The 288,358-nt window shown below is 44.0% G+C and overlaps 7 protein-coding genes and 2 non-coding genes across 22 annotated transcripts; 1 reads left to right on the top strand and 8 right to left on the bottom strand.

Annotated features, from left to right (window-relative positions):
• Positions 1–2,600: 2,600 nt before the first annotated feature.
• On the bottom strand, positions 2,601–8,959 carry LOC113013948 (uncharacterized). 4 transcript variants are annotated; one of them, XM_026155203.1, is made up of 6 exons: positions 8,639–8,959; positions 7,730–7,783; positions 5,824–6,852; positions 3,726–3,881; positions 3,385–3,481; positions 2,601–3,135 (listed from the first exon to the last, which is right to left on the bottom strand). In XM_026155203.1, the coding sequence occupies exons 3-5, from the start codon at positions 6,850–6,852 to the stop codon at positions 3,428–3,430; spliced, it is 1,239 nt and encodes a 412-aa protein (XP_026010988.1). In that variant the 5' UTR covers positions 7,730–7,783; positions 8,639–8,959; the 3' UTR covers positions 2,601–3,135; positions 3,385–3,427. The 4 variants fall into 4 exon arrangements, 3 of the variants coding, with proteins under 3 accessions (XP_026010988.1, XP_026010986.1, XP_026010987.1); XM_026155201.1 differs by having other exon boundaries at positions 7,730–8,959; XM_026155202.1 differs by lacking the exons at positions 7,730–7,783; positions 8,639–8,959 and having other exon boundaries at positions 5,824–7,134.
• Positions 8,960–52,436: 43,477 nt separating this feature from the next.
• skia (v-ski avian sarcoma viral oncogene homolog a) lies at positions 52,437–116,890 on the bottom strand. The gene is made up of 7 exons (XM_026155304.1): positions 115,386–116,890; positions 61,715–61,831; positions 58,768–58,883; positions 57,964–58,268; positions 57,504–57,838; positions 56,135–56,365; positions 52,437–55,479 (listed from the first exon to the last, which is right to left on the bottom strand). Exons 1-7 carry the CDS (start codon positions 116,289–116,291, stop codon positions 55,342–55,344), a joined length of 2,148 nt encoding a protein of 715 aa, XP_026011089.1. The 5' UTR covers positions 116,292–116,890; the 3' UTR covers positions 52,437–55,341.
• An 8,531-nt stretch (positions 116,891–125,421) lies between these two features.
• Positions 125,422–135,374, top strand: si:ch73-70k4.1 (uncharacterized). Of its 3 annotated transcripts, none has more exons than XM_026155163.1 (4): positions 125,422–125,608; positions 129,628–129,775; positions 133,369–133,790; positions 134,638–135,374. In XM_026155163.1, exons 1-4 carry the CDS (start codon positions 125,490–125,492, stop codon positions 134,708–134,710), a joined length of 762 nt encoding a protein of 253 aa, XP_026010948.1. In that variant the 5' UTR covers positions 125,422–125,489; the 3' UTR covers positions 134,711–135,374. The 3 variants fall into 3 exon arrangements, with proteins under 3 accessions (XP_026010948.1, XP_026010945.1, XP_026010946.1); XM_026155160.1 differs by having other exon boundaries at positions 133,267–133,790; XM_026155161.1 differs by lacking the exon at positions 125,422–125,608 and adding an exon at positions 127,492–127,575 and having other exon boundaries at positions 133,267–133,790.
• Positions 135,375–136,083: 709 nt separating this feature from the next.
• On the bottom strand, positions 136,084–241,902 carry prkcz (protein kinase C, zeta). 7 transcript variants are annotated; one of them, XM_026155088.1, is made up of 19 exons: positions 241,348–241,891; positions 234,232–234,353; positions 229,260–229,349; positions 226,841–226,891; positions 184,797–184,882; positions 175,603–175,734; positions 174,113–174,203; positions 173,141–173,193; positions 172,818–173,012; positions 169,247–169,344; positions 166,633–166,719; positions 163,905–164,040; positions 163,702–163,789; positions 163,151–163,270; positions 158,893–158,972; positions 156,611–156,700; positions 149,689–149,841; positions 149,454–149,569; positions 136,084–138,480 (listed from the first exon to the last, which is right to left on the bottom strand). In XM_026155088.1, exons 1-19 carry the CDS (start codon positions 241,422–241,424, stop codon positions 138,393–138,395), a joined length of 1,953 nt encoding a protein of 650 aa, XP_026010873.1. In that variant the 5' UTR covers positions 241,425–241,891; the 3' UTR covers positions 136,084–138,392. The 7 variants fall into 7 exon arrangements, with proteins under 7 accessions (XP_026010873.1, XP_026010874.1, XP_026010875.1 ...); XM_026155089.1 differs by lacking the exon at positions 226,841–226,891 and having other exon boundaries at positions 241,348–241,890; XM_026155090.1 differs by lacking the exon at positions 149,689–149,841 and having other exon boundaries at positions 241,348–241,789.
• Positions 241,903–248,790: 6,888 nt separating this feature from the next.
• Positions 248,791–252,015, bottom strand: LOC113013952 (L-rhamnose-binding lectin SML-like). The gene is made up of 9 exons (XM_026155205.1): positions 251,925–252,015; positions 251,749–251,781; positions 251,613–251,663; positions 250,766–250,901; positions 249,950–250,056; positions 249,833–249,877; positions 249,598–249,730; positions 249,069–249,172; positions 248,791–248,866 (listed from the first exon to the last, which is right to left on the bottom strand). Exons 1-9 carry the CDS (start codon positions 251,998–252,000, stop codon positions 248,850–248,852), a joined length of 702 nt encoding a protein of 233 aa, XP_026010990.1. The 5' UTR covers positions 252,001–252,015; the 3' UTR covers positions 248,791–248,849.
• Positions 252,016–253,980: 1,965 nt separating this feature from the next.
• On the bottom strand, positions 253,981–260,058 carry dnase1l1 (deoxyribonuclease I-like 1). Of its 3 annotated transcripts, XM_026154583.1 has the most exons (11): positions 259,958–260,007; positions 259,780–259,855; positions 257,841–257,999; positions 257,232–257,320; positions 256,870–256,959; positions 256,675–256,787; positions 256,475–256,587; positions 256,233–256,390; positions 255,937–256,033; positions 255,626–255,774; positions 253,981–255,166 (listed from the first exon to the last, which is right to left on the bottom strand). In XM_026154583.1, exons 3-11 carry the CDS (start codon positions 257,988–257,990, stop codon positions 255,160–255,162), a joined length of 966 nt encoding a protein of 321 aa, XP_026010368.1. In that variant the 5' UTR covers positions 257,991–257,999; positions 259,780–259,855; positions 259,958–260,007; the 3' UTR covers positions 253,981–255,159. The 3 variants fall into 3 exon arrangements, with proteins under 3 accessions (XP_026010368.1, XP_026010369.1, XP_026010367.1); XM_026154584.1 differs by lacking the exon at positions 259,780–259,855 and having other exon boundaries at positions 259,958–260,058; XM_026154582.1 differs by lacking the exons at positions 259,780–259,855; positions 259,958–260,007 and having other exon boundaries at positions 257,841–259,772.
• A 2,032-nt stretch (positions 260,059–262,090) lies between these two features.
• Positions 262,091–265,877, bottom strand: rpl10 (ribosomal protein L10). Its single transcript, XM_026154566.1, has 7 exons — positions 265,859–265,877; positions 265,714–265,745; positions 264,675–264,733; positions 263,834–263,941; positions 262,806–262,944; positions 262,560–262,722; positions 262,091–262,300 (listed from the first exon to the last, which is right to left on the bottom strand). The coding sequence occupies exons 2-7, from the start codon at positions 265,734–265,736 to the stop codon at positions 262,145–262,147; spliced, it is 648 nt and encodes a 215-aa protein (XP_026010351.1). The 5' UTR covers positions 265,737–265,745; positions 265,859–265,877; the 3' UTR covers positions 262,091–262,144.
• On the bottom strand, positions 262,375–262,507 carry LOC113014051 (small nucleolar RNA SNORA70). The gene has a single exon (XR_003270919.1). It is a non-coding gene; the product is annotated as a small nucleolar RNA SNORA70 (small nucleolar RNA).
• Positions 264,430–264,562, bottom strand: LOC113014052 (small nucleolar RNA SNORA70). Its single transcript, XR_003270920.1, has one exon. It is a non-coding gene; the product is annotated as a small nucleolar RNA SNORA70 (small nucleolar RNA).
• Positions 265,878–288,358: the final 22,481 nt, after the last annotated feature.

Here is a 288,358-nt window from a genome sequence, read left to right as displayed (position 1 = left end):
TGGGGTGGACAAGACTAAGCATAAGTCTGTTTGGGTCTTTGGTTGATTAATAGGCTGGTATGAAAAATTGCTGCCACACTGCCCCCTCAGCCAGTACTTCGAGGTTTCTGATAGTTAGAATGACTCGGGGGTGTTGATTCATTTAAACTAACATAATCATCTTGCTGCAACCAGGTTTCTGTAAGGCAGAGTACTGTACTTATATGATGTCTCATATTTTGTGCAATTATTTCTTGTTGTGCTATCATCCTTCATCTTTTTAATAAATATGTTTTCTGTTCTTAAGCAGGGGTGGTGTTAATTGTGAGCTGGGAAGTCTTGGTTGTAGCATCAACTGCCAATCACTTTTAAGAATCTGAGATCTGATGAGACATTTGGACTCGTTTACAAACTGAAACTGTGTGATTCTGGGCCTGAACATTGTAGTTGACCTGAGATTATAGATGATTAGTATACTGCCCAGGGTCAGCAGCCCAGATTCCCAACCATTAAAGCTTGGTGTAAGTACAGATGCGTTGCAATTATTTGGATGATTATATGTATTATATTTGAATTATAATGTTTTTGATGCAAATTCCCAGAAAAATAACTCATGGATTATCATTTAAAGTCAGTATGTTTATATACAAATGTTACATTCTCATCGAGTCACAAAAAAAATAATAATATAAATGTAACAATATCTTTACAAATTTCACAAATGTTTTAGTTCTGCAGATATTTTGGACTTTCATTCTGCAGTTTAGTCATTATATTCCCCTTTTGTCCGTCTCCTGTCAGATGTGAGTTTATTCCTGTGACTCAGTTCTTTTTCTCAGTAGCAAAAGCGATTGAACTACCTCATCAAGAATCACTGATCCTCCCACACTGCCACAGAGTTTGCTGGTCCCCATCCTCCAACTGCTCATCAAAGGGCCTGTGCCTCTCTGTGGCCCAGAGTAGCCTGCTGTCACAGCCTGCACAGGGACTATGTGATAAAACCTTCTGTCACTCTAATTATACAGCCATTTACTCAATGACTGGAAACTAGGTCTCACAGTGAGTCTAGAGTTTACAGGTTTACAGTCAGAGAATTGCACAAAGAAGAAGAAAGAAATATGATGTAACGTCATAGAGGAAATAAAATCAGCATATTTAATCTGTTTAATATGCTGGTTTACACACACACTGCCTTTAAAAACATAATAGGATATTATCACATATTTCACTTTGAGTGATCTTTTTACTTTGTAACTATACCATGTTAGGTCACAACAAAGATAAGTAGCAATTGTTTATCTTTGCAAAGTTACAATTGACTCATAGGTAACAGCATTTATGTATATGTATTTTTATGTACGTGGTCCTTGTCTGAGCACCACCCAACCATAATAAATGTTAGTCAAATTTGAGTGGATGTACTAGTTTAACAGGTCTTGGTTATTGTGGATACACTTACACCAAATGTAATTTTCAGTGTACTTTGTCCGTTTGTTGCCTTTGAAAACCAAATTTGTAACATTATTAATTTGCACAACACTGAGATTTGAATTGAACAGTAGCAATATTTTTGAATGGTTTAATGGTTTTGATCATCATCAGATCATCAACAAAAAAATTATAAACGGTTCAGGGCGGCCGACCCACAGGCCGACAGCACAAACACAGTTCAGGAGGCCGCTGCATGCACTCTAAGAACTAAAACTGATAATTACTTAAATATTTTGGTGCAACACTTTTACACTCAAAAATAATGAGTAAATGCAAAAACAATCACATCTCTTAAATACACCTTATTAATTGAGTAAATCCAACTAAAATGGAATAAGTTGTTATGAACAATTAAAGATGTTACAGTAACATACAAAATTGAGTAAATACAATTGAAAATGTAAGTTAAAACAACAGTAACCAAAAGTTCAAACTACATAAAATATTAATTAGGAAATGCTGAAATGCTTGGCACATTTAACCTACACCATTACAATTATTTGTTTTTAAATAATGGTTCAATTTACTTAATATTTTTAAGTTAACTTAAGCAAAAACGTTAATTACAATTAAGTGTTTATTATATACACACACACACACACACACACACACACACACACACACACGAAAAAAGAACCACGTCAGTTCAACATTGTTCACAATGATTTATTTTAAACAGCTTTTTTGTGAATCACACATTTTGCAGATTCCTTCTCTGAACACAGTGAGCTGAAATCTGTTCTACATTCAGTGGATAAAACTTGGATAAAATTTCAGTCACAACAGCCTTATATAATAAAATTGCATCCAAATTGGCATGCTTGATAAAACTCTGTAAAACTGGCATATTCATGCTAACAACACGAAAAATGTACCTGCCATACAAAGAATAAAAGTGGCTCAAGTGAACGCAGTGCTTTACCTTTTCAGAAAAGGTCAAATGACAAAAATAAAATTAAGATCCCAAAAAAACATAAATCCTGAAAAAAAAAAAAAAAAAAAACATTTGCACTGTGACATAGTTTTTGAACATCTTATTTTGATTCCAAAAAATTGGGAAGATTATAACTAAAGAGTGACCAAAAAACATCCAGAATTTAAATAAAAAGGTTTCAAAAAGGATTGCGCTTAAAAATAAAAAAATAAAAAAAATCATACAGAAGATACTCTCCCATTTACACCTTAATGTGAATCTGGAAAGTTAATACAAAAACACAGTTTATGGTACAAACATTATTTATGAACAGGAATGTCAACACAATGTAATGCCGCAACTGAACCTTTTGATGAGCATTACATGTCACTTAACAAGTCTAACACTTTAAGAACAGCCCTGTGAAATTTTGTCTACAATGAACAGAGGTCATTTTTCAGTCTTTGAACCTTGACAGAAAGGTTTCCTGGATCCAGCTCCATGAACACTTTTTGAAATGCTTCAAATGTGCATTTGAAATTCTTGGGGTATTTCAGATCCAGAGCATAGCACAGTCCCAAAAGATAGCAACAGGCTTTGCTCAGATTCCCAAGTTTGCCCAGAACAGTAACGCCTTCAATAACAATACCCACATCAGTAGGTTCGCCTGACCTGTCTTGATTCTGCAGCAGGTAAATCTTCATCACCTCCTCAGCCAAAGCCTCTTCAACAAAGACAGCATCAGCACCGTCCTTTAAAAAGAGAAACAACTGTTTTAAGCTCACATATTTCCAAACATTGAAACAAAAAGTTTCATTTGTATGACATCACCGGTACTCATAATATCTGGACACTGTGCTCCAAAATCTTTGAGCAAATGCTATTCTTTTGTATGCTTTGAAGTGTTTTTTTTTCTTTAGAACAGTATCTTAAAACTTTTCTATGATCTCACAAGCTAAAATAAACTACTAATATTCCTAAAACAGATTTAGTGCACCAACCTCAAAGGTTTTGATTAAGGCACTTGGATCCTCTCCCAGATGGTCAATGAGACATCTGATGATGACTTCTCGTTTTTTTCTCGATGGAATTTCCACTCTGTAAAACAGGAAGTCTCAACTGAGGCAAAATTTGCACATTTAAAACATGACTTACCATTTCTAGCTTAAACATAACTATTTTTTTTCTGTTGTTGACCTGTTTTCACACCCACCATCAAGGTAAGAACACCTGTGGAGCTAAAATATTGAACAGAAACCTAAGAAAAGCCGTTTTTAGTGGAAGGGCCTCTTCAATGCTGTGTTGGAACGTTTTTGTGGTTAGAAAATGCAATCTTCCTTACCTGAAGCAGAAGGTTTAACTGTGCCCTGTCGCGTTGTCCAGCAGCACCTTTCTTGGCTTGAAACAAGGACAGGAGTTTGGATGAATACAAGTCCAACGATGACATGAACTTTGGTTCAAGGTTCAGGGTCGTGATCCTATGAAACTCTGCACTGACCTGGATGGGAGAGGACAAAAAACCAAGGACAAAAAATCTGAAGGCCAAAATTCTGATTCAATCAAAAAAAAAAAATCTTTAAGTGGAACTACCATTTTTTGCAACCTGGACCTTATTTTCTAACATGCAAAAGATTAATTTACTCATCCAGACATAAATCCATATAAGTGGAGTTGTTCAGTATGCAGACTAAAGCCTTAACATAAAGTATTATCTTCCACTAAGCTTCTAAATTTTATGTTATGAATTGCTTGCACTATTTCCCTGTGAGATTGTATAATCTTGGAGGGAAGAGGCGGAGCCAGGTTGCCCTCTGAACCATCGTCTGCCAGGCAGCGATGCGAGAGGAACACACCGCTGAAGTGGCGCACATTTTCAGAATCGCGTCAGCGGCTTTACAGAGAAAGCCTTTCAGCTCCTCTGGCAGCTCTGCTTCCTCCACCTTCCTGGAGATGACAAACGCTAGCGAGGCAGTGTTGTTAGTCACTGCAGCTGACAGAACAGTGCATTGATGTGCGTGATCAGTGAACCTTGCTATCAGCTGGTCAAGTTTGGCGGGATGGGCCGGTCGCTGTCCAACGACCTTGGTCATTTTGGTGCCAAAAACTGAAGCAAGGCTCGGCTCTAGAGGGGGAACAGGCGGAAAACTCCGGTCTGTGAAGCCCTCTGTGAAGCCCTAGGTAGAGACCGGCGCTCTAATCTTCGCTGGCTCTGCTGCTACCTCAGAGAGGTAGGTCATCACCGCCGGGAACTGAGGCCAGATGGGATCTGGGCAACGAGAGTGAGCAGAGCCATACCTTCCCTCCAGATCATCCGATGGGGGTGGAGCAGGCTGAGGGACGGGAAGTCCCTTCTCACCAGCTGCCTCCTGGATGATGCCAGGCAGATCCAGGAGCAGCGCACCAACAACTGGGAGCGGCGTCCTCGCCGACATGTGAAGGCCAGGGGTGGATGAGCGTCCGCTCATCCGCCTCCCTTCTGTCGCCAGGCTGCCCAGCTCGGAGGCAGTGGAGCTGCCACCACTGCCGTTTTCCTCACGGTGGGTGGAATCATCCAATTCCGGCCCACCATCGAAGAACTCGATGGCTTCTTCCAGCGAGTACCTCTCTCTTAGCGGGAACGCCTCCTCAGTATCAGCCTTGAAAAAGGCTGACCTCCGCTGCTTTTCCTCTGGCGGGAGGAGCTAACAGGAGCAGAAATAGGATTAAGGTGTGAGGGCGAGGTCCGCATGGTGAGGACCGAGGCAGCCCACGCAGACGGCATGTTGGTCATACGACATGATGTAGCAGGATGGACACAGACGGATGGTCTCGCTGGACATCTTCTGGCTGGCTGAAGAAAAACGGTAGAGCTGATTTCCTGGTCTCACCGTAACTTATACTAGGACCAGGGTGAGGCCCACACAGCAGGTGGGCGTGGACTAAAATACTTCAGTGCTGCGCTCACAAGGGGAATACCCACTTAAAGGGCTGCGCCTATACTCATAGAATCTGGGGTTACAATACGTAGCCAACGTTTCATAAAAATATTAAATTACTCTTCACTCTTTACTCTTCAGTAAAATCTAGTCTGTCGTTATGTGCTCCAGAGTTAGATAAGTGAGACAAAGGCACTTTGCAATCAGCCCAGTCATTCTTCAGTCAGGTTACATTAGCTTAGCCTAAAACAAGTTAAGTGAACGGAAATTACTAGCATTTATTGTTCCCTAGGCTTGGGAATGGTTTCGATTAGAACCATTCTGGTTTTGATTCAGATTCCTCATTTTGATTCAAACTCCTAGCGATTCTAGAGTCTTATGACAAATTAAAGCAACCTGGCTGCTGCAAGATCATCAAAATCACTAGGATGGTAGCAACATGTTTTTCCTCACTTATCTTATGATGGGGGATCTAACAGACCAAATTTTATTTACAAGTGGATATCCCTTTAAATGTTCACTTACTTGGGAGACGTCAAACAACGCCGGCCATCTGTCCTTGATGTCGCTGACACTCAGCTGTTGGCTGATAATATCATGTCTTCTATGTGCAAAGGTTTTGCACATTAAATCCTTGACGGCTGTGCTGTTTTTCTTCTTATACTCCTCAATCAGTTGTTGTCGCTCCAGCTCTTGCTGTTCTTTACCATCTTGTCCTGGATAGTGTGGCAGAAACAGCACTTCTCCTTTCCGCGCCTTCTTTATGTTCTTCGCTGGAGCCTTGTCATCAGGGTGCTTGTTCTTCAGTGAGTTGCAAGTAACCTCTGGAACTCCAAGACTTCGTAACTTTGACCTGTAATTTCCCATCTTGTATTTAAGACTATACATCCATCCCATCCAGCCATTACGACTGCCTGGCTCTGTCAGACATGGGTGCTTTTTGACCAGAGCCTCTGCCACTTCTCCAAACTGAAGGCCAGTAGGGTAGGCTGTGTAGCTGTACATATAATCAGCTAATTTTTCCATTATATCTGACTTGACTGAAGTATTGTTCAGCACAGTGCCATTTTGAACAAAGACTTCATTGGCATTTTTCAGTACAGTCTCTGTTGCCACAGAGAAAAGTGGAATGACAATTTCATCTGGCCATGTAGTCTTCAGAGGACTTTGAAGAGGGGAGAGTATGACAGTGTTGTCTGAAGACAGAGATGATCCATCTGTTTGGTCCTCTGTGGTTTTATAGGTTGAAGAGCTTGAACTTTCATTCAGTGAACTTACATCTGAGGGATTTTCACACTGAGGAATCAATGTAAGCACTACTGATGGAATGACCACAGCTTTGACTGTACCCCTATCTTTGATTTGGTTGGGAGAATGAAGTGTAAAGAAATCTCCAAATGAGTCATCATAATAGTGCAATGTGAAATCCTCAACTAGCCCAAATGTCTCTCTCACTGTCTCATGCAACTCCTCAACAGTCCTGGGTATTCCAGAAGAGAGCACAAGCTTCTCACTCTGTTGTCCAAAAATTACTTTCAAGGCAACGGAGTCCATCTGCAGAATAAAAACCACAAGAAAAAAGAAAAAGAAAGGGGGTATCTGAGTCTTTCCCCTTACACTAACAAACAATGTGACGTTTTATTGACACCATTTTCTTGCCTTCAACACGATATGGTGTTAAGGGCTAAGTGTCACCAAGTACTCTGGGATGTAGTAGGTCATTTTCCCAGAAGGATCCAGGTAAAAAGAATCACAGATTTTACATCTAATAGTTGGAAGGACCTCACACTCTTCCGTTTCATGCGAACTGTGAGACCTAGGCAAGTGTGAGCCTAAGGCACCCCATGTCTTAAAAGAGCAAGGACAATTCAAATGAAGACAGGGTATGGAATAGCCATGACCAAATGTACCATGTTTCACTCGATAATGTTTGAGTAGTGACACTTTTGATGACTCCTCATGTTTGCAGAGTTTACACTGCCATCTCATCACCTGTGACCTAAAACATTGTGAGAAAATATGTCTCACAGTATGAAGATGACAGAATGGTGTATAACCATATTTACACAGTTTTTGTATGATTAACTGATTGAATAACCAATACTCACTACCAATTCAGGTGGAGGATACAACTTACAAATAAGTCAACATGGAACAAAGTACAATACTTAACCACATTGAAATAATCTGAATCACATCACCACGCTGTATAAATAAAAAGATAGTATGGTGACACTAGATGACAGACCATGAAATCATCAATATATTTACTGAACTGAAAAATTCTCAAAATTTAGATTTGGCATTTGTATGACCCACCACAAAACCAGTATAAATATTTAGGTGGTATCACCATCCACTACTCAGCTTGTATAAAACAATATCATATCATTCCAAAATTTAACACATCAAGTCCTCTGAGTAAAATTACCTGCTTTACTTTGTAGTTGATGCAGATTTTTTTCTCCTGGTGGTGAAGATGGTGCTGAAAAAATACAAATCAAAACTTTATCATTACAAAACATGTCACTGAGTAATCTGCCATAACATCAATCTCTTATAAGAAATTTTAACTTGGATTGAAATAAACATTTATTTATGTAAATTGGGAGTAACTATACTGGAAATGATGGTACTTTTGGCTTGACCCAAAGGACCAAAGCTTTTTTTTTTTTCATTATTTTCTGGGATCTGAAAGGAAGTAGGGCCCCGAGTCTAAATTTACTTAAGCCCCCATAGTACTTTGGACCGGCCCTGGATGAGGTAATCTGCTGACCCGGGCGGCCCTCTCAGCGTTCTCTCAAAAACTGGCCCTGTTCGGGACAAAGCTGAAAGCAGCGTCTTATATGCTCTGAAAGACCCCACATAGAACAAGAAAGCTAAGCAGCATGGTTGCTGCTATGAACTGTTCCGCGGGCAGATCTTCTTAGTTACCAAAGCCATTGATGACGTCTGTTCATCACCTGAACAACCTGACAGAGTGAGTCAGGCCGCATGACTACCGCAGCTCCCGCACCGCGACTCAACAGGGCCATTTTCTAGAAATGTCTGAGCACACCTGCTTTCACGTGGTTCCTAAAATGCCCCCGATTAAACGGTCAGGTCGCTGGTACCGGGACATTCCGGTCAAATTACCCGGAACGCAGATAGCGACTCAGAACGTAAAAGGATAAAAGGGCGCGGTTTCCCGCCACCTTGACTGGAAGACGGGTTGAAAACTTAAATTAACGTGCACAAACACGCTGCGAAAAGTGAGCCACCATGACAAACGCTTTCTTCAGAACATGTTATAAAAGAACGGTGTGGATAAAGACAGCTAATGCAAGAATTGGTCACTTACCTGAAAACGTTACCAAGTCTGCAGTGGATGTGTGTCTGTCTCGTTCAACGGGCAGAAAATCTCCCATGAGGCCATGCTCCTCGCGCGCGGTACATGCCAAAGGTCATTAGTCTTACTCAAAGTTTTAAGTTAGTATTGGGGGACAAAATTATATTGATTTTGAACCATTAATAATTAAAGTTAAAGACAATGATAAGTATGAATACCAGTGTCTCAGTTATTTTGAGTACTTTCTATGAGATATATTGAGTAGATTTAAATAATGCACCCTGTGTTTCAAATACAGAATTTTTTCTTTTAAATAAACTTGAACAAAAGAGCTCAGTTCAACCAAAAACTGGTGTTGAAAATTTAAGCATTCTTTTCAGTATTTTCAACTCAAGATAACACTTTTGTGATTTTCAAAGATTTAATCAAGGTCATCTAACTTAGAATTATAATGATATTTACTAAGCCCCTGAATAATTTTTTAGGGTGTGGAAAGCACCAGTGCAGATATAGTTCTGGAGGCCGACTGCGGAGACAGCGGTGGCAACGGAGAAGTTCTGGAGGCCAGCCATGTGCAAAGCGGCAGTGGCGTGGGTGAAGCAAATCCAGAGGTTGACCGCGCAGAAAGCAGTGGTGGCGTAGAAACAGTTCAAGAAGCCACCCATGATGGCCAAGATCCTCAGCCAATGGCCTGGAAAGTGGCCGGCGATGGTGTGGTGCTGGACGTGGACATGGCCGTGAAAGCACAGGACCAGATGGCAGCATGACAGCTGCAGGAGAGGAGGTAGGACCAGACGAGGCAAGGCCAGACAAGGGCATGGACGCCGGCACCATGGCTGTTGCAGGTGGTGGAATTGACGGTGGCATGGCTGCCGCACACAGTTGATCCAAAGGTGGCGTGGCCGCCGCAAACAATTGATCTGACGGTTGAATAGCTGGTGGAGCTGATGTCTTTTTTTTTTCCTTTTTCTTTTTTTTTTCTTTTTCCTTTCTTGCCTGTCCCGTTTGGCTCTTTTGCCATCAGAATTGTTGTCTAAAGGCAAAGAAAGATGCCCAACGGATTTACTTTACCAAATTGACCATCCCAGCCTTGCCGTAATGGTCCATTTGATTCACCTTTTATTGTTTATTTTATTTTCACTTACTGAATACGGGACAGACTTGACTGGGGGAAAGAAGGGGAGAAATAAAGAGGGAAAGAAAAACAGCTGAGAAGAGGGACGGGGGAGAAGGGCAAAAAACAAAAACCAACAGAACGGGCAGAAAAAAAATAAAAAGAAAAAAAATGCATATATCAATCACCTGGATCACCTGCTAAGAAAAAAGAAAACAAGCAGAAGAGAACAAGAGTAATAGAATAAACAACATCACAATGATATATGGGAATATGACGCGCTTGTTTTTTTTTTTTTTAAAGGCTCCTTCATGTAATGATCTGCTAGAGGGTGTGGGGGGGGGCACAGCCCCGTCCTCCAGGGCATGAAGCAGGTATGGAGGAGATCAAAACTCCAGACATCCAGAGGCCCCCAGAACACAAGAGACCAAGGAAGACCAACAGAGGGGCAGCCGCGCCACTGTCCCAGAAAGAGCTGAGGAGAGTCCCAGATGAGGGCTCACTCAGCAGCCGCGGAGCAGAAGCCAGGGGGAGTTGCAGTGACGCGCCCGTGAGCTCCGCCGGCAGCCAGCCGTGCCTGAGTGACCGAGCCCCAGGCCGAGAGGCCGGGGGCACCCCACCTCCGAAGTGGCCCGAGCGAGCCCCAGGCTCCAGGCCCCGATAAGCGGCCGCCAAGGAGTGAGCCGGTGTGTACCTGGACGCCCATCCCCGGACACAAAGAACCACCAACGCACCGATGTCTGAGGGAGTCCGCCACTGGCAGGGGAAGTGGTGGTAGGGGGAGATAGGCCTCCAAACCTTGGAGGGCCTGAGATGTCCCCAGAGAGGTGGCGCCTCTCTGGGGACATATAACCTGACATATAGACACAGACATACAGGCACACACATATACAAACATCCATTCCCACCCTCATGCTCTCATATGCACTTACTCCACACTCAACCAACATGGAGACAGACATAAAGAGACACTGTACACACGATCACACTCCCCAAGCGTACTCTACGAACCGGGTCTAGGTACCCTTGCCCCTGGAGGGGGGAACTGCACCCAGACCTAGGTGGTGTTACCCTTTTCCCTGCGGTGGGGGGAGGCAGACCGCCCCGACTCCGCAGCAGCAGGGAGGCCCCACACTCCAGACTGCAGTCGGACGGCCAACTCCTCCTCCTAGCCCCCCCGCTCCAGCAGGTCGCAGAGAATGGGGGTGAGAGAAGACTCCAAACCTCCCTCCACCCGCTCATTGTAGTGTTGATGTGTGTTCTAAGGTGCATCAGGTGGAGCTGATGTCTGGACAGACTCTCCAGAGTCTTCAGCAGAGACAGAAGACAGCATCGAAAACATGGACAGCTGGATTGACTCTCCAGAGCCACCAGCGTAAACAGATGGCTGCATGGAAGCCGCGGAGTGCCGGAGAAGCTCACCAAGGCCCCCAGTGGTAACAGACGGTAGGTGTGCAGATCCCTGGCTGAGGCGACACAGGACCAGCAGGTGCAGAGACCCCTGGCTGGACAGGTGGCTGAGCAGGTGACTGAGGCTGTAACAGAGCTGATGACTGAGCTAGTGACTGAAGTAGAGGTTGCAATGGTGGTTGTAGTGGTGGTTGAATTGGTGATTAAAGTGAGGGGAAACTGCTGAACAGGCTCACCTCCAACTGAGACAGGAACGGGTACAGGCACCTACCAGACACTAGCCGCTCCCACCCTAGGAGCAGGTATGCGTGCGGAGGTCAGCTGTGTCCTGGCTGGCCTCACCTCAGGGACTGGTGTGGGTTTTGGGGCAGACCGGACATCAGTCACTCCCACAGGTGCAGGAGAGAGCTACAGGTACAGGTGCAAGAGAGAGCTGGTTCACGGCCGCCCTGAACCAGCCGGGACAGGCAACAGCTAGGCAGCTGCTGTTCCCACCTGACGAGCTGGTACAGGTGCAGAGACTAGTAGAGCCTCAGCTGGCCTGAAAACCAGAGCAAGGACCAACTGAGCCCCAGGCCTCCTCACCCGGGAAACTGATAGGGGTGCAGGGGATGGCTGGACCACAGCCACCCTGGGAACAGGACCATGGAGAGGCAGAGGAGCAGGCTCAGAAAATCTGATTCATCAGAAATTGGCTTTCAACTTCTTTCACCACGGTGGGCACAGTGGCGTGTCTAGAAAATTTTTGTTGGGGGGCCAGGTAGGGGCACAGATTTGGAGAAGGGTGGCAGATGTAATTGGCAGATAATGTTTAAAAAAAATTCTACCAACCATTAACCATAATTCAATAATCCTGTAAACCTAATAACCGAATGCGCTTTTAACTCTTATTAGAATAAGATTTTAACCACTACGGTGCAAAGTTTTTAGATACTGCGTTGATAAAGTACAAGAGATACAATCAGTGCTTTGTCAGTGTTTACTCAGCATTCAAGGACAGCAATATTTGCATAGTATTTTTACTGACATGTAGTGCACATATGTTTTGGGCAAAAACATTTTTTAATATTGAAATACGAACATTTGTAACAAACAATTGACAAATTAGCCAATGCAAAACTTTATCTGCCTGTTAAAAAAAGAAGATAATCTTTTCACAAACTGGTGTTTGATTTTGAAACAGGAAAAAAGTGGGGAAACAAATGAAAAGACTAATATTTGAATAAAACCTGAAAGCAAGTAAATACTTTCTATGCTGCCTTATGGTAAACTTTGGTAATATTGATCAAGAACAACACTGCCTGATGATGAAATACAGTCAGCTGGCATGGTGACACTGCCAGTATTAACCTGCAGGGCTGGACCGGGACAGAAAATCGGGCATTTTGACTAGAGACCGGCCCAACAGGTATTAAAGCCATAAAGCCTTTGAATGAAAACAAATGCTGTTGTGACAGTGATGTACACTGTCTTGTTGGTATATGTATGATTTCTATACATTTTACGTCAGATAAAATCTTTGGTTGTAAGATTTAGATAATTATTTAATAAAAGCGAGACATTTTAAATGAGAATAAGAAAGAAAAGTATTTCTTTGTGCCCCCTTTCCCTGTTAATGCCCTACCTGGCCCCCTGGCAAAAATTTCCTAGATCCACCCCTGCACAGTTAACAGCTGTCAGCTGCTTAGAAAAGGATCCTGGTGTTATTTGTCTCTCAGAAACAGTTCATAACTTCCCTTCAACTCATTCATGTCACCTAAAAGGTAAACCTGTTTCTCCATCACCTGTTCAGCTCTGATGATTCAGTAAGGACATCTCCTGGTTTCATCTTCATGTTTCCCTCTCACCACATATCCAAACCGACATAATGACCAGCAGTTTTACAGCTGTGGCTCCAGCAAACATCAGCTGATACTAGAAATTAATATTAAATAAATTCTGACAACAGCTGATCAAGCTTAAACGTGCTGCTGTTGTTTAGCGCGACATCTGCTGGTTTCCTCTTTCTGGCGCAAAGTGGGCAATAAATAAATGAGCGAGAAAAGCTGATCAGCTGATCATTGATCAGTTTCATGATTGAAGTAGCAAGAGGAGAGGCAGGGGGAGAGAATGAGAGAAGAAGAGGCAGCTGTGCAGCGTAACGACAGAATAACTCCAGCTTTGTGTCTTTTTCCATTATAGCTAAAGTCCGGGACAAACTGCATCTCTTCTCAGCTCAATACGAAACGTGTAATATTTTCACTGAATGAGGGACCATTCCATTTTTTTAAGGAGCCGTTGGCAACTCTACTAACCTTATGAATAAAATAAAGTTCACTATCAGTAACATCATAGAACCCACCCACCTAAAAACTCCATCAAGCTGGCTAGAACGCAGTACGAGTTATTGCAACTGACGGTAAAAAGTCAGCACAACGAAAATAAAATCCACCTAAACTTAGTTTATATCTGACCCAGATAGACTGCAGGTCATAACTTCTTACCTGAAGTTCAGTTCACCTGACACTCGGACTGGTGGCCGCCTCGGGGCTCTCCTCCTGCCTCCCCTTCCCTCATCCACCTGCTGGCCTCTGTGGAAGCCCCGCCATAGCCACCACCAAACAACTGAGTTATTTTTACACATCGACCTGCATCTGGCCAATCCACCACCTCTCATTGTTCATGCCGTTACAAAAAAAATAAAAAAATAAGTCACCGGGCATATGCCCGGTATGCCCGATGGCCAGTCCAGCTATGTTAACCTGCAACCAAATCTGCAGCTCCATACAGCAATGTTATCTTATAACTCATAACTCTTATGTTAGCTGTTATTTTTTCCTTGGTATTCTAATTTCACCGAAGTTTACTAAACTCAACAAACTTAATATTACTTACCGGGACATTTATTCTGTCCTCATTTTCTTTCACCGAAAAATTGTTTCCTTCAGTGCCATCTTTTGTGCTTGGCTCTCCTACCTTTGCTAACGATGCACATAGCGCAGAAGCCGATGCTGCATTCACTTACACTCGGATATCTGAGCTTCACCGTGAAAACATAATAATCGTACATTTGATATTTGATTGAATTTTATTGTTTTACCTTTGGGGTGGCACCTGGGATGGCCAGTCTGGTTGGGGGGGTGGCCTGTGCCCCCCCAGGCCACCCCGCTGGACACGCCATTGGGTGGGCAGTCTTTGGAACTATCAGTCTTTGAATTGACAGAACCTGAACTCACAGTCTTTGACTCAGGAACATGGCTTACAGACTTTAATTTAACGGGTCTTTGAGTTTAAGTTAACAGTCTTTGAAAAATGATTGTGTTTTACCTTCTGGAGAGGAACAGAACAAAACAGTTCTCCCAGTCAAACTCTTCATCCAAGAAAGATATTTCAAAGGTTTCTGGATTGAGAGTATAGTTATTTGTGTGTGGGTTTGGGAGGTGTCTGGAAAAAAGAAAACAGTCATTGTCACCCACGGCCGTAGGTTGCTCAGCAGGGTTAGTATGACGGCGGTGTGAGCACCGCTTCCTGAAGCCAGCGGGGTGAACAGCTGAGCCTCTGGTGTGCAGAACGGCAACGCCGAGGCTGGTGCTTGTGCATCTGAAGAAATGCTGAGGATTCCCGCCTGAAGTGGCCGAGGCTTAGGTGCAGGCGGAGCAAATGGTGGGGGCTTTCGGCAGCTCCTGGGATCTCTGAGAGCCAGCCAAGTCCCGTGGAAAATGCGCTCATAGTCAGGGACGCGCCATGGCTTCCAGCGGAGCTCTTCCTCCAGCTGGGCTAAAGCTGCCTCCAGCCACTCAAACAGCTCGAAGTCTGCTGGGTCCATGTTGTGGCTGGATCATACTGTCACAGTTTGTGAGGTAAAGCGTGTGGAGATGATGGAGAGTGGACCCAAGTGCAGAAAAACAGAGGTGTAGATGGAGGTTAAACTGTAAGTGGGTGTTTATTTAAAGGAAGAACAAAAAACACTACAAAGCAACAACTAAGGGAGGAACTGAAAACACTAACAAAATCTAGTGTGGGAACAGGAGGGAGACACGGCTGTAGCTCAGGTGGTAGAGCAGGTCATCTACTGATCGGAAGGTTGGTGGTTCGATTCCCGGCTTCCCCTAGTCTGCATGCCAAATATCCTTGGGCAAGATACTAACCCCAAATTGCTCTCCGATGCATTCATCGGAGTATGAATGTGTGTGAATGTCAGTTGTGCTTGTGCGAATGGGTGTGAATGGGTGAATGCACAAGTTGTGTAAAGCGCTTTGAGTGCTCAGAAGAGTGGAAAAGCGCTATATAAGAACTAGTCCATTTACCATTTACCATTAATCTGACATAATGAGACACAGGAAGTAAGGCAGACTGCACTGATAAAGGACCAGGACTATCAAAGTAAAACAGGAACGCATAGGCTGAACTCAAGACACATAAGCTTAACACAATGACTGAGGAGACACAGAGAACATAGAGACCTGAAACATGGGACAGGAAGTCACAGAGTACACACAACACAGAAACTAGGAGACTAGCAGTGATAAATCATGAACTCAAAAACTATGTAATAATTCAAAAATGCAAAGCAGTGTGTCACTGACCTCGGACCGTGACACTTGTACTATTTCTTCTAGACTAAACACAAATTTCATTGTGTAATGTTTCCTAAAAAGCACTTAGGTATAGAAATAACTGCATGAGTGAATGAGGCGTGTTATATGAAGAGCAGAGTAGAAGAGTGCTATTTAAGAACAAGTCCATTTCCCATATATGATAGAAATAAATAGTTATAAAACAAAATTTGGCTTCTCTAATTAATACATATAATCGACAACATTACACATAGGGCTGCTCAATTATGGCAAAAATGATAATCACGATTATTTTCACTGAAATTGAGATCTCGATTATTTGACGATATTTATTTAACCCTTTAAGACCTACCATAGAACCAAGTCCACCAGAGCTTATATTATTTTTTTACATGTTGTAGTGCCATTTGTGGGAGCATTTCAAGTTGCTATACATCAATACAACTGTTATAGGCCATATTTTAATAATATGTATGCATTATGTCCATAGTAACTACATTAATTGCAAAAAAGTGCAAAAAAACTACAAAAAAATGTAAAATCGTTTTTGTTTTTTTTACATATATTTCTACTTGGAGAAATTTAAGAGGTTTATCCCTCAAAACTTTAAATACAAAAAAATTGTAAAAAATAGTTTACAACAACAGGAAATTTATTTTGAGTGTCTTCATAGTTTTATTTTGGAGATACAGCAATTTTTATATACTGCAGGAAAAACGAAAAACAATCCTGTGATGCAAATTTGCAAAGAAAACAGCAGGTGCATCAAAATAAACTATTTCCAGCAGTGCAATTGAAGTTCTAAGCATCCCAGAAACTATTCAGAAAAGTCAAACATGACCAGTATAGGCTTTTAAGGCCTACAAGTAAAAAACTACATTTTCTGCGAAAATGACGTCACTTCTGGTTTCGGGCAGGAAATGGCGGACATGCGATAGTTTGCGTTGACGTCTTTTTCAATGTGGGAAGTGTTACGAACAGCTGATAGGATCGGCAAAGCCTGTTTCTGGAATATTATGTTTTTGTTCCTGCAAGCGCTTTTTATGCAATATTTGCAAAGCTATATGTGGAAGGAAACCGTGACCTAGGACAAGCTGATGGCATAAGATTTAAGTACAACAACTCCGGTTTCATATGCAAAAAAAATTATTGCGCTAGCTTACGCGGTTCCGGTTCTACAAGGATTTAAAACTAGTTACGCAAAACGGAGCGTGCTGCTCTGACCGGCTTTAAAGGGTTAACAATAACAATGTATTGAATAATGACTTTAAAAAAATAATATAAAATAGTGTGCAAATACTGATAACAGTGCAAATGTTTGCAATATAAGAAATAAATGAAAAATGTAAACATCTATGTTTAGTGAACTTTGCAGTGTTGCTCTGTGGTGCAGCTACGACACCATAGCAAAGTTTACACACTGTGTGTACTTGATCCACATCTGACTCCGCGAACCCATAATGTTTCCACACCACTGAAGTTTTTTTTTACCTCTCTTTTCAACCAACGGCAGTCACTCTCCTCTCCAAATAACTTCTGCTTAGCTTTCCGAGCTTCCCTCGGGTCCTCTTAATTGTTGTGACACGTGTTCAAAATGCAGAGAGGTGCGCTCGATTTGCCACACGGAGCAGCGCGAGAGTAAAGCACGAGGGAGGTGCTAATAATCGGCTCAGTCATTTTTAATGATCGTTGAAAGCCCAGATCGTAATCGTGATTAAAATTCGATTAATTGAGCAGCCCTAATTACACATATAGAAGATGTTTGTGATTTTTCTCAAAGAACTGTTACATTTGACATGCAGAAGAAAGAAGAGCTCACGCTGACCTAATATATGTTTGCCACAAAACATTTTACAAAAATTCACAAACAAGGGGTTTCAAGAGACTCCGGTGTGCCATCTCATTAACAGAGATTGGCAATGACAAGTTAGGTGGCAAATATGTGTGTTAGCCCTGTGACCTGTCCAGGGTTTACCCTACATCTCGCCCTGTGGTAACTGACCCACCCAACAACCTTGATATGGGTAAGTGGAAGAGAATGTACGGATGGTTCAAATTACTATTTAAAGTTGACTCAACATTAAGTGCCAGGGCTAGGCATGAGCAGGAGAGCAGGAAGGTAAGGAAACAGAGGCACAAGGGGATTAGCATTAACACAAGGAGTAACAAAGCATAAGCAAAACATGGAAGGCAATTTACTATTTAAAATTTAAATAGTAAATTGCCTTCAAAATTTATTTGAGGTAGCAGACAATCTGGGAGAGAGTGGAAGTCTGAGCTGGTGTTAAAAACTGGCTAATGATTGCTGCTGATGATTCACACGTGTGATGAGGCTAAATTAAGATTTTATATTAATGAGATGACAGTTCCTATCCACATCTCCAATATAGATCTGAACACACAAAAACATCTAATGCAATTAAATTTATTTCTCTGTGTTATTACTGTTCATGCAAGAGCTAAGCATGAAAACAAAGCTGTCGGTTTACCAGTCCAGTCCATTCAAGAGCAACTCAGAGTAGAGCTCCTGCTTGGGATGGTGCTAGGATGGTACTAGGATGCTTCTGGATGCCTCCTAGGTGTTGTATTCCAGCCATATCCTAACCAGAGGAGGCCCCAGGGCAGATCCAGGACCTTCTGGGGAGATTATATCTCTCAGCTGGTTTGGGAACGTCTCGGGCCCACCCTCCAATGACCTGAAGAAGGTGGCTAGGGGAGAGTACAAATCTTAGTCTGGTTCAGCAGAATGTTTTAAACTCTGATCCTATGTGTGTCACCCAGTAGGCAATGAGTTTAGATGGAGCCAATGTGGGTGAGGTGACTCGCCCTGCACTACCTACCGTGAAGACCGGATGTCTTGCCTGCTTCCACTGATAAGATGAGCAAAAACTTGAGTAGCCTTGCAGGTAAAATTCTCACCTGTTGACAGAAGCTCCCCCCTCGATTGGTGCACTTGTCAATTAACTGGATCATTTTAGGGGCCTGGACAGTAGGCCTCAAGGGCCTTTTATTTTTAAAGGGCTGGATCAACCTGTAGGAGCCATATACATTCATTAAGATTAATACTCAGATTTTTTCCTTCTCTATTTACTAAAGGTTCAAAAAAAGAATCCCACTATTTTAAACTTTAATTGTGATCATTTCTATGAAAGCAGTTTAGCAGGACCAAAACAAAAGCAAAATCAAATAATATTAGAAAACATCACCATATAATAATCTAATAACCTGAATTATACTTTCTCATTAGCCTACTCTGAGCTAATGCTCATTTTGCTCTGATCTGTTATAGAATAGAATAGCCTTTTATTCTCATTGTACATGTGCAACAAAATTGTGGGTGCTCCACAGCAACTGTGCAGGTATAAAATACAAATAAGACAGCAGGAATAAATAAGAAACATGAGAGCTATATACACACAGGAAGAAGGCAGAATAGAAAGGCATGCGTTAGAAGCACAGGTTGCAAAGTGCTTGGAAGTAGTGCAATGGACTTGGTAAAGTCCATGTGTGAGTGGCCTGAGTGATGAGGGTTACTCACACATGGCTCAGATTGGTGGGCGGTAGTGTTTGTTAACAGTCCAGATAGCCCAGAGGAAGCTGTCTCTAATGGGCTTAGACACTACTGCTCAAAACACTTCATGACGGCAGACATGAAGGCTATAGGTCTGTGGTCCCTGAGGCTGTCTATTCCAGGCTTCTTGGAGTTGGGCGTGACAGTGGAGGCCTAGCAATGGTGGCATGAGTCAGGGAGAGGTCAAAGAACCTGGTGAACGCAGGCTTTGAGCATAGCGGGCTGGTCTCCAGGACCTGCTGTCAGATCAAAACAGTCCTGTAGGATCATTTGGCCATGTTTTAATGGCCCAGGTGCTTGGAGGAGTTTATTTCCCAAAGCAGGTATAGGCAGCGATGAGGAGCAGAGAGAGGTGGTTAGATTGTCCCAGGTGGGGGGGGGGCTGTTGCTTTGTAAGTCTGCTTGATTTTGCTGTAGATGTGGTCCTGTCCTCACTGGTAGGACAGTTAACATGTTGGCTACAATTTGGGGAGTACAGATTTCAAACAGGGTGTTCTCTCTGCTGTTTGCTGATGATAATTGTAGAAAAGAGGTTGGAGAGACAATCAGCACAACCAGATCTGAAGATGCACTTATCCACGTGTTGCAAGTTGACACTAATCACTCAACAGGAAAACAGTATCCCCTGGGCATCCAGTGGAAGTATGATGTAAACTGAAATCTTTCTGAATCAACCATTTAATATGGCAGAAATAAGCAGCCAAGAAGCCAAAAATATACAAAACCAATTTGCAGGTTCACAGTTTTGGGCAAAGATTTGACCCTGCTCTGGCATCTCAATTTTTCAACTGTGACCTCTTTAGATTCAATCTTCAGAACTGTTCACCTCAGAAAACAAAAGAGAACAACCCTGTATCTCTTCTTCACCTTACTTTTAGATCTGTTGCCCCCCCCCCCCCCCCCCCCCCCCCCCCCCCGTCTTACTGGATGTCATATCTTCTGAGTAGGGCTTTGCAGAGATGTTTGAAGGGGTGAGTGCTCAGAGTTTAAAAAAAAAAAAAAAAAAGGGCACAGGCTGAATAACAACAATCCACATTCATCAAGAGTCTAACATGGAATCGCATCATACTATATCACTGCCATCAGGTGGGGACAAAGCAAAGCAGACGTGGCCTGTTTTACCTGATGGTACAATGTTGCTGCTGATAGTGCTGGATGGCAGGGCTGTGTTCACCTGAGACTTACACATTAAAAGGTCCACAAGAGAGATGGTAGCTGATTAAACAAGTGCTATGGGATAATAATAAAATGCAAAGATTGGTGAGAACGCTTGGAACCATAAGGAAACAGATTTTTAAAAAACTGTGGGAAATAAACTGAAACTGAATTATTAGTAGAGCAAAAGAAAGGGGCGGGTAGGATAAGAATGTAACAAAAAATCTATACAGATGAAACACGCACACACAGTGTGTTTTTTTTATATCAACTACAATAATAATTATAGTTATGGATATGCATATCACATAGTTTTTAGTGAAATATAAGCCCTTCAGTAAGGTGGGGAAACACCTGTTACTTACTTTAAATATTTTCCCTAACCTAAGCAGACCGAGCTACAGACCCATGACAACGTTACCCAGACAGCTAGCAGCTATGACCTCCAAATTTACTCATATAAACATTGTGCAAAGTAAGAAAAATAGAACACTGGGCTGATTTAACTGCATTAAAACGTTTATTTTCATATAGAAAAAAGTACTTGATACTGCTCTGCTGAACAAGAAAACAAGTATACTGCCACTATTGTAGCTGGTGTTATTTCATAACATTTTTAAATATATGAAATAACGTTTTATGCTTTATTTTTGTACGATTTTTTAATAACCTTACAATAAAACAAGCCTATAAAACATCTTGCTTCACATTTAATATTCATCTTGAAATGAAGTTTTAAGTTTCCCATAATTTTGTAATGTATGATGTGAAATGTATTTATTATTCGTATATCTGGTGCTGAATCGCAAGAAGGAACAAAAACAGTTTGCATAACAGTAAACTGTCTACTTGCAAAATCAATGTGCCAAGTACAAGAATCACAATGATGCCAACAAAAACCACTTAAGTTGAAGAGTTGTGCATCAGCAGTAAGTGCTGGATGCAGATTTATCTGCACGAGAGGATGAAACTATCCTCATCATTATATCCTTCTCCTAAGAAGAGTTTGCCTTTTGAATGTTTCTTTGTAAAGTCACACAGAAATAAAATAAAATGAATTGCAATTTCAGATGGATTTATTTAAAATATAGTATACTGTATATAGTATATATGTATCGTATATATATATAAAGTATGACCTAGGTTGCACACTCTCGATCTAGTTCTTCTCTTTTTTTCTAGAAACAAACAATAAAAAACAAACAAACAAAAAACCCAGAGAAAGTAAAAATTGATTAACTAAATACAAATCAGTAATTTTACTTATATTCATGTACACAGCTGTCATATACAACATTACATGCATATAAATAAAACATCTAATATAGTGAAGGAGAGACAGAACCACACAACCTCTAAGTTGTAGCTTTCTGAAGTAGAATAGAAAGTACATGCACTTAATTATATTCCACCACTGAAAAGTAACATTCAAAGTATAGGTTTCTGATTTAAACTAAGTCACATAAGTGAATACTGAATATGTTTAAATAATCACCACATTAGTATCTACAGATATGGACCTACAACACACACAGTCAGAGCAAACCCGTGCAGTGGGTTTGCTCTGACTTGTGTTGTGTTGTCTGCAGCACCCCTCCTCTGCAATGGAGCTGCAGACAACACTGCGCCACAACAGTGTCAATTAAAGGGTTCGAAAGCTCATTTCATGTTTTTACTGTTTTTAGGAAACAACTGCTATAAATCTGTATAATTTATTCAAATGAACTGACTGGAGAATCCATCTGTCTAAGCTGCATTTCAGAAGCATTTTCACTACTGAAATAGCAGCAGATGGAAAGTACTGGACACAAATGACTCTCAAACGCCCGACCAGTATCTAGACTGGTCTAGACCGTTCTGGTTAACTCAGTCGACTATTACAGACACTGTGTGGCAGAGCTGACTGTAAAATCAGTGCGGTCTCACTGATACAGATGTAATCTTAGTTATGGTACATGTATTTATTTTGCTGGCCATGTTTAAATTATAGTATAAATTGATGTTGCATACTAGGTTTTGCTAAATTATTTCATGATTTTACACATTTGAGTTTATTATCTATTTAATTACTTTATTATCACTTATCTCTCTTTATAATTTTCTTTAAAACGTTTAAGTTATTTCTTATAACATTTTGTTGGGTAATTTGGGTTCCTACTCAGTGTTTATGGTAGGACTGTTTATGGTGTGACGTGCCCTGTGCCCTGTGCGTGGAGGAGTCAATAAACTTTTAAGATAAACTTTAGCCCACATCACACCCACTGCCCAATGAGATTGGAGAACACTACCACAACCAGAAATCAGAGTTACGCAGACATTTACATTTCCACAATCCACAGTCCAGGTGAGTCCACGTTCTCCTGTGCCTGTGCCAGGGCGGAGCTGTCATCACCTCACCTGGAGCTAATCTGGAGCAATGTGCTGCAGATGTTTAAGACCAGCGTTGTCGTCTCTTCACCGCCAGTTCATCAGCTAAACTGCGTTGGTAACAGGCTCCCATGCTCCATGCTTTTGTCTCTAGTCTGTGTACTTACCTCGTTCTCATGTGCTTCAGTTCTCTGGTCATGTCACGGCTCAATTCCTCGGCTCAGCTCGCTATTCAGACACCCACCCACACTCACTGCTGTTCATGCTCCATCACCTGGAAGGTTTCCAATCTTACACCTGCCTGCCTTCTTGCAAGAAGGCCTGCACATGGCTGACCTGAACTCCGGGCAGCCATCATCTCTCCACTCGGCTCACCGGGAATATCGCCTTCTCCCCTCAAAGCATCGCTGACTCCACCTGCAAAGTAAGCTATACCCCTCTGTTGAACATATGTACACCTGGAGGGGTTCTCTTTTGGTCCCCTCTCCTCAGTGCAACCACTTGTTACAAGCCACGCCCTGTGCCTGTCTTAAACCTCCATACTAGTTTTCCTAGACATGAACCTCACAGCAAGCATACTTGTACTTCATGTTCACTCAACCATCTCCGCACTTGGCCCAACAGGTGAGCCTCTGGCCCTCTGTGACAACGGCTCTTCTTCGTTATGGTCATGGCCACAGTGCATGTGTCAAACTGGCTATGAAGTGACGCAGACAATACCTGAATGATTCACCACAGTAATCACTAACCAGATTCATTCTTCTATTTTGTTGCATCCAAAGATCAAGTTGGTTTACCTCTTCAGTTTCATTTAGCCATGGTGACATCAACTTTTTCAGGAGAGCTTGTCTTTGTGTGAAAACTGTAAAATTCGGTGTGTTCAGAGTAACATGACCCTAACCCATCCAGGGAAAAAATATTAGAGCCATGCCTTTTAAATCTGAGGCCATATTTCAAAACCAGAGGAGTGCAGCATCTGTCGTGTTATTGTACTGGTGTGTTGTGACAGAGAGAAATAAACATGACCGTGAACCTGTCATTTTATTGGTTGATCTATGTTCATGTCCTTGCATGTGGCCCCAAGCTATCCGTGACCAAAGAATAAGATCTGAGTGGATAAAAAGAGCCGTCTCTGAAGGGTGTCTGGACTCAGCTGTTCCCACTGTGAGCCAACTGTGGTGATTCAGGCGTCTGACCAGAATGCCTCCTGGATGGCTGCCTGCTGAGGTGTTTGGGCATCTCTTACATAGATGAGACTCCAGCACGTGAGATTGTCTCTCAGATACTTGGGGCACGGTGGCCATGGTTCAGGGTGTGAATATAACAGCCATTTGTGGAAGACATCATGCCTCGTCCCTGTACCAAAGACGCCTCGTCCCAGTGGCCCCCAGGATTACAGGCCCGTGGCACTGACCTCCCACATCATGAAGACCCTGGAAAGGCTCATCCTGGACCAGCTGCGACCCATAGTAAGACCACATCTGGATCCCCTTCAGTTCGCTTATCAGCCTCGTCTCGGAACAGAGGACGCCATCATCTACCTGCTCAATCGTGTCTACACCCATCTGGACCAGCCGGCGAGCACTGTGAGGGTCATGTTTTTTGACTTTTCCAGTGCTTTCAACACCATCAGGCCGACCCTCCTGGGTGATAAGTTAGCAGCGATGCAGGTGGATGCTTCTCTGGTGTCCTGGATTGTTGATTACCTGACAGGAAGACCACAATATGTACGTCTCCCACAGTGTGTGTCTGACAAGGTGATTAGCAACACAGGGGCACCACAGGGGACTGTCCTCTCCCCCTTCCTCTTCACCCTCTACACCACAGACTTCAGCCACTGCACAGAGACCTGCCATCTTCAGAAGTTTTCTGATGACTCTGCGGTGGTTGGATGCATCAGCAGGGATGATGAGACAGAGTACCGGGCTGTGGTCGACTCCTTTGTCACGTGGTGTGAGCAGAATCATCTGCAGCTCAACGTGGCAAAGACCAAGGAACTGATCGTGGACTTCAGGAAGACCAGGAAACACTTGACCCCTGTTTCAATCCAGGGGGTCAGTGTTGACATTGTGGAGGACTATAAATACCTTGGAGTACACATTGACAATAAACTGGACTGGGCTAAAAACACCACAGCACTTTACAGGAAGGGCCAGAGTCGTCTCTATTTTTTGAGGCGACTGAGGTCCTTCAACATCTGCCAGAAAATGCTGAGAATTTTCTATGAGTCTGTGGTGGCCAGTGCGATCCTCTATGCTGTTGCATGCTGGGGGAGCAGGCTGAGGGTCGCAGATGCCAACAGACTTAATAAACTGATCCGTAAGGCCAGCAATGTTGTGGGGATGGAGCTGGACTCCCTCAAGGTGGTGTCGGAGAGGCGGATGCTGTCCAAGATAAAGACAATGTTGGATAACACCTCCCACCCACTCCATGACATGTTGGTCAGTCACAGGAGCTCGTTCAGTGAGAGACTGAGATTACCGAAAAGCACCACTGAACGACACAGGAAATCATTCCTGCCTGTGACCATCTCCCTGTACAACGCATCCACTTAACACACTGGTTACTGCAACAGCTACACATGTTTCTTTTCCAACTATTTATTTATGAGTGACTTATGTATGTATGTATGTATATATATGTATATATTGTACTATTCTTAGTTAGTGTATTGTCTGTCTTGTCTTAATGTTGGTTTAAAATGGAGCACTGTAACAAAAAATAATTTCCCCCAGGGATCAATAAAGTATTCTGATTCTGATTCTGATTCTGATTCTGATTTACCAACTGAGCCAAGTTACAGCAACCAGCTCCACAAAACTCAGTTCTTTAAATTGCAAAAGTAATATACAATTAATTGTAATTATATGGTTTAAGTAAATCTAGCTAAGTTGTAGGGCTGCAACTACTGATTATTTATGTCAATTATTCCATTGATTAATACTGTGAGTAATGCTTTTATCAAGTACAACTATTCAAAAGAGAAAAAACACAGTCTTTCAAAATGAACTATTCATTGGTTTTAATTTTAGCAAGTGCAATGTTTTGAAGTTTAATTCTGTACAACCTCTGTAACAATAAATAAACCCTTTAATTGTATTTACGTGCCTTATACAGACTCCTGCGCCACATTAAACTATGATGACATCATTGTCACTGCTGCTGTTCTGTTATCAGTCTTATGTTGAAAAACTGGGGCCTGTGTGAGTTCTCAAACCTTTTAATTCACACACTACTCATGTTTTTATTGCATGTGTGGGTTAAACAGTCACATTTACATGATGACAATAAAGTAAGTAAAATTTATTTATACCGCGCTTTCACAGATAAGTCACAAAGTGCTTCACAATACAAGGAATAAAAATACAACATATAACAATGTAAAAGACTAAAATTCAACATGAAAACAACAAATTAGTTGAAAGCTTGTCTCTATAAAAATGTCTTTTTAAAAGAATCAGGGGAGTCAGCGTAAAAACAGTGGGAGAGAATTCCACAGCCAGAAAGGCCCGATCACCACCAGTTTTAAATCGAGTGTGTGGGGCCACCAGCACACTCTGACCTGATGATGATCTCAGAGCTTGGGAAGGTGAGGAACTACAAGGCATCAGAACAACAACATTGTGTTGAATCTGCTGACAACAGGTTCAGTTAAGTTGACATGATAAAGTTGCAAAACACAAATGTTCATTATTAATGTTGTGAGGTTATGTTCGTTGTGGGCTGTATCTTCTCTATTTAAATATTCACTCCAGTAATTAATTTGCCCAGCTCTATTAATCTCAGGTTTAAACAGTTATTCATGGTGCGTTACATTAACTGGGATGTTAAGAAACAGAGCTGTTACTGTACATGCTATGTTTACCGACTGAAATCCAAAAACTAAAACTTCCTAATGTGTCCTTTGATTAAAGTCCCACACTGAATCCCTTCAAACTAGTAAAACTGTGTTTTAAATAACTGGAAAGGTTTATGGTCATACCCTGCTACTCTAAATATGACAAAAGATTCTTCTGTCACACCCTCTGGTTCTTGTTTCTTACACCAACAAATGGTAGCCTTACATCAGTGATCTTATTGTTTTCTTATTAACAATAAGAATTAAAATCAGCTAACAGTAATGTGAACATACAACAGCAAAACAAACATGAAGATAGTTATAGTTGGCATTAACAAGGGAGCAGCAGAGGACAGTAACTCCTGTACCTGTTTATAGAGCCACAGGGGGAACAATTAGAAAAAGAGCATGTTAGCATTTACAGTTGGGACATCTTCAAAAGTGTGTCTCTTTTTTAAATTGCTTTTGTTCCCCAGAATTTTCAGAAAACTGTTTGTGGTAATAACCGTTCACAGGTGAAACTTGAAACAGCTCACTCATAACAGTTAACCTAAATCCTTGAGGTTACTGATTGTTTTGTCCAGATTCCAAACACAAAGTTTTTTACTCTGCCCGATTAAGATTTAACTTAAGCCCGACTCCAGGTCCATGTTGTCTGCTATAGATGACTTAACTCATGTAGTCTGTTGCTGAGGACGTGGACCTTAGTGGTGGACTTGTTTTGTCCAATCCAGTTATCTCTTTCAAATGTGTATCGCAGGTCTTTAGGACAAGTCAAACTTTTACTGTAGATCACAGGTGTCGAACTCCAGGCCTCGAGGGCCGGTATCCTGCAGGTTTTAGATGTGTCCTTGATCCATCACAGCTGATTTAAATGGCTAAATGACCTCCTCAACATGTCTTGAAGTTCTCCAGAGGCCTGGTAATGAACTAATCATTTGATTCAGGTGTGCTGACCCAGGGTGAGATCTAAAACCTGCTGGACACCGGCACTCGAGGCCTGGGGTTCGACGCCCCTGCTGTAGATCAAGCCACACAGGACTGCACACCCATTTGCCACCTCAGATTTTACAGTACTGTGCATCTTTCAGTGATGATGCCAACATCTCGAAAAGTCTTGAATTCTTGAAAATGTGATGGTCCATTATCAACATCGACAGTTAACAACAGCATGCCAATAACAGTTCCACCTTAGTCAAAAAGTTATGACATTTACAGGATGAACAATACAGATAAACAACATAATGTCTAAAGGAAAAAAATTCCTTTATCAGTTGGGCTGTAACAGTGCTGCAGCTTAGCAGGAACTTTTTAATAAGGCTGACAGCATCTTGATTTAAGTATACACGTAATGCTTTCAGTATGAATTCCTGTAGCAATAACCCTTTTTTAAACTCTATCCAATTATATGAAGAAGCACATTAAAAAAATTCTTCATCATCTCCAGTTACAAATGTGTCATTTTTCCAAATGTGATGGATAATTATTGTATAATTATAGGTCCCTGCTCTTCTTTCTTTAGTACTGCACATGTGTAAATGTGCTAAAGAAAGCACAACGTTAGTTAGTCCCTCGGAAGTGAGATGTTTATATTAATTTGAAACTGGAGGATTTTGTAGCCTTACCATCTCATATGATCATTTAATAGGAAGAAACCTTATTATTTTGACCATAACAAATAAATTGTTGTTATAATTTTACCATAAAAATATGTAAATGGTGCACTGAATGCATGAAACAGCTCATGCTTTCCTTGTAAAGTGAGTGAATAATTTCATTTTTCTGGGTCTGTTTCGTTCATATGAATGTTAATGCATGTATGAATATCTACCTTAACATGAATTCAATTCAGCTTTGTTCAGTTTTATTTTTAAGGTGACAATTAATACTGTTTATCACCTCAAGACTTTTTACATAATAAGGTAAACCCAGTCATAATGACCACGAAATCCCCTATGAGCCAGCACTTCATGACAGTGAGAAGAACTCTCTGTTAACAGGAAACAATCAACAGCATGGTAAAAGCACTTCCTAACAACAACAGCCACACACTACCACAGCTGGAGAACAATGTCAAAACTTTTATGTAGAAACTGTTTCATGATCTAATGATCATTTTTGTGGCTCTTTGTGGGGGTTTTCTTGCTTTTCTGAAGTATGGAAAATGTTTCTTCTCTTTCTTGCATGACTTTCATTGGCTTTCATTATTCTTAACAAATACATGAGCAAAAAAATAATTTCATTTCATGAGCGTAATCAAGTTAATCAGCCCGAACACGTAGACGTCAGCAGCCGCGCACACAAAGAATCCACTGCACAAGCAAGAGTGTCTGCTTTGCACGCGCTGCTACAGTTTCGTGCTCTGGCGTGTAGCTCTCAGAGAAATCCTCCTACATATAAACGTACTTTTGACTGTCTGGAGGCGGAGCTCAAAGGAGGGTGTGTACTGTTGAATTTAGTAGTGAGGAATTCAGTTGCACCCATGAAATAAAATTATTTGCTTGGATTATGTTTTATGACATAAACATAATTCCATATGTTAGCTCAAACCTAACATCAGATGATTTTATATCGAGACTGTATTTTTTTAATTTGCAGTAAATAGCACTGCTTCCATTATAAGAACTGACAGGATTTGACAACAAAGTTAGCAGTGGCAAAAGAGATTTAAAAGTCAGTGATATATTTGGAGAATGTATTTTTAAATCAGAAGGTCAAAGATTGCTAAGCTGGAGAACATAATTATGTGAATACAACTCACTAACCTCCACATAAACTGGATCTTTGATTACTGAACGTTACCTGCCTTTCAGGCATGTTAGCAAAACCAACTACTGTTGAACAAGGCAAATTAGTATTTTTCATTTTATGATGGTGTAAATTATTTAAACAGTTTCTGAAGCTGACAGGCTATATTTCACATGGCTTGGTAGTATTCATCCACCTGGCAAGACAATACAAAGAGCTGCAATCACTCTGATGATTTCTGCTCCTGTGAATGTGTGTGGGCAGAAGCCACGGACTGTGGGTTGTGAAACTGGGTGTTGGCAGCATTCCAGGTGGATGGAGGCTGAGAGACGCCTCAACACGCTGAAATATTGATTCAAAAAGCTGAAGGCAACTGCAGGCCATGGGTTACATTTGGACAATACATGCAGCAGTGTGTAAAAGTTCAATCCATGCATCTGCTCAAAGTCTTACAGGGTTATATCATTTGAGTGAAAAAGGTTTCGCTGAGTGCCACCACAAGACTGCATTTACATAGATCCACTGATTTTACATATTGCAAACAGGTCAGGTCATATTTATCTATATATCTATGTGCACATAGAAATATATACATATAGAGAGCTACTGTCAGCCATTTTATATCCAGCTGGATGCCTATACTACTTTAAGTCATTATAAAAGCAATTGACAAGAACTTGGAGGTTCTTTTTTCATTCCACTACTATGTCATCTGTATCTTTAGCATTGTATTCACTTTCCCAGCCAGTTTCACAATAATTGACATGTGTATTTGTCTGATTTGAATAATGATAAATAAATAAACATACATTTTCCTGTCTCTTGGGTTGAAACTGAATCACATTTTCATTTAAATGACCTCAGGGTTATACTCAGCATAGATGTTTCTGTACACTATGCCGGCCACTTGGTTATGGCGTTCCATGTATGCCCTGCCTGCTAGCATCTTGCACCCTGCTGTTATGTGCTGGATTGTCTCAGGGGCATCTTTACACAGCCTGCACCTGGGGTCTTGCCTGGTGTGATAGACCCCAGCCTCTATGGATCTTGTACTCAGAGCTTGTTCCTGTGCTGCCATGATTAGTGCCTCTGCTATCACCTCTGCTATCTGCCGGTGGTACATACCGTGCAGGGGCCTGTCCTTCCATGATGGTTCCTCCTCTTCCTCCTCTCTCTTGGGTTTCTGCTGCCTGAGGTATTCACTGAGCACTCGGTCAGTTGGGGCCATCTTTGTGATGTATTCGTGGATGTTCGTTGTCTCACCCTGGACTGTGGTGCTGACACTCACCAGTCCCCAGCCTCCTTCGTTCCACTTAGCATACAGCCTCAGGGTGCTGGATATGGGGTGAAACCCTCCATGCATGGTCAGGAGCTTCCTGGTCTTGATGTCAGTGGCTTCTATCTCCTCCTTTGGCCACCTTATTATCCCAGCAGGGTACCTGATCACGGGCAGGGCGTACGTGTTGATAGCCCAGATCTTGTTCTTACTGTTCAGCTGACTCCTTGTCTGACCCTCTGCAGGTACTTGGTGGTTGCAGTTTTCCTAGTGGCCTCTTCGTGGTTTCCATTTGCCTGTGGGATCCCCAGGTACTTGTAGCTGTCCTCTATGTCTGCAATGTTGCCTTCTGGTAGTTTGATCCCCTCCGTTATGACTACCTTCCCTCTCTTTGTTATCATCCGACTACATATTCATCGCTGATTGAAGAAAATAAGAACAACCCCAGGTTTCTCTTCAGCACTGTAGCCAGGCTGACAAAAAGTCAGAGCTCTTGTGAGCCAACAATCCCTTTAACGTTAACTAGTAATGACTTCATGAACTTCTTCACAAATAAAATTTTTATCATTAGAGAAAAAATTACCAGTAATCATCCTACAGATGTAATATTATCTACAGCTACTCTTAGTACCATTGATGTTAAGTTAGACTCTTTTTCTCCAGTCGATCTTTCTGAGTTAACTTCAATAATTACTCCCTCCAAGCCATCAACGTGTCTTTTAGACCCCATTCCTACAAAACTGCTCAAAGAAGTCCTGCCATTAATTAATTCTTCGATCTTAAATATGATCAACCTATCTCTAATAATCGGCTATGTACCACAGGCCCTCACAGGCTGTAGTTAAACCTTTACTTAAAAAGCATCTCTAGACCCAGCAGTCTTAGCTAATTACAGGCCAATCTCCAACCTTCCTTTCATATCAAAAATCCTTGAAGTCCTCCAGTCTTCCTTATGGTGCCAAAAAACAAAACAAAAAGTACTGGCACACTTTAACCTCTGACACACATAGTTTTGCCTCGTTCCTCTCTTTTTGGATGTGACATCCACCAGTGATTAATACACAAACAGGACTGCCTTTCGTTTATTATTGTTTAGGCTAAAATCAGATTGATTGGAGGTTTAAAGTGACATAAATAAAATACCTCACCTCAAACGTGTTAAATGTTAAATTGAAAATGAAAGGAGTAGAAAGTAGAGATATTTGTTTAAAAATGTAGTAAGTAAAAAGCTGTCTAATATACTACCAGTCAAAAGTTTGTTTTTTCTTTATTTTGTACTACTTTCTAAATTGTAGATACAAACTGAAGACATCAGATGTATGAAGCAAGATATATGGAATTATTTAGCAAAGAAAAAAATAATAAATAACTCTAAATATTTTTTATATTTTTCCTCAGTATCTCCTCAAAGTAGCCACCCTTTTGCTTTTTTGACAGCGCTGCAAACCCTTGGCCTTCTCTCAATGAGCTTCATGATGTAGTCGTCTAGCATGAGAACCGCCCCAGAAAAGGAAGACCTCGAGTCCCCTCTGCTGCTGAGAATAAATTCGTCCGAGTCACCAGCCTCAGAAATCACAAGTTAACAGCAGCTCAGATTAGAGCCCAGATAAATGCCACACAGAGCTCCAGTAGCAGACACATCTCTACATGTTCAGAGGAGACTGTGTGAATCAGGCCTTTATGGTCAAACAGCTGCTAAGAAACCACGACTAAAGAAAAGCCAAAAAGTAGATTCTGTTCATCTGAATGTAGCGTTTTCACTCATCCAAGACAAAATGTTTCTCCCACTGAAAACACTACGTCCAGATGAACAGAATCACCTTTTGGGGATTTCCTTACCTGGATGATTGAGCATGCATCAATATATTAAGAAAAGCAACAAGCAGAAGAGATTTGTTTGGTCCAAGAAACACAAGGAATGGACATTAGACCAGTGGGAATCTGTGCTTTGGTCTGATAAGTTCAAATTTGAGCTCTTTAGTTCCACCTGCTGTGTCTTTGTGTGACACAGAAAAGGTGAGGGGATGGTCTCTACATGCATGGTTCCCACTGTGATGGTGTGGGGGGGGCTTTGCTGGTGACACAGTTGGGGATTTATTCCAAACTGAAGGCACACTGAACCAGCATGGCCATCCTGCAGCCACATGCCATCCCATCATTGATTTTACAAAAAGACAATAACCCCAAAGGGCTATTTGACCAAGAATGAGAGTGATGGAGTGCTGCACCAGATGGCCTGGCCTCCACAGTCACCCGACTTAAACCCAATGGAGATGGCTTGAGAGGAATGAATCGCTGTGGCAGCTTCATTGCATGAAGCATGCCAGTGCACGGTATCTGGTGTGATCTTATGGCAGTTTAGACATTTACTCTTGCTCTTGCATTTAGTTTTCAGCAAATTCCCTTGTTGGGCTGACTGTGACTTTACTGCAGTTTCCCTGCTATTAGCCACAGCTCTGCTCATATCTCCACATTCCTTGGTCCCAGTGTCATACTGTTTCTGATGCTCATCCAGTTTAGGGTCATAGGCTGGAGGCTGGAGGCTATCTCTGCTGCTACAGGGCAAGAAGATAGGTGGTCAGTCTGTTGCAGAATATTCATGTTTTCAAATAAGAAGGCATAATTAGGTGATGGCAGGCAACTGTCAGACAGCCTCCCATGCCACTGTTCTTGAACCTGCTTATAATATTCAATGAATCAAGTATATTTTACTTGATTTGGCCAAGAACTAAATTTCATTATATTCTTTTTAATTCTCAAAAAGAAACCTTCTCCTCTTAACAGAAGGAGGCAGTATCTATTTTGTGCAGAAGAGTCAAATGATCCCAGGTTTAGGTTTTGTCAAACCAGCTAACACAAAGAAATCCCTGCTGTGTTGAACTTTCTTCATAGTATACCCCTCTGGTAGCTGCTTGTGTTCTGTTATGATAAGCTAGGCTAACTATATTCTGACTCGTGTAACTCAGCATCTTACGTTTATCTTGACAATCATTAACATAATGTACAAATGCTGCATCATAATTTGTCTCATTCTGTGACATAAATATGCACCAAATTATGTTTGTTTGTTGAGGCTGTGTGGGGAACACATATATATTCAGACATAATATGTCCACTGTGGTGTCTCGCAGTTCACCAGACTCAGGGAGTCCAAACGTTCTAAATAGAAAATGCTTCAGAATCAGAATAAACCACACAGGACATGCCCACTCTGAAGGAACTGTGGGTCTCTCACTTATGATTCATTACTCCAACAGCTCAAAGTACTCAAGGATGTGTTCAAAGAGTTGTGCAGCTGAAGCTTTGTGGATACTGATTGGGGTGTGTCCTCAAAGAGCATGACTTAACCAACAGGGCGCCACCAGTAGTAGGCAGCTTTCATCAAAGCCCGTGTGGGCATCGTTTCATAAATACTATGTGCACCTGTGGGTGAGTCATGCATGCCCTGCTGCATGCCACAATTTCTCACCATGGTTAGTCAACTTATTAGGCTTGAGAAGCTAATGGCAGGGTTAGTATGAAGGATGACCATTGATACACAGCTGGTGTAGGCATCCAAATCAAGCCTGTAACAAAGAGACTTTAAAAAAAAAAGAAGCAACAACAAAGCACGTCACATGTGGGTACTTCAGGAGAGTTGTGAACAAGGGAAAGGCAAACAGCAAAAAACCTTTTCAAAAAGAGTAAAGCTTGATGCATATTTCCTGCAGAAAGGTTAGTCTCAGGAGAGGCTGGTTGAATCAGGGGCTCTACCAAGGCAACATGACTAGTACAACGCCCAGAAAGGCAAGGAAGGGGTTGGTGGTTGTGCTGGGCGCTACATCTCTTCCATTGTGTGCATAGTGGGAGCTGACAACAAGTTGAGGGAGGGGAGTCGATACCACTCTGATGAAGCTAAGCTGGTGTGCCCCCCAGCATCACTCTGCATGGCTTTGTTTCTTTCATTTGTACATTTAATACAATAATTTGGATTTGTGCATTTGTGTACATACAGAAACATTGAGGAGTGAATGCACTAAGACACAACACACTGTTGGCGTAGGCGTAAAACATGAGGGGAAGAAAAATAACTGAAGGATGGGGGGAAGGGTGATCAAAGAGGAAGTAGGGCGAGTGGAGAAAGATGAGCTGGTTCCCTCCCTTCCTCCCTCCTCCTCCTGTCTCTGCTTTTTCAAGGGAGATTGAGAAATACAAGGTCAGTCTTCACAGCTTCCTCTCACCTGCAATTGAAGCCCCAGTGAATGCAGGCTCTTCTGTTCTGAGACATGTGAAGCTAGAGACACTGGCAACCATAGTCAATTGTCTTCCAGGGGCCAGAGCAGGTGACATTGAGGGAGATTTAAAACTGCTGGCTAAGGGTAAATGTAAATTCAGTAAAATTAATTCACATCGGCAGTAATGACACCCGGTTATGCCAATCGGAGGTCACTAAAATCAATATTGAATCAGTGTGCAACTTTGCCAAAACAATGTCAGCAAAGTCAGATTGCTGTCTGTCTGAGTGGTGTCCAAAAACGATGTGGGCTTCATAGATAATTGGGAAACTTTCTGGAGGAAAGCTGGTCTTGTTAGGAGAGACGGCATCCATCCCACTTTGGATGGAGCAGCTCTCATTTCTAGAAATATGGACAAATTATGACTATTCAGAGTTGGGACCAGGAATGAGAATCCTCCTGTTACCCCCCAAAACCGTGGCGGCCCACCCTCGAGTGGGCCACCACGTCACACCTGCATCTCATCTCAAGAGTTTTGGTGGAGGACTATTTAACCCCGCACAGACGGCTGCTCCACGCCAGTCCGTCACTCACTTCACAGTGGTAACTTGGCTCCCCGCTGAACCTTTATATGCTTAGTGTCGCATGAGCTGTGCTACTTTTACCTCTGTGTTCTCAGGTTCCTATCCGACGTGCTGTGTTAATCACTTGCCTGTCCTCCTGCCCACTTGTTCTCATCTCTGCCTCCTTGGACTTACCCTCCACGGACGTACTCCCCTCTCTGGGTTCCAAGGTCCGGCTCAGATTGTAAGCCAGATTCCCTTAGCCCTGCCTAATAGTGTCTTCCCATTCTCCTGCACTCTAGTAACCTTTTCCCCTTTCTGTTGCAACCTTCAACGGTCCCGATCATGGCTCCCGTGTGCTCCTTTGCTTTCCTGGTTTTCTTTGCTGTCCCGGGTCGCTTTTCGTTGTATGAATAAAACTCGAACTTGCCCACATTAAAGCGTATTGTGTGTACTTTTGGGTCTTGCTTGTGTGCAAACCACGATTCATGACAGGTAGTGTGGCAGCAATCTTCCAGACCAGCCTATTAATCAACCAAAGACCCAGACAGACGTTTAACTCATTTCAAAGCCTGATGCTTAGCCTTGTCCACCCCAAATGTGAAACTCAGAAACAGTGTTGGGTGCAACGCGTTACTAAGTAACTAAGTAACGCGTTACTGTAATTAAATTACTTTTCCACTGAAAAAGTAGAGTAACTGATTACTGTTCATTTTTAGGTATTTTAATTACAGTTACTTACAATGTACTTGCGTTACATTGTAAAATAATTAAACTTGCTGAGTATCATGATTTAATTTCAATAATTTATCTTCTAAAGGTAAAAGTAAACTCTGCCGCTTTTACATCGCTGTAGTGCAGGTGCGCGTCATTTCGCGCCACTTTGCTGCATAGCCGTATTCTAAAGCGGAAGATGTCGGACTCGGCTGAAGCGAGTGGCTGTTTTATGAAATGGACATATTTCCGTCTCTTCACTTTTCTGAAACAAGCAGACAAGAACATTACAGTACTGTGTAAGCTATGTCCTTGGGAGAAAAAACTATCGGTCGCTTTTAATAGCACGAGTAATCTACTGAAGCGCCTGACACGAGAGCATAGACGAACACTTCTGAGTGATCCTTGTTCATCATCCATGGATAACACCGCGGCAACTCCTGCTAAGCAGGCAAAACGTGATTTTACTTCAGCAGCACAGAAGGTGCTTAAAAAGGTGAGCTTAAAAAAACGATTGCAGGCTACATTGTGGAAGAGATGCTACTGCTGCGTACTGTAGAGTCTTCGTCTTTAAAAAAATATTTATTATTATCACGATCGGGCGGATTACACACAGTAATTCGGCGTGCCCGTGTGGCGTGCTGGCTAGACCCAAACGCGGCGAAGGCTAGCGGTGGGTTGGAACAGACACGCAGTTATTCTAGTAACGATCAGTGCACGAAGCGGGGCTTCGGAACTGGCGTTACAGACGGAGGGCGAGCGGAGCCAGGATGAGAAAAAGAGTCGAGAGGAAAAACACTCACAGTTGGTGAATCAGGCGGCGACTGACGTCGGCAAGGTTTCGCAGCTCCTGACATGAAGAGAACAATGTCTGAGCGGCGAACAGGTGGGTTAAACCCGGCCCCGTGATCAGCTGATCACCGGCTGACAGGACCCCCCCCCCCGAAGACCGGCACCCGACGGTCCAGGACAGCGGCGACGAAAATCCGAGATGAGGGAGGGATCCAAGACGAAGCGGGATGGCACCCAGGAGCGCTCCTCAGGACCGTAGCCAGCCCAGTCCACCAAATACTGGACCCCGCGACCCCGGGGACGAGAGTCCAAGATCCGCCGGACAGTGTAGACAGGGCCCCCATCGACGAACCTGGGCGGGGGCGGGGCCGGGGAGGGGGGCGCCAGCGGAGAAGTAACGCGCCGTTTAAGCTGCGAGACGTGAAAAACCGGATGGACCTTCAAGGCGGGTGGAAGCCGGAGACGATAAGTCACGGGGTTGAGCCGGGCAGTGATCTCGTACGGGCCAACGAACCGGGAAGCGAGCTTCTTGGACTCCGTGCGGAGCCGCAGGTGCCTCGTGAAGAGCCAGACGCGATCCCCCGGCTGAAAAGGATGACCCGGGCGGTGGCGGCGACGATGCTGCTTGGTGTACAGAGCGTTGGCTCGGGAAATGGCAGCCTGACGACAGCGACGGACCATCCGTTCAGCAGCAGGATGAAAACCATGGCAGACCTCAAAGGGCGAGAGACCGGTGCCAGAAGAGACGTGAAGGTTATGGGACAGCTCAGCCCACAACAGGTAACGAGGCCAAAGCGACGGTTGGGCGGAGACAAAGCACCTCAGGAAGCGCCCCAGCTGTTGATTGGTCCGTTCAACCTGCCCGTTAGTCTGAGGGTGATAATTACTTACCCAACACTGCTCAGAAACCAGTCTTACTTGTTATCATCTATCGTCCACCTGGGCCTTACACTGAGTTTCTCTCTGTCAGACTTTTTATCTGATTTAGTGCTCAGCTCAGATAAAATAATTATTGTGGGTGATTTTTAGACTCAACTGGCTTCTGTCAAAATGTAAAAGAACCCACCCACCACTTTAATTGCCCCGCCGGAGATTTTCCACAACTCCAATGGAATTAAATTGTTTTGGTCTGTTACTCGCCGCCCTTGCAGGAACCCTGATGGGGCTGTTAACCCCCGGTCTCTAGTCTACCTTGGACATGCTGTTCTGGTCTTACTCCCTTGAATCTTTCTGCTGCTGAAATCCCCATAACTGACCATTTCCTCCTTTCATTTAACCTCACTCTCTGTTTGGTTCTACCAAGCCAACCCATCTCATCTCGTTCCGCAACATCAAGTTCCGCATCATCTTGATCCTGTCCCTACAGGACTTGTGAAATCCTGCCTCTCTTCCTTACTCCCACTCATCTCTGCTATCATCCACTCTTCACTCACCACCGGTATCATTCCCTCCTTATTCAAGATTGCTTCAGTCACTCCTATACTGAAAAAACCTTCCTCAGATCCTAACAACTTTAACAACCTCCGTCCGATTTCTAATCTACCCTAGGTGTAGTGATGGATGCAGACCTAAACACATTAAGACAATAACAAAATCAGCTTACCCATATGGAAAAGAAATAGTAAAAACTTGTATGATTTACTCATGAAAGTGGCCACTTTCTCATTACTTTCATATATTTTTTTAGTAAGTATACAAAACATACAAGTTTCATTATATAATTTTTCAAGGGATCTTATATGTGTTTTCACTCTTGTATGCTTTTCATAGAAGTTTCATACAAGACAGATAAAAACTTTATAAGATTTATATATATCTTTTCCATATGGGTACTATCACCTCAAGAATATTTCAAGGATAAAAGATCTGATGTCTCAACAGGACCTGGAAAAACTAGTCCATGCATTCATCTTTAGTAGGCTTGATTACTGTAACAGCATCTTTACAGGTCTACCTAAAAAATCAGTCAGACAACTACAGCTCATTCAGAACTCTGCTGCTCGAGTCCTCACTAAGACCACATCAGACCAGCTCTGAGGTCTTTACACTGGCTGCCTGTCCGTCAGAGGATAGACTTTAAAATTCTGATGCTGGTCTATAAAGCTCTGAATGGTTTAGGACCAAAATACATCAGTGACCTCCTGACCCAGTATGAACCTTTCAGATCCCTCAGGTCATCTGGATCCTGTTTTTTTATCAGTTCCCAGAGTCAGAACCAGACATGGAGAAGCTGCATTCAGCTTTTATTCTCCATTTATCTGGAACAAACTGCCAGAAAGCCTCAGATCAGCTGAAACACTCAGTTTATTTACATCCAGGTTGAAGACTCCCACTCCCTTTCAACATGTAAATTAATCAGAATGGTTTTTTGTATGTAATTTGTATAGTATTTTTTTTTCTCTCTTATTTCTTTTCTAAATGTACTTGTATATTGTTCACATGTTGAAATAAATTACCAACCAAACCAATCAAGACTCACCTGTTCTCAGCTGCATTTGAATAAAACACCAAATCCACTGTCATGGTCCTGGGTCATTTTGGCCCAGCGTTTTGTGTTTCCTTGAAGTTCATTTTTGTGCTTTGTGTTTATTCTGATTTTGTATTGGTTTAGGGTTGAACCTGTAGTTTGGTGTGTGTATTCAGCCCTACCTGTGTCTGTCCTTGGTGCTCTGTTCATGTCCCCGTGTTGTGTTGTAAATCAGTCTGTGTGTTCCTGCTTTACTTTGAAGGCTCATGTTCTGGATTTCCTATTCTATTTTGAAGGTCTGTGTCTGTTGTCATTGTGTTCAGCTTGTGTCCTCCGGCCCTCATGTGTATTAGGTTCAGCTGTTCTTCCCTCCTGTGTGTGATTACCTGATTACCTTGTGTGTGTATATTTAGTGGGTGTCGGTCTGTGTTCATTGTTGGCTCGTCTGCGTTCTATGGTGTTCCTGTCTCTGCGTCTCTCTGCCCCGCACCCCTTTTGTATGGTCTCAGGTTTGTCATTTAGTTCTCCCAGTTTAGGTTTCTTCAGTTGTTTTGTCATGCCTCACTGCCTGTTTCTGCCATTGTCACTTTGTAAATAAACATCACTCGTATCATCAGTCACTGCTGCATTTTGGGTCCTCCCTTTCCTCCACACCACACGGCTCACTCCGCCAGCCGTGACATCCACACTTTTAAGCTTAAATTTCAAAACTTATATTTTAACTTCTGATTTTATCTACTGTTTTTTTTATCAATTTTAAATCATGCTTTTTATTTGTTTTTGTTTTTTAGTGTCTTTGTAAAGCACTTTGAATCACCTTGTTGTTGAATTGTGCTATATGAATAAGCTTGCCTCGCCTTGCCTTTATTTCTAAAAGACTCGAAAAAGTAGTTGCAACTCAACTTCATTCACACCTGGTTAATAATAACATCTACGAGAGATTTCCGTCTGGTTTTTGTTCATGTCACAGTACAGAAACTGCTTTACTTAGAGTCACTAATGATCTTCTAATCGGAGCTGACTCTGGTCTACTCACCATCCTCGTCCTTTTGGATCTGAGCTCAGCCTTTGACACCATCTGTCACTCTGTCCTTCTAAGCAGACTTTCCTCTCTCGGCATCTCTGACACACCCCTAGCCTGGTTTCAATCATATCTCCTTGACCGCTCCCAGTTTATTCAACTGAAATCAAGCCACTTACGTCTTTTCCCGGTCACTTCTGGTGTACCCCTAGGTTTAGTCTTAGGCCCTGTCTTCATAACTTACATCCTCCAAAATATAAGCAAAATATAAGAATCAGACCATTTACCATCTCAATTTATGGAGAAAAGTGTGTGTATATTTTTATATTATATTTGCATACATTTCTAAATTTGAAAGGTAGGACTGCTACACGCATTATTAGTGATATTCCTGATTGTTTTTAGACCTCTACCTGAATGTTGAATTTTAGGCGTTTAATCTATTTATCATTAATAGGTACATTTCCAGCTGTTAGAACTACTATAGTTCAATTTTGTTTTTTACTGGATAAGACAAAGAGTATGAAGTTTTCCCCTATTCTGTGAATCAGATATGACTGTAAACAGAGGATCCGCCCTGACCGGGTATACCTTCCTTTTGTACAATTCATACCCACTCTCAATATAAAGTAGCACGTGGAGAGCAGCTCACTTTCACCAGTGAATTCAGGGCAACACAATAACTCACAAGACATTGTTTTTAATATGGATTTCAGAAATGATGAGAAACACAAGGATAGCATTATTTATAAACGTCTGACTTCATGGTTTATTCAGTTTGCCTTTCTTTGTTTTTTAAAAATAAAAAGTCTGATTTATCGATCACCCTGAGAACAAGCTTACTGCGTGTTTGCTGGAGGGAGGTTAGTGTTTTCACATCTTATCTTCTAAAGGTTTTTCTTAGTATTGTCGCTGGCTCATAACACCCCCGTTTTTGTGACAGCTGAATATGTGTCACAAAACAGATGTGTTTGGGTTTGTGCGTGTGTGTGTGTGTTAGCAGGTTCAGAGACTGAGAGTACTGCAAACCAAAGACCAAACCAAATCCACAATCAGAGATTACATATAGTATGTAATAATTATAATGGATTGCATTTATATAGCGCTTTTCAAGGCCCTCAAAGCGCTCTACAATTCCACTATTCATTCACACACTGGTGGAGGCAAGCTACATTTGCAGCCACAGCTGCCCGGGGGAAGACTGACAGTAGGTGAAGTGTCTTGCCCAAGAACACAAAGACCAAGACAGAGAGAGCAGGGGATCGAACCAGTAACAAGATGAGCTTCCCAACCCGCTGAACCACAGTTGCCCCAAAAATGGACAACAATCATGGACGTTTATTTTAGCAATAATAAATATAAATATTATTACTTATTATTACTTGGTGCTACGCAGGAGGCTGATCCCCGCGCCCCATTATGGCAGGACTTCCAGCGTGCCAGTGGCCCTGGGGCTCCTGCTACTTGACACGGTGACACTTTGTCATCCTCCTTCAGAGCTACTGCTACCTAGCAGACTGATGCCTCCGCCTCCGGCTCGGCCTTTGCATCTGGCAGGGCCTTGACCGGGGTTGCATGTGTATATGTACAATTGTAAATAGTTCGTTTGGAATACTTTCACTCTGGGCTTTCAGTTGCATTGTCTCCTGATGGGGTGTCTTAAAGAATTACCTGGTACATATGGAATATGTAATGGAGTAATGGAAGTTACACTGTAACCTTGTTTCTCTAAGTGAGAACCAAGGTTACACCTTCAGGCCGCTCGGAGACGCGTTCCGATCAAACCAGCACCGGTTTCACGTCTGCACAGCTGTTTTATATGTAAGTTGTGGGGCGTGGCCAGGTCATAAAGAATTATCCACATCACGACAAAGACTCAGAGAACCAAGGTTACAGTGTAACCATACAAAATGCTGTAGAGTTGGTGGAGTGAAGGATGTCTGTTTTTCTGGGAGTCATGACTACAGCTCATGTTAGAATGATGCTGTACAATTTCCTAGACAAACTGCAGCAATATGTAATATACACTGATACTGAATCCATCATAGTTACGTCATTAACACGTGAGTGGATTCCTCCTTTGGGACCCTTTATGGGCGATCAGTGAATTATATTGTGGAGAGGGAGAGGATTAGGTCACAGAATTTGTGTCGGGGGTCCAAAATGCTATCTGTATCACACAAAGCAGAGCAAAACTTATTTTGTAGTAAACCAGAAAACAGACACGCATGTGGTTGTTGTCTCTGATACTTTTAAGCACGATAAAAAAAAGTTTTCATCTAGAGAATGATTCAATTGTAAAAATAAAAGTTCAAGTGGTTTACAACAAATGTAGCGTGTTGCCTGATTATCTGCTCCACATCTACTCCTGCTGGCAGCCTTTATATAACCAGCATTTTCACATAAGAGATATAAAGAGTTTCCACTGCACAGACTGGGATGTATTCAAGGTGCAGGACACTGACAATTGTGTCGCATTGGACAGTTACACCTCCACTGTCTTGGACTACATCTGTTTCTGTGTGGACAATGTAACAACTTGGAAACGATTCCGTGTGTTCCCTAATAATCCACCCTGGATGACACACGGAGTTCAACAACTTATTCGAACAAGGAACAACGCTTTCAAATCCGGGGACCAGGAGGCATACAGTGCTGCCAGGGCCAACCTGAGAAGAGGCATCAAGACTGCCAAGCAGCAGCACAGGAGGCGTATCGAGGCCAGGTTTGAGAACAACACAAACCCAAGGCAGGTCTGGGAGGGCATCAGGGCTATCACGGACTACAAAAGAAGAACACCATCACCCTCAGCCGACAGTTCTACTCTGGCTGAGGATCTAAATCTCTTTTATGCCCGTTTTGACAGGGAGAACACCGACCCTGTCCTGTCCCCTCTCCCCTCAACCGACCCTGCTCCGGTCCTGAGCACTCATGAGCTGAGGCGTGTGTTCCGGAGCATTAACACCAGGAAGGCGGCCGGGCCGGATGGAGTGCTGGGCCGGGTGCTAAAAGACTGTGCTGCGGACCTGGCGGACGTCTTCACCTCTATATATAACACCTCGTTGTCCTGTTCACTGGTACCATCCTGTTTCAAAGCAGCAACCATCGTTCCCATCCCAAAACAGTCAAATGTCACATGTCTGAACGATTTCAGACCTGTGGCACTCACCCCCATTCCCGCCAAATGCCTGGAGAGACTGGTCATTAAACACATCAGAGCTGCTTTTCCACCATCCCTGGACTCGCACCAGTTTGCATACAGGGAGAACCGGTCAACCGAGGATGCGATCGCCACAGTGCTGCACACATTACTGAAGCACTTGGAACACAGGAACACCTATGCACGGCTCCTCTTTGTAGACTACAGCTCGGCTTTTAATACCATCCGGCCATACAAACTCCGTCCCAAACTCCACCAACTGGGACTTAACTCCTCTCTGTGCAACTGGATTGTGGACTTCCTCACTAACCGTAGACAGAGTGTCAGAGTGGGTAAGAACACCTCTTCCACCCTTGTGGTCACCTCAGGGGTGTGTTCTGAGCCCTCTGCTATACACTCTCTTCACCCATGACTGTATTTCCTCCTGCGCGTCCAATCTCATTGTTAAGTTTGCAGATGACACTACAGTGCTCGGACTTATATCCAACAATGATGAGACAAACTATAGGACAGAGGTGCAACAACTAGAGTCATGGTGCCACGACAATAACTTGGTCTTAAACACCAAAAAGACCAAGGAGATCATTGTAGATTTCCGGAAGAGGGGTCATAACAACCATCTGCCTCTCTTCATTGGCAGTGAGGCGGTGGAGAGGGTGAGCAGTTTTAAATTCTTGGGGGTAACTGTGACCGAGGACCTGTCCTGGGGCAACCATATCACCTCAGTTGTACGGAAGGCCCAACAGCGCCTCTACTACCTGAGGAGACTGCGGAGCGCACACATTCCCAGATCTCTGATGTTGAACTTCTACAACTGTGCCATCAGCAGCGTTCTGACGCATGGATTTCTAGTGTGGTTCCCCAGCTGCACCAAGGCCGATCAGCAAGCACTCCAGCGGGTGGTGAAAGAAGCTGGCAGAATTATTGGAACAAGTCTGCCAGAGATCAGTAATATCTTCCCCTCTCGCTGTCTGAGGAGGGTGCACAGTATCCTGCGGGACCAACATCACCCTGCGCGCCACCTTTTCCATCTGCTGCCCTCAGGGAGAAGGTACAGGTCTATACAGGCCAGAACATCCAGACTGGCCAACAGCCTGTATCCACAGGCTGTGAGGCTCCTGAACTCTCTGCCCCCCTCTCACGGACAATAACCATATCCAACTTCTTAATAGCAATGAACTGGTCTGCATTGGTGCATCATATCTTTATTCTCTTCCCCCTCCTGCCCCCCCCCCCTCTTTCTTAAATAGATAACTATCATATCTGATATCATATCTCACAGTACAATAATATTGAATGGGTTGCATTGTTGTATTTTGTCATGTTTCTCAGGTCTTTGTCTGAATTTCTACGAACATTATTGCTAAGGATTGTCTTATTGCATTGGAGTCACACTGGGTTAAATATGTACACTTGGGTTTTAAGGGGTATTTATTATTTTCTTCTTTTTTTGGGGGTTGTATGGAAGCCCCAAACGCAATTTCATTGTTCTTGACAATGACAATAAATAAATAAATACTAAATACTAAATAAACTTTGCAACAACATCCTTCCACCTCCAGACAAGAACAGTTATAATAATGTATAATAATAATAATGTAGAAGTACAAAATGTTTTCACCAAATATTAGGATTTGGTGAAGTAGGAATTTAAGTTGTATTTATTTAGTTTAAACTTGTTTAGAACGTTTTGGGAAAATCCAGTAGAGCGATTTCTGTGAACAATTTTGTTTAATAATCCCAGAGAAATCGCACAAATGTTTCCTGATAACACCAAATATTTTATAGAAGCATTTAACGATGCGGTAAGCACCCTTTATGTTCTTATACAAAATAAATCCAAGACACCTGACTATTTAAGACTCAGAACGAACCTGCTGTCAGACCAGCCACTTGTTAATATCACTAAAAAAGGGCGAAAGAAAAAAAGAAAGAGGTGAAAGGATGGAAACTGGCACTGTTGGATTTGATATACAAATCATCACCCTGTGTGAGGAGGATTATTATTGGTAATGCAAACATCGATTTTATTAATGCACTGTGTGCGATACAACAACAACCATTAGACCAGTAAAAAAAACCATCAACACAATATGGTGGATTTTTATTTCTGTTATAAGTTGCTGCTGTCCTTTTCATAGCCAGTATGACAGCAAACAGGTGCAACATACACACAAAAAATGTTTGTAGTCCCTCAGCACCAAAAACACCAAAATACAGAAACCAGCTCAAAATGAGCTGGACAAAGCTATGGTTGAGGTACTGCAAAGAAATGACAAAGATGTGTATGAAAAAGCTACAAAGTACTCCAGTATTCTTCAGAGATATCACTAACGCTGCCACGGGAATGTGATATTCACAGAGAAACCCCCCCACCGACATGACCTCTGTGGCCCCCGGAAACCTCCACCCGGCCCACTCTAAACAGGTGACAGTAGACTTAAGAGCCACAGGACTCAGTGCCGCTGAATCTTTGATTTTATTTATTTTTTGTTATGTTTTACTTGCATCTATTTGAAAGGGTGAGTGTAAACACAAAACATTAAAAATGAAACCTAATAAAACAAGTTTTAGAAAGAGACTTTTTCATTTGATTCAATTTTATATTATGGGTTATGCAGAAATAATAGAATTGGGCTGAAAGGTCTGTTGCTTTTTTACATATTCAAGTTGTGTATGATGTTTTTAAAAAGTAACTAATTATTTTTGAAAATAAGTAATCAGTTAAGTAACGGGATTACTTTCTTGGAGAAGTAATCAGTAATTAGTAACTAATTATTGTTTTCAAGTAACTTGATCAACTGGTCAAATAAATACTGTCAGTAAATACTGACTCAAGAGATTGTGAAGGCATACCGTGTATGTTATTAACAGTTTTTTGGTGAGTTACTGAGATATTGTGTATTATTCTTGTGTTGTCCATGCATATGCGTTTCATAAACATGTATCTTTCCATTTTTTTAAAACATGTATATGCTAAGGACATCCCAGTATGTGCCCTGTACCTATCTGTTTCATTTAAAAAATACTCAAAATGTACCTAATAAATTAAACACGACTCCTTGATTGACTGTACATTTTAAAATAGCAGGAAACAGGGGGGGCAGAATAAGAGTGAGAAAGCTGCAGAGATGCTCCAGAGACTAATGAGCTAACTTCGGGGTGTTCTTCCTCGTGTGACTGCTGTATTTGGGTCAGTCAATAGTCCCGTGTAGTGATAGCGCCGCTGGTTTAAAGGAGTTTAGAGCTGTCCGACAGCCAGGCCCACATCACTCTGAAGATATGGGCCACGGCAGAAGCAGCATCCAGAAAACTGCCTCCAAGCAGCCTAATGTCTCACTGTACAGAGAGGGAGGAGTCTGAGGCTTGTGTGAGCTATGTGGAGTATTTGGGTTTTGCTCTAAGAACTATTTAGTTTTTGAGTTTTCAGGTCAGTAATTTGTCATTATTCATAAAGACTGAATGCTAAATGCTTCAGTTGAAGCTAATAAATGTTCCTGATTGACAACAAGCTTCCTCATATAGAAATCTGCTTACAGGATGCTATTTCTTTTGCTCAAGGTTGGCATCCTTTGGTTGTGCATAACAACAGGATGATATCTAAATTGTGTTTTTTCACAAAAAAGCTCCTTGAAAAGTTTTTCAGTGACAAAAAGAACGTATTCTCTCTCAACATCAAACAGGTAAACAGCGAAGCACAATATCTGCTTTTATTAAAGTCTAAATGGCATTATTGATGGAAACAAAATACTGAGCTGCTCTATTTCTTCATGTGTAAAAGACTTTTGTCAGTTAATCACACAACCTTGGGAACTTGGGGCGACCGTGGCTCAGGGGATTGGGAATCGCATCTGCAACCGGAGGGTCGCCGGTTCAATCCCTGGGCTCTCTGTCATAATCATAATCATGGGTCATAATCTGAGTTACTTGAAAAAAAGTAATTAGTAACTAATTACTGATAACTTCTCCAAGAAAGTAATCCCATTACTTAACTTTTTACTTATTTTCAAAAATAATTAGTTACTTTTTAAAAACATCATACACAACTTGAATATGTAAAAAAGCAACAGACCTTTCAGCCCAATTCTACTTTTTCTGCATAACCCATCATATGAAATTGAATCAATTAAAAAAGTCTCTTTTTTTAAAATTGTTTTATTCAATTTAATCTTTTAACTTTATGCATCAAGCAAAAATTTAATTATATGCAACAGTCTTTGACTTGAAGAAATGTGTTTAATATTTAAACCTATTTCCTGCATATTCAGCATATAAAATAAAATCAAGTTTTGTGTTTACCCTCTTTCAAATAGATGCAAGTAAAACACAGCAGAAAATAAATAAAATCAAAGACTCAGATAATTCCATTAACAATGTTCTACAACACACACACACCCTCACACACACACACACACACACAGAGAGAGAGAGAGATCCAGTTTAGTGAATGCAGTAAGCAGTGGAGTGGAGGTGAGACCAAGCAGCAGGCTCTCAGCCACAGCTGCCTGCATCAGTGCGCCTGTTAGACTCAACCACAGGAGGGCAGAGCACCCAGAAAATGTACTCAAGTACCACTACCTCAACATAGTTTTACTCAAGTAAAAGTAAAAAGTATTTAGTAAAAAAGGCTGCTTGAGTACTGAGTAACTGATCATAACATCTGATTTAATGTTTCAAAATGAGAAAATCAGATGGACAAAAATATAAAGTTTAGTGCAAATTTTGGTATTTGAAAGACTGAAAAACAAAAAGGATACTAAATATAAATAACACTTTTCCAAATCAGTTTTCACACACACACACACACACACACACACATATATATATATATACATATATAAAAAACACCCAGCACGCGTCTGCTCGGGTCCTCTACCAGAGGCCTGGGAGCTTGAGGGTCCTGCGCAGTATCTTAGCTGTTCCCAGGACTGCGCTCTTCTGGACAGAGATCTCCGATGTTGTTCCCGGGATCTGCTGGAGCCACTCGCCTAGCTTGGGAGTCACCGCACCTAGTGCTCCGATTACCACGGGGACCACCGTTACCTTCACCCTCGCATTCTCTCGAGCTCTTCTCTGAGCCCTTGGTATTTCTCCAGCTTCTCGTGTTCCATATATATATATATATATATATATATATATATATATATATATATATATATATATATATATATATATATATATATATATATATATATATATATATATACACACACAGTGGGGCAAAAAAGTATTTAGTCAGCCACCGATTGTGCAAGTTCCCCCACTTAAAATGATGACAGAGGTCAGTAATTTGCACCAGAGGTACACTTCAACTGTGAGAGACAGAATGTGAAAAAAAAAATCCATGAATTCACATGGTAGGATTTGTAAAGAATTTATTCATAAATCAGGGTGGAAAATAAGTATTTGGTCACCTCAAACAAGGAAAATCTCTGGCTCTCACAGACCTGTAACGTCTTCTGTAAGAAGCTTTTCTGTCCCCCACTCGTTACCTGTATGAATGGCACCTGTTTGAACTCATCATCTGTATAAAAGACACCTGTCCACAGCCTCAAACAGTCAGACTCCAAACTCCGCCATGGCCAAGACCAAAGAGCTTTCGGAGGACACCAGGAAAAGTATTGTAGACCTGCACCAGACTGGGAAGAGTGAATCTACAATAGGCAAGCAGCTTGGTGGGAAGAAATCAACTGTGGGAGCAATCATCAGAAAATGGAAGACATACAAGACCACTGATAATCTCCCACGATCTGGGGCTCCACGCAAGATCTCATCCCGTGGGGTCAAAATGATCATGAGAACGGTGAGCAAAGATCCCAGAACCACACGGGGGGACCTGGTGAATGACCTGCAGAGAGCTGGGACCAAAGTAACAAAGGTCACCATCAGTAACACACTACAACGGCAGGGAATCAAATCCCGCAGTGCCAGACGTGTTCCGCTGCTGAAGCCAGTGCATGTCCAGGCCCGTCTGAAGTTTGCCAGAGAGCACATGGATGATACAGCAGAGGATTGGGAGAATGTCATGTGGTCAGATGAAACCAAAGTAGAACTTTTTGGTATAAACTCAACTCGTCGTGTTTGGAGGAAGAAGAATACTGAGTTGCATCCCAAGAACACCATATCTACTGTGAAGCATGGGGGTGGAAACATCATGCTATGGGGCTGTTTTTCTGCCAAGGGGACAGGACGACTGATCCGTGTTAAGGACAGAATGAATGGGGCCATGTATCGTGAGATTTTGAGCCAAAACCTCCTTCCATCAGTGAGAACTTTGAAGATGAAACGAGGCTGGGTCTTCCAACATGACAATGATCCAAAACACACCGCCCGGGCAACAAAGGAGTGGCTCCGTAAGAAGCATTTGAAAGTCCTGGAGTGGCCTAGCCAGTCTCCAGACCTCAACCCCATAGAAAATCTGTGGCGGGAGTTGAAAGTCCGTGTTGCTCGGCGACAGCCCCAAAACATCACTGCTCTCGAGAAGATCTGCATGGAGGAATGGGCCAAAATACCAGCTACTGTGTGTGCAAACCTGGTAAAGACCTATAGTAAACGTTTGACCTCTGTTATTGCCAACAAAGGTTATGTTACAAAGTATTGAGTTGTATTTTTGTTATTGACCAAATACTTATTTTCCACCCTGATTTACGAATAAATTCTTTACAAATCCTACCATGTGGATTCATGGATTTTTTTTTTCACATTCTGTCTCTCACAGTTGAAGTGTACCTCTGGTGCAAATTACTGACCTCTGTCATCATTTTAGGTGTGGGAACTTGCACAATCGGTGGCTGACTAAATACTTTTTTGCCCCACTATATATATATATATATATATCTATATATATCTATATATATATATCTATATATATATATCTATATATATATATCTATATATATATATATATATATATATATATATATATATATATATATATATATATATATATATATATATATATATATATATGAATGAAAGATTGTGGGGCTGACTGACTGATTTTTGCCCCCTGCCCCAAGTGGTCATTAGAAATACTGCGGGCCAACGTGGAGTTTGATGAAGTACAGCAGCCTTGTTTGGAAGTAGCAGACGACTTCAGTTTCATCACTGCTTTGCTTGAGTCTGTGTTTGCGTCTATTGTCTTGATTTTGCCACAGAATGAAGTTAAAAGCAACATTTGAAGGTTGAATATGTCGTAAACCTCATCAAACCTCCACTGAGCAGAGAGAGAGGAGTCTGCGGCTAACATATACTGTATACACACATCTGTGTAACGCCGCTGTGTGCACACACTAATGAATGTTTACATCAAATGCTGTAAGACTGAGTGGGCGTTAAGTGCACATTCCTGTGTAGTTCAGTGCTTGTAGCTCATCTTTTCCTTTTTAAGGTTTTCATAGTAATTACGGATATCTCCAAAGCTGCCCTGAAACCACATCAGCACACACAAAGAAATCAGAAGGTGAAACTAGAAGAACGCCGTGTTTCAGTGATGCTGAAAGCGTCCTCTGCACTGGAAGAGCTCAGCTTTGTTTTACCTGACAGAAGCTCTGTGTATATTATTTGTTTCATCATCATTATGGCCACGGTACACTTTTAATTAACTTGTTCTGGTTGGAGCGCGCTGAGCTGCTTCTTTTGCTCATTTGATTCTGTCAATCCTGTAATTAGAGATTAGAAGGATAAAACCAACGAGTCTCACGTTTGTTTATTTTGTCTTTCCAGCACATAAACAGCAGAAGCTTCTAGTTTCACATCCAACTCTTACTCATATCTTCAAAATAACTCGAGTCATACTGAAAGCGAGGGACATGCCAGATGACGCTTTGTTGTAGTGATCAATCCCCAGCTGTGGACTACTTTCTTTATTTGCTTTATCTAGAGGTTTTGGATAGCACGGGGGCAAAGGAAGGGCAACAGGGAAGTAGGGTGGCACATCCTACTTCAGTGAAGATCCCCAATATGTAAATTCAGCAAACTAAATATCCACTTTAACACTATTTATTGTATCAGTATCTCCAATAATTAGTATTTTAAGGACATAAAAGTTGGGGGCAGCCGGGGCACGGGGAACGGGTGGATCTACAGCAAGGGGTTGCCCCCCCATAGCTCCGCCCCACCAAAAGTCCAGGTTTCTAGGTGGAGTCTTTTACAGTAGCTTTAAATTCACAGATAAAAATAATTCTTATGTATCTTTATATTAAATGGCTTTTATAAAGTGTTGCGCAGTCCCACTGACCTCCTACACGACAGGCCACATTTGGACTGTTTAGTGGTTCAGAAGCACTTTATCCTTGAATGTTTAAACCAGCTTCACAATCATCAATTCAAATTTCATTAGAGAATCCACACAAACATGCAGACGACAGGGTGAAGCACGTCTCTGAAGAATACAAAGCAGAGGTCTTATGGAGCGTCACGGTTTGAAACTACAGCTCAGTTGGCGGTGCCAAACAACACGGTAGAAGCACACATGTAAGATTGTTGTAGTCTGCATTGAGGACATTTAATGGTAAAGACATGGACAGCCACGTTATTAAGCAGCCCATCTTAACTGCAGTTTGATTCTCCACAGTCTCTTTTTCCTTCACAACTTTCTTTGATGGTAAAAGGACACTTTATTTTTCTTCTCTACTGGAACACACAGATAGTAGGAACTATCAACACATGAATCCAGACATATGTGTATTTCCACTTTACAACACCAAGGTTTAGACCGAGGTATTCTTGCAGTCTCCTTGTGAACTGCACTGAATCCATCGGTCAGAATTGAAAACAAAAAAGGCACTGAGTGCAAATAATAGCTGTTTGCTAACAAGGCACCAAAAACAGGAAGCAAGGTCGTTCTATCTGGACAAACAACTTTATTTGTGGTAATGCATCTATACACTGTACATTCAGTCACTGTAGTATATAAGCATAGCTATTTTCAAACATAATCTCATAAAGTCCTTTCCTTTACAATATATCTGTATCGTTAGAGAAGGGAACAGTGGCGCTGGAAGAGAAAGGCATGAAGAATCAAGAAAATAAAGGAAATAGATGAATAAGCCAAGCCTCTTTTCATACTGTATGTGTGGCATTAATACATGGGAGCGCTCGCCTCTTACATAAAAATATTTCTAGTACTGTATATAGTATTAGCAGCAGCACAGGGCTAAAAAGATACATGAGGATGAAGGGAAAAGAATCAGCACGGTGATATAGTAGGTGTAGCTGTGTGCGACCTGTACTGCAGGTCAGCTGATCCCAAACACACTGTTAAAAATTCATGAGTGGTGAAAAAAGTCATGTCATATAAAGACTACAGTAAAAAAAAAAAAAAAAAGAAGATTAAATTCTCTTATGCATGAACTGTTTTTGAAACATCTCAGTTAAAACACAAAGTTAAAAAAAACAAACTCCCCACCAGCTATTGTAAGAAAAGAGTTTTTGAAAAAGGAAACACCATGTACATATATTATTACAATATCGTAAATGAAAAAATATTTACATTTGTAAATTCTTATTCAACTCTTCACACTGGCTAGTATACTAATGTGGACTGTTATTGCTGCTTTGCTGCCGTCGTTTAGCAAAATGGTTCTTTAGAAAATAAAATGTGTTTTTAAACGTCAGGAGGACAAAAAGCCAAATGTCATTGTCTCCTTCTTTTGTAGAAAACCACAAGCACTGTAAGGCCATTAGCTATTTCGTAAAAACAACTACAAAATGTACCAATTTCAGCTCTGCCAAACCCAGAGTAACAATTTGCCAAAGCAGGTGGCTTTTTTGCCACAGCGTGCACATAATTGATTTCAAGTACGGGGCGAGGAAAGCAATCGTTCAGAAAAACGCCCAAAGCTTTTTAGGATTGTGAAGTTTGTTCGTTGCGCTGAAAGGGAAACATGAGTAAACTGGTGGATTCTCAGAATACTGATATAAAGAGCTGCAGAGCGAGGGCGGGGCTTGATGTGACACCCCTCCCTCTGACAGCTTCAGCATTACCTGTCCTGCTCTGGAAACCTTTGGCCCTCCTTCAGGCACTTTAGGTTTTCCAGCATTGATTAGTTTTTTTCTTTGTGTGAAGTTTGATTTTCTCTTAAGAACAACATACACGTGTTGCTTTTTTTTAATAACATTTCTAAATAAGACAAATTGTTTGATATTGCATAACACAATAAAACCCTTACATGTACAGTATCAATGCCCAATAACTGACTATAAGTATGGCAAACGCTGTCAAATTTCATGCATAAAGAAAATTAGTTTTCTATTAAAAATGTGAACAGAACTGTTAGTTTGAAGTATTCTTCTTTAGAAAGTAAAAACTTCAACACAACAGACAAATAATAAAATATTTTCACATTTAAAACAACATCAATAATTAAAGGAAAACTAGCATCAACACAATGTACATTCTGATTGTATTGCATCCACAGTGTGGCGGCTGATTCACAGCCTCCGGCTTCTGAATACAACGTTTGTTCGTGCTCCTGTTGTCAGACTGGAGAGTGTGCTGCTGCCCAACGCCGGCTTCCTGCTTATTTACAATACTTTCCTAATGAAAACAGAGCAGCAATATTCTTTTGAAAATGCATATAATCAACAAAATGCTATATGGTAGGAGTCGCGTATAAGATGATGCTTTCAAAGAAAGATTGCTGAAAATAGTGGGAGTACGATGGGGGAGGGGCTGTTTTCACCTCATGACAAAGTGCGATTCATTATTGTAAAGTTTAAAAAAAGAAAGGTATATTTATATGTACATACTTTAATTCAAATGAACACTTTGTGGTTACGGACAAGACCAACCACCCAGCCCACTGCGACGGCACGAAAACATCTGGAGTGTGTTACAGACTTCAGGACTCAAACACTCAAATAAAATGCGACTTGTATGTGAGTGTATGCAGAGCATCCAATAAAAGAGCTCGTTTAAAAACTCGTCACCAAGTGACTGGTAGGGATCATCTTTGAGGCTTCATTTGAAATGGAAAATGTGCCTGATGAACACAAAGCCAAACCTAATCTTTCATGTTAAAATCATTTGCCATGTTTTCATATCCTATCGTGTTTGGGGAGTCGCCCCAATGGGCTGCGATGGCTCCCTGACAAACCCCCGCAGCACATTGGGAAGTCCATTTGTTCATTTTTCCCTCCAATAGCACAGAAAAACAGAAAAACGCTCTTTGTGTACTCTACATATCGCTATGTAATCTCTTAAATAGCTTATAATGTCTTCAGACTCCTATGGTTCATCGTGGCAGGAGGCGCTGGTGGAGGCCTTCCCTCCTGGCCACGTCATTGTAACACCTCCCAGCAGGTGCACACGTTGATGTTATATTGTTATGAGTTTATATCACAGTCCTACAGCCTCTCCTTGTGTCCTTGTGAAGGAAAATCCAGGCACAGCCGCACTCAGCACTACAGAGCCGTTCACTGTGCTCCAGTTTTCAGTTCTACGAGTTCAGAGGTGCAAAAGTCAGTGCTTCAGAAAATGCATGCTTCCAGTCATTCCTCTACGGTACCACTAGACTTTTCATGCACAAGGACAACGCTCCTCCATTCTTCTCTGTGTCTCCATTTGAAGTCTTACGTTTTGTGTTCAGTAAACTGAGGGGCAAGCACAGGAACAGTGGTGTGATGCGGGTGACCTGTGGGACTCGTGGGGTGGCGATCATGGTGGCAAATGGAAAAGGTTCAGCTGTAAGGCTGGCTGCTTGGTTAGTTGTCACCAGTGGGAATGTCCTTGGGTGTCCCGTCTCTTTTACTGTTTGATTTGCTGCTGTAGCTCCTTCACCATCCTCTCCAGGTGCTCCCGAGCTTCTCGCTCGTGCAGCAAGTCGGCTCGAAGCTGCTCACGGTCGGCCTCGGCATGCTGCAGCTTCATCTGGAGGTCCTCGATCTGCAAAACGCAAGGGCACAAATCAGCTGGGACTGTACAGCAGAGGAGAGCAGAACGGTCTGGAGTCAAAAGCACCGACCTCACTCTACACAACTCAGACTAACTGGGCTCATGTACTCAAAAAAACTATAAGAATACACTGTAAAAATGTTGTTTCAGGGCTAAAGAATGAACGACCTGGAAGTTTCCTGCGTTTCCTCAAACAGCCACTTGGCAGTGGCTCCAAGTGGGAGTCAATGTTAAAACGAGCGAGGCTTACAGCCAATGCTTTAACAAGTTTGTTCAAACTGTAACAAAGCTAAAAGTGATGCAGAATAAAGGGCGGCTTAATTTTGACACAGGTGTGTAGCGTTGGTACTCAAAGACACCCAAAGGAGTCAGTTGGTTTGAATCTTGCTTTTCACAAGCAGAGCTGACGTCGCCTCCCTGGAATATTGATCCTATATTCAGGAAGTGAGAAGTTTCTCTCTGCAGGTTACATCCTGTCACCAGGTGCTTGCTCATAGAATACGAATGCAGTGAACTGCCAATCTCTGAAAGATGAACTGAAACAACAACAGTGGCTGTCCCTCTTTTATCTGTGCTCTTTAAAGCAAACATCCTGATCTTTTGGCTCACAGGGATTACACACGGGATTTGAAAGCTGAATCATCACCTGTGCAGAATACTTTGCACGGAGTCGCCCAGCCTCACAGCCTTTATCACAGACCCTCAGCTGTCGGGCTTGCTCTAGCTCCCGCTTCAGGCGGATCCTTGACTCGTTGGCTTCCTTCATCTTCTTCTCACTCTCAGCTCGCAGACGCTCAATTTCCTTCCTGAGGTTGCGCTTTGCCTCAGTCGCCTCCCGCAGCTTTTCCTTCTTGGCCACCCGCAAGAACTCCAACTCCTTCAAAGTAGAGAACACCACAGCCGGGGGTTAGCAGCCTCTTACCATTCACGCTCAAACTCAGAGTTACGGCTGGTCCTGGGTCTGCTTAGCATTCTGTCCTAAAGCAGAATATGTTGTCTTTGAATGTCTCAAATGTTACAGTCTTTCTGTTTGTCTTCCAAACAGGCACGTTTTTCAATAAAAGGAATGAACTAAACTATGTCCGTAGACATGGATGCGTCACTGAGAGAAACTCGGAGTGCCCACAGAGCTTAAACAACATCTTAAATGAGCATCGTAGGAACGTGACCCGCCCCGCTGCCTGTCACAGTCCTGTCTCTGAACTGCTCACACTTCAGTGTCAGTGTTTACACTAAGCCAGTTCAGCTGACAGAGTCTGGGTTTACTTCCTCTAAATCTCTAAGAGAGAGTCAGTCTGTGCCGTGGCAACACGCCCATCGCCTTCTCATGGGAAACGAGCAGCTGGGACTAACTTATCTGTCATCAAGCTTTGTTGGTTCCTACAGTGACAACTAAAAGTCCATCCCCATCACAGCCTGTATTTCACAGAGACTTGAAATGAAAACAAAGCTATGAGGATGAACTGAGCTAAACACAGGAGGAAGGAGAGCAGAGGCTCTGCTGCTGGTTTAGCTTGTGGGGGACATGGATATGCACTAAGCTCTAATGGAAAGTGAAAGTAGACTGGCGTCTGGCTGCTTTTCTTTCTCTGCATGCATCTTGTGTTGCTCACCCACACCGGCTCTGTTCTGTCAAAAATGGTCCAAAAATAAAAATGGAAGTCTGGCCTTTCCCTTTGCAGCAACATCCGCTGCCACTGTTATCATTTGCCAACTCATGCTAAGCTTTGTGGGGAACGACAGTGACTTCTACTAAAGCTCAGTGAATCTCCTGTGTGTGCACACTCTGTGGAGTGTAGAGCTTTTGTTAAGGACGGCTAAAACAAGCCAAAACACAAGTCATAGTGATAAATTTAAATCTACGGCCCCTGTAGGGTAGTCCACTTCATGTCACACAATGCAAATGTGTTAGTTCCCATTTACCTATGCTTCCACTCTTTACCTTGGCACTTTGTATTTAATGCAAATACACAAAAGTTAGGATAATACTCATGTTGCCTTCCAACAAGGATTACCTGCTGAAGGCTTCGTTTCGCCTGCAGGGCCGATCCCAACTTCTCCTCCTGCTTCACCCTCATCTTAACTATTTCGTGCAGAAACCTCTCCTTCGACTCCTTGGAATCCAGCCCACTGTCCAGCGCCTGCCTCAGGCTCTCCAGCTCTGACTCCAGGCCCGACTCTGAAGAGGTGACAGGGGCTGGTGCTGCCACCGATGTGGCTGCCGGTGCCGTGCTTTCGGCTGACGCGATAGTGCAGATGGGACCTTGGACACCGGGCGAGCTCAAGTCTTTGGCTGAGCTGCTGGATGAGGTAAAAGATGGCGACGACAGGGAGGACATGGACGAAACAGCTGTTGGAAAAGGCCATGGAGATGAGAGAGGATGAAACGATCACCTGACCGGGGCTACATGTATTTAGCCAAACAATGAAACAACCTTTACACATCTGATTATCGTTAAAGCGTTCGTTTCTTACCTTCGTCGCGGCTCTCCACCTCGATCTCCACCTCAGAGTCCTTGTCATCCTGAGGCAGCGGAGGTTTGCAGGCTGCTGAGGAAGCAGGCCGAGGGATTTCATGTGCTGTGGACTGGAGCTCCTCGGTAGCTCTCCTCTTGCGAGGCCTGGTGTTGGGGTGTGCGCCCTCACCTGGAGGTTCGCTTCCACTTGGGTAGGAAGTGCTGGGTATCGATGGGGACAGAGGCCCTACCTTGCCTAGTGGTAGCGGAGTGAGGGCGACGTTGGGGGCCACTGCATTCTCTAGGGTCTTGTAATTGTAGAAGCTAAAACGAAACCAGACCAGCATGACGCGTGTTGCTTTACATACAATAATCTAAATCCAGGTTACGCGATTATCAAGACAGAGATCCAATAGTACGGATTGTTACTGCTGTGTTACACAGTCCAATCTGAACAGCCTCAGCAGCCAAACGCGTTGGGAAACAGTCAAAGCGCCCGCAGCTCTTTCCTCCCACTTCAGGAGAAACTGGGCCAGATCATCTGTGATATTTTGCAGACTGCGCTGGCAGCACTGTGCCAAGTGGGTGCCCACGGCATGAGTGTGTCAAATGTGTGTGAATGGTAGAGTGTGGGAAGCTGTGGAACAGTCAGACTTGACCCCTGTGACACCAGCCCACCCAGACAAGTGAGAGAGCACTCCTCTGGGTGGGAGCTCCACATACCCAGCTAAGTGAAGCAACTGCCATCCTCATGAGCAGCAGCTTCCCTTAGACCGCACAGCTACTGAACTCAGGTTTATAATGGACTTGGTGCTGTTCTCACCTGTCTCTCAGCAGAGCCAGCGGGTTACTGGAGGGCTCCTTATCACCCGCAGAGATGTGGGGGGACCAGGGTCTGAAAGCTGAGGGCCTCTGCCTGGACTGAATGCAGTTCAGCCCCTGGAGAACAAAAGTGATTCAAGTTAGTGAGGAAATTACACCGAGCCACAGAGTTTAGGGTTAACAAGGACAGAGATGGCTAATCAGATTACTTTTTTCAAGTAATAAGTAAAGTAAGGGATTACTATTGCAAAAACGGTAATTAGATTACCGTTACTTTCCCATAGGAACGCTGCGTTACTAAAACCGTGATTTTTTGTGAGAGTGTCTCATGACAGTGACGTAAGCGAGTGCGACGTTCGTGACAACAGCTGTGTGCAGATCAACAGTGGATCACATATCGATTGTGGGAGAGAGTATGAGCGTGCAGCGTTTAAAGCGTGGAAGTACTGACCTTACTTTGACTTTGATTCCATAAAAAGTGACAAAAACATTAGCGTCCGTTGTGCGTGGGAAGAAAACTTCTTTTTACAGCGAAAAAACCCCTAAACTTCCGAGCAAGCACCGAGTGCGCAACGACGTAATGGGAAATTCACAGAGAAACTCGAGGATTCTTCCACTGACCACTGCGGCACACCTGCACCAGGGCAAACCTCCGCCTACCCTGCTCCTGCTTTACAGGTGAAAATAGAGCAACAGGACTGCTGAGTCTTTGATTTTATTTATTTTCTGCTGTGTTTTACTTGCATCTATTTGAAAGACTGAGTGTAAACAGAAAAAATATTTTATTTTATGTGCTGGAATGTGCAGAAAATAGGTTTAAATGTTAAACTAATTTCTTCCAGTCAGATAATGTTGCATGTAATTAAATTTTTTAAAAGATTAAAACTAATAAAACAAGTTTTAAAAAGAGACTTTTCCATTTGATTACATTTTGCATGATGGATTATGCAGAAAAAGTAGAATTGGGCTGAAAGATCTATCGCTTTATCACCTATTCAGGTTGTAAATCGTGTTTTTAAAAAGTAACTAAGTAACTAAGTAATTAATACTTTTGAAAATAAGTAATCAGTAAAGTAACAAGATTACTTTTTGGGGGAAGTAATCAGTAATTACTTGACCAACACTGAACAAGGACATTCCCATTGGTCACAACTACTAACCATTAAAAAACTACATAAAATGTATTCATTTTTACTATCAGCTCACAGGAAAAGTCGATAAGCGTGTGAATATTAACATAAACATCTTTATAACTTGGCCATAACAACAATATGCAGTGAAGAAACTGTTCCCTGTTGTGATCATGTAAACTCCTGCTCACAGTCCCAGGTCCACTGCTACAACAAGAACAGGAGCCCACTTACACTATGAACCTTCTCTGGCTGTGGGTGAGGACGACGGCTTTTTGTTTCTACTTCATGGTATTTAATATGATTTTTTCTTACTAGTATTGGTTTACTATAATAATGGACTCTGATATGTTGGAGAAGAGAAAGAAAAGATAAACACACAAAGAAAAATCGGTCGCAGTGTTGACAGGTTTGTGTCGCAGCGATCTCTGCTCTCTGAGAATCTCCATGAACCTCGAACACTGTAGAAACTCCTCTGAGGTCAAACCTCCAAACTGGGAGGTGAAATTACACCAGTGGACTGTTCAGCAGTCGTGACAGCAGTTTGGCACTCATCAGTTAATGAGATTTTATTTACTTCTGAAAAATCATAACTTTATTAGGACTTATTAACTTTACCATGTTACAGCTGCAAGTTACTGTAAATGTTTTAGGATGTTCAAAGAAAAAGAACAAATATTTGTTTGCACAAGGTTAATATTCCCAAAATTTCATTTTGACATAATGTAAATATGAAACATGGATATTAGACAGGTGTCACTGGTATCAGAACATTTCCCTCCTGTTCTTATGGTGAAAGCTGCCGTTTATTCTGGGTACAAAGAGTAGAATGAGTCACTTCAGTTGTTGGTGTAAATGTGTTACTGTGTTGGACACACTGGACATGGGTCAGTACAACCAAGCGTCACTCAGCACGTGGCCACCATTAGCACTGCATGCCAAATCTAAAGATAGTGCTGTGTGTCCTGATTTCACATGTTTTTGCATATTTGTCAGTTACGTGTTTCACATCGTCACACAAATGTCAGTAGTAGAAAAAGACGACTGAGGTGAATACAACATTTTGACTTTTGATTTGATTCATTAAGAGAAAAACGGCTATCCAACCCTGAACTCTCAGTTCTTTCTTTAGATTGTGACACAAAGTCATTTCTGAGGCTCCACAGTGAGAGCCTGCATCCACACATGTGGAAAACTTGGAAGAGTACTGGACCTTCCGAGGAGAGGAAAGAGCACATCATCGACTCAGAAAAGAAAGGGGAACAACATCTGAACAAGTGCAGGCCTAATTTGCCTCAGGCTGCATTCATGATTCAACAATGAGAAAGAGACCTGTGGAAAACTGTCACCAGTGGGAGCGCTGTGAGGCAAAGCCATGCCTGAATAAAAAGAAGAAAAAGGCCAGTTTCAGGTGAACCTCAAGCACACTGAAGTCATGCAGTAGGTCAATACTCCACAAGACACCAGCAGGTCGAGGCTCCCAAAATGAAGTGTGGATCTGAAGTCAAAGAGCACACTTCACTCTGAATTTAAACTTCATACTCGAAAACTGTCCGATGTGGCTGACTTAAAGCACTTCTGCACAGTTACTGCAAACATTTGAGGTTTCGTCATATAGACCAGGAAGTTTGGAGAGCAGAATGAAAACTGGACTTTTTCTCCACTCTGGTTATGTGTCTGATATAAAAATGAGCTTGATGATCTGAAACAGATAAATGACAAATCTGCGAAAGAAAGCAAACCGTTCATCTTCACATGACATCACGTGTCATGTCGTGCATCATGATCACCAACATGTTCTCCTGATTTGACACTGACCTTGTTGGGAGTTGGCAAGGACTGCAGCCAGTCGTGCTGCTTCGCTCTGTCGGCCAGCGGAGTTTGTGATGAGAGGTCGTCATGTTTAGACCTTTTCATCGGGATGGGATCGGACACCTGAGAACAGAAGAAGGTGTGTTTAAGTGAACTGAGCAGCCTGTACTGGGGAGTGCCAGCAGGGGTCTCCGATGGCTGAAGTTAAATGTAGGTGTGCCGCTTACTCTTCGTGTGTCGTTCTATTTCTGGCAAAGGTCACACACACACCTCACAGTCCGCTTTATGGCAATGTGTCACAGAGTAACCAATGTGAGGGCATGTGCTCAGAGGCAGCCAAGAGAGTGAGTGTGTGTGTGTGTGTGTGTGTGTGTGTGTGTGTGTGTGTGTGTGTGTGTGTGTGTGTGTGTGTGTGTGTGTGTGTGTGTGTGTGTGTGTGTGCGCCATCCATATACACACACGCATGTGTGTATTTATATCCTTGTGGGGACATCTCATTGACATAATGCTTTCCCTAGCTGCTTACCCTAACCATCAAAAATGGAGGCCTAACCCTGACCCTAACCTAATTGTAACCCTGACACTAAAACCACATTTTGAGTCTCAAAAATGCCTTCAAACTCATGGAGACGGGATTTTGGTCCCCACAAGGGCTGTTTGTCCCCACAAGTATAGCAAACTACCAATTTTTGGTCTCCATGAAGATGTTAATACCCTCCCACTCACACATTCATTGGTATGAGTGTGTGCCATCGATATACCCGTACAGACAGACAAGCAGGGGTTTGTTTCTTTTCCTCCCCGTTATGCTGACTTTGTGGCTATGACCTCAGCCTCTCTAGGCTGTGACTGTCACTAGTACACACACACACACACACACACACACACACACACACACACACACACACACACACACACACCGAGTGATTACAGTGACTGAACAGATTGCATTCAGCTAGACTTTAAATATGATAAAGACTGTTTTAATTGCAGAGTATTTACTCAGTAGCAGCCACAGCTCCAGGAGCCATAGACTGCCCGGCCCTGTGGCCCTGTGGCCTCGAGGTTCCTGACACTGAGGTTGGTGAAACCGTTTTCATGACTGACCTACTGTCACACTAAGCAGGCTTAAAGTAGGGGTCACGGACAGTGTGCTCCACTTCATGGCTCTGCACAGGACATGGAGGAAGCCTATTTTATTCTTAGTGACTGCTGAACTTAGTCCTGGACTTTGTTGAGGTCACGGCTTGGACTGGAGGTCACATGTAGCCAGGTTTGCCTCGGCTCCGTCAAACCATTAACATTTATGCATAGCTTAAATGTTTTGGCAGGCACCTAAAATAAAATGTATGGATCTCAAAATCCTTATCATCGGAGATAGATGCACTCTCTCACTGTGGTTTTCTCTGTGAGGACTTCTCTTGAGAATCAGCGATGTGAGCAGGAGTAGCACTATCTTTACACCATCACACAGAGCAGCCCTGCGTGATGTCAACAGGTGGTCATTTGTAATGGGCTGGACGCTGCTTCTGTCGACTGTTGGCAGTGTGTCACGTCTGCCACATGTCTGTGTAATCAGAGCTGCTCTCGTAGGAAAGTGGCTAGACGATCAAATACCACTGAGGTCTGCCGATGTGACAGCTGGCCTCGATCTGCCTGACGTAAGACTTCGTGACTTTCCATAGCAGCGTCACAGCATTGAAGCAGCCTTCATTATCTGGTCTGCTGGTGTAAGGGAACTGTTATCTGGAGGCTCGGGTCTCAGAGGAACACAGTTGTGGTTCCTTTAAATGAGAAACCACGCTCAGCGCTCAGCTTGTTTAAAGACGTCTTTTCTATAAGTGTCTCAAAGGTACAGCAAGCACCAACGTACAGTCAGGTTTTGTATTCCTATTGTTTGCTAAGCTCTTTGATAGAGAACCTTAAACTATCTAACAGAGAGTGATTCATGGCATCATTACACTGACTGTTAATATATCAACTGCAAATTTAAGCATTTTTAATTAAAAAAATGGGTCCAAATAGCTTTTTTTTTTTTAAACTAGGCTTTGCTCTGGTGTAAAAAACAAATATATTCACACACATTTATCACCTTTTTACCGCCTTAGCACTTCAATCAGCACAACTATAGCTTCAATTTTTCCATTAATTCTAACTAATATTTTTATCTGCTGTCATTTTGCTGTCAGTTGTAAACCTGTCCTTCCATGTGCTTCTATGGAGAGCATCGAGTAGGAGCCCAGAACAGAGCTCCATGAGAACAAACACAGAACGAGGAGGAGATACAAGAACCTGTGGCCAGGTGAGGGTAGTTAAAGTAGCAGAGATGAGCAAGTGTAGGCTGGGACTGATGTCATTAAATATGGCACGACTCAGCAAACATGTGGGTAAGCACCCTGAACCAGCTCTGACACTTTGTGTCCACTCATATATTTAATACTATGTTACCTTTCAAACAGGCTTCCACAGTATACTGGAGTCCCACACTCACACAATAATAAGGACATTACCATTTTTCATAGAAGGTAAACAAACACAAAAACCCCTATAATAGCGCACAAGAGTCTTGGTCGCTATGATTGTGGGTTATCAAGAGATCAAGACGTGTCCTAGATTTGACTGCAGCCGAGCAGCCAGAGGCAAGCGGCTAGAGCCTGCAGCTGAGAGGGAGAGGGGGAGAGGGGGGTGGCAGACAGCTCTGGCTCTGGGCAAAGTCTCCGTGCCACGTGCCAGTCCTTGTCTCGTGGATTAACAGTTGCCAACACCGCGGTCTCCATACGGTCCTGGTAATCACGGGCACACGGGAGGAACAGGGTCAACAAAGCCGGCAGCTGAGCCTGCGTGCTTCAGCGATGCAGAAATCTGAATGTCTCGTTGATTGAACAACGGGAGGCAAAGAGTCAGGAAATTCCTGTTTGAGGCATGTCAGTGGGACTGGTTCTCAGTCCAAAAGTGAGCACCGGTGTAATCTTTACTACTGTGTCTGACGTCACGGTGTGTGTCATTGTCTTGCTTTCTTCATGAGGAATAAGTCTCTAAACCAGCGATGCCTGTCGAAGCGCAGACCCAACAACTACACCAACCCTACCCCCCTAACCCTATTATAGTTTGATTTCTGACATCATCTTTATACGTGAGAGTAAACGTTATCGAAACGCTTGTGTGGGATGAATGACGAGTCTTCGAGCAAACACCGAGACCTTGACCGAGATGTGAGCAACACACATCTTGTTTATTGGAAACTTCACAGTCCTCTCCAGATAAGACGCTGTGCTCAACAGGGTGCTGTAAGTCAGAGTTCAAAGACGTGCCAAAGTATGCAAGCGTGCACACACACTTGTGCACCTTGCAGCAAACCCACTCCCTTTATGATCCGGCGTGGATTCCACAGCAGACAGGATGTCACACTTCTAAGATAAGACTTTGTGATTAAGCAGGGCGTGTTAGACGTGTCGAAAGTGCACCGTCTATGTACTGCCTTCCAGTGCTTGTATTATCTAGGCACAGGCCTTACTGCGATATCGAGAGGGTGGCAGTGGCTCTTATTGAAAGTCAGATATGATTTTATTAGGAGAGCTGCAGAGTGGTGTACAGGCCGGGATCTGTCAGATGTGCCTCGCACGGGAATCGCACAAAGGATCGAGTCACGGAGCAGCATATGTTGAAAAGGTCTGTCCGTAGCATGTGTCTGGCAGAGCCGTGGTGGGTGTGTATCTCTGTTAGGAGTGTTTGCGGCAGAGACAGGAAGGGTGGAGTGAGAGCAGTCTTCTCAGTTTAAGTCTGTCTGAAAATCCTCAGTTTCACTTCCTGTGTCTGCAGGCCATCGCCGTTTGTCTCTATGAATAGAATCTTTTTGTCAGACTTTTGTGTGTAAACCATTTTTACACATATATGGAGAAGAAAATCCTGAAAAGAGCATGACCACGAGGTTACCACCGAATCCCCCGCACCACGAGCGCTGTGCAAAGACATTCAGTTCTTTAAAAACGTACATAAGTCTTGCAAAGACAAACGGGGAAGTGAAACTTTTAACAAGACTGACACTGCTACACTCTCACTGCACTGACCTTTAAACGGTTAAATAACATATATACTTGTGAAGCTGGACACAATCTGAGATGGAAAAGGAACGCTAGAGCAAGATCCCAGTGTTGATGAAAGCTGTGCTTTCTTATTGTGTTGTACTCACAAACACAGAATCAGTCTGACTACAGAAACATGTTCAGTTTGTTTTAATCATTCCCTGCATGCTCCGATACACCGTCAAGACGAGCAACACTAGCCGATCCTGTCTGCTGACGTCTGCTGAAAACCATGACTGAACACGGCGGACGCACACGCTCTTTCTTGACAGCCCACTGTCACCACCACATTGTTTCCTTTGCTGCCACTCCCTCCTCTTGCTCGTCTTCCCCTGAACCTCCACCCACCTACCCAGCTCTTTTCGTCTATCTGTCTGAGAGCGTTTCCTGTGTCATAGATTACAGGATGTCCTCTACAAACAAGTTAGATTCCAGCTGCAGAGAAAAGCGAGCAAAACAGAGCCTCGCAGAAACATACTTGCAGCACAGCCTCACAGAACCTGACAGCTGGCTTCAACTAAACGGTTACATTAAAAAGAAAACGTCACTGAGTGGTTTTTTTTGACTCATACACAAACATTAGTGCAGGCATTAAACTGTGCTGAATGTTGTGCGTTTCCTTGGAAAATCAATTTCCTTTTGTGATTTCTGTTTTGACTGTGTATCAGGTGGTCAGACCGCAGATGAATCAGAGGCAAACAGCTTGCACGAGTAAGGAACCAAAACAGGTCACCTAACCCAAAATCCACCACATGCCAGGCTGACATGAAAGGGGCAAATAACTCTGCTTCTCCTTCGCTCAGGAGCCGCACCCTGCCTGTGACCTGACTTTGGCCTCGCTGCATGTCTTGCTAAGGGGCCCGCTGCAGTGGAAAGGGAGGGGCTCTTCCTGAAGACAAAGCGGGAGCTTAGCTGCCTTTGTACATGAGAAGCCACAAAACCCAACATATGCTGGGGAAACAAACAGGTGTGAGACAACATGCTCCATTTTTGATGCAAATAAAAAGGACGGACCCTGATGCTCTGGGATCAGTTCATTGGCTCTGGATGAACAAACAATCTCACTAAGTGGCTTTTATTCAAGAGATATGTGAAGGTGAACTCTGTGTGCAGACTGTGTGTGTGTGTGTGTGTGTGTGTGTGTGTGTGTGTGTGTGTGTGTGTGTGTGTGTTTCAGTGTGCGTGTGTGCGCGTGTGTGGTGTGCGTGTGTGCGCACACGCTGAGCTTCAGTTTTGGTTGGTAGTTCGACCCACCATCACCTCCTTGGCCGACAGGTCACAGAGAACAATCGTGCCTCTGTCCTCTATGGAGTAAACAGAAACACACTTTACATAATTACAGCACTGCATCAGATCACTCTTATTATTCAAGACTTCCCAGTGTGCTGGGGTGCAGTTTTCAACATGAACTGGTTTGCTGACTCCACTTGAAATGGCCTCATCTAATATTCACTTTGATGTGGTGCAAAGTCATTTCTCCTGCACTCAGCACATAAGTAACTGAGTTTTTCTTTTTTTGGGAAGTTTTGAGTTAGAAGGAACAAGTAATAAGTTGTTGAGTTCACTGGGTAACAGACAACTACCAGCTGTATACAGAGAGGAGGCCCATGCACGCTGGATATAAACACAGACTAGGACAACTGACACCGACGGCCAAGGACTCCCTCCTATTATCCTTCTATGAAGTCTGCTCGAGCCTACCATCATGTGCAGTTGCTCCAATGTAAACTGGCAACAGTGCAGTCAAACCAGGCTAAACAGGACATCGGTGCAGATGGAGATTATAAAGTCTAATCCCCCCCTCCATCCATTCTCTTCCAATCATCAGGGTTGCCTATCCCAGCTACCATGGAGCAGCACCCTGGACAGGTCACCAGTCTGCCCCAGGGAGTGACCAATTAACCTGACCCCACTAACTGCATGCATTTGGACTGTGGGAAGAAGAACCCATGCAGATGCCTTGTTGCTGTGAGGCAACATTGTGCGACGTGTTGCCCTAATCCCCATCTGAGACATCATTTACCCCATCAGCTGTGAAATTTCTACACTGCCAGTTACCCCTTCTTCCTGGAACTTTGACCCAATGTTAGATCTGACGATTCTGTTTATTTGAAATGGACATGTTTTTCCCAGGAAAGATGTGGCAGCAGGTCTGTAGTTGTTTTTAGGCCTTTTCCAGGAAGACTCCTGAGAGGCTAGTAGACAAAACAGAGGGCCAACTTCCCAGAGACAGTCTAAAGTTCAAACACTTGTAGCAACTAACCAATACAACCCCTGTACAACACTAACAGGCCAAATATAATGGTTAAATTACATACTTACATCCTCCTAGTTCATGTCCTTTGTAGACATGAACTATACTATTTCAGGAGTCTCAAAATCACCTGACCCTCTAAAGGGAACGCGGCGCCTCTGTCTCAAACACACATCAGTAAAATTAAAACCACCAAGTCTTTTTAATAGGTCATAAAAACCTATAAACTGACAGATTTGTGACACCTCATGGAGGGCAAGCTTTCATTTAGAGCACCAAAACTGTCAGTTTCACATGACAAGACTGATAACTGTGAGAGGAAGCATAACGAGAGGGAGGACAACACACGTATTGTGTTGTATGCAGGCCTTTCCCACTGGCGCCCTGGAGGCCGTGCAGATACACACACACACACACACACACACACACACACACACACACACACACACACACACACACACACACACACACACACACACACACACACACACACACACACACACACACTCACTCTTTAGGAAGGGAGAGGGGTCTCCATTTCCTGTCGCCAAATTTGCTTTGGCAACTCTCTCCGTGGGAATGGTGAGAGACCAGCTCAGCTGAGCCACAGAGTGCTGCAGATTAGCTTTCCATCCTCTCAGTGGGGCCAAACCCCCCAAAACACAGAGAGAGAAAGAAAAACTAAGATGGAGATAGAAGAGAAAAGGTGGGGGTCAGGGTAAGCACAGACATATGGGTATTTCCATAGCTGTGCTTTATTATTCTCTCCTTAGTTTTGCAGTTCAGAGGGAACTGCTACTGCTAACGTTAGCAGATGCATTGATGCTGCATGTTGGATTTGAAGGACTGACAGTGAACTGTTGTATAATACAAAAGTGTTTTATCTCTTTCTTTTCTTGAGCGTGCACATGAATTCCTTTGTGTGTGACGGTGCCACATCGAGCTCTTTCAGAATAAAGAAACCAAAAAATGCCTAAAATATCGTTGTGATGCAGAGAGGCAGAACCACAAATTATGGACATTATGTGCTAGCAAGCACAAAGACTTGTGGAACTACTTATACATTTCTCCCCATACTCTAAATGTATTTAAAGTATGGTCCATTGCTATGCTACATTTGCCTTTAGCAGCGTGTCCATCACAGCCTACATTATGTATGTATATGTATGCTTAGCCAGTCCATCCATTTATTAATGTCACAAAATGTGAATCAAAAGATGCAAAATTAATTCAAGTCATTTTTTATACAACAGTGACTCTGACTGGCATTTAGTAACTTATCAAGGCTCCTGTTAACAAAGTGAGAAAAGAACCCTACAGCAGGGCTACATGATGTCACACAGTGGGCGTTTCCTCGGTTGTGTGAGTGTTTGCATGTATGCACTTCATGTTTCACACAAAGACGTCTAAATGATTATTATGCTATGATATTAGGTGACAAATTTAAACCTGTACAAGCTGCAGACTGTTCAGCTGGAGGATGTTTCAGGTAAAGTATCAGCTGTTCTCATATCTCAGCTTGATTGTCAAAGGCGATGATGAGCCAGACTTGTGTTTGGAGAACTGTGGGATAGCACGGAAGAGAAGGTTGAAGAGCGAGGAGGAATGTGCTGATGAAACAGCTGTCCCATTTTAAAGATGGCTAGATGTGAATTATGGGTAATGAGGGCAGGAGTTTGTCTGTGTGTAGGCTGCAGAAATGGGAAATGCAGAGCGTACATCATATTTCTGCTTGGTGTGTAGTGTGCCTCAGGGCTGAGGTCGCTAGTGAAAAGGTCACATGGCTGAGCAAATTCATAAGTAGCACTGTGTGTGTGTGTGTGTGTGTGTGTGTGTGTGTGTGTGTGTGTGTGTGTGTGTGTGTGTGTGTGTGTGTGTGTGTGTACTGCTGCTAACTGGACTGGTGTGCAAGAAGTTGTTCCTTCACACACACACACACACACACACACACACACACACACACACACACACACACACACACACAGGTTTTCCAAATTACTGGCACTGGAACAGCAACAGGCATTCTGGGTGCCTCCGTTCAGACTGTAGCACATGCCTTAACATGTGACAGCCACACACATGTTAAAGCACTCACATACACACACACAGAATAATTTGCACACTCCTAAATACACACAGTGTGCACAGGTTTATGAATAAGTAAAAACACGCCCACTCTCAAGCATCAGAGCTGGCAGCTCTGTTGTAATAATGTGAGAGTCACCGTGAATCTCTGCAGCACTGAACATGGCAGCATGCAGCTGACTGAAAACACACTTATGTCACACTCTGTGGAACGGCTTCTCCACAGACCAGAGATGATATCGTGGACCTTTTTGGGGTCCATAGTTTAAAAAAAAAAACGTCCAGCTTTGACACTGGCCTGGCACATCTGGTCCCCACTCATTGATTCCATTACTTAGTTGGGGGTGGTCAGCTGCAGTCACCCTCTGGTCCTTGCAGGTGGCTGGGGTGGTCTCTGGGGCTATGGCAGTCTGGTGCCTTCCTGGGGGCTGGAGAGCTGCCGTTTTGGGGCATCTGTGCATCTGCCTCGGCTGGTGGTGGCTGGTGGCTGGGGTGGGTGCTGCCTTGCAGTCTTGGGATGTGGGGCCTGGGGGGCTTGTGGTAGCAGGTGCTGGCACAGGGCCAGGTGGCTGGCCTCCTCTATGCGGGTGCAGGCGCAGGGCAAGGGGCCCTGGTGCCCGAGGTTACCTGATTTTCTGGCTGTGCGGGAGCGATCTGCAACCTTTGGCTGCTCGGGGAACAGTCGGAGAGGGAGCCGTTGAGATGGCGGTTTGGGGAAGTGGCTTGTCTTGGACTGGGGCCAGTCTGCCTTTTTGGTCTTCAGTGTTGGTTGAATCGGTTACTGGTGTTGGGGCTCTGCGTCCGGTGGAGTCCCCAGAACTGGGGCCTGTCTGCATCAACTACACTACCCATTGCAGTGGGAGCGATGGGTTCAGGTGATCCGGGGTGTTGACACAGGTCTCCACAATTTTAATAGGACAGTTATTGTTTACACCTCATAGAGGTCACCTTCAACACTGACAAGCAGGGAGAGGAGCAGGCAGGTCTTTCCACAGTATTTAGTTTGCTGTAGTGTTGACAGCAGAGCAGCAACAGAGGGACTCACTACTCAAAGAAAGAACCTGGCCCCCACTGTACCTGTCAGTCTCTACTTGGCTAACAGATGGACTGTGCCTATGGAGCGCTTATCGTATGAGAGGGAATGCCAAGAATTTCATGGAGGCTGAATATGACCGCCTCACCTCCTTTTCTGAGAAATAATGTTAAAAATCATTAATAATGGGGGGAAAGGAGCTTGCAGCAGCAGAGTGAAGCTGCAGAGACAAGTCATACTGATAAATCATAACCAACATCTAAAACAAAGCCTCTGGTCTTCTAAAGGGAGATCCAAGACGAACAACCAGAACAAACCTGGTGCTCCCAAACTCTGCACCACATTGTTCCTGCAGGACGTTTTCCCTCATCTGAAGGACTTGGCAAAGCTTTGTGTTGTCTGGATCTATGTCACGTTAAAATTCGACATCACTGTGAGTCCAGCATGTATCCTTGAGCTGGCAGTTTGCTGTCTGTGGATCCTCCAGTCAGAGAGGAGCATGGGTGGGGGCTCGCAGTTAGTCTCCCATCATCTTGCAGGCATCATTAGGCCTGATAAAGTCTTTGTCCCTGGTGCATTGCACTACCAGGACCAGGACAGATGCCAATTACAGTCTTAACCTTTCTCTTGCACTTCCTGTCTCTACTTCACTGACTCCTCTAGCTGCAGGGAGGCGGGGCCGATACAGATGCCACCTCACTGGAGACACTGAAAGCTGCCATCACTGCACACATGTAACACGCAGTGCTTCTGCTACATGGACACAGCCATCAATGGGCCGCCTTCACAGGTTCACTGTATCTACAATGCATAATTTTCATTTGACATGTTCAACCTGTCAGAAATGACGCATGTGCTGTTATAACAGACGGTAACCAAGAGGAAAAACAACCTTCTTTTAGTGAACTGCAGAACTGGTCGTGCCTCGGTCACATGTTGGACAGAGGACCAGATCTCTTCATCAAAACTGTGAGACTGTGCTGTGAGGCCTGAAATGAACCCTAATAAAGTTACATCAAAAACGTTCAGGCCAGATTCATTATTAAACATGATGTAATAGTTAACAAGAGTTACAATGTTCACAAATGTGCTTGTTTCTGGTTCTAGTTCACTTTTAATTGCAACAAGGAGGGTATGGAAGAAATAGCAATGTCTGATCACATATAAAGCAAATGCTGAATGAGCTGAATAACCAACAGCTACACAGGCTGAACTGGTGAACCTGGTGTGTAGTCGGCTCGATGCTTACACTGCACAGCTCTAATATAAATAAAACGTCTCACGGGGAGATAATTTGCAGATGGAGTGGTCTGCTGTGACTCAGTAGCTGTAAATGAATTGTTGATCACATAAACAAGCCTCTGGCACTTGAGACAGCAAAGCTGATATGCTGAGTTGGAGGATAATGAAAGGTGTGAATGTAACGATGTGTGAGCCGTAACCACACTCAGGTCGGAGAGCCGGAGGAAACTCAGCGGCTTTGAAGAAATGACAAGAAATGTATGTGTGATGATTACACAGACTATGGGTGCATGTTATACTGCAATCATGTTTCTCATTCAACAGCAGTGACGAGCTGAAGTAACAAACGACACAAAGATCCAGCCCTCGTCACGGACGGGCTGACCTTTCCCTTAAGAGTGACCTGGTGAGAGTCAGACGTGGCGATGTGATTAGGAGTGTGTGAGGGGTGGACATCAGATGAGGTCAGCAGTGAGTCCAGTGCTAGTCAAACATCGGATTACAAAAAGCTGCCACAGAGACGAGGTTCAAACGAATGAGCGAGAAACAAAGTAATCTAGCCTCAACGTTTACATCACTGAGAGGATGTGGATGTGACTCCAACTTAACTTTACAGTTATCCCCATCTCATCGAGTATCAGCAGGATGGGCTCAAACAAAGCCACAGTCCACAGCACACATGCCCTGTGTCAGATGATCTTTGCCGCCTCACAATATCATTCAGGTTGTTATGGTGCAGCTATGACACAGTTTGCATGTCCATCAGTCATCTATAGCAGCTACAGCTTGCTTACAACATTATCATAACTAGTAGAATATTTAGAATACAATAAATCGAAACGGGTTGAAATTCAGATATCAAAGACTGTGTCCATAGAAGAACCTTGTAATGCTCTCACACAGTCTGAGAGCAACTAATAATTCATGTTGAAGTGTAATGAATGTGTCATATTTGCCTTTTGACCCTTCAGCGGTTCTTTGTGCTAATCCAAATATTAAGGGTCCAGGCTGCGAGGGACCCGGGTCGCCGCTCTAAATAGTCTGACCCAAAAGTATCAGAACTGATTGCATCAGTCACAGATGAACACAAGCAAAGCTCGCCAAATCCCCTTTAGCCATGCTGGTTCTTGGATAATCTTGCTGTTTGCCCACTGACTGAACCCTTGTGTTACTCAAAAATCAGATGGGCAGAAGCTACGTTCGTTCCTTCGCTTCCTGTGTGCGTGGTAGGATGATGCACACCCTCCAGTTTCAGACACCGCGACTAGCCGCTCTCCTAACCAGGCTGCTGTCTGAGAGGCCCTGATTTTTAGACAAACCGCCCTCACAGGCAGACAGCAGCTCACTGTGCGCTGCATAAAAAGGCGGCTATATTTATTGATGGCAGTGTTTGTTGTAGTTGGGCATTAAGTGGGCCCGAGTACAGTCGCACTAATGGATCTGCAGACATACTGGGTCAATACGAGCGCTACACTGAGCCAATCATCTGATGTGGAGAAACAAGCTTTTACACATGCTGGCTGCTGAAATGCAAGCTGTGGTCCTCAAGTGTCATTATGTAGAGAGACAGAGCACAGTCAGGGTGTGGTAGGGTTAAGTGAATGAAGTGTGCTGTGTAAAATGCAAGTGCCTACATGCACAATATAAATATGAAGCTATACAGGCTGCAGAAAATGTTTGCCAGGAACTTTAGAGACTAATTACTTTGTGTGGTATACACACAGTCCTCACTGCTGCTCTCATGCATTATTTCCAACCCGACCCTCCCTCCATAGGCACAAACAAATCTCCACACAGCAATGTAACGTGTCAAGATTACACCAGGAACATGCTCCATCCCACGCACGAGACGCAGAGGACAGACAATGTCTTTCCTCTCTGAGACGCAGACGATGCTTCTCCTCTCTGAGACGCAGAGGACAGACGATGCTTCTCCTCTCTGAGACGCAGAGGACAGACGATGCTTCTCCTCTCTGAGACGCAGAGGACAGACACTGTCTCTCCCAGCACACCTCTATTGCTGGTCCACGGTGAAGACAGCCCTCCTGCTTCTATTCCCACCACAGTGCAGTCATGTACCTGTGACAGCAGACAGTGCTTAACCACTGATCTCCTGTGACAGTTGGCCATCACACAGTAAATGCTGCAGCACAGCACTCTTCTCCATACATTTCAGTTTGGTTTATATAGCACCAAATAAAAACAGCTGTCCCACTGTGCTCTACACTGTAAGACCTTACAGTAACACACAGTTTGCATTAATACATCAGTTCCATGAGTTACAAACTTACAAACCGCGAAAAGGGCAGAGGCGATGAACCGGGCCAAAGAGACATCTATGTAAGCGGAAGTGTGCCAGACTAGAAGTTCGCAGTTGCAAGGTGAGAAACGAGAAGTGTTTCAGCGAGAGACATTAGGTCACGTCCTCCTAGAGCGAAGTGAGTGTCTCGGGGGCAGGAGAGACAGCCGCCATGTTCCTGCAGTGCTACAGCAGGAAACGGTGCCTGTTACACATTATGAGCTGAGTTCAAGCCAAGATTTATGTCCAGATTCATCCTACAGTGTGAAAGACTTCCATCTGCAGCTGTAACAGTAGTTTGGTTTTAAAGAGTCAAACTCTGACAGTTATAGCATGGCTATGGTCACAGACTCTCCAATGAGCCTCTTTGACTCAGCTGAGAGGAAATGTGTGCAGCTGGACGTGTGCTTAATATGCCAACATCACACCTCAGTGCGAGGCCCGGTGACTGCTGGCCCAGTCAGGGACTGCAGGCGTAATGGTCCGGCTTGTTAGCGAGCACTCCAGTTGTGCAACGTGATGGCAACGCTCGCGACAGCACACTCATCACTAATGACGTTGTGCCTGTGGGAGCAAACTGGGAGCTTTCTTTTTCCTCTTCCTAATCAGCGAGTCCAACCGTCGTACCTGCAGCTAACTCCACTGCACTGCTGTAGGCACTGTTAAAGTTTTACTGTCCAGTAGAGCTGGGCGATATGAGATTTTTTCATATCACGATATGTTTTTTTCATTTCAGGCGATAACGATATCTATCACGATATAAGCCAAATAACTATATTTGTAAGATTTAAATGTGCTGTTGCTCACAAGTAAAATGTGAAATAATCAGCAGCTTGTTTTTATTTAAATATTTATTTCCCATAATAAGTTCAACAGGGTAGATGTACTTAAGGAACATGAGACTTTTTCAGATAAATAAAGACAAATATTGCAAACTACACAAAAGGCAGCCACTAAAGCGTTTAAGTTTCAAAATAGAACAAACGAAACAGACTAAATTGTCAATTCCACTTAGAAACAAAATATTGATTCTAAAAATAAATCTTAGTTTGTTTTACAGAAGAACAGACAAAACTGACTAACTTTTGTCAATATCAAATAAACTGAGAACTAAAAGGAAATTCTCAATCTCTCCTTGTTGTATAGCTTAGCTTTTCAAACAGTTTTAACAGTTACTTTAGTCTGACAAAAGCCGAATGACGAATTAGCGCTTCCAGTCAGAGACTGAGGCTACGTCCACACGTACACGGGTATTTTTGAAAACGGAGATTTTCCGTTTTCGTTTTAAAAAATAATCCCGTCCACACATAAAGGCAGAAATGAAGGAAAACGCTGCTATGAACATGCCAAAGCAGCAGGTGGCGCTAGATTCCTAAGCGTGCCGAAATGTTGGCCAATCAGAAGTCTAGAAGCCTCGGTGGGAAAAAGTAAACGAAGCTGGGGCATAGAAGCAGAACCGAGTTGTATGTGTGGAGGGACAGTAACTGTGTGTATATGTAAGCATTTAAACACTGCAGAGAGTAGAATTAACAGTATTGTAGAAATTCATTTCACCGAAACAATAAAGTGGCGCACAGTGTGACGCATGCACCAGTTTATTGTATTTCCAGACTTGCTTTCGGCACAATTTACAGTGCACGCTACTCTGTTTTTTGTCAGACTTGAAATAGCCGAAATACCTTCACACTACGGAACTTCTATGGCTCTTCCGTTCGACAATCTCTCCGGCATTGGAACCAGCATCTGTTTTCTCTTCGGTCACGCTCGGTTGATTTTTCTAGTCGGCACACTCATTTCCTCCATTACACGCTGGCTCCATTACCCGCTGGCTGCTTCCCAAACAAACACACGTGCGGCTTGGCACTTGTGCTGTACGTAACAAGTCACGCGACGTGACGCTGCGGCTGTGATTGGTTTGGCTCTGCGCTACTTAATTTGGATTGGCTGACCTTTTTTTTTTTTTTTTTTGAGGACAAGAGCGGCGAGGTCTATCGCGATAGCTTAATTTCTCTATCGAGTAAAAGTTATATCGCGATACATATCGTTATCGTTCTATCGCCCAGCTCTACTGTCCAGCCATGTTTAGTTTAAAGTTAAAACAGACAAATGACAAAATAATTATGTTTGTATATTTACAGATCAAAGTGGTCTCTGATGAACAAGAATGAAATGAAATCTTTAGACAGGTATAGTTTGGTAAGGCAACACTGAGGACTAACAATGTTGTTGGTATCTAATTCTCTAATTGTTTAAATGAGAAGAGCCACAGTGGAGCTACGTCCTGTCGGAGGAGCACCACCCTCCTCCGTAGGCTAATATCTATGCAAACAGACAGAACCTCTGGACCACAGAGCAGGAATGACTTCCCCCCTTGTTTTCTTTCATTCCTATCACAAAGAGACACCGGTGCTTCCATCCAACCAACACAGTGGAAAACGTAGCGACGCTTAAACAGCTGGTCTACTCTTCCCTACAAGGGCTCTATGAGCAGGTAGTGTTTGAATTAGCTGACATCCAGTTCACGGTTCAAGATGCTCACTCGAACGAGTCAAACACTTCTTAATAAGCATCAAGTCAGCAAAACGTCTGTGATATTGATGTGATCATTAAGGGAGCAGAGGGCCTGATTATCAGTTTGAGCTGCTTTGTGATTAATGAACAGGTGAGCAACAACAACACAATCACCAAAGCAATAATGGATTCACAGACATTTTCTGTCTTTTCTGTTTTTCACTAGTTTTACACTTGGCTAAGGCCAATGTCACTACTGGTAAAATGAATACTAGGTTTAAACTGGTAGTCCAACTCCTACAGAGCAGCACATTCGAAAGTCTGCTGTGTCTCAGGAGTATGGAGGCGACTCCAGGAGACATTCATTTAGTGTAGGAGAGCCAGACAGAGCAACACATTGGTATCTATAGTATCTCTGGGGCCACAGAGTACCAGATCTGGTAGGTCCAACATTGGCACCCTGTGCCTTTCACAGATGATTCACCCTGAGCTCGTGTGACAGACACTAAAGGGCCCGTATCAGAAATCAGCAGTGACATGTTGACGTAGTGTAGCCTGGGTTAATGTTAGACCCCGTCAGACACAGGAAGCACAAATCAATGAGCACCAGAGGCTCCCCGAGGCACAGCATGGGAGGGGTGAGGGGGTTACTGTAAATCAATTGTTGGCCAATTCATTTTCCATCGATAGCATCAGAATAATGCCGTGCTTTAATAATCAGGGCCTGGACAGTCAGCTGCTGGGACACAGGGCAGTGGCCCACATTTCCTCTTCTCTATTGCATTGCTGAACACGTGTGCATCTATTCATGTGTGCACAGGGGCATTAGCATGAATTATTCAATACAATGTGTCATTTGTTTTTATTATGGCTGGATAAGAGTGTGCGTTGTGTGTCCTTGGCTGGTGTGTAGCTTGCAGAGCTGCAGCTATCAATTAATCAGGCAAGTAGTTAGAAATGTGTTTGCTATTAATGGGCAAAGAGAACAGACTGATCATTGGTTTCCATTTAGGAAAGTGTTTTCCTTCTGTCAGTGGAAGTTACACTGCTTCTGTATTTTAACATGTTGCAGTTTGTTGAACAGGTGGTTTCAGTGAGTTTTTTCCCAGTACAGGTTTCTGTGTTTCCTCTCTGCTTTACACATCAGGTCACATTTTGGTTGCACACATGGGTGAAATGCTAACGAGGTAATAACTGGGCACTACAGAGTTTCAATGAAGCGTTGAAGCTAAAATCTTTCCTGGAGGAGTTTTTCTTTAAGAATAGTCACTGGAGTTACTCGATGAATAGTTGTAGCGTATACGTATGTTGCCTCATGTGCTGCACTGCATCCAGTTTAGTCCCAGAGACGAGCGACAGATGGGCTGTGATCACATTCAAAGCTAAGCTCAAACCTCATGCTGATCCAAACAGACAGAAAACTGAGACAAATACTGTCACATCTATAATATATGAGTGTAAGGAGAAAAGAAGACAAAAGATTACTTGGCTCAACAGAAATCAGAGTTACCCTAAACTGGCTTCAATCGATGAGTGAGGGAAACGATGCTCAGGTCAAACCAATGAGCTGGGTGTTATAAGAAGAGAGGGACCACAGGAGCAGAACGTCAGTGTCAAGGCAGAAACTGAGGATAAAGTTAGTGACCATGGCTGTGACGATACCACTAGACAATTTAATTTTTGACAGCACAGAGAACATTTTCACCCCAACCTGCAAAAATAATGACCAACAGGTCATTTCTATAAAAAGTCAAGTTAACTTTATTTTAAAAAGTAACAATTTTAGATGAAGTTTAGAGGTTTTATTCAGTTTACAGATGATGATCGTTAAAGTAAAACACATCTGCGAACCTACGAATGAACCAAGGTTACAACAAACAATTCCTCACATGTAAATAAAATTAATTTAATGAACTATTAAGTGTGAATTATGTGTGCCATTAGTTATGTTGAATTAAAGGACGTATTAAAGAAACAGTGCTCCTGCTGCTGAGTAGCAGAGATGTTAGCTACTTGATCTTTTAGTGAGGGGAGAAGCTGTGTGTCTGCAGCACTGCCTTCTGAAGTGTTTCCAATGATGATAACCATTCAATATTAATCTTAGTATTGACTAATATCTGTGTACTGATGGTTTTTGACATCCCTACTAGTGACTGTTGTACTGCAGGACCAGCCCAAGCTTTAAATAACAGGGCCGGTATTTCAGCAGAGAGTCTGGAAACCACAGAGTTCAAATGTGAGCTCTATGTGACGTCATGTTTGTGTCCTATTGGGTGGGTGAGTAAAGTTTTTGGTGCAGGACCAGTAAAAAAAAATACATGTACAGATTAATTTGCTGAAACACGCACTCCTACTCCTAAAAGGAAATCTGACTTCGACCTGCACTGGCAGTAAAAGCTGAGTAAAACCAAAGAACAGGACCGAACGCAGTTTTGTCTCCTTATTTTGTCAGGGAACATTGTGTGTTGGTGAGAACACTAACTGCCACTCTGCTGTTAGCCTCAGTGCCCCACTTCCACCCGTAACACACATTCACACAATGAATGTGCCAGCCTCAACAGAGCCAGCGCCACAACCTTGGAAGTAATTTTAGGGTGCTAACACTAAACGATGGCCATCCCTGGTGTTTGAATCAAGCTCCAGTGTGGACCATCAAACACACACTCAGCAGACAACATGTATTTATACACGACTCTGTCTAAATACAGTGTTTGACAAGAGCAGCAGGAAAAAGGAACAAAGGTAAGAAAAGCAAATATGGCTGTGATTACTCACAGGTCTCAGGGAATCGCCATGGTTACTGGACTTCCACATACTGGAAACTTGGACAAAACTTGTCAGAGGCTAAGTTACTTTACATTATCTGTTAGGAAACCTAGATCCAAAGCTGTACTGAACCACAGGGAACAGAGGCAGTGTCTCTCTAAACGCTGGACAGAAGCGTGAAGACACTGAAGTCGTCCACAGGGCAGAGTGGACAGGGTGAAGTTGGGGTCATGTTGTTCTGTGTTCCAACGAGAGGGAAGAGTGGTGTCTGTTGGTGGAGTTCACCGAGAGGTGAGCAAACAGACCCGCGTCATAAACAAGTCTGAAGTTTATAGCCACTATTTGGGTTTGTTGTTCTGCCACATTCTGGGGGGTTGGGGATGGCAAAGACACAACAAGAGACGGGCCGAGCAGGGACGCCGTAAAAAACAAAGGGACGTTTGGAAATAAAACCAAATGGCTCACAGCGAGGCCAACTGGCCACTAAATGTTGGGGTCATTCAGAGAGCAGCTTCTCCAGGTCAACCTGCCATCCCAGGTTTGGCTCTCGTTCTGACTCCAGGTCAGTGCTTCAGCCACATACGTCTCCACAGCAGGAAACAACGTGCAAGCTTCCAGAAATAAACAAGAGAAATAACTGACAGGATGTAATCGTTGTGTGTGTGGGCAACGGCGTATCTTCTTCCCTCACTGGAATCTGTCTCCATTAAATGGTTTAGCATCAAGTGTGAGAGTCTGGGGGAGTCACTATAAACGTGGCCGTGCAGCCGTGCTTGGAGTTTCGAACACTCACTTAAAGAAGAGCTCAGCGAGGAGACTGGCTGAAGCAGGAGTTCTCTCTGGATCCTACAAACCCACACATGCTTTTGGGATTTGTCTCTACAACCTTGAAGAAGCCTGTTTATATCCAGGTGTGAGGCTGTGCCAGCAGGTGATGAAAGTTAAATGAAGTGCATTAGCAAACCTGGAAACAACTAGCTGCACGCTGCTGCACGCTGCTGTTGCCACAGCAAACAGGAAACCCCAGTGTGGACGCACACACACCAGGAACGTCAGACTGGCTGCTGTCTCACCAGTTTGTTTAGTGGGATGTGTTAACTGCCATGCTTTCAGATGCTCCACACTTGCACGTGGATTAGGGCCATGCCCTTATGACTAGCAAACAGGTCTGAAGTCACAGGAGTTTTAGATCTGGAAATACCACACGACTAACCATCTGGCTGGTGTGCTGAATGACAGCAGGGCTGCAGCTAAGAAATTAATCGACTTCAGGGTTAGGTTCACGTCAGTGAGGCCTGCTGCTCCCACTGGGCACAAGGATTTTTTAGTTTATTTTATTCAGCGCGTTACCTGCCACCAGGTTGGCTACTGTGTCTCACTGACCTACCTTTGCTGCCATCCAACATACCTAAAAAAAGCTTGAAGAGGGTGAAGAAGTAGCTCAGTACTGCTGTAACATCCATCCAGAGATTAGGCCACAATAACAGGATGGTGTAAGAGTAGTTCTTAAGCTCACAGGTAGTATTCCCCCAAACGTGTCCCAGTGAGGGGGACCTGCCAACAACGTTAACAGTATAAATAGATCCATCATTATCAATGTGGGTTACCAGAGTCAAGCACAGTTCACTGTTTACTGGCAGTGAGCGATGGAGGAAGCTAATCAGGCAGCAGAGGACCAGAGCCGTCACCATGGCAACCAGCAAACCCACGGCTTTGCCAGAGAAGCGTAGACTAAACTGTTAATACTGAGCCAAAGCAGATCCTGATGTGAACGACCTCAGAGAGCGGACACACAGACACACTGCCCACAGCAGGAAGCACAGGGGGCGGGGCCACCTCAGCCCTGGATTAAAGTGTGTCTACACACCAACCATGTGTGAGCGCTGGCACGTTTGGTGTGTGGGAGTGCTTTTACTGCAGGTGAGCTGCATACCACAAGCTCCACTGGCAATGGATGAACTGATAACAGACAGAGACATGACGTGCACACACACACACACACACACACACACACACACACACACAGAAACACACACACACACACACACACACACACACACACACACACACACACACACACACACACACACACACACAGACACCAAGGAATCAGCAGAGCTGTATCCGCAGCCAGACGCTCACAGCTGACCTTTAACTCACTTCCCTCTAATTAATAAAAAGCACCCCATCAATCCAGCTTTGACACAGCAAACCTCAGCTCTGTTTCTGTCTCTCACACACACAAACACACGCACACACACTTATTCACTCACTATCAATCTCATGTCAGCACGCACTAATGCGCCTCATCATTCATTCATGGAGGGGAAATGGCATACACAAGCAGCAGCTTTGTTCAGAGCAAACAGTGGGATTAGTGCTGTTGGACTCAAGTGAAGCTCAAACTGGATCAAAAGGGACTCACAACAGTTTACACTGAGTGGAAGTGTCTTGCATGAAGGTTATATTTTCTTCTGTTATATCAAAGTGACCGGTCGACCCATTGTTGTTAGTCTGAGCACAGATGGTTCTTCTCTGTGGAAGGCAGCAGAGATTGCTGCTATACAGGAGACTGAAACTACAACACACAGGAGGTCGTGAGCACTGACCACTCCCCTTCCTGCTCAGGCTCACCTTTCAATCATCCAGCATTTGATACAGGTCATGTTAGCCCATTGGGGCATATTGGCAAGCCACTGAACATGGTGCTTCAGATTACCTCACTTACCCCATCTTTAAAAGTTAAAATATAGTCAACAGTTAACAGTAAAAAACCCCGCCCAGTTAAGTGGAGACAGGGGTGTGTGGGAGGCTTGGGATTTATACAACGCTTTCACATACACTCCATGCACTGTAAGTGCTTCAGGCGTGACGCAACAACGCCTGAGTGCGTGAGCACGGCAGAGAGCAGCAGAGTCAGGAGAACACGTTTTACATGCTGTCCATGGCTCATTGATACACGCTGTCAGTGCACTGCAATCAATTTGTATGGTTATGTTAAGTTTACGTGTTGACTTCCTGACCCGCCACGAGGCTGAGCTCTCTTATTTTGAAAAGAAATCAAAGCCACCAACTTTTTCCCTTCATCGATTTGCACAAAACAGGCAAATGATTATAGAAATCCTCCAGACAGTGATTGTATTCATTGACAGCTCATTATACACGCTTGCTTCTTGCATGGCTGCTCAGCTTCAGTGAGGGCAGACATATGAACCTGATTCGCCATCTTTATTGGTGGAATAACGCACGACGTACAGCCGACAGCTTCAGTTTGTTGACAGCGTTCAGAAGTCTTGGTTTGCTGCGGTGGTTCAAAGAAGGAGCAACTGAAACACTGGCTTTGTGCAACAGCAGAGCAGCTTCTTTTCTGCTGCAAATATACTTTCTATCTGTCGTGTCATCCTCGCCATGAATCCACACCCTCTGAATTCTTGGACTCAAATTTCCCTCGCCCCCCCGCCCGCCCGTCCTTGCACATGCTTTTCTCCCTTTTTTTCACTCCTTGTACTGCTCAGAGTCTGGCATGGCCTTTGTTTTTCACCATAGAAACCGACATAACACACCAGCACAGCCAAGCCTGGGCTCAACAAACAGACCAAATAAAATCAATCATTCAGTCGGTGTGTGCAAAAGCCTTTTCTCTTCACTTCACAGCACTTCCAACAGGACGAGGAGGGTCAGGGCCAGGCTGCGCACATTTTTGACATCATTCTGGTGTTGAAGCCAGACGCAGTTTGACATAAAACAAAAGCAGTCACATACATCTGCCCCAAACATTTCTGCAGATGGAGACTTTATATTTGTATTTAATATGACTTGTTCTGACTGTCCCAGGCCCATCCACATAACCTGCTGAGATAGGACACTATTATGTCTATGACGTAATCTGATGATTCGACGAATCAAAACGCGCTGCTATGAGATCAATCTGTTCTTTTAACAACAATCTTGTTCTAAAAACACAGTCTGGCACCTTCTTGGCACCGAGGCAAAACTAAAATCTAACCAATTTGCTCCCATTCCTATGATGTAATCCCCGAAAATGTCAGATATTTGTTTTAGTTATGTAAGCCTTCCTCAGCCCTCTCCAAACCCTCCACTGTGTCTGCCAGATGGAACAAATGACGAATCTCAAGACGTTCGGCGTTTCCTGGCCAGAGCAGTGCAAGTGTGTGTTTGTGTGCGTGTGCATGTGTGCGCGGGTGTGCGTGTGTGGAAAAAACAGCAGTGAAGTGTTGGTGCTCCTGCCTCCATGTCTTTCTCGGTGTACGTGGAGATGCACCATCAGTGATGCCAGAAAACTGTTCACATTATTATAAACCACCAACAGCAAAGAGTATCAGTCATGTCCATGTGACTGGATTTAGGAGGACTAAATCCAGTGTGTTCTTAGGAGGACACACAGACTCAGCTGACAGTGGCCAGCGCCAGGGCACCCGGTCATCCTATCACTGAGGACAACCAGCTTCTCTGCCTGGAGACAACCCTGCAAGCAACTGGTGTATCCATGCTAGGAGAAAGGAAGGGAAGGGAGGGAGGACTCCTGCCGAAGGTGCCTATGGGAAAAGTGTACATGACTCTCAGACGAGAGGCAGAGAGAAGGTCGGTGGCAGAAAATCTCGTGGACCATCAGCTGTCTGTTAACACGTCCCCTTCTCTTCCTTATCCTTAAACACCATGTGCCATCCCCTCGTCCCATCTGTCCCTAACAAGTGAATATTACTACAAGGGGTATGAGACTTTAGCTTGAGGCTAATCTTTCATTTCAAACCAATTCCTTCAAATGAAAGACTGACAGAGCTCCAAGCTGCATTTACTGACTATGAAACCTAGATCTAGTAGATCTAGAAAATAGAAATTTGGGGGAATAAAATGCAGAATGACACTATTTTTATAGCTAATGGGTCCTTGTTCAGCTTCTTTAGGTTTCTTTCTAACAGTGTAGTCTGTCTCCTTCTGCATACACATTTATGTGAACTACCAGATCTTTTCTGTTGTCCTTTCCACCCTTCTTATTTCCCCAACGTCTGCAGCCATGATAGTTACATAATTGCTTTGGTAAACTGTGTGACCCCCCCTCCTCCTCCAATCTCACATCACACTGATCTGTTATGTCTGAGGCCGAGGAGACCAGATTCCCAGACACACATATCACAGTGGGTGTTTTTAGGGCAACAGTTACTTTCATGTGTCGCTTTGAAGAACAAAAATAGAAACTAATTCCTTCAAATCAAAGATTGAATGTTGCAGGGCTGTCGTTTCTATGGTGAGAAACTCAGTGAGATAAAGTCTCCTGGGCTGTAATCTCCATTCTATCAGGTAAACACAATGCACCGCAGCTCCTCAGTGCGCCCTCCCCTCAGTGAGCTCATTGTGTTTGGCTGTGTGGGCTTTACTGGTACTGGTGGACCCAGCTGTCTTTCTCATGCTCACACTGGTTCCACAATGTAAGGCCTGACCAACAGCTCTGGATCGCCATAAAATATTGTGTCCATAGTTACCTTTATGGTAAGGTAGGCTGGTGATTGGTTTGTAGGATGATCACTTTAACCTGTAAAAGCATGAACTCTTTCATGTCATCGATTTTTAATTTGGGACCTGATGAATGTAAAAACAAAGAACTACCAGATTTTTTTTTACCTGATTTTTGTTTCTGAGAGAAATGAGATCCAGATATGAGGACATATTTCGATAGAGCAGTGGCAGCATAATGTCCTCGTAAGTGGATATCAGGCCTTTGTGGAGCAAAATTTTGTATTTTGGTCAAAACAACCCCAAATGTGATGTCCACATATGTGGACGCCAGGTCCTAGGAGGTTAAAAATCTCCCCCTGACATCAATCAGCTCTGCTTTGAGATTTCCAATTAAACAAAGAGTAAACTGGATTTTTTTAATATCCTGGTAAAACAGGGAAAACATGAAATTTAAGACAACCTTCCACCTTCTGTGGACACTGAGGGAGCTGCTAGCCTTTGTCCTTTTTAAATGAGTCATTAGAACAAACTGTTACAAATGTAAGGTTGGCGGCTTCTTCTCATCCTGCCAGAAGGTCTAATGCACCAACTATATGTTGTTTGGTACAAACAATGTGACACATGGGGGATTTAGGGACTTTTCAATACAGACACTTCCTGCTTGTCATTTATTAAACTTCTAATGCAAATAGTCCTTTTTACCACATTTGTTCAGTTTGACACGAGGCCTGGTGGCTGCAGCACTGGCTCCAAAAATCCAAACTCATTTTCCCACTGGGAGACTGCGAAAGGTCACGAGCAGAGGGGAAAAGCCTAAGCTAAAGAGTAAAAAGATGGAACATCTGTCTTTCTCTTAAAGGACAAAGGAAATAAATGTGTTGTGTCCAGAGTGTACCAGCTGGAACTGGTGGACATTTTCCACTCACTGTGCTTCCCCAGAGGTGTCTCTCTTTCCTCTCTCAGGCTCTCTCCTGAACTCTCTTTTACTTATCATTGTACAGTCTGCTAATTTTATCTTCACAAATACAACACAGAGCGATAAGCCCCCTACATATGAACACCAAACAAAGCCGAGTGTGTGTGTGTGTGTGTGTGTGTGTGTGTGTGTGTGGGGGGGGGGGGGGGGGGGGGGGGGATAAAGTTAGTGTGGTCGGGGGGAAGGGGAAAGGGAAAGGGGGCAAAAGCAAACAGTCCTTTCCTCCACTTCTTCATTCCTTCCTCCCAACATGAGGGAGTGAGATTGCAGCTGCAGAGCACACATGCAGCCATCAGCAGCTCGTTCATCACAAACACGGTGCTGTGAAAAAGTTTTTGTCTCCTTCTTCATTTCTTGGTTTTTGTCTAATCGTCAAACTTTAATGTGTCAGACAACCAAACACACTGACTGAGATGCTTTAAATAAGCTGTTTCTGCTCCAAACACGAGTCTGAAAAGAGGAGTGGGCCAAAATTCATTAGCAGTTATGCTTGATTGCAACACTCGCTGCCAAGGGTGGTGCAAGCAGTTATTAGGTTTAGTAATGACTTCTTCACAGAGGGACAGGTGATCCTCAATAAATGAAATCATCTTTGACAAACTGCATTCTGTACTTTGTACGTAATATAACATTAAAACTGGTCTGAAACATTGTGTGACACATTTTTTAAAAAAAAAGCTCTAATAACATTATAAAGTCAACCTACATTAAACTATTTAAACTATAATCTGTCCCACAAGTATTGAAATATTATTACATGCTGCCTACAGGAGCGTGCAGATTCACAGCACACTGTCCACAGTGCTGCAAGCACAGAGATCAGGACAGTGCATCTGTGGCTCAGCATTAGAAAAACAGAAACAAATATGCTGTTAAGTTAAAACCGCACATGAGTCTTCAGACGAGATGTAACTGCAGGGGCAGAGTTTACAAGCAGGAAGCAGGATGGACTCAGATAGCTGTGGTCAGTTTAAAGGAAGCTGAGGTGTTAATGGACCCAGACTGATAAGAGTGCTTAAGCCAATTAAGGGAGGAGTACAACCATCATTGCTTATCTGGCTTCATGTGTCTTTTTAAGCAGTCGCCTACAAAGCCAACAGTTCTGTGTTATTTAACTGCATTAGTCATGTGAAATGACTTGCAGCACTGGAACGTGTGGGCCTGTGTTGCACTGATAAATAACAAACAGGTGCCGGGATGTTTCACAGGTTTATCGTTGCAGCCGCAGCTCGCAGCTATCGGGGCCGAAAATTGACCGAACGTACGCATTTTTACAGCCACAGCTGCATGTGAGCCCCACCTAAGCACCGGGGAGGGATCAAGCAGGCGGCACAGCACTGGCAGGTCTGCACTGGCTGCACTAAGCAGTGACGCTGATCGATTTCATTGTGCAGATTAGATTTGGGGAATGCAATGGGATGGAGCTGATGGTGCTCTGAGTGGAGGTGGGTGGGTTCATCATCATCATCAGGCGCCAAGTTGGTCTACTGAAGCCTTCCAAAGCCAACACACACACACACACACACAGGGGGGGGGGGGGGGGGATCGGTGGGTGGGGCCATATCACGACTGGCTGGGGGGTGCAGTTAGGCAGCTGTGAGCATTTCAGAAAAGATTAGCACCAGGTTCAACTGTAAACAATGAGCTCATTCTCTCTGCTAGAGCACCGCAGAACACACCACATCTGTTTTTGAACAAGCAGGCTCATTCAAGGCCCACACTGAGGTAATCAACACCCACACTTGTAAAAATTAAACTGGGGAAAACGCTGGAGACTTAAAGTCATGCATTGTCCTGCAGCTACGGGAAAAAATATGCACAACTAGTGTTCATTAAAAGGAATATTAATGAAGACTATAGCAGGGAAAGGCTTGGTGCGAGGGGGAAGGACGGTGGAAGGTTTCTCAAATGTCCCTCGCTTCTTAAAAATACCAGTGTGGTGAGCACTATCGGTTTCTGTCTGAATCCTCCAAGCTGTTTTTCTGACTATTGCAGAGCCCCTGGCAATATTGTTTCATCTATTAAAATGGTACAGGACTCTAAAAGCCATTGTGCACAGCACGCTTTAAAATGGATTGAGATTATTTCATTACACTGTAAAAAAAATCAGCTTTCCCAGATGTGACTTGCTGCAGATGCAGAAATCTTCAACACAAGCCTGCATCAGTAGGTCCTGAAGGAGCTTAGACCTGGATCACACAGAGCATTCGATGGTTAGCTTTACAAAAGGATCATTATGAGGAAACTTTTGATAAATGAAGTGGAGTATGGAACAACTGTGTCCAGGATTAACAGAGGTCCAGTTAAATGTCCTTACTACAGAGGGTGGAAACAGTAGACTGGCATGCTTTGACTCCACCGCTGGCCCCATCCCGTCCCTAAAAACAAAAGTATCATATGGCCAAGGAGGATTGTGAACCATTCAGCTCAGTTCAGCTCTAATTATATAGTGCCAGTTCACAACAGCAGTCACTGCACGGTTTCTTTACATCGTATACTTTACTGTATACAAGCCACACTGCAGCCCTGCAACTCCTTTGTCGTCTTTGACATGCTGGAGCTGTTTTGTGCAGAGATATGATGAAGATGACGAGCTTGAAGGAAACAAGCATTCACTGCTGTGATAATAAAGCTGTGCAGTGAGACTCAGAGACAAAACACACACGTACAGCCAGCTCACGTGCACAAATCTTTCAGTTAGGAGAGACGTTTTCAGAGCTGTATGCAGCACAGATCGGAAACGTGTGCGTGACTGAACTCTTTTCTGACAGACTTAACTTTTCATTAAAAAACAAAAGGCTAACACAAAGAAGGCATGAAAATAGAAAATGAGAGTTTTTCATTACGTGGGTTTGTGTGTGGCAGGCACGAGGGTCAAGCAGACACCAGGAGCAGGTGGCACCGGGGTAGGTGCTGCTGGGCTGACGGGTGCTGATTGGTGAGCGCTGCCCTTTCACGATCCACGTGCCATCTGCCTCGGCCGGCAGTGACTGCATCCCCAGTGACAAACAGGCAACAGAGGGACGGAGGCTGTACTGCCACGTTAGAAAGCTTCCAGCTCTCTTGCTCATTTTCACCACCGCCCTCTGCTTGGTTGTCAGAAACAGCTCGGGCCCCTGTGGCACCGGTACCTGGGTGTAACGCTACGCCAACATCGTCTCGTCCAGCGCGTTAGCTTTGACTTACACTAACCGATCTGTTTGGCTGCATAGAGTAAAATGTAGGGAAAGGCCCGTCTCCATAGAGAATTGATGTCACACTCTGCCAATTTAATTTGGCAAACCAATTTATGGAATAGTTAATTGCAACACTGCTCTATTTAACAGTCAAATGAGGTCTGGAAGATGTCCTCGGTCTTGTGACCTTAGAAATGTCATATCGTTTAATCAGAGCTGGGAGGCAGCAGCAGTTCACTGTGTGCACTGTCCTGAGTAGAAAAATGGCATTTTTACTTGGCAGTTTGTGTGTCTTTTGCAGCTTGGGGGGTTGGAGGGCAATCAGGATGCCTGTGCAATCTGCATGCAACTCACACTCACGAGCGGCTCCAACACCTGTCTTTTTTGTGGTAAAAAGGGCAACTTGCAGAAATAAAACGGGGCCTTGTTGCGGTACTTAAATCATCTCAGCTTTCTCAATCTTCCTCCCATTGGAACCGGGTTGGAGGCGGTGATGAGCTATTTACGAGGAAGGTCATGCTGAGAGGGCATGGCAAAGAGCCAGCGCTCTGTCTCTCCTGCTCCTCTTCCTCCTTCCTGCCCTTGTCTTTGTTTTCTCCCCTCTGCTTTCCTGCACCAACTCTGAATGCTAAAATCAGAGAAGGCAGAGTGTATCATGCAGCAGCATGGATACACTCTGTGCAACCACACAATCAAAAGTGAGTTTGCAATAGCTGAGACTGTTTGCTACCAGCTCTGAGGGTGATTTCACACATAACTTCAGTGGCTTTGTTTCCTATTGGTGTTCACACCAGGTGAAGAAACTGAAATGTCCAGTCAGTGCTTCTAACGGTTCAGCCATCTTCCTCAAGCATTAGTCAAAAGGACATATTTTTGATGCATGCTAGCATTTCATACTACATACACAGGTTGACCTGAAGCACAACACAGAGCAGCTTTAGCCATGAGACACCCTGAAGGTAAAGAGTGGGCAATCAGATTTCCACGGGGGGAACTACAAGTGCTGTGGAAGGCCACACCAGTAGACTGAACCCAGCTCTGCTCAACATTACTTTGACCTTTTTTATAAACCGACTGCTGCTGGTGGGAATAAATGTGAACAATAGGTCAAACCTTCGATCACTATTTAATCAACGTTCCCCAAAACAACAAAATGTACCTTCATGAACATTCAGCATATTTCCCACATACAAAGGTGAGTATCTGGGCCGTGTCACCAAAGCCTCACAGTGAAGAAGAAAGAAAGAAAAACTCTAATTTGGCTGTTTGGTTTCTCAGCTGACCCTCCAACCTTCCTGCAATCTCCTCAATCTGCTCTCGTCCATGAATTTCTTTCTCTCTTCATGGATGGATGCATGGATGGATGCATGGATGGATGGAGTCTCTGATGAGGGTCTCAATAAAAACAGTGGGACCGGTGGGATGGGCCTAGACTGCAACCCTTCCATGCTGTAATCTTCCTTGCCTCCATCCGATCAGCACTATGAGCATCTCTCTCCGTCTCCACCTCTGTGTTCAGTAAATTGCACTAATGTACTGTGAAAGCTCTCTCGCGCTCCTTCTCGGAGCTGCACACCTCCTTCATCTCACACCAGTTTAATTAGCGTAGCCAACAAAGCAGAAAACAGATGTCTGCTTAACACGTACTTCTGGCCAAATATGGAGTTTAATTAGAGGTCGAGCATCAGGTGCCAATGAGTATTTCACCATTTTACCCCAACCCTTACCTTTTATTACAGTATTCCTTGTTGTGTGTTTGCAGCCGTTGCAGGCGTTGACATAAACGAGAATACGCCCTAATTTGAGGAAACGAGTCAACCTTGACTTGTTTTTTTTCAGAGCATCTTTGGCCACATCAAACACACACACACTTGAAAACTGGAGATGGCACACCATCAGGAGCAGGTAGCGGGAGACGGGGATTAGATTGGGTGTGGAATGCATTTCACACCCAGACTTTCAAAGAAGGGAAGAAGGAGCTGTGGCATTCCTGGGTGCACCTAGTGGAGGCTCTCCCTTTGATGTTTAATTTAGAGGCAGAAGGAGGGACAGACTGAAAGGCTGGATGGAGAGAGCGATGGTGGAAGTGTTGAGTGTGCTGAAACTCTGCTGCGCTTCATCAAAGGCTTTGGGTTCCCTCTCCTCTTCATTTATACACCGACAGCGATAAAGGCGAATATGCTCGAACGCAGCAGAGAGAAAGGCCGGGGTATGAAAGAGGGAGGAGGGAGTGAAGCGAGGCTCATAAACGAGGCTCTAGTGGGGAGCTGAGCCAAATCTGACTCATGGAAGCAGTTTTGGCTGCCATTTCCTCTCTTCCTCTCTCCTTTATCGTTCCTTCCCCCTTCCTCAGCTGGGGAGACCTTCCTCCTCCTTTCTGCTCACTGAGTGAAAAGTGGAGCTGTGCGCCAGGCGGAGGAAGCGATTAAAAATTAATGGAAGCTGAGTGACAGAGAAACCTGCAACGGCGTGTGTGTCGCTCTCTGAACCCACCAATCCCCAACAGGTCAGAGTGCTCAGTGTGTAGGTCTAACACAAGCCCCCCTCATGCTGGGGCTGCTGTTGCCATTGTAATACAGTAAGACAGAGTACTTATCAGCGTTAACTGTGGGCTGGATGGAGTACAGAGCTGCTGAGGAGTAACGCTGATGAGCACCCACTAAGATATGGAAAAGAGCTGGTGTGAGAAGACGAGTGTTTATGTGAGCAGCAACAGACAAAGAGTGTGCTTTGGCTGAGAGTAAAACAGACGATGAGAAGTTGGACTGTGTGTCAGGGCCTCTAAGCCCCTCCCTGTTTGTAAGAGTGATGCACATCCATCGCTCCTCTGTGTCCGCAACAAAAAACAAACACCACCATCTACCTTTTTTGCTGTTACAGGCAAAACAAGTTTTAAAAAAAAGAGTTTCAGTAGTAAAATAATGTTGCAGAGCACCACTGGTGACCTCCATCCAGAAATACACTGGAAATTCACCAGTGTTTGGATTTTTCTAAGTACAGAAGTTGATGTTGATAGATTTCTTCAGTGAACATGCAGCGAATGAGTTTGAAACAAACACACAATGTAGACTTTAAGTTAAGATTTCTTTGTCAAACTGCTGATTGGATGGTGAGGAGCAGCGTGCTGCTCGGGATGGATGAGACTGTATAAAACGAGAGCTGAATTAGCGAAACACAATAACAGATTTCAGTTAGTCGCGGCTGTTGGCTGTGAGGAGCGCTGATGCAAAGTGAAAGTTAGCAGGTGTAGCTGAGAAACAAAGCTTGTAAGAACAAAGGCACTGCCTCGCTGTGTGCACGTTTGCAGTTTGTAGGTTGCAGCATGCACCAGTGCAACCGTGGTAGATAGCAGAAGCATGTGGTTACACCCAGCTCCATCTCACAGAGGCCTGTGGCGGGCGGCCATTTTGGTTAAACCCAAGTCGGTCTGCGCTGGGGGTTTCAATACCGCACCCTTCCCCAGCCCGTTCTGCAGCTCCTCCCTCCCAGAACTACCACACAAATCTCAGTTTACAGCATCTGAAAGGTGGATGTGGGCCATCAAATTACCAGTATGCAGTCCATGTAACACAACTAACCAGGGCTGCAGCTCTACTGGCAGCCATCGCATGAAAGGCTGCAGTCATACGAGTGGCGTCAAGCACTCAAGGTGCTTTATACTGTAAGCTAAAGAGCCCAAAATCCCATAGTAACACAAAGGAAACCCCAACAATCAGACAGCTGCCTGTGAAAGGGGGGGGGGGGGATGAGAGCATCTTTAAGAAGAGATTTTGACCTCGTATTTGAGGAGCTGCATCTGGATTCAAGAGGGAGCCAATGAAAATGAGCCATTACAGCAGAAACATGCTCTGCCTGTCAGGACTCTCACTGAAGCAGCCTTTAACTGAAGGTTTTTCACAGAGGTTTGAGAACAAACTGATAATAATGAAGCACAGCAGCCAGCCTAGAAGTCAAAGAGCCATCCTCAGAGACAGGATGGGTCTCATTTTGGAAGTACTGCAAAGATGCAAGGAAGCACTAATGTGCTGAGTGTGACGATGGATGTGCAGGGGACCAGCAGACAGTGACACTCACCTGTAGTTGGACAGCAGCAGGAACACAGCAGGCAGCCATGGAAGAGAAGAGGAGACAAAAAAGGGGAAGTCAGTGCAAACTAATTGCATAATAAAGCATTGATTCACAAAGTGGTCATTTAGGGGGATCCAGCAAAATGAGCTTAATTTCACTCCAAGTGAAATGATCCTCATTAGCAGCATGTACATGATTCATTTCACTCATCATCTGTGCTTCCCCACAGGAAGTGCACAAACTCAGGTCTGGGACCCTGGTGGGCTCTAAACACATGAAAGTAAACCAGCTCCACTGAAATGAACCAGCACACGTAATCTTTTCCATGTTATCTGTAATACATACTGAATGCATATATGCTCAGAATATACAGTGAGATCATATCACCAGAAACACATCCGTCCTCTTCTGCTCACGGTCACATGCACATATGAAAGCTAATGTGTGCACTCACATCAGCTCAGTGTGCTGCTGTCGTTCACCAACACGAGCACGTGCACGGCACATGCTCACGCTCACATATGTTAGTCAATCAGACTGAGGGTAAACCACGAGGTCATCGGCGTACACACACATTTCTCTCATTAAGGAAACACCTGGAGGTGACCTGGACCGAGTGCAGTGAGACGGACAGAAGGACGCCGTGGCTGAAGATCATTCGATAACAGTGTCTGAGGAGGAATCCAGAAAGAGGCAGCTTTTCCTCCCCGCTCTCTTTATGGCACCACAAAGATAAGAAGAAAAAAGACAAAGACCACAAGAAGAAGGAACGCTGGAGGAGCAGGTGCACGGTTCCTGCAGACTTCCATGTACACAGTGTTAGTACATGAGCGCCTATCTGAGCGCACATTCTGTGCCACACACACACGTTGGTGTGGCGCTGACACAAACAGATGAAGTGAGATAATATTAATGGAGCTGATGACAACACTTTATGTTACTGTAAGTGCAACGACAGCTTCCCAGCAAGTGTTAGACCAAACACACGCAGAGGAGCCGCCACAGCTATCAGGGGCTCAGTGCAACGCTCACTAAGGACGTGTAAGCATGCTGCCAGCGTCTGCAGTGCACAGCCAGCTAACGTCGCCACACACTGACTGTGCAGAGCTGTGAGGGGATGAGGCGTCTCGCCTGGTTATCAGCGCTTTTATAAACACCCCTTTAACCACAGCCCCGGTTCTTACACACAGCCACACATACCTGCATGTGGGTGCTTGAATGATTAATGGGGCATACAGAGCACAGGCACCCACACGGATTAGCTACTAACACACAGCCGTGACTATCTGTAGCTAGGCTGTAGATGCCTGGCACAATCTGCCCCACTTCCTTCTTTTTTCCTAAACTCTGCATTTCACAGGCCCGCCGACATCGCTCTCCACGCATATGAGCACCTCCTTCACTGCACCCCCTAATGAGGTAATAAGGGTAAAACTGGTCTAAATGTATTTGTTTTTCACACTGAGGGCCTAATTAGCTGCTCCTACAACCCCACACAACGCTGCCATGTGCACGTTCCTCAGGTGTGGGTCAGCATCTTATTTTGTTACACACTGCTTTTCATACATGTGGAGACAAAAGCATGAGAAAATAAAAGTACGCTGTGGTCTGTGTCCCAGACCTGAACCAACAACTGCCTTCTGTGGGAATAAAAACAGCAGCAAAAGGAGGTGTAGTTTAAGTTGAGGTGGAGCAATCCCTCAGTGGGTTTCACTTTCACATGGTGATTAATCACTTAAGAAGATTTGCCCCCCCCCCCCCCCTCACTTCCCTGTGGTTGTCTGGCTAATGTCTCTCTGCTTAACCCATTTGAAGCCCCGGCTGCAAAGTGGCACATTTTCATCTGAAAGGACAGAGGACTCACTAAGACAATAGACAGAAGGGGGTGTGGGTTGGGGGGGGGGGGTCTTTCCTCTCCCCACAGGCTCTCCTGTGTTGTTAGAGAAAGCTAGCATGTGGTCTCCACCTTCTCTGCAACTAAATGAATGATCTGTAATCGGGACAAAAGTGCTTCCCTCACTGAGCACACTCAGCTCCACTTCAGGAACTTTATCAGCTGAGATCTCTCACGTTTGTTCTGTGTGAGGTGCTTTAAGTCCAGATGCAGGAACGCTGTACTCTACATGCTGTGTGGTTTACAGGATTGGGGGGGGGGGCTGGAAAATTACCTTTGCACTTAGACCGACTGTTTCTTCTTTGTGGTGCTAAAAACGCTCACATTTCCTTTCCTCGCACCTATCAGAGGCCTCAAAAGTGATGACACTAACGCTGATGTTGAATGGTGGGAAAATGTCAGAAAAGTGGAAGCAGACAGTACAGGAGTGTCGAAAAGCGTGTCTGTGCACGTCGGCTATTTTAGGTCTCTGAGTCGCTTCACTTTCTCAGACAGTAAAACAGGAAACTGGATGTGCTGAACATTACAGCAACATCCTCCCTGTAACTCGCAGCTCCTTCAGCAGGTTACTACAGCAGGCGCTGAGGTCAGCTGCTCGTCTGAGCACACACGAGAACTCTTAACCAGTACAAGAGCTGGGCTGGCTTTGTTGCTGTCAGTGAGGGGGCAGTCTGTGAACGAGCCCACACCCTGTAAAATAGTGACCAGTTGACCTTGAGCCTTATAAACCTACATCTAAGACAGCAAGGCCCCAACCACAGAGACTAGTCACTGCAGTCGAGTCACCTGAAGAGGCCCACTCACACAGGCTGCTGTTTGATTTCTGCTCTTTTCCACAGGGCAAAGGTCACCAGGAAGAACCTCGGGACTTCTTCCAACATGCAAACTTACAGCTGTCCTTCTTTTCTGTCACTTTGTGCTTATCACAAAGATTAACAGGCTGTTTGCTGTGTTAGGGAGCGGAGAGCACCACCCTGCCTAGGCCACACCCTGTTAGGAGCCCTAATGATGTGGCCTGATAGAGACACGTGTTGCATACAGGCCACAGATGTTTGACGACCTCACAGAGAAACAGCAAAGATCCTTTAGACTAGCATCAATCTCTGAATCACTCAAAACTGCAAAACTGGGGAAAGGTGCAGGAAGGTTGTATCTGGGTTTTAGAGTATATTGAGAAGTAAGGACATCCAAATGACCTTTAACAAGCAGAAGTTAGTCCTGCAGAGGTTGGAGAGGGGTCACTGCAGCCCACTGAGAGAAGCTGCTGTGCCTTCGAGGAGCAGTTTGTTCTGGAGACAAGTCAGCGAAGAAAAAGTTCACACAGCAGTGCTAACAAAATGGATTCCTTTGCAGAGTGAGCAAATGAGGAAACTGTGGTTTGAGGCTAAGATATGAGGAGGCTAAATAAGGTGGAAGGGGACATACCCCCTACCTGACCACAGGACCGACTCAACCTGGAACCAGAAGACTCTTCACGCTGACGACAGTCTGTTTGTGTTGCTGCGCTCTCTTTTGTCCGGCCTGTTCTCCTCATTTCCCTTTTCTGCTCTCACATCTGGAAAGCAGGACTGGTTTCCCTGCCATTCCCCATGCATCCACACACACACACACACGCGCGCGCACACACACACACACGCGCGCGCACACACACACACACACGCACACTGACGTCATGCAGTTTGCTCTGCCTGATGGAAAGCATATGAGCTGAGAAAGGAACACTGGAGGAAGGGGTGTTGTCACTAGAACACGCAATTTATTTGCCAGAACTCGATTAAAATTCATTTTTTCCAGGACTTTTTCCCTCTTTGTACCTTATAATGCTGCTGCTTCTTCATGACAGTCTTATTATTCCAAACTTCAACATTAGGACCTGGTGCAGTGTTGGGATTACAGATGAGTGTTACATCTGTTCTTCTGCATGTAGACCCAGGTCTGACACTTCTACCCATAGGAGCAACATTAGCTGGTTTCAGAGCCACACATCTCCAGCTTTGCATATGAAACTTTCTCCTTTTTCTATTGCAAAATCCTGCAGGAGAGGTGGGGTGCACTGGAGAACATGCTTCCAGCTGGACAATGCCATTGGCTGCCTCCCCAACGCTCACTGGCTACATTTTTCCATAACATCAAAGCCAAGAAAAACCTCCTATGTTGCTTTCCTCTGTTTGGGAATTTGCCACCACCACCATAATCACTTCTCCTGCCGGAGCCAGAATGGTTGCTAAGAAGGAAAAATAAGAGAAAATAATACAAACGGAGGTGGTCTGTGCGTGTTCTTGGCGAAGGACGCATCTGATCTGGTTTGGATTTTTCCTCATTGTGAGCTGCAGGACACAGATGACTCGCTGTCAACTTTACAGGCCTTATTTACCATGTATGTGTTTCTGCAGGGCCTTTTTTCACTTACTGTGGTGCAGAATTTCAACACTTCCTGCAAATTTAGGCTGTGAAACTCCTGCACACAATTTTACTGACTTCATAATGTTCAGGCGCAGATTTGCACAGGTGAGGTGTGGCGTGGACAGTACCTACCCACGCTCCCCCTCTGTGAGCTCTTTCTGCTGATTCAGAACCAAAGCATTACAGATTTGAACTTCAAGGCAGGTTCACATGTAAGCATGACACTTCCACCCGTCATGCTACACCCGCTCAGCTTTATAATGCTAACATGTTTGATCTGGTCAACACACAGCGCCTTTAGAGCGTTTAGTACCAACAGCACCTGCTCGCAATCCAGCGACACCAAAACAACAAAAACAAGAATGCGATTAAAGCAGCGAGTGGCACTGCACATGAACTGTAGGTACACTGCAGCTGGTGTATATAAGCCCTCTCATGCTGAGGGGTGATTACCTAGTTTGCAGTGCTGGTAATCTGTAAAGCAGCTTGGAGAGAGTTTTTTAAAGACGCAGCAGTGGTGGCAGTCTGTTCTCTCTCTCCCCCTGAGCAGCATGGCCAGCCTCACAAGCCTGCCAAAAAGAACTACCAGGAGGTATGAATCACCACATGGACAATATTTCACAATATTGTTAAAGTGCTTTGTGAAGTAGGTCAGCTGTACGAGTAGGTGCAAACGATGGTGATGAGCCTCCCACAGAGGTGCATTAGTGTTGGTGAAACGTCTAAAACTGATAAGAACGGCAAGAGAAAACATGATGAGGCTCCAACGGGGCGTCAGCAAACGCTCCTGTAGTTTGGAGGCTACACCAACTCTCAGGAGAACCGAGAAAGCAGGTGGACACTGACATTTGACTTTGGCTAGGGTCAGTGTCACTACTGACAGCACGAGGCAATGCCTCGACCTCTGCACAGGTAGTCCAGCATCTCCAGGATAGAGCGCACCATTACCAGAAGGCGCAGTCTCAAGACCAGGAGACAGGAGAGCTGGACAGGTCCTTAACCCGTCAGCAAGACCAGGACCTACTCCTCTGTGAAAGGAGGAACAGGTCACAGCCACAGGCCTAGAAAATGACCTCCAACAGATGACTGGTGTGAATGACTCTGACCAAACATTCAGAAACGGCGCTCCAGTGGGCCCAGTGCTCCTCCCAGCATCATGGAGCCTGATTCACATTGGTCCTTTATTTCTAACATATTACTCCACCCATATCAGCACAGACATTTAGAGTGATTATTTTCTCTTTCAGATCTGTGTTTTCAAAATGTTCCTTTCCTTTTTGTGAGCAGCATATCCTCTAAAGGGTATTTATGGGCTCTATCATTCTACAACACAATGCAGTACGAGTACAGGAAGGTAGCAGGACTCCAAGCTTGAAAGCAGCCTGGGTCTCAGCATCGTGCTGCTCCTGACTCCTCGGTGACACCGCATGAGTTCTAACATGCAGTTAATGTGTTTGTGACAACACAAACACATTAACACACATACACACAAGCGTGTGCACGTCGTCTTTCCACCAGCTCAGAAAAATGGAAATCAAAGTATTTACGTCTTGTGATCCACGCTGGCACCCTTCAGCAACACAAACTGGGCCTTCACGACTCCTCCACCAAGATGCTTTTGTATGGAAACAGTTTTCATTCATCTTTGGCAAAGACGCCATGTTTCTTAGAGTTTGTTTTAAAAGAGTAGAAAAAATGTTGTGGTTTGATATCTAAAATAGAAAACAGGATGTCCTGTTTTCTTAACTTTAACCCAGATATGGAAATTCTGTTATTCCCGTCAGTGGAACAGCACGGGAGGCAGACGCTGCCATTCTTGCTCTGTCTGCCGTACAGCCACTGTGAAATTGTTCGCTTCTCTGAAGTAAGCGTGCTGGGAGCCTATGGAACCACACGTGTGGGCGTACGTATGAGTGAGCGCACTACAGAGTGTGTTCAAGTGCACTGCACGGGCACATCATAATGTGGAGAAGACATAGACTGCAACAGAAGAACGGATGAGCGAGTGAGAGCGAGTGGACGGCTGAATGAGAGAGCAGAGAGAAAGCTCTGGTCAGGCACGCGATGCTCAGCCAGAATCAGGTCAGAGGCCTCCCTCACATCCACGCTCTGCAGAAACGCTCACTTCTGCATGGCTCCGCTAAGTTATACGCTGCTGCAAAGAACCACTTAAAGGTACAGTGCAACATTTTGGAAATCTGTTGTTTGCAACCTTACACAGAGACAGAAGTCACCGTGGATAGGGCCTTAAGGTAAACCGACTTATATACAGTATGTAGTGTCAAAGGTTTGCTGAGACTCTTATTTGAGCTTGAAGAAGTGTTTCACTGTCACAGGTCTAATCTCACAAACAGACCCTCACCCCATGGAGCCACAGCCATAAAATGAATGATTACTTTTGCTTTTCTATGTATTAATCAGTCACTTGTAAAAAAACAAGGTATGCACGCCTCACTTTTGCAAACAGCACAGCTTCATTGAAGCTTAATTAAGTTTAATATCCACACAGTATCCTGATGGACTTCCACCAGCTTGGGTCCCACAGACTGTGACGTACGTGTGAATGTAAGGACACTAGAAGCAGGTGACACGATGAACAAACAGACACGTGCATACACAAGGAGAGCTATATTTCTATAACATCTGACAACTCTCACTGCAGGTCTGTGGTTCCTACAGTCGACATGCATGACGTGGATGATCCAATTATTCTCCACTGTTGCTCCATCAAGGTTGGAGAGCTGCACTAATGAAGATGCGAGGAATATAAATATAAAGGTTTCCCTGTATGCAGATGACATACTTCAACATATCCCTGGGAGGTTTGGACAGACAGCTGACTAGTCCACCACAAGAGACCCGACTCGATAACAAGACACTGGAAGTGTGACACTGGAGCATGGTCTCTGAGTCTAATGCCGCTGCAAGGAGCACGAGGTCACAGTATAACGCCGGGTTTTAGATCCGATTGTGGGAATTTTATAATTTAGTGATTAGGTTTCAAAACACAAGCAACTATTTAGTCCAAGTGTTTGTGCTTTTTCAGCTGAATATCACAAACCCTTTGTCGTGGCCCTGATTGCCATCCAGCCCATCCTTATATTTCTGTTGTCCAGCCCTTCGGGCAGTCATGTGTTGTCTTTATTGTGCTGTATAAATAAACTATGGTGTGGTCTTCCTAAACTAATAAGTGCACCAACTTTGGCTGAAATGACCTGTTTCAATGACTTCATCCGGTCTAAGAAATATAATTACAGCTCTGAGAAACAAATAAGTACTTTTAAATGAACATAAACAGGAGATCCAGCTGGGATTATGTCTCTGTGCTCCTCCCACCAATCACCTGGAAGTCTCCTCTGCACAGAGACAGCGCACAGAGCTTCTTTCTCATTGTAGTATTTACCTTATAATATAAAGCACTACATGAAATTACTGTTATTGTGAAACGGCACAACATAAATTAAGAGCTGTGCCATATCATTCCATTGGCTCACTGACAGAGGAGGACGGCCCTCAGGCTCTCTGTACTAATAAATGCTGCCAGCCTGAAGCTGAACTGATACATTAGTTTGGTATGTTTTTCTATATCATAAATATCATTATCAAAAATGTGCTTAAAATAACACGGCATCACCCTGGGGCTGTGTGACCGATCCTAATCCAAACTAAAATGGAATTATCCAGAGCTTAACGAGGTTCCTCTGGAGATGCACTGCTCCAGCACTGCTCGTGCATGCACAGTGTCGCAGCGGCACTAAAGCCAGCCAGTTCCTGATTCTGCCCTAGAAGGCTGCATTCGCTTAGCAACCACATCAACGTTCAGCCGCCGCAGCAGTCAGTGTAATGTAGGCCAAAATGCTGTGTGGAAGCAGTCTGGTGCTTCTCGTCACCTCATGCTGCAGTAAGCATTAAGGAAAAGGAAGCCCCCCCCCCCCCCAGCACAGGACACGCTTTAGCCCTGCCTGTGTTTAGTGTCACACCACACAGCTGCTCAGGCCTCGAGACAAAGGTTATTAGATCTACTGTACAGAGGGACAAAGAGCAAACACAGGCCGGTCCAAGCAGGGTTAATGGAGCAGTCTGCAGATTGCATCTGGATTCCAGTTTGTGACTGCCAGAGGCGCTGATGGTCATGAGTTTAGGATTTCTTTTGAAAACACTATCCCTGTTTGTCATTGTTCTGCAGCGCAGTTACCTGAGGAGGTCATGTGACGGAAACATTTCACCATATGCCGGTTCAACTCAGACTAGATCCATCAGCAGGATGAGGAACATACTACCATCAAACAGGACAAACAATGACTTTAATGTAAGGCAAGGCAAGGCAAGGCAAGTTTATTTGTATAGCACAATTCAACAACAAGCTGATTCAAAGTGCTTTACAGAGACATGTAACATGTACGCAGACAGGAGGATACTCAGTGGCTGTCTCAGTACAAGGGCTGACAACTTGACTAAACAATGAATCACCTGAATTAATTCTTACGTCTATTTTTCTCCCAGAAACACCGACATGCTCAAGCTTGTAAACATCACAGGCCATCTTGTTTCAGTGGTAGCTGAACTTTCTTAATGGTTCAGACTGTTGTTTCAGCAAAATACGCTGAGTGAAGACGGGCAATCGCACCAAACGACCACATGACACCGTTTTGGGACAGAATGATGATTCTCAGCTGACCGCTCTGATGGCGTCACGTCAGTCGTTTCCCACTGCACATTAAATCGCTCGGACAGACTCCGGCTCTACAAGGTCTCGTTGTGTTCTGCAAACTCAGCGAGTTTAGCACGATGGAAACAACAGAGGGTCGCACCAGGGCTGCGACGCTGATGTCAGGGATCCAAGGTCAAAGGTCATAGCAACAGTGCACCAGTCAAGGTGACAACTCATACTGTCATCGTGGTGAAACTCATAATGAGTTTAAAGCCATAGTTTCATGTTGCACCTCCACCTATGGCCTACATTTGCAACAGAGACGTTTTTGGGCGCGTGTGTGTGTGGCTCCACTGATTCATCACGATCCTTACATGAGAGAAAACAGGAGGAGGATATTTGTGGCTGCTGATTGATTGTGAAATCAGTGTTTCCACAGTGTTGGTGAAGGGAGCACACAGAGATGATTTTACACATAAAAACCAAATGAGCTCATCATCAGATCACCTGGGGCTCCAAGATGAGATTGACTAAACGAGCAGATTAACTAAAACCCTGCTGGACGCGTTTGATATATGAAGCTAGCAGTTTGTGCAGATATGTAACAAGGATCGGATGAAAACCATTGACCAGAATGCAAAGAGTTCAGCTCTGTACACACGGGGAGGAGTGAGGGGAAGCCCACCACGTGGCCACTTTCAACTGTCATGGAAAACTTCCTTCCCCAGTTTTCCTCCAGTTTCTCCAGTGGCTCTTAGTTGTGACAGCCCCGTTTACTTGGACAGCGTGTAGGAGGCTGCATCCACCCCTGGCTGTGACACTGCTGTTTATTTTTATCTTGAAGAGGACTACTTTTTTTTTTGCTCTGCTCAGTCTACATCTTTGTGAGGCCACAACACAAAGAGGCTCTTTTGGTTTGGTGTGGGGAGCCGGGCAGCCTCAGATTCACGCCAGCACGTACTGGTGCTTTCCACTCTGGAGCCGGACATTTTGTTCCACTGCTGAGCTCTGGAGCCAAATCACATGATTTCCAGTGGAGACTGAGAAGGGCTGGATGTGAGTGAGGAAGGATTCGACTTCCACTCCATTTGATCCTAACCCATACACTCAGTTTGACTGTTTTAACCGGGCTCCGTGCTTTCTTTTATCACACACGTTGATAAGAATGTGACAGCATGAAGCTGTACTCACTCCTCAGTTCACACAGGGAGGGTTACTACAAAGCAAACAGTGATAGTAGATAACCTGCTGCAATTTTGGTTGTGAACACGATGGGACAGGACCAAAACTGTGGAGCAACAGAGTGATCATAGGAGACAGTTAAATGAGGAGTGCTGACGGTGCTTCCGACAGCAGGGCGGAGGCGCCACAGGAAGCCAGTGTGGTGTCGAAACCAGAACTCTAAGGCTCGCTGCCTGCCACGGCTCTGCGGTAGACGCTTGCCCTAACAGTCTGCTGAGTTGTTGTGGCCAACAGCCGACACACCGCTCAACCCTCACTCTGTACTGAGAAAAAGGGAAGTGGGAGGGACATCGCACAGGTTCGGTTGCACACATGTGCATTCATTTTGAACAAAGGGGCCCATCACTGAGCTTTGGCCTGTTGTCTACAAACATCACACTGACGAGGTGCAGCAAACTCTGGTATCAGCAACCTCTCTGACCCCGGCGATGAGCGCACACGGGCCAGGAGCCACAGAGGGGTCCCTTACAGCTGTTTGTGCGTTACATCAACGTATGGAGTCGACGGGGTTATAGTGGATGGTCTTTACAGTCCAGTGAGTCCAACGATGCTCCTCCCTGCTGGCAGCAACATTTTTATCAGCTTAAAAAGCTAAAGCCAATGATAATGAGACTGAATTCAGACAACAAAAATGTTAAAAATGTCCCATTTCCTGCCCTCTGTCTCTTTCACCAGGTTGGTCTCTGCTCTAATGGACACATTAGCCGCCGGCTTGTCACTCCATCTCAATTAGGTGGCCATGAGGTCATCCCTTCACTTCTACTCCCATCTACATCAGGGAGCTATCATTTCATTAGTCCTGTTGGGGAGGGTGGTGGATGGGTGGAGAGTCTAGCCCTTCCACGGGCCTCTCTGATTCACAACATGAAGAAGAGAAGGACAGGACGAGGATTTTACTGGATGATGTGAGAAGGAATTTAGCAGAATAAACCTTTGAGTCAGCTGTACAAAAACGTCGGAGAACTGTGTAGGGCTGCCACGATTAGTCGACTAGTCACGATTATGTCGACTAGTCACGATTATGTCGACTATCAAAATCGTCGACGACTAATTTAATAGTCGACGCGTCGTTTGAAGCTTTGTAAGATCCCAAAAGACGCAGGAATAAGTAGTAGGATTTAAGAGTGTAATAATGGACTGAAACAGAAGATGGCAGCACTGCATGTACAAGGATGCCAGCTGCCGTTAAACCCCGAAGAAGAAGAAGAAGAAGAAGCTGTGTCCCAGAATTCATAGCGCGGCCCAGCGCAGTTTCCAACAATGGCGGCAGCTAGTTAGTTTTAATATTACTCTTATTATTCTTTCTGGGTCACAAAATAAACGTTTAACATATTTTCAGGCGAGAATGTAGCTGTGTAAACCTCAAATATCTGCTCAGTTTATCAAGAATACATATTTTCAAAAGCGCTCCGACGTTTTCGGAGACGTCTGTTACCCACTAGCTCGACAGCTAGTCGGGGGCAAGGCTCACTAGAGCCCGTGAGAACACCGGACTCCCAGCAAATAGTTTTCAAACCCACCGCCATCTTTCGCTACTCAGGTTAAATATATATGAGTCACTTAGATAACTTAAAAATGTTATTGTTTGGCTTTTTCCAGTGTTTTATTTGTTCCTGAGTAAATCGGTTTGTCTGAGATTAAAGTTATAGTTTTTACACAGCTGAATAAAGTCAAGCAGACAGCTGATTATCAGAAGTGTGAGATGCTCGAGAATATACTCCGGTGTCCTGTTATATTTTAGATAGCAAGGAGTTTATTAAACTTCACTGAAACAATCTGCAAATTTCATTAAAATTTAATAAACTATCATCTTGTCTTTAGTTAGCATATACCTTAAACACTTAAAGCTGTAAGCTAATGATAGTTATGTAAGAGCAGATGCTGCTGGTGCAATAAGCTGTACGTTTTACATCCAATGGATGCATGATCTGATTAGTCGACTAATCGCAAAAATAATCGGTGACTAGTCGACTATCAAAATAATCGTTTGTGGCAGCCCTATAACTGTGCTTCTTGGCATTTCAAAGGTTGAATGAGCTGCCCATCAGGGCTTTGCAACCAGGTCTTCTTCTGGGCTTCTGGAGCTGAGGGACAAGAACACAACTGTGCTGCGTTATGTCTCAGCAGCGTTTGCACCTGCTGAACCTGAAACGTATCGATCGCTGCAGGAAGTGGAATCTGATGTTTCACTGCACTTCCCCAGCTGGACAGTTTGGCCACGAGCAGCGGAGCTCTGGTGGAGCACAAGACGGGGCTCAAATCAGGTTAACAGAAAGAACTATACTCAAAAACACAGAGCACTCATGACTCTGTCCTTGTGCTGAGACTAAACACTGGCTCACACAGACCTGTGCTCTGCAGAGAGTCATACGCTGGCCTGTGTCACACCGGGTTTCCTCTACCATCAGATAGCATCCAGCTCCAGAATAAACCTTCCTTGAAAAATAAAGTCTTCCTTGAAAACCACCTTTGATCAGATCTACCATCCTCACATTTTACAACTAGAAAATTGTAACCACTTCTAAAAAAAAAAACCACATCGACACTCAGACATGCTGCCAGGGAGAAGAAGATACACTGTCACAGATTTCCCATATCCCAGGCAGCATGAGTGATTTGTGGGAATTTCGTGATTTTGTCTCGCCGGTTGTTTTTGCCCATCACGTTGTTGTGTGACAGTGTTAACCCCACAGGACAGGCTGTAGACAAGCACAGTCCTAGAAAGCATGTACTGACACTACACTGGTGGGATGGTGGGGAAAAAGTGTGACAGCTACGCAAACTACAAGCGCTCACACACACACACACACACACACACACACACACACACACACACACACACACACACACACACACACACACTTACTTTAATCCTCTAAAAAAACATACAGATAAGCAGCTTTCATGCAGGGAGAGAGGGAGAACTGTGAGATGAGTGGGCGGAAGAATGGGAGTGGGAGTGGAGGTGGCGTGGCAAGGTTCAGCTGCAGAAGCTCTGACCTCTGCACATGTGAGAGGGGATAATTAAAGCAGAGGTCACACTTGTCCAAACGTGACACACACCTGAGCGGCAGCATAAAAGCTGCAGCGGGGTTTAAATAAACAGATGTGCTGCTGCTCCAGACAGCCGTGGCAGCGTTTCTATGAAAGAAGATGCTGAGAGTAACGCCTCTGTGCCCGGAGGTGTTACACATGCAATGCATTACCTCGTCTCAGAGATCTACAATTACATTAATTATAAGCAGAGGGCTTCGAGAGGTCTATTGTCTGCTGTGCAGGATGGGAATGAGCGCGTGCACACGTGTGTGCATGCAGAAAGAGGATGCCTAAACAGCCGTATGCACGTTTACAATAAGACACAAGCAAGAAGTGCGTAAAAGGAAGTGTGCAACGTACAAAATCAATGAGATAGGCTGAAGCAGAGGAGCAAGTCTGGGCCTGGCTGGAGACGGCTTCCTGAACCTGAGAAGCAGGCATCGGTGCCAGGAGGAGGGATCGTCTTTCAGCGTATTGTTTTATTTAGCATTCCTTCATTTGCCAGAGTGAGGCTGGCTGATTTCATTCAGGAGATTGGTGACTTGGAAAGCAGGAACAGCCCAGCCGGCCTGATAAGCACATTAAAAGCCTTTGTTTCCAACACTCGGTTCCTGAGGAGTAACCTTAGCCTCCGAACCCCTGACTGCCTCTACCAAGAGGCCCTAATTTGCTCGCACACATCCATCTTCCACCTCAACTTCCTGACAAACTGAGGCGAGGTGTGGCTGCACTTTATAAACTGTGTTACCGAAGCGGTGTCGTCCTGTTCTGCCCGGCCGTGCGCTCCCGTCTCTGCTCAGCAAATCGAACCAGCCCAAAGCTTCTTTGCTGGTTTCACCTCAAACCCACTGATGGCTGCATTTGATGAAGCAGCACTTCTTATAAAAGCGTGAGAACACTTGAACGGTCAGTCAAAGTTCACCGCCGTGCCAATTAATCCTGTTTAACATTAACTCGCTCAGCTCTAACATAACTAACAGCAGCTAGACATCACAATGACTCAGAGCAGACTAAACAACAGTAAAGATCAGATGTGTTTGTGCTGCGTGCAGCCAGGAAACACACCATTTCTGAGAAAAGACATGCGCGTGCACTCGAGTCTGCTGCGCACTTTCGCAACTTTGCTTTCTCTCGCAAAGCTGCCATTTGATTTCACAAAGGTGAAGTTTAAGGGATCAAAAAGGTGCATCCAGAAACAAAGACGGCGCTTTCTGTCTTTTATTAGCAGACTTTGTTTCAGTGTGAGACAAACAAAGTGCAACACTTGCGTCTTACACAAAGGGTGACTCACGTTTGTTTGTCATTCCATAAAGTGGGTTTGATTGATGCATACAGCAGCTCTCCCCCCACGCCTCGCCTGTGCGCCTCCTGTCCTACAGACGCGGTCCTTCCTGCAGCGACTTGTCTCTGGTTGTGCCTCGGGCCCTTCACCCAACGTGTCCCCCTCATCTCTCACAAGCACATACTTTCATCAGATTGCTGTTATTGTTTATCCAACTATCTGTTAAATTAGTCAAATGACTAAAAATACCATCAAATGTCAGAAGTAGACGGGCTGTGTGGTGAGGAATATGTGTCTGAACAAAGACAGGACAGGAAGCATTTAATGATAGAAAAGATAAATGATGTTTTAGCTCATTTCCATCTGCAGGCAGAAGGTGAGATGTAATTAAAATCAATAACAAACACACACATACTTACCTACACACATATATCCACACACACAGGTTTAAGCACCCATGATAACAAATATCAAGCATCCAAATGTTAATCATTTGGATGCTTGATATCAGAAGCAGACTGATATGATAGGATAATTACATTTTGTCACTCGGTAGTAAACCTGCGTTAGCCTCCTGACACCAGAGCCCACTGCTCCCTAACCAGCAGTGCTGGAACCAAAAACCAGTTTCAGTCTGGTTCAAAGGAAGCTAAATGTCTCTTAACATCCACATGCAGTGGTAGAAAGCAGACAGTGTCCACACTGTCTGCTTTCTACCACTAAAGATGAAAAACAGGGGGACAGAGGGTTGAAGGGGGGAGTCAGGCACTTTGGGATCAGTGATCCCCGCAATGAAGGGGGATGGGACTCAAAGCAACAGATCCACAGCTGATACTGGTCACAAAGGATGTGACAATAGCTAGCCAGTGGACAACTGCCCCGAAACCACACATATAACACAAACACCACCCCATACCTCCACAACAATACCCCGCCAACCTCCTGGGAGCTGCCCTTCCACATGGCTGAGGCCAAACCAGTGCACCCACCCTCCCCACCTCTGCCCCCCCCCCCCCAAAAAAAAATCCCTTGAAGAGTGAAAAAGAAAGAAAGAGATTTCCAAGAACCGAGCCTTTCTCTTAAGAATAGAAAGTATACCTGACGCCCTTTCTCTCTCTTTGGTCTGACTGCTTTGGACAAATGCTTATTTGGAAAGCTGATATACTGTTACTGCATTTCAGAACATTTAACGTCCCCTTTGGTGACAGACAATCAAGCTCCCCAACTAACAGAGTGCACCATGATGGAGAGGACAAACAAAAGATGGCTAAGGTCAATCAGCTTTATTTTTAGCATTATAAACCTATCTGTAAAGTTTGGTAGTGCATACAATGTGGACTAGATTTAAGAATTTCAAATAGAAATGAATGTGAGTCACATGACGTCTCTTTCAGTGGGATTTTTTGGAGCAGTGTAAAGAAAAAGGACGACGATGCTATTCTACATATTTTCAGCCAGAGTAGAAACATGAAGCTTTGCTGCTCTGCTTCTTAAACATAAAAGTCTCTCAGTGCTGTCCCATCCACTTGACAGAGACTTTGCTGCTTAGTTGACTTGGCAGCTCCTGCTCGGAGGAACTGTGCCCGTTCGATCAGACGTACGATTAGCACTGTTTATTATTAGATTGACAATCTCCCGGCATCTGCCTCTACCTGTCCTTCCCAAACTTTGAGATAATTCCGGAGATGAGCTAGCACTCATCCCATGGACTGAGCTGGACCACTGGCTCGTGACATGATCTTAAAGGAGGACATTGTGGATGTTGTGTTAGAGAGCTGCAAGGCTGTAAATGCGTGAACGTATGATTCTTTGGGCTTCTGTATCATTTATAAGACTTAAAAGGAATTGCGGGGGTGGAATCGGGTTGCTGTGTGGAAGTCTAAGCTCAGTATGTGTGGCTGGGATGGGGGAGGGATGGGAAGCATCACTGTGGGAGACAGGCAGATGGAGATGGAAATGAGTAGGCATTGAGCTCATGTTAATCTCCTCCTACAGCTGATGCAGGCACAAAACAAGAACACATATTTGTCCACATGCGCACTCGCATGACAGCAGATCATAGACCCGACCGGGCCTGTGCGCCATCGCGCTCCAAATGAGGCAAAGGGATGCTTTTGCTATTCACACGTTCCCATGTGTGCTTTGTGGAAAAGTTTGCAGCCAAATCTGAAATGCATCAGAGCACAACTTCCACTGTGCAGCATTCAGTTTACTGTATCACGGTGGATCTCATTTATTTGATAGTATGTGAGACTAGCTGCCTTCATCAGACAGCCATCTGCCCCGTGGGAGCGGCTAAGCCACACGCCATTGGCCGACTGGTCGTCAAGAGAGGCGAGGGGTGAGGCGGGTCACCTCTTTATTTGGGGAGGGAAAGGTCATGCAATACTAGCTGCCCTACAAACAGCATGAGGGGGGATGGGGTACCGCCAGTGGCTGCTATCATACACAAAGGCTGCTCCTGGTCTGACACAGCAGAAAGTAACCTCCCCCCTCCCGTCGGACTCCAGTTCATCCTGGATCCATCTAGACGGCATCCCTCACCAACGATCGCGGCGTTTATTGTCAAAGATTAAGAAAAGCTTTAGGAAAGACAGCAAGACGGCAGAAGATTGGAATTTTCCATGGAAACGCATGTCCTACATACACATCAGATTATCTCCACAGCCTGATCTCGCATCCTCCTCTGCACTTTATACAGACATGGGAAAAAAAACTTTTACAGATATGACTCTCTTTTAATCATCCATGCACTCCATACACAGAGTGTGGACAGGCTGCACCATTCAGTTAACATCACCCAGGTGCTGGGTTAGGCTTCAGTGCATCAGACTAATGTTCACTTGTCTTTGTAAGACTCACACTGAAATCTTTTTACTGAAAAACCTGTAAGAATAAAATGTGACATGTCTCAACATTCAGCACTGGTGAGCTCACCAGCAGGAGGACTGGAGGAAGCCTGACTGCCTGATTCTCTGATGTTAAAGACCAAAAAACTGTCAAACCTTTTGACCAACTTATTTTTAAGCACATCACTAACACTGTCCCCTCTTCACAGCTCAACCTATGTAAACACTACCGGGGAAGGAGCTGCAGGGGAGATCGCGCTGCTTGGGCACGTCCAGTTATGCTGATGAATAATTCACAGACCACCTTATTAAACAAACATGCCTATGGTTACCTACCATCAGCTGTGGCTAACAGTCAAACTAGACACCAAATTCCATCATCTGGCTGAGAAAGAGCTTCTGTCCCACGAGACACCTGGATCAGGTCACTGGCTCTTCTCTTACCTGTGCTATAATCCCAATGAGACACACTTAAGGTCTTTTGAAAACATAAGAGCAGCCACAGCCAGCCGTGTGTGCTTGTGTTATCATACGGCTCGGAATATTCTCACAGGAATGTCAAAGACGGGAAGGAAACACTTGATTGTCACGCACGCTACTGGCTCGTCAAACCGATATTCAAACTTTCCCAGATGACCTGCATGCAGCCACGCACAAACCTTATCTGGCCTGCTCTTTTTTCACCCCTCCATCTTCTTGAAATGGACAGGCAGACACTTATTGACTTAAAGCAAGTATGTGTCCATAGCAGGCAGAGATATGACTGCAGCGCCGAGTTTCGGCACCACTGCTCTTTGTGTATTTCACCGAAGATTTCACTTCTCACATGTTGGAAGAAATAGTTCTTCTCAGCTGTGAATCCAATCAAATTTTACTCAAGTAACGTGTTGCCACTGAACATCTCACAGCTTCTGTAAATTTGAAGCCCTGTTTGAAATACCTGATAATCAGAAATCAGGACTGTGCACAGTCGAGCCGTACACGAGGAAAGAAAAGTCCTTTTGTTTGCAAAAGTTAAAAACTGTTGATACAAACGGCTTGTAGCAAGGAGACGTGCTGTATGAAGACAATCACTGCACCCAGTTCATTTCCACCACCGCTGGAGTCGCAGCCTTTTGAGAAACGTTCCAAGCAAACCTAAGCAGCCGTACACCCTGCTCCCACAGAGAGGCCTGTCCTGAGAGCAGCTGCAGTGGAAACAGACTTTTCATCTTATGGCTGGTCCTCAGAGTTTTTGTCATGGAGCACAATGATTCATCGCTGATGTGTTTTTCCATATAGGAGAGCAAAACACATGCTTTTTGTTGTTCATTGCCAGCATAGAAGAAGAAAGCAGCAACCCTGAATGAAACACTCTTTTTAAATATTCTTAGAAAGTGAAGAATACTTTTGTCTTTGAATGCGCTCCATACCTTCAAGCAAAGACTGAAGCACCATTCACACAGTGAGGTGGTTCATTTCCAACACTGTTCTGACCCACAGCTCGAACCAGAGACACGACTCTATCATGTTAGTCGTGTTTTTAATGGGACGGCCCAAAATATAGTTTTTAATACAGCAGCAGAACTCATTACAGAGCCCTGACTGAATTGGTGTCCTCTCCCAGCACAGGGCACAAAATGCACTTTTTATGAAAAGGAAAATAGGAAAGTATACAAACTGACCGAAACAGCCACACAGTCGGGCTCCACTGCAGACTGCTGCACAGGATCAGAATGGAAATATTCCCTGAACAGCCACTGAAACGCACAGCTCCCAGCTGTTGTTCTGTCTGCTGTGTGGACATGGCTGGCTGTCAGCAGGCTTAGCCAGCACTGCGCCTTGCATATGAAACAGGACATGGGCCTATATCCCCTGTGGGAGTTCACTTCCTCTGAGCCCCCACCACCACAGCCCCACGTCTCTCCTGAAACAAGCAGCTCCTTCAGCTGGAGGCCAGATATTCCAAGCACCGGGGGTAGCAGGGTGGGGGCAGCAGAAAGGGAAGTGCTGGCTTCTGCACGTTAGAGATTTAAGAAGTGCCCTGACTTGGAAGGATATATTCAGACTCGACAGTTGTGCGTTCCAACCCTACGTAGGTTTGGTTTGAGCCTTTCCTCAGCCACACGTGGAAACAGCCTGCAGGAATGTGTTGGTTGTCAGCACAACAACGCAGCATATGTGGAGCATCGACGCAAAATGGCCTCTGCTATTGTTCTGGCTGGTTTTTAGTGCACATCTGTCTCTGAACAAATCCCATCCCAGCACTTTAGGAGGAACCTGAAAGCTCAGCAGACACACATGCTTTGCTCAAGACCAGTTACAACAGTCGTGTACACATGCTCACCACTCTGAGGAGGCGCACATCTGCAACATGAGCACAGACTGATGAAGCAACAATAATAATAATACAGTAACCAAGAAGCCCGAGGACGGCCCTCTCCACGTAGGAAGGTGCCAAAACCCAAACAAACCAAAAAAGTCTGAGGTAAACTTTTTTCAAAGCCAAGCACAAGTCGAGCTTCAGCTGCCCACCACCATCCACCACAGCCACCCTCACTCCTCATATCTCTCTAAACCAGGCAGACTGTGCAGAGCCGATGTCATCGTGAGGCCAAATTATAAAGTTAGTGTCACACTAAATCTGCAACCACAAGCCTTATCTCCACATCCTGATGTGGAAACCCACTCATTATGTGTGCCAGCCAGAAAGCAGAAGCCTGGCATGGCAATCTGGGGCCGGCCTGCGCAGGAAAACCTTCCCCAACCTACGTGGAACGCTTCAATGCATTTGTGCTTTGCAGCCTGCACTGTGTATGAATCCTACAAGACAAAAAAAGGAAAAGTGAACTTCAAGTTCACACTTTCTCCACAACTGGAGGCACGCTGCTAAATGTGGACAGCTTTTTTTACTCTGTGATTCACTCGTCTCAGGAGGAAGCTTTCAAAAGAGCGTCTGCAAGGAGGGAAGTGTGGCAATATCGCTTCCTGTGTCTGTCTGCTATGCGAGACTGCTGCTGACACTTTTCTATCAGTCTTATTAATATTCACTGAGCTGCCCTCCTTTGACAACAGTGACGCATTTCAAAGTAAGGCGCTGTGGCGACATCCTCCACAAACATTTCCTCAGCTGTGCCCGAATGTGTTGAGAAAAAGGAGAGCAACAATATTTCTCAACCTGTGTGCAGTCCCTCAGATGCTCGGGGGCAGGGCTTGAATTAAAAAGCATTTCAAACAAGCCTTGAGCTTAACATTCGGGCGCCCCGTCAGCACTTGGAAAAACACAAGAGCCCCCTGAAAGTGGAGCTCCTTGAGGTGTGTCCACTCAAGTCTGAATGAAAGTGTGTGCCAAGAGTGTGTGTTCACCGTGCATGGTAGGACTCTGGCACTCTTCAGGACTTCAAGGGCCTCCCTGATCTCCCTTTCTTTGGCAGGTTTTTCTGAAAGAAGCCTCAGTGGAGGAGTGGAGGAAAACTCTTGTAAACACTTGTGCTGTTGCTTTCTGAGCCTCATCAACAACTCCGCTCTGCTCTACAAGTCCACCGAGGAGAGGGAGAGTAGGCAAAAGGAGCCCTGTCAGAGGTGGCTGGCTGGCCTGGTAGAGGGGTTCTGATGTTTGCTGAATGCTTCCCTTTGTTGGGATCATGTTATGTTTCCACCACAATACTTCTAAACCCCGCTTCATCAGCTCCATTCATGTGTAACAGTTCATGCAAATGGGCTCACTAGCCCTTTTCCCCCTACAGGGGTGGGATCAGTCTGCAAACACCAAAGCTAACACAGAGTCCTTCCATGCAGCTTTAAAGCTCAGAAAAACAAACCTGATGATTGAGGCTGGAGGTGTGTGACCACTGAAAGTGCGCAGAACCTAAAACCTGATTACTGGGACTGTTCAAACAAGAACACAAGAGAACATGGATAAGACTAGAGAGAGGGGGAAATGACATCAGCACTGATTAAACCACAGACAAGTAAAATGACACATATGATACCAGCTCTGTCTGTCACACTAACAGTCAGGTCTAGCTCACCCACTGGAGATAGAGACAGTCACAGACAGCAACCCATTGAACCACAGTGTTCTGAAGAAGTGACAACATTATCTCACAACTGTTGTTTACTACCCTTTAAGGTGTTTCACGGCCAGATAATGGCTTTATTGCCACCAGAGGCATATTGTTGTCGCTGCTGGATGACGCCCAATTAGTAAGACCACAGTAGCAGCAGTGACCAGACACTGTCAGGCTCAGCATCCACTCCTGAAACGTGTTTGCTCGGTCATGTTTAAAGTTTGGTGACCCACGCTCGTTTTAACGTTAAGGAGAAGGTGGCGGATAACAAGCTGCAACAGTTAGAGCTCGGAGACCAGCTTACCTTGGATGATGCTTTTCTCTTGTACTTGTTGGCGAAGTCGAATTTCTCCTTAATCTCGTCCAGGAAGAGCTCCAGGCGGGCCTTCTCCTCTTTCTCCGTGTAATCCTCGCCCAGGAGGATGTACGCCCTCCAGTTGGCCGAGTCGAAGCCCCAGTGGCAAGTCCTGTTCTCCTGCGCCTTGTGGCCGTGCACCACGAACTTGTGGGTCGGGTACATTAGTCTGCAGTCCATGCACTGGATGCACGCTGCGTTCGGGTTGGTGTACAGCTCCGGCACGAACAAGCCTTTGCACTTGCCGAAGCACTCGTGGTAGACTTTGAAGCTCCTGTCGGTGAACTGCAGCTCCAGCGAGCCTCCGTTCATCTCCTTCTTGCAGCGCGGCGGGTAAGCGCCTCCGTAGATCAGGGCGTTGCAGAGCCGCTCTGCGTCCGTCTTGGTGATGAGACCGCAGGACGGCGCTGAGAAGGGCAGGATCCCCATGACTTTGAGGATCTCCAGCTGGTCGGCCGTGCAGCGAGAGCAGTAGATGTGCAGCTCGTCGCACACGGAGTTGATCTGCTGCAGGGTAAAGTCCCGCAGCACCGTGTTGAGAATCTGCGGCAGGCACAGCCGTTTCTCCCCGCCGACCACAAAGCAGGAGATGGTTTCTCCCTCCAGGACCGTCTCGCACCTCTCCGTGGAGCGGTCCGACGGGATGAAGAGCGGGCCGGGCATCACGGGCGGCGGCAGATGCTGCAGAACCGGCTCGGGCTCCTTCCCGTCCTTCTTAAAGAGCAGCTCATGTTGCCAGCGAGCAGAGAAAGCGGCCGGTCCACCCAACGAGCTCATAGAGCTGAGGTGAAACTGCTTGAGAGTTTGTTGCAGTCCCGGATGAGGCTGGAAGCTCGGCCGACTTACAGTCTCCATGCTTTTCCTGCAACTTTAGATGCGTAAATCCTTCCTACGGTCGACCGGGAATCACAACCAGCTAGGCGTCCTTCAACCTGGTAAATCCACCGCGTCCCAGAGCTGATCAGATGTGCGAAACGCCTCATCAACCATCCAGGAAAAAAGTCCCAGCTGCAGTTTTATTCCCGTGTGTGAGTCAACACCGACCAGTCGCTCCCTGTAGCAGTGAGCCGACTGTCCATATTAGAAAAAACGGCTTCCAAACTCCACCGAGGCGAAAAGTTCCGTTTGTCAGGCTTGAAAACGAAATGTAAAAATCCTTATTTGAGGTTCTTTCCGCTGTCGAGGACGAAACATCCACCCCGTTTGCCCCCGCAGTTCACTCTGACTGCGCGGAGAGGAGAAGTCTGAAGAGCCAGTCCGCTCGCGAGAGCTCTCTCTCCCCCAGTCTGAGTGCGCGTGTCTCTCTCTCTCGCTCTCCCTCGCGCTCCGTCTAGGTCTCTCTGTCGCGCGCTCACTCACACGCCTCCTCTCTTTGCGTTTGTGTGTCTGGCTCAGTCATTGAATCCCGGCCAGGAATGTGAGTGACTCTGCAGGCAGGCTAGGCTCTTCCAGGAACAAGCCGCCACCCCCCGCACGTACACGCGCACACGTGCACACAGAAAAGAGAACAGTGAAGAAGAAAAAGAAACGAACTGAGCAAAGCAAAGAAAATGACGCATTCAGGCCGTTGAACTTTCCTACTTTTTCTAAGGCGTAGATGCGAAATGTTGTTCTCTTTACCACGTGGCACCCCAAGCTGTGACTATACAGTCTAATATAAGATTGACTGCATGGTTGGATCTTAAAGGAGAGACTCTTCTTTTGATGAAGAAGCTTTATTTGTCACTTGCAGTTGCCTGCAGCGAAACAGGACCTCTTCCGACCATACATACATTACACAAACTGCAGAAAAACAATGAAATTTACAACACAATAGGCAGCGGAGGAGAGAAAAAGTAAAATATTTTAAAATATTATTGCATTTACTTTTTTATTTTGTACTCTGTTCCTTTATTATTACTATATACCTTTATCTGAATGATTTTTAGACTGCTAATAAAATTTTTGCATAATCTTTTGCATAATAACATTTTTTGCATTTTAAAAATTATTATCATTAAGTTATTTAAAACCCAATGAAGCATATCCTGTTACTGCTGCTATATTATAATGTGGGTAAACATCTGGAGCACACAGTTTACACATTGGTGACCAATTTCTCCCCAACTTTTGTCTGCATTTTAACTCAACATGCAGTTTGTTTACAGCAGCGGTGCAGTAATCCACCGACGAAACCCCGACGGGAACGGAATTTTCACGCAAACTAGGAGTGCTCGTATTTACCACATTTCCCGTGTACCCTGAACCTAGCAGAAGAGCTGGGCGTCTATGTGAATCATTTGGTTCACGGCTGCTGTCAAGACAGAGAAAAAAATCGAAAGAGGATGGGTGGTGTTTTGCGAGACAAGACAAATTTAGCTTTGGAAGAGGAAACGCAAATTGCACGGCTGACTGCGGTTTATTTATTTTCCCTTCTGCCTGAATGTGTTAAAACTGTTTGGCAAGAGGCGCCGAGTAAACAAGTTTCATGTGTTGGCGACCTTGAGAAACCATCCTGCTAATGAAATGGCTAGAGTTTTTTTTTTTCCACAGACCAGCTATAATAAGTTGTTAGTGGACATTTGAACGTGTACCTGCGCTCTCAGCATCTCAATTGTAGCTACATTTAAAACTTTTTCTCATATTTGCTTTAAGTAGCGGGTCGCCTAATATATCAGATCTGTAAATACCAATCATATAAATAGACAGAGGCCGTGCACGGTTGACTTCTTTGTTTTCTCTGAACTTTGCTATAACAAGTGAAGAGGAGAAAAATAAATGGCTGATTCAAACATACAAGCTCAACCTCAGGGGGTCCGAGTCGAAGTTCAACTCCAGTACGAGTTTGCTGTTCCTGTGGCGTCCCCTACCCACACAGTATTGTAACTGCAACGTTATGGCAGGATCGGGGGTCAAGGATCTCAGTGTGCTGTCTGCAGCAAGACAGAACCTGAGATTTATGACTGCACAGTAATCTGTGCTCTTTGACTGTATGTGTTAATACAGCGAGAGACGGCTTTAAAAGGAATGGGGTGAGTTAATAGACACAGCCCCACCGTTGACTGATTAGGTGTAAAGTTTTAAAATAACCTTTATACAGTGTGCAGCCAGTGGACCTGAGGTGTTGGAGGCACAGGTCTGGGCTCCAGCCCTTACAAATGGCAGATATCTTAACAGCAGGACACCATCCTCTCAGCAGCATACAGCTGTGGCACTGATACTGGCAGACTGTGTTTACTGGCTGTGTGTGGATTTTGTCTTCTCTCTCCAACAGTTTCAAGTGAGATACAAAGCTTTTGTTTCCTTTAGGCTTCTCATTCTATCAAGGCCAAAGCTGTTAGACAGTGCAGAGTGTGTGCCAAGCCTCATTTTCAATGATTCATGTTCTTACCTCTTACCAGCAAGCAGTGCTTGCCCCCCCCCCCCCCCCCCCCCCCCAAACATCCAGCGAGCTCATCTGTGATTATCATTTACTCATATGTGGTTAGTGAGGTAAGTTCGAATTCAGACCTTCAGTGTCACAACAGTGGCTTGCTTCTTATCAGGGTACATCACCATGGTAACTTGTGCTGTACACTAGCACGCTCTTCAGCAGGTTATTTTTGACAGAGCTGAGACAGTGCTTAGAGCTAATGCTTAAAATCTTTCCTCCCAGGACTAATCCAGAAAACCCCAAAGAACGACGGCAGCCTTTCCTCACACGGTCATGGCTGCAATTCCATGTTTTTGGAACGTAGGCATAACCAATTCCAAAGGCTGCCTCCAGATAAAGTGTCTGGACGACCAATGGTGAAATGGAGCAGATGTGTGGTACAGTGTATATAATGTTACAGTGAATGTTGGAGTAATATGGAACCAGGTTTCAAATAACGAGGTAAGAAAAAAACATGTAAGTGTACATGTTAAAACATACAGACACATAAACCGCAAACACAATCAGCCATAACAACAGACACTGGTTCCAACATGCACACATGCATGCATGCATTGTTGCAAACTATGGCCAAAAATAAAGGGGAGAAGATTAAAGAAAGCCTAACCCATAAAATCCAGCTTTGCTGCTGTGTGCTGCACCAGCTGGAGATGAGCTATGGAGGACTGAGAGATGCATGTGAAAAATCAGTTGCAATAAGACAGAATTGAGCTGTGAGGATCTTCTCCTGTGGAACCAGCTTCCAGTTTGGATTGTGGAGGCAGACATGTCTCTAATTTAAGGATTAGGCTTAAAGCTGTCCTTTTTGATAGAGCATACACCTCATAGACTCTCAACCATCTCTTAGTTATGTTATTATAGTCTGAGGCTGTTGGGGGAACTTCCCACAATGAATCGAGCAACTCTGTTTCTGTTCCACTCTTTCACTCCTCACGGTTATAGTGCCATCACAAAATATCTGCATCCTTCTTCATTTCTTAGTTTTCTGCATATTTGTTGCATAACCAGCAGTTGGGCCACGGAAATAGATCACGGGGGGGGGGGGGGGTAGAGACCATGCAGTTTAGTTTAATATATGAATGTATTTATCTAAATTAATATTAATGGTCCTGGTTCTGTTACCCTGTGTTACCGATTCTCTTTTCTGATCCTTCCAGTTCTGTGTATTATTATATAGCTTGTTTCTTAAGTTTGCTTTTCAGGTATTACTCCAGAACTTTGGTCTTATCTGTTTTATAGGTTACATTTGTTATTTATAGTAACCCTGTAAGTTTGTAATCTGGTTTATGTTCATGGTTGTAGTTTGTTGTTATTTTTGTTTTTCCTGTCTTCCCTGTTTTTAATTAAGTCTCCATCGCTCTGTTATTTTTCCTTGTTTATTACCGTCCATGTTATTTTGATAGTCACATGTCCCTGTGCTTTGTATTTAGTTTATTTCCATGTTTCATTTCATTAGTTACAACTGTATCATGTCCATTTCCCCTGATTGCCTCATTCGTGTATGTGAGGTGTTGGTTTGTCTCCATCCTTTGTTGTGTCGTGCTGTTTGCTCGCTGTGGTTCTTCCTGTCTGTGTCTTCTGGTTTGAGTTTGTTGGATTTTGTTACTTGGTGCTGTCAGACTTTCCATTTGTCTAAATAAAGGTTTGTGTTTTTGTTTTTTTAACTCTGTAAACCAGTCTGTATCTGGGTCCACATCTGCACTCTACATAATACCACATCACTGGAGATGTTGCACTTGCAACATCCATCAACCTCACAGCCCACTTTTTCCTCAAGGCCACAAGACACTCAAAACACATCCACTTGAGACAAAAACATCCACTTGAGACATGCAATCCAGTCTTTCCTAGCGATGAACCCTAGTTTGACATGTAGTAGTGTGACTCTGCCCCTGTGGAACCTGGGGTTCACTACTCAGTGAAGCCAACAGGACCACATCATCTGCTAAACGCAAGCCCAAGTAGCCAGAACTGGATATACTCTTAGCTAAGCCAAGAACTTGTATTCATATGATAAATTACAGACACTAGGCTGGCTCAGTGGCAACAAATCTAACTCACTGCTGCCAATGTGAACCAAGCCCTCACTAAGCACTCCCAAAGGATCCCCATAAGACAGTCTGATGGATGCAGTGATACGCTTCTTCAAGTCCTCAAGTACTTGGGCAAACTCTCACATGAGATCCCCCAATCGAACAAGAAGTATTCCTAGATGTGGAACAGCTAACCCAAAGACTCCAGTGAGCAACTCTTCCTCACATTCAGCAGGGGGAAAGCATGTACGCAGCACACTATTGATCAAACATACTAACAGTGTCTTTTTAGATAGAAATGTTCATAGTCATAGTGTACACTCTGCGCTGTCCCTGGGGCTGCCTCTTAGCAGTTGTCCGGAAGTTGGCAGATTGAGTTTTTTTGTTAAACTGTGACTCCAAAGCTGTTGTTGTGAAGTCCCAGGGAAAAAAAGAGTGAGCTGCAAATGAGGATAATAGAGGAATTGTTACAATTGGCTACAATCGATCAGAAGCTGTGAATAGTTAGTTGTGGAGCGATAGGAAAACTGCTGGCGGTGTATCCTTCCAAACTATTGGTGCTGCTGCTGAGGCTTCCTCATCGTCTCTATGGAAGCCGAGCACAACACAGCATCATGTGTGAGGAGTGACATAATGTTTCTTTCCAGGCGCCGGGTTACTTCTATGTACCACAGTCCTGGCCCACAGCCCTGCTTTGTGTGTTCCCCCTCTGTGGCTGAGGTAGAAAAAACCATCGTGAAGTCTTTCTGCAATACTCATCTTACAGGGAACCAGTTCAAAAAAAAGCTCTCATCTTATTTTAAAGTAGCAAGTTTTCACATAGTTCTGTTTTCCATTATTTTGAATAATGCTGTCTTCTTTCCTTTCTTTGCTTTTCCTTTCATTCAGTCCAGCTTTGCCTCGTCTTTTTCCATTGCATAATTGTTGCCGCTCTCCGTTGGTCCCTGTCCTCTGGCCAAAAGCATAAAAGGCTCAGAAAGTCCCACCACTTCAAGTTTCCACTTTATGTGTGTCCTAGCAAAGGAACAAAGTCTCATGATTACAGTAACATTTCTTATGATGTAATCTTGCACTGAATGAATCCTTGAGCAAGACTGACACAATATTGTTAGTGTATTAAGTGTTGGTGATTAGGTCATGCATTCAAAGGCTGCTTTTCCATTTGATCGATGCTTTAAGTCACATCAGGTCATAATCACATCACACAGTTTGCCTGGATTGTTAAAGCTTACAAACATTTTGTGAAACGAGGATTTTCCTTCCTAAGCACTGCTGTTTAAGCTTATTTTACAATATCAGTTCAAAAACAGACAAAGTGTAGCACAGAGCTGGGCATGTCCTTACTATGACTAGTGGAGTCTTGCAGTCTTACTGACGACTAATAATAGATTGCAAGTACAGGTGCAGCTTTTTCCAAACGGACATGATGGAGACAACAGATCTGACAGCTGAAGCAACAGCCACCTCTGGACACGACAGTGCAAAAACAGGATGAGTGTAAACAGGTGAGGTATGAAGCCATATAGGGGCCGACCACTGTTCTGGGCTTCCTTCACTGCCTGCCTTCTGCGTCCTGACCGTATGACCATGAAGTGAAGACATAGAATAGGTTATTATAGGCTCACATAATCTGAACGGTTCATTTTGTTCAAGCTGTAAAAATCCAAAGATCCCTTTGATTTTTATCAAGTTCACTTGTCATTTCCAGTGTTCGTTTTTAATAAGCACAGATTAACAGAGCTGACCTTCTGCCAGCTGCATTAAGGACAACAATGCCAACTGACCTTAAAGGAAATGTTCTATCTTGGTTTAAATCATATTTCTCTGAGAGGTCGTTCTCTGTCATGATGGGAAAATATTCCTCTTCTTCTGCCCATTTTCGCTGTGGTGTGCCCCAGGGCTCGGTATTGGGTCCTGTGTTGTTTTTTCTGTATATGCTGCCCTTGGGCTCCATTTTTGAAAAACATAATGTCTCTTTTCACTGCTATGCTGATGATATTCAAATCTACCTCCACCTGACTGGGGATGTTTCATCTTCACTACATCCTCTGTTTGATTGTCTGAGCGATGTCAAAGACTGGTTATCACGTAACTTTCTTACTTTAAATGAAAAGAAGACAGAAATTATTGTTTTTGATAGAAATATGCCTCTGGGACAACTGACTGGCACATTCGGGCCTGTTGCTAACCACCTCACTGATGCTGCTAGGAATCTTGGAGTTTTCATGGATAGTTCCTTCAAACTAGATAAACAGGTCTCTACTGTGGTAAAAACCAGCTTTCACCAACTACGCCTAATTTCTAAGGCTAAACCTTACATACCACACAGAGATCTGGAGAAACTCATTCATGCTTTCATCACTTCAAGACTGGATTATTGTAATTCTCTCTACTTGGGCCTACAATCTTCTCTTCTTCAGCGTTTGCAGCTGGTCCAAAATGCCGCAGCACGTCTCTTGACCGTGCCTTTGCCGTTGCTGCACCCAGGTTATGGAATACTCTTCCTCTTCATATTCGCGCATCAGATTCCATTCAGTTATTTAAATCACGTTTAAAAACGTATTTGTTTAACCTGGCATTCAAGGCGAATTAGGGTAATTTACATCTGGCTTTGCATTTAGATTATGTAATTATTTTATATTTTATTTATATCTGTAATTTATATTTTATATTGTGATTTTTATCTATATCATGATTTTACTGGAAAGCACTTTGGTGTACTTCGGTCTTTAAAAATGTGCTATATAAATAAATTTTGATTGATTGATTGATTGAACTGACCCGCGTGGATCTGCTCCTGCTGGTTTATTGACAAATACCTTAAAGACTATTATATCTTAAAGAACTCATTGTGTCTTACAGTCACAACAGAGCACTTTTTTATGAGGCCACCACACACCAGCCTATGTGAAGTTTAGTACCCACAGGAAACAAACCCAGTCTGCTGCAGTAAAGCCTGCAGCCCAGGCTCTCACTCTGGTTTACAGGGACTAAAGAGCACGCAATAATGGACCAGATATTCCACTCTCCCCAAGTGGTTAAAGCCTTCTCCATGTAAACAATGAAATGGATAGACTCTCCTCTTCAGTACCCTGCCATTAACCTTACCAGGGAAGCTGAGTGATGTGAGCACCCCCTTATGAAAGATGGGAACCTCCATTTCAGCCTATCCAAAGGCACTGCCCCAGATCGCCATTCAACATTGCACAAGTGTGCCAACTAGGACAGCCCCACAACATCCAAGGCTGAATCTCATTCACCCCAGGGGCCCTGCCAACAAAGAGTTGTTTAACCACCTCAGTGAGCTCGCCCCCCCATTCATGGATGAGTCTTTTTTCTGTCATGCCATGAAATTTGTCCATTTTCTTTCCTGTAGTTTGTGCTTTGCTTCGGTCACGATTAGCAGAGGCAGATCGTGTGAAGTTGAGGTGTGGACCCAAAAGCAGACGCGTGGAACAGAACTTGGTTTTAACAGAAAGCGAGCCGTTTAATAAGGCTGGTAGAAAAAACACAAAACAAAGGGCAAAGGCTAAAAACTGAGTAACCTCAAATTAAACACGAAAACGCCCTGAACATGAAACCTGGAACATAATGACAAGACAGGCGGAAGCAAACTGAACATGTGACACAAGACTGTCAAAGTCAAACAGGAAACACACAGACTTGACATGGTGATGGGGAAATAGAAACGGGTGATGAGACACGGGAACAAATACAGAGAACGTGACAGCTAGGTCGAACACAGCTGACAGACTCGAACACTGAAGGTGCGACACCATAACCAACATAGTGGAGAAGACACAGACCTGGGAGGAACCTAAACAGACCTAAACAGGAAACAGAACTAACTGAAGCCTAAACCAGAACATCGTAACACAAAAAGGCATGAAAGGCATGAGTTGAAATGCTAGCTCAAAAGCCCCAGAACCATGACAGCTCCCATGTTTCTGCACACATCTCTGTCTCCACAGTTAGAATGATGTATGCGAGGATGTGGATAACTTTCCATAAGGTGTGTGAAGGTGCTGAAAAATCAAAAAATCTCACATGTATGTTATTCTTCTCTGGGTCTTACTGAGTCAGAGTACTTCTAAACAACATATCTATTACTACCTGTCTCATTAAGTTTTGTAACTTTTCTTTTTATGCCATTAATATTTGTAAAAACAGTATGCTGGTCCAGTCCACTTAAAACACACATGTTCTACAAGTCCCAGCTTAGCCCAGCCCTAAATAGTTAAGACTACTTAATCCGAGGCCAGTGATGTAAGTGCCACAGCGTCAGTGAAGCTTCAAATCCATATTTTTCCCTCTCTCAGTATCTAAAGTAAAGCCAAAGTAGAACATTTTATTATTATTAAAATTCATAAATCTGTGAAATCCACTAAGAAGAAAAGAAATCTTTGAACGAGCCCTGATATCACTTCTGTATCAGTTCGTGCAGGATTTTCACGTGACTGCTCCGTTATCGTTGTAGAATTCTATTGGTTCGAGTTCTCGTGGGAGACGTAGCTGATTGGATGTACTCGAGTGACGTCAGGTTGCGGGATACGGAAGTCGTTGTTAGAATAGCTGGCGGGGAGCTGTGAGTTGTTGTGAAACGCAGATATGGAAGAAAATCACTTGAAGTCCAGACTGAAGCGAAAGAAGTCAACGGTCGAAGCTTCCGGGGGAGCACCGAAGAGGAGCCCGACAACGTCCAGCAACAACCCGGCAAAGAGCGGTGGGTGAGTGTGTTTGCACCGACAACTTTACCTTAAAGGTTGAGAAAACACAATCTGGGCCGTTAACGGTAGTGATGGGCAGATGAAGCTTCATGAAGCACTGAAGCTTTTCATCCAATTGGTTCACCCCAGCGCAAAGCGTCTTGAAGCTTCATTTGCTCTAGTAGGACACCTACTGGACGTGAAAATATTAGTTGGCATGAATTTGAAGAGTGTGGCATTTTGCACACAGCCTGTAAATGTCAACAACAAAAGGAGTGTGTAAAACATGTATATTGTAGTGATGCAGTATACTGTGTATATTTATACTGGCAGTATGGAACATGATTATTTGGAAATGCTTAAAGTGGAAATGATCATTTACTGTGAGGTGAGGTGTGGTTGGGGTGTGGACAGTGGTTGTGCTTTAGTAACGTTGAGGTATGGACAGCTACACACTGAGGCTTTGAGCCTCAGTCCTGCCTGTTCACATTTTATTCTGTAAAAACTAAATTTTCGATTATGAACTTTTTAGTGGGGAGATTTAATGATTTAACAAATCTTTTAAATCCTTTGTCCTCCACAATGCTAAATGGCTGGGAGTCCTCAATCACCATGCTAACCAGGTCTTCATCTATTTGAGATTGTTCTCCTGAGGAAAGACAATAAAAGCAAAGCACAAATATAAATATCACACACGTAACTTATTACAGTTGTATAATATTGTTATATCATTTAGTAACATTACTGCATGCTACATTATCATGGCATTTGATGGCTCACCTGGTCTTGCTCCACAATCGGTGTCCCCCTTATTCTCATGCAAAGCTCTGTAGTGCCTAAGCATGGATGAGGTGTTGTTGTTATATCCCAGCTCCCTGGCACATAGCAAACACTTCACCTTGTACAAAAGTAAAGACAGCTTAACATAAATTGTATTGCACCATCAGTATTATGAAAATACATCTTCTATAGAAATTTACATACCTTGTTGGGAGGAATAAGATCAAATGTTCCCACACAGGGGAGGACATCCTCCTCTTCTTAGCTGGCTCCATTCTCTCCTGACTTTCTCTCCTCACTCTCATAAACCTCCAAACTGTCTCCAAACTCTCACTAACCACAACTCTCCATCAAACACCCACATTTTGAATGAAGTCTGCGGGGTTTATATCGCTGTCATAGCTCGCGGCAAAGTTTGAACCACTTCCTGAACCAGTCACGTGGTACAGCCGGGCAGCGAGGCTTCGGACGTCATCATTTTCAGCTCCTCCCATAAATGAAGCAACGCAAGCCGAGTAACGCGAATCACTGAACTCTGCTCATTAAAGTATGGAAGCCCGTTTCCGCCACTAAAAAAAAAAAAAAGGATCCATAACTCAAAATTCCGAGTTATTTTCTCGAAATTTCGAGTTATTATCTCGAAATTTCGACATATTAACTCAAAATTTTGAGAAAAGCAACTCGAAATTTCGAGTTAGCGCTGCCAATCAGTAATCTACGTGAATGACGTCATTTCCATGTTACCCGGAAGCTGAAGCCCTCAGCTACAAATGCTACAGCTAAGCTACTGGTATTACATCCAGTCGTGAATGCACAGATTGCTGAGTGTTTTCAGCCTGGCTTCACAAATGATGAAATCCCTGTGTTATTAGCTGAATCACATGGTGTTACTATCAGCAAACATACTTTAATTTGTTGGGATCCGTTTTTGAGTGCGCGGTCCTGCGCCATATGCTTCCGGGTAACAAGAAAGCGACCTCATTCACGTATATTTTTGATTGGCAGAGCCAACTCGAAATTTTGAGAAAAGTAACTCGAAATTTCGAGTTATTTTCTCGAAATTTCGAGAAAATAACTCGAAATTTCGAGTTATGGATACTAGCTTTTTTTTTTTTTTTTTAGTGGCGGAAACGGGCTTCCATATTAAAGAGCAACAAAGGCACATTTTTGTTTATGGTCGAAACGGTTCCTGCTGCCTGGAATAAACTGTATGTAGCTACAACCTGGGCCTGTAGGAGAGTCAAACATAAGATGATAATAATGAGAAATATATGATATATGAAAGCTCTTTGAAGTAACCATGCACCGATCCGACTTTTTGCATTTCCGGTACCATAGCTTGGCTTTAGATATGTGTTGATGATGCTGCCAACCTGTTATCAGACTTCAATGACTGAGCGGTCCTCATGGAGAACAGGACTGAGATCTGTTACTGTAACGACAGCAGGCTCCACTCAAACCTTCTTTTACTAACACTCTCAAATTAAACGGAACTAGTCGGGAACCACAGCAAGGCTTGCAGGGAGGGGGATGTGTTGGGGGACAAGGACAAAACAGAAATAAGAGAAGACAGAAGTTATTGACATTGGGGTGGCTGTGGCTCAGGTGGCAAAGCAGGTCAGCCACTAATCAGAAGGTCGGTTCGATCCCAGGCTGCCTCCTGGCTGGATGCCAAATATCCTTGGGCAAGATACTAACCCCATGTTTGCCTACTGGTGGTGGTCAGAGGGCCCGGTGGCGCCAGTGTCCGGCAGCCTCGCCTCTGTCAGCGCCTCTGTCAGTGTAGCCACAGCTGCCCTGGGGCAGCTGTGGCTACAATGTATCCCATCACTGTGTGTGAATGGGTGGATGACTGAATGTAGTGTGAAGCGCTTTGGGGTCCTTAGGGACTAGAAAAGCGCTATACAAATGCAGGCCATTTACCTGCATTTGTATGGGTGCGAGTGAATGCTCGCACCCTGAGCCCTGCAGCAGAAGGGCTGGCTCAGGGTCACGTCTGAGCTGCAAGCTTTATCCAAAGAAAGCAAGTTTGTGTGTAATCGTAAAAGTAGAGAGAGGCTCTGAAGGCTTTGCTCCCTGATCTACTTTTAGTCTGAGAGAATTTTACATTACATTCAGAATTTAACAGGAAAACAAAGAAGAGAAGCCAGGGTGGGAAAAATCGTCTGTTTTTCTAGCCCCTGTTTCTGCGTCTAATGTAGCATTATTCTCAGACAGGATATTTCTCGTTTCACAAAGATGATAGATATCAGCCCTGCGTGAAGCACATTTCCTGCTCAAAAACTGCTTTAGAAAACGTCAGTGTTAGTGGAGGTCATCCAGATTATCTGGTTCGACACTGAGGCTTTCAGGGCAGAGAACAATAACAACAATAGTACAGTTTTACAGAAGAAAATTATAGGTGTTTAGGACGTGTCTGTAGTTTAACCAGCTGTCATCTGTGGCTCCATAGACAAAGATAACTAAGTATCAGTTTGTATATTATCATTGGTCACGATTCAAGAAAGAGACAACAGCGACACATTAAGTGTCCTCTCACATCCTGAAGAGCCTCAATACTTCCAAAAAGGTTGTGTTAAAAGGTATTTTTGCATGGCGTGGTTGTGATGTCTATGGATGTCATGTGACAGCTCGTATCCATTTAACTGCTCGAGGCTGAGACATCGGAGCATGTTGATGTCATCCAGGCATCATTAAACCGGACTGTCTGCTCGATTTCACCGCTGCTGCCTTTGGGGAAAATTTATTTCACTGAAAAAAATATGACTTGTTGTCCTTGTTTATGTTTTAGTTTTGATGAGTGGAATTCTGGTATTTTATTAGTCTGTTGGGGTTTTTTTTAGTGTCTGATGTGATGGCTGGAGTTTGGTAACCAGTAAAAATTCAACATTTTTAATTGAATTTTCTTTCTAATGGAAACAAACAAAGTAAAAAGGCACACTTACAACTATTTACAGTGAGGTGTTTTTAATGCAGTTAATTAAAAACCAGCTGATGTGAAGCTTTGCTGTGTTATTAAATCTGTTTTGTTTCGTTTGCAGTGTGCACCAGATCAAAGAGCAGCTTCAGAAATAATCTGATTGACTAAAAATTCCTACAGATTGATTGATTAATAAATGGAAAAATAACAAATGTGTGTGGAAACATTCGAGTCAAAGTTGTGTCGTATTTGTTTAGTGATGGTTTGTATGGAGATGCATGCATGAGGAGCGATGTGAGGAGAATGCAGCAGTTCACAGTGTGGATGATCTGCTTCACAGGCCGACGCTTCCTGCAGGAGCGTGGTGGAACAGACAGCAGCTGCTTGCTGTGGAGAGCCTGTGGGCATTCACGCTCCAGGCTACTCTGCCATGCCTGGAGGAGCAGCTCTGGGACCAGGTTCCTGATCTTCCACATGCATCTGCAGCGGTATGTTACTGCATTACACAGCTCCTGCAGGGAATATGATGAAGCTCCCAACAAGACACGAGCACACAAAGTGCCAAATGTTCACAGTTCTAATATTCCAGAGTGTTCCTGCTGTGTACTCTGTATGACAGCGTGTCCACTGGCCTCTGACAGGTGGAGTTTCTCTGTCAGACACAGGAGCCTGTGTGCTGTGATGCTCCTGTGCAACTTGGAGACAACAGGGAGAACATAGTGATGTTGCAAGTTCTCAGTAGGCAGTGTGGAGAAGATGGGGTGGGAACTATCCACCTCAGGGGTTCATTTCAATCATTGTGATATTTTATTGTGATGCATTGCACATTATAGAGATGTCACTATGATACAGTACAAACAAAAAGCCATTTGACGTTAACATCTTCTTTGTCTTGTTTTTCGTTTGATAGTCGCCACTGTCAGAAATTTTTTCTTTTCCCGAGATCTGATGTGTTTTCTTAGTGTTGCTTTCATTTTTTGAGCAGTATATTTCTGTATCCATGTCTTGACCCACTCCTAAATACATCTCAAAGGATGCTGTACTAGATAGGATGTAAAATAAGGCCACCATGTATGAATGTATGAACCCCAAACATGTTTCATTGTGTCAGGAGCATAGAAGTTGTCAGAAAAGACTAACAAGCTTGGAAATTAGGCTGCATCCATAAACTGCATTGTATTGTACTGATGTGTGTCTGTATAGATATAATTTATAAATATATGTGGTAATTGGTTTAAACGAACAGGAGGGGAAGAGAGAGAGAGAGAGAGCCAGGAAGCGAGCAGCCTTCATTGCCAACCCGGAAACGGGCAAAGTGATTGGTTGAAGTGTTCCATAGGGGAAGTGATTGGTGTCCTCCTGGACACTTTGAAGGATGCTGAGGAGGTGATCAAGGCAGCTTGCTCAGCATCTGTTCCAGGCATACAGTGGGGCAAAAAAGTATTTAGTCAGCCACCGATTGTGCAAGTTCCCCCACCTAAAATGATGACAGAGGTCAGTAATTTGCACCAGAGGTACACTTCAACTGTGAGACACAGAATGTGAAAAAAAAAAATCCATGAATCCACATGGTAGGATTTGTAAAGAATTTATTCGTAAATCAGGGTGGAAAATAAGTATTTGGTCAATAACAAAAATACAACTCAATACTTTGTAACATAACCTTTGTTGGCAATAACAGAGGTCAAACGTTTACTATAGGTCTTTACCAGGTTTGCACACACAGTAGCTGGTATTTTGGCCCATTCCTCCATGCAGATCTTCTCGAGAGCAGTGATGTTTTGGGGCTGTCGCCGAGCAACACGGACTTTCAACTCCCGCCACAGATTTTCTATGGGGTTGAGGTCTGGAGACTGGCTAGGCCACTCCAGGACTTTCAAATGCTTCTTACGGAGCCACTCCTTTGTTGCCCGGGCGGTGTGTTTTGGATCATTGTCATGTTGGAAGACCCAGCCTCGTTTCATCTTCAAAGTTCTCACTGATGGAAGGAGGTTTTGGCTCAAAATCTCACGATACATGGCCCCATTCATTCTGTCCTTAACACGGATCAGTCGTCCTGTCCCCTTGGCAGAAAAACAGCCCCATAGCATGATGTTTCCACCCCCATGCTTCACAGTAGGTATGGTGTTCTTGGGATGCAACTCAGTATTCTTCTTCCTCCAAACACGACGAGTTGAGTTTATACCAAAAAGTTCTACTTTGGTTTCATCTGACCACATGACATTCTCCCAATCCTCTGCTGTATCATCCATGTGCTCTCTGGCAAACTTCAGACGGGCCTGGACATGCACTGGCTTCAGCAGCGGAACACGTCTGGCACTGCGGGATTTGATTCCCTGCCGTTGTAGTGTGTTACTGATGGTGACCTTTGTTACTTTGGTCCCAGCTCTCTGCAGGTCATTCACCAGGTCCCCCCGTGTGGTTCTGGGATCTTTGCTCACCGTTCTCATGATCATTTTGACCCCACGGGATGAGATCTTGCGTGGAGCCCCAGATCGAGGGAGATTATCAGTGGTCTTGTATGTCTTCCATTTTCTGATGATTGCTCCCACAGTTGATTTTTTCACACCAAGCTGCTTGCCTATTGTAGATTCACTCTTCCCAGTCTGGTGCAGGTCTACAATACTTTTCCTGGTGTCCTTCGAAAGCTCTTTGGTCTTGGCCATGGCGGCGTTTGGAGTCTGACTGTTTGAGGCTGTGGACAGGTGTCTTTTATACAGATGATGAGTTCAAACAGGTGCCATTCATACAGGTAACGAGTGGGGGACAGAAAAGCTTCTTACAGAAGACGTTACAGGTCTGTGAGAGCCAGAGATTTTCCTTGTTTGAGGTGACCAAATACTTATTTTCCACCCTGATTTATGAATAAATTCTTTACAAATCCTACCATGTGGATTCATGGATTTTTTTTTTCACATTCTGTCTCTCACAGTTGAAGTGTACCTCTGGTGCAAATTACTGACCTCTGTCATCATTTTAAGTGGGGGAACTTGCACAATCGGTGGCTGACTAAATACTTTTTTGCCCCACTGTATGTTAGGTCTACAAATGTTGCCCAGAGCTTCTTCAGCATGTATGGAAGACCTTAAAGATGACTTGATGGGAAGGTCAGCAACCAGTGGAGGAGGTTTAGATTCCCAAAGAGAGGAACTCATCCAGTTTGGGCAATATTGCTGTTGAGTGTTGGAAGGAGGATGTTTTTAAGCACTGTATTATGAAAACTGAATTTTTCCAAGAACAACTATATCAACCCCTTTATTGAGAAGTGTGGGATTCCTGGTTGTGTATGAAGTTGATTAGGGGGTGGTTCTCGTACACCAAGAGTCAGATTAAAATGCTAAATCTATTCAAATGTTCAAAAGGTCCAATCAGTGAAGTTAAAGGATGGATGATAGCTTATATTAAAGCTGCTGTGCCCCTTCCTTCCAAAGTATAGTAACACTTGTTACCAGGGGCAAACCACACCCCTGACTTTGAGAAACACCAGGCACTAAACATCCTTAGTTCAGCTGTAAAGTTGGACATCAGAAGATGGAGGACCTGCAGAGCTGCTCTCCAGGGTGGCCGTTAGAGCAAGCGTATTTGTTTGGCACTTCTGTCTCATTTTTGAGCCCTTGAGGTTGAACCAACACTTAGTTAAACACTGACACTATAGAATAAAGTCTTTTTTTTCCTTTTTGAAGGGGATATAGGGAAATGTAACTTCTTTTGTAGATCATGATGAAACTAATATCTTTGGACTTTTGGTTGGTTAAAACATTCAAAATGACACCTAAACAACTAATTGTAATTTTTTTTTCTATAATGTTAGAGCTGCTGGCCTATTTCCATTGGTGAGGAACATTTACATGACACACACACACCTGTGTATTCATGTAATCATCCAAAGATCAACTGTCCACAGCACGCTCCGCATGACTGGCTGAAGTTCCACACACCCGTTGTCAGACCCTTATTCCTGTTTTCTCCTTGTTTTTAGAGACCTGCGGGACTTTGGGTGGAGGAACAGGGGTGGTGCGACCTCAGCAGTGAGGTTTCTACCTTCCCTGAACCGTCTCATCTTTCTCTGAGACCGTCACAGATCCCAGATCCTGTCGGGCTCAGCTCCTCCCCGGAGGACCCCACAGCACACACCAGCACGGTGCCAGAGCCACCTGTCAGAGGCCCGTGCTCCCACAGCATGGAGAGCTCCACTCACTCTCCTCAAACCCTCAGCAAAACACGGCGGCCGTCCCTGCACAGCTGGGTGGAGGCGCTGCCATCACCAGGATTTTCCAGTGCTGGGAAGGAGGAGGGGAGGAAAGCGACTGGACCAGTCAGTAGGAAGCTTCCAACATACTGGGTGAAGGTATCTGACAGAGTTCCTCTGCAGAATGAGGTCGAAGCTAAAAAGGAAGAGGAGGTGCAGGGGTGCGGCAAAAAAGATGGAGGAAGAGGAGCAGATGGAGGAGCAGGGGGAGGACTGCAGAGTTGTCCCATGTGTCTCCAAGTGTTCCCTGCTGGGTAAGAACTGATTGGGTGTTTTCTTTCTTCATTCACATCAGCATAGGGACTTTTTTCCTTTGTGCGTTGTTGCTGATTTTTATTAATTTATTTTTTAATGATTCTTTATGACATCAGCGACCAGCCAGATGGCATCCAGCTGAAGCTGGTCACCAGTTAGATGTTTTCAGTGTGTGTAGCTCTTGTTAGTTAAATGGATAACGACAAGTAAACAAACTAGTTTAAGTTTTAGAGTCGGGGTGTCAAACTCAAATACACAATGGGCCAAAATTCAAAACTGGAACAAAGTCGCGGGCTAACGTTAATATTTATTGAAATATATTTATTCCTTCAGATATAAGAATGAATCTTTTCTTATGGACTCAAACAAGTTTTGCTGAAAAACTGAATATGGAACAAGCAAAGCTTAATACTAGACAATATATATATTAGCTGTATAATACCAGTAGGCCAGCTCTAATAGTAATTAAAATTTTGCCCGCGGGCCAGAGTTTGACACCTATGTTCTAGAGGTTTAAAAGTGACAGCATCACAAAGCTGACTGCCCAGCCTCCAAAGGATCAACATTACCTTACAGCAGAACTTCCATATATGTTTTTATTGTGCAGGTCTTGCATAGCATCATCCCGTGACCTCTGCTTTCATGTCAGAATCAACATGACATAATTACATAAATATAAAAATGTTTATATGCTGTCTGAGGTGCAGTGCAGTTTCAGCACAAGGTCCAAACAAACAGTTGTCCAGATTCTGCTGCATAAGTGGTGCCCACAGATGGAGAGGTCCAGGGTTCAGTCAGGTCCAGTTCACCACATCCAGTACAGTCTAGTTGTTCTTGGTTCTCCAGGTTCACCCAGATGGACTGCGATGGTCACCTGGCCCACTGTCTGTCTGAAATGAATGTGGACATGACCTGGTAAGCTGAATCGATGCCGACGGTCTACAAGGCGCCCGGTTGCTGCTCCGGGGTCGTATCGCACGGAGGACGACGGTGCAGACAGCAGCCTGTGCAGAGAACTCTGCTGACTGAGCTGCAGTGAGATGAGGAAACTTCTTCGGTGCACGAGCACACCATGTTTTCATGGCTGATTAGTCGTACTGAGTGTACACTTTACTTTAAAACTCAGTAACAGACACTGTAACCTGTGTGTCTTTTTTTTTCTTGTAAAAGTAACTGTAATCTTTATTAGCTTTGAGTTCAAGATGATCCGGTCGGCTTCATTCATGACGGCACTGCAGTGCACGTACACCCACACAAGTAGAGCTGTGCTCGCAAGGTCACCCACCCTGGTATACTCTGCAGCTATCTAATGCAGTTCTACAATGTCACGTTCTTCATTTCTCTGCATTGATGGTGTGACTGCAGTGTAACACATGAGCCTGACTATTCTCATTCAGTCCTGATTCTTGCTGCCTGGATTTCCAGCTGCTGTATCTATAGTCCCAGGGAGCAGGTGCAAGCAGTGCTTTTACTGGACAAATGTACATGATGTATGATCCTTACTGCTCTTTTTGCATTGTGCATATGTTTTGTGGGGAACATCCAGAGTTCACCACAATAATATAAATATGGCAGTAACAGTGTGTGCAGTCTTTCATTGGTTAGGATGAGCCTTGGTTTTCCCAAAATCCCGACGGTGTTTGCCATCTCGTTACACACCTGTTTGTTATGTGGTTCCCATATAGGAAAGACCTTTTCAGTGGATACCTTATCAACATCTAGTTCCACATTTATATACATTTCTCAATTTAATTTACAAACAACATAAATTTGGTTTGGGATAAATTCAAAGAGAACTTCTTTTTGATCAAACCAACATTTATCAGTTTCTTCACTGACAACCTCCAAGAACGGCTGTATCATGTGCAACACAACAAACCTCAGTATGTCTGTCACTCTACACATGTCAGTGATACACACAGGAAACAGTCTGGGACCCAATACTGAACCTTGTGGGACACCACAGCTAATGTTCAACCACTTATGCAAACCTGCCTTTTCACAAAAGGCAGATCTTAATAAATAAATAATATAATACTCAGATTATTTGTCTAATATTAAATTATTTGTTAAATCAGGAAGGGGCAAATCATTTTTCACCGAGTGTGACTGAGCCCAGTATCGTTAGGTTCAGGGTGACTGTGCTTCTCTGCATGAACAGAGCTGAGGGCTGATCAGAGGAGCTGTATGAGCCCAAGTGTTCACTCGCATAGAAATCTATAGCATCTGCACAGATCTTCCTGCTGTTGTCGGCACAAATAAAGGACGTCAGTGAGAGAAAAAAGGACTCGGTTCACAGAAAACCAGTTTGATTTTTAATAATTACACATATTTACAAAGATGCGATGAAGCTAAATGAAGCAGACCTGGCCAGCATTATGTAAAAGCAGAACTGTAGTTCAATAATCCTTCATGGGGTTTGAGCGGCCTTCATGTTCTGTAAGGTGGAGTCAAGAGCTTCCAGTTTATCCATTGGTCCCTTAAGGGGAAAAACAGCATCACTAATGTATCACCTGTGTGCAGGTAATAAAATACAGTCTGTGAGATGGAGTGTCGGGGTTGGAGGAGGAGGATGCTTCTTTAGATTAGAGGTGTGTATTTTCATTGTGACTGGAACTTCATTACGCCGTCTCCCTGCCTGTACAGGGCCTGCAGCTAATTGAGGCCCTGTGACTGATCAGCTAATTAATCCTATTATGAGGGTATTAAATTAGCGTGGGTCAAGTTTAATCACAAACAGCTAACTGAGAGCTTCTCCTCCCTCAGAAGAACATGTATGCAGATACACACAGCCTGCATCAGAAGCACTGAGTTGTGTTGGAGACATGAATGTGTGCTCACTGATGTCCCAGCATTAAAACATCAAAGCTTCAGTTAGGTACTGATATGTTGCTTGCTGTGTATAAAAGGAGGCAGTATACAGAGTTAAAGTGTCCTGAAAACGTCATTATATAGTAAAGACAAACTCATGGCTTCGTACTGGTTTTATAGCTGTTGTGCACCAGCAGCTGCATGATGGAGGGCATGAATTATAATAGTGACCTAATCCTCCAACCCCTGACTAACACTCATCCACAACATTACAGCTGAGACTGGGAATGACCCACTTTTCTTTCTTTAGCGCCCCAGCAGTTGTCTCAGGGCACTTTTTTACAGTATCTCTAGTACTGTAGGCATAGTCCTCAACAATCAGATGATCCTCTATAAACAGAGCTTGGCAACAGTAGGGAGGAAGAACGCCTGTTTAATGGGAACAGACCTCTGCCAGAACCAGGCTCAGGGAGGGCGGCCTTTGCTGAGATTGACTGGGCGTCGAGACAAACTCCAAAGTAACACACCTGGAATTTAACCCAAAAAAAGCTTTGTTCCCCCACACAGGGAAGACCCACTAATGTCTGTGAAAACCACGGAAAAGCTCTCATGGCTTTTCTGCTGTTCTCCCATTTCATTTAGACTTGCAAACAGATTTCCAGCTGTCGTTGCAGCAGGTCACTGTAGACATGGAACCACACAGTGAGCACATAAAGGAAACGGTGACCAGTTTCCCCCAGCAGGTCACACAGATGGTCACGCAGCAGCACCTGGTGAGGAGGAACCCAAAGCTGCATTTACTGTGGAAGCTGAAGCCAACGTCTGACAGCAGGCATGGGCCAAGTCTGTCTGCTGCTCCTCACCTATGTGACGATAACGCGGACCTTCACTGGGAAATATTACAATTACACATGTGTAAGGAAAGAGGTCAGGTCTCCTCCCAGCTGCTTGTGTCAATTACACATTCACAGGAAATGTTGATTATTTGAACGATTCATTAAAAATAAGGTTTGTTTGTGTGTGGGGACTGAGGCAGCTTAGCGAGCTCCATACGCTGGACGAGAGTTCGGACATACCCTGGCAGAGTTTCAGCTGCGTTACCTGCTGCAGCCGTAACAGGTGAACAGAGAGGTGCAGTCAGAGACACGGGAAATCATTTGATCTTTGAGGCACTTCTTAAATAAAAAGTTGTCACCCCCTTGTTTGTGAAAACAACAGAACACAAAGAAAAGTTTGTGGTTATGGAGGAACATGTGCCGCTTGCATCAATAAAAGGCATCATCAATTTTGGATTCACTAGCTACATCATAATACACAATAACAACATTTTCTCCTTTGTCATTGTACATTCTTGTGTGTGTGAGGCGTGGCCCCCCTACCAAGATAGAAAAAAAAAAGAAGAATAAAAAATTGCACGTAAAATTATTTAAAGTTGTTCCGTAGAGCCGTCGTATTCATCCAGGGCGTGAGATGGGCTGAAACGTGTTGATGGTGGCAGGCACAGAATGAAACGCTCACACAGCCAGTCCTGCTCTGACACGAGGATGGACTGACAGGGACAACAGGACCAAACAAAGAAAAGGAGAAGACAGCATAAAGTCAGGGAATGTTCCTGTAGTCCGGCGTCCGGCTCCCCAGGGAAAAACTCTCCCTCCTCCCGTTTGCCTTGTGGACAGGTCCAGGGGAAACTTCCTCCTTGTTGTCGCCTTTCTGAGTTGAGTTGGCTTGCAAGTTTGTTTGTTTGTTTCTGTTTTTGAACAGCAGCTCGGAGGAGGACGCTGGTTTCTCCTTCATACAGACTCTTCTGTGGCTAGCAGCAGGGGGTTGATGTATTCAAATCCCTCAAACTCGGACTGGTCTATTCTCTTGATGACGTCCCTGAGGAGAGAAGGATGGAAAGAACAATTAGAGGACTTGTTTTACCACAGAGCTACTGAGAGTAAACCAGGTTTGCTCCTGGCGTCTCTCAGGTGAGCGTCACCACATCTTTTTCCAGGTTTGGAATCTAAAGGAAATAAAATGATGTTTTTTGGAGGGGTGGGGGAATGTCCATGTTGAATTGCAGACCATTGTTTAGAACATTTTCAGGCTCTGTACCCACTGAGTTATGGTTCTGTTTTCATTTTCTTGGCAATCAGTGCAGGTATCAGTAGAACGTACCTACTGATACAAATACCACTAAATTTGCTTTAAGAAATGATTGAAATGATAGAATGTAGCAAGGTGATTGACTCAGTAATTCAGAAAGTGTAGCTCTTCTGGGATTTTCCACACAATCATCTTTCTGGTTTTAGAGAATGGTTGAGGGAAAAAAGAAAATATGAGTGAGCGGCGGTTCTCTCGGCACAAATTGTTGATGCCAGAGGTCAGAGCAGAATGCACAGACCACAGTGTATGCCCCCCTGTCAGCTAAGAACAGGAAACTGAGGCTACAATTCACATAAGCTCACCAACACTGGACAATAGAAGATTAGAAAAACGCTGCCTAGTCTGCTGAGTCTCCATTTCTGCTACAATGGTCACAAAATGCTAATCAGCATAAAGCATGGATCCATTCTTCCTTGTAGCAGCACTTGGTGTAATGTGGTGTGGAAGACAGTTTTTTGGCACAGCTCAGATCAGCCTGAACTAGTTTAAACTGGCTTGAACCTTTCAAATGGATTCCACAATGACCAAATTTGAAATGTGTACCATGACGACTCTGTAGCATCTGTGTGATGCTATCATGTAAATATGGACCAACACATCTGAGCAATGCACAAAGAATTAGCAGAGTTGTGAGGATAAAGCGAGGTCCAAGCTGTTAATATCAAGGTTTACCTAATGAAGTGGCCTGAGCCACTTGTTGACCTTGATGCCTAAAGTTTGGCATTTGTCCATGTGCCAGCCTGTCCTATAAGGTGAAGGCTGCAGCAGGGTGGGGAGTGTGTGGACAGAAGAGTGCCCACACCAGCGTAACAGAGATCTGAAACATGCCCTGCTGTTCTTACTCTGATTGGGATAAACGTCGTGCTGCTGAAAATGATTTTAAAGGAAAATGCTGACGTATGACATCAGGTTTGTTTTTGGAGGATTCATTAGAAAGACTGCAGGTCTGTGGATCACACTGTGGATCGCTCTGTGGATCAGTGTGTCCACGGCTCTTTCTGCACTCTCTCCTCTTCGTCTCCATCTGGTAACGCTTTCACGTTTTCCAAGTCAGCAAAAAGAACCATTTACATTGGTTGAACACACTGTTTGTTTTGGTCGTCTCCCAAACCTTCTCCACTCTCCTTTGTGTTTCCCCCTCTGTGGTCTTTCACTCTGCCTCCTCGTTCTCCCTGAAACTTGAAAACAAAAAAGCCCACTTTCTAAATCTAATGGCGTTATTGTTGCTTGACCTACTCCTACAGTGCGAGTCCTTCACATGAGATCAGATGGAGAGAAAATATTTGCTTCATCAATATTCCAGTCTGCACACTCAAAGACACTATAGCGTTTCATTCACTTGTCCTGGTGCTCTCTGTGGGTGGGATCTGCAAGCTATCTGACAAAGCGGTGGCCCTTAAAGTGAGACTCCCACCCACCTGGTGGAGCAGGGAGAGGACCAGTGAACGTGTCTATTGTTTTAACTTCAAAGCCCCCTGCTCCGTGTCTGCAGCGAGAAAACATCTTGGCCTTTCCCAGCAAGAGGCCTCCCCTCGGCAAGAGCTTAACCATGCCCCGCTCCCTTCCATTGGCCAACACAACCACACATGTACACACACACACACGCGCGCGCACACACACACACACACACACACGCGCGCACGCACGAGTAAACAGCCTGTTGCTGCAGTAGGGAGAAGGCGGTAGTGTTGCTAAGGGACTGCATTTTTTTTACCCAGCTGCTCCTAATCCACAGTTTATAAAGTTCCACCTGAGATTATTCCTTCGTTAGTGGAAGAAACAAACACATAAAGCATTCAGCCAGCTCCTGATTCATCTGCACAGTGGTTTTTGTTTTTCTGACATCATGTCATGGATATCGTCTTACAAGGATGGAAGGATCAAACGAACCAGCAGTGTGGAGGCTAACACAGCTCAAAAACACATCCTCTGTGGAAACGTGCAGCTGAGCCATCAGCTGATGTGGGCTGAGATCAGTGGTTATTAGGTTACATTAGGTTATTCTTCAATACTCTTCAATTCTTCAATACTAACCTTACTAACTTCAGCTGTGAATTGCATTTTTGTGTTTCATTGCAGAACTGATCCAGAAGTTCATATGAATGAATCGAGCCAGATTTACCATCATCACAGCACACAAACAGGTTTCACAGGAACTGAGGAGCCTCTGGGGTTCAGTTTGGCCAAAACTTGAACTCAAAGTTTTGATTAGTGCAGTGGTTCCCAAACTTTTTTTGCTAGGCCCCCCTTTGTTTTACAACAAAAATGTCCCCCCCCCCCCGCACAAACACATCTTCCAACCACACACACCCATATTTTGCTCTATTGCGGTTTATTTCACACCTCAAACATTTAGTAAACAATTAAGCAAATAGAAGTAATCTGCAATAAATTACAGGTAGTAATAAAATAAACTATGAACTCTTTTACGCTATGTCCACGCCTTAGCCGAGTAAGAATGTGTCGTGTTGACAGTGGTGACTTAGATAGCCACACTTCATTTTAGAAACAGCCAAATACAAACGTGTTGCTCAAGTTTATGTCTGCATCGTTTCCTCAAATTTGTCTCATGTCCATCTCAGTCACAGTTGTAGCTGAGCACTAAGCTAATGCACATACTTACAGGTGTACACTACCAGCTGTAATTCACACAGCTGTCTCCATTAGGGAAATGAAAGCTGCGGTGTGGCCTGGACATGTTTCCCCAACTATAAATGGAGCAGCTGAGCCATCGGTGATGTGGGCTGGCATTCAGATCAGTGGACCGCTCTGTAGTGCAGCTCTGCAAGTGTAGCTCTGTGGTGCAGCTCTGTAAGTGCAGCTCTGTAAGTGCAGCTTTGTAGTGCAGCTCTCTAAGTGCAGCTCTCTAAGTGCAGATCAGTGGACCACTCTGTAGTGCAGCTCTGTAAGTGCAGCTCCGTAAGTGCAGCTCCGTAAGTGCAGCTCTGTAAGTGTAGCTTTGTAGTGCAGCTCTGTAAGTGCAGCTCTGTAAGTGCAGATCAGTGGACCACTCTGTAGTGCAGCTCTGTAGTGCAGATCAGTGGACCGCTCTGTAGTGCAGCTCTGTAGTGCAGATCAGTGGACCGCTCTATAGTGCAGCTCTGTAAGTGCAGCTTTGTAATGCAGCTCTGTAAGTGCAGCTCTGTAAGTGCAGCTCTGTAAGTGTAGCTCTGTAATTGCAGCTCTGTAAGTGCAGCTCTGTAATTGCAGCTCTGTAGTGCAGCTCTGTAAGTGCAGCTCTGTAAGTGCAGATCAGTGGACCACTCCGTAGTGCAGCTCTGTAAGTGCAGCTCTGTAATTGCAGCTCTGTAAGTGCAGCTCTGTAGTGCAGCTCTGTAAGTGCAGATCAGTGGACCACTCTGTAGCGCAGCTCTGTAAGTGCAACTCTGTAAGTGCTTTTAGCGGAGTAAGAATGTGTCGTGTTGACATTGGTGACTTAGATAGCCACACTTCATTTTAGAAACAGCCAAAGCAAATATCCCAGTAAATGTCCCAGTAAAAGAGTTTTGTTTTCTCAGATCTAAAGGTATATTACACTATGTGCGACTTCATTATCATCATCCATACCATTATTGAGTTGAATCTCCTCCCACCCTCAGAACCATTTTAATTCTTAACAGTGAACACAGTGGTACATATACACAGCTTTAATACTTTCTTACTATAAGCCTCATAGACACACACAAACACACACACTCTTTCACCCTGACTCTTACACTTGCCCTGGATGCATCTATCACACTGTGTGAGTGTGTGAACAGGTGCTACCCCTCAGCCTCCACGTAGCTGTGCGTACAGTTACATTTGAATGTCCTTGGTGACTTCCTGCTTCAGTTATCACAGTCACAAGAGTTTCAGAAAGCTTGACCTCTGACCTTGAGGCTGAGCTCACTGAAATTCAAACTTTGAGTAGCGGCACCTTTGGTGTGAATTTCAAAACCCTGCATCGTCTTCTCACACTCACAGTCGTGTCAGACACATTTTAATTCAATTCCGTTTTGCTTCTATAGTGCCAATTCACAAGAAGGCGCTTTATTGTAATAAGCTAACAGTCGGCAAAGGTAGGAGGGAAAAACAGCCTTTAAACAGGAAGTTGATCAGAACCAGGCTCAGGTGTGGCAGCCATCCAGTGCGACCTGCTGGTAAGTGAGGGAGAGAGCAGAGACAGGACAGAAGAGCCTCACAGTTTGAAATATGACCAGTTTATCCTTATTAAAGGCTTTAAGGTGGTGGTAATGAAACAATTTCAAAGTCTTCCTTTTCGTGGCAGATGGCTGCCCCTGAGTTGAGACAGACAAACCACTCACATTCACACATGTATGCAATTACAATCACCAGTTAACCTCCAATAACTGCTCATCTTGGACTGTGGGAGAAAGCCACATCAGTCGGAAAGAAGCGAGGAAAACATACAAGCTCCACACAGATGGTGGATTCCAACCAGGACCTTCTTGCTGCGAGGCATCAGTGCTGAGCACCTGGTTATTTCTCTGTGTTAGCCCTGTGACAGACTGACAGCCTGTCCACAGTGTACCTGGCTCTCCCCCTGTGGCACTGAATTCAATGCATAGATAGGTGGACTCACCAAGGGCTTGCTGATAGCAGGTTGTCTGATTGTTGGGGTTTTTTAGCTACGATGTGGTGACTGTGAGCTGGCGTTATGTAAGTGAAGATGAAGTGAATATATCAGAGATTTAGTCCATAATGATACAACAGCATCACACAGTTGGGGCTGGATGTACATGCATGATTCAAATTATTCGTGCAATTACTAAAACAATGAAACTAGCTGCAACACCTGCCAGTGAACATCACAGACAGACATGCAGCATCAGTGAATGCAAAGTAACGTAGTGAAGAGTATGACTGCACAAGTCTGGAAAGATCTGTTCATCCAAGAACGGGAAAAAAGGATTTAACGAAAAAAGTGAGCTGCTGCAAACACGTCACCGGCTCTGTGAGGACGTGCCACACTAAAGCAGTACTATAGTCCTAGCTGCTATATATTCAGGCTCTTGAAATCCATCACTAAGGATCAAGGCTAGTGAAGACAAAGGCCTCGTTTCCTAAGCACAGGCAGAGCTTGGCCATTTTCTAAGATAGGGAGCTGGCACAGAAAGCCTCTCCTGCACTCCTCTCACACGCTGCCGAGGGCCCCCAGCCATCCTGGCTTTTAATGTCGCAATGTAAATCTCTAACATGGAGGGTTTACCCTTCTCTCTCCTTTCATGGCTTTCACTTCTCTTTCTTCTTGTGCCAAAGCCATCATGAGTGGGAGAGAGGGGAGACTGGAGAGCTTTTGCATCACCCCCTCCTAGCGAGAGTGGGCAACGTCAGCCCCTCTCCTTGGTAACAGGGAAGAGGAGGGGGTGGGGAGATAAAGTGCGAGACACAGGGAGGAGCCGTGCATCTTATTTTGACGTGCTGCAGTTTTTGATGCCAACTTGCTATCTCTGCTGCTGAACTGGTCACGTGCTCCCCACCCCGTTCTCCCTCTTCTCACCACTGCACCATTTGGACCTCTTCTACGATCGTCTTCCCAAGAGTTAGTCGCAGACTCCCGTCATCAAAGTCTGACACAAACGAGCTGGGATGAACTTCAGAGACATCTCGCTGCAGCCCTTTAATGAGCTGCGAGCCTCAGCCACTCCAAGGCTGGTTTTGAACATTGATATCTGCTGAACAGCACAAACTTCAAACTGGATGCTTCCCAAAGACATCTGCCGTGGGTGCAGATCATGACGGGCATGTAATAAGGCCGCCAAGTGCAGCACAGTCAACAGCTCTGCAGTGATAATACCAATTAGTGACAGCACGAAGGGCGTCATTTATTTTGGAGTGAATTCCCAGTCAAGACACTGCGGAGGTACAGATTATCACAAGCCATGACAGACAGACCCCCGGCAGGCGGACAGCTCCAGGAGTTACACAATCTAGAGGTTTTTCAGCCATACTTTGTAAAATTCTGCTGAATTCCACATAAACTGTATATGAAATATGGAGGGAGCATGAGCTATGTGGTGCTGCAGTGGGCACGCATTGTTCTTAAACACGGTTTAACGCATGTTACAACTTCACTCTGAAAGACCAAAAACAGCCCAAAAAAACCCAGCTGTGTGTAGCACGCCACCAACACCCACATGTCCTTCAGTTTTTAGGCCCCTCTTCTGTGGAACCAGCTGCCAGTTTGGATTCAGGAGACAGACTACAGGGAGTGCAGAATTATTAGGCAAGTTGTATTTTTGAGGAATAATTTTATTATTGAACAACAACCATGTTCTCAATGAACCCAAAAATCTCATTAATATCAAAGCTGAATGTTTTTGGAAGTAGTTTTTAGTTTGTTTTTAGTTTTAGCTATTTTAGGGGGATATCTGTGTGTGCAGGTGACTATTACTGTGCATAATTATTAGGCAACTTAACAAAAAACAAATATATACCCATTTCAATTATTTATTTTTACCAGTGAAACCAATATAACATCTCCACATTCACAAATATACATTTCTGACATTCAAAAACAAAACAAAAACAAATCAGCGACCAATATAGCCACCTTTCTTTGCAAGGACACTCAAAAGCCTGCCATCCATGGATTCTGTCAGTGTTTTGATCTGTTCACCATCAACATTGCGTGCAGCAGCAACCACAGCCTCTCAGACACTGTTCAGAGAGGTGTACTGTTTTCCCTCCTTGTAAATCTCACATTTGATGATGGACCACAGGTTCTCAATGGGGTTCAGATCAGGTGAACAAGGAGGCCATGTCATTAGTTTTTCTTCTTTTATACCCTTTCTTGCCAGCCACGCTGTGGAGTACTTGGACGCGTGTGATGGAGCATTGTCCTACATGAAAATCATGTTTTTCTTGAAGGATGCAGACTTCTTCCTGTACCACTGCTTGAAGAAGGTGTCTTGCAGAAACTGGCAGTAGGACTGGGAGTTGAGCTTGACTCCATCCTCAACCCGAAAAGGCCCCACAAGCTCATCTTTGATGATACCAGCCCAAACCAGTACTCCACCTCCACCTTGCTGGCGTCTGACTGGAGCTCTCTGCCCTTTACCAATCCAGCCACGGGCCCATCCATCTGGCCCATCAAGACTCACTCTCATTTCATCAGTCCATAAAACCTTAGGAAAACCAGTCTTGAGATATTTCTTGGCCCAGTCTTGACGTTTCAGCTTGTGTGTCTTGTTCAGTGGTGGTCGTCTTTCAGCCTTTCTTACCTTGGCCATGTCTCTGAGTATTGCACACCTTGTGCTTTTGGGCACTCCAGTGATGTTGCAGCTCTGAAATATGGCCAAACTGGTGGCAAGTGGCATCTTGGCAGCTGCACGCTTGACTTTTCTCAGTTCATGGGCAGTTATTTTGCGCCTTGGTTTTTCCACACGCTTCTTGCGACCCTGTTGACTATTTTGAATGAAACGCTTGATTGTTCGATGATCACGCTTCAGAAGCTTTGCAATTTTGAGACTGCTGCATCCCTCTGCAAGATATCTCACTGTTTTTGACTTTTCTGAGCCTGTCAAGTCCTTCTTTTGACCCATTTTGCCAAAGGAAAGGACGTTGCCTAATAATTATGCACACCTGATATAGGGTGTTGATGTCATTAGACCACACCCCTTCTCATTACAGAGATGCACGTCACCTAATATGCTTAATTGGTAGTAGGCTTTCGAGCCTATACAGCTTGGAGTAAGACAGCATGCATGGAGAGGATGATGTGGACAAAATACTCATTTGCCTAATAATTCTGCACTCCCTGTATCTCTACTTTTAAGATTAGGCTTCAAACTTTCCTTTTTGCTAAAGCATATAGTTAGGGCTGGACCAGGTGACCCTGAATCCTCCTTTAGTTATGCTGCAATAGATGTAGGCTGCCGGGGATTCCCATGATGCATTGGGTGTTTCTTCTTCACTCACTATGTGTTAATAGACCTCTCTGCATTGAATCATATCTGTTATTAATCTCTGTCTCTCTTCCACAGCATGTCTTTATCCTGTCTTCCTTCTCTCACCCCAACCGGTCGCAGCAGATGGCCCCACCCCTCCCTGAGCCTGGTTCTGCCGGAGGTTTCTTCCTGTTAAAAGGGAGTTTTTCCTTCCTACTGTCGCCAAAGTGCTTGCTCATAGGGGGTCATGTGATTGTTGGGTTTTCTCTGTATGTAGTATTGTAGGGTCTACTGTACAATATAAAGCTCCTTGAAGCAACTGTTGTGATGTGGTGCTGTGTAAATAAAATTGAATTGAAAATTGAATGTCCATGCAAACAAAAATTACACAGTCCAGCAGTGTGCCAGATCCAATTATTTTAGAAGGCTTCTTAGTCTGTCGTCATGCTAGCAGGGATCCCATTATTTAAAGGTGCCTAAAGGATTTAATTATCGGTTCGGCTTCTGCTCCTGAGCAACAGTTGTGCTGAATAACAGCAGGCTTATAAAGCTCAGAAAGTGCACATAGTCATTATGTTATTCACATAAAACAAAGACAGATGCCAACAGGAAACAGGGAGGGAAACAGTAATGAAGAGCAGTGCTGTTAGGAGGGAAACAATGCTACCAGTGCACATGCTCCAGGAAAACCGTTCACAGTGTACACCGACGCACGAAACAAGTCACCAAGGCCACTGAAGTGTGGCTCGATCACACGTGCTGACAGGGTTTCCTACTCTGCAGTGACACTTTGTTTAATACTGCACTGTCATATTTTGGTTTTGGTGACCTCGGCTTTTTGTTGCTGCACAAACGTCTTACTCCATCCTGTAAGAGCCTTTAGTCAGTCCACCATGTAACTGTCACAGCCAGACAGTAACACCTCTGTCCGTATTATCAACTCGGACTTATGTGAACCGTTCCATAAAGGCATTGTGTTCCTGCCATCATGATCACAAGCTCCATAAATCCTCAGAAGGGGAAATTCAAGTTTTGGAGCATCGAGAATCAAACCAACATGATGTTTTCTAACATTGGCTGGGATAGATCTGCTGCCAAAGCCTTATGGAATCTATTTAGTGACACAGAGAGGAAAACAGGATGATGTGTTCCTTCAGTGTGTCCGTGGTTGTGTAATATCTTTAAGCCTTTTCTCTTCAAAGTTCAGCCTTAAACAAGGGCTCCACTCAGATCCTGGAGCTGCATGTTTGCATTAATCAAAACAACCCCCCAACATTGGAAACTCACATGGGGGCATTCTTTATTGGATGCAGGAGTCTGTTGGGAAGATGGTCCACCCAGTGTTTGTGTGACGTTACAGAGTAAGCTCTGTTTTTAGGCTCTGTGTGACCAGGACAGGATGGACTGTTGTCTCCACTGAACACCTCTATAGTGGCTGCTGCACATCTGTATGAGAAACACAGGAGCAGCAGTCCTGGGACTTACATCTTTCCTCTTCCTTTCATTTCTAATCCTGTCCATCCCGGTCAATCCCAGTGAATCTCTCCCACCTCCAGCTCATTACCATCTTCTGAATATTTGCTTTCACAAATCACCCATGATACTCATCTGCACCTACTCCACTCTGCCTGCACGCTCTTCTTCTGTCTGTTGTTGGATGGTTGACTACAGGCATTTAAACTCTTCTCTGCTCCTTGTAGCTGCCCGTGCCTCTGTCTCATTCACACTCATTATTCTGTCATATTCTGCTGATTTTCATTCCTCTCTCTCCAGATCTTACCTCCACCTCTCAGCGGTCTCATCCACCTGTATTAGAGCGATTAGAGCACGCTGTAGGTATTACAGGTACTGCGCTGCAGTGGTTTGTATCATATCTATCTAATAGACTTCAATTTGTGCATGTAAATGGAGAGTCCTCTTCACACACTGAGGTTAATTATGGTGTTCCACAGGGTTCAGTGCTAGGACACATTCTGTTTACATTATACATGCTTCCCTTTGGCAGTATCATTAGAAGAAATAGCATAAATTTTCACTGCTATGCTGATGACACCCAGCTCTATCTATCTATGAACCCAGATAACACACACCAATTAGTTAAACTGCAGGAATGTCTTAAAGACATAAAGAGCTGCCTTCCCACCCTCATCAAAGTGTTTGCTCATATGACTGATGTATTACTGTAGGGTCTACTGTACAACATAAAGCACCTTGAGGCGACTGTTGTTGTGATTTGGCGCTGTATAAATAAAACTGAATTGAATCTGATTGATCCTGCTCCCTGCTCTGGCAGATCCCACTGTCCTTTGGGAACATCAGTGTCTATGGATAGTTGTGACCTCACTAGCTGTCTATCGCTGCTGCAAACTAGAGGAGCTCAGAGCCGACCCCGATGTAATCCCACCCACACCTTGAACCATATGTTACTCCGTCTATCATATGGTATGATCCACAAAGACACAGGACAACCTGTGTTTAAGCTGTGATATTATTATGTTTTCACTGCTGCACACAGCGCTGAATGCTCCGTATAAGAAAAACAAAGACTTATTCTGAACTGGGAATCATGCAAAGCTACTCTAAGGGAGTCCAAGAACAAAAATATGGAGTTATCTGTGAGAACCCTCCATACAGTTCTTCTGAGTGCTTGATGATGGCAGTAACTGATCACAGTAAAGAGTTATCATCATGTACTGACAAAACAACAGTCATGCTTACGTTAAGACAGACGTGCAGTTCCACACATGAAACTTTATTCACATAAGCTTGACTTTAATAAAGGCTGTGTTTGAGCTGAAAAGCAGTACTTACTCATCGTCTGGTGTTAGCTGCACTGGTTCATTAGTAAACTGCGTGTCAAAGTTTTCTAGGCCGTACTCATCAGAGATTTGAGGTTTGAAGGGCGGCGTCACTTCTTTCTTCTCCAGCTGAGTGAAAACAAACAGAGTGTATTACATATAACAGTTGCTTTTACTCACTGAGAGTGGAGCCATGAAGTCAAATAAAAAAGGCACATTTTCACAAGTGTAGACACCCCCACACCCACATTTCCACAGTGGAGGAGTTTATGTGTCCCCTCTGATCCTGGGAGCTGTGTTATCCAGGGAAACAGCCCCTGGTAGGGTCTGACATGTCCACTTGGTCCCGGGGAGGCAGGGAGGGAGGGGGCGAGGCAAAGAGCAAAACCCAGTGAGTGATTCTGTGTGAATCAAAATCACCAAAAAGACAAAGGACTTAATGGCACATATTTGACATCCATCATCAGTGTGTGATAGCCTGATGTCACTGAATAGGTAACGTGAAAGCACAAACATATTCTAACACATCTGCACCAACATTTGGCCAGATGTGAAACAGTGAAACAGAAGCTTGGGCTCGTGTTGCTGTATTTCTGTGTAGCGATGAAGCCAAACAACAGAACGAAGAAGGTTGAGGCAGCAGAATAATTATGCCTGAGTGATTCAGCCAGAGTTTTTGTCTGATTTGTTTCCATGGTTTCACATTCGTCCCTCATCCTGTTCAAATGTGCGCTGAGGACATTTTCTAAGAACACAATGAAGTCAGACGGGCACAGAAAAACCACAGGTACCCAGCTTCGCTCGTCATGCTGCGTTTCACTGTTTTCTCTTTAGAAAGCTGGGTGAAAAGAAGCCCTAAAATAGATGTGACCATCTGGGATTTGGAGGCTGTGCCAGACCACGGGTACCATTTTCTTATAGTTGAACATTAAACAATGACCATATTACGTGATGTCATAGATCAAGGTGTGTGCCCAGCCTCATGCTTCACACAGTGAACATGCGCTCTAGCTATTCTGCCAAAAAAGTTGTATTCTTATTTTAAAGTATTTTAATGTCTACACTGGATCAGTGGGGACGCACAACCCACAGCATCTGTGTTCTGAGACACTGCTGCTGGAGACATTTCCATTTTATCCACTGTGTGTCATCAGTGACACATACTGGTTCTCCTCCACTGAGTCAAAATGGTGATCTTTCAAGTGGGATTTCATTTAAAACAGAGAATCACAGAAGCTAAATGTGGTGTGTAGGAAGGGTGATGAGCGTCAATTGTGTTGGTGTGGTTGAAAAACTCTGAGCAGGTGGACTGTTCGAGGAGGGCTGATTGAGCCTTACCACTGTTCAGATGGTTCCGGCTTACTGTTGGTGGGAGGAGTCTGAATGATGATGATGCTCCTTGTAAAGGCTGAATCATCCAAGACTTTTACACACTGTGTCTGGTGTTATGTACCTACAAGAGAATCTCGATGTTTAACATTTGACACCATGTGAAATCCAGACTTCCAAAAGCCTGCAGGAAACTGCAGCTCCTCTCCAAGAATGAGTCTATTGTCACCTCCACTGCATTAAAAACCATCTTTATGACCTGATACAGGAGCCAAACAAACGGTTTCCCATCATAGGAACTCTGTGGAGGGCATGTTCTCCACACCGGGTGGTGTGAAAAACATTACAGATGAAGAACATTACAGACATTACAGATGTGACAGGCAGCTGTCTGTAGGCCTTACATTCAGGACCTGGACTCACAAAAACCTGGCCCTGATCAGGTCAATCCTGGGAACCAGCCAGCTGTGGTGCTTAGCTGTGATTACTGTGTGTGTGTGTGTGTGTGTGTGTGTGTGTGTGTGTGTGTTTGTTTTAGTAGTTGATGCACTTCTCTAATGTTATTGGTTCAAAGTGTTTTCAGCTTCAAACAGATAAACACCAAATAACTCACTTTGTATGTTTTTCTATCCATCAAATTTGCCCACATTCTCCCAAACACACACACACACACACTCTCTCTCTCTCTATTTGTTCATTTCTTTTTCAGGTTTTCGGCGCCTACCTACACACTCTGTCAGTTTCACCCCCTCACATCCTGTCTCCATCTTTCTCCTCTCGCCTCTATCTTTCTTACTCATTCTCCATTCTTTTATCTTGTTACACTGCTCTCCTCTCTCCTCCTACTTTCCCCACTCTTTCTGATGTGTTGCTGGGCAAGCTTAATCACTGTGTGTTGGTAATGAAGTGAAAGCCTGGAGTGAGCCCACACACACACACACACACACACACACACACACACACACACACACACACACACACACACACACACACACACACACACACACACACACACACACACACACAGGATCTGAAACATTAGTACTACACACATGTTGAAGTGTGGGAAAAGTGTCCCTGAGACCACAGTGGAAGATAAAAGAGGTCAGTGAACGTCAGGGCTGTACAGGTGCCTGAGATCACAACACTGACCGTGTGTGTGTGTGTGTGTGTGTGTGTGTGTGTGTGTGTGTGTGTGTGCAGGCGTTAGTGTCAGTGACGAGCTGTCACACATGTCTCTCTCACATGTGTAAAATGACGGTGTGCCACGCTCGCTGTCTGAGTGCTGCTCTCAGCCTCTCCATCATTCTCCAAAACAAGAAGGACAACATCAGGGAGGCCAGTCACCATTCATTTACTGTTGGTTTGTTTTTTATCAGTGAACGTCCCACAAAGAAACGTCCTGCATTGTTGGTCCACAGCTGGAGACAAAGGGACCCCACGGCTGTGAGACCCTCTGTGTTTCATCGAACCTTTGAAATGTGGGAGGAGCTGTGACAGCAGTAGCTGGGCACCTACCTGGGTCTCGTGTCAGCCTTTGCTGCTCACTACTTCTAACTTCACATTTGGCCTTGGACTAAAATAAAAGAACTGTGGAGAACGGACGTGTTACAGAGAGAAAACTTCCCTCAGGAAACATGTGATGAATATTAATATGTGGTAACACAGTGGTGGTACACCACACCTGTCAGGTCCTGAGACAGGTCTGAGGGCAGAGAGCGTTACCTCTCCAGCTCGCTCAGCTCGCTGTCTCTCTGCTCTGTGTGGACTCTGCTCAGGAGCTCTGCTTCCACACATCACCCACTGTGTCCTTGGTGTGCACACAGACAGACACACAGACTTTAAAAAGTTTAAAAAAATATCCTGATACATAGTTTTTTTTAATGTGATACTTAGAGATCAACATTTCCATATGCACCATCGTGAAACTGACAACACAGCTGTGTTTGCTGTTTGTCATGTATCATCCAATGAAACCGCTGAAAACCGTCAGCCTCCAGTCTGCATGGTAAGGACCTCCGACATCGGGCCTCCGACATCGGGCCTCCGGGGTAGTTCACGTCTCACTACTCCAGGTATCATGTCTTCTAATAGTACAGTGGGGCAAAAAGGTATTTAGTCAGCCACCGATTGTGCAAGTTCCCCCACTTAAAATGATGACAGAGGTCAGTAATTTGCACCAGAGGTACACTTCAACTGTGAGAGACAGAATGTGAAAAAAAAATCCATGAATTCACATGGTAGGATTTGTAAAGAATTTATTCATAAATCAGGGTGGAAAATAAGTATTTGGTCACCTCAAACAAGGAAAATCTCTGGCTCTCACAGACCTGTAACGTCTTCTGTAAGAAGCTTTTCTGTCCCCCACTCGTTACCTGTATGAATGGCACCTGTTTGAACTCATCATCTGTATAAAAGACACCTGTCCACAGCCTCAAACAGTCAGACTCCAAACTCCGCCATGGCCAAGACCAAAGAGCTTGCGAAGGACACCAGGAAAAGTATTGCAGACCTGCACCAGACTGGGAAGAGTGAATCTACAATAGGCAAGCAGCTTGGTGTGAAAAGATCAACTGTGGGAGCAATCATCAGAAAATGGAAGACATACAAGACCACTGATAATCTCCCTCGATCTGGGGCTCCACGCAAGATCTCATCCCGTGGGGTCAAAATGATCATGAGAACGGTGAGCAAAGATCCCAGAACCACACGGGGGGACCTGGTGAATGACCTGCAGAGAGCTGGGACCAAAGTAACAAAGGTCACCATCAGTAACACACTACAACGGCAGGGAATCAAATCCCGCAGTGCCAGACGTGTTCCGCTGCTGAAGCCAGTGCATGTCCAGGCCCGTCTGAAGTTTGCCAGAGAGCACATGGATGATACAGCAGAGGATTGGGAGAATGTCATGTGGTCAGATGAAACCAAAGTAGAACTTTTTGGTATAAACTCAACTCGTCGTGTTTGGAGGAAGAAGAATACTGAGTTGCATCCCAAGAACACCATACCTACTGTGAAGCATGGGGGTGGAAACATCATGCTATGGGGCTGTTTTTCTGCCAAGGGGACAGGACGACTGATCCGTGTTAAGGACAGAATGAATGGGGCCATGTATCGTGAGATTTTGAGCCAAAACCTCCTTCCATCAGTGAGAACTTTGAAGATGAAACGAGGCTGGGTCTTCCAACATGACAATGATCCAAAACACACCGCCCGGGCAACAAAGGAGTGGCTCCGTAAGATGCATTTGAAAGTCCTGGAGTGGCCTAGCCAGTCTCCAGACCTCAACCCCATAGAAAATCTGTGGCGGGAGTTGAAAGTCCGTGTTGCTCGGCGACAGCCCTAAAACATCACTGCTCTTGAGAAGATCTGCATGGAGGAATGGGCCAAAATACCAGCTACTGTGTGTGCAAACCTGGTAAAGACCTATAGTAAACGTTTGACCTCTGTTATTGCCAACAAAGGTTATGTTACAAAGTATTGAGTTGTATTTTTGTTATTGACCAAATACTTATTTTCCACCCTGATTTACGAATAAATTCTTTACAAATCCTACCATGTGGATTCATGGATTTTTTTTTTCACATTCTGTGTCTCACAGTTGAAGTGTACCTCTGGTGCAAATTACTGACCTCTGTCATCATTTTAAGTGGGGGAACTTGCACAATCGGTGGCTGACTAAATACTTTTTTGCCCCACTGTATGTATAAAGTGCACACATGTAATTTTCATCAGAGTTATGAGAGTAGCCACAAACAGAATGCTTCTATTTGAATCCCAGTTATTGTGCAACACCATTCCTATCTCGAGCCCCGCGTGGACACTCCCTGAAATCACCATTTTCATAGTAGATGTTTGTTAAACCTCAAATTAAGACAACAGAAAAGTGTAATTACCCTCCTGAGAACAGTGGAGAAGAGGAAGCGTGGGTCTGAGACGGAGGTGGGGGGACGGGGAAACATAGCTGTGAAGAAATCTGCAGACATTACATGTGTAGTTCTGTTTGTCAGCACACAGCCATCACCTCTCTTCCTAAGCTCGCTGAAACAGCTCTTTCCCCACACCTTCATGGTATGACTCTGCACATCATCCTTGTTGATCAGAACCACCACTCGCTCCTCCACTGCTCGAGCCTCCTCTGACTGCAGGCTTATGTTAAACAATCCTGTCAAAGGAGCTGCTCTTTCTCCACAGGTGCTTCACCTGGACCAACCACCTGTCTCCATTCATTGGCTTTGTTTTTATAAGTGCTGGATAAAGTGCTGTGGTATGGTACAGTCCACTGTCTCCTGTCTGTAAGTCTTTTTCCTTTTGCCAGCTGTTTGCTGTTCGCCTGGTCTCTTGTTTATTTTGATCTTCCTGACTTTTCCACTTTTCCTTTGCTAACCTCGTCCTTTGAATACTTATACTTCCTTCTGCTTGTCCTCTTTCCTCCACATACACCAAACACCTTCTTAGCAGTTTTCCTAACCATTTCAAATATACATAATATTTTCTTACCACTCTGAGCCTGTCTCCAGTTTTCCTTCTTCAGCTTCCATCATTTAATCATTGGCTTTATCTTCACTTGTTATTCCTCTTCTTGGTTTCATCCTACAGACTGTTCACTGCTGCCTAAGAAGATTTGCTCCTTGCAGTCTCACATCTCTTTCTTAATGCACTTTCAACATAAGATACAGTCTACCTGTGTGCACCTTCCTCCACCCTTATAAGTCATTTATTGTTCCCCCTCTTCTTCAAATGTGTGTTTACTGCAGCTGTTTCTGTCCTTTTTGTCTACTATCATCTGTCTGTCTCCATTTCTCTCCACAAGCAGAAACCTCCTCATCGCCTCTGTTTCCTTCACATACATGTAATTCTATTCTATTTTGTTTACACAGCGCCAAATCACAACAACAGTCGCCTCGAGGTACTTTATATTGTACAGTAGATCGTACGATAACACATACAGAGAAAAACCCAACAATCATATGACCCCCTATGAGAAAGCACTTTGGTGACAGTGGGAAGGAAAAACTCCCTTTTAACAGGAAGAAACCTCTGGCAGAATCAGGCACAGGAGGGGCGGGGCCATCTGCTGTGATTGTTTGGGGGTGTCCACTGAAGTCTGCTCCAATCAATTCAAGTCAGTTTTATATAGTGCTTATAGTTAGTTGCTTAAATCACCTCTCTCCACCGTTTCATCCACCCCAGTATTCCTCTTTCTCTTCTGACGCTGAGCTTGAGCACACACACTAACAACACTCAACAAGTCATGGTCGTGTCTGTGTGACACAGTCCCTATCCTCACGTCCATGCTTCTCCCAGCACCACACACAGTTGTTGTTAACTTGGATCCCAAATGATCCGGTAAAGGAATCTCATTCTTCACGGTCCCATATCATCAGACCTTGGCACTCGGAGTACACTGGCTTGTCACCTCCATGTGGCTGGGTGACTGTAGTACTTTTATATAACATTTCACATTACAGCTCGGAGATGGAAGAACAGTATTGATTATATTGATCTTGAGAAAACTGTTTTCTTAACCATCTCAGGAACTGATCTGAAACCAAAGGCAGAGAGTGAGACAAGCTGCAAACCAGTAAAAACATCTTTACCAGCAGTTGTCCAAGAGCTCCATACAATGACTTTATGTAAAATCAGTTAAAAATGCTGATGATAGCCGAAGCAGGAGATTTAATAGAAGACTGCAGTAACCGAGTAGATTTGTTCCCTTACTGCTCCTTTCCAAGCCCATGCATTTGGAAATCATAGTGAGACTGCAGTGTGTATGTTGTGTTTAAGATGAAATAACTTTAATACACAACGATGCGTTTTCACTCAGACTTCAGTTCTTACCTGTTCCCAGTCTATACTGCGGAAAAACGTGTGGGACTTGATGTCTGTGAAGCCTGTCTGGACCTGACAACCCAGCCGCTCCTTGGGATCCTGTTGGAGCCAAAACAGCTGGTCAGGAACATCAACAGAAGCTGCTGTAGTACACATACTGTAAGAATGGCCAGGAGCGTGATGAAAAGGACCAATTATTATGTTTTATTATCATTCAAATGTTGAACTATACATGAAATGACTGTCTTGAGGACAACAACAAGAATTTCATTAAGTACTACAAAGGTATGTGTACATGTGGCACAGCCTCCCTGTGCTCTGCTCATCACAACAATCATGCAGGTGACATACAGAGGTTTAAACAGGACGTGGAAAAATTAAACCACAGGCTCAAATGCAGTAACGGTCATTGTTCTGTAACCTGGTCTTTAACCAAAGACACCTTTGCCTCCTGTGCACGTGGTTTTTCTCGTTGTCTAAATATCCCACAGTAAAGTGATGCATCCATCACGGACACTTTTTATCCAGCTATCCAATCACAGCATAGGGGGAAACTACAGTCATCAACTCTTACTTGTAGTCCACAGTGCTGCTTGTACCAAATGAAAGTTTCATGTGCTTACAACACATTTATTTCTGCTATTCTGCATCACTGCAACCAAAGCATCTCAGGTTCAAACAATAAGTGCTGAGTAGGGATCTTGTCTGGACGTTTGCAGTGGAGCACCTGGCTCTTCAGCTGATTGGTGTGTACACTCCTGACTCTGGTCACAAGAGAATTAGCTTTTATCAAAGATGGTCAAATATGTCAAAATAAACTGTGAGTAACAACATGGCGCTCAGATGAGCTTTTATACAGAGTAGATGATGAATGGTCTGCATTTATAAAGCATGGTCATCCAGGATTATGCTTGACCAGTTTACCGTGAACTGAATCATGCTTGTTATTAATCTGTCTCTCTTCCACAGCATGCCTTTATCCTGTCTTCCTTCTCTCACCTCAACCAATCGCAGCAGATGGCCCCGCCCCTCCCTGAGCCTGGTTCTGCCGGAGGTTTCTTCCTGTTAAAAGGGAGTTTTTCCTTCCCACTGTCACCAAAGTGCTTGCTCATAGGGGGTCATGTGATTGTTGGGTTTTTCTCTGTGTGTATTATTGTAGGTTCTACCTTACAATATAAAGTAAGGCAACTGTTGTTGCAATTTGATGCTGTATAAATAAAACTGAATTGAATTTTCCATTGTGAACTAGCACACTCTGCTAACACAATCATTTTAAATATCACTTCTTTAAAAAACAGACAAATTCCTGTATCCATGTTAATATATAAGACCCTGCTGCAGTTATGGTAAGCTAACCCCATCCTAACTTATTAAATAAGGTAAAGCTGTGCTGAAACAGCTGTGGTTTTATCCGAGGCCTTCTTTCCTGCGTGGAGGTTGCACGTGCTGCTGCTGAGTGCTCTGGCTAAAAGGAAAAGGTTAATGGGAGATTCTAAATTGCCTGCAGGTGTGAATGTGAGCGTGACTGTCTGTCACTATGTGTCAGCCTCAGGCCAGACTGCCACTGGGTCTGTGGTGTGCCTGCTTTCACTCCTGGCTTTAGCCTTGTACTTAGTGCACAGACATGATGCTGTTCTTAAAAAGCATGTGAAATTAGGTCACTACATTCAGTTTCACACATGGACGAAAGTTTTCTTGGCCTGACAGAGGTGCCTGCCTTTAAGCAGCAGCAGCAGCAGCAGCAGCAGCAGCCTGGTCCAAAGACGTCGTGTGAATAGTTCAGCTTGTATTTTGGTGCTTTCACTGTTATCGTGTGTGCTGCTCCTGTGGAGGCAGCTCTCTAAATGAAATCATGCTGGAAGTTTCCCTCATCAGAGTGGGTCTGAGGTGAACTAGTTCCTGTCAGTGTTACATGTGAGAAAGTGCTGCTTATCCCAGCAGTAATCTGATTACTGTGTCACTTTCACGCTCTTTATCGTCCACTTTCAATGATAAGAAACAACCAGTCTGCCAGGAGTAGCAGTCTGTGTTGTTGTTCTTCCAAGTCGAGTGATCCAGCACGGTCCTGACCCCGGTGCCAAGAAACCCTCGAGTGGATTACCACATATCCTTTGTTGGGTAACTGAGTTGTACTGTGTAAATACTAAAATAACAGAGGCACAACTGTCCACTCAGAACTAAACACTGAGGCCTACATTGTAACATAGCCCATGCTCTGGGCCATAATCCCACACAGTGAGCAGCAGAGTGCACGCAGGAGGAGAGGGTGCTTATGGGAGGGACTGTCTCACCTTGTTTAGAAAGCCCTTGAGCACGCCGGCAGCTTTCACCGACAGAGACCTTGGGATCCGAATGGGCTTCTCGAGAATAACTGTTGGCAAAAAGAAGGACGGCAACAAAAGAGAGAGCGAGTGAATTAAAAGGACAATCGTGAGGAGGGAGAATGATTCACAGTCCAACCTGCCTGTGGGTGACTGTGTCTGCTGCGTGGGAGGCAGAGAAAGGGCGGAGATGCAGAGGACACTGTTCTATTCTCTCTCTCACACTTTTTGTGGTCTACTAATAGCCTTGAGACTCCCACAGCTAACAAGAACAAAATGCAGTAAAAACAGTTTCTCCCTCAAAACCCAAATCCAGAGATGAAGAACTGCATCACAGCTCCTTTTTAAACATGCTATTCACCCATTTTATTATTATTTTAACCCAGTGTGCGTGAACACTCACCGTCTGAGATCCAGTTTCTCTTAAACCCAAAAGACATCTGCACCCAGGACAAGGCAAACAGAAAAAGAGGAGAGATGTGTTTTGTGACTAGAAAGACGGGTATTTTACTAGCTCGATGTTCCACTTAACTCAAGTTTTATTTATGCAGCACAGAATCACAACAGCAGAGCCTTTAAGGAGCTTATCCTGTGTAGATATTACAGAACTGACAGTAAAGTTGACCTTGAGATGTGCTGATGCTCTGAACTGCAGATCTGATGTGAGAAATGAAAGTTGTCCTGTTGTGCATCTATAAAATAAAGTCTTATTTATCTGATACTGCTGTGTGGTGCTGTGCCTTTGACCAGGTGATTAAAGTTGATGGTCAGCTGTAGTAGAAACAATCAGACAGGTAGTATCAGGTGAGTCATGACACTTAGAGAGAGGAGAACTCCCAGTTGCTAGTGGGAAAACTCATTACAACGCAATCATTATGCCAACGTTAATGACAAAACCTTGGCAAGAATAACGGGCCAGTTTCATTGGCTGCACATTCAGGGGTCGTTGTGAGCATCCTGACCTGAATGCCACTGCAGCCTTTACAGGTGGAGGGTCCATCTGAGCAAATTAGCATGGACCTGATTGGGCCATTTCACCAAAGTCAACATGGGTATCAGTGTGCCGAGCATTCAAAGCCAATAGTAGCACCTACCCACTGGCACACTGCTGGCCAACAGCATCAGCGGCACTCTTTACTCCAGGGATGCAAATGTCATTTCTGATGGCAGACGTGTTTGCTTTGGCAGGGTGCCCTGCCTGATGCAACCCTCCATATTTATCGAGGCTTGGAAACGACACTAGGAGTAAACCAGCTCGTGGTCTCCCTGGCAACCACGGAGCTAAGACAAACAAAACATGTCAGCAAAATCAAATAATTGCTGGTGCTGACCTTTTCATGATTTGTTGAATAACTAGAAAGAATTATAAATGTTACCAACAATAAACATTTCTGGTTTATGCCATTTTTTAAGAAGGAGGCCAATTACATGAAAAGGGAAAGACCATCTCTGAATCGAGGAGGGGTACATCTGTCACCATCTTACAATGCTGTGACTGCAGCCATTCCCCAACTCTGTGTGAATGGGACTCATGGACATTGATCAGTGGGCTTTGATCAATTTGCATATTAATGATCATAAACTGACCTCCCAGCCCATTGTTAATCAGTGGGCTGGTTTCAGTCATTGTGCAAATGTGCTGTTTATAAGGCTGGAAAGCTGCAGTCAGCTGAGACTGAAGAAGTCACCTGATGATGAGGAAACGTTTGTCCCACTGAGAACGTCCAGATGAACAGAATCAAACTTCTGGGAAAATGCTCAATTGCTCCCAGTAACATATCAGAGACACAACAGAGAGATAATCAGTGTTGTTCACCTCATCTGTCAGTGCTCATAATGTTGTGCCTGATTGATCTCTCTGTCACTGTGTTTACATATTAATAATCTTTTAATCTTGGCAGCCGACCTGCTTCAAACATGGACGTGTTTACTTGGTTTTGTTTCTTCAGACAGAAACTGTTGTTATATCATGAAGGTAAACTACATCATATATCACTTATATATATATATATATATATATATATATATATATATATATATATATATATATATATATATATATATATATATTTTTTTTTTTTTTTTTTTTTTTTTTTTTTTTTTTTAAATTTATTGTTGCTATCCTGTTGGTATACACAGTTGTCTTTCTGAAGCCAGTCTTAAACCATGACGCCTCCTTTCAGTGTAAAGGAGAAAGCCCAGTAAATTCTCTCTGTTGTCTGCGTTGGTTCTGCTGAAAAAATTTCAGATATTGCTAGAAAACAGTGAGTTGAGACGGCTGATGAATGCCAGCTGGAGCCAAACTGACATGGGGGGTGGCTGCCATTGGCCAGTTTTAACAGACAGATAGTCTGCTGTATTAGCCCATTTTATTTTCACTTCAGCTTTAAAAGTACAGAGCAAGCTTTACGTTACACGTGTCTGAGGTTTAGATTTAACCATTACATTCAGTTCTTGTACATGTTAGCTGTGAATACAGCCTTGTGGCTGATTCCTGAATCAAATGTTTCTGAGTGTCTAAAGCTCCAGGGTTAGCATGAGGTGCACAGATACCCAGAGTAAGGCCTGGCTCAGTCTAGCTCGGCGGCATATGGCTGGGAGCTCCTATAGTGAAGGGTTGGTTTCCATTGGCAGGCATTGATCCAGGAACCTGCTGCTGTACCGGTAAGGCCGCCAGGAGGACGGTGACAGATGCTAGCTGTGGTGCCGCACTATGCTCCTTTGACACAATGTGTAGTATGGAGGAATTTCTGTCACAGAGGACAGTCTGGGTGGCTTCGTGCTATGTAAAGAGACCATATGGCTCGAGGAAACACATGCAAGTAGAAGTTCCTGACGTTTCTCTATTATAAACATGTGATCACACCAAGGTTATTTTCTGCTGACTTCTACTTCTTCTACTTGTCACTGAGTTTAAGATCTGGGACACTGTAAAGATCTGCTAAAACTCCACCATGATGAAGCACTCTGCTCTGTCTGCATGCGAAGATTAATGACCAGACTGACTGTGGATCGCTTCATTACGCACAAAAGTTTAAGTTGTGCACAGTTCAGTAACAAGCAGTGGGTATTCTGAGTGCTGTCATTGTGTGTACTTCAGTTCTACTAATGAGCACTGCAAACATGCTGCAGGCCATGAAGAAGAGTGAAAGCAGCAACGTGATGCTGAGAATGTGAGCAGGTACCAGTGTGAGGAACAGGTTTACGATGTAGTGAGATATATATATATAAATATATACACATATATGTAAAATGAGGACTCACACGTCTGAAAACGTGCAAAGAACTTGTTGTTTACTCTGTCGGGAATGTGTGTTTGCTACAGCTTTACTGCACTGCTGGATGATGACACTGTGATGTATAGAAGAATGTCGCTCTCTGAATGCTAATCCTTTTGTTCCGCTTGGAAAGGCTGAATTTGTGCATCCTTATCCTTATAGGAAGAGAAATGCAATCAGGTGTGAGCATCGGAGGGAAGTAACTAACACCTCTTCAAGAGATAAAAATCACAACCTGAAACACTGTAAATAAGATTATGATGGATGGAAGATTACTTTAACATGAATGCAGTTCTATCATTTGCATCTAAACTGCATGAAAACATGTCTGACTGCAGCTTCTCTTGGTGTTTTGTGTGTGCTGCACTGGTTTTGATTTGTTACCCAGTGCCAGTTTGAGCACAGCTTGATAGAAACATATAGATCTTCTTTGTTTCATGACGCTTTAAAAGTAACCGCCGTCCATCAGATTTACACCTCCTGATTATGACACAGCGTGTTAGCAAACATGCTCATGAACCTCTACAGTAGCCTCAGTGTGATTGCACACGTTGTGTAAGGGGCGTGGTCTCCGGCCTGCGTCAGTGGAGGAAGCCACGGAGAGAGCCGGCTCCGGGCTACGACACAGCGGCGAACATAAGAGGAGAGCTGGAACCACAACAATGGCTCTCTGTGTGGGTCGTTCACACACATCAGTGCACATGTTTGCAGCAGGGCATCAATCCTGTTCATTTCACTATATTATAATATTCAAACTCACCCAGCCCTTTTTTATTTTGGAGTCATTAAGTCGAAAGAATTCAAAAAGCCAAAGTGCAGATTAGATTTCCTCGACCTGTAAAAGCTCCCTGTAATCTGTAGACTGAGTCATTATTGATGATGATCAGTGATATCTCCTTAAACAACAGGCTTGAGTCTAACAGTCAGTATTGATCATTGGTCTGGCTCACCCTGAAAGAGGTACTCCTCTGTGTTCATGTCAGGATTGTCAGTGATGATGTCGAACGGGGACCTTCCAGCCATCATCTCAAACATCAGCACGCCCAAAGCCCACCAGTCCACGCTGAAGCCTGGGATGAACATGACATCACATTCAGACTGGATGTGACATGTGATCAATAAGCTACAAACCAGAGCTGAGAACAGAGGTCAGGTCTCTGTGGTGTTTGGTACACTACATGGCTCCGCACATGTACAGACACACAACACGACATACTGCAGTGTGGACAGGCTGACACACGGCTAACGTTAGAAAGAGATTTAAAGACACACAGAAAATGTCACACATGCAGGAGTTACTGCTGTATCATATACATACATATATGTTTTTATGATGTTACTTAATAAGGTAGCACAGGAGCACATTTGGACCAATTAAACACATTCACATGTATAACATGAAATGTTGTTAGGCAGCACATATTAGTTTGTAATGGTCTGTGAATGGCTTGATTTAGTAGGACTGTCAAAGTGTAACCCTTTACACTGCTCCTGTACTCACCATAGTCTTCTCCTCTCAGGATCTCAGGCGCTATGTAGTTTGGAGTGCCACAGAAAGTACTGGTGGTATCACCTGGTCTGATCCCCTCCTAAGAAGTAGAAGACAGCAGCGTTTGGAGAGATCAACAAGAGCGCGCTAGACCTTCCAGTCAATACTGACCTAATGCATTATTGATAATGCTACAGCTGCCCGCACTCTGTTACCTTGCACATGCCGTAGTCTGTGAGCTTGATGTGTCCCTCGTGGTCCAAGAGCACGTTGTCCAGCTTCAGATCACGGTAGATGATGCCCTTTTCATGTAGGAAGTTCAAAGCGATGCAGATTTCAGCAGCATAGAATCTGTGACGAGATGAGAGGTGAACATTTCCACTCGCACATGAGAACATGTTCAAATCCTTCCTGCACAGCTGCATGGATTTAGTGACAACGCAAATCGATGTTTACAGACCGTGACTAAGAGTGACTCGTCTCAATCGTTCAGAATCGTTCTCCAGCATCTGCTTGTGATGCTGTCGAGCGTTTGTGTTACATTTACAGAAGCTACCCGTGCTACAGCCATAAGAACAGACTTAAGTGAACCACGGGGTTGGAGGGCGCATGTAAACGCTCTCCAAAGCCTGATAGCATCCACACATTTACTTTACAAAAATAAGAGACGCAGCAGGAAGGTTGTTAGATTTCTAACCTGTGTGTGTTTTGGGGCCAGGTCAATGCAAAACGGCCCTCAGTGCACTAATGCCTGCGGTGCTATATCTAACCTGACTAAATGACTGTTTCTCTTCCTGTTTCTGATTAGTTGTTGGGATTTTTATTGTTCTCCTTTTTTCTTATAATGTAGGAATTGTGAAGATTTGGCCTTGAAGACACAAACACTCATTAGTTTTGGTTGAAACTTTAAAAAGCTGAAAGACCAACAAAAGTCCAGCAGGTTCAAATCTGCAGCAGGCAGTGTTCACCTCTGCAGAAATGTAAGACATGTCCTCCCAACAGCTGTGCACGTCAGTGGGACTCAGCATCTGCTGCAGGACTCTTTGTTTGTCTTATAGAACTAATGAAAACTGGTTTTTATAGCTCTGGCTAAATGTTGGTGTCATGCTCCAAACAGAGCCTGGGACAGATAAGTACAGTTTACAGTTCCCAGAGAAGGACGTCCCCACGTGGCCTCTGTCCTCGTTCCTTGCATATAATTTACTCAGCTGCTGCCAGAGTTCTTAGAAATCTAAAGAAGCCATCGATAACACCTCCAGCCGTGTTACAGTGGGCTTTGTAAACACTACTGTTTACTACTGATAGCTGTCACTGGGTGAGAGGACACCCTGGACTGGGACGTAACTGAATTTGTGCGTCACATTTGCAAAGTGTGTGTGCGTTTCATGCAAAAGCAAAGCCACTGTGTAGTGGCCGTATCTCCAGCTGTGTGTACATGAAGGCCCACTTCACAGGTGTAGTTTATTCCCTGTCAGACGGAGGTCTGTCAGTACCATCACTCCTCTCTGAGGCCACGGCTCCTAACAGGTCAGCATGTGGCAAAGCACCTGCAATACTCTGATACGCTTTGACTCCTGGGTCCACACAAAGTAACAGACATTAAAGAGACCATGTTCCTCGTGCCAAACATTTCTTCTTCTACTATGGCTATTGTTATGACAGCTAGTCTATAAAGCCTTTGTAGTTTGGGCCATCATTAGATGTACTTGGAGTGCTTCTTCGGTGAGTCAGTCAAATGTTTTCTCTCCATGTGTAGGTTGTGTGTATTCTGTCTCTAGGAGATAAGCCTTCATTAAACCTGACAAGCCTCTCGCTGTCTGCTGCTATAAATCTGTGAAACACTGAGGCAAAAGACTGCAGTGGAGAAATCCCACGTCGCTCCCCCACATTTTCACGGTGACAGCCTCCATTGTACGCTGTTGTTTCTTTGTTGCCATCAGACTGATGGAAGCTATGGCCTATCAGCAGCACAATCCCCTGCCCACCAGCCCGCCTCCCCCACGGCGTGGGGGAATGTGGCAGGGCTCTCTCTCTAAGAGCGCTGCTCATGAATATGTACCATCATTATGAGTAACTAACATGCTGCTTTGCATATATACAGCCACTGCCTCCACAATCCAGATTGCATGAGCTGATAGGGGTCCAACGGTGCCTCTGTAAATTACACAGCCTTTGATCCGCTATTTATCAGAGACGCAGCTGGAGCGCCCCGCGAGTAGACAGCCACAATGAATTATGGGTGCTCATTATATTTTAAAAGGAGGGTAAAAGTGTTGAGACCTGTTAAAGCATCCTATGAAGCATATCTTCAAACATATGTGTTTAAAAGAAGACACACCCAGTATGAATCTGTAGACCGTCCTGAAAACCGCTGATCTGGTGTGGTTCAGGCATGCAGCTCCTACCTGAGGGCTCTGACGTCTAATACTCACAACACTTTTCACAAAAACAGCTGAACATGAGTCTGCCCGCTCTGCACAGCCGTGCGTTGAACCGGCCCAATGCTGCACGTACACATGGCTGTATCGCCAGAGCAGCCCTCATGATTTCCTGCGTGTAAACTGAGGCTACGTGAAAATATAGGTTATGCTGTCCCTGAACTTGCTCCGCTCCAGGGATGCAGATACAATGGTTTGACCCTTCTGGAAGTCGTTTACCCCAAAATTGTTCACAATTGTACAAATGGGTTTTCTGTGTCATGTCAGTGTAACCAAAATCAAGTGTACCCACTTCAGTGTCATCCTGCTATCACAGAGGCCTCATTTACCACCTCAGACTGAATCAGCTGCTGCTCAGTCTTCATTCAAACATGCGACCTGTTCATAATGCACATGTGGGAGTACACCTAAACATCATGTACCCTCTAAAGATTCTCACATTGTGGACAGGGACCATATTTTATGTGGATAATGCCTGGAAGCTGGCGTACATCTGGAGGTTTACCTTGCGTGCTCTTCCGGGAGCTTCCTTTGTCGTTGCATATGAAACATCAAATCCCCACCGTTCACATACTCGATCACTAGAAATAACCTGGAAACAGAGCGAGAACATTTATGAACAGACGTTACATCAAATACTCTCAATATGAACGTTATGCAAATTTTAAAAAAGAGCATTTCTTGCTGGTCTTCATTATATCAAAAGAAAACATGCACCTTGACTCAAAAGCCCCGTTTGATGTTATTTAATCAATAATAAAATATTATTGTATTATGATAGTATTAAGGTAGTATTGTGACAGTATTAAGGTAGTATTAAGGTAGTATTGTGACAGTATTAAGGTAGTATTAAGGTAGTATTGTGATAGTATTAAGGTAGTATTAAGGTAGTATTGTGATAGTATTAAGGTAGTATTGTGACAGTAGTATGGTAGAATTGTGACAGTAGTATGGTAGAATTGTGATAGTATTAAGGTAGTATTAAGGTAGTATTGTGATAGTATTAAGGTAGTATTGTGATAGTATTAAGGTAGTATTAAGGTAGTATTGTGATAGTATTAAGGTAGTATTGTGATAGTATTAAGGTAGTATTAAGGTAGTATTGTGATAGTATTAAGGTAGTATTGTGACAGTAGTATGGTAGTATTGTGACAGTAGTATGGTAGAATTGTGACAGTATTAAGGTAGTATTGTGATAGTATTAAGGTAGTATTGTGATAGTATTAAGGTAGTATTGTGACAGTAGTATGGTAGTATTGTGACAGTAGTATGGTAGAATTGTGACAGTATTAAGGTAGTATTGTGACAGTATTAAGGTAGTATTGTGATAGTATTAAGGTAGTATCGTGATAGTATTAAGATGCTGGAAATACGACGTGGGTGGATCCTGACATAAACTTTTCACAAATGGGAGTCGAGCGATTGAAGCGACTGAAATGTGAGCCAATAATAAGAGGGAGTAGAAAACACATTAGTGGGTTAGGCAACCGAAGCCTGGGCTATCCTCTGGTGACCAACTGTCGATTAAAGCAATGCACAACGAGTGAATCTCTTCATATGTGCACGAGGTTTAGAGGTGAGACACAAACGACCTGAGCAGTTCCACAGCATGTGCATGTTACATCATAACCACGTGTTTCCAGCACAGCCACTCTTCACCTGGCTGCCTGTCTTTTCCTCCTCTTCCCCACCGAAAAATTCATGATGGAGAGTCACTGTGGAGGAAATATAGTACAGCTGCAGGTGGTGCCTGGAGGGGTGTTGCTCCACAAAGGAGACTATGCGGAAATGGTTGGATGAGCAAGTCATTCAGCTTCGTTTATGTAATAACACCTAAAGTGTTATTAAGATGATACTGTGGAGGACAAATGTGACACTGCATGTTGTATGCATGTCTTTATCCTGTCTTCCTTCTCTCACCCCAACCAATCACAGCAGATGGCCCCGCCCCTCCCTGAGCCTAGTTCTGCCGGAGGTTTCTTCCTGTTAAAAGGGAGTTTTTCCTTCCCACTGTCGCCAAAGTGCTTGCTCATAGGGGGTCATGTGATTGTTGGGTTTTTCTCTGTATGTATTATTGTAGGATCTACCTTACAATATAAAGCACCTTGAGGCGACTGTTGTTGTGATGTATAAATAAATTGAATGTATGAAAATGTCCTTATATAGATAAGGAAGGGAAGTTGTCAGTGTTTATTACAAATCATAACAAAAACAATAGTAAAGTAAAAAAAAGTTCAGCTGTTTGATGTGTCAGCTGTTGGTCACGTGATCTTTATGAAGGGCTGTTATGGGTGCAGCCCTGCTGGGTTCAGCACTGTTTGAGGAAAACAGTAAAGTCCTGAGTGTGAACAGTACCTTTAGTCCTCACATCATGAACAGGTTTTAATAGATCAGCAGAACCATTGAATGGAGCACATTACAAATCTGAGCCGTGGTTATTTCCCAACTACAACAATGACCTCACTGTGAAAACACACCGCAATGTCTAATCTCTTTCAATTCAGTAAATTTAGACACACAATGTAAACCTAGTGACACAAACTACAACTCATTTGAACTTTGACCTCGGTGCATGATGGAGCTCCAGGGCTGCCTTGAGCTGGACGCTGCACAGATCACACAGAGTTGAATCAGTGTCAGAGTGCAGCGGCATTGTTGCTGTGACACAACCCTAACGACCCACAACATTGTGCTTTCTTACTAAACACTGAGGCCCAGAAAGCAGTTTGAAGAGTTCACTACGCAAAGTTAAAAAAGGGAGGAGCTTCTGGAAAACTGTCAACCTGTCTTCAGATACGTGTGGAGCTACTCAGGAACAGCCTTCATCTGTTTGTCAGGTCGCCTGAATCTGTGCTTTGTTTTAAACAACGGCTCAAAGCTCATTTTTATACTTCACAGCCGTGAGCCACAGTTTACAGCTAATGTGCGCATGTAGGAAGACGTACGACTAAATATGTGTCTGTATGCTGGAACATATACTTTGAATCTGTGTGTTAATATGAAGTTAGACGTTAAGCTTACTTCAGCAGACTGAGGTAAGAACGGGCCATCGTCAAAGGAGTATTTAGTGAAAAGCACTGTACCCGACAGCGCTCACAGTGTCAGCTTTATCCTCTTACCGACTTTCTGTCTGGAAACAGGAGTGGAGGCCGACTAAGAAGGGATTGGTCGAGGCCTGCTCAAAAACATGCTTCTCTGTCTGCACCCAGTCAATATCCTGCAGAGATGAGACAGACACAGCATGAGACAGATAATGTGGGAACAATCGGTTTGTCAGTAGGCTTCCTCAGACAGATCGATGGAGATACATCAGGTCACTGGTGTCACTGGTTTGAACAGCCCTCACACACAGAATGGGAGATTAATGGAGTGCAAGCCATGAACTCGGGAAACAGAAGAGCTCTCTATTGTCCTTTAACACGATGGCAGGTTTAAGGCACTTGAACCACAGTGGCTTACATTCACTTCCCAAAGTCCATCTTTTATCTACAGTTTGTAATTTTGGACTAAAATACTGCCAATAGTAAGTGACGTTATTACAGGTATGCAATCTACAGTGTTTGCTGCAAAATTTGACATTATTTTGTGACATCAGCATCTCATCGTATCCAACCCTTTATACTGAATCGCCTTTCTAAATCAGGTGTCACAAAATAACAGCTGAAAGCACTCCAACTCCCAGAAGTCCTTCAGAGTACCCAGGATGTCATGGATGCTGCTCAGTGCTTTGCCTGCAGCGAGGACTCTGAATCTGGAGTTAAAGCATCATTAAACTGTGATCAGGTGTGTGTACACTGTGCCGTGATACAAAATTCCTTTTGGTCAAGTCATTACTGCATCCAGCCATTATTATTATTATTATTATTATTATGCAAAATAAGTCATAGTAACACGTCTGACATTTCAGACTATTTGACTCTCAGTGGAATCACCTTCCTGCTGTCCGTGGATTGTTGTTTGTACAGAAAGTGAAACTTTGTCATGGAATAAAACGTGTCCATGTGGGACAACGTGAGCTGGTCAGATGATGGACGATGCTGTAGTTATAGGACGCTGGTCCTCAGCCTATATGTTGAGCAATATTGCCATCTAGTGGACTTTCATCACACAACCACAGCACAGTCAGTAGGCTTTCTGTATTCAGGCCTATCTCACCTCCTTACCAATCTCTCTCTCTGTCTTTCTTTTAACATATGTTTCAGCTACGATGTTCTAGGACTACCTGATGACTTTTGAGGCAGAGAAGTCACAGAGTCTAAAGAACGTGATCAGAGTCTGTTAACTTAAGCTAAGCTTTGAGTTATCAGACCAGCAAGCCAGACGAGTCGAGAGCAAGAAGTGAAATCAGAGTAACACAGAAAACAGAGCTGACTCAAAGTATTTCAAAGTCACTGAGTCTTATTGTATCCACAATCCACCCACAGAAGTCACGTGTTGTTTCTAAGGTTATGATCAGTCCTGGAGGACAGGGAGCTGTCAGTACTGCTAACGTACCATGCAGACAGACTGTGTCAGAGACACTTTCAAAGAAAGCTGCAGGTGTGGGCATCACTCGTGGAAAACGAAACGACACTTTGGCTCTTGTAATGCTTCTGTTTCTATGAATATAACATGTTTTTGCCTGTGGAACATTATTTATGCAGACTTCATGTTCATCTGGTTATTCATCCCTGCAAAGAGGATGTTATACCCGGATTTCATCTGCTGCTTTCAGTCACCCACTCACTTCTTCCTCCTCAGCAGCTCTGTGCCACCTCCACTCCAAATTTCCCCTTCTTTGTTCCATTTCCTTCCAGTGTCTGGCTCAGTTCCATTCCCTTCCTTTAGCCAATCCCGATTCTCATATTTTCATACCTCCCCACTGTTTCCTCGTCACCCTTCACTTCCAACTTTTACCCTCCACTCTCCTCTGAATATTGACCTGTTACATAGTCTAGTGCTCCTAAATCTCTCCAGAGCCCTGCTGTCTCCATGCAAGGTCAAAACAATGAAACAGACAGCGTGCAAAACCAGCTGCCCTCTGAGTATTCGAGAAAATATAAACAGAAGTATTGAAAATTCCCCACATTCTCAATGAAATGTGTCCTGCTGTCCACCACTGGTCCAGTTCAACCCTACATGTAAGACAGAAAAAAGCGGTCCGTGGCTGGGATGTGCCAACATCACAGATCCTGACATCATCTGTGTATGTGGACTTCAGTGGAAATCACTGGGTGCTGAAGCTGCTGTTTACACACTTTTATACAAGAATTTACTAATGTCTACCAAATCTGTTCCAAAGCATTTCAAAAGGAAAACAGCAACAGCTGTCCCCACGTAGGCTGATTTATAGAGTTATATCCCCTCCTGAAGGCAAACATTACACTTCTCAGTCTTTGTGCTTAGAAATCTTTGAAACCTTCAGTGTTTAATGTTTGTAGTTTTCCTTCTCTTGTTTTTCTTTTACGCTTGCAGCTGTGGTGGTTAATGTTTTCAGTCAGTTGTTCTGGACTGTTACAACACAATGAAGATGGATGAAGCCTCCAGGTCTGAAACCTCACAGCAGTATAAATCCTGCATTCTCTCCAATGTCCAGCAGGGGGTGCATTGCCTGTTGTAAAACTAACTAACCCTAATTTCCTTCGGGATTAATAAAGTATTCTGATTCTGAATAGTACAGAAGTCAGTGAGAAACACTAACTCTGATGTTTTCAATCACTAACTCAGTCTTCTGTATAACACACGGTGGTCACATTGTAAATTCAGGCCTGTCAGTGGGATGCTGCACAAGAAACCTATTGTTGTAAAGCATATATTTTATACTTATTTGATCCTCTACAATAAACCGAGGATTCAGGCTCTCACAGACCAGCTGTGCGCTACATATAATACAACTACTGTTTACAAAGCACACCTGTCCACAGAAACCCATGGGAAGACCAACAAATGTCAACCAATGTCAGCCTCCTTAAGGCTGGAATGCAGCTGGATAGTGTGGTGGTAAAACTACACACCTCTGGAGCGGGAGTCGCAAGTTTGATTTCCACCCAGTATCCAGTAAGGGTCCTGGCTAGACCCCCCCTGCTAAAACCAGGCCTAAACACCACTGGTAACACAACACACAGCCATGAACTGAAGTCCTGCAGCAAAGTCAACCTTCAGAAGAAGGCACGTGTCATCTTACATTTGTCAGTGAAGATCTCAATGATTCAGAGAAAGCTCAGGAGAGAATGCTGCGGACAGATGAAACAAAGAAATGAGGTTTTTGGCATCAACCCACCCTGCGGTGTTTTGGAGGGAAGAGAAGTGCTGAGTATGAACCAAAGAACACCAACCCCACCCTCAAGCACACAGGTGGAAATATTATGCTTTGGATGAAGCCGTGACCTCCACTGGACACTCAGGACGGGTCATGGATGGGTCTTCTAACAACAAAGAAGTGTCTAAAGGAAACACGCACTAAGGTCATGTATTGGCTTAGCCAGATTCCAGACATTAATTCTTAATTAAAAACCTGTGGAGGGAGGTGAAGCTTCACGCTGCCAAGCGGCAGGATTTCGAGAGTTTCTATAGAGAGGAGTGTGCTAAAATCCCTCCTGACATGTGTGCAAACCTGGTGACCAGCTACAAGAAACCTATTACTGCTAACGAGTACTCATGTGGTTCTAGGGGTTTAAGTACTACAGTCAGAGTTTCTCCGGGTGCGCTCACCTCGTCGTCATGGACCAGCTCCTTTTTCACCACCTTCATGGCGTACATCTGCTCGTTCTTCTTTAGCCGCACCAGCAGAACTTTGGCATAGCTGCCTCGTCCTATTACTCGAATCAGGTCAAAGTCAGCCAGCCCGAGAGCCAGTCCCTGGGATATCTTAATGCCATCGATGCCATCAACTACTGCTTTGATATCCTACAGGGGCAGAGGTCAGAATAGCATCAATAGCATAGTTTATGTAGAAGAATGATCACACAGTCATTTTCAAAGGGATGGGCAGCTTTTACATTATCAGCGTATTATCCTTAATGAGTCGGTCTTACCTCTGTCTCGTCTTCTGCTTTATTCACTGCACAGTTGTGTGGTAAAAACGGTACTGCAAAACACAGATCCACACCAAACTATGACCATCTGGAGACTGTCGCAAATGCTTTCTTTCCCTCAACCAGCAGAGGGAGGCAGAGCACACAAAATAAAGACCCCTGTTCTTACCAAACTAGGCTAATCCACAAGGGGCCCCAGAGCATCTCATGGGCACAAGTTTACACATAAGCATCTCAGAGTTACATAAGTGATGACAGCGAATGAGAAGTCAAGAGACCAGGCCCACTGGTCCAAGCAGCCACTCTGGTACTCATTTCTTTGGGGACTCGTAAAATGACAGCGGGGGCCACTGAGGGCTCCTCAGTTATAAATTGTACAAGTAGCTGTCGTTTAAGGAAACACTAAAGAAACTGGTGTAGTGGCGCGCATCTCTGTAGAGAACAGCACTCTTCTTTATTTTTTATTCACTCTCAAATTTAAAAGAGTTTGTGTACTTTCAAAGAGATGTTGTCACCCTGTTTATCCACAGATATCACAGTTACTCTGAGACAAACTCAAATGCATTCTTATGCTAAATATTTGTAGTCATTTCAAACAAAATTACACTCTATTGTATTTTATTGTAACATTTCTTAGGGCCCACCCAACGGTCAGTTCACCGCCTACGAAGGACCACAGAAGACATCAGAAAGTGTGAAAAGTGTTAAATGTCCTATGTGTTAGAGTCCAAACAGTCCAGGACATGAATGCAGTCAGACTGGGACATGTAGTCCACAGTTTCTAGACGTGCATGGACTGGGTTTGGATGCTGTGTCCAGGATCCCGTCATGCTCTCTGCTGACTTATGTCTCATAAAAATGCAGCAGAGTTCAGAGTTTCCCTTTTTCATCTGGATCTCAAAGAAACCTGCACTCATACAACGATTAGCTTTCTTAGGTAACTCAGTGGCATATAAAAGAAATGCATCTTACTCCCATCTGTGTCCTCTGTGTCATCCAGTGGAAGGTCCACCTCGGCACTCTGGGCATCTGAAGGGGGCTTCTGTGATGGCATGACTGGATCCTGAAGAAAAGATTTCAGATATTCACCTGCATTTCTTTGCAACATGCCCTATCAGATATCCCGTCATGGCTGTGCAGTCCTGGACGAGTGGATGATGGCTCATGTTTACGCTCAGGGCGAGGTCTGTATTTCAGCTCATGGGCAGAAATGTTGCTGCTCTAATGAAGTGTGGGGGTTTCTCCAGAAAAGGGATTTAATCTTATCCAGGAAAAAAGGCAGTGAAGATAGCAGCACAGTCGCGGAGCACATACTCCATTGACTGCATTGATTTTCTGCTCAGGATTTGGGTGATTGGGGTCAAAATTTTGGATCTTTCTGTTTGGCCAGAAGCTTGCATAGCGCTCTAATGGATTGACTACGTGGAGCACACTGGTCTGTGGTCACGCCGTCCTTGTTTTGTATCAGTTAGGATATCACTATATTGCTGGTCTTTGAAGAAAGACTTGTTTGAAAGACTAGCTTGTTGTTTCTCAGCTGTTTCAAAACCATTTTAATTCCTTTTTATAAACTGCTTCACTGATAAGATAAGACATCACTACTTGATCTTTGAATCTCATGTAAAGCAGCACACACACCAAACACAAGTACATTTTAAAGACATTTGTGACAAACTGTTCTGCTGTGTTTTGTTGTTGCTCCTGTGCAGAACCTGTGTGGTTCCACTTGATGCTGAGGCCTGAAAGGTGCTACTGTGACGCAAGATTAGCACAGTATGCTGAGCCCAAAGCAAGAGGTTTCAGTTTCACTCACTTTATTTACACTGAGAGCTGACTGACTCAGAATGACTCCGGGTAATGAATTAACCCTGAGAGAGTCAAACTTCAGTTTAACATATAGAGTTTGAGAGCTCTAACATATTAACCTGATACTTAAAACAACTACTTGTTACACTGTTTCCAGCGTTGGTCTGACACTGTGTTCACTCTGATGGGAAAGGAGATTGAATGTTCCCAAATAGTGCAATCTGATTGGTTGGGAGGGACTTTGATGCAGTAGCTGTTCAACAATCCCTGCCATGGCCTCCACCTTAATGTTTGACAACAGCTTGAGAACATAATTAGTCCCATCAGTAACACTGACTAGCTAACTTTTGCTCTACATTATTAGCCTACTGCTAACAAATTAAAGAGATTAAACAACAGGGCCAGTGTAACAGCTGCTCTCTATCCACCTATGACCAAAGAAGGGTCAATCACTGAGTGCACCTAAGGTTAAAGATTATTCTTTGCATGTCCACAGTTTACACACACCCCTCACTGATATGAGTGTCATGGTAATTTTGGGCTTTTGATGGTTTCTTTGAACGGTTCTTTGTCCAGGGAGGGAAAAAGCTTTCACAATGATCCATGCAGACAACAGGAGCCTCTGTGCAATTTAATGGGCATAATCACATACTCACCATAAGCCTTTGGCAGGTCTGAGGGATGAGTCTGTGACAGCGCTTATGGACCAGCAGTTTGCAGGTGATACACTTGTAGCCCTGACTGCCCAGCCCCCATATCCTGTCACTACAGTGGGCACAGTAGGCTTTCTGTAAGACAAAAACATGCACCCTTTTTAGCAGAACATATATGTCAAAGTCAAACTTTGCCACTACAGGACGGACAATGAGACTCTTCATCGTTTAAATGAGGAGTCTGATTTTCATAGTTAGCCTTTATGGCTGAATAGCACAAACACAGCTGCAAACATCCACGTTTGTAATCAGTATTTATTTTAATACAATTATTATCACGACAGAATAAATACACATCGTTCATTTATAACAGAGAAAATCAAAAGACATTTTCAACAATAGAACTCTGTCTTCATAAACAACAAGACGGAGACTGTGCTGTCTGCTCGTTCACACTACAAATAAAATGTGACAGCAAACGCGCTCTAGTGTGAACGCTCAAAGCGGCCCGCATGGGTAAAAGATGTCACACAGAACGCGCTCTGTTTACACCCAGACCAACAGTATTGTTTGACTGATGGCCCACTTGTTTTGGACTTTACGTTTCCCAGTTTTACTTTAAGTTATAAAGTTATTTTGTTATTTACATATGGCCTAATAATCATCCTTATTGCTGTTTTAGAGAGGAGCAGTGCTTCAAAGGATAGTTGCAGATTTCTGTCAGAATCTGCAGATTATACAATACAAATTAAATGTTCACGTTTCTCCAACGTTGTCTTCCCAACAGTTTCACCGGATGGCCAGGAAGCGTTCACGATATCTTCTCCAGCGCTGATAATTGCCGTCTGTCTTGTGTCGGTGACGTAAAAGACCGATTTAATGCGACATGACCGTTCAAACAGCAGTTGCTTTCTGAAACATCAGATATGTATCGGATTCAGCACCACATACGAAAGTGACCCAGATCGGATTTGAAAATATCGGATGTGTGCTGTTCACACTGTCATACCATGATCGGATATGGGTCGCATAGGGTCAAAAAAAGTCGAATTTGATGCGCTTTTTCCTGCAGTGTGAACGTAGCCTTAGACATGTCATCACCGCCAACCCAGGAGGGTGATGACATCACACCTTTTTATGGCTGAGGTGTAAAAACTGCAGTTTGTGTTTATTCCTGTTTGTCTAATGTTAATATTTGTTTGATAATCTGAAACATGGAAGTGTGACAACATGTATCTAATACTAATGTTTCAAATGCTGCGTGTGTGAGTGTGTGAGAAAAAGGTGATTGACAATGGAAGAGAGACAGACCATCATAACACTTATAAATGTCGGTCTGTCCTACAGAGAAACTGCAAAGAAAGTCAAGGTGTCAGTGAGTCCAGTTTCCTTCAGCATCCAAAGGCTCAGAAACAAACTGACAGGAAGAGGTCTGCAGACCCAAAGACACGACTCAATCAGAGGACAAGTTTCTGAGAGTTAACAGCTGTGTGATAGGCGGCTCACAGGACAACAGCTTCAAGCAGCTTAATAGTGGTCGTCGTAAGAAAGTCTCAGTTTCAGCTGTGAAGAGAAGACTTTGAGCTGCAGGTTTGACAGGACGAGTTGCAGCAAGAAAGCCAGACGTCAGAATAAGACAAAGAGGCTTGGCTGGGCCGTGAAACACCACCATTGGACTACTGAAGACTGGAAGAAGGTATTATGGACTGATGGATCAACATTTGAAACCTTGTGTTCATCACACAGGATCTTTGTGGTCGAGTAGGTAAAGGATGGTTCCACAGTGTGTGGTGTCAACCGTCAAACATGGAGGAGGAAGTGTGATGGTCTGGGGCTGTTTGCTGGATCCAGGGTCGGTGACTTGTACAGAGTGAGAGGCTCCCTGAACCAAAACACGTACCACAGCATTGTGCAGCACCATGCAGGACCCTCTGGTATGAGCCTAGTTGGTCAAGGCTTCATCCTACAGCAACATAAAGACCCAAAACATAGATCCAAGCTGTGCCAGAACTACCTCAGGAACAAAGAACAAGGTGATGAGCTTGAAAACATGGAGTCCAGCACAGTCTCCAGACTTAAACCCCATCAAGCTGGTTTGAACTGGACAGAAGAGTGAAAGCAAAGCAGCCTACAAGGTCCACGTTTATGGGAACTAACCCTACAGATATGGGAGAATATTTGATTTCTATTGTAGAAAGAAGCCATGACTGTCTTCAGCTGTTATATCTGCCAAAGAAGGCTACTCTGATGGGTTAAAGGTTAGAATACACTTTGGTCTATAAACTGATTCCATGATTTCTTTTTTAACTCCAATTACTTATTTGTGCTATGCTTTCATTTCAGAGTGCAATGAGACAATAAACTGCATCACTTTCAATAAAAAACTGGAAAATTTTGGGTTTTCTTAAACTTTTGAGCGGTAGTGTGTATTTTTAAGTGGTTGGATATTTTATATATTTACTAATTACCATGATTTTTAAAATGATAATTATAGTATCTTCTTTTTGCTTTCACGAGTTAATGTGAGTTAATGTTTCTATGGTTTGTTCTGGTAGGAGGTGCTTAAGCATGGTGTTGGTCCAATGCTGGACTGCTGGCTAGTCACCATTAGCCATGGAGTTATCCCCGAGTTTTATTTCAGCCGAGTTCCTGTAGGGTCACAGACACTACTTCATGCTGAAAATATGGATTTGTAATGTTATTAATACGATAGATTTCTAACTGGACTGCACAACCTCAGCCTCACCCTTTATGTACGTGTCTCTAACTCAGACTCGTCCTTCCTCCTCGTGTCCTCGGCCAGGCCAAGGCTTATTGTAAGTTTACTCTGTTACATGACTTGGTGTGGAGTCCTTTCTGTGTAGTTGTACCAAAGCTGCTCGGTGTCTCTGGGCAGGCTGTCACCAAACCGTCTCCCTGGGAAGTGAACACTTGAGATGCAGAGTGTGTGCTCGGCTGTACTGACATCATTGTAAAGAACAAAGTCCCAGTCAGTACTCTATTACCATGGAAATGCTTCAGCAAAGACTTCAAGTCCTTTTCCTCGAACACTAAACAGAGTTAAAGCGCAAACTTTCACCCACACCCAGCCTGACAGCGATGTAAATCTAAGCTTCGGGTTCTTTTTAGGATTTTTTTGGATGATACAAACACCAACATGAGAATAATCACAGGTACAGATGCACCTGTACGCTGACTGGATATCAGCCCTTGACTGACATCAGCATAAAAATACCAAAAAAACTGACCCATATTTACACTGGTTAAATGATTAAATATTGCATGGCCATGATGAGTGTACGTACACGTCTGTACATGATAATACACGCAGTCTCCTTGAGACAGAACAGTGAAACACTGTAAAACTGACTAAAGTTGCTCTAGTTTCTCTGGTGCATCAGAACGGCTCACCCCAAACGCTGTCCCTGACTTAGCTGGATCTCACTGCTCTGCGCTGCTGCAGAGCACATACATGTGGCTGTACGGAGAACCCTGCAGTGTCAGGCTCCAGGACATTAGAGGACAGTAAGTGGTGTATTAGTGCACACCACTCTTCTCCAACATACTGACTCTGCAAACCACACCTTGGCCTCTGCCACTGTTAATGTGATGATCAGCAATGTTTATGATGACTCGTGTGTATTCTTGTCATCTACGTGGCAGCATTTGGTGTTTCCAAGACTCAGAGAGGTCACCAGCTTTTAAGAACATGTAATAAACCAGTCAGAATAAGCTGGGATAGAAACCAGCACAGGGGAGAAGCATCTCTCAGAGCTGTGCTTGTCACGTGGAGGTCCAAAGTCCTGCAGCTGCCTGCAGCTTCAGATTAAGGAGCAGAAGGCACTTTATCGATTGATCCCAGCAGGCAGTGGTACAGATCGTGCGAGTGCCCGCACACTGACGGGCCTAATATTGCTGAGAAATGATGTGCTGTCTGCTTTGCTTTTAAGAAAACTCATCAGAGCAAAATAACTGATAACACCTGCACAGAATCAGGCCGTTACAACAGCAAAGCATCATTTACAGAATATAATGTGCCCCAGAAACCACCATCCTTACTACTGTACTGAACTCCAGCATGGTACAGTTACAGGATGCCACGTGTGCAAACAGTCCAGTCAGAAAGTTTCCTCACTACTAAACACTCCAAAACCGTTAGAGGTATTATAACAAAGAGGAAGTGATTGGGAATGACAGCAACTCAGCGACAGTGATATGGCACGTAAAACCACAGAGTGGGGTCCAAGGATGCAGAGGTCGTGACCTTCATATTAGCTGAAGAACAGCTTCATGGCTGAGCAGCTCCATCCAAGCCTTACACCACCGAGCTCAAAGCAAAGCCTCACATGCATTTCAGCTGGCAGAAGCACAGAGTAACAAATGGGAACTGGTCTGATTCTTACAAAACACTTTTCTACTCTCCCAGAGAGCTCAAAGCACCTCAATACAACATGCTACATTCACCCATCCACTTCCTTCTATGGCTTTAAGTGCTTACTAACCCAAGGGAGACAGGACTCGAACCCCCAACCTCCGATCACTGTATGACCTGCTCTACCTCCTGAGCTACTTCTCCATCTGGCAATTCGATGGGTAAATATGAGTTTGACGGTTGCCATGAGAACGGTGCTGATCTGACTACATGTGCCAGGTTTTAGGTTTGGTGTAGGAGGTATTTTCGTGTGGGGTTGTGTGTCAGCAGTTTCCTTTAAAGAAATGCTTCAGCATACCAAGACATCTGGGACGACTTCATGTTTCCAACTTCGTGGGAACAGTTTGGGGATGGCCTCTAAGACTGCACACCAGTGCACAAAGCAGCTCCATAAAGACATGACTGAGCTGACTGGCCTGCACAGAGTCGTGACCTCAACCCAAGATCTCATCCACCTTTGGGATGAATCAGAGCAGCGACTGCGAGACACTCGTGTGTGCTGTGTCTGACCGCACAGATTCTGGAAGAACACTCAAAAATCCCATAAACACTCCAAAAGCTTCAACATTCCCAGATGAGATGAAACTGTTATAGCTGCCAAGGTTGGGCCACCATCATATATGAAACCCTATGGATTAACAATGGGGTGTGACTCAAGTTCATATGCATGTGAAGGCAGATGAGTGAATACATGTGGCAAACCTGTGTCTGCCTGAAAATGGCTTTGTTTTAAGCCCAGTGCCCAACACCTGCAGGTCCTGTATATGGATGCTGTTCACTGAGGATACAAAGGTCAACCATTGACAACTCTCTGTCCCACTCCTCATTACGCCCAGTGTAACTGACGTCACTGTGGGAAAAAGACCAGGCTAGAAAGCTAAAGATACAATATAATATACTTCATCTGATTCGGTTTACACATCTGTAACCAGCAGTCACAAACATGCTCCTCTCACGTTTGAGCTAGCATGTTTTGTGTTTGCTTGTGTGGATTTTGTTCCATGAGAGGACGCTGTCAGTCATCCTCCAACGCCGTCCTCATCACATGGGAAACAGGAGCTAAAGACAGCCCACGATGTCAGAGGGGAGAGAGCCAGAGAGCAGCTTTGCCTCTGAAAACATCAGACGGAGAGGGAGGGACGCAGATGTAAAGAGAGAGAGTGAGAGAAAGGAGGAGAAATTTGGCCTACTTCTCCTCAGCTCTTATTTATATCCTGAGGACAACACAGTAACCAACCAGAATCCTGGGAGCTGGCATAGCAACAGTCACACAAGTCCCAGTCTGAGAGCCAGCTGTTTAACAATTCAGGCGCCTGCTGTTATGAATTCATGAAGGAAACAGCAGGAACATCTCCTGACTTGATGTACATTTCCTAATGGGCCCCAATCTATAAATCTAAATATCTATACACAACACTCCTTACATGCCACAGCTGCACAGTCTTTGTATGCTAAATTAGTTAAATGCCTGATTAATATGCACCACAAAGCCCATGAAGGTTCAGTAAAACTAGGAATGTGAAGCTGTGTGTCTCACTGCCTCGTGTGTTGGAAGCCATGACAAGCCGAGCTCACAGAACTGCTCAGGCTGATGCTTTCAATATGCTGTCCAATCAAACTGATTTACCACATGTGGAAAAGACTTGAGTGGTGACAAGCAGTGGGCAGCTGGTGAATACATGTGTGCAGCGTAATGTTTGGCTTCTAATAAAGGTTTAATCGTGTCACCGTGGCAGGATGGGTATTACCTGTAAGAGCTGTGGAGTCACTGAAAGCATTTTAGATTAAAGCTGTGATAGAAGTAAACGTGACTTGGTGTAGTGTGGGTTCTGTATGTTCCCATCTTCACAGCTGTGTGGGTTCTCTGGGGGTACACCAGCTTCCTCTCACAGTGAAAGACACACATGTCAGGTTAACTGGTCATTGTGACACTGGCTGTCGTGAAGAATGGGAGCACGGCTGCTGCTCGCCTACCTAAGGTGGAACCACCTCTGGTCCAGTGATGGGGGGAATGGATCGAGAGATTTGTGCCAGGAATCTGATGAAACCACCTGTACACTATCCCACCCACCTGATTGTGCCTCTCAGTCTACATCCTACCAGCTTTTATCTTACATCCTGGAATTCTGTCCTGGATGGTCTCTGGAAGACCTCTGCACCATATCCCCACTATCACCACCATGGAAACCAGTGAGCTTTTATACACCACTGCCACAGTAATGCCAGAAGCACTTGAGTATAAGATAAAGCTAGAAATGCAGGCAGATGACACCCCCTGTGGAGAAAAGACCGCTGTCAGGCTGTTAGCAGCTGAGTGTTCAGCTGTGGTGAACACTGGGCTATCTTGGAGAAAGTTCAGCAGGATTACGACAGGAAACGACCGTGGATGGAATATTTCCTCCCACGTCACTCTGCCATGGTGGTAGATGTGAGGGGTTTAGGGGAGTGTTCCACATCTGCTTTTCATTCTATGCAGCCAGGCAGGAGACCTGTCTCTGCTCATCTTCTCCTAAACCAGTGGTAGTTGTGCAGTGTCAAATTCATTTACAGTTCTTAGAGTTTGTTTTGTTTTGAGTTTGTTTGTTCTGTCTCTGTGGTGAGTCTGGGTCCCAGGGTTTAGATCCCGTCGTACTGTTTCTACTTCCCTGTGTCAGCACGCTGTGTTCCTCATCTGTTGTTCCTAGTCTGTTACCTACGGGGTTTCCTCAGTGTATTCCTGGAATTCCCAGTGTTTCCCTTGGATGTTGAACTTTGTTTTGCCACTGTTTTGGATATAAAGGTTCTGCCAAGTTTGCCTCACAAATTTACACTTGGGCCCATTTTTTGGTAAATGGTAAAGGGACCGGGTCTTACACAGCGCTTTTCTACTCTGAGCACTCAAAGCACTTTATACAACTTGTTCATTCACCCAATCACATCCATTCACACAAGCACTTGTCTGGGTTTTCAATGCTACCTAACTAACATTCATACACGTTCACACTCCGATACTCAGACACACTCGGTATAGTATCTTGCCAAAGGATATTTGGCATGCAGACTGGAGCAGACTGGGATCAAACCCGCTCTACTACCTGAGCTACAGCCACCCGTGCTTTCATGAGGTGCTTTCACACCTTCATGAAAGCACCGCCAAATTAATTCAATAAATATCCTGTCTAAATATAAAATCTAAATCGTGGATATTCACTTTTTAAAAAGATGGGTTGTTCTTGTTCTATATTATACCTAACTATCAGAGCTGCTCAGTGAGTGGGTCATCAGAGGTGTGCAGGTATCTGCACATAGGCAGTAAGGGCTGGGTGCATCTCCCCGCCTCCTCAGCAGTTCCTATTAGGGTAAGATGCATTAGTCCCGGAGACTCTGGGCAACTGGTCCTGTTAAAGCTTCTGTACACTGTGTAGCAAGTCCTACACCTTTATGTCATTCTTAGGACCTCAGTGCAAATATTAAAGGTCCTGAATGGGAACATAATCAACATAATCAAGGCAGGGATTACACTTTCTCCTACATATTTGGTATTTTAAGATGAAAACTGGTCTTATTTGTATAGGCAGCAGTGAAACTGTACACGACAGCAGCATGAAGCGAACAGCAGCTCTCTCACTGTGACGATAGTTGTTGTATGTCACTATAGTGTATACCTGCATACAGTTTATTTCTTCATTGAATAAGGCAGAGTGCATCAGTAATACTAACCCCGAGAGCCATAGTGCTGAGCCAGCACGCTGCCTGCACTCAGCTTATCCACTTTCTGGTCCGCACATTAAGACCATCTCACTCCAAGCTGGATTACAAACCAGGAAAACAAGCACACAGCTCTGTCTGTGAAACTGTGTGCACTGATTGGAGGGCGTTTACATTTCCATGATCATGGGCATATTGTCCTGACACAGGAACACCAAATATCATCCTCTAAACCACAGGGCTGGCCTCATTCATCATCATGTTCGCTGAGGCAACATCAAATGGAAAACTATCCCACACAGAGACACCCACTTGTTTCCAGGTCTGAGCTGAGATGAGGGAACCAGCCACAACGAGGACACCGTGAATTATGCACCAGTGTTCAAACAGCTTAGCTGTGAGGTGACTGGGTTACCTGTCATCATTTAAATGCAGGATGTTTATGACACAAACATACCAGTGTAACACACTAAATCATGATATTTATAAATAATTACCACAAAGTAACAGTTTCCCCAACTAAACCTTTTATTTTCACAGTAATAGACAGTCCAGGTCAGAGCCTATATTCACCCTCCTGACACGTCGCTCAGCAGCATCTTGCACTAACACCACTAACTTCAGTAGTTAGCGGTCCTTACTGTGTCTGCTTCAGCTAGGTGCTGTCATTCAGGTGTGTACGTCACACCCTGTAACGCTCAGGGTTAAACACACCTGAACACAGCCTGACCCGTCTGGACGCTCTTTGGACACATGAGGCCAAAAATACAGCAGCACAAACACCAGTGTCAGTATTTGGTGACTAAAACAATCTAATATACTTTTTTCAGACAAGGCAAAGCTGCTAACGGATGCTCTACCAGCTGCAACTACACACACACATCTGTCGCCTCTTACTTGCTTCATATGTTGCAAGTCCAGACTGGCACAGGGCAGATGTTCATACGCACGGCTACAGCAACGGTTAACATTATATATCTCCAGTGGCTCGAATGACCCTGAGCGAGGCAGAGTGCAGCCGTTACCCAGTGTTCTCCTCAGGTGCCAGTGAGCATTAGTAAGACCTGAGGACACTCACCCTGTTAAAGCGTTTGGCCTGGAAGAGATGTCCGTTCACTCGGTAGAGCTTCCTCCATCTTCTGGCCCCCCGTCGGTAGATCGATTCTAGGAGAGAGAGGAAACGGTTGTAGAGCTGTAGCATGATGAGGGACTAATTGAGAGAGGGATGGAGGGGGAGCTAAGATAAAAGAAAAAAGTGATACAATCAGGTAAAAAGTGAGGTAAAGGTCCAGGTTTCATGCACAACATCAGAGTTTGAGCGAGGGGGGAAGATCAGCGTCGGGTTTCTCTACAGCAGTAAAAGCTCACACTGCTCTGCCTTCTCCACGCCCTCCCTCACCACTCTTCAATCTCCTCCCTTCATGTTTCTCCCTCAGCGCCTCCATCACTGCTTGTTTTACCCGATGAATAAACTCATCAGTACCTTATAATTCCTTTTATTCAGACGACACTGTGACGGTGAAGCTATTTATAACAGGACCGTGCAGTCAGCTAAAAATAAACTGCTGCTTCATTTAGATGTGTGAGAGCTGCTGCTGTTGGAAACAATATTTAACATTATTACAAAGGCTTTCCTGGGCTCATCAATAGTGTGACCGTCTGAAACAATCCTATCAGACACACTGTCATTAATATTATCAGGCTCATTGAATGGAATGAAGAAGCACTATAAAGACTTCTGTTTGTGTTTATTCTCTGCTGGATTATTTCATCACATTGCTGTCATGTGTGCTTCCATCCTCACACAATGCTGCTTTGTCAGATGTTGCCTCACCTGCTGCACACAAAGGTGTTGATGGCTTAATACAGAGAAACTCTTCTGGTATCCAAACTGGAGAACAACAACAACAACAACAAGTCCTCACATTTGTAATCAAACCGACCTGCTAACATTTCCAACATAATGCATGAAGCTGAGTCGTGTGGGCAGTTTTCTTATAACATCAACAATACTAAATCCTCTAAACTATGAAAGAATAAAAAAGAAACGTTACAACCAGTTATAAAAGCCCTGTTTATCAGTGCGGTCTCCTACAACCCGAATCCTCTCTGATACACTCACTCAAACCAACACTGTTGATACTGTATGAAAGAGGACTCCAACCCCCAAACATGAAACCGTATTATTGGCCACCACAGACTGCTACTATACCAGCCACCGCAGTGAGAGGGGTTATATGTATATAGCAGCTATGGGTGAGAAGCACCGAGTAGCTCACTGCAATAACAGTAATAATAGAAGACAGCTACAGCACAGTGGGAACAACAGTATGGAGCCAGCCCTGGGAGAACAGAGCAGAAGTGGACTGGTTAATGCACAGTCACCAATGACAGACGGACCTGCTGAGCTGAGGATGAAGATTGTGGTGAGACTCAGGTAAGACCCCAACAAAGAGCACAAAGTCCTCGTGCAGACACTTGCATATGTTGCCTCACAGATCACTCCTAGTACCAGGTGTCCATGAGTGTGGCTCTAGAAGCTGCCAAACACAGGCTCACAGCTCCGGCCAAGAGAATAAATCACCTGTTCTCCAAAGACCCATCCAGGCTGCACCATCATCCAACAAGGGAATAATAGCAGAGTCACCCAGAGACAAAAAAAGTCACCATCCAGTCCTCACACTGACTTCCAAACTGGTGACATCATCGGGATTTAAGCCTTTAGTCAGAAGACGACACCGTTTCCACGGACTGCTACACCACTCAACACGCTGTAGTCATTTTTACTATGGCTGAGTTCACCATGAGTGTCATTAACTCATCAAAATGTATGCTGACAGTTAGCATTACACCAGTGAATATTACCTGTGACCAGTTCATTAAAACAAAAGCAGAAATAAGCATGATGACATCTTACACCCACAAAGCTGATCTGTCCCTGTCAGGTCAGATACCTTCTCACTGAAAAGAACAATACTACTTTTCATTTCATTAAACTCAATCTTCATAAGACTTCATAGAGTTGTTACTAAAGAGCCTGAGCAGCAGCATGTTACACAGCCTCAGGCACAGCCTGTGTGTGTCGCCTCCTGCAGTTTACTCCAACAACCCAACACAACCACCTCACCACAGTATGAGCCACAGCCATGTGGCATCACCATCTCCCCTCTCACTAATTATTCATTAGCTGCTCTCCCAGTGTACCCCCCCCCCCCCCCCCATCCCCATCTGTACTAGGTTTCCAGTCTAGTTAGTTTCTCCAGTGATGGGCGTGGCCTAATAACGTCCTCCACTCACACATCTTTTGCCTCTGTTGCCATGGTAACCCATGCTCATGTTGTCATGAGGATGTCAGAACCTGTCAGTAAAGGTGCAAACAGACGATAAATCTTCTGAAAGCAGACCTCACCGTGGTGCTGAATCTGATTTCTACTCTGCGTCGTGTACACGTCTGTGCATTCTCATGTTCAGCATCACTGTGTGTGTAATATATAAAACAGTATTTGTGTGTTCATCAGGCTAAGGTCCTCTACCACAGGCCAGGCAGTGTGAGGGATCTGTGCAGCTGCTCCAGTTGTTCCTTCAGTCCCTGTTACTCCTCAGATTTTCGGTGTAGATGTTAGCGAGGTGGATCAGTGACTCCTGAATCGATATCCTTATCCACTCTTAGTGCTGAGCTGACGTAGGGGCTGACACCTCTGCAGAGCAGCAGCTGGGACAGTGCATCACCTCCATATACTGCATGCTTGTGCTGTTGCCTTGGAGCTGGCGTGCATGCTGTGCACATAGATAAAATGGGCACGCTGTGGTCACCATGGATGGTCGAGGTCAGCCACACAGAATTCTAATGTTTACTCTGAATTTCTGCAGGTCGTCCATGTTTACAGGCTTAAAGCTATGTGACTGGCTGATTAATGAGCAGCTGGTGTAGCTATCTTGCTTGCACGTCACTTTAAAGCGTGCAGTGTGGTGCGAGCCTCGTCCAAGCCAAAAATGAAGCGCTCGTTTCTATTTGCACATGAGAACCATAGAAACAAGGACTGAAATGCACCAAAGCATGACCAGCTTACTGGGCATTAAAGGCAAAACTGAAGTCACAGAGACCTCGTGTCACTAAAGTAGCCCTGCTGTAGAGTGACTCTGCTATGTTTAATGCACAAACAACAAGAAGCTGTGGCTGCTTTGGGTCTGTGTGAAGCCAGGCTGTGGAGATCTGAAGCACAAACAGGCCTCGCTCTTTACAGTTTTGTCTGTGAACTCCCTTAAATCTTCTTAAGCCCTCCAAAGAAAAAGAGAACCACTGCAGTGTGTTTCCATAGTTACCCACTATTTTCTTCTTACTGGTGGGTGAGGGAGATGGGGATGAGACACCACATGCTAATGTGGGGAGACGTGTGAGGAAACCTATGTGTGATTTAACACACAGCACATGCCCACACAATGCTAAATACAGTATGATTAAATCATTAAGTGCAAAGTGGTAAATTGCAACAATTAGCTCAGTGTGTTGATAAAACCATGAGACAGAAGGAGCTTCAACACACGAGTTTCCTCCTTTGTGCCATACAGACTTGTCGGGGGGAACCTTCATAATCAGAGCATTAATAATAAATATGGGGCAGCACGGTGGCACGGTGGTTAGCACTGTTGCCGCACAGCAAGAAGGTCCTGAGTTCAATTCCACCATCAGGCCGGGGTCTTTCTGTGTGGAGTTTGCGTGTTCTCCCCGTGTTTGCGTGGGTTCTCTCCGGGTACTCCGGCTTCCTCCCACCGTCCAAAGACATGCAGCTTGTGGGGATAGGTTAATTGAATAATCCAAATTGCCACTAGGTGTGAATGTGAGTGTGAATGGTTGTCTGTCCCTATGTGTTAGCCCTGCGACAGACTGGCGACCTGTCCAGGGTGTACCCCGCCTTTCGCCCTATGACAGCTGGGATAGGCTCCAGCGCCCCCCGCGACCCTGAAAAGGATAAGCGGAAGCGAATGGATGGATGGATAATAATAAATCAGTAGAAAGACTGATGGTTACAGGCTGCTGCAAACACTGCTCTGGTGTCTGTGCACCACAGCTGCACTGTGGGGGAATGTTTTATCCACTCAGATCCTGTGTGGGCCTGTGTCACTGACACGTGTCCCCTCTGACATGCCCAGGATCATTAGGACACACTCTCAGTTTCAGTGTTTTCATTCTCAGTGCACTGTATTTGATTACTGTGTTAACAGAGTGGCTCTACCACTCAAACTAATACATCACAATCGATCAATATTCAATGGCTGCGAATATGTAAACGGCTTCTTTAAAGGCACTGGCCCCAAAAGAGATGCTTCAAAGAATACACCTGCGTGTAAGCATGTGAAGGCCACCTGTGGAACCAGGTCCTGGTGTGGATTCAGGAGACAGATTAGACTGAAAGCTGTGTGATAAAGCTTATAGTTGGGCTGGATCAGGTGATCCTGAACAACCCCCTACTTATGGTGCAATATGCTTGGGCTGCTGAGGGGCTTCCCATGATACACTGAGCATTTCCTCTTTGCTCCTCTGTGTTTATAAATCGGTTAAAGTATGGCCGTCTCTCCTACAGTTTGTCCCGTCTCTACCCCGACCCTCTGTCCTGAGCCTGCTTCTGCCGCAGGTTTCTTCCTCTTACACGGTAGTTTTTCCTTCCCACTGTCAACAACTGCTTGCTAATGATTTGCTTTCTAATACTGCAGGGTCTTTACCTTACAATATAAAGTGGCTTGAGGCAAGAACTGAGTTGAATTTAAAATGACAGCCTGACTCGACTCCTAGCCTCGGACACAGCAGGAGCACATCTCAGTCAGCCAGTGAAAAGATCATGTGCTTGGTAAAGTAAGAGTATTGTTGAAGGAACTAGTAGATGCATAGTGCTGGAGAACGAGGGTAATGTTAACCTGAGAGTTAGCATGATGCCCCTGTCAGCATCGTGATATTGTGCAGTTTTAACTCAAACATTGGTGTTAACCACAAGATATGGTAAATAGACCAATGGGATTCCCCGGTCTCATCCATGTTCTTTTAGGTGTTAAAATTCAGATGAGCAGCTGTGAAACACAAACAGTCGACTGTGGTTAGAGCTCCATGCCTCCCATTAAAGAACCATCACAGGACCTCTCACAGCCCAAATGTGCTGTAAACTCTGCTACACTTCACTTGCACTGACTGGCAAAGCTTCAAAGAGCTGACCTAGTACAGCATACCCCTGAGGAGAACAAGTGTTGCATTGTCCCACATTTCTGCCAAGGTGATAGTAAGAATGGCCCAAAGTGAATGAGCAAAGCAGAGCAGGCGAATCAAACGATACCATACCTCCAGATGCAAAGGCCAAAGCACACAGTCCCGCCATCTTGTCCACTGGAGGGATGAAGACGAGCAGACAGCCTATCGGAGATATACTGTGACTTACGCAGCGAGCTGTGGAGCAGGAGAGCAGGGTGGTACTACCAAATCTCTCCAGAACAGGACATTTACAAGGGTTTGACTCACTTCCAGACATTGTTCCTCTCACTAACAGGAAAGTAGCAGCATATACGTTACCAACAACACCCACCCCTCCCCTCAGACTCGCGCAGAAAAAAGGAAACAGCGAGCTTTAAGAGTCAAACTGATTGTTTTCACTGACTCTTAAAGGAATTAGCAGCAGCGTTCATCAGCGACACAGCGAGCACGTTCTCAGGAAATACAGACCGACTGGGCCAAGTTACTCTCTGCTGCCAGTTTTTAAGGCTGTTACATAAAGCGAGGCTATTATTGGCTCCCAAAGAAGCTGAAGCAGATCAATAAAACAGCCCCGAGGTGTTTTTGACACCGTTAGACCGTCTGTGATAACACAACAGACTTACTGTGCTGGAAGAGAAGGAGACAAAACTACACAACAAAGTCCCATAAAATCTTCATTATTAATATCATTATTATTATGGGATTATTATGGACAACTTTATACGAACTTTCTACGGAATCAAATGAACTGTGACAATATGAACTGTTTATGTATTATTTATGTATGAGCAGTTTTTATTCAGGAGCCACCTTTGAATCTTATCCTGAGATAATCACAGATGCAGGGCGTGTCCTCAGGTTTGTTTGCTGCACCCTCTGCTGTTAAAGCAAACACTCGCCAACATGCTGCCTTAGAAATCTGTGAAAAGTTCTTGTTTCATAAAAGAATATGTGAGCATGGTGTGATTGGGAACTTCAGCCTATGAAACAAATTTAAGCATGTATGAACTTATAAATGCTCATCGTAGTCAACAACACAGATCGTTTCCAGCGGTACCTTCAAAGTGTCTGTTTTAAAGTCGGATGCTCAGTCTGTCGTGCTCAGTGATGCATCTCAGCCGTAACATCTGAATAAATGACTTTCAGCAGGAACACAGCGTGTAGAGCGTGTACGGGAACTTAACTAAAGCCATCAAGTCAAAAAGCTGAAATACAGACACAGCCTTACTCCTGGTCCCAACTGAGGATAGGGAGACACTGTGGGTTTGACACTGGTTGTACTGGGAACGAGGCTGTCAGAAAGACTCCCATACTCGCGGCAAAACAACACAGGGGAGGCGTTCAATTAAAAATACTTCCTGTTATTCTCTCTAACTGATATAATGAGATGGATCTCGTTCTTGTGTCTTTACGCTGAAACCAAATGAAGTGTTCAACAATTCCACTAATTCCAGGATTAAAACGCTGAAACATCCAAACAAGCCATTTCCTTTAATGACATCATCATCGCTGGCACCTTCGCTCAGCCCTCGTGCGACCTTTCTCTGCACACGCCTCAGATGACCCGATGTGCTCCACACGCTCACCTTACCTTTGACTCGAATGTAGAACAGCAGCAGGAGCAGCATCCCTCCAGCAGAATGTTCCGGCTCCTTCATACTGGGAATCTCATGGTGCTCTCCTGCTGCTGCTTCCCTCACGCTGCCTTTCTCCTCCTACTCCTGCTCTCAGCCCCGCGTTCTCCTCCTCTGTTCCCTCCACAGTCCCCTGTGGCTGCTCCTCTTCAGCCTCCTGTCACCTCAAATGAAGCTCCGTGCCATACAAACACCATTTTTCCTATTCCTTCTTGCCGTTGAGCATCAAATGTTTCTCACTGAGAAAGGATCACATCACATGACTGAGGCTTTTCACTGTCTGCACCCACGCTGCAGTTACAGCTGGCTGCCCACAAGATGGCAGAGCAAGCTCTGACTCCAGCAGCACCACCCTGCTCTGCAGGCAACACGTTTTACCCTAAATATAAAGCTCACCTCTATTTTTAGTGACTGTGCCTATTGCAGCACATCCTGCATGACACTTCCAGCCCTGATTCTGGACACGGCCTGAAGAGCGTATGTGACAATGTTATTTTACTCCATCATAAAAAAGGACTGTGAGATCAAAACTGTGCTGGACAAAGATAATTATTCAGTTATTGAAAGCACAACGATCATTAAATGAAGGTCAGCCAACAGTAATGTTTGTTTCTTTGGACATACGTTGGGTCAGTTCAGCTCTAACGCTTCGTGTTGTTGGTTTGCATCACTGTGTGGACCCCAAACAACTTTTAACTATTATTCTACTGAGACACAGAAGCAGCAGCGCTGCTCACAGAGACCATGAGACCCTTTTCTGTTTAATGCCACACGTTCAAATTCAAGGCTTCTGGTGAAGGTTGAGGCAACAAAATGAGTTACAATAAATGATCTACTTGGTGGCCACATGAAAAATAAATACATGAACAACTTCTCAGAGACGAGAGTAAAAACATTACCAATAGCTAACACTATCCTGCTGCTATATGTGTGTGAATGCCCTGAGCGCTGAGGCCAGCCTATGAGCTCAGCCCTGTTAGTTTTCTGCTCTGGGCCAGTGCAAAAACATTTTTATCAAACACAATGAGACAAAAACAAAGACGATGTCGTCAGATTCCTCAGCTGGGCTTGAGACACGAGAACGATCACTTCCACCTGTAGCATGAAGACAACATACGTGTGTATGCTGATCCAACAGGAAAATAGTGTTCAGAAAGCAACTGTGATGTATCAGGATGTGAGCAATAAACAGAAAACATCTGTGATTTGGCTTCAACACCGTTTATCAGGTAACAGCCTCTCTGTGACTGAACTAAGTCTCTGTTTGAGTCTCTGTGTTTCACATGTGAGCACGATCAAGTCCACCATAAGAACACGCTTGCCTGCCCGTGTTGCAACACCAGGGGAGGCTGAGCAAACATTTTTTGCATTCCTTCACAGTGACGGAGAAAGGTTATACACAGTGTAACTGCGTAAGTGAACGAAGACGAGCTGCACAAGAGGCGCTCTGCTGGGATGGGACAGCCTAACATCACCCAGCTTTTGTTCACATGACTTAATACTATTCACTGTCACACAGCTTTATTTATTTCACACTGATGAGAAACAGGATTGTAAAGTAACTTTTAATTTTGGACACCCTGTCAAAGCTAATGAAGCTAATGAAGTTCTTGATTTGAAGGCTGGACTAAAGTTATGGTAAAATCAAAAAGTACACCCTCTTTAAATCCTCGGGTTTTACATATAATGAAACAAAATCATCTAGCTATAAGCTCAAATGGACTACTGCTATAATATCATAACGCCATGCTGCACTAAGTCAAAATGCAGAAGAAGAAAGCACAGCTGTGTTCCACAGCTTTAGGAGCAGCGAGCTGCTGCTAATCAAATGACTTAACTAATCATCAACGAGCATTACAGCCACCATACGATACAATATTACAGTTTGTGGCTTCTTTGTAAGGGTTGCCAGGGGAACGCCTCTGTTCAGTACAGAGAACATGCAGCACAGGTTAGTGTTGCAAAGTGGCAACCCCACAAACAGCACCAACACATCAAACCAGCTATCAAGCACGGCGCTGATGATTTGGGCTTGAATGCAACCACAGGATCTGATCATGAACTCGTCTGTACAACAAAGCATTGTAGAGTCAGATGTGAGGCAATGCAACAGGACACTGATCCAAGCACACCAAGAGTAGTAGTAGAAGAGGGGGTAGTAGAGGGGGGCTAAAACTGATGAAGTCATTAAAAACCATAGGACACTGAATGACTGTTTTACTGTTTGAATGACTGGTGATTTTGAATTTTACAAAGACTCAGTCTGTTTGGACACATATTCATACAAACCTCCATTTGTCTTATACGTAGTCTATACAGTGGTTGAGCTTATTAGATTGCTTATTATTAGGCTGCTGAAACCTCGTAATGTTAAGAGCTGGAACACACGCTGCACATACACAACAATGTACCAGACTACACAAATCTTTGGTCAAATGCTCCTTTGTGTGTGCTTCTTCTGGACCAGATCAGGTGCTGGATGCTGAGTTCAGAACTTCTACAACAACAGAGCAAAGCAAAGTGACCTGATCAGGCATGTGGTGCAATGAACAGAGAAATTAAACATAAATGTGAGTAAAACAGTGATGCAGTGAAGAAAGAGACACTGCAGGGTAGATAATGGGGAAACCCAGAGTGAAGCTTTGGAAACCAGCTTGCTTAGCAGAGCAGCTTAGCCTAGCTCTCTTTGGCCAACGCTAGCTTCAGCAACACTATTGTTGTACAGCTTGTTTGTGCCAGCTGAAGGGGTTGCCCAGTGGGCGCACAGAGACCAGCCTTTTGTGGATTAGCCCTTTGAACAGATGTGCTCCAGGCTAACACTATTTACTGCAGAAGTTCAATAGTGGGACATGCCAACCACTTTAAATGCAGGAGATTCATCAGATCAGATGTTTTCTTCAATTAGATATTTGCAGAATTAAAAGTTAGACACATTTTTATTAAATTACATGGTAAATTGCCTGCATTTGTATAGCGTTTCTACTAGTCCCTAAAGACCTCAAAGCGCTTTACACAACCAGTCATCCACCCATTCACACACTGTGAATGTACAGCTACATTGTAGCCACAGACACCCTGGGGCGCACTGACAGAGGCGAGGCTGCCAGACACTGGCGCCACCGGGCCCTCTGACCACCACCAGTAGTGGTGAAGTGTCTTGCCCAAGGACACAACGACCGAGACTGTCCAAGCTGGGGCTCGAACCGGCAACCTTCCGATTATAAGGCGAACTCCCAACTCTTGAGCCATGATCGCCCCAGCAATTACAGCAAAGTTTTGTTTGGAAGTCAGGGTTATGAGAACAAAATATTGACTTTCAGTTACTCACAATTATGATCAGTTGTGACACCATCAGTATCAACAGTGTTTGTGGTGCTCCAGCTGCAAACCACCTCACCATCACCTGAAGCAGCTGAGCTTCACAACACTTTGTCTCAAGGTGGCAGTAAAGCTGCCTGGCTAGCACACACAGTAATGTTAGCTGCTCAGCTATTAGCAATTACCCAATAGCTATTAGCTAGCTCGGAAAGACACAAGCTAGTGTACTCCCAGTGCTGGTCCCAAGCCCAGATAACTGGGAGGGTTGCACCAGGAAGCACATCCAGCGTCAAAGCTTTGTCAGATGGAAAAAGCAGATCCATCTGATCCATCAGACAGGGATGCAGCCAAAGTTATCATTACCCAATATTAGCCATCTGTTAAGCTGTCATTAAGGTAGCATTGAGTGACCATCTGTTAACAGTAATGTGGGTCATCAGTCCTGCCAGTTTGTAACAGTGTTTTAGATGGGGTAACAGGATGACAGTTATTTGTGTTTAAATCTGTTGTGTTTCTGACTAAAGCTGAAAAACCAACAACTGAACAAAGAGTCAGCTGTATGTGATGAGCAGGAGCACAGTACCACCTCACACCTAACAACATGTTTCTGGATCTACACAACACAATTATAAAGTAACTGTCAAACAATATTTATAATACGATGTGAAAGAGTAGGAGCAACGGGGTGTGTATTTCATCACATGTCTGTCTGAACGCTCTGTGAATGTAAGGCTATAATTCCTTCACTGTCATCACATACAGACGCACAGCATTAACACTGTGTACCACTCTGCATACTGTGGCTCCTCTCAAATAGAAAACCTCACATCAGAAGTACTGGAATAACTCTCAAACTCACACCTGCGAGCTGGAGAGGAAACAGTGTGTCACTAACTCACAACAACTTCCTTCACAGCACAGCTTTAGTCTGATTACGCTGACTGTGACAACTGGCCTCTGTCAGCGGTATCATACACCACCATCTTTAACAGGTGTGTTTCATCATGTTTGACAATCAATGTTGTAACACTGGATTATTTATTCATTTTTACAGTGAGCAGAATAATAAATGAAGCTTGTTTTTAAATATCAGGCACAGTCAGCAGTAGGCATCATTATTACTGTCAGTCAGATCTACAGGTAGAACTGTTCAGGTGTATCAGGTGTCCTCAAATCCTGTCACACTCAGGTGTGTTCAGTTTGTCAGGCTCCAGTAATTAAAGGCAGTGTGTAATGTGTGTATGGGTGTTGATCTCCAGTTCAAGAGTTCTTTAAAACAATGCAAACTCACTACAGACCTCAGCTGGCAATGCTGTGATTGTGCATCTACAGTCACACTACACACGTTTCACCTGTAGAACAAAACTGCTGCTTACTAGCGGACACAGACAATAACCAGGCCTTGTGGAATAATCCTCCTGCAGAGCTGTGGTCAGTGTCTAACATGGTTGTGTCTATACTGGTTTAAGCGTCTCTTCATTGAAACCTTGGCTTCCAGTGTAGGAACGTTCTTGTCTTTAGACTTGGAAACAGAACCGAGAACAGCGAGTAGAACACAGAGCAAAACACGTGACCAGCAGCGCTGCAGTAAATCAGTAACAAGGTTGGTGTTAGCTGACAGCGATAACCAGTTTATGTAAGACAAACACTTCCTGTTCCTTATTCAGACTGCGTTTCCTTAAAGATTTGGACTTTGCCCACATTATGCCCCTGTGGTAATGATGTACAACAACTGCACAGGTGCAAACCTAACAGGTAACAGGTTCCCATCACTCTGATTCACGCTCCTTGTTTTTAGCACCTAAACTCCTCCCTTTCAGTTTTTTCATGAGCCTCCTAACTCATCAGCTCTACCTGGAGAAACTCATCAGATCTGTCAGAGAGGAAAAAGCTTCAAATATGCATAAATCCAAGCACAACAGAGCCCAGAGGGCCTTTATATGACATGGCCCAGTTCTCAAAGCTCTAATCATGTGTTTCCTGCAGAACGGTCAGAGAGGTTCAAAACAGCTTCAATCATCAGCTTTTAATACAACATTTTCTTATCCGAAGGGCGACGTGACCCAAATTCTGGATGGATCAGACAACTGCTGTGTTACTTAAAGGTTTATTTCCAACCCAGTTAGCAAAAATAAAAAGAGCGCTCCTCCCAGAAGACCGTGACCACGGGCTTTTCCACTTACAAAAGATAAAATAGATTATTGATCTGAAGGAGGAGAAGGGTGAGTGTGTGTCCTAGAAAAACCATGTGTCTCTAACAGTGTCTCAGGCTGAGTGAGTCACTGAGCCTCTGTCAGGCTGACGTGAGATTAGAAACACCGGTCATCAAACACGTATCCAACCACGACACAGTGATATCAACTATTCACATTAAATCATTTCTCAATTTTTGTACCTGCGAGTTGTCCAAGCTGAGACTGTCCTCCCATTAAAACCACAGCTGTTTATTTATACCAGTCTATGGCCGTGTACTGGAGCAGCACTCGGAGACAGACAGCCATCCCCACAGGCTCAAAGGAAATGCAAAAAATTGCAACCAGGAAGAAACTAGGAAAGGAAACTACTAAGGAAACATGAGCAGAGGGCGGCTGAGGACACGAACACACTGAGGATAACCAGACCACAGGTGGGAACACGGCTCAAACTAAGGGGAAACGGAGACAGAGACTATCAAAATAAAACAGGAAGTGAGGTTATTGCTTTAGTTTTGACTATAGTTCTCCCTCTACAGTGATTTCACTGACTGACTGTTAAGCCACTGTACACTGACCCTCCTGCGTACACTGACCCTCCTGTGCCAGCCTCAACAGTGATTAGCTACAAGCCAAAATATCATTTATCCCAAACTGGACGAGCTTTTCCAAAAACACAGCTCTGCACAGGGAAACTGATGAATTAACATATCTAATATTTAACCAGTATTAACTCAGTGCATACCATGAAGTCAGCACACTGAGTCCTTAACAAGCTAACTTCAGCCTGCCGTTCGTCTGTTTGCTCCTCGAGGTGGCCGGGCTCTTTTTCTCTGGTCCTCTGCTTCAGGTGGACTGATGGGCGGCCGTCACCTGCTCTGTGCTCCTGGGTGGAGCTGTTCCTCCATCTGCTCGTCTGAATCAGATCACTGTTCATCGTTCCTGATGCTGCTCACTTTCATTCTCACCAGCCTCCTGCTCTCCACCTCTACAGGCCAGTTTCCACTGGACAGCAGCCCACGCCCTCAATAAGCTTTACACAGGTGTCTTCATCCAGAACATAAGTAAGAGATCCACACACCCACACTAACTGGAAACCTGCCTGACTGCCACCGTCGTTCTCTTCACCACGCTCGTCTTAATATCACTGTGTAAACTTTGCATTTCAGTCTGATTCTTGGGTCCAAATAATTCATCAAAGATCATCAAACTCATTCTAATAGTAGACAAACTGAGCTCCATGATGCATGTATCAGCATTTTTCAGTCAGGTTCATGAATCACATCCAGCCTTCGTTATTTCTAAACCAGCTAAATAAATGGTAAATGGCCTGTATTTATATAGCGCTTTACTAGTCCCTAAGGACCCCAAAGCGCTTTACATATCCAGTCATCCACCCATTCACGCACACATTCACACACTGGTGATGGCAAGCTACATTGTAGCCACAGCCACCCTGGGGCGCACTGACAGAGGCGAGGGAAATCACTGACATGTGTTAGCAGGATCACAGAGCTGCATCACTCAGGTTCACTAACTTATATAAACTGCTGTGTGGTTCCAGTTTATCCAGTTTACAGTGGTGGAAATGTGGCCTTGGTTACAGCTACAGCACTCGTTGATTAAAACCAGAATGGCTTTAATCAAGTGAGACAAACGAGTGCATCTGCATAAATACGAAAAGGCTTTTTTATATGAAAGGTGAGCTTCCCTATATTCATTACACTGAATCACACATTTTGTTTTACGTTTGCTGATTCTGACCCTGACGAAACACTGATAACTCCAGTTTCCTCCACTCAGGGGATTCCCATGTGCACCAGTAGGAAACCAGCTCCCCACCACTGAACGACACACAGACCAGCTGATTACATTAGTTCAGCATCCAAGAGCCGGTGTTGAGCCTGCAGTTTGGACCTTAGCACGGTTTAAAAACAGGGATTATTAGTGTGTGTACATACACAGTGACTCGTCCATACTAATAACTGAAGACATTACTGTCCTCCATCTTTTCTTAGCCCGTCTCAGAAGGTTCGCCTAACTCTTGGACTCTGGACATGAGGATCCATCATTATTCCATCAGAGAGTTAGTAGCATCTGCAAGAACGACCAAATCAACCATTCGGTCCAATCTTACCAGAAGTTAACACTCATCAGTTCAGCAGCATTAACAGGACAAAAGGAAGACCACTCAATGGAGACCATCTTTCCCTGGGTTGGCAGAGACAGGTTTACTACATCAGGTTACGAATCAAAGCATACTGCAAAAACATCCAAGACTTTCCAAAGAGATGGAAAGTTCCTCACTTATCTGAGCCCAACAGGGCATCTGTACAGAAGAAACAAAGAATTTTTATGTTCATGGTTTCTGGAGTCGTTAACTACCAAACAAACAAGAACCTACATTGAAAATGATGTTTTCCCATTTTTAGTGTCTGAAAATGGAGTTCTTGTTTATAAAAATGGCTTTAATTCTGAACCCTGAATCCAATACGTTTGTTCTCCTTAAATGAAAGCACTCGACTGCAGACACATGTTGACTGCAGTACTTCAGGACCCAGCAGCACACTGGTCTCTGGTTCCAGTTCCATGGTAACCATGTGAACACCAGTCTGTAGATGCACAGAAGAACAGCCCCTGTTACTGACACTGGCTTCCACACAGGAAATGATGACATATGGCTTTGCTGCTGATGCCTTATCACAGGTAAATCAAAGCAAACATGTTCTTCAGCCCTGCCTTATTATCAGTTAAATTACTTTTCAGTCCATGCATGAAAACCAGTAACACAATTCCATCAGCTCTGGCAGGCTCTGCATGAAAACCCTCCTGGAGACTGGAAGCTCTTATATGAAGAGACTGGTGCATCATAATCAGAGGCAGGCTGTGTGTACAAGCCTCATCTGTCTGCTCTCACAGTGACTCAGGCTCTGCTCTGACTCGATTTACTGCTGAGGGCAGCCAGCAGGAAAACATCAGATGCTAGAACTTCATACCAAAGTACTAAACAATCACACTGGGCTTCACGGCACCCGGGTCATACAGGCTGAGTGGGAAGACGATGGGATGACACCCAGAAGTCCCTGTGGTAGCAGAGGAGTGAAGATTTATTACCACATGAGGGTCTGCAGGTTCTTGTGTCCCACAGCAGGAACCCACAGACAGTCATGTGGACATCAGCAGACACAAAGTCACTGCAAATACTTCTTTACATCAACAGAATCACTGAATCTCTGCTTTTTATTTGTTACGCTTTGTCCAAGTCCCAGGAGACACTGCTGTGTGACCCTCTGTATTCTGTTCTGTTAACAGTCTGGCCATTAGTCTGTATAATACAGACCCTTCCTGTGTCCATCTGCACAGGACGTACCCTTTGCTACTATTTCACCAGAATATGCAGATAACTGTCCATCACATAGTCAAGCTAAGACAGCTGCATGGACACAAGAACACACAAAAGTATCTGACTGCAATTAAGCCTGAGAGCGTTTCTTTACATCTAAAAAACATAAAACAAATCTCCAAACTGAGCTGAGAATAGTTCTGCTACTATAGGCCGACAGTAGAAGGCTGCCTCAGACGCATCCTGTGGACAGCAGCGATGAGCATGGGAACAACAAGAAGCAGGCAAGCCATCGACTTTTTCTCTGGTGGTTTGTGCACAACCTGCTGCTCTCTGACTGTAAGCTGATGGCAGACCAGCATGCTGTGAGCTCAGTCTGTGCTTCAGAAACACAGCCAGCCTGAGTAAGTGGAGGTTCTTCAGTGATGTGTCAGCGTGACACAGTAACCGCTGGGCAGCGTGTGTGATGCAGAGAAGCTGGAGTTTGATAACGCTGTTATTAACTCATTTAGTACATTAGCAATGACAGCTGACCATGTCCCAGCAACAGTTTGTCTGCACACATCGATAGCCAACTGTCACACTCATGAACAGCTGATTGTACTCTGACACGTTCCTTATGGACGGCTGCTATAAACACAATATAAAGTCTTCAACATGATCTCATCTTTAAACACACGCAGCAGTAAGATTAACCTGCTCAACACTGACAGGGAACATTTTTCTGAAGAAATTTAACTTTGATACACAGTGGTACAGTTTGATGTGTTCTCAGGTGTTTTCATCATGTTTTGTTGCTTCTCTTTCTACAGTGTTGTTTGTCATTTTCAGCTCATAGTAAATAAATAAATAAATATCTACTATAGCAGTAATTAGAGCAGGGTGATATGGCCAAAAATATTTATCACGATATATATTTGAAAATTTGCGATAACGATATAACTGACGATATAATTGATGCGAGACAAAATACAACTCCACAACATTACTAGCGCAAAAAGACAACCTTCCATTTATTTTCACTTAAACAAGAAACTGGTTTTTATGTACATTAAAGCTTTATAAAAATTTAACAGTGCAAATGCAAATTCCTTGCTGAAAGTTTAACCAAAAGGCATTTCCAGTAGAAATGTGCTGACATATCCTGAGCATAACCATGTATAATATCCACTGAAGTTAAAAATAGGTGCTTTGCAACATTAAACTGCAGCGTGCAGTACGTATTTTTCGGACCATAAGGTGCACGGGATTATAAGGCACATTAAGCGAAACAAAGCAGTCAGATAAATCAAACTTTATTAAACTCATTCTTCTTGGTTCCTCCACTTCTGTGCCATTGATTCATTAATGTTGAATTCTCTGGCAGCTGCTCTATTCCCATGTTGTTGCAGTATATTAATGACTAACCTCGTATTGTGGATGGATTATCTCAGTTGTTCTCCTGACTGAAGTTTGGTCCGTTTACAGCATCCTGCCATGCGATTGCATTTGTCTCTAACCATGAGGAACCTTCACGTTAACTTTTATAAGTGGAAAAGTGTTAGTGTTCGTCTTCCAGCTTCACTGTTTATGTTATGCTAACATAGCTGTGTCGCTAGCGAGCACGTAGCATATAATTATATACCAGCTAGCCCAACTTCAGTAACCCTACAAACGTCACTGCTGTTTAGTTTCCTGTCTTCATTTATGTTGGAAGTAATAGCAGAGCTGTTCGTTTGATTTTTTTCAGAAATCTCTCAGTCAGAACATGCAATATCATGCTTAGGTAACTAGCGAAACTAGCGCGCTAACTTCCGCTAACTTCCTGCTAACTTCTAACTCCGTTAAATGTAATAACTTTTGTTTTCATGGATGCCTGGAAGTTAAACTTCATAGTTACACCTGGTAAAGCAGCAATGCTGATCGTTTTATTAAAGATGAAAGAATTTAGACAGTTAACTCTTGGTGATGCTGCAGTGTTCGTTTGACCTGAAGCATACGGAGTTTAGGACCCAGATTACTCCCAGATTTAAGAGCATCTTAGTCCGACAAATACAACAATAACGACAGCCCGCTTGCATGTTCTGCAAAAAAAATGTGCTTTGTCGTGTATCTGACGGACAAACACCAAACCAGTTCCACATCACTGATAGTGATGGGACGTTCTGTATCGAGGCTTCGGAGCATGTGTCGAGTAATGGAGGGGGCGTTTCCGCGAAGCGCGTATCGAGGCTTGCTTCATTTATGGGAGGAGCTGAAAATGATGACGTACGAAGCCTCGCTGCCCGGCTGTACCACGTGACTGGTTCATGAAGCGGTTCGAACTTTGCCGCGAGCTATGACAGCGATATAAACCCCTCAGATTTCATTCAAAATGTGGGTGTTTGATGGAGAGTTGTTAGTGAGAGTTTGGAGACAGTTTGGAGGTTTATGAGAGTGAGGAGAGAAAGTCAGGAGAGAATGGAGCCAGCTAAGAAGAGGAGGATGTCCTCCCCTGTGTGGGAACATTGTGATCTTATTCCTCCCAACAAGGTATGCAAATTTCTACAGAAGATGTATTTCCATGATACTGATGGTGCAATACAATTTATGTTGAGCTGTCTTGACTTTTGTACAAGGTGAAGTGTTTGCTATGTGCCAGGGAGCTGGGATATAACAACAACACCTCATCCATGCTTAGGCACTACAGAGCTTTGCATGAGAATAAGGGGAACACTGATTGTGGAGCAAGACCAGGTGAGCCATCAAATGCAATGATAATATAGGATGCAGTAATGTTACTAAATGATATAACAATATTATACAACTGTTATAAGTTACGTGTGTGATATTTATATTTGTGCTTTATCTTTATTGTCTTTCCTCAGGAGAACAATCTCAAATAGATGAAGACCTGGTCAGCATGGTGATTGAGGACTCCCAGCCATTTAGCATTGTGGAGGACAAAGGATTCAAAAGATTTGTTAAATCATTAAATCCTAGCTATGTTCTCCCCACTAAAAAGGTCGTAAAAGCAGTGAAAATTTAGTTTTTACAGAATAAAATGTGAACAGGCAGGACTGAGGCTCAAAGCCTCAGTGTGTAGCTGTCCATACCTCAACGTTACAAAAGCACAACTACTGTCCACACCCCAACCACACCTCACCTCACAGTAAATGATCATTTCCATTTCAAGCATTTCCAAATAATCATTTCCCATACTGCCAGTATAAATATACACAGTATACTGCCATCACTACAATATACATGTTTTACACACTCCTTTTGTTGTTGACATTTACAGGCTGTGTGCAAAATGCCACACTCTTCAAATTCATGCCAGCTATTATTTTTACGTCCAGTAGGTGTCCTGCTAGAGCAAATGAAGCTTCATGAAGCTTCGCGTTGGGGTGAACCAATTGGATGAAAAGCTTCAGTGCTTCATGGGGCTTCATCTGCCCATCACTAATCACTGAAGTTGCACCATTTTTACAAACCAATTCTGGTTCATCTGTTTCACTCAACAATCGGCCATGTGCGTATGAAAACAAAGGCACTGCGCATGCGCGTTTTACTCCCATTCTATCGCGATATTTCATTTTCCTATCATTGCCTAACATTATACCGGTATTACCGTGAACGGTATAATATGGCCCAGCCCTAGCAGTAATAATAATTTACAGCTGTTCAGCCAGTGCAGGCTAAACAGGTAAAGGGAGATGTTTTTATTTGGGTGTGTCCTTCTTGTCGATAAGTTACTGCATCACACCATCAGATCACTGCTCACAGTCTATTCTAGACTTGGACGATGCTCAATTGAAAAATAATAACTGAGGTCTCATTTTTACCTTTTCCAAAGCTTTCAACAAGAGACACAGAAATACAATGTAGCCACATGTAGACACTGTGCATTACCACAAAAGGAACAACAGTACCTCAGTGTCTGCACTGTTTGAAGGCCACCACTGTAAGTAAAGCTCACACTCACAGTGCCAGCTGCTTAAAAACATGGCACAGGGCAGGCAGGTCAACTAGGAAGCTACCAGCCTACAGCAGTGTAGTGCCAGCCTACAGCAGTATAGTCCCAGCCTACAGCAGCCACAAGTGGATTTAGGTGATAACAAGGTCCTTATGAAGACCGCAATGCAGCTAAACATACACAGTGCTACACTGACTGTTTCCTAGCTTATTATTTTTAGCCTTACTGAGCTTCTATTTACTGATTTTGCAGCGATTGTATCTGCGGCTCCTGCAGTTGGTTATACATGAGCTGTTTTGTACGTAACAGTTATTTTTTGGAAGAGCTTATTCTCTCTGTGAGCGAGGGTGGCTTCACACAGTGTAACTAATCGTCTCACTGGGACTGACGGGGCCATAAACTGATGCCAAGCCAAAATTAGAATTTGTTTGGTAAAACATCCTGATGTTCTTGTGTACAATAGCACACACTGTAATTCTTTAAGACTGCATCAGAATCAGACTCAGAATACTTTATTGATCCCTAGGGGAAATCTTTTTTTGTTACAGTGCTCCATTATAAACAAACATTAACAGAGAGAGACAATAACTAAGAATAGCACAATATATACAGGCATATATATATATATATATATACATATACATAAAAGTCACTTATTAATAGGGATGGGTATCGTTTAGGTTTTATCCGATACCGGTGCCAAATCGGTACTTTTGAAACGGTGCCGGTGCTTAAATGGTGCTCGAACCGGTGCTTAAAGAATGGAGAACACAAACTTTGTCCAAAAACCTCTCTTGTTCAGCTGGGGTTTTTTTGTAAAACGATAACAATGTGTGCCTTTTCTGCAGCTATGTGGCATGGTATCACTCTTGGCTGGAAGCAGTGCTTAAACAATGGAAAAAACACAAACTTTCAGAGGTGTGGACTCGAGTCACATGACTTGGACTCGAGTCAGACTCGAGTCATTAATTTTATGACTTTAGACTTGACTTGAAAAAATGTTCTAAGACTTGTGACTTGACTTGGACTTTTACACCAATGACTTGGGACTTGAATTGGACTTGAACCGGTTTACTTGAAAAGACTTGATATTTTACCCCAAATATAAAATTTAACATGCATATTATATAGAGATTGAAAATGTGACGTCATTCACGGGTAGAACCGCAAAGGATTCTGGGAACTCGTGGCAAGCGGTACTAGCGCACGCAGGCTTTCAATTGAAACCAGTCACACAGCGATAAAAAGAAACACAAAAATGTCAAGAAGCTGTTGTATTATTAACTGCAATAGCTGGTCGCATGACAGCCACGGGAAGCCGACGGGTAAAGAGATCGGTTGTTATCGGATTACGTCGTTGAAGAGAAATTGTTCGAGCCATGTTTCCGAAGTAACAAAGATGCGACTGGATTGCAGCCATTCAAAGACCAATTATAACGTCCCAGAACACTCCAGCTCACAGGTTAGTCTGCTCCAAGCATTTCCACAAAGGTCAGTCTGCTGTTGTAGTTAATGCGTCATTTTTCTTAACATAATTGGTGATATAGGTTACAAGCAAGTCTGGCGCTGAACAGAAATTGTCGCGCTATGCTCCTTTGTTTATTGTGCATAAATAGTGAATTGTCCTGACACAATATTGCGTTTCGCTTCTGTTATTATGGTACATTGACAAAAACATATACTTTTATTCACAGGGTAAAACAGTTGTTTTGTATCACTAATTGTCCAGTGCGATTACAGCATACAATATTATTGTCACTGCTACATTTCTGTGATGCTACCAGAAATTATTTCCACTGCTAATTAATTACCGTTGAGCTCAAAGGTCCTATTAATAAACGGTTAACGAATGTGTATTTATGACGACGATTTGTGAGACTGGTAAACTTATGATACGTACGATGGTCTTTCGTTCTACACGGTGCATTTCAAGGTCCTGCACCCATCCGTCGGTAAACTGTACCTGGGCTTGTTGCAGTGACCGGAAGTTACTAAACTTCATGAGTGTATGCACTCACTCCAAGAAGCGTATAATTATAAATATGCATATAAATATGCTACGATGAGATAGCTGACTTCATCTAACTAGCAAATGTTTTCAAGGCTACGTTGGTGATGCAGTTTTTTTTTAAATTATATTTTTTTAAAAATATCATTTATTTATGTATGATATTTTTGTCATGCGATTTTAAAGCCGGTCCTACAAGCGCATCCAAGAATAACATGCAGCTTATCTCAGAACTGTCGGTGAAAATTATTCTTGGAGCTAGGTTTAATTGAGCTGCATTTTAAAGAGGTGCAATTTCACAATTTGTGTATATTTTCTAAGTTCACTATTTTGTCATGTGTTGAGAAAAACACAGATTTTAAAATTACATGGTCTAATATTTACATTTAGCATATAACTGCAACATGCTTTTTTTCGGTTTTTTTTTAAAGACTCGAAAGGACTTGAAATTCAAAATTTCAGACTTGTGACTTTACTTGGACTTTTACACCAGTGACTTGAGACTCGACTCTGACTTGCCTGACATTACTTGAGACTTGACTTGAGACTTGAGGATAAAGACTTGAGACTTACTTGAGACTTGCAAAACAATGACTTGGTCCCACCTCTGCAAACTTTGTCCTAAACCTCTCATGTTTAACTGTTTTCCACTTTTTCTTTGGTCATTTTAGCCTTTTTGGCCAGGGTGAAGGGAGTATCTGCCATCAAACAAGAAGACAGACGCATGTAGCTATGATGATGTTTGCTAGTTCACCTTACCTGCATTAATGTAATAACGTGGTTAGCCTACTCAACGTAAATTACACACTAACAACATTAAGCTACTCACGCAGAGAAGAACAGCTGCTGCTGCATCATCATCCTCATCATTTCTGCTACACTGGCAGGGCTAGGGGCCAGGACACTATTCTTCGGGGTTTTGGGGGATGTTGCTCCGGGTCCGATAACTGGCAACCCACCCGACGTGCACGGTGTGAGGTCTCGCAGCAAGCTATCAAATACGGCGCATTTCTCGGCTTTTAAAAAAAACGCTATGCATCGCCAGCTGTTTCATCGGATTCTTGGTGTTACCTCCTTTGACAGTATCACAGTATCAGCTTAAAGCACTTGTTGCTGCTGAGTTTGCATATTTTGCTGTGAAGTACAGCCAGACTTTTGACCGCTTCGCCTTGGGCATTTTTAATCTGTAGCTCTGCTCTAACGTACGTACCTGGCCCCGCCTACTATCCTCGGAAATGTAAAATGATTGGCTAGAAGTGTATCACAGCTCAGGAAAAAAAAGCACCGAAATAAAGCACCGAAATGTGCGCTGCTTTTCGGTCTGGTTACTACCGTTTATGTGATGGCACCGGACACCGGTACCCATCCCTACTTATTAATAAATAGCTGAAAAAAATCATAAGATTTACTGTCATCATTGGAATAACTTTATCAGAACAAATGCTTATCCTCAGTGTTTCAGTGAGACGTCCTATTGCCCAGCGCTGTCTCAGCAGACACCACAATGCATCATTCTGATAAGTATAGAAGCTACAGTGTGTTGGAGAGAGAACAATGGTGCTCTGCTGTGCCACAGTCCACGCTAACAAAGCTACCACTGAGAGCGTTTTAGTGTTGATAGATGTAGATCGAGAGATGTCCAGCAAACACACAGGCTTCACCCGCTGTAATCTTTAACATGCTAAATCTGCAGTGTGTCTCTGAAACTGATTCAGAGTCTGTCTTAAACCGGTCCTCACAAAATGAACAAAATTCTCTCAAATCTTTAAAAATCTGTCACTTGAATTTTCCTGAATATGTGTAACTTGAGTAACAGGTTAAGGAGGCAGCATTACACTGATATTGAACATCTGAATAATTCGGTCACAGACTACAAAACAATGGACACAAAGTCCATCTAAAGAAAAGATTCAAACGCTGCTCTTGTTCCTGAGCTGCTGATAATATTTGGGCTCTGGATTAGTCTCAGTCAACATGTGACCAGATGATTAATGCTGCATGAAATTCAGCTCCATGCACTTAAATAGTAACAAATTATGTCACTTCTGTGCAAATCAAATACATCCAAGCAGATGTGGGGCGCTTCCACATTCAGATCAATGGCAGAAAGCTTCCCAGCTGCTTCGTTAGAACAAGCAGCGAGAACATATGGGTGTGCTGCAGTGCAGCAGGAGGCCTGACACATTACTAAACTACTGTTGCTATTTCTGGAGCTAGAGATGCTTAAAAGTGAAGAGGTGTGCTCAGAGTTGTGGGTGTGGAGCCTGGACATCCAGCTGCCTTATTAGAGAAAACTACAGCAAACTGAGCGACAGCTGAAATAAACGGTGACATATCTGTTAGGTTGCTTCTGCAGCTTACACAGAATGTCCTCCTGAGTGGACGATGAACCTCAGAACAGCCGAGCTTTGTAATCAAATCAAATTTCTAAATCCTGTTAACAAATCAGTTCATACAGAAATCCATCCATTTGATTGGACGGCAGAGAACCAGGTCAGAGTTTAAAACCTGAAGAGAGCATGTGAAGCACCTTCCATGGCCAGGGTTACCTTCATTGATCTGATGCACAGAGACAGATAATACAAAGTACAATTAATAGTTTCATCATGACGAAACTGAACCAGGTTGTTTTAGCCACATCTAAATAGCTGCACTGATAAACATCTGCAGGAGAAGAGATGTTTGCAAACCCATCTATACACACACTTATTAATACAAAAGTATGAGCTCATTCTCTATTTGCTGGAAGCAATACGTCTTTAAAAACAGTTGGGATGTGGCAACTGTGACAGAAAACTGACAGTTTCAGTGTTTGGCTCGTCCTCTATAGTATAACAGCAGGACGCCAGGTGAATGCCTGTGATAGGCGGGTCCTCACTGCATAGAAACAGACGTGAGGTAAGTCACTGCATGAGCTCAGGAACGGTTCCAGAAATCACAGTGTGTGAACATGTGTGATGTAACATCACGTATGACCGTACAAGACACACGTTTAGGTTTGTTACTGGATCAGAGGTCACTGTATTTTATTACAGATAACAGTGAATACTTTTCTGGGCACAACTGTACTTCGTTATCACTCTGCACGTTAAGAAACATAAACCTGAATATTGTTTATTGAGCATTTTAATGATCGGTGTGAGTCTGACCTGAGCAGCTGCTTGGTGTATGACTGACAGAGGTGTAACTGACTGATGTGGTTAACCCTCTCTTTCATGTTCAGCACGTCCCAGACTGAACTAAGTCATCGCCGGCTCCTGCTCTTTGACAGCTGAGCTCTGTGATGTGTGACTGTTACACTCACACACACTTTTCTTTTCAAACAGGGCTTTTAAACTGAACCATGTACAGAACAACTGTTTAACTAGCAAAGACAAAATGACAACGTTACGACCACTCGGACCACAGCAAAGCTCGAGAAGAAGTCCACACCTGGGTCGGGAGATACGATCAAACATCGACTAAACCCCACAGAGTCACGTGCAGAGCAATCACACTGCAATCAATGTACAAAGATCACCTGGTACTTTTGTCCTGAGCTGGAAAAAACTGCAAGATTTCCTTCAGACTTCCCAAACGGGAGCTGATAACAGGTGGAAAGTATTTATTTTCCAGACAGCTGATTACTGTTACTTCCTGATATACGTGCATGTTCTACTCCTTACAGTTTCAAAACTCTTCCTGCTTTAACAATTTAACAGATTTGAGTTTTTATTCCATGTCATTGTGCATCTTCCAACATCAAACATGTGGGCACAGTGACACATCCAACAGCAATCCTACTGATGCCTTCATCACCAGGGAAAGAGGAATAAATGTCCCATTTATGGATCATCTATAGTTCGATACTTGAGGCTTAAAGTGGGCAGCACATTTCAGCAAACACACAAACTGCTTGGATGAAGTTTGTCAGTGTTTGCTAACTGTACGACAATGAGACATAACTGCACTTAGAGTTGGAAAACGTTTACTGAAGGACAAATAAGTTAGTTAGTTGTACTTTGATGAATCTACAGCAAAGCAGTGTGTGGGACTGTTCACAGTGACTGTGGGGTTCATGGTCAAAGTTGGGTTACATCAAGAACACAGATGAATTTGGATTTAAGCCGATGATCCATTCACTGAATAACACACACCAATTAGTTAAACTGCAGGAATGTCTTAAAGACATAAAGACCTGGATGGCCGCTAACTTTCTGCTTCTTAATTCAGATCAAACTGAGGTTATTGTACTCGGCCCTGAAAATCTTAGAAATATGGTATCTAACCAGATTCTTACTCTGGATGGCATGACCTTGGCCTCCAGTAACACTGAGGAACCTTGGAGTCATTTTTGACCAGGACATGTCCTTCAATGCACATATTAAACAAATATGTAAGACTGCGTTCTTCCATTTGTGCAACATCTCTAAAATTAGAAACATCCTGTCTCAGAGTGACGCTGAAAAACTAGTTCATGCATTTATTAGTTCCAGGCTGGACTACTGTAATTCATTATTATCAGGAAGTCCTAAAAACTCCCTGAAAGCCTTCAGTTAATCCAGAATGCTGCAGCAAGAGTCCTGACAGGGACTAGAAAGAGAGAGCATATTTCTCCTGTATTGGCTTCCTGTTAAATCCAGAATTCAAAATCCTGCTCCTCACATACAAGGTCTTAAATAATCAGGCCCCATCTTATCTTAATGACCGTTTCACCTCATTAGAGCACATCGCTCTCGCACTACAGGCTTACTTGTGCTTTCTGGATCTTTGAAAGTAGAAGAGGAGGCAGAGCCTTCATCTTCTGATAAACCAGCTCCCACCCTCTCTGGTTTTAAGGTTAGATTTAAAACTTTCTGACAAAGTGTACAGTTAGAGCTGGATCAGGTTGTCCTGTGTGTATCCTGAGTGTTTACACACCACTCTGCATTTAATTATTAGCTGTTATTATTAAGATGAGCTGTGAAATGTATACGTGAGAAATATGCAAAGAAAAGAAGAATCACGAAGCGGCAGCCATGCACCAGGTTTGAACAGCATTCAGCTGCCCTCAGATAAGCACAGTAAAATTCTTGATTTTAGGTCATTAAAACTATCACCATGGATGTGGGGAAAGTGTTCCTTATACTCGCATTATCCGATGAACTGCAGGGGTTGGATAATGTGGTAACTGTACAGGACGGGTCAGTGATTCCTGAGAGCCACCTAAACAGCTAAACTGTGTTTCTGCATTTATTAGTAAAAGCCTGCTTACTTTCTGCCAGGACAAACAAAGCTAGCAGGCTGCACAATGTGTGCCGCTGCAGTTGTTGTTTTTGTTTCCAAGGTACAAAAATTCTTCGATCAAGGTTCCTCAGCTCTGACCTACTGTTGTGGGAAGGAGCTTGAAAAGCATCCTAATCTTTTCAGGATTCCTTCTGCTGCACCAGCGACAGCTCCTCACAACACTCAAGCATTTTAAACCATATTTCTATCTGGTATCAAACCTGTTCACAGTTGTCACCGGCACACCAACAACAAACCATTTGTCCTTTAATATGACAGCATGAAGTCCTGGCCTCATCATTCAGCAGCTGCAGCTTCTAATGAGCGACATTAAAAAGACCAAAGCTTTTAAACCAGGACGTCATGTGACATCAGGCTGGGGCTCTGGCCTAAAGCCTCCTTTAGTTTGTGTCGTTATTATAACTGTTGCTGCAGGTGCAGCTAATGTGCTGGTAGATCAGGCTGCACTGTTGCTCTGAAGTGAAGCAGTTTGTTCAGTACTGCCTATAACACATCACTGACCAACACATGCTACTCTGTGAGGGAAACACTGGAATCCAAGGTGGGCCGGGTCTTTAAGAAGGATTTAAGATCACTCAGTGAATTTTTTAATTAATACAAGCGATAATGATGGTTTCTGTTAAGCCACATTAGACATTAGAGTGGCACAGTCCTGCTACTTAAATGAGGAAACAGCCCACGAGCAAAGCTGATCACAGAAAAGATGATTTGGGGGTTTAGATTGTGATTCATGCAAAACTGATTTGGTTCCAGTTTTGAACTGAACTTAAATGTTTTTAAGCCCTGAGAATTTCATGACCCTGGTTCATGTATTTAAGAAGTTGTCAGGGATGCTAAAAAAGGGAGCAGCGACTGATTCCGCCTATGCTTTGAGCCCACACTCGACTCTTTGAAGAAGTGTGTCAGCGAGCACAGAGGACAGTTTCCTTTCAGTGGAGGTCACGATAATGACCCTGTCACAGCTGAAATACAGTCTGACAGCAGAGGCTCAGACTGGCTGCAAACTTCATCTAAACGATGAGGAGGTAAACATGAAGTACTGCCTTTCCAACTTACTTCTGCTGAAACATTACTCACCTGCCTCTTTAGTTTGATGTGTTCACTGTTGATATTCTTGGACTTTATAAACTCCAGCTGGTAGAATGAAGATGTCAGAAGCATGAAGCATCTTGACTATACATACATGACCTGGATTAGTTGGTCAGATAAAAACACTTGACTTGACTTGAACGACTACCAATATGAGCTATAGCGTAAAAACCAGTCGTTATTTTTGGGTTGCCATGGAGCTACATCAGTTTACAGGAGCAATCAGATTATATCGGTGAGCTGAGGCATCCCACAGGATTACATTAGTGACTTCAACTTAAAGCAAGTAATGAGTATGCTGAAAGTGGATTTTCAAAGCACTGCCTAAGCCAGGGCTGATGAGATGATGTAATCCCCAAGTATGCCAGTACTCAGCCAAATCAATGCATTCCTCATTATAATGTAAATAATACATTGGGACAATAAAGGGCTCAGTTTAAGGGACTATATTACATCAACAGTGAAAGCTGTGCAGACTATCACTCGACACTGTTTGTACATATTAATGCTAATCAGTATATAGAAAGGCTCCAAAGAAAGGCCAACCAGCATGGTGATTAGGACCAGGATGAGTGCTGTGTGCATTTCTAATTGGAGTGTTATCTGAAGTGCTGATGATGGAAACACTGTGGTCTCTGCACAGAACACCTCCCAGCACTGACAGAGCCATCCTTGCCTTTAAGGTTCAGTAATAAGTAACAAAAGGCAGACAGTGACCAATACACAGCCTTTAGCTTGTGGCCTGCTCTGTCACATATCCTCTCACGCTGATCTTTTAACACTTGGAAGTGTGTGCACATGCTGGGACTGCAGTAGCTGCACAATACCATTACACGCCACCAGTGTTGGTCAAGTTACTTGAAAAAAGTAATCAGTAACTAATTACTGATTACTTCCCCAAAAAAGTAATCCCGTTACTTTACTGATTACTTATTTTCAAAAGTAATTAATTACTTAGTTACTTAATTACTTTTTAAAAACACGATTTTTAAAAATCATGTTTTCGTGTCTATTCAGTTTACAACCTGAAGAGGTGATAAAGTGATAGAGCTTTCAGCCCAATTCTACTTTTTCTACATAATCCATCATACAAAATGTAATCAAATGGAAACGTCTCTTTTTTTAACTTGTTTTATCAGTTTTAATCTTTTAACTTTATGCATCAAGCAAAAATTTTATTATATGCAACATTCTCTGACTTGAATAAATTAGTTTAACATTTAAACCTATTTTCTGCACATTCCAGCACATAAAATAAAATATTTTTTGTGTTTACACTCACTCTTTCAAATAGATGCAAGTAAAACACAGCAGAAAATAAATAAAGTCAAAGACTCAGCGGTCCTTTTGCTCTATTTTCACCTGTAAAGCAGGACTGCGGTAGGCGGAGGTTTACCTTGGTGCAGGTGTGCCGCGGTCAGTTGCGCATTACGTCATTGCGCACTCGGTGCTTGCTTGGAAGTTTAGGGTTTTTTATCGCTGTAAAAAGAAGTTTTCTTCCCACGCACAACGGACGCTAATGTTTTTGTCACTTTTTATGGAATCAAAGTCAAAGTAAGGTCAGTACTTCCACGCTTTAAACGCTGCACGCTCATACTCTCTCCCACAATCGATATGTGATCCACTGTTGATCTGCACACAGCTGTTGTCACTAACGGCGTACTCGCTTACGTCACTGTCGTGAGACATTCTCGCAAAAAGATCTCGGTTTTAGTAACGCAGTAACGCAGCGTTCCAACGGGAAGTAACGGTAATCTAATTACCGTTTTTGCAATAGTAATCCCTTACTTTAATCGTTACTTGAAAAAAGTAATCAGATTACAGTAACGCGTTACAAGTAACGCGTTACTGCCCATCTCTGCACGCCACATGCATCAGCTTCTAACAACAGTGTGGCAACACAAAGACTGGACACAGATGCTGCTCCCTCTTTAAATTAGGGACTCATTGTAGAAGAGTAACATGAAGAGGTTTGCTACTCCACGGTTAGCCTGATATTAAAGCAGCAGTTCACTGGGCCAGTTTAACCAGATTAACCACTTGCAGGCTGACTGGAGCCCCATAATGCAGTATCAATGGGCCCTCCAGAAGAAAACCAGGAGACAGCTGTTGTACATGGTACAGATGATACTGACAGTCACATCACTAACCAGCACATCTGTTATTATGTAGCATTACATATCAGTGGCTACACTGCTGATAGACAAAGCTGTTCAGCTGATCCATAAAGAGCTAATAATAGGTCAGTGTCCAGTCAGCAAAACTGGCACGCATGACAGAAACTTCCAACAAACCTTCTGTGCCACAGTCCCACTCAGTCAGAAATAGTTAGAAAGGATCAATATCCAGCATGACTCACGTTGCATACAGCACAGCCACTATAGGCCCAAGAAGCCCAGAATGTTTCCAGAGCCAGATATAGCCTCTGAGATGTAATACTCCCCCCAGCGCTGCAGAGAACAAGCCAAGGAAGGAGAAGCTGAATGCTGAAGTGCCTCGTCACTTTGGGCAAAGAAACATTCAAAGTACGAGCGACTGATCAAGCACAGGAAGAGCGTGCTGTAGTAACACCCACAGAGCGTGCCTTTAAACCATGAGCACCGCGGTTTGGAGATGCTATCCACATGGACGCTAACCTTTTATCTACATGACATGGATGCACCTTGCTAATCAGCTGCACCACAATCTCCTCAAACATTGACAGGTTTCTCTCCAAGAAACAACCTGGTGGGAAACCAGTGGTAACATCACAGCAGGGTGTCCACAGTGGACACTAAATACCAGGACATGATCACCATGAAGCTGCTTTGGATCCTCATTCTGCCCAGCTGCTCAACCTGGTGACAAATACCATTGTTGCTATATGACTTTAATGCAATGTCTCCAGACAGACTGTGACCCAAGTGTGTGTTTACAACCCGAGATAACCCCGATGATGTCACCAATTTCACTTTCTCAGATTTGATAAAGCTCCTGCACACACAGACAGAGACACTTCCAGTATTGTCATGTAAGCCTTGTATGGCATGTGTGCACGCATTATTTGACAACATACACACAGAGAAAATGGAGATTTGGGGCTTTTTAGGACGTTGATCCTGGAGTGAGCAAACATCCTGTGTGGCACAGAGAGAAACACTGACAGGTTTGTGAAGGTCACCCATTGCATCAACAGACTGATCACTGCCCTGTTTTCTATCCTAGCTTTAATTGTTATTGCATTTTATACCAGTGACATTTGTGTCAGACAGAGACACAGTCTCAGTCACAAACGATTAGCTTTCCCAGTCAATCTAGGTTAAGAAATCCCAGTGCATCCAGTGGAACAGAGCTCTGATGTGCCAGTCTGCATCACTGCCATTAAATCACGTTGATGTCACTAAAACACCTCTGAATCGCAGCACTAGCAGACACCATAACAATGCAAGCCCTCACTCACATGTAAAGCAGCACTGTGTCACCCTCGTCGGCAGGTGTAGCCTCTCGTTTAAGTGGCACACAGTCGGCCCTTCGTGGCTGCGATACAAACACTGCCCTGCTAGCGCTGTTAGCAGCTTACATTCAGTCCTTGCCTGCTGTGCGTGGCCCAACCGGCTATAACGCAGACATCAATCACACATCCTTGTTATGGATGAAGATTCACACGCTCGGCACAGATCCATTGTCTCTGTGGTGTGACATGGAAGCACAGACTGATGAAAGATGGATGGGTGGAAGGATGGATAGCTGATAAGATAGCTCACCGCCCGGTGTGCCTTCTCCTCTCTGTCCTCCTCTGTCAGCACATAATCCACGCTCAGTGTTTGTGAGTGTGTGTTCATGTATGTGTGTGTGGCGAGCTGGCGAGGATACACACTGCTACATCCCTCTGACGATCCCTCCCTCTCTCTCTCCTCTCTGGGATTTATTTCATTATTTCCTCGCCCCCCTCCCTCCCTCTGAGATATTCTCCTTGCTCTTCACAAGGCTCTTTGATTCTCTCGCTCTGTCTCTTTCTCCCGTCTGCTTGCGGAGCTCGTCCTTGATGAAGTCACATCTCAGCCATTTTTTTTCTTGGCTTTTGCAGGCAGAACAAAAACCAGAGAAGCAGGGAGGAAAGCGAGTGCCCGTGTTGGAGCCGATGTCTGTACGGTACAATGCACCCGCCCTCGCTCTCGCACCACATCTCATGTCAACCTATGTTGTGATGCAGCAGCACTCGAGGCTCCTCCCTAGCCAGACAGCGGTGCCACGGAGAGAGGGAGGTGCTAGGGTGGTGCGGGGGTTTGTGCTGGGAGGAGGGGAGGGGGGATGGGTAGGGCTTGGTGGTGGTGAGGGGGAATGCTTTATCACAGAATCTGGTGCAAGGCAGGGCAGCCTCCATCCACTGAGCACATCATCCGGGATTTCAGTGCCTCCTCCCACCTTCCATCGCTCTGTGTGCACACAGGGGAGTCTGTTTCCTCTCTCTCACACACACACACACACACACACACACACACACACACACACACACACACACACACACACACAGAAAAAGAAAGCCAGCTGCTTTCAAGCAGAGCCTCATCTGTTGTCAGCACAGAGCTTCACATTAGTAACATGTTGGATTTTCTTGGTATCATTTTGGTGAATTTACCAAAAACCACGGAGTTTTATAAGGAAGTGCGCTGAAAGCCATCTACAGTTTCCAGGTTTGATCTGAGAGGAAACCAAAGGAGAGGTGTATGGGCAGAAATCTGTGCCATCAGAAACTGAAGTTAAATTCATATTTGAATGGCTCAGATTGAATCTGAATTGTAACTTGAATAAATGCTTTTAAAAACTGGATTTGAATTAGCCTAATTTGAAATTCAATTTATTGGTTTGAAAATGATCATCACTAAATTGAAATTGAATTTTATATTTTGAAAATGAATTTATTTGCTTTGAAACTGCATTTTATCCTTTAGAAATTTAGTTCTCGAATAATTTCAGATTCACTTCTCACCATTCAGTTTCAGTTCCAAAATTCAGTTTTTTGGGACTTACATCCTCTGGTTCAAGAGTAATCGAGCGCAGATTAATAGAACTACGTTTTACTAGCGGACCGAAAGTGTTACTGACGGGAATGTACAGCATCTTGAGCTGAATTAAGACTTCAGAAGTCATTCGTCATGTCAAATGACCAGCGGATAAACTCTCAGGTTGGTAATAAATGTATTACATGTATAAGAACAAGCGTCATGTTAACAAATGATAGCCGTACAGTAACTTTTATGCTTATTGTAACTGTTAGCTAAAAACGCTAATTTAGCGTAGTTTGCCCCGAATTCAGCTTTGACAAATATGATCGACTGTTTCTAGTAGAATTCCAAAGTTGTTATGTGTTAATGTAGCGGCCACTGGATGGATTTATTTAATCCAAACCAATTCCTTTATCTTACTCAGGCTCCAAACCATAGCAGGACCCATGATATTAGAGGGAAATCCCAACAATCCCCAAGAGCCCCTTCATCTGGAACCTGAAATCTGTGCAGGGAACAATGAATTCTCAAGACGACCAAATGAGCAAAACACACCGAACAAAGTCACAAAGTCAGGCCTCAGGTGTCCACAGAGCTTCTGACAACAGCAGGATTACATGGAGAAGCACGAACACAAACTAGGCACACTTTCATTAACAGCAGTGTTAAATGTAACCTGCTGCAAGGTTTAATTATTCAGTTCAATTCAATTTTATTTACAGTGGCTTGCAAAAGTATTCGGCCCCGTTGAACTTTTCCACATTTTGTCACATTACAGCCACAAACAAGAATCAATTTTATTGGAATTCCTCGTGAAAGACCAACACAAAGTGGTGTACACGTGAGAAGTGGAACGAAAATCATACATGATTCCAAACATTTTTTGCAAATAAATAACTGAAAAGTGGGGTGTGCGTAATTATTCAGCCCCCTGAGTCAATACTTTGTAGAACCACCTTTTGCTGCAATTACAGCTGCCAGTCTTTTAGGATATGTCTCTACCAGCTTTGCACATCTAGAGAGTGAAATCTTTGCCCATTCTTCTTTGCAAAACAGCTCCAGCTCAGTCAGATTAGATGGACAGCTTTTGTGAACAGCAGTTTTCAGATCTTGCCACAGATTCTCGATTGGATTTAGATCTGGACTTTGACTGGGCCATTCTAACACATGGATATGTTTTGTTTTAAACCATCCCATCGTTGCCCTGGCTTTATGTTTAGGGTCGTTGTCCTGCTGGAAGGTGAACCTCCGCCCCAGTCTCAAGTCTTTTGCAGACTCCAAGAGGCTTTCTTCCAAGATTGCCCTGTATTTGGCTCCATCCATCTTCCCATCCACTCTGACCAGCTTCCCTGTCCCTGCTGAAGAGAAGCACCCCCAGAGCATGATGCTGCCACCACCATATTTGACAGTGGGGATGGTGTGTTCAGAGTGATGTGCAGTGTTAGTTTTCTGCCACACATAGCGTTTTGCATTTTGGCCAAAAAGTTCCATTTTGGTCTCATCTGACCAGAGCACCTTCTTCCACATGTTTGCTGTGTCCCCCACATGGCTTGTGGCAAACTGCAAACTCTTCCACTCTTCCATAAAGGCCAACTTTGTGCAGTGCACGACTAATAGTTGTCCTATGGACAGATTCCCCCACCTGAACTATAGATCTCTGCAGCTCGTCCAGAGTCACCATGGGCCTCTTGGCTGCATTTCTGATCAGCGCTCTCCTTGTTCGGCCTGTGAGTTTAGGTGGACGGCCTTGTCTTGGTAAGTTTACAGTTGTGCCATACTCCTTCCATTTCTGAATGATCGCTTGAACAGTGCTCCGTGGGATGTTCAAGGCTTGGGAAATCTTTTTGTAGCCTAAGCCTGCTTTAAATTTCTCAATAACTTTATCCCTGACCTGTCTGGTGTGTTCTTTGGACTTTATGGTGTTGTTGCTCCCAATATTCTCTTAGACAACCTCTGAGGCCGTCACAGAGCAGCTGTATTTGTACTGACATTAGATTACACACAGGTGCACTCTATTTAGTCATTAGCACTCATCAGGCAATGTCTATGGGCAACTGACTGCACTCAGACCAAGGGGGCTGAATAATTACGCACACCCCACTTTGCAGTTATTTATTTGTAAAAAATGTTTGGAATCATGTATGATTTTTGTTCCACTTCTCACATGTGCACCACTTTGTGTTGGTCTTTCACGTGGAATTCCAATAAAATTGATTCATGTTTGTGGCTGTAATGTGACAAAATGTGGGAAAGTTCAAGGGGGCCGAATACTTTTGCAAGCCACTGTATATAGCACCAAATCTCCAACCACGAGCGATGAGACGAAGACAGGATAAAGAGTGCTAGAGATTGATAAGAGAGCCAGAAACTGAAAATAGTTATTAATGTAATCACATTACATTACATGTAATAAAGTAATGAAACTACAAACAGCCATCCATTGCTGTGAGCTACTGCACATACAGCATGCTAACACAAAGCTCGTAGCAAACAACCCAAAGCTAAATATGTGGAAACTCCAGCTCAGAAGCCAAAGGATGAACATCAGCAGATAACAAGATGAGCAACACCAGCTGATCCCAGTGATCCTTTCTACCAGTATCCTCACAGTGACAGCTGCTCTCACCTGCTCTTTGTGACAGTTTTCAATGCGAGTTGAGTTGCAGAACAATTACATTACTACTTAAGTATGGCGTTATTTTTGTGCCACTATTCTGAGTGCATAAAAAAAAATAAAAAAATTGAGCGCATGTAAAAAAAAAAAATTTGCAGGTGCAAGTGTTGCATTTTGAGGAAAAATTTATTTTGAGCGAAGAAAAGCTCAATTTGAGTGAACAAAATTCATTGCTGCGTGCAAAAGATGTATTTCATTGTTTGCTTTTATCCACACACACACACACACACACACACACACACACACCAGCAGCTCCTCTCGCTCAGTGTTTGCATTTGCGCTTGCTCACAGTTTACACAGCAATATTCTCACATGAAAATCTCTTAAAAGTTTATTTTGTGACCCAGAAAGAGTAATATTTCAAACTCCGCCACTCTGTGTTCCTCCGCCACTACCTCGTTTGAGTAAAATCTGATTGGCCGTTTTGCATCCAAGTCTGTGATTGGCTGGTTTTGTGGCACAAATATAATGGTGTACAGAAAGAGTTGAGCGCTCGCGGGCAGAAATGTTGAGAGCGCAAGCAACACATTGCGAGCAAGCGCAAATGCAAAAACTGAGCAAGAGGGGCTGCTACTGTGTGTGTGTGGATAATAGCAAACACTGAAATACAATTTTGCATGCAGCAATGGATTTTGTTCACTCAAATTTAGCTTTTCTTCACTCAAAATAAAATTCTCCTCAAAATGCAACACTTGCACCTGCAAATTGTTTTACGTGCGCTCAGAATAGTGGCACAAAAATAACGCTATACTTAAAAAGTATGAAATAATCTGTGATACCTTTTGAGAATATCTAAACCATAGAACCAATGTAGGCTGGACCAAAGTTAAAGACATGCAGAACAGAACTACACATAATTATAAATCAGACAAACAAGAACAAAGTCCATGGCTCAGTCCCACAACGGAAAACTGGGAATTATTTTAAAGCATTTTATTTGAAGTGAACAAAGCCTTGAAAACTGCTTCAGTACATTCAGTTTAGTAGCTACTAGTGCTGTCAGCGCTGAGTCTGCCTTGAAAAACAGACACAGTCTAAACATTAATGAGTAACAATGTTTCCCTGCTTCCTCATTCTTATTCTGTCCTCCTCCCTTCAGGAGAAAACAGCTCAGTCCTTCAGTCCTTGTTTCCTCCCATCAACACCAGCACTACGTTAAGGAGGGTTAAATGACAAACAGCCAAACAGGAAGCCACAATTAGTACAATGTTAATGTACATTATTACATGTGTCCACAGGGTGTGACCAGCACAGCTTAGAGCACAAGAGTGATCTAACTGAGTGTGTGTGACCCTGATCCAGATCCCTCATTACCTACCTACAGCTGTGTCTTCACACCGGTTCCAGTGGTATGGCACAGGAAAACAGCACAGGGCTCACCTCCCCTCAAACACATACACACAGGCTTTTCTGCACATGCACACTCAGGAGCGTCCAACACAAGCTGCTGAAACATGCTGTCACAGCAAATAGGCAGCGAGGGAGTGTAGCAGCAACCTGACAGTACACTGGTGGGGATGGGGAGCCAGCAGCGGTGACGACTCCACACATGAACTCAGCAAAAACACAAATGACACAGAAACATCTTTGCAGAAAAGCTTCCTGACCGACACGTCTAAAATAGTTCTGCATGTGTTACACGGACAGGATAAACTCTTAACTCCTGGTTACCTCAAACTGCTTCTCAAGTCCAACCATAAAATCCCCTCATACACCAAAAAGATTCAGTTAAGGTGCTTTCTTACTGAAATCCACCCATATGGAAAAGAAATAGTAAAAACTTATAAAAGACTTGCATCAGATGTGGCCTACTTCATATAGTGAATCATATAAGGCTTATATGATTTACTCATGAAAGTGGCCACTTTCTCGTTACTTTCATATATTGTTTTAGTAAGTATCCAAAACATACAAGTTTCATTTATATAATTTTTCAAGGGATCTTATATCTGTTTTCACTCTTGTATGCTTTTCATACAAGTTTCACACAAGACAGATACAAACTCTATATGATTTATATATAGGGATGGGTACCGGTAGTAACCAGACCGAAAAGCAGCGCACATTTTGGTGCTTTATTTCGGTGCTTTTTTTTCCTGAGCTGTGATACACTTCTAGCCAATCATTTTACATTTCCGAGGATAGTAGGCGGGTCCAGGTACGTACGTTCTTTTAGAGCAGAGCTACAGATTAAAAATGCCCAAGGCGAAGCGGTCAAAAGTCTGGCTGTACTTCACAGCAAAATATGCAAACTCAGCAGCAACAAGTGCTTTAAGCTGATACTGTGATACTGTCAAAGGAGGTAACACCTCAAATCCGATGAAACACCTGGTGACGCATAGCGTTTTTTTTAAAAGCCCAGAAATGCGCCGTATTTGATAGCTTGCTGCGAGACCTCACACCGAGCACATCTGCTGCGGGTGTGGTGCCTGTTATCGGACCCGGAGTTAGCAACATCCCCAAAAACCCGAAGAGTAGAGTCCTGGGCCCTAGCCCTGCCAGTGTAGCAGAAATGATGATGGATGATGATGGCAGCAGCCGTTCTTCTCTGCGTGAGTAGCTTAATCTTGTTCGTGTGTAATTTACGTTGAGTAGGCTAACCACGTTATTACATTAATGCAGGTAAGGTGAACTAGCAAACACCATCATAGCTACATGCGGCTGTCTTCTTGTTTGATGGCAGATACTCCCTTCACCCTGGCCAAAAAGGCTAAAATGACCAAAGAAAAAGTGGAAAACAGTTAAACATGAGAGGGTTTAAGTTTGTGTTTTTTCCATTGTTTAAGCACTGCTTCCAGCCAAGAGTGATACCATATATGCCCCATAGCTGCAGAAAAGGCTAACATTGTTATATTTTTACAAAAAAAAAAAACAGCTGAACATGAGAGGTTTTTGGACAAAGTTGGTGTTCTCCATTCTTTAAGCACCGGCACCGTTTCAAAAGTACCAGTTCGGCACCGGTATCGGATAAAACCTAAACGATACCAATCCCTATTTATACATATCTTTTCCGTATGGGCATGCTTACCATATCATGCTCAATTCTTCAAGAACCAGCTGATGATCACCCTTAAGAAGTTTAATATAGAGTGTTTGATGTTCAGAGCCCTGCACCTGCAGACTTACATGAAGGCCCAAAATCCACAGAAATTAAATATCAGCCATAACTAGGGATGGGTACCGGTGTCATGGCACCGGTTCTGACATAAACGGTAGTAACCAGACCGAAAAGCAGCGCACATTTCGGTGCTTTATTTCGGTGCTTTTTTTTCCTGAGCTGTGATACACTTTTAGCCAATCATTTTACGTTTCCGAGGATAGTAGGTGGGGCCAGGTACGTACGTACGTTCTGTTAAAGCAGAGCTACAGATTAAAAATGCCCAAGGCGAAGCGGTTAAAAGTCTGGCTGTACTTCATAGCAAAATATGCAAACTCAGCAGCAACAAGTGCTTTAAGCTGATACTGTGATACTGTCAAAGGAGGTAACACCTCAAATCCGATGAAACACCTGGCGACGCATAGCGTTTTTTTTAAAAGCCCAGAAATGCGCCGTATTTGATAGCTTGCTGCGAGACCTCACACCGAGCGCATCTACTGCGGGTGGGTTGCCTGTTATGCAACATCCCCCAAAAACACGAAGAGGAGAGTCCTGGGGCCCGTTCTTCGTACCTCGCTAAGTAGGTTAGCCGGATTAGATTGTTGACGATTTCGCGTGATCCTGGATCGTTCGGTTCCCCGAAGCTCATCCGGGACTTGCTGTCATAGCAACAGAGCCGTAAGCGTAAACCTGCTCGGGAGCAGGTTTACTTTATGTAAACAGGATTAGATCGCGGCCACTCAGGTATGTCCGCTTCATTTATACGAAAGCAACAGCGATATTTTTCCACTGTTTCACCATAAATAAATATTATCAATGCAACTAAAGATAATGCAGCACTTGATCCTTTTATTGATGTCACACAGATACATACAGGTCATTTCCTAAAAAAGGGAAATGTACTATTAACATTCTATTACATGTATGTGATTATTACAGATGTAATTCATATTTCAGAGTAGTAATTGTAAATTACTTCGTGTAATCAAGATGAGAGACCACGGCTATAAAAGCGAAGGTGGATTTGGGAAGCCTGTCGCAGCCATGTCCTGTCCGTATACGCGACCAACCCATTGCGGAAGGTGCAAGATTGATAAGGAGAGTTTTCAGAATTCAGCGTATATTGCGGGACAGACAGGATCCTTTAGCTCAGCGCGACAGTGTGCTCATAGAGAGATATCGATATTCCCGTGAGGGTATTATTTACTTAACCAACTTGTTGACGAGGGGGTGCAGGACCACCACCTGTCTTTTTTTCCTCTGCCCTTTTCTTGGTTGCTGTTATGAACAAACTAACAGAGTATTACAGGCCAGTATTACCTTGCCAAGAGACGCAAAGCAATCTAAGAGATAAATATTACCATTCTGTAGAATACTCCTGTATTCCACTTTTACTTGTTCCCATGTTCTTGTGGGTCCTGTTGTGGCTCTAATGTGAAAGGGGATATAATATAACATATTATAATATAATATAATGCCATATGATATTGGACAATATAGTGTCATATGATAGATCTACCCTACCGCCTACTGGTGTTGGCCAGAGGGGCCGATGGCGCGATATGGCAGCCTGGCTACAACCGTAGCTGCCTCCACCAGTGTGTGAATGTGGGAGTGAATGAATAGTGGTATCGTAAAGCGCTTTGGGTGCCTTGGAAAGCGCTATATAAACCCAATCCATTATTATTATTATTATTAAATTACCTACGAGTTTGATTTGTCAGCAACTTTCTGCCAGCCCTCTCTCCTTGCTTTTGCAGCCTTTGCAGTGTTCTCTTGCGTTTTAATTAAACTCTGAAACTCCTGAAATCCCTCAATCATGAGTTCTTGCTCTGCTGCCGGAAAATACCGAGCACGCCCCTTGGACATTTTCGCCGACCAATCAGCGGGTTGCCGATCAATGTTTCTACTATCGATGCGTAGCCCCTTTTACGACACCCAGTGATGTCACATTCCTGCGTCCAGCTGTACTAATCGTCAACAGCAGGTGTGTTCGGGGAACCGGATTAGCGAGCTCACGGTTAGCGCGATGATTTGATCTTGGATGTGTCATTTGATCTTGGATGTAGTAAGCGACGTACGAAGAACGGGCCCCTGGCCCCTAGCCCTGCCAGTGTAGCAGAAATGATGACGGATGATGATGGCAGCAGCAGCCGTTCTTCTCTGAGTGAGTAGGCTAACCACGTTATTACATTAATGCATGTAAGGTGAACTAGCAAACATCATCATAGCTACATGCGGCTGTCCTCTTGTTTGATGGCAGATACTCCCTTCACCCTGGCTAAAAAGGCTAAAATGACCAAAGAAAAAGTGGAAAACAGTTAAACATGAGAGGTTTAGGACAAAGTTTGTGTTTTTTCCATTGTTTAAGCACTGCTTCCAGCCAAGAGTGATACCATATATGCCCCATAGCTGCAGAAAAGGCTAACATTGTTATATTTTTACAAAAAACAGCTGAATATGAGAGGTTTTTGGACCAATTTTGTGTTCTCCATTCTTTAAGCACCGGTTTGAGCACCGTTTGAGCACCGGCACCGTTTCAAAAGTACCGATTTGGCACCGGTATCGGATAAAACCTAAACGATACCCATCCCTAGCCATAACATTAAAATATTCTCACGTTGCAGTCTGGCAGGGCACACACACTCAACCCAGGAAGGTGTTCATGGTGTCTGGAAGCAGGTAAACTGGGACTGGGGATATATGGACTGGGTTGGCTCTACACACCAATCCACTGCCACCAGCTCTGACTGAGATCTAGGGTCAACACCACTGCTGCACAACATGTTCCTGTTATACTCCCATCAGAGTGTATACAAGAACCAGAACGCACACACACGGGTGTCAATGCACTGAAACACACATGCATGGACTGAGATGGACACGTTCATTTTATTGCTACAGTAATCGCACATGTGTGGGATGGAACTGCAGGGGCAACAACAACAATGACAGAAGAGGTGCAAAACAGGTCAACACACCTGATTATTGAGACAGAGCGCACACATCAGCTGTGGAAACAAAGAAAATGAACACGTGGATATTAGAGCTGTCAGCGTTAACATGTTAACGCAGCATCAGGATTAACGTGATTCGAATCTTTAACCCATCTGCAGCGCAGCACGGACAAACTTCGGCCAGACTGCCTGAAATGTGTTGACAGAGTCATTGCAGGGATTTTGAGTCACTCTGTGCTCCAGACGGGTTACATGTGCTTGAATTGTGATGACACGTTAACGCTGACAATCCTACTGGATATCTGTGTCACGTGGACACATACGTGTCCAAGGACATCCACTCTCACTTGATCTCACAGAATGAAAGCAGAGCAGGTTTACTCACTGTCTTCTCCGGGGCAGAGCATTCCCGGCTGCTCTGGAATACTGGGGAATACTGGAAAAACAGGAAAGGAAAGCAGACATTTGTTGTTGTCCTCATACCAAGCAGCACAGTTTGTTTTGTCAATGGAACCAAAAATGTCATTACTTCTATTTGAAGAAAAGACCGTGTGAAAGGTCAACGAGCAGAACTTGTCTGTTTTCACACACACCTATAGAGTCAAACAGCATTCCTCCTGAGTGAGATGGTTTCCACCCAGAGTGGACGGGTTCATACACAGTGCTTCCTGCTGAGCTCTGAGCGCAGGCTTTTATACAACAGGTTCACCCACTCATACCTTTTCTAACATTCACACTCCTTTGGATGCAGACACTTGGGGTTTGAATCTTGCCCAAGGGTTTTTGGCAGCCGGGTGTCGACTCTACCTTCTGAGCTACAGCCACCCCGTTAATACAGTTTTTAAAAAAGCAGTGTGGCATGCATTAAATTTAAGTAATCTTATCTGATATCAGTATTTACAGTATGGACAGGTAAGCTTACACTGGCAATGTTATTTCAGTCAGTCTTAACTCAGAGGCCTGAGACCTGAATACTTAAGTATGATGCATGTGTTAGAAGAAACAGGAACAAACAAAGTTCAAGCTGTTTTATAGACCCTACAGGAACTCGGCTGAAATAAAACTCGGGGCTAACTCCATGGCTAATGGTGACTAGCCAGCAGTCCAGCAGTCCAGCATTGGACCAACACCATGCTTAAGCACCTCCTACCAGAACAAACCATAGAAACATTAACTCACATTAACTCGTGAAAGCAAAAAGAAGATACTATAATTATCATTTTAAAAATCATGGTAATTAGTAAATATATAAAATATCCAACCACTTAAAAATACACACTACCGCTCAAAAGTTTAAGAAAACCCAAAATTTTCCAGTTTTTTATTGAAAGTGATGCAGTTTATTGTCTCATTGCACTCTGAAATGAAAGCATAGCACAAATAAGTAATTGGAGTTAAAAAAGAAATCATGGAATCAGTTTATAGACCAAAGTGTATTCTAACCTTTAACCCATCAGAGTAGCCTTCTTTGGCAGATATAACAGCTGAAGACAGTCGTGGCTTCTTTCTACAATAGAAATCAAATATTCTCCCATATCTGTAGGGTTAGTTCCCATAAACGTGGACCTTGTAGGTTGCTTTGCTTTCACTCTTCTGTCCAGTTCAAACCAGCTCGATGGGGTTTAAGTCTGGAGACTGTGCTGGACTCCGTGTTTTCAAGCTCACCACCTTGTTCTTTGTTCCTGAGGTAGTTCTGGCACAGCTTGGATCTATGTTTTGGGTCTTTATGTTGCTGTAGGATGAAGCCTTGACCAACTAGGCTCATACCAGAGGCTCCTGCATGGTGCTGCACAATGCTGTGGTACGTGTTTTGGTTCAGGGAGCCTCTCACTCTGTACAAGTCACCGACCCTGGATCCAGCAAACAGCCCCAGACCATCACACTTCCTCCTCCATGTTTGACGGTTGATACCACACACTGTGGAACCATCCTTTACCTACTCGACCACAAAGATCCTGTGTGATGAACACAAGATTTCAAATGTTGATCCATCAGTCCATAATACCTTCTCCCAGTCTTCAGCAGTCCAATGGTGGTGTTTCACGGCCCAGCCAAAACTGAGACTTTCTTACTACGACCACTGTAAAGCTGCTTGAAGCTGTTGTCCTGTGAGCTGCCCATCACACAGCTGTTAACTCTCAGAAACTTGTCCTCTGATTCAGTCGTATCTTTGGGTCTGCAGAACTCTTCCTGTCACAGTTTGTTTCTGAGCCTTTGGATGTTGAAGGAAACTGGACTCACTGACACCTTGACTTTCTTTGCAGTTTCTCTGTAGGACAGACCGACATTTATACGTGTTATGATGGTCTGTCTCTCTTCCATTGTTAATCACCTTTTTCTCCCCATTCTTGTACCATCACACTACTTTCTGCAGTACAACACTGTTCAACGGATGCTGACGAGCGTATGGTACCACAGTGTGTTGCAACACTGCTTTAATGCAGACAGAGGGGGAGGGGGGGGGAGTAATCCAGGAAAGTTGGAACAGCTGTAGGAATTAGTAGCTCCAGCTTTCAAGGCTTGATCAACCTCCATTGCTGCAGAACAGATTAAATTGTTAACCCATGAAAAAGGCCTTTTTGTTCTAAGATGTACGTGATTTTTCAGTTGTGGGTAACCTTACCTTTGTTTTTAACCTCTGGCAGTTCACCCTTTGTACCATTTTAAACTATTCACTGAACTTGAACGACTTGAATTGCAATAAATAACTGGAAAAATTGGGGTGTTGTAAACCTTTGACCGGTAGTTTACTCCTGGAAATATGCATGCAGATCCTCTTTAATGAAAAGTTTTCCCAAACTCACCATGCAACAGTAATCCAGACCTTTTGGTTCGACTGTAAATCCGTAGCGCCTCCTCTAGCTCCATCTGAGAGGAGATGGTGCACGGGTCCCCTACACAGACAAACACATGCATGCAATCTTATCAATATAATCTTCTGATCAGGACTACAGACTGTTCGAGGTTTAACAGTCCAATTCAGTTTAAGTTCTCAGGAGTTTTTACTTTTGACTGGGGCTGCAACCATCGATTAGAGTAATAGTAATATGTAATAGAGTAATCTATCCTTAATTTATCAAGTAAACTGAATTTCCCAGAGGAACCCACCTGAAGGATTAATAAAGTTTCATCTAACCTAAGTAATCGGATACAATACTTTTATTACTGAGCAATAATACATATTCAAAAGAGAAAAATCCCACAGATCCTTCATAGGTTTCCATTTTAGAAAATATAACAACACAATAACAACATCCTCCGCCTCTTTGCTCTTCGCTGTGTGTAGCTGGACTCCATGTTAAACTACATCATCATCATCACTGCTGCTGTTGTGTGATCAGTGTTTTGGTTGAAAAACCTGCAAGTCTATGTTGAGTCACAAATGTGGGTGAAACACACGTCAACATGGTGACAGCTGAGCGCTACAGAGCGTGTTTTTATAATCACGTTATTCAAATTACTCAAAGGGTGCAGCCCTGTTCCTATAGTGGCCAAAGATCTGCACAGTACTGAAAGCGCTTCACTTCTTCACATTTTTAATGCTACAGCCATATTCCAAAGTGGATTCAATTCATTTTTCACCTCAACATTCAACATATCCCATAATGATGACAATAAAAAATTTTTTTTAAAAACTCGCTTGAAATTCTTACAAACTTATTTTACAAATGATTAAAAATGAAAAACAAAAATATTACAGTTATATTAAAGCATGTTCATTTTAGACATACTGACAGGTTGTTACATCCTGTCTCATCTGTGAAGAGCTTCTACAACTTGACTGGAGTCCAGTGGTTAACTCTGCTTGTCCCCATATTCAACCATCTAGCACGATGTGCCAGGACCTGTCTGTACACCTCTGAGTTATATCAAGCAAAAGAAACATTTGTGCAGCCAATATCCACAAAGGCAACAACTTTGTAACAACAAAGGACTGTTCCCAGGCCACCCCACCCATCTGAGTGATCTGAGTAGAAAACCTTACTCAAGGAGCGGACTAAAACCCCGACGGTCACTCTGGTGGAGTGCTGCAGAGAAGCTTCTCCTCTCTGGAGCTCTGTCAATCAGGCTTTTTTGTTCGAGCGGCCGAGAGAAAGAATAAATGAATGCAGCAGTGCACACACATCCTTCATGATAACCAAAGCACTCGGGCCTTGGACAAAGGTTCAGCAACATCACAATGTGGCTCCAGAGCCACATTGTGATGTTGCCCAGCCAGAGCCCAGACTCGATGTGAAGATGGCACCAATGCTGCCCGTCCCCCGTGATGGAGTCTGAGAGGACAAAGGACGGGAAACAGCCAGGCTTACAGTGCCATACCCAGTCCTCAGACTGTAAGTGCTGCCAGAGGTGCTCCAAAGCAAACACTGTGACTATCCATGTACATGATGTGTTTTTATTTGTGATACATTTTCTTTGTTATTATGGGATGTGCTGTGTGCAGAACATTAAGGAGAAAAATAAAGTCTCATTTCCAAGGACAAACATGGAAAAACAAAAGTCACAGGTCTTTGTTTCTATCACTTTTTTATCTTGACAATATTAGACAGCATCTCTTTGAATTACTGTGGTGTGTTTGGTAACAATGCTAATGATCAGTCACTGTGACTGTGAGTATTTCCATTGTAGTCGAGGCTTAGTGGACTTGAAACAAAATAACAACATTTATTTGGTTTATTCATCATAAACTGTGTGACAAATGTTGGATCCATTTTCCTGACACAGCTTTGAGGGAAATGTGCAGACAGTGAAGTTACGATAACACAGGAACTTGTAGAAAGTCCACTTGCTCCTCACTGTGTCGCTTCTGTGCACAGTCTGCATTGTCAGTCTGCGTCTTTGGACAGCCTTTCGCATGGTGTGTGACATTTATGCTAGCATAACATAACTACTTAATACTACCAACAACAACTCGGGTACTGTCCAGGAGCTGCAGGATACTGTCACATCATCAAAGTGAACCTGCTGTGTCTCAAAGCCTATTTGCACTGGATGGTGTGTTTTTGCCTCAAGTGGTGACACAAGTTTAATGTTTCCACCTATCACAGGAACAGTTTTCATGTAGATTTTGCCAACCATGGTGCTTTAATGGAGGGTATTGAAATAGCTGACCTTCTCTGTCTCTCTCTACAATAAACAGAGACATTCTTATAGGACACTTCACTGTCTAAGCTAACACAGCACAGACATGCTTCGCCCTGCACCGCTTTATTCTCTGTTACGTGACATTCATCACTGATTGTGTTTTTCACATACAAATGCTGCTCTCAGTGCAACAAGTGCCACACCACACTCTGATGTGACACACACACAACCCAGAGAGTCTCTGCTGTGAGGGTACCCTGCTACATGGGACACTTATCAGACAAACCGGCTGGGTGCAGGGTATTTTTCAAAAATATGAAACTGTGCACTGGAATCATTAATACTCGTCTGTTTATCAGTTGGTTTTGATTGATAAGCAGCTTGTATTTTTTACAGGAGACGCCCACAAAGCCAAAACTGACCAGGAGACCAGGCAAAGTGAATGGCAACAATGCAGGCTAAACATGTGTCAGGTGGGGAATGTTAACAGACGCCTCAGAGTCAAGGCTGTGAAGAGAGGCTGGGAGGTTGTTCCAGAATTTTAGAGCTAAGGACAGGAATGTACAATTCCCTATAGTTTTCACAGGAAGTCTAAGAATCTGGCTTGGAAAATAGAGGTGGAGTAGTTTGAAAATATAGGTGGGGTCTCATCTCCTACAGCCATGAAACCAAAAGTAAAGTGAAACCTGACAGGAAGCCTGTGCAGAAACAATGACAAGGCTGAGGACCTGTGACTGTGAGCAGTGTTGGGGAGTAACGGAATACATGTACCGCCGTTACGTATTTAGAATACAAAATATGAGTAACTGTATTCCGTTACAGTTACCGTTTAAAAAGGTGGTATTCAGAATACAGTTACTTTGTTGAAATAAATGGATTACACTGCGGTACTTTCCTGTTTCATTTTGTCGCGGGTCAGGACTGTTTGGGTTTTGTTTGACAGCTACGGTCTTTTGTTCCAGGCGGCAGCGTTACGGTTGCCATGGTTACAGGGCGACGCTCTCTCTCTGCGACTGTGTGTTTCCTGGGTGAGAGAGCGCCTTTTCGTTGTTGTTGTTGTTGTGCTAAGCTAACAGGCAGAATGCTACAAGCATAGCTCTAAAGAATGTAGCATCATGTTCAGTGTAGTCCGTGCTGCTGGGAGAATGGACTGCCATACACGTTATGTGTCTGTGAGCGCTAGGAGGGAGAAAAAGGGGAGTGGAAAGGTACGAGCAGTCATCGAGGAAAAACGGGAGCTGGAAGCATGTAAATATAATAATAACCACTTCAGCCAAGAAGAGTGCCTGACGAGCCCAGTTGTAAGTAAGCTATTAAGACTCGACTGTACACTGTGTTCGTGTTTTCCTCCGAAAACAACAAGTTCCGTTGGAGCAGCCTTTCAACGCCTCTCTCTGTCTGTCGCAAGAAAAGTTGACCCACACAACAAAGTAGAGCTATTTTTCGGCTACCAGCCGACAGGGACCCCGCCGTATTATGCTGGGCTTACACTGTGCGATTTTTTCAGTCGCGCGATTCAGCTCCTGCTCAAACTGTACGATTGACTCGCAGGGGTTAGAAGTTCATAGGTCACGATGCAGGGTCTCACACTATACGGCCCGATGCTCTGATGCGACCTGAGTGCTCACACTGTGCGTCCATAAAAATGAAGGTTATAACAGAAATTCTGTCGCTCGCTCTCCCTCTCCGTCTTTCACTCACACAGACACACCACCACCATCAACTTTGCTAAATTGCTAATGAAAAACATTGGTCAGGCAGCTGTGATTGAGCAGCAATGTCTATCCAACTATTTTCACGGTTGTTGTGGTCGTGATAATTTTGTGAGGCCACATCGAAAGGGCTCGGATGGTTCTACAGGTTGTGCCTCCATCGCTTGTGTCCAGATCACACGCTGCACTGCCGTGCTATGCCGTCTTTTTCGCTGACATTTGTGTTTGCGCGTGCGCAGTGTGGCAAACTGCGGTGACACCCTCACGACCAAGCGATTGATGATCGGGAGCTGGTCGTGAGGTGTCAATCGCTTCTCGTTACCCCACGTATACTACACGATGCACGACGCACGATGAAGGCCAAAATCGGGCCGATCGCCAAAACGATCGCACGACTCAAAAATCGGCTCAAAATGGGCCAAAAATCGCACAGTGTGAGCCCAGCATTAGTCAGAGGTCCCTTTACTACAGTTCGGAGTCGCGGACCTTCAGTAATAGTAATAAATCACACAGCAATAGTACATTCACGTTGTTGTAAAAAGCATGATAATATTGTAGCGGGTCAGGGCTGTTCGGGGTTCTGCTTGTACAGTTATGTTTTGTGTATGTTGCCATGGTGACGGGTGACGCCCTCTCGCTGCGACGGTGTGTCCTTCCGGGGTCAGAGGGCGCCCTATGTGTGTTGTGGTTGCCGCGCTGAGCAGTTAGCTAGTGGCAGTGTGTTCTTCTGCAAATGTAATAAACGGCTGTGCTCCCTGGCTAGCTCACGGGAAGCAAGACCAAACGATACCTCCGTCTCCTCCTTGTCTGAACTCGCCACAATATATTAAGTAATCCAAAGTATTCAGAATACGTTACTGTCATTGAGTAACGTAACGGAATACGTTACAGAATACATTTTGGGGCATGTATTCTGTATTCTGTAATGGAATACATTTTAAAAGTAACCTTCCCAACACTGACTGTGAGGCACACCCACCTTCATCATCGATCCATTTGAGTGTGATGGGCTGCTGGCTGGCAACACTGCACATGGTTTTCACCTCCTCACACAGTTCCACAAAGGTTACTGTTGCAGCCAAGTCTGTGATTAAAATGTCCCTGAAAGCACACAAACACAAAGACGTCAGGACCCAGTCGCTCTGTCGCCTCTGCAGACATTCCTCTTTGGCCCAATCAGCTGTTATCCTTTAAAGCAGGGGCTGGAGCTGTCGTCTCATTGGAGGGCCGCTTTAGTGTTCAAGTAGTACAAAAGAAAGAAACAATTAAACACCCACAAATATTAGTGAAAATGTAGTGTTTTATACAGTATTTAAATTTAAACTTAAATGTTTTAGGGTATTTACACTGGGACAAGTCTGACAGAGAGAAAGATGTTGGCTGGCCTCTGCAGCGGAGTTAATGATCCACTATGGGCCCAGGACTGTGGGCTCAGGTCTGTCTTAACGGTGCACCAACTGACACAATCACACTAAGTGTTACAAGTGTGAACTGAACCACCCACTCAATCCACTCACAGCCGAGAAAGATAAGCACCAAGTTTCTCTTTCTTAACTGTTTTCAGACTGTACTGAACAATATCTGTTACCTTTAGGCATTAAATAAAGTGCTGCCTTGATCTGGACCACCTCCTTATTCCAGGCCGTTTTTACTTGAGCCCAAACACTTTGTGTCTGGTTGATGATTTCTTGCTGTAACACTGCTTCTTGGCAGAAATCGTACACCAGTGGAGTGGAGCGCCCTGTTAAATGGATCTGCTTGTAGGGAAATGTTGAGCAGCAGAGTGGAGCAGGTGGATTGTGCCCACAGAAAACTTGCCAAATGTTCTCTGCCAATGCCAAGATTAACAAAAAGGAAATATTCAACCCAACAGGTCCTTTCTTTCTGTGCTAAGGTTGTATAAATCCACAGAACGATGGATGACATGTACGAGCCAATAAGCATGGCTGAATCTGTCGGCCTGAAAAAGAAAGCACTGATTTCATATCAGCACTGACCTCACAGCCCTTATCAGCTGTCAGCATTAAATAAGGGTGCGTATATTGAGTGTCAACATCGGCCTCAGTGCTGTGCTGCTGATTGGAGCAAAGTCTGCAGCCTGCACATGCCACACTGTTAGAATAAACCTTGAGTTAGTCAGCTGTGTGTTAGAGCTGCGTGAGCAGGTGCTGCACTGACAGCTCCCAGGCAGTGTGTCGGGCAGGTTTCTGGGTGTGTGTGCACAACAGGTTATGGTCAGTGATTGTTGGACTCTGACGAGGTGGGGCACAGACAGCTTGCTTCCCAGCAGGCATTGCTCCACGCAGCCGGCCGACACACAGGTCAGCGTGGAATTACATCACACATACACACCGCGCTTTGTTTATCATGCTAGCTCATATTTACCCAGAAGCTCTTTGGCTTTAAACAGCTCTCATTAAAATGTGTTTAATGTCATTTAAACGGTGCCACAGTTTTGGGTGTGAATGCATTACTGTCATCCAACATCACACTGAACAGTTTACAGTGCATCTCTCTTTTTACCAGAAAATCTGAAATTATTACATATTTTAATTCAACTAATGTGGATTCAAAGCAGCCAGGAGTGAAATCCTGAGAGGCAGCACATCATCAGCAAGAGCTACAGACGGAGGCAGAGCAGTGGGAACTGTGAGGCAGAACATTTAACTTTAAATACATTAAAAATCACTGACAGGTGGAGCCCACAGAGAGAGCACCTCAAACAAAGTGTTTCTCTTTTTGTTGTTCATGATCCAGGACCAGTGAGTGCTGTGTTACACATCTGTATTTACCCACATCTGTACAGCTTCCATCATGACCTGCTGCTGTAATCATTTCATTATGAAGTTACGATTACATTACTTCTGTTGTTGCAGGATGAGATTAAGGTTTCCCCATGGTACACATATACTCAACTGAAAGGAACGTTTACTCAAATATAACCTCTAGCACTGCCTTCCATTACACATGATATTGGTAGAGTTATTAATATTACTGTTATTGGGAGTAGTAGTAGTAGTAAAATGTGTGGTAATTTGCTGTGTGAATTACATAATGTTTCATTGTTTTATTCACCTGCAGCAGGAGCAGCACTGAGCTTTCAGTGGGAGCTGTTTACACTGACTGTTGTGCTGTTTCCCACTCAGCAGCAGCTCCTGTCTCTACCACTACACTCTTCACTCTTTATGCATTAATGCAAACACTGCTATAACAATGTTATTAACTCATTAATAAGTAAGTAGCTAAGTAATTCCACTCGATAAGTAAAAGTTGTTTTTTATGATATAAAATGTCTCCAGAACAGGAGGAGATGTGCGCAGCATGAACTCTGGTCTGCAGTATTCCTGTGAAACCCTTCCTGCTCTGCTGTTGTAATAAACTCAAACAGCTGAAGCCAAATGTGCATTAAACTCTCTCAGTCTGTAACTAAAGGTTAGCTGAATGCTGACCCTTGCACTGTGTGAACATACTGAAGAATGCTCTCAGGGATTGGTCATGTATCAGAGCATAAACATGCAGCACCGTGATCTTTGACCCCACTGATGAGAACACTTCACACACCTCAGTGATTGTGTGCTGGGTCAATCACACGCTGCATTACTGACTTTAGTTTTCACAGAAACTTTCTCTACTTTGAACCTTTTTGGGGAAACTCCATAAAGACCAACACAAGTTGTTATACCACTCAAATAAATCCAGGTTTTAGTCAGATCCCTGCAGGGTCGGCACATCTGTCAGCAGCTGTAAGTCATCTCAGACATGATGCTGACAGCCTCCACTCATCCTACTTATTCATATTGTTTGCTATTGTTTACTATCACTGACTTACTTGAATGAATGTCATTCACATCATTTGCATAAAGTTATGCATGCTGCAGAGGGAATGTTATTAGCAAAAAGAATATATATTTAATTAGGACGATTCATTTCAAAGAGTCAGGTAAACATTGAATTGTTGCCTTACAGATAAAAGAAGTGGGAAACACTGGACTGGTTTGTCCCCTGATATCAATATTTACAGAACAGCTCCGGCTTAAGACACACTTCAGTGATTAAAACACACACACACACTTAAAACGATTTGGGACAAATCAGATTAAGGTATCTTCCAGTTGGCCTGTCTCACACGTAGCGCACAACACGAAAGACTGCAAAGACTGTATGTGGATGCTACACACCTGACTCCCACTCGTGCTGGAAAAACCCACTCCACTCCCACGCCGCCCCAAACGTTGGCAGAATGAGTCTGGGTAAATGCATCTGTAGCAACAAACGTGCTCAGACGCCGGGTTGCTGTAGAAGCAGCTCTTTGGTGCTGGTTATCACCAACACAGAGTGAAGCTGGGCCTGAACCGTCTGCTGTGCAGCAGGTAGATCAGGCAGGAAGCTGAACACAGAGAAAGGCTGACTGTCTGAACTCAACATGGAAAATCATTTCAGAGCGTTGTGATTAAAGATTATACTGGTAGGATTAACCTGAACCACACTGGTGACATCACAACTGGCTCCTTTACACACAGGCCTCCAAAAATATGTGGAAGGGTTTTAACACAGCGAGAGCTGAGCAGCGTTTCTGAGCCAGAGTTTGGAGACAACAACAACAACAGTGCTGACATTCAGAGGAAACATGTGATGGTTTAGTCACTCGGTCGGGATCTCCTCTTACAACAGAACAGAAGAATACTCATCACATCCATATTTAAGCACAATGCCCCTGTAAGGGGGATAACTAGATTAAAGCATCAAATCATCTACTGCAGGGTCAGAGGTCAGAAGACAGTAGGCTCGACCGGGGAATCAGAAGAAAAGACGTGATGAGTTTTGAACAGAGACAGCGCCATCAGCAAACAGGTGTGACGACTGGTCGCTATGGGGACTCCTGCCCCACACGCGTGTCTGTGTCTCAGGTTCAGACTCAGAGAGCCTGGCACACAATAAATCTGTGAGCAGCAGAAACTTCTAGTCTACAAAACAGTCATCACTGATGTTTGTGGCGTTCATCACACAGACGCTGTGACAGTGCAGAGGCAGCCCGCCACGCTGGTTTCACAGGAGCACACTGTGGCAGAAGACACCAGGCTGCACCGTGTGCAGAACCACACCGGTGCATACGCTCGGCACACTGTGTTATTCCAGCACTCATTCACTCAGTGAAACAGCAGTATACAAGCAGATTAATGGGATAAATACTTGCTGTGTCTCATCTTCAAACACAAACTAAGGACAGTGTGATATAGTCATCATCATCCATTCTCTTCAGGATCGCGGGGGGTGGAGCCTATCCCAGTTGTCATGGGGAGAGAGGCGGGGTACACCCGGACAGGTTGCCAGTTTGTCACAGGGCTAAAACACAGACACACACAACCATTCACACCTGTGGGCAATTTAGTGTCACCGACTAACCCCACTGACTGCATGAGTTTGGACTGTGGGAGGAAGCCGGAGTACAACCCACGCAAACACACGGAGAGCAAACTCCACAGAAAGACCCCGGCCTGATGTTGCTGTGAGGCAACAGTGCTAACCGCCGCGCTGCCCATATCTGCGTCTCATCTTGAACCACAAACTAAGGACACAGGCCAGTGCCATGTAGCTGTCATGCTAGCTTTAACCGTCGACCGTTACGATGCTGATTCTCATGTTTTAACTTTTAGATTGCACCTTTTTACTCTTGAGTGAAGATGTTGTTTCATTTTGATGTAAATATTTTTTCCCATCACAAACTGAACATATGTTGTACACAGCTGTGTTTTAAATAAACAGCATTGGTATGTGCAATAAACTAAAACTAACCAATCAGAAAATCCAAGTGTTGTAGGAAATGAAACTAAACTCTGAGTGTGTCTTTGTTGTAAGGTGTGGGGCAGGATTCTGTACCTGGGAATGTAAAGTCGTACACTGAGCGTGTAACAGCCGGGAGTCAACCCGGCACAGTCAACAATCTGGGCCGCTTTGGAAAATATGAAGGAAGGCATACATTTTGGACTTTTAGCTGTACTTTCACAAGTTTTACAACTTTATCTTTATTGATACTCATGTTACACCAAAGTAATTAGGTAACAGGTACACAAAACAGAACCACACATAGCAGAGTATCGTCTGCTTCGTCCAAACATCTTTCAAAAAGTGTCAAACAGAACAAAGTCTGGACACTGGGCTGTCATGATGGACAGTTTTGTACTTTAGCTGTTCATATCTTAATGTTTGACCATCACATTATTATGAATGTGTAGCACAAACACTGTCTTTGCTAACGAACAGAAAAACAAGGATTGAAGAGAAAGACGTAATACATAGCAGACTGCTAAGTCTCTGGTTTGAGACTGCTCCACCTAAACACAGTTTGGGTGGAGGCACAAGAAGCCGAAAAAGCGCCCGAAGAATAATAAACCTAAATCTGTGAGTGGATTCTGTAATGCAAAGATGGCAGTGTGTTTGCTCCTCGCTCTCACGAGGTCACCAGCAGCACGTGTTGTTTTCCACATTTACACAAAAGTAGTTTGGAAAACTGATCACACTGTGAATGTTTCCCCAAGTGCAGTCGCAAAGACATCAAGCGCTACAATGACACTGAGCGCCCCAGCAAAGGAAGACCAGCAGTCACCTCTGCTGCTGAGCATATAGACATGACCAGCCTCAGAAATCACAGATTAACAGCAGCTCAGATTAGAGCCACACAGAGCTCCAGTAGCAGACTCATCTCTACATGTTCAGAGCAGACTGTGTGAATCAGGCCTTTATGGCCAAAGAGCTGCTGAGAAACCACGACTCAGGAAAAGCAACAAGGAGCAAAGATTTGTTTGGGCCAAGAAACACGAGGAGTGGACATTAGACCAGTGGACATCTGGGCTTTGGTCTGATGGGTCCACATCTGAGATCTTGGGTTCCAAAAGGTGAACGGAGGGTCTCTGCATGCACGGTTCCCACCGTGAAGCATGGAGCAGGTGTGATGGTGACACATCTATGTGCCAGCAACCATTATAGCGCATTATTACAGCTCCAGTACTACAGTCAGTATAAATGAGACCATATCACCCTAACTGTTCAACAGGTTGCCCATAGGAGCCAGGGTAAAGTGTAAAATCTTAGTCCTCACATTAAAGTGCATCCATTACCTTGGCCTCCTTATCTGTGTGATCTGCTTCATATCTCCACTGTTTCCTGCTCTGTCAGAGCTTTCACTCATATTGTTCCTTCTGCTCGTCTGCCCACTGTGGGAGCAGAGCTTCAGTCGCTGGGCTCTGGACTCACTTCCTCCGCTCATTAGAAATATAGATTCCCTCATTTAAGTCACAGCTCCAAACCTACTTGTTTAAACTGGTTTACTTTAGTACAGATCTTACTCACTGTCAAATCTTTGTTTTTATTTGATGTTTTGTTTTTTGTTTTTAATCTAAGGCACCCTCAAATAAAATGTATTTTTATTTACTTATTTATTTGTGTCATTTTGGCAGCATTTGGGGCATTTTCAGGCCGTGTGCTCTAACAAACTCCTCCTGGAGATGTAATTGGTTCAACCTAAAGATCCTGCAAAGCTTTTGAGTTTTTGGTTTTGGAGCCCTCCGTGACGGGACGTCACACCTCCAGTCCAGTCTGTCCCACACACGTGTGTCAGTATTAGGTTACACTCAGGCTTCATCAGATATACGTGAGATTTTCACTGTGGACTCGATATCATATGTGACATACACATGGCGTGTAATCTGCGTGTTCTGTCATGGTGATAGTACACGGACTGTTTTTTCTGCTTCCACGATAATAAACTTGCCTCGTTCATACAAACACTGTTCCTGCGTGATGAGGTGATTCCACAGATGACTGCAGGAAACCTACCTCTAACCAGCAGCGGCCCACTTCCACTGCACCTCCACATGTGCCCATCATCAACACAAACGCTGACTTTATGTGAGGGTGAAAAATATTCTCGAAGCTTCCTCTGATGTCATTTTTCACGCACACAGTGGGTTAAACACAGGTGCCACAGGTACTAAAGCCTCTCTGACTCACGAGCTCCAAGAAGCCCAGGCTGCGTGCTGAATAGCTGTTAGTGTCCATTCCACAGGTGTTTCCTACTTACTCACGGAGAGTTACTTACCCGCAGTAGTGCGCTTTAATCTTCACAAACTCCGAGTTCAGGTCCATTATGGATCCGTTTGACGCTAGCATATGCATCGTACAGTTCAGCTCCCCCGTGTCTACGTGAACAGGCCCACGCTCGCTGTGTGATACGTGGATAGAAAGTGGTTTCCACTCGCAGATGACAGAGGACCCTGTACGCCCAGTGCGCTGAAAACTAACCCGAGCGGAGCCGCTTCAAACTTTCTGTCGTTAAGGTAACATCGGGGACTTTGGGGAAGTCTGTCACGTCCCGTGAATAACGGCGGTGTTTCCGGCCCCAGCTTTCAGAATAAAAGCTAATGCGCAAGGTTTAAAGAAGCGCTCTTATTCTGAAACGGAAAACTCTTCACCTGTCATCGGTCGAGCTCGGAGTGTGGTCACACTTGACGGGCTTTCTTCCGGTTCACTATGGTTACCGTAATCTAAATTCACCTGTTCACCTACCGGGGCTTCCCGCCTGTCCCGGCAAACACCGTGCTAATAATCTGAAAGGATACGGACAGTGTGCGGTCGGGTTCATGACTACTGTTCTCTTTTTATGCAGTTTTTCCTCATAGAAATGATCCTCAGATACTGTAACTAATACTCTAATATGTTCTTCTCATCTCCCAGCGTTACAGCCTGTTCCTACGACATATTTAAATAAACAATCACATTAAATGTACGCGTTCATTAACACTGTGGTCAGTATCACGCGATCCGTACGGTGGCCCTGTAGTGATCCGTGTACACACCAGGTAAGGGCAACCTCTGTACCGGCAAACAGAAAAAACCCGACATAACCAGTCGTGTTAATATGGTGTTTAGCGCCCCCTAGTGGTTAATGGCAAAAACGTTATATGCATGAAGTGTGGAAAGTGACGCTGTAATGCTTTAATGGTCGGTGCTGAGCCCAGAGGGGAAGCTGTTGTGTTTGTGCATCAAAAACCAGAACAGATCGTCCTTCTGCAGAGGCTGAAAGTACGGACACTGCCCCTGCTCACCGAGAGGAGCCCGCAGACCGCGTAACCGTCTGAAGGATACCGCCTTGACACCTCCCAGATAAGAAGGGCACACTGAGCCAAACCCAGGACACGCTGGGGAGATTGTTTCGTGGCTATTTTAGGGACACCTCGATGTCCCCCAGAAGAGCTGCAGCGGAGGAGAGAGACATCCGGGTACCCCGACGAGCAGCGGATGGAGGATTCACGAGTTATTAAGTAGTTCACTGTTTCACATTTAGCGCCATAATTATTTGGATAAAGTAACAACTTTGGTCGTTTTGCCAGCCTATACCATCAGAGTGATCAGAGACGTAAATATCAGGAAAAAATGGAAATGAAAATCCAAACCTGTGAGGACTGAGAAGCTGAGTTTGCAGCTCCAGACAGACTATGAAGATGTTCACCCTGAGTTAATTGCATGGGTCAGTAATTTACTAATAACAATAATAATTAGTGAGGTCTGACACCAGGATTCACTGCCTGAACGGCTAAGTAAAGAGCAGTTGGCCCTGGGCCCACATCCAGATCTATACTGCTTTTACAAAATCAAATTATTACCTGATAGAGTACAGTAATCAGATATTACCTGATAGATTACAGTAATCAGTAACCTGATAGAGACCAAACAGACATAACAAGATAAAGATAAAAATATGAACAAAACTGATAAGATATAACAGTCAATATAAGCTTTGGTGAGTTCAATCTAAAGATGATGATATTATGTGATATTAGTAAGACACAGGATGATGGACTTTGTTGATTTTCAGTGAAAAAGATATTGAGGTTTGATTTTTAGTTGTATTCAAAATGCTGTTTAATAGCACTTACTGACTATGAAATTTCAAAATAAAATGCTATCAGAGAACATTCAGGCTGGGTTCAAAAAGTCCTCAAACAGGGATTCATTGGTTTGTTCGTACCCTCAAATATGACCCATATGAGTTTTTCCAAAATGAGCCCATACAGGTCACAGGACGCAGCTGCAGCATGGTGCCATGCAGATGTAGTACGTGGCACGATTTGCATTTTAAGCTTGTTTCCTGGCATCTAACGCAGCTCTGCACGAAGAGAAGGCAACCAGCTCTCACTAAATGGACGACAGGCCTTTTCTACTCTAATTAAACACTCCAGCACATTCTACACGTGATCTCACACAAACATAAGTATTGTCTTTATTGTGCAGGCACATCGACAAGCAGATATATGGTAGACGGCTTCGGAACAAACATTACAAATTAGAAATAAATAAACGTGACTAGTAGTAGAGTTTGAAAATGAAAACTTTAAAAATCCACCAATGAGCCTGACCAGTTTAAACTGAGTCATCCATTAATCAGCTGACTGTGGTTAAGTGGGCAGGTGGATGACTTCCCTGCCTCTCCACTTGTGCCCAGTGACACCTCCTTAAATGAACATGAATACAAGCATGTCAGTGTTGCTATAGTGAAGGAGGACACATATGATAGTTTTACACAGCAGCATCAATCTGTGCCTCCTACTCTTAATGTGTTAGCTACAGTGGGGCAAAAAAGTATTTAGTCAGCCACCGATTGTGCAAGTTCCCCCACTTAAAATGATGACAGAGGTCAGTAATTTGCACCAGAGGTACACTTCAACTGTGAGAGACAGAATGTGAAAAAAAAATCCATGAATCCACATGGTAGGATTTGTAAAGAATTTATTCGTAAATTAGGGTGGAAAATAAGTATTTGGTCACCTCAAACAAGGAAAATCTCTGGCTCTCACAGACCTGTAACGTCTCCTGTAAGAAGCTTTTCTGTCCCCCACTCGTTACCTGTATGAATGGCACCTGTTTGAACTCATCATCTGTATAAAAGACACCTGTCCACAGCCTCAAACAGTCAGACTCCAAACGCCGCCATGGCCAAGACCAAAGAGCTTTCGAAGGACACCAGGAAAAGTATTGTAGACCTGCACCAGACTGGGAAGAGTGAATCTACAATAGGCAAGCAGCTTGGTGTGAAAAAATCAACTGTGGGAGCAATCATCAGAAAATGGAAGACATACAAGACCACTGATAATCTCCCTCCATCTGGGGCTCCACGCAAGATCTCATCCCGTGGGGTCAAAATGATCATGAGAACGGTGAGCAAAGATCCCAGAACCACACGGGGGGACCTGGTGAATGACCTGCAGAGAGCTGGGACCAAAGTAACAAAGGTCACCATCAGTAACACACTACAACGGCAGGGAATCAAATCCCGCAGTGCCAGACGTGTTCCGCTGCTGAAGCCAGTGCATGTCCAGGCCCGTCTGAAGTTTGCCAGAGAGCACATGGATGATACAGCAGAGGATTGGGAGAATGTCATGTGGTCAGATGAAACCAAAGTAGAACTTTTTGGTATAAACTCAACTCGTCGTGTTTGGAGGAAGAAGAGTACTGAGTTGCATCCCAAGAACACCATACCTACTGTGAAGCATGGGGGTGGAAACATCATGCTATGGGGCTGTTTTTCTGCCAAGGGGACAGGACGACTGATCCGTGTTAAGGACAGAATGAATGGGGCCATGTATCGTGAGATTTTGAGCCAAAACCTCCTTCCATCAGTGAGAACTTTGAAGATGAAATGAGGCTGGGTCTTCCAACATGACAATGATCCAAAACACACCGCCCGGGCAACAAAGGAGTGGCTCCGTAAGAAGCATTTGAAAGTCCTGGAGTGGCCTAGCCAGTCTCCAGACCTCAACCCCATAGAAAATCTGTGGCGGGAGTTGAAAGTCCGTGTTGCTCGGCGACAGCCCCAAAACATCACTGCTCTCGAGAAGATCTGCATGGAGGAATGGGCCAAAATACCAGCTACTGTGTGTGCAAACCTGGTAAAGACCTATAGTAAACGTTTGACCTCTGTTATTGCCAACAAAGGTTATGTTACAAAGTATTGAGTTGTATTTTTGTTATTGACCAAATACTTATTTTCCACCCTGATTTACGAATAAATTCTTTACAAATCCTACCATGTGGATTCATGGATTTTTTTTTTTCACATTCTGTGTCTCACAGTTGAAGTGTACCTCTGGTGCAAATTACTGACCTCTGTCATCATTTTAGGTGGGGGAACTTGCACAATCGGTGGCTGACTAAATACTTTTTTGCCCCACTGTAGATTAGCAGTTAGCACACACACTGTTAGCCTGCTGTTAGCTAGTTAGCATTTCTCCTCAGCTGATGATTCACTTTTCATCAGTGAGACGGCTGCTCTGTTATCAGATGGTGCTGAGACCTGGACCTGGTGTCTGCAGTATGGATCAATTATTTATGCTGTAAAACCTGGACGAATGACGACGACAAGAACTGATTATTAAACATCTGCAAACAGCATTCATGTTACATTTCATGAAGGGAAAAGAAAGGAAATAAAATGTTAGTATGTTGTTTAGACACTAGAAATAAACTAATAGATCACCCATCAAATCAGTTTCACTTTATCATTTTTCAGATTTTTTTACAAAGATTATAGATCAGCATGTTTTATTTGCGCTTTGTCCACTGATTATGTCACTGATAAACACAAGCAGAACAGACTGTTTTAGACTTTTCAAAGGTTAAAATATGGATTCAAATTTAAAAGGTCACTCTGTGATCCAGGTGTTTGTGAGTTTTGGTAGAATCTACATGGATCTGATTGTGTTTCCGTTCTGTTAATCTCATGTATTTCACTAATATTCCTAAACGTACCAGCCAACAGTGAGAGAAGGAAATCTTATTGTATGTTATATGTGTAGTGTTGTTGGTCCTGATGAGGAGCACCTCAGGGTGCCGACTCACACATTCTTTATTATTCAGTGAAAAGCCACTGACAAGGCTCCAGCTTTGTGTAACTCAGCTGTGAGTCTGTATTTCTGCATTCATCGTGACATAATGTTCATCACTTACTTATTTCAGCTAATTTTCTTTTCATGAATCTGATGGTTTCTAATGAAAGTGGATATGACAAAGACCAGGAGACAGAAGAAAAGGAAGCAAACGGGTGAAGGGCGGAGCCGCTGACCCCTCACAGAAACCTTGCTAGGATTTTGTTTTCTTTGCATACATTTATTTTGTTCATTTAATTTAAATTTTTAGCACTTTGTTGCTTGTGGGTTGTTTTTTACATACCTGTAAATAATGACCAAAGGCCAAGGCAATTATTATCAACTTCTAGTACTAGTGCTATTACTGGTAGTCAGAGGTGTGGACTCGAGTCACATGACTTGGACTCGAGTCAGACTCGAGTCATTAATTTTATGACTTTAGACTTGACTTGAAAAAATGTTCTAAGACTTGTGACTTGACTTGGACTTTTACACCAATGACTTGGGACTTGAATTGGACTTGAACCGGTTTACTTGAAAAGACTTGATATTTTACCCCAAATATAAAATTTAACATGCATATTATATAGAGATTGAAAATGTGACGTCATTCACGGGTAGAACCGCAAAGGATTCTGGGAACTCGTGGCAAGCGGTACTAGCGCACGCAGGCTTTCAATTAAAATCAGTCACACAGCGATAAAAAGAAACACAAAAATGTCAAGAAGCCGTTGTATTATTAACTGCAATAGCCGGTCGCATGACAGCCACGGGAAGCCGACGGGTAAAGAGATCGGTTGTTATCGGATTACGTCGTTGAAGAGAAATTGTTCAAGCCATGTTTCCGAAGTAACAAAGACAAGACGGATGGTCTGGATTGCAGCCATTCAAAGATCAAATATAACGTCCCAGAACACTCCAGCTCACAGGTTAGTCTGCTCCAAGCATTTACACGAAGGTCAGTGTTTTTTAGTAGTTAATGCGTCATTTTCATAACATAATTGGTGATATAGGTTACAAGCAAGTCTGGCGCTGAACAGAAATTGTCGCGCTATGCTCCTTTGTTTATTGTGCATAAATAGTGAATTGTCCTGACACAATATTGCGTTTCGCTTCTGTTATTATGGTACATTGACAAAAACATATACTTTTATTCACAGGGTAAAACAGGTTTTTTGTATCACTAATTGCCCAGTACGATTACAGCATATATTATTGTCACTGCTACATTTCTGTGATGCTACGAGAAATTATTTCCACTACTAATTAATTACCGTTGAGCTCAAAGGTCCTATTAATAAACGGTTAACGAATGTGTATTTATGACGACAATTTGTGAGACTGGTAAACTTATGATACGTACGATGGTCTTTCGTTCTACACGGTGCATTTCAAGGTCCTGCACCCATCCGTCGGTAAACTGTACCTGGGCTTGTTGCAGTGACCGGAAGTTACTAAACTTCACGAGTGTATGCACTCACTCCAAGAACCGTATGATTATAAATATGCATATAAATATGCTAAGATGAGATAGCTGACTTCATCTAACTAGCAAATGTTTTCCAGGCTACGTTGGTGATACAGTTTTTTTTAATGTGTATGATATTTTTGTCATGCGATTTTAAAGCTGGTCCTACAACCGCATCCAAGAATAACATGCAGCTTATCTCAGAACTGTCGGTGAAAATTATTCTAGGAGCTAGGTTTAATTGAGCTGCATTTTAAAGAGGTGCAATTTCACAATTTGTGTATATTTTCTAAGTTCACTATTTTGTCATGTGTTGAGAAAAACACAGATTTTAAAATTACATGGTCTAATATTTACATTTAGCATAACTGCAACATTATTTTTTCGTTTTTTTTTTTTATTACCTTTAGACTTCTGTGTAACACTGCCATGGTAGTCAACCGTCCCCGTATTCCAGCTTGTCCAGCATGCTCGAGTCTGTCAGAGCTCCTGTTGGTCTGTCACGTCCGCTCCTGTTCAGGGTTCTAGCGATTGTCTTATTTGAGACTGAGGTCCTCGGGTCTCGTGGCACCTCTGGGGTCCTCAGACAGATCTCCCAGACTCGCTCTCTGTGCTTCTCTTTGACTTTCAGTCCAGCTGCTGACACACTGTGATAAGTTTGTATCAAACCTGCTTTGTGAGAATCGCCTCTTTTTCTCCCGTCTGTTTCTTTTGTAGTTTGAACTTGATTGAGTGCTCAGCAGCAGTTTGCTTGTGTCATAGCTCAAAAAAGGTCAACTTTTTTTATTCATTTTAGTTTTTTGCGTGTAAATAGAAATCATTTCTCCTGCTAAGGAAAAACTAGTATTTTTATAAATGTCATGTTGTTGCACTAAAGATTCACTTTCATTTCATGTCTTCACTTTGATCCTCTTGTCGCCTCTGACCTGAGCGATCAGTAAGAATAGAAATTGGAGATAAAGTATCTGAATTTCAGGAGCGGGACCACGCCTCCAAACACACCCCCTCTAGTTCTCATCTCTATACGTTCCCCCAGTTCTACAAGCTGTTTGTTCTCGTTCTTAAATGAGGACGTGGGCCCAGTGAGTGAAAGCTCTGTACAGATGTGAGGACACATGAAAACACTGACGAGTCACAAACACACAGAAACTTGTTGTTTTTCATGTATTTTATTTAGTGAAGGATACTGTTACTGCAGGATCTTTAATCCTCTCAAGCACCTACAGATTCTGCAACAGATCAAACACACACAGTCAGACGTGGTTGGCTGTTCACTGTAACAGTTCACATGAAGATGGAAGCTAAATAAAGCAGCCTGTTATTGTTGGCATCACAGGTGGATCACTGAGCACCTGTTTGGCTCTGCCGCTGGTTTTCCTTCCCCTTGTGTCATGAACCGTTCACATACTCTTCATCCTTTGAGCTACTTACTCAGACAGTTGTAGGTCAGCTCCAGGTATTTGTACATACGCGGACAGGTGTCGCCAAGCATTCCACTGCTTGCTCTCATAGAACAGGTGCGTTTCCCATTACACCTGTGGATGCAGAGCAGCACAGTGCAGATGAAACACTTAAAGGCAGGTAGTAAAGATCCCCAGCTGACAATGCAAATTAAAGACACATTTGTTTGTTGTTTTCTCATACTAGACGATGTGTATGAATGATGTGGATGTGCAAAAGAAGTACAACACTAATTATGTAAATCCAAATACTGGTGATTAATAACACTGATCAAACCCAGGCTATAACCCCTGGCTGTGTGGGGACAGCAAACGCTGTGAACACAAAGTGATGGTTGCACGTCCCAGCTCACCCAAATCATACTTTCAGCTCCGCTAGCTTCAGAAATATATGTCATTAGCTACGAGAGGAAAGTGCCAAAGACCAAAGACTTCATAGTCATGTTTAAGATCTCGTTGGTCACTCACAGTAAAAAGTCACATTAATGTTAAAGCTGTACCTTTCAGCAACTTTGCTAGTGGGGTTTGAACACTTGATGTTTTCCATGTGTGAGGCCTCCCGTCTGAAGGAGCATATGTGTGGATCACGGCGCCCAAAATCAGCATGGTACACGTGGATGACGTGGCCCTGGTCTGTCAAAGAAAGCAGTGCATGCTGTTGAAAACTGAAGAAGGGTGCTTGGAGAGGCAGTTATCAGGACACGTCAAAGTTTGTCGGGTCACACGTGATCTTACCGCACTGCAGTTCGACCATAGACTGCTCGCAGGTTATCAGGTGAACTGCCAAAGTAACATCAGTCAGATTAGGTGGAGCACTCAGAGCCTACTGTTTAAAGCAGGTGCGTGACTCACTTGCTGGTATACAGGTGTAGGTGGTCTGGATGTATTTAAAGGTGTCATTGCAGGGATCTCTTGCAAAGATGGCCGGGGTTACTTCACACACCTTCTTGCCGTCACAGCTGAACAGATAATAGAAAGTAGAGTCAGCAGTGAAGCACCATGGGAAATCCCACCAACGCTGAGAAGAACAGTCTTTCATTGGGTTCTACGTGATTATGGGGTCTTGTAAGGTAAAAGGAATTCCCCACAAATATCATCAAAGTGAAATCGTCTGTTTTGTCTGAGGCGAAAGGCTCGCAGTCCCAGCTTTGCACTGGATCTGATAACCTGGCATTTCTTACTCCACGATCATTATCCATGAAAGCAAGAAGGCACTCTGATTCTTTTATATTCACTTTTCAAAAAGCATCTCGTCTTCCAGACATGATCTCTCACATCACTGAAGTTTCACACTATACATGCAGCACATTTCATCCCCTGTTATTCTACAGGACCTGTCCCGACTTCTTTGATGTTGGGCTGAGAAACAAACTCAGAGCAGGTCCAGTCAATCAACAATCATTTATTAAGCACATGCATGTGGCGATGTACACAATACCACCTTCTGTGTCGATCTCAAGAGGAAGCACTTAGATACACAGTTTCATATGTCAGGGTTAACGCTCCTTCATGCGCAGGCAGATAACATAACATGCATCAGTTACAGTTAGAACAGACATAATTCCTTTTTTGGTAATCTTCTATAACACTTAGAAATATCTATATGTGGTAATCAGCAGCAGTGACATCCATTGATAACAAATACCGGTGTGTTATTGGGACGTATACCTTGTCCTGATGGTGTCTTCAGCACCCTCCAGAGAGCACGCAGTATTGATGGCCACCTCTTCAGCTTTCTCTCCACTGCACGTGTCCCGGTCTCTTCGTCCATACATGGACTCCTGGACACGAATCACTCCAGTTTCTGTTGGACATCACAGAGGCAGGTATTCAAACGCAACGACAGAGCTTACCAACCAGGGACGTCTGCAGCTGCCGTCAGCTTCACAAACTCACAAACACAAACTGCAGAGATGCTCACTCGCTGCTTTGTATGCTTCCCAAACACAAATGTCATTCCTGTCTTACATACTCTGTACTCATAGAACCAAATCAAGGATCCCTTAAAGAAACGGGCGTGTTTTCCAAATCTAACTTAGTGGTGATTATATTAAACTCATGTGTGCCACTTATTTAGTTTTGATGCAATGTTGTGTGGAGGTTCTTCCAGGCGGTAAATGACGGTGTATGTTTGCTGAAACACTTCACAGGGTTTAAAATCCACCCGTCCATTCTCTCCCGCCTATCCTCAGAGTGTGGGGGTAATGTACCACCGTGTGTGGCTCCTGGCTCTATACGACCACTTTGGCTTTCTGTATGGACACTTTTTCTAAGGCAGCTGAAGAGATGTGAATAAAAACTGGAGGAATAGGACACTATGGTGTAAAGCTTCTGCTGGATATCAGCATGTGGAGTTCTGTACTCATGGTTTAAAGTCGGTCCTGAGTGTTTCTGCTCTCGTACCTCACTGTGTGTCTATGATGTGATCTGTGTTCGACATTCGTCCCCAATAAATAAATAACAATAACACGTAGAAACACTGCAGCGCTGAGAAACATGAGTGGTTGGGTCTTACCACAGCTCAGCCGGTGGACGTGGTTCCCACACGTGATGACTCTCTGCGCACCTTTAAAGCACACATGGAGCAATTAGTCTAACTCACATATTAAAACTAAGCACACTGAGAAACAATCAGACTAGCAGACACTTACCTGTGCTAACAAGCAGACAGGCTGCTGCCAACACTGAAAAACAAAGGAGCAGCACTCTCAATTTATAATGTGGCCAAATATGAAAACACGTGATACTTTACCCTTAAATACATGAACTGAAGAAATCTTCTTCAGCTAGAAAACAACATGAATGAGAAAATGCTGACTGTACTCACAGAGCGTGCTGCTGAGGCGGAGCATGGTTTCAGGGGACCCAGTGAGACTGATGCTTGCAGCAGAAACACGCAGCATTTATAGCTTTGAGTCTGTTTGCAGTCTCATCTTATCGTGCTAAACAAACCTTACCCCCCAGACTTTTGTTCAGCTGGATACGTGCCCAAACATGTGGCCAGGTGCTCGCCCAGTGAAGGATTTGACATGATTATACACACATGCAAAGAACATACAGTCCTGCTTGGATCAAACGTGCTGCAATGAATTTTTGAAGTGATCGATAACAGTAGAGCTCTTTACTGAGTTCATGTTTGGACCTTTGCTTTGTTTTTTGGGGGGGGGGGGGGGGGGGGTTATAGGGTTTCTGGAGGTGTGGTCCTGTCAAACAGCCTGTTTCAGTTTAAATGTTGTTTTCAATAAATTGCATGCTCAGCAAAATGTTTTGTCTCAGTAACATTTCTTCTTGTTGCATGTTGAAGCTCGACCTGGAACCTTGTTCAGATCCAACCATGCAAAACAGGATTTAGTCATTTTTCTTGTGGTCTATGTGTTAGAGGGCCCAGGCCTGAAGGATAGACCGACAGGTCTGTGTAACAAAGACACTTGGCTCACTGTAACTTCAAAAAGTCATTTATTTCAGAACTGAAACTGTGTAATGAACTCACATGTTATCTTCTGATTTATTAACCTGACATCAGTCTGCTCACGATGCCCTAATTCCCTTTTTGCTGATGGGCTCCATAAAATACTGTTTCCACTGAAGAAGCTGTGTTTTTATTTCATGGCCAACAGCTAAACTACTCTTTATGCTGTTTGATTGTCTGCACAAAGTAGAGAAATTGATATCTACCTCAGTTTTATTCTGTTGTATTTATTTATGCTTTTTTTATTTGATCTGTTTGTACATATTAACCTGCATCTGTGTGTGGACAGCAGAGAAAGACTTTCATTGCACAGAGAAATGCTTTTCTTTGTACACGTGACAATAAACGCTTGAATCTTTGAATCTTGAATCTTTGAGGACACATGGTTTCAGTGAATCAGGAAATACTGAACTAGCTGACACACAATTTACAAAGTGAAAAAAGACAAACCTGCAGATTTTCCAAATGTAAGTGTGCAGGTTTGTTTCTGTTATCTGTGTGCTTCTGTTTCTGTCACAGATAACGCCGTTAGGATTGCATACCAGAATAAACAGAGCAGAAGAAGAGCAAACAGACAAGACAAATAGGACACAAATAGCAGATAACTCAGCACAAACACAGGCACGCTGCCACCACACGCAAGCATCACTGACAGTAAATCTGATCCTTGCAACACACAGTCTGCACTATGTGCTGAATAACATGGAATTGTAACCCTGATACTGTGCAATGCGTGCATGCCAGCACTGCTTCAGGGCAGTTTGATGTGCAGAAAAATAAATCAGATATTTTAAAAATAGAGGTCGTTTCCTTTGATCTGACTTGAGACATTCAGCTCCATGCAAAAGTCTGGACAAATCAAACTCATGCAGCAGACACACAAAATGTCTTCTTCTTCTTATCTTCTAATGTTTACGCCAACAGAAATACAAAAAGTATTTCTTATTTCCAAAGGTCAACACAGCTGTAATATCTATGTTACAGCTCCAGGCTTGGAGGGTATGACGATGATACTGTCACAGCTACAGCTGCAAGCGACATCCCACAGGTCAGCCGGGCACTCCCAGGCCTGACTCTGACGTAACACAGTTAATATAAGTGTGTAATGCAAAGTGACCACATCATAAGAGTTCTGCTCTGTGTCATAGTTTTTACAGCACACGTTGTTCTGATCAGGATTATTTTCAAATCTGTCCTTACATATTTTACACTACACTGATTAAAGTATACACCTATTCGGGAAAGCTGTGATGGCACAGATGCATGCTGGGAAATATAGTACTGGTACCTTCTAAACTTGCTGCCTGGTCCTCAAACAATTAGATCCTCAAAGAATTTTGCCTGAGAATTTGACTAAATCCCTGCAGACCTGCTGACGTCAACCATGCGACAGTTTTGTCTTATAGAGTTAAACAGCACAGCAGCATTTTATTTCATGTTGAGCGAGCAAAGCGAAAAATGGTGCTCAAAAGAGGAGAGAGAGAAGAGAGCAGGATGAGTACAACGACCCGCAAGGCTCAAAAGATACAGTCTGAAACATTGTTACTACTGTTGTTATAATATGTGCTCTTACTGTAATATGAGTGTCTGTTCCACTGTAAAGTAACACAGACCGAGGATGAGGTGACGCACACAGTGGGTTTGTGGACACTTCTCCTTTGTTCCATGATTACAGACATCGTGGTGTGACCTTATATGACGTGTACGTGTCCCACAGCCTGGGATTGCTGTTGTCCTCCATGGTGCTGATTAATTTTATTTTGCACGTGTGATTTAGAGAGAGAGTGAGGTGCTGTGTGTGCTTCAGTACAACATGATGGTGAGGGTCTATCAGAGTTACGACTTCAGATTCATGTAGTGCCAACACTTTCATGTCAGAGTAACAAACGACAAGCTTTGTAGCTGCAATAAAACAAAGACTGGGAGGCTTTGTTTTGTATATTAAGCAAGAAAAATGAAGCATGTCTGTTTGGGTTGTGCTCGGCGTGTATGACACACTGTGTCTGTCTAATACTGATCGATTGGGAAAGGAGCAGAGTTCAGCAGGAAGTTCAGCTGTTACAGTTTTCAGGTTTTCACACTTTTTTCACTTTGTCTCTGTGGCTGACATGTGGACGATCAGAGCAGCAGCAGCACATACAGACGCTCTCTGTACGCAGACCAAAGCTGTGCACCTCTGTTGTAAACTTCTCACTCAGAATTCATCAAACAGTCTTCTGCTGCACAGCCGAGGATTCTGACACTAGGTAAGAACACAGGCAGGATCTAAGCCCACAGAGCAGTCGTCCACAGTGTCCAGTCTGACACATGATGATCTGCAAACTGTCCATGAAGACATCTCAAGAAGCTGGTCATGACACAATAATGGGAATCAATGATAGTTTAATAGTGTGTGCAGGAGCAGAAAAGTCCAATTTGGCTGTCCAATCAGAAACAAGAAAGGAAAGGAGGTTAGCGTGTCCTCGATCGTATTTAGAAACTCCCCCGCTCATCCTGGGAACACACTAAAGTTTACGGCCTTTAGGCCTGTGTTTGAATCGAGCCTGCAGCCGTGAGCAGCATGTCTTACTCCTCGTCTTTCTGTCCTGTCGCACTAAAGGCTGAAAAAAACAAACAGAAAACAGCGAAACATGAAGTTTACACATACCTCTGCACTGAAAACAAACCTGGCCTCAGATGATTTTTACACCATAAACACACTCACAAATATTTACAGCAGGTGAGAAACTTTCATTGTCAGTTGTGTGCACAGTTTTGTGTGCTGTGGATGAAATCATGTGTATTTGATCTTTGAACACTTTGGGTCCAGCTGCCATAAACTGAGCGAATCTGCAGCCTAACAGTGAAGTCACGCATACACATCCACACACAGCTCGGCCATTGTACACTGCAGTCAAAGCCATATTGTTGAAGGTAAATAGTTGTGTAATTTTATCTTTTTTAACCTGCAGACCAACATCAGGGATGTTTGGAAAGTTCAGCTCCGCATGTCCTCATCAGTTCATGAACTTGGCTATAACACAGACCTATCTCATCCTCCAGGTTTATTATTTAACTACCTTGTCAATATTTGAAAGGCAACATGGCTTAGGACAAACAAAGTCATAAACTGGTTTCCACTGGTAATAGATGAGCCCCCAAGAAAGGCTCTGGAATCCTTGACCTTTAGCAGGACCTCTACCGGGTAATGGTCGCTGACATCCAGCGCCTGAATAAAAAACAGGAAGAACAGCCAGTGTCAACAAATGAACAGAGTTTGATCTGTTTCAGTAACAAAATCACAGCACACCGTGTTTAACACACTCTGTAGGTGTGTGTTTCTGTACAGTCCACACACACTGGTACAGACATGCAGAGTGTGGACTGTTACCTGCCCCTCCGTCAGTCCGTATTCCTCTGGAAAGTTAAACGGTTTGGCTGAAGCAGGCACGATGGCTCTGTGAAAGGTTTCCCCATTCACAACAATCCTGTTGGCACAAGCAGAGAGCAGCACACATTTACTCATGTCTCTTATTTCATTCACACGGTCACATTTAAGTCTGCTATAGTCTGCTTACATTTACATATTGCATATCAGCTTTTATCAAAGGAAACTTTGTTTCTTGAAAAGTTCCAGGGATCCTAAAATCTTGGGAACTCTCCTGAATCAAAGCTTTGTGCGTTTACCTGTCGTAGGGGCAGGTTGTGGTAGATCGCACGGTGGTGTCAGCGTCGTCTGGGATGAGCCAAATAAGATTCGTGTCTGTGATTAGGCGCACATTCTTCCTGTTCTTCTTAGCGAGGTAGCCACAGCCCGCATTAAAGTCTCCAAGAAGCATCACATTCTGCCCATTACAGCACAGCGGTCACCATGTACACCTGTGGTATTGACTTCTTGTCTGTTTGATGAATGCCAAAATAGTCTTTACCTCAGTTTTCCACATGTTTCTCACATGCTGTAGAACATCATAGAGGGCATCGAGCTCCTTGGTGGTGTTGGAGGGTGTGGTGTGCTGAGGTATGAGAACAAACTCCTTTATAGCTGAGGATGGAAATGAGGGTTAGAGGGAGAATCCATCCAACAGCACCAATATTTCCATTCTGTCACAGGGAAGCATCGGGGACCGACCTGTGCGGTCCGCTCTGAAGCGGACAACAAATGGCTCTCTGGAGAAAGCGTCGACGTCTCCTGGTTTATTATCAGGGTACTGATACTGGTCCGTGACCCTCACCGTCTCCTTCCTGAACACATTCAGGTTCAGTGAAGCCAGACTCCGTCACTATACCTGCACTTAGATGTCCTGTGCACAGAGGTGTAGCTCACCTGTACACAAACACGTACTGCTCCTGGTATGTCTCAGACCTGCCCAGTCTCTCGCTGGCCACAGTCTCATATTTATACTTGGTGTCAAACCTGAGGGTGAAACAGCACAGATGGGACGGGGATGCAGTCACTGCATGTGTCAGTCGCTAAGTTTGAGCATTTAGAGTCCAAACCACTCACCTCCAAACTTATGCAATAACATGTGTCTGTGGGTGTCTGTGGGTGTGTGTGGGTGACTGTGGGTCTGTGTGTGGGTGTCTGTGGGGGTGGGTCTGTGTGTGGGTGTCTGTGGGGGTATCTGTGGGTATCTGTGGGTGTGTGTGTGTGTTGGTGTGTGTGGGTGGAAGCGAATGAATAATCACCGTTTTAGGGAGTCGAGCAGCAGTGGTAAAGCTTTTCCTCTACTGTCTCTCACTTCCTGGAGCAAACACACATCACAGCGTGTGATGATCTGAAATGGAGACACAGCACAGCCATGAAAAGGTGAGTGGGAGTGGGACACACAGAGGAGCCACTCATTATTCGCCCCGCTGGTCACCTGCAATAAAATAAAAATGTCCTGCATCCCTAAAAATATTTGTTATATTTGTTCTTTTTGGTCCTTTTCCCAGACCACCGCGCAAATTAGAACGTGTTCATTCCGACTGATGTAGTAAGGAACGCGTTGGCATTGACTCTGCGCCACCTTGTGGTGCTAAATGATAATGCATGGAAGTGTCTTCATAGCCTTTGTTTGGTTGCTTTGGTTAATTTCACAATGTGGTGAACAAATTTTCAAACAGGAAACAAGTTTCTCTAAACAAATCATTTTTACTGATTCACTGAGTAATTCTGTCAGTTTGTTAGTGGCCCCACTAGCTACAGCCATGTAGTGACTATCGTCCACTAAAGAACCACGACACTGTCCCTCAGCTGCTTGAGACAAATACAAGAACACAAGCACTCTTACCCAGTCTTTCTTTTTACCTTACCCTGGCAAGAGTCACCATAACGTCACTCTTCTTCGACTTGGATTCACCAAAGTGTTGTGTGTTGAAGGCACAGATCCTAAAATCTGAACCAGCTTTAGTATCGGTCACATCCACGAGGACGGCAAGCAGCAGGAGGAGAGACAGACTCATGGCCAACAGCTGGAAGGAAGCACAGTCCCCATCGAGAAACATGATGAAACACATGAGCTGAGGGCTGCTACGGGACAAATTCAGCTTTGTTTGGTGTTTAAAAAAAACACTTTTGATGGAAGCTTTGATGTGAACATAACTGAGACGTGGACTAAAGAGGAGACAGACCACTGCATCTCTGATGGTGCAAAGAAGACGGGAGTTTGTTGCTGCCATCAAATCCAGAATATTTTCCTCTAATGGTGTTTCACCGTCTGTTTGATTTGGGAACAACATTTTTGGAGCTGGGGTTGTATAACTAAAAGGTTTTTAATTTGAATGATTTTAATTGATAAAAAGAAGTAAACAGCAAACCAGCACAAATCTAATGGCTGTTGTTGCTTGTGCATAAACATGAACTGTGATTATTCCTGTTTCTCGTGGTTTGACTCAGCAGTGAAACTTCCTGTTTCTTCCTGTTTCTTGTGAAATTAAAATTATTCACTTCTCCAATTCCTCCTGATGACCAACAATAGCTTTAGCATAAATCTTAGACATGAACCACATATTTGTTCTCCCCCTTATCTAAGGTCAGGTGACCTGGGAGGGGGGGTTCCACCCTGAACACGTCACCACCCTGTCACAGGGCCAATGCAGAGGCTCACATTTACCCGTTCTATGGGCAATTTACAGTCTCCAGTTAAGCTAAAGCCGCATGTCTTTGGACTGAGGGAGCCAGAGGGAACCCAGGAAGGCACAGCTAGAACACACAGCGACCTCGGTCAGATGATGGACTGCCACCCAGGGCCTTCTGCTGGTGAGGCAACAGTGCTAACCCTGGCACCACCGTGCTGCCCTGCATCATTATCTATTTAAAACCCACTAGCATAAAAAGGGTCAAACTGAGTTCAATCGTGTGTATGTATAAAACCGTCCACATGTAAACACTTGTTGCCCACAGAGATGATGTTTGCTCCGTGTCCTCTGTCTGTGTTTCTTAAATTTGTTACCATTTCAGCTCCTTAAAAATGTTCTCACATAAATAATTAATAGTGTGTTCATTAAAAAATGTCCACTCATATTTACTTTCAGACAAAATAACATAGCCAGTTAGCTTTCAGTCTGTTGGTCACGATGGTTTCACCCGAAACCCCTGCTGATGATGACCCACACATTCACACTTTGGCTCACGAGATGATGCACATGATCAGTAGTGGTTCCTCTTAAGGGACAAATCCACTCAGGTTCTTAGAGCTGAAGATAGAGCTGACACGTCTTCAGGAAACCAAACTAGTCCAGATCTGTCCAAGGTCCCCCCTCAGCCACAGATGTTTTGCATTAATGAGTGCAATCACATCTGTGGACTGATGAGTCCCTGACAGGAAGACCACGGTGTTCAGTTACTTCAGTCTGTCACTGCTCTTAGTGTCCTGCAGCGACTGTAACCACATCATTTCCTCAGGGCCTGGAGAACAATGTCCAGAAACCCAAACAGGAGAAATATGAAGGAAAACAAACAAACATAACAGTCCAGTCAGTATGAAACAGGACACACGGAAACAATCATGGAAAACCCACGGCACACATCTGAAACTAACGTGGAAAACAAGAAGCGAAACTCCAGAAAACAAGATGATAAAATCCTAAAATTAAACAGAAAACACGGAGCAGTGACCATCGCAGGAATGATCCTGACGTCATGGGAAACATGGAGAAATGACTCTAGTTCAGCTCTGTTAGCTCTAAAGCTGTTACACGTCTACTTTCAGCACAACACATGAAACTACAGCGTGTGTGTAGCAGGCTGTACCAGCTGCTGTAATGTGAGCTCCAGCTGTCAGGTCTTGAACCCAGACACACAGCTTAGTGTGTAGGAGAGTGCAGCTCTGTAGTCATAAACACACAGCAGCAGATTACAGGTCACACGCTCCACTGAGACGGCTTTTCCTTCGCTCGCTCCTTCTGTGGGTCGTCAAACTACAGCTTACCAGCTCTGGGACTTCTTGGAGTTGTAGGGTGTGTCCGCTTCTTACTCCTGTCTCTCGACTGAAACTCAAAGCTACCCCCGCCACTCTGTTTCCTGTAGGAGGGACTACAAGGAGGAAGCAACAGGAGATCTGCTGCTGTGAAAAACTTTGTTCTGTTTGTCAGAGATCAAGTCTTTATCAGGAAAATCATTGCAGACATTAACATTTGAATACTTCAAAGTAAAAAACCACAAACCTGCCTGGTTACACATATATGACTTAAGTATTTACTGTGAGGAGGCAAACAGTCCACAGATGAACAGATCAGGTGTGGGAAGTTTAAGACAGCCTGCAGGTTAAAGACGTGTACACTGCTCCAAAACATTCAAAGAAGACTTGTTCATCAGAGCTTAGGACCGTGTCAGTTACACTTCAGAGATATTGATCTGGTCAGTTAGCAGAAAGGGCTGTTAAACTAACAGCAGGGGGCAACACTGAGGAACCTGAAACAGGAACAGCTTTACAGGTGGAGGCACCTGACGTGGTTCACTCCTCAGCGTTTCTAACTCGGATCAGTGTCCTGCTGGGAATCTGGGATGACACCTGGAGTCCAGCTGTGGAATAATCACACGGTGTCCTCCCACTCACAAGTCCGGATCTGTGAACTGTGTCTCACAGCCAGTGTCCAACACCTGGCACAAGCTACGCTGTGGCATACAAAGACACAGGTGAAACCAGCCATCACCTGAATGCAAGGAAGTGTCCACTCCACCGCTGTCCAAACTTTCATACTAGATTTCATTTCTTTGTAATCTTCTTGCCAGTGATTCCAACAGGAAATCTAGAATCACCAGTTAGCCCCACCCACTAACAGATGTCTCTGGACCGTAGGAGGAAGCCAGCCAGGAAAACACGGGAGAACCTGCAGACTGTCCTCCTGTCTCCAGCGGACAGGTCGGCCTGGATGAAGCAGGGACACACCGGTGCCAAACAGATGGATGAAAACAAACGTTACGGACTCCAAACGTACTGCAAAAACTGTTTCTCACAGAAATGTCCCACGAGAAGCGCAACAGTGAGCACTGAACTACATACAGCAGTACAGCTGGTGCTATGGTGGGAGCTGCAGACGCTGAACCAGGACCTTCATTTGGTCTCCTTAAAAACAGAAACAGTAGCTCCACCTACTGGACATTATATCCCTAAGTTAACCAAAAATAAATAAATGGTAAATTTCCTGTATTTATATAGTTCTTTACTAGTCCCTAAGGACCCCAAAGCGCTTTACATATCCAGTCATCCACCCATTCACACACACATTCACACACTGGTGATGGCAAGCGACATTGTAGCCACAGCCACCCTGGGGCGCACTGACAGAGGTGAGGCTGCCGGACACTGGCGCCACCGGGCCCTCTGACCACCACCAGTAGGCAACGGGTGAACAGCGATGGCAGCAATAATGTGTTTGATTATCTTCTAATCCTGATTTGCCAACACGTTTAGCTGTCAGCTGTTCCCGATGCTTCAGCAGCTCGTCAATAAGAACACAGACGCAAGTTCATTTAAAGCTCTTTACCTGAAACGCAGCAACAAGTCAAACTGAGCTGAGAGCATGGACACGTCACAGGTCTGATCACTGCAGAGCACTCATCCTACTGAGCCGCTGTTCTTTAATGTTACAACTTTGTTCTTATTTTGGTTAAACTGGTGTTTACAGTACAGCTGCAGCTCCACGTGACTGTTACCTGTCAGAAGGTAACATCCACCTGTGTTCAGTATCAATGAATGTGGATACCTGTTCATGTCATTTGTGGGACAGCAGAGAGAAGACAGACGAGGCTTTCAGCATGTTACCTTTACAGTCCAAAGCGTGTTCAGTGTTTCCTCAGCTGTAAATTAACAGAATTAAAGGCTGAATACTTTGAGCCCCATGAAGGAGACCATCAGCTGTTAGTGTGGGACTGTATGCAGTTATAGAGGTTAGGATCTGTAACGATCCTCACACACACTGCTCACACTTCAGTATAACTCCTAACACCTGTGGTAAGATTAATGTGTCCAGTCTCAAGTGCAACTGGACACCACGTTAGAAAACCTCCCCCAGACTTGATGTGCGATTTCATGTTCAATGAAGACAAAGCCACGCTCTCATCACTTTTGTAATCAAAGCCATCTTTATTGATTATGTGGGCACAGAGAGCAGCCTCAGACTGCGTGCAGGGCCCTCCAGCGGGCCAGAGGGCCTCTGTTGGGGATGTATTTGACCCCACAGCCATCAGGAATCAGACGCTTCTCGGCCATCATGTCATCAAAGTCACAGGCGTTGAACTTGGTGAAGCCGTACTTCTTGGAAATGTGGATCTGAGGGCGAGAGCACAGACATGGGTTCAGCCTTTCAGTACACTTACTTACACTAAGTCCCTGATGAAGACACATTTTGTCTCAGTGGTCCCTTAAAGCACTCAGCACCTCCCAGCTGAGGACATACACAACCAAAGAGTCAGTGTCTGCAGCCTTTGCACACCAGAACCGCACCACAGCGAGACCGGTCGGCTTAATAAGCTGCAGAGGACTCACGTCACTTTACATTTATTACAGCAGAAGCTTTGGGAGCGTTTACCTTCTGACGACCAGGGAACTTGAACTTGGCTCTGCGCAGAGCCTCCACCACGTGCTCCTTGTTTTGGGCCTTGGTACGCACGGACATGATCACCTGACCGATGTGCACGCGGGCCACGGTGCCCTGGGGTTTACCAAAAGCACCACGCATTCCAGTCTGGAGCCTGCCCGACACAAAACAAGAGGATTACAGGATGAGCCAGACTGCGCTCAGTGCAGCAGGGCTACGGGTCAGTCAGCCTCTCACCTGTCAGCTCCAGCACAGGACAACATTTTGTTGATGCGGATGACGTGGAAGGGGTGCAGACGCATGCGGATGTGGAAACCGTCCTTACCGCAGGTCTTCACCATGTACTTGTTAGCACAGATACGGGCAGCTTCCAGAGCTACAGGGGTTGAAGCACAACATGCATGAAGTTATAGGCACCGCTGTTTGTGTTTGCCAACAACCCTGACTGACTGCAGCATTAACACGAGCCAGACAAACTGAGGAGGAGGGGCTTACTGAGGTCATCACACGAGTGAGAGCTGTGCTCTGACGTCTCTCTGAACCCAGGACTCGAACGCAGTCAAGACAAACTTTACTGTTCTAACCTGGAACCTTTACTTTCCCCTAAGACCCAACACTGCAGCTACCAGGCTCAGTGCATCCTCTAACAGTAACGTACTCATGCAGGCAGCAGTGCATGCTTCCTTACTGAGTAACGTGCTCAGGGTGTGGCTGAGCAGCCTTCCTCCTGTTACCCACTGTGATACAGCAGACCCTCCACAGACGAGTCACACATTAGCACCAAGTCTATCTGCCTGATGCACTGAACCTGTGACGAGCCCAGTTTAACGTTCCTGGTGCCAGTAAGCAGCTGTGGCCCAGTTTAACTGGCTCCTTCCTCATATACACGAGTCTTTATGGAGCAGCTTTAAAGCTCGCAGAGAGTGTGTGTGCTGTATACTAGGATAGTTTTTATATTTAATATACAAGCTGTTACATTAGGTTACAAACATCTCACAGCTATACAATAGTTTCCCACAGTAGTAATCAGTACCCCCCCGAACAAACACTGGGAACAGCCAGTGATCTAAACTGGAAAACGAGACTGGCTCATTCAGCTATAACACCTCTAACAAAACGTTTAAAGCAACCTGGTCTTTTAACCACAGAGGCCATCGTCTCACTGTCTTTATCAGTAAACTGCACTCACGGGCCAAAGTGTGCTCCTACAAAGAAGCACACACGTTACCAACAGGTGTGTTAGTCGTGGCTCCTGGTCTCCTCACCTTCTGATGACAGCTGCTCGTACTCATCAGAGACCATGTGGCCGCACAGGGGGAACTCATCCACCTTGGCCTTCTTCCTGCCCAGGTCAAAGATCCTGATCTTGGGGTCTGATGAGAACAGAAGAGGAAGGATAAGAACACTGAAACTCACGTCTGCATCAGCGAGACCAACTCATGGGCTTTTCCATCAGCGCCTACTCGGATCGACTGGAGTCACCTGACGCAGCTGTCGTCATAGCAACACGTCCCGAATAAACGTGTGACACGAACACTCCAACAAAGGTGGATGTGGAGAACATACCTGCTGCTCGGCCTGTGGCACGTCGTCAGACTCGGGGAACGAGACGCTCTCGTGATGCTACTGCCCAGCCAATCGGCGGCCTGCAGTCTGATGACATCACATTTTACTGCCTGCTCGGATCGTTTGAAACCCGGGCCAAGCAGGTACGATAAAGGTACCTTTATAGTACCTGGTACTACTATGACCTAATGGAAAAACGCGCTGAGCCGATCTGAGTAGGTACCAATGGAAAAGCAGCTTTAAAAATGAAACAATGATGACCAACTAATTAATTGTGAGCCACACAGCAGCAGCATTTTGTCTCAGTGGTCCCTTAAAGCACTCAGCACCTCCCAGCTGAGGACATACACAACCAAAGAGTCAGTGTCTGCAGCCTTTGCACACCAGAACCGCACCACAGCGAGACCGGTCGGCTTAATGAGCTGCAGGAGTCACAGCAGCCCACTGTGACAGTTCGGTCCAGAGGGGTGACCGTGATGTCACCTGAACATGGTCCCACTGAAGTGTTACAGACTGAAACAGGAAACATGGAGAACGTACCAGGCACACCCCTGCAGAAGCGGGACTTGGGGTACGGCTTGTTCTTGCAGTACCTGTAGCTGTGAGAGGAAACACACGTCACCAACACTGAATCTTAGTGTAAGAGGTGGACAATCTAACAACCCTTCAGCCAGCACGCTGGACCACATCAATCACATGCTGGCTACGCAGCTGTAACACCATCTGATTGACTGTAATCACAGAGTTTATGATGTCAGAGCAGGAAAGATGAGACAAAAACTAAAAAAGCCAGAGTCTGTTCAGACACACATTTATCCTGTGATGTCTGACCTGTCAGGGACTGTGAGACCGCTGTAACCAAGTATTCTTCATAAAACGACAATTATCCCTTTTATCTGATTGTTCATCAGCGAAACCTGCTTGAAGCATAGCAACAACGTGTGTCTGACCCCAACCACGTCTATTTAAAACTAACAGCTAAATATAAAAGTGTCTTCTCCCAGCGGGTGTTTTAAAGCAGGACAAACAGGAGAACATACGGCAGCCTATCCTTGAGTCAGTAACACAAACTGATTCACACCGACGATCAGGACATTTCCTGTTTTACAGACGTTAAATCAAAACCAACAATTTATTTATAAAAGAAACCGCGCAGTGAGGACTCTCACAGTCAGGTGACCTTCGTGGGCTTATAACAGGGTCAGAATATTTGGTGACGGAATTATTTTATACCACAATAAACTGTGACTCGGAGCTTTTAAGTCTCTTCACGGCTTCAAACAGACTCTGGCTGGGGCTGAAAGTAGTAGCATTTAGCTTGTACTGTTATCGCACCGTGCTAGCGTGCCCCGTGAACGGACTGCTTTACGGCGCTCGTTGTGAACACATTTAAATGGACTTCACAGTGTAGGACGACAGAAACGCCGGGTTTTATAGCACATATTATTATTTTTATTCTTATTCCTCAGGCCTGGGGCAGGCCAGCACCGTGCACATGGCGCCGAGCAGGAGCCGCTGCCATTTTCCTCTGAAACACTCGCTCGGCCCTTCGCTCAAACGGGGTCAGAAAATGACTTACCAGCGGGCTGGTCGGCGGCCCATGGTTGCAATCTGGAAATTAACGAATAAAAACAAGTTACTAAACTTAATCTGGACAAAGATAAGTAAAAAAATAGCTTTAAATTAACCGGTATGATGGAGAGCCGAAGAAAACGCGACCTCACCACGCACTCACCTAATGGAGGAAAGGAAGAAGACGTCACTTCCGCTTTGTCATATGGACAGAATGGTTCACGAGGGAAATTTTTATATTCATGTACGCGTTATTTTTGCTTCAGCGTAGTTTTATTACAACAATAAATGATTACTATATGGATTTTATTTAAAAACACAGTTGTAAAAATTCATTTAAGGGCTCTTAACGAACACCAAGTGAATGCTGGGAAGTGTAGTTGTATGCAACGTCAATGAGGCGGGTTAGCTACATTTAATTCAAACATAATTTTATTTAGTAGAACATACTGTAAATCTTCTCTGAGCCCAGACTCATTTAAAATGGAATCAGAGAAGATTTACAGGCCAGGAATACATTACATTAGGATTAAACAAGAAATCTATCTGTGCTCAGAGAAAATATAATATTTGTAGAATCACAGCCTATTGTCTGACTTGGTATCAGTGTGGTCCTCTTCCAAAAGTCTAGCAGCTGATCTCAGTTCACAGACATTTGCTGACTTTTGTTAGAAGAAGAGGAGACGCTACACAGTAGCAAACTTTTTCTCAAATGTTGTTGCCATCAAATTCAAAATACAGGGCAAAAGTCTCAAGGAAGTCTGACAGTGTTACTCTGCTACTCTTAGTATTTAAACTGTCTTTGAATAAGCTGGCTGGGAAACACAAGGCCCGGCCCTGGAGAACTGGGAAGCACACAGATCAGGTTTCTGGAGACCTGGCAGAAACAGAATTCATACTGTCTGAGGCTGGCACAGAAACGAAATTAGCAAAGGCTCCGTGGCAACCTGGGGCAGCCTCCAGCTGGGGCGGCTGTTGGAGCACCACTGGAGCAGCCTCTGGATCCGTGACAGCCTGAGGTGGCCTCTGGGGCAGCCACTGCATCCAGGGCAGGCTGTGGCACCCTCCAGTGTGTCAACACAGACAACCACTGGCACTCACATTCACACGCATTCTTTCCAGTGTCAGTAACTACAGCTTACAACTTTTTCACTTACTTTTCTGCCACTGAACAAATGTTTTCTTGCAATTCACAAGTTAAAAATTTTCAGTTAATATCTCAAACTTATTCAGAAGTAAATCTAAATGTAAACACAGCCAGTGAGTAGGTCACAGACTTACCTACAGAGTGGAATAACTGTTTTCATTTCCAGTGAAGCTGTGCAACATCACATCCGCCGCACTAACAAAACTAGACAGATTATCTATTTACATGTATCAGCAGTGAAAAGGCGTGCACATCCTTTACCTGCAACAATAATTCTGTTAGCTCAGTGTGTAGTGAAAATCAGCACGTTCCAAGGCCATTCCGCCGGTTGGCCAATAGGGGGCGCTATCATACCATATGTCTCGAGTCTCCTTCACTGTACCCTTCTTTGGCTAATTCCTAAAAGGAACAATGAGCTCATATCTGAAGTTTTGTTAATAGAGAACAAATGTTCTGTTGCTAAAGCATGTGAGGAATCCGAGCTTTCGTCTTACTCCAACATAACTCGACATAACAAGGAGTGTTCAGCAGTGCAGGACCAGCTGAAGGTTGGTCATGCTTGGGTCTGGCTCGTACAGGCTAGTACAGGCATTATCACATGCCTGTGAGATTCCTGACTCATCATGTGCACACGGCGTTTGTTAAAGTTTTATCCTTTTGCAAGTAGATGTATTTAGGAAGTGGCAAAACACTGCCACTCCCTTGTGACTCTTTCAAAAACGCCCATGAACTCTTTCTGACATCCCCCTATAGCCTCGTGTGAAGGTCAGCTATGAGTTCTCTATCTTGTATGTTGATTCTGTTTTGTCTGAATTTGCTCCTGACTCTGGCGGAGCTAAAGGCCAGTGATGACGGCGGGACGATGGAAAAGGAGCAAGGACCAAAAATGGTGCTACAGTATGTGCCCGTTCTGGTGACAAATGACACACACACACACACACACACACACACACACACACACACACACACACACACACACACACACACACACACACACACACACACACACACTGTAACAGAAATAGACCAGTCGTTTTCAGGCTTTAAGGCATCCCAGGTTGCAAAATAAAAAAGGTGCTTCTGTTTTAGTACAAGTACTGATACAACTGATGGTCCTGTTCTAAGACGACTCTTTGTATTACCCACAGATGATGTTTGTGAGTTAAACAGGCTGTTCATATGCCAGCATCGGCCTTCGCTCCCATTAGTATCTGAAAGTCTGATTTCTCATAGATGCTAATTTGAAAGTGCTAGCTGATATCCTTTCTATCTCATTAGCATGTTAGTGAGACTTTTCTTTCTAACATGCTAGCAGGCTTATCAAAAACATGTTTTGCATCAAAGCTGGCCAACAAGGAGGTTAATAAGAGGAAGCATTAGCTGCCATGATCAATCACAGTAGCTTGCTTACTTGCTAATGCTAACTCTGTGTACACACAATGCACAGAAACCACAGCCAGCAGCAGGTTGCCTTCCATGCTGGTCAATCATCAGTTTGCACATATGTGCTAACAATCAGAAACAAAGCTCCTGGCCTCTCACACTGAGGCGTAGTTTCCAACGAGATGCAAAGAAAATGATGCTTCCAGTGACAATAGCCAACTGTGTGCACAGATTTAATTTAAAGAGTGGACACACATGTGTGAGAAACTTTTGGAAAGTTATTAATGAAACCTACTGTTGTTCTGCTATGGATAGCTGTGGGTCATCTATGAATTAGAAGGTCGGTAAACTGATCCCCAACATGACCAATATCTCCCCGTGGGTGTGAGTGTGAACGTTAGATAAACTGCCTCACCGTGGATTGAGGTGTTGAGGCTTGTAGTAAAACGTGCTACATAAATATTAGTCCATTTACCATGATGAACAGAGAAAATATCTAGAGATCCTTTTTCTTCTTTTTGGAGCAGGCTGTAGGCATGATCATTTCTGCTATAATTTTTGCTCTGGCTTCATTTTTCAAAAGTTGCCACTTTGTCACCTCATGAAGTGTCTCAAGACTAAAGCCAGTGCAACGTACCACTGATGGCACCACTGCATACTTGCTTCAAAGCATCAGATGTTATTCAAATATCTCAACAAGAGGAACTAACTCAGACATTTAACTAAATTCATTGGCTGAATCTGGGTCATTTTAGGAATTACTGCTGTTCTGATAGGTTCAGAAGTCTGTGAAGCCTTTGACCACTAACTGACCAACCAAGTTACCAGTAAACTAATCTTATTATTCCAGATATTATTCCGACTCCTTCAGAGACGATTGTGCCATATGATTAAAAACGCACAAATGTTTAAAAGTTGACTTTGTACCTCAGCTAAGGGACGTGTTAAACCTTACTTTCAGAGTAATTCTACCCCCGTCTGCGGTTGTGGAATTCCCCGTTGATTCTAAATCAGGATTCCTTGAGTGCTGTGTGTTTCTTCTATAATGTCTCTGCTTGCAAACTGCAAATCAATTTTCTGAATTCAACAGTCCTCATGGTTCCTTCGATATGCTAAAGATGCCACAATCACCACAAGGGACATTGCAAGTCGCAGCTTGCACACTGCAAACTGAACTTCAGATGCAAACCAACATGATGCCACAGCTCGTCCTTTATATTCTGTCTATGAATTCTGTTTTCATGCTGTTTCCCGCCTCATATCTTCAGACACAAGAGTCAGATCATTCTCTCTGTCTACTCCTCCAAAGGTAAAAAGCTTAAAGTCTGAAGAAATACAGTGAATTATTAGTGTGTTTGTATTAGAATACATAAGGAGGACTGTGCAACAAGCAGAAGACGGCAACAATCATGTTGTCAAAACAATTGCTTTTTCTGTGGTTTCGTGGCTACATGCTGCTCTCTTGGCAACCCAAATAAAGAAATACACTATCGAGTTGTTCATTCTGCCAACCACACCCTCGCACACTGACACAGTTATGTTTCCATCACTACAGAAAATACTGAACGACTTCTTCTTTTATAAAAACCGACCCTGGCCCTGACTCCCACATGCTTCACTCTAACACTCCACTAGGTGTTTGTCTATAAAAGGGATTTTAGCGCCCACAGTGTGACTGTGTAAAAATAAAGTATGTCCCCACAACATGCCCAATACAAATATACACACACACACACAAAATTACACACTGATCGGTGTGGCTGCTGTAGGGTGTGGTAGGTGACACACTGTGTGCTGATGTTAAAACGGAAATGTGCTGGGAGGTGTATCTGTTAGAGTGTGCTGCCTAGAGCTCAGGGCCATCTATGCTCTTCATCAGTCTGAACACTCTGTGGCCAAAGAAGAAATCCCACTGAGAATAAGCTCTATGTGTTTGTATTTATACGATTATGTCAAAATGAATGTGATGCCTTGTTTCACAGCAACATGTTACTCCAAGGATCCAGGAACCATGATGGTGTATAATGGTAACAGTTACTATTAGAGAGACATATGTCTGTGAAGGTTCTCAGTCATCCAGGTCATCATACTGGACTTCTTTAAGTTGCTTGAAGACGTTTCACCCCTCATCTGAGAAGCTTCTTCAGGATGCATCTAAGGATAAAGGACACTCTTTCGAGGATGCCAACGTTTACATTTTGGACAGAGGACAGATGGTTTGAAAGAGGAGTAAAAGAAGCCATCTATGTCCACTGTGAGCGACCATCTTTGAACAGATGCGGTGGTTTACGACACCAACTGTCTGCCATCTATAATCCAGTTTTGAGTTCCCTCCCCAGACGCCTTAACGCCCACTCACATCCTGGGCCATTTGACCTCAGGAAATCGCATGATAAGGTGGGGCCAGGTTTGACAATGAGCTCACCCGAAACTCTGGCTGATTGGGACCCACACCCGTTTTCATACCTTGGCTCAGATGATTAGATGATCATCAGGGGGTCCTTTTGTCCCTCTTTTGGGGGGAAACTCCCACTGGGTTTAAATCTGGGACTATCCGCCATTTGACCTTAGAACTGAAGAAGCTTCTCGGATGAGAGGTGAAACGTCTTCAAGCAACTTAAAGAAGTCCAGACGCTTTTCTTTGCAAGCTCCTTTGATTAGAGAGACATCAGAATGAGAGGTGGGCGGGTCACCTTTCAGCTGTCACTCAGTGTCGTCACATAAAATCTGAAACCTTCACCGTTATCAGAAGGCTGAGGAAAGCTGGCTGCTGCCACGTGAGCAGCAGCTGCACTGTGACATGTGTCGATTAACACAAATGAGTAAAGCATGCAGGCTTCTGAATGCTTTCGGATGAGAGGTGAAACGTCTTCAAGCAACTTAAAGAAGTCCAGACGCTTTTCTTTGAAAGCTCCTTTGACCATGCAGGCTTCTCCATGCAGCAGCAAGTGTTCTCAGGTTCAGTGCTTGTTTGCATGTCAGTCATATTCTGGTACAAACAGTTCCTAGTTACCACACAGCAGTCACAGGACCCACATAGCCTTTGGGACAAGAATCAAGTCCGTGTCGTCAGTTTGATCATGAGAACAGTAAAGGTTCAGTGTGAGTTAAAGTTCAGCCAGTTGCTCAGTTTGCTGAGTCTCGACACCACCTTTGATCACTTTGTTCAGATGTTTAAGCTCAGACAAAGAATAAGGATTAATACTGACTCCTCAGCAGGTTGCCTCGATGATGCACTGCCCAGTTTCACATTAGCGTCTGTGGGCTCGTCCTTTCTGCTCGCCCCTCTGCATTCATCCAGGGGCAGAGCTGGTTATGACGTGGTTATACTGTCTCACTCAGTTCCTGACTTTCTGGGATTTGTTAAGTTCAAACCTTTCAGCTCTCAGGTCAACACTCAGACCTCGAGGTAAGATAAACGCCCAACATTTATCTTTGAGACACTACATGTAGTACATTACTATTTTGGACCATTTGCTAATAAAACCACACAGATAGATAAACCTCCGGGTTGGCTGGGATTTTCCAGTGTGGATGTGAAAGTGTGTGGTTTCTGATAACACATCAGGGTATTTACCCACTTAGTTTGCAGGGTCCCTCACTACACAACTGGATTTGAAAAACTGTAAGAATGCAAAAATGTTAAATGTGAGGCTTCATAACGGCGCGGTGGTGGTTAGCACTGTTGCCTGATCCAAGAAGGTCCTGGGTTTGAATCCACCATCTGGTCGAGCTTGCAAGTGGGGTCAGGTTCATTAGTGATTCTAAATTAGGCGTGATTGTGAACTGTTTTTTCTCTGTGTGTTTGCCCTGTAACAAACTGGTGACCTGTTCAGGGTGTACAGTTCCCATTGCCCTGTGGCAGCTGGGATAGCCCCCCACGGCCTCTTCATTTACTACTGCGAATGCAGGTAGTTTACCCCACACATCAGCATCACATGGTCCCCAGAGGAAAGGTTGGCACACAGCGCTCTCAACAGTGGGGATTTCTGCTGATTGTGCATTTGATGCCCACATGTTGTTGACTGGGAAGTGAAAACAAAGTGTTGCTACAGAGACTGGGAGCAAGAAAAACAGAAACAAATGAATCTGACTCACTCCTGCTTGCTCATCTTCCTCATCACTTGTTTGTTCTTCATGTTTGTCCATTGGTGGCCTCACATATCAGCCAGCATCACAGGGAAAAGCAGGCTGAGAGAGTAACTGCGCCGTCCTCTGTCACACATATTTAGCAACGTTTCCAAGTAAAGGCTGATCATATTGCAGTCACATCTCCTGAATTCTGTTGAGACATATCCACCCCTACTGACACTTTCATTCTGCTACGCATTCATGTGTCGTTACAGCAAAGGCACCAAAATTATTTGGCTCAATCTGAAAATAAAAGTAAACTCAGTAAACAGAAGTAAAGCGTATGTTATAAATCTAATACAGACTGATAGAGAGGCTCTTTTCTACATGGCTTGGGGAGGACGCTGAACCTCGGCTGTTTATGTTAAACTCTGTTGTGTGTGTGTGTGTATTTGTGTGTGTGTGTGGGTGAATGAGAAACACATTGTAAAGCACTTTCTAGAAACGCAGAGGTTAAAAGGTTCTGTCTGAGTGCATACCATGTACTGCATGTGTGCCTCTCTCTCCCTGCTGGTCGTGTCTCTGCAGGTCTGTGTGTCAGGCTCAGCTGCTTCAGTAATGAGATCATATGATGTCATGCTGTTCACGAAGGAGCAGCCTCCTGATTGGTCTGCTTGAATCCTGAACCCCAAATGTAGGTTACAGAGAGCCTCCCAGGAAACACACCTACCACAGCGCCGTTAGTCTGAAGCTTTTAGTCTGGTTTCTTTAGTTAGTCAGCAAACATCATTTTAGCATAGCCACTGTAGTAATATACACACAGTGTACAGTCTGAACAGCTGCAGACATGATCTTAGTTAAAGATCACTCTCCAACAAAGCTCAGCGTCTTTGATTTTTAATAACAGTGTAGTTATAATTGTCATCTCTGTTTGTCTGTCGCTAGCATACCTTCCATTCAATCATTTTTTTAGCCATAACATATTAACGTTACACCTTCCAGTATCCTCGTGCTTTTACTCCAACACCTTGTCCTTTAAACACTAAAGTACAGCTCATCGTTTGCACAGAGTGGATCACACTGTAGCACAGACTGCATCTGCCCTGATGGTGAGTTTGAGACTAAAGAGGAGTTGGATACGCTCGCAGGTTAAAGTGCATGAAAACCATGTTTAGTTACCACCTTTATGATTACAGCAGGAAGCTCATTTCTTTTAAAGTTCACTCTGAAACTTGGAGTAAGAATTGTTTCAATAAGCTGTAACAGCTTTCTGCAAGCCTTCACCTCTGCTCACTCACTGCACTTTAGAACCATGTTTGTGATTTTGGGAACTTTGGACCATTTAAATGGAAGAATTTGACAATCTGACAGCACGCCAGTGGTGGGTGACAGTCCAGTATTTTATTACTCAGTCAGTCAGTAAATGGCCTGCATTTGTATAGCGCTTTTCTAGTCCATAGGACCCCAAAGCGCTTTACACTACATTCAGTCATTCACCCATTCACACACTGGCGATAGCAAGCTACATTGTAGCCACAGCTGCCCTGGGGCGCACTGACAGAGGTGAGGCTGCCGGACACAGGCGCCACCGGGCCCTCTGACCACCACCAGTAGGCAAACACGGGGTTAGTATCTTGCCCAAGGATATTTGGCATGCAGCTGGGATCGAACCGCCGACCTTCTGATTAGTGGCTGACCTGCTCTGCCACCTGAGCTACAGCCACCCAGCAAAGGTGATATAATACCCTTAGAGGTGCACAGCACTCAGAGAACCCTGCACTTCGATCTGTGGAAGGATGCTGCAGAAGTAGAAGTTGCAGGGAGGAATAGATTTCTAAGTTCTTAGTTTGAGGCTCAGCAGATTCCTGAGAATTTTAAATGGAACTTGACTGATACTGTGTGCAGGTATGTAATGTGATGAAACCTGATATGTTTGGGCTGGATGGGTTTTGTGCTTTGAATTATACAGTGAATGTGTCATTTTGTCTCTCTGTGCAGGCCAGGGCCTATGATATGCCACAGCTTAAAGGCAGCAGAGTTGCAGAGGCTGGAGTGACCACTGGCTATCTACTTGCAGGGTGGTGGGTCTCAGAGGACAACTGCTAACCCTGTTGAAGTCATCATGTGGAGTGCTACTGGTGTTGTGGCATAGCTGGCTCTGGCCTTGGGACTGTGTGTTTTTACTTGATTCGCATATGGGACACTGGACTGTTTTATCTTTTATCTTTGGATAATTGTGTCTTTTAGAAGTTTATTGACTGTCATCTTTTTGCCCTGCTGAGACGGTTGGTCAGACCTAGAATCTTTTGTGTGTGTTACAATCTGCTCACATTCACACTGAGTAATGAGATAACAAACACTTGGCGTAAACCACGAGTGTGGGGCACAGTGGCTAACCAATCAACCTGCAGCCCAGCACTGCCATCATGGTCACATGGTTAGAAGATAACCAAAGACAGGCAGCAACTAAAAGCAATGCTTCACCCTCTGCTCCTCTCTTTACCTTTACATCCTGTATCACGTCCATTAAAGAGCACATACAGTGACACCCATACACACAGGGAATGCATCTTTGTCAAATACTTTAGGCCCTGCTCTCCATCACCATGTGTTTCATTTAACATGAGCTTCCAGCGAATCCTCGATGCAGGTCAGGGCCTATATTGCGACATACGCTCATGCAGTGGAGCTGAAATGATGACTGTCAGACTCACACGGTGAATGAGTCACGCAGGTGTGATGTGATCCTGTACCTGTGATGTAATGCACGTTACTCACACCACCTGGGTGACCCACATTTACTCACAAGTGACTGAGAAGTCCTAGAGCCAGCAGGGTTCATGATGAAACATCATTCTGTCTGTAGCTGAGGTGTGTGTGTGTGTGTTTATGGGGGACAGCACATGTGTAGATGCTGCATACATGACAAGAGAAATGTTCCAGATTTAATCCCAGAGAGGGAAAAAGGGGGCAGATAACACTAAGGAGGGAGGCTGAGAGGTGGATCAGTCATTCATAGCTGCTCCACAGCCACATTCCTCCCCCCTTATATGGACAAAACTACTGGACCCCATCTCTTCATCTCTGTGTTGAATACAGAAATGCAGAATCCACACAGGGTCGGCACGTTTTTACCCCGTGATCAAATGTAAGACCTGTGATTTCTAATGGACGATCGTCTATACTGTTTCCCCTTTGGAACAAAAACAGCACTGTTTGCACCCTGGCTGAATGCAGTGCTATCCACAGTACATCTCTCTGCATCGTTGCAAACCTCTGTTTGTTTGCTTTGCTCCTTTCCTCACTGGCCTGGTCGCCGCCGCTCACCAGAATCTCTCTGTTTAGATGAGTTTGAGAGTAGAAGACCCAAGAGAGGCGCGCTGGTCCTCAGGGAATCCAACAGTGCTGTGTGCTCGGGCCGACAGCCAGAAACATGGAAAAAAATAAGCAGAGTAGAAACACAATGGGGAGGGCTGTGTGCTGGAAGCTGGGGGGGTTAAAATCACAGGCAGGCTAAATGAGACAGAGAGGAGGCTAACATAGACGGGGGAGAGAGGAAGGGAGAGCTTACCTTAAAAGGCTGTGTCGACGGAGAACGTGTGTGTGTGTCTGTGTGTGCGTGTGTGTGTCTGCATGTGTGTGTGTGTGTGTGTTTTAGCTACTAGTAATAGAGTCTTGTACTCTAATTCATTCAGCTAAGCCACGCCTCCATTTAAAGAGTATAAATCTGCATCCACCTGGAATGCACACACACACACACACACACACACACACACACACACACACACACACACACACACACACACACACGTCTCTGAGGACAGAGACTCCACAGACAGCTTTGGTACTTTTACTGTAACTCACTTGTGCAAATTGTGCGTGTCCTGATTACATCACACACACACACACACACACACACACACACACACACACACACACACACACACACACACACACACACACACACTCATCCTCCCTGAGCCCCATCCAGTCATTTCCCAACAGGAACTGAAGATCTGGGAATAAGTCCAGAGTTCTCTCACGTTCTCTCTCAGCGCTGCTCTCTCCTCCAATCTGAGGGATTTTCTTAATATGGCCAGAAAGGGAGTGAAAGGAGGCCGAGCGAGAGCTCGAGGGTGGAAAGCAGTTCAAATGTCCGTGTTCCAGCTGTCGTCATGGCCAAACTAGACCCGTGTTAAACTGTTGTAGTGTACACGGCTGAGTTCACCACTCAGAAACACACTAAGACTCTTAAGGTCAGAGTGATTAACTTTGAGAACCAACCTGAAGCGACTGCATTTATTCTGATGAGGTCACATCACACATGTAACTGCAGACTTTAAACAGGACCAGTGGCACTGTCTTTCTACAGCGCAGGGATGGCTGTTTGTCTTTTCTGTGGCACGCAGCCTCAGCAACAGCTCGTTGATAGTTTTTGTTTTTGTGATGTTTCTTCAATCCAGCGTGAACGATGAATGAAAATAGCACGTTCTTAATATTTGTGACAAATTTCATATAAAAATATTTGTAAAGTATTTTTCTGAAATATAACTAAATGTCTCTCAGAAATTGTCCCGAGTCGTCCTGTGTAGTGTGACATTTTTCATTTGTGTGTCCAAACAGAAAATATGGGACTTTTCAGATTTTAAGCAGCCAGTACTCTGACTTTTGTAAAGCTTCCTGTTGCCCACAGGCTGAATACTGTTTAAGTTCGTCCACTGCAGCCACCAGTGAGGGTGAAGTGTACAGGTAACCTTTTCACAGCAACCCACCCACGTTCTCATAACACAGTCCAGCCTCACAGTGTGAAGACTCAAAATAACCAGCCTCAGTATGGAAGTATAAACATAACAAATCAAATTAAATGTCCCATTTGAACTTTGTGAAACATAAAGTGGATTAATTATGTAAGAAGCAGAAGAAGAACACCTGGATCCACAGGCACCTAACCCCAGCACAGATGAGGGAACAGTGACCGACAAGTTGTAGCATATGTGAAGCTGTTGAAAGGCTCCAGATGATGACATCATTGAATATACAGAGTATGAAAAGCTGCTCTAAAAGCCAAAGGAGCTACTGTGAGGAATGTGACTAACTCAACATGTTGAGCTTTGTTTGACACACTCTGTGCTCCTCGTTTGACAGAGTGCTGTGGAAAAGCCTCGTGCCACCCTTCCCTTCCTTGTGTTTTACTAGGAAAATGGGAAACGTGCATGTGCGCCGAAACCTTTGCAAACATTTTAAAAAAATCAACATAGGAGGCAAAAACTGAGCCAATATTTGTTGTGACCAAATGTATGTTTCAAGACATCCTGAACACGCTTTGATTTCTTTAAGCAGCCTTCAGGAATATTTCATAAGAGATGTTGTTCTTTGAAAGTCCAGCGTTGTGTTTTTGTCAGACTGTAGCCTGTGGTCCACGGTGTCGTTCTGCACCACTGCACCACCACCACTTCTTTCAAAGATATTATAAAAACTCACAGATGTACAAACCACATGAATGTTACATTATCAGATCACTTCAGCATGAATTCATCCTTTGTGAAACAGGAAGTGATCCCTGCTTCATATACATCATCATTATGGGGTGCACCACTGCCTCTGGACAGCCACATTTCAACAGTTCATCTCTCAGCCCAAACAAGAATCAGAGTTATGACCCCTGATGCTCAGCTGTTCTGTTTCCATATTGTGTTTCACTCTACAATGATAATAGTAAAAATAACAACTATTCAGTGCCATGAAATCTATTTCCTGATTGTTGGATAGTCAATACACATATGTCTCAGATATGTCTCACATTTTAATATTAGACAAAGATGACGGAGGGATTTTTAAATGATGGTCCAAACCTGTGTGGCCAGTGTGGAAAAGTAACTGCTGCCCTTGTTGTGACAAACACGGGATCACCTGACACTGGAACAGAAGGAAAACTGGATCTTAATCATCTTCAGCAGAGCCTCAGTCTGCCTGCTGTTTTGAACTGAATGACCAGAGAAATAAGAAACTAATACTTGATAATAATACTCACTACAGTGCTTCAATATGGCTTTGTCTATGTGTCAGTGTGAGCCAGCACGAGGCACCGTTGGCTCTGACTGATTATTAGACATAACAGAACTAACATTGTGTGTGTGTGTGTGTGTGTGTGTGTGTGTGTGTGTGTGTGTGTGTGTGTGTGTGTGTCTGAAGTTACATTACTGTTTTGTGTGTCTTTGGGTCTCACATATAGCTGGCATGCACACTCACACACATTAGACATAGAAGTGTATCACTGTGTGGTGGGTGTGGTTTGTGGCCCAGCTGCAGGGGAGGGGCAGAGCAGAGGGTTTAGGGTGTGGTCCTGGGGGGTAGGCTGGCTGTCGCAGCTGACAGCGGTCATCTAATCACACTTCCCTTTTTTCAGTAGGAGGCTGGGACCTGGAGGAGAGGTCTGGAGCTCTGCCGTAGTGACGGGCATGGGGAGCTGCTCCGTAAAGAAACGACACAGTAAATAAAACAAGTAGCAGTGTGTCCGAGGCATGGGGACGTTACACACAGACTTATCTCCAAGCTGAAACAGGAGCAAACAACCCCACTTAACCTAATTACCTCTTAGTCTGTATAATGTGGAAACTCTTCATTATTCCTGAAGTTGTGATGTCCTAAGTCTGTGTAAGTGACGCCGTGGCAGACATCAGAGTGTGCTGCTCGGTCAGTCTGTGTCTCATGACTTTGGATCCACACGGTGTTGTTTACAGTCCCTGACACCACATATTACATGTGTTAAAAGAGTGCAGGTGCAGGAGGGTTTACCTGCTGCTTGGTGCTGTAATGACAGTGAGCGCGGGTTCATGTTGATGTTTGCTTGGATCTTTAACTGTTCCGTTCTCAGCAGTTTGCATTGTTTTGAGTCTGTTGATGATCAGATGAGGAGCGTGTGGTGAAGTCCACTAATGTTAAACTGATTATACATCTCCAGTGTTGCTGTGTAGCTACACCGCTCTATAACCATAACAAACAGTTAGAAATGATACATTCTGTCTATCCAGGCTCATCTACAGCAGCTGGCACAGCTGGCTTAATTGACTCTTTCATAGGAATTTCATACCCATTCACTCCTCAGGCTATCCTCAACAATCAGGCTACAGGTAGCTTCACATATTTCAGTAACAGCCTCTTTGTACCTGGAATATTTTAACCTGAATATTCGTGGCAAAGAAAAAAGGAAAAGGCTTTTATTATGAAACCGTTGCACTTAATAAACTGGACCAACTTCATTCTGGTTTGAGGGACCTGCACTGGTCTTCAGGCTGTGTGGGGATAGAGGAAGAGACTAGCAGCTACAGTATCAAAAGGCTAGGCAAGCAAGTGAAGCTCCTATTATGATTTATTGGTATTAAAGCTACCATCTGTCAGCTTTATATGTAGGCAGGGCTTTAGAAATCATTCATGTGAAGCATCACAAAGCTAATCATTCTGCTTGGCTGCCAATACAAAGACTGAACCTGCTTTCAGCACAAATGCATCTATAAAGGTTCCATGTTTTAATGATCTTCTTCTTCTTTTTGCTTCTCCCTCTGAGGGCCACCACGCCTAATAACTGGCCTCCATTTCAACCCATCCCTAACATCCTCTTATGTCACAACATGTCCTGCTTCACAACATGCAGGACTCTTCTTCATACTCGTCATCTTCCTCTTTCAGGATAAAACACATTAACAAAGTCAGCTGTTGCACTTCATTAACATGTTTATACAATACGTGATGCATTTAATCCTGTCTGGCTCTCTTCCACAGCGCGTCTTTGTCTCCCTGCCCTCCCCCCCTCCCTCCCTCAGCCTGGTTCTGCAGTTTTTCCTTCCCGCTGTCGCTGAAGCACTTGCTGATAGGAGACTATATGGCTCTTAGAGTTACCTCTGATTTCTCTGTATTATTGCAGCGTCTTTACCTTGCAAAGGCGACTGTTTTTATGATGTGGCTCTATGTAAATAAAATTAAATTGAACTTGTGAACCCAAGTCTTCTACAGATTGCCTGACAATATGTTTTCTCCCAGAACAGGCCTTCACCTCTACCAGCTGACTCTTGAAAAGCTGTGCTCAGTTAATAAAGCATGTGCAGCCTCACTGTGGACAATAATTTTTTATTCAATTCAATTCATTTTTAAAGAATACAGTGTGGCCCTTAGACAAGACACTGTGAGACTGCAGCTGGCACAGAGAAGAACCAAAGCACAATGTGTTTGAGGCTTTGACCATCACAATTTATCACCATCACAATTTATCCTCGTTTTGCAGCTGCTAATCCAGCTGTGTGCAAATGTTAAAAACTGTTAGCAAATAGACAGTGACTCAAATGTACTACCATTGTACTATGCATTGTTCTGCCTCAGCTGGTCTTAAAATCCACTCTGTACCTAAATATAGGCTTTAATATGGGAGCCGCTTTTATGTGCACGTGTAACATCCTTTAAGTTCGACTCAGATGGAAAGTGGGGGAGCTAGATGAGAGAACAAGGAATGCAAGTAAAGAGGCACATTTGTTTAATAACCTGCAAGTGGCTTTTAATGCACTTTTTATGGGTCCAAGAGCTCAGGCCGAGGGTCTGTGTGCAGGACTACATGTGCACAGTTTGTCCAGCTCTACGTGTGTGTGCATGCATGTGTGTGCGTGTGTATGTGTGCATGCGTGTGTGTGTGTGTGCGTGCATGTGTGCATGTGTGTGTGTATGTGTGTATGCGTGTGTGTGTATGCGTGTGTGTGTGTGTGTGCATATGCGTGTGTACAAGAACAAGAGATGAAAAGTAACTGCAAAGTAACCATTACTGACATCACTTTAATAATTGAAGAGTTCAGCTTTGAAGCTTTGTCCTTGTTCATTCCTGATTTTTCGCTGTTTTCTCTCAAACACATTATCTTTACGTACGTCTTTTCTCATCAGCGGTCCCTTCCCACTGGGAATGTCTGTCTCTTTGCCTGTGACATTTTTGGTCTGTGTAGTTGCAGCTGTACTTAAACACTGTGACTTGTCCTGCTTTAAAAGGAGCAGTCAGGCCAGCCCTGCTCCTTTTAAAGGAGGACAAGTCACAGTGTTTAGGTACAGCTGCTGAGCCCACAGTGTGTCAGACACAGCCCGACAGGAAAAACTTTATCTTTTCTTTTACAGTCTGGTGCCCAGTTGTCACACTCTTTAAGAGAGAAGCCCTTCATGTGGCATTAGAGCTCGTTCATTCCTCAGTGACGTTGTGAGTTTTCCACAATTTTATCACACACTTTCATATCAGCTTTCACTCTTCACTGATTTAATCAGACCTCTATCACCGTGTGAAGAAGATCGGATAAGCGCTGTCTTTCTTGAGATCTGTATTTCCAGTTATGAGTCATTTATTTCTGTAGCTGCAAACAGATAACAAAGATGACGATGAATTCATTTCACAACACAGTAATGGTCCATCATATCGAAATCAACCATGAAGTATTTATAAAAGATACCGTGATGCCACTCATTAATTCTGGATTTCAGAGCCAGGAGCTTCAATTTTAGCTTTCTGGTTGCCATCCATCAAAAATAAAATAACTGAATCCGATGCACATGTTGAATTTATAATGTTCTAATAAGTTCTAAATTCATTTTTCTCTCACTGTTTAAGTAAACCTACCCCTGAAGTTATAGACTGATCATTTCTTTGATGGTGGGCAAACTTACAAACTCAGCTGGGGTTCACATCATGTTTTCCCTGACTTGACCCCTCATCTCTGAACTGTTCCTCAGACCTGATTCTGGGGACCTCTGCTGCTTGCTGTCACTCTCATCCAGTTCGCTGTCCTCACCAAAGGGCTGACCTTTTGACCTTAACTGTCCAATCAAATTCTTTCCTCCCATAAAATTTCTCTTAACCATTATTGCCTAAAGACAATGACCTAACTCCACAATGTTGCCCTGAGGCAACAAACCAAGAAAGGCTGATTTAGTAAATGAATTACAACAATTAAACAACTAAAAATAGGATTCAGATGTTCTTGAACATGTGCATATTTTTTAAATATGCTTATTTCATTAAAAATGCATAAAAATGACAATAGCCTTAGCAGTAGCTAGCACTCTGTCACATGCAGATTTGGCACCAACCCCCAGGTCAAAGGTCAAACCCTCTCATCGTTTTACTGAATACCAAAGTGTTAAATCCAGAATTCAAAATCCTGCTCCTCACATACAAGGTCTTAAATAATCAGGCCCCATCTTATCTTAATGACCTTGTAGTACCATATCACCCTATTAGAACAGTTTGCACTTGTACTGTACTAGACAATACTAGAGTATTTAAAAGTAGAATGGCAGGCATACTAGTTATTATTCATCTCTGGCTCTCTTCCACAGCTTGTCGTCCTTCCAGTCTTGGCAGATGGCCCCGCCCCTCCCTGAGCCTGGTTCTGCCGGAGGTTTCTTCCTGTTAAAAGGGAGTTTTTCCTTCCCACTGTCACCAAAGTGCTTGCTCATATGGGGTTGTTGGGTTTTCTTTGTTTTCTCTGTCTTATTGTAGAGTTTTTACCTTACAATATAAAGCATGTCTTTAGTGTGCCTCATACACCATTTAGCGTTTCAGAACACAAAGATCTTGACAGTGAAAACATTCATCTCAAGGCTTTGAATGAAACCTCAGTCAATGATGTCACAGTGGCTACACTCATGTTTTATATACAGACACAGATTTTTCTCCCTAAAACGAAACCTTTGTTTTTTGCTTCATCTGTCTTCCACTCACTTATATGCGCATGTCTGCAAGCATGTACGTGTGCGTGTGTGAACCAGTATGTATTAATCAGAGCCATATGTCTGCAGTTGTGAGCTGGTTCAGTCGATCAGTGACATCATGTGTATGCAGTTACCTCACCGCAGGCTCATCTGTAGCAGTAAACACACACACACACACACACAGATGGGACTTTGTGACCTTAAAGCACAGACTGAGCTTTTCTGTAAAGCTCTGTAACCTCCCTCCTTCGGCTCCCTCTCATCTAGGTCCTGTCCTCTCTCACACTCCATTTCTAGGAAGACAATATAGAGAAAATACCACCATTATGCAGATCACACTTCTCCTAATACATGAAGATATCCTTTTCCACTGTGACAGCTGTGACAGGCTCTGAACTTACATAAGTGGAAGAAAGTGAACTTGATGTATGGATGGAGAACATGTTCTAATACGCTTAGGAAAACTATTAAAAGATATTCCTAATGTTCCCTACATAATACACTCTCTCCGTTCTTGACTCCACTCTCACTTTCACCTCCCTAAACCTCTCTATCTCCTCCTCCCCTTCCGTCCATCCTCCCTCCAGACTGATGAACTGTGAGTAGAGGGCACAGCAGAGGCCGAACATTCTTGTTTCCTGAGCCAATGCTCAGCTGGAGAGCACTGAAACACAGTGTGTGTGTGTGTGTGTGTGTGTTCACACATACACATACAACCTCCCCATGTTGAGTCAGAGCAGGACCTGACAGAGAAACTCAGCTCCCTCAGTCTCGCTTAACAATAACAGATAAAAGGAAAGAGAGCAGGGCCTGAAAGACATATGACCACACAGAAATACCAGGCAAGACGGATGTGGAGCTTTACACACACTCACACACACACTCACACAGACACACACACGCACTCACACACACAGACATACTCACACACACACGCACTCACACACACAGACACACACACAGACATACTCACACACACACACTCACACACACAGACACACACACAGACATACTCACACACACACACTCACACACACAGACACACACGCACTCACTCACACACACAGACACACACACAGACATACTCACACACACGTACACACACACAAACACGCACTCACACACACACACCAGCATACAATAAAAGTGGATGAGATGAGAGCAGAGCACAGACCGGTGACATCATACCTATAAAATCCAGGCGCGGTGGTGACGTCACCAAGTAAAAAAAGGCAGACAGCGAGAGACAGAGAGAGAGAGAGAGTAACACCCCCAGCACCTCTGATGCTTTACCCGTTTACCAATTAAGGCTCTCACGGTGCAGACAGAGAGAGAGAGGGGGATCGAGAGGTGGAGGTAGAAAAGAGAAAAAGAGCAGAGGGACTATCTCTTTCTTTTCTTTTGCGCCACCAGTACCAATACACCCATTTCCCCCCACCGGGACTGAGCGTGGGGAGGGAGCTCCGGGACTTCGGTACGGACACACACACACATAAACACACCCTCTGTGACCACAGCAACATCTGCGCGCAGACGGAGCGGACAGAGAGGCGGAGGACGCACACACAGACGACTGAAGATCACAGGCTCCAGCACACAGGTGAGTTCGGTCCCGATGTGAGGAGGCTCCTCTCACACTGTGAGGCTTCCTGCGTGGCATGTGTGCTGAAGTTTTCTGTGTCAGCTCCGTGGGTATGTTTGCAGCGGGCTGGAGAGGCTCAGCCGTGAGTGTCCGCTGCTTCTGCCGCGGGTGCGGTGAATGGGTTTTCCTGTTAAACTTTGAAGGAGGTTCACTGGGTGCGCTTGGGGCTTGGCTGCCCTGGTGGTCCACGATTAGCCCCACGCTGTTCCTGCGTGTAAACTTTATTTGCTGGTTTTTGCGCGCGTGCACCGCAGCAGCGGACTCCCCGGTGTTACAATTAGGGGTTCCACACCAAATAAGGTCATCCGCGGCCACTGGTGCTGTTTTACCGGGGGGCCAAGTGGTGGCCGCGTGCGCCCTCCGCCGCCGGGAGCGGGAAACCGCAAGAGCACGCGCGCCGCCCGGTCCACTTTACGTTGAGGACGTTTGAAAATGACCCAAGTGTTGACCTCCCGAAGTATCAGCGATCCACTGACAGCAGCCCGACTGAAGACTCGAAACGGCAAAGTCAGCTCTAAAAGTGCACCTGTCCCAGAGTTTACTCTCTCTTGAAATAATTATTCCTTCCAGTCTCGACTCATTTGATCTAATCTGGATATTGTTCAGAAGAATGGTTGAATTTTCACGTAACACATTTCAGAAACACAGCTGGATGATCATCTAATTCTCAAAATAAGGAAAAGAAACGATAAGTTATGCAGTGTGAAGGTTAGACCCCTCCTAGTGGACCACACCTTTCATCCTGTGATAGCTGGCATAGGAAAACTGATCGATGAAAACATAAAAATAATGAGTCTGGCAATTATCAAAAAGATGCCTGCCAAGTATTTGTCAGTCAGTCGGTAATAATCATAATAAAGCTTCAGTTTCATTGAGTGCCTACACCTGATGCACATCATTGCAACATGTTTTGGTTCTTATGGTCAGCGGCTTCTCAAAGTGTGGCCAGATGGGAGGAAAGCTTTCACGCAGCTCCCATGTTCAAGGACAGCATGACCTTCGTTACACTTCATTTATCCACATTTAATAACCATACAAGTAAGGCAGCATTTCTCTTTAGTTTCAGCTCTGCTGTTCTTGACATCATTTGCAGATTAAACTGCAACAGCATTAACACATGCCACTGGAAGACTGGGAGGCTTACATCTATGTATCAGTACTTTACTATTTATAAGTTGTGATGAAGCAAACTGAACGCTCCGATCCAAGTCCAGTTTACAGTGTGGCAGTGTCCTTTCACTTAGCATTTGCAAGAAGCCTCTAAAGAACTAACTGTTGCCTATAGACATATTATATACAGTTATATAAACACAAACGTTCTTTTCAGTTCATGGCAGAGTGTAGGAGATAATCTAAGTCCAGTCCAGACAGTCATGTCCACTTCACCAGTAAGCTTCCAAAAACAGAAAAGTGCTGTCATGATGGTTGTTTGGTGATGAGACTGCAGGACCTGAATGCGCCTCTTTTGTTCTTAAATGTAACCAGTTTTTTTTTTAAAGCTTTTCTGGCAGGTGATTTTACGGTGAGGTCATAACATTCCTACTGAGCTTTCATCTAAAGCGCTGTGGAGGACTGTGGGCTTCCTGTGCTCTACACAAACTCTGAGCTCCTCAGCTGACCTGTATCAGACACATCACCTTTACTTGGTTTTTACTGGTTACTAATTGTCACATACAACATGTGTGATTTAAATGAAATCAACCCCCCCCCCCCCTCTCTACAGCAAATTTAAAAGTTTAGCTTTTGCCATGTGAATGCAAACTCGATGACATATTAAAACTTAAATTCCCTAAAACAGAAAAATGTATGCAGACTTGGTGTTTTTCATGCAAAAATATTATGGTTAGATAAGGCCTACAGTAAAAGTCTCGAGCCACCCCCACATTTTATTCGATTTTGTTTTTTGTGATCTTTTTAAAGTGTTCCTTAAGGGAGTACATCTCAGATGTTAGTGTGTGGGCATTGGCTGTTTTGTCTTTCATTTTCAGCCCAGTCCTTGTGCCTGACCTTTTCTAAGCCATTTCACTGTGACCTATGATTCAATCAGGCATAAAAAAGGCAGCTAAGAATGAACCAGTGTGTGACAACACATAGTAACATTTTCATTTGTAATGCTGTTCATCTGTTAAACCATCTTTAGGCACTGTAGCAGATCCAGGAAACAGAGTTCGGTCAGGAATCAAATGGTGTTTCTGAACTAACTGATGAGCTATGTGGCCTTAAACAAAACAAAAAAATGAGTGGAGGGTAAAAAAGTATCAGGTCTGAAAAACAACATACAGCAGATGAAAAGTATGTCATAGTCCTATCGTTAAGAAAGGAAAAGATCCAGCAAAGAGCTGACACTGGACCGTTTGGGTAGTTACTAAGAAGCCGTTCTTGAATAAAGGAAATGACTCTAAAGGTTGAATTATGCTAAATTACACAAGAACGTGACTAAAAATCATTGGAAACAGCTTTGATGAGATGATGACCATGATTTTGAAATACTACAGTGAGTGTCTACAGATGTCTGTCACACATGGTGGAGGCTCTGTCATGGTTTGGGACTGGTGGTCCAGACTTAGGGTCTTTTTTAAAGAGAAGAATGTCTGGCTCCTTACCATCAGATGTTGATCCATCATGCAATTCCATCTGGAAAGCATCCGATTAGCAACAGCTTAATTTTTCAGCATGCGATCCCAAACACACTGTCAACAAAGTAAAAGCAAAGCTGAACAGAGAAATACACAGTGGTGGACTGGGCTCCAGACTTCAGCATTATTGAAGAAACGTGGGGTCACCTTGAACAGCATTCGGTTTGTAAAGAAGACTTTGAAACGTCCCCCAAGAAACTACTCCTAAATACTACTTAAGGAAATCACAGAAGGCTTGAATAAGAGAGTTCAGACTGTGTTGAATAAAGCTGATCACACCAAATATTGCCTTCCAAGCTCGTTAGGATTCTCAGGTTTTGTCTCATATACTGTGTTTCTATATATGTTCACTTTCAGATGTCTCAGTTAATTTCCTAGCAAAATATATCCAGTGAGTGGCAGCTTAAGACTTCTGCATACCACCCACTGTCTTTATATTTAATCAACTTTCAGAAAGTTTTTCTATAGGTATCTATAGATACATTTGTTTTTGTTAAAAAAGTTGTTTAAAGGCAAAGATCCAATTAAATCCACTAAAATGAGAGGTATTAAGCTAAGCGAGTTAGCTTTTCCACAGTTTGAGGACCTATGGCTGTCCTAGCATGGCTGTCCTAGCATGCCTCCCCTAGCATGCCTCCCCTAGCATGGCTTAGCGGCGGGGTCAGTAGCCGCTGTTTGGGTCAGGTGTAGCCAGCACACCACAGATGTCAGGCCAAAGACTTCCTGTTCTGTGCAGCTATTAGTATTTGCAACGCCAACTAAAAAAGGACAATGAAAGCTAAACTGTTGATGCTTTCGAGGCTTATAACTTCCTCTTATGATTTACAAATGGATTCACCTGCATGCAGACAAACACCAGGCAAATGTGGTACTACTCAGACTGACTGGATTTCTGCCTCTCTCTCATAAATATAAAGATGTATATACTGTGAAGACAAAAGAGGATGCTGGTGTGGTTCATCTGATGTAAACATCTCAATCAAACGTGTCCTTATTTGACATGTCTTGTCCTACTTTCAGCTAACAAGTGCCACCGTTA

Source organism: Astatotilapia calliptera, chromosome 20 (genome assembly GCF_900246225.1).
Source record: "Astatotilapia calliptera chromosome 20, fAstCal1.2, whole genome shotgun sequence".
NCBI classification, from domain to species: Eukaryota; Metazoa; Chordata; class Actinopteri; order Cichliformes; family Cichlidae; genus Astatotilapia; species Astatotilapia calliptera.
The sequence above is the reverse complement of the archived record's forward strand: the minus strand, read 5'-3'. Positions and strand labels throughout refer to the sequence as shown.

Excerpts from the sequence above, each read along its gene's own strand:
- LOC113013948 (XM_026155201.1), bottom strand. The coding sequence starts at position 6,852 with ATGGACTCCGTTGCCTTGAAAGTAATTTTTGGACAACAGAGTGAGAAG. Across the intron at positions 3,882-5,823 it reads CGTTGTTTGACGTCTCCCAA|GTCAGTGCAGAGTTTCATAG; the intron begins GTAAGTGAACAT and ends TCTCCCATCCAG. Across the intron at positions 3,482-3,725 it reads AGTTAAACCTTCTGCTTCAG|AGTGGAAATTCCATCGAGAA; the intron begins GTAAGGAAGATT and ends CCTGTTTTACAG.
- skia (XM_026155304.1), bottom strand. The coding sequence starts at position 116,291 with ATGGAGACTGTAAGTCGGCCGAGCTTCCAGCCTCATCCGGGACTGCAA. Across the intron at positions 57,839-57,963 it reads GGTGGAGAGCCGCGACGAAG|CTGTTTCGTCCATGTCCTCC; the intron begins GTAAGAAACGAA and ends CTTTTCCAACAG. Across the intron at positions 55,480-56,134 it reads GTGCAAAGTATTCTGCACAG|ATCGAGGACCTCCAGATGAA; the intron begins GTGATGATTCAG and ends TGCGTTTTGCAG.
- si:ch73-70k4.1 (XM_026155160.1), top strand. The coding sequence starts at position 125,490 with ATGGAAGAAAATCACTTGAAGTCCAGACTGAAGCGAAAGAAGTCAACG. Across the intron at positions 129,776-133,266 it reads TTCCACATGCATCTGCAGCG|AGACCTGCGGGACTTTGGGT; the intron begins GTATGTTACTGC and ends CCTTGTTTTTAG. Across the intron at positions 133,791-134,637 it reads CTCCAAGTGTTCCCTGCTGG|GTTCACCCAGATGGACTGCG; the intron begins GTAAGAACTGAT and ends TTGGTTCTCCAG.
- prkcz (XM_026155088.1), bottom strand. The coding sequence starts at position 241,424 with ATGCATATGCTAGCGTCAAACGGATCCATAATGGACCTGAACTCGGAG. Across the intron at positions 175,735-184,796 it reads AGGCCAAACGCTTTAACAGG|AAAGCCTACTGTGCCCACTG; the intron begins GTGAGTGTCCTC and ends TTTGTCTTACAG. Across the intron at positions 164,041-166,632 it reads CTCCCGGAAGAGCACGCAAG|ATTCTATGCTGCTGAAATCT; the intron begins GTAAACCTCCAG and ends ATCTCGTCACAG.
- LOC113013952 (XM_026155205.1), bottom strand. The coding sequence starts at position 252,000 with ATGCTGCGTGTTTCTGCTGCAAGCATCAGTCTCACTGGGTCCCCTGAA. Across the intron at positions 251,664-251,748 it reads CTGTCTGCTTGTTAGCACAG|GTGCGCAGAGAGTCATCACG; the intron begins GTAAGTGTCTGC and ends TGTGCTTTAAAG. Across the intron at positions 249,878-249,949 it reads CTACACCTGTATACCAGCAA|TTCACCTGATAACCTGCGAG; the intron begins GTGAGTCACGCA and ends TTACTTTGGCAG.
- dnase1l1 (XM_026154582.1), bottom strand. The coding sequence starts at position 258,266 with ATGTTGTTCCCAAATCAAACAGACGGTGAAACACCATTAGAGGAAAAT. Across the intron at positions 257,321-257,840 it reads TTATGGTGACTCTTGCCAGG|ATCATCACACGCTGTGATGT; the intron begins GTAAGGTAAAAA and ends TCTCCATTTCAG. Across the intron at positions 256,391-256,474 it reads GAAACATGTGGAAAACTGAG|AATGTGATGCTTCTTGGAGA; the intron begins GTAAAGACTATT and ends TGTAATGGGCAG.
- rpl10 (XM_026154566.1), bottom strand. The coding sequence starts at position 265,736 with ATGGGCCGCCGACCAGCCCGCTG. Across the intron at positions 264,734-265,713 it reads GGCCGCCGACCAGCCCGCTG|CTACAGGTACTGCAAGAACA; the intron begins GTAAGTCATTTT and ends TTCCTCTCACAG. Across the intron at positions 262,723-262,805 it reads TCCTGTGCTGGAGCTGACAG|GCTCCAGACTGGAATGCGTG; the intron begins GTGAGAGGCTGA and ends TGTGTCGGGCAG.